This window comes from Anastrepha ludens, chromosome 2 (assembly GCF_028408465.1).
Source record: "Anastrepha ludens isolate Willacy chromosome 2, idAnaLude1.1, whole genome shotgun sequence".
NCBI classification, from domain to species: Eukaryota; Metazoa; Arthropoda; class Insecta; order Diptera; family Tephritidae; genus Anastrepha; species Anastrepha ludens.
In genome coordinates this window covers 31455598-31739437 of record NC_071498.1, presented here as the reverse complement: position 1 = coordinate 31739437, position 283840 = coordinate 31455598, and the positions used below count along the sequence as shown (strand labels likewise).

At 35.4% G+C, this 283840-nt stretch overlaps 2 protein-coding genes across 6 annotated transcripts; one reads left to right on the top strand and one right to left on the bottom strand.

The window, feature by feature from the left end:
- Nucleotides 1-102580: 102580 nt before the first annotated feature.
- On the bottom strand, nt 102581-273224 carry LOC128867813 (rho GTPase-activating protein gacZ-like). Of its 5 annotated transcripts, none has more exons than XM_054109334.1 (4): nt 272820-273224; nt 264813-266716; nt 191949-194726; nt 102581-105624 (listed from the first exon to the last, which is right to left on the bottom strand). In XM_054109334.1, the coding sequence occupies exons 3-4, from the start codon at nt 193588-193590 to the stop codon at nt 105470-105472; spliced, it is 1797 nt and encodes a 598-aa protein (XP_053965309.1). In that variant the 5' UTR covers nt 193591-194726; nt 264813-266716; nt 272820-273224; the 3' UTR covers nt 102581-105469. The 5 variants fall into 5 exon arrangements, with proteins under 5 accessions (XP_053965309.1, XP_053965319.1, XP_053965329.1 ...); XM_054109344.1 differs by having other exon boundaries at nt 264813-265522; nt 272820-273214; XM_054109354.1 differs by having other exon boundaries at nt 264813-265450; nt 272820-273213.
- On the top strand, nt 236133-237202 carry LOC128855778 (E3 SUMO-protein ligase ZBED1-like). Its single transcript, XM_054090991.1, has 2 exons — nt 236133-236221; nt 236295-237202. The coding sequence occupies exons 1-2, from the start codon at nt 236188-236190 to the stop codon at nt 237200-237202; spliced, it is 942 nt and encodes a 313-aa protein (XP_053946966.1). The 5' UTR covers nt 236133-236187.
- Nucleotides 273225-283840: the final 10616 nt, after the last annotated feature.

Below are 283840 nucleotides of genomic sequence, written 5' to 3'. Positions count from 1 at the left end.
ATAGATATGTGTAATGTTTACATTTAGTGTAACTGATTTATATAAATTATAAATTTATATATGGTCCGCATACACACAAATACATACCAACCATGCATATGCGAAAGTGAAAAATTTCCACATAAAAGCGAATTTTGTAAAAATGTTCAAAGAGGAGAGAATATAGAAACTTTGAAAAAAAAATTAATTTATCGAATACGTACATATGTAAATTATTTTTGAATTTATTATATTTTTAACAGCTTTCATATTACTAATTTAAAATCTACTGAGTAAATCACCAAAATGTGTCAGCATTTCGGGACACTGACGCTGTTGGGCTCCTTATGTACGCACATACAAACACACACACATTCATACAAAGGCAAGTGATCTAGTACCTGGAACTAAGTCTGAGTCTAAACGCGAAATAAAGCGGTTCTTAACGAGTTTCTATTGAAAGTGAAGAGTCAGGACTTTAGTGCTAAAGAAATACATTTGGAGGATAAGTCTTTGCTTGAGAAGGTGAATTTTATAACAAGAAAATAGGAGAACCACACAATTTAAAATTTCTTTAACATTTTTGGAGTCTTAAAGGGATACAGCGTTCATAGATTTGCTGAATGACTACTGAGTTCTGGCCAGTATTAGAAAAAATATTCGTCATTTGGTACTTCGTGTCCACCTACCGAATGATAGTTAGTGGGCTTAGCCGGTCGTATGCTTATACAAAATTGCAAATTTTATCTATACAAAATATGAACAAAAAATATAATAATTAATAAAATAAGATTTTTAAATATTAAATTGAGTGCAATACCTATTTTTGAAGAAATACTTTAAGATAAAGAATTATATATGAAATTAAAAAAAAAAAGTCTAGAACACCTCATACCAAGAATTCGCAGTCAATTTAAATACATTAAGGGGGGAGCCTGCTTTAGAGGCTTTGAAAAATCGATTTTTTTGTTTGTTTTTTTTTGCATAAATGTCTTTCCAAACTATCCAAGAATGTGTCCTCAAAACTTCAGAAGCAAATTGAAAATATTTTCGCAGTTACAGAAGAAATTGTGAGCAAGCGTCGAGCAGATATACGAGCGGATTTTTTATATACAAAAACTTTGACGCGCGATTTCTCGGTTTATTATTTTTACGATTTTTCCTAATTGGCGGGAAAGATAGGGAAAAAGTTAAACGTCCTATCGAAACGAGATAACATTGATTGTATTCGGAGTTAAATTCTCTTCTAATTGAACCTAAAAACCTTAAGAAAGTTATGATTAACCCACTTTTTAAACAATCTAAAGTGAATTTGTGATTTTGATGATTTTTTTTAATTAGCGAAAAATTGTTGAATTTCTCAGTTTTTGTTTAATTTTCTTGGTTTAACTAGAAGCTATACTATACTAAAATAAAAAAATGTTTGGTTTTTGGTTTCAGATGAAAATTGCGACCTGCATCTTTCCCGCCGCATGACACATGCACACTCGAGACGCCTCGGCAAAATGCTTGCACCAGGCATAATATGGCATATAATATATTTTAATGAAAAAAATTTGAGAAAACTGTTGAAATATATAACAATAACACCTGAAAGTTTCGTTTCAATCGATTATTTCTTTCCTTCCCAAAAAAATCCACAAAAAAATCGATTTTTTTAAGCCTCTAAAGCAGGCTCCCCCCTTAAGCCGCACTGAAAAATTTATACGAGACTCCGTAGCATAAAAGTCTATAAAAACAAGCCCACACACATATGGAAACAGCTGTCACGTAAAGTATGAAGTATATAAACATACATACATTTGTATATGTATATGTATGTATGTGTATATTCCACTTATTTTATGCAATAAACTCAAAGAACCGTAAAATGAGTATTTTTATTGCAAACAACTTCCCAAATACCGGCGCAATAAAAACCCGGCACAAAAGCAAATAGAAAAGGAAATGCCAAAACAAGCCGGCACTGAGAGTAAACAAACAAACTTTTCACTTTAACTTTCGATTTTATTGTGGCAAAACCGAAAATCAATAAAAGGATGGGGGGTTTGAATATATGTATATAAATATTTGTGGAAATAAATATACATATTTGTGCATAAATAAATCAGAAGCAAAAAAAAAAGAGAAATATAAAAAATAACCCGAGGTAGCGGATCCCTAAAATGGCAATTTTACGACGTGTACAGTGTGGTGCTTGGGGTGGAGATTGACAACATACTGCAAATGCGAAAAGAAAATAGGAAAAGTTTTCAAGTTAATCCAACAGCATCTCTAAGGATCCCGGTAAGCCAAAGTGTACAGCCTAAAACGCCAAATTTGTTTATAAAGGACAGAGAGGGATTGCCTCACGTTGCCTATATTAAGGCGCATAAAAGGAAGTTTTTACAGCTGAGCTAATTTTATGGGGTCGGTAGATGAATGAGTACCTACTTGTGAAGTTGTGTGTGCAGAAGCCAATGAACTTTCACTCTTAATGAACTGGAAGAGGAAGCAATAGAATCTGCGCGTTTGTAATATATGTATATGTGTATTTACATATGTACATATCGACAGAAATATAAAAACTAAAATGAATAAATAAAAGGTCACAAAAATCTCTTATATAGCATAAATGAAGGGCTACGGATTGAAAAACTGCGGTAATCTCAAAGATTCTCGCAATGGGAAGTCGAGCACTGAGAATTCAAATTTGATTTTCTAGTTAGTTGCACTGATTTTTACTCGAAAAATGATACTCTTACATAATACTTTGTATTGTATTGTACGATTTTCGTTCTATGATAGAGTACATACAAATGGATTCTGACAAGTGGACATACTATAGATTAGGTTAGGGTGAAGCGGTTGTCCTATGGGATACACTCAGGCTCATAGCCCATTGTGATGTCGCAGCCAGTGTGCGCTTTTCAAAAAATTTTGAATACCTCTGATTTATATACCACTCTGAAAATTGGAAGCTAAATACGCAAAACAGCCTTTATGTGGATAAGCTTAGAGAAAAGGGTAAAGTACCGCGCCGTTACTTGAAATTTCTAATCAGCTTTAACTTTAGAGCTCGTCACATTTAGAAATAGGTTATGTAGTCCCTTTTCAAAGCTGGTGTTTCGGATCAATACTTTTAGAATGCTTGTAAATGGCGTCGTACGTGAAACATATTTGACATTAGTGAACTAGAGAGCTGCAGTATACGAACATACGAAAAAAGGGCGTATATTTCTATCACTCATTTTCATTTTCCATTGACGCAGTTTTTTATTTAGTAAAAAAAAAAAAAATTTGGTGATAAATTTTGCGCCACCCATCTTTTATGTCGGTATGTAAACGCTGAATAACTTTGTCATTTACTAACCGATAGACTTCAACATATATGTTTTCGATACGTCAATTCAGTACAGTTTCAACCATGGATCGCTTTACACCGAAACAACCGAGGTCGGCGCTATAAAACCCGAAATGCCAGACAAACGCAGAATAAGGATCACAGTTTGTGATTGCTAATAAAGGTGGCCACTTAATTGATTTTGTATTCAAAAAATAGTTTTAATAAATTGTAAGTAACCAAACCAAATAAAAATACCCCACTTATACAAATCAGTTTTTCAAAGTTATTCAATGTTTCCATACCGACATAAAAGATGGCGCACCCTGTATATATATATGTATTTATGTACATGTATTTTTTTAATTTATTATTTATATTTTTTGAAGTTTTTATTCTTTTCTTAACAGAACATTTCAACAGAAAGCCTTAATAAAATTTCCTTTGAGTGTTCGAACTAGAAGCTATGGAAAAATGTGTATCCGAAAACATAGGCCATTATATGTAAATAAGTATATACAACTTCATAACCTCCCTTTCTCAAGTATAAGCAATTTCTCATATTTACATTTTTCCCCACACCTGCATCTGACACTTTTTTTTTGGCACTGCACTTTTGTGTTCCTGAGTGCCAAATTAAAATTACATTTCGTTTGAGTCGGCAGGTGCTTTTGCTCTGGCGCCCTTTCTGCCGCTTGAAGACGCACCCTACGGCTGAACTAAGCAAATATTAAATAAGTAACAAAAACAATCAACGAATCGCTCAACTGCACGATTGGACAGATGTCAAGTGCAGACACAAAGCTCCGCGGTGGTTTTTTGATGATTGTTTTATCAATCGACTCGGTGTCGAAAATTTCGTAATCTTTACGTGTGTATTCATATGTGAATACTTATACATAGTGAAACCTCGATATAAGGATATTAGTTTGGTGAAAAAAATGCATTATTTCCTCGGTAAATGGCTGCAGTGCATTTTGTGCAAAAATAAGCAAATATCAAAAAAAAAACAAAAATTTAGAAAAATGCAAAATTTTTGAAAAAATTCTCTAAAAGTTTATTTTTTATTTTTTTTTTTCAGTTGAATCAATAAAGTAAAAAACATTATTTAAAATTGTGTATTAATAAATTTATGTAAAAACATTTTGGTATTTTAGTTTGCTTACTTTTAAGCAAACAAAAAAACAATGAACAGATTTTTCGGCAGCTGTCAAATCCTCAAATCCTCATACAACACAGTGTAGAATGCTTCGCCTCACAAAATATTTGGAGCTTTTTGAGTGAAGATTTGTCGTGTATACAGATCTACTTGGGCTTCACTAGATAACTTATTTTTACAGCAGTTAAAACAAGGCTAACAATGCGCACCCAACGCACTACACTTCGTTATGTGGAGGCTGTAATCGTCAATATAGTCAGTATTCGCTGTGTAGAGACTTTTGAAACGAAAACGAAACAGAAAGCAGAGGTGTCGCCAATGTCAGACCGTTATCCGGCTTTCAGCGATTTTAAAAGAAAGAAAAATCGGCTTTCAGCTGATTTTCTGACGTAACCTGGGTCATGACAGTGGTCTGTTTACGACCCAACTGAGTTTGCCTTGGTGATATACGAAAAAAAATTAACCCAGCCTTCTGTCCTGTCACTTCATTGAACAACGACTGATTAGACGAGAGTGTGAACAGAATTCTGCTGCCGAATTATCGGTTACGTCGCAGCCGAAGTTACTCTTACAACTTTCCTTCAGGTGGCCAAACCTGGTAATCTATTATTATTGGCTTTTGAGTAGACATTTCGTAATGCAAATACTTTTGCTGACAGAGCTCTAAGCGTCAATATTTTTTCATAGTTTTTATGCTCAAAATTGTTTTCGAAGGTCGTGGCTTATATAATCGGTCATGTGCTATTTGGTAAGCATTCCATGAGACTAGGAGTTTTCTGCCATGCATATTGTAGAAGTTCTAGAGATGAGGAAGAGGAACAACCAGCATTTCCTTTCTAACTGTCCAGTCTTAGCTAAAATCAGAGTAGGTTTTCTAGGGAGATATTTTTTCAATTCTCTTACGGAAGAGCCTCAAAATGGTTTCATGCAGACAAAAAAATGTGGTTCCCGTGTCGCACAGTGGTATCACAATGGACCTATAACGACTTAGTGAGTTGTTCGTACAGACCAACTACCATCATAACCCCATCTAACCTAGACTCAAAATATCTTCGTTGTGTCTAAAAGCATTGTGGCACCGAAAAGTTCGCAACAACGAGGATTTTTCAGGTGTCGAAGACAAATTTTGGTAATTTGAGTTATTTTATCAAGGCTCCTTATATCGAGGTTTCACTGCTTACAAATGCTCCTTACTTATGTTCAAATATTTCATGAATGAACGAAGGAATAAAGCAGAAAGTTAATTTTCCCCAATTTCACACTTCTCACGCCCTCGCATGGCGCGCATACTCTGTTTAACTTTATTTAAAAAAGTAAATAATGAAAAAAAAATAAAGGCTAATTTTTTGGTAGTTGTGTCTGTTAGTTACACATATTTTTTTTTAATTTGGTGGAAATATTGTTGTTCTTTAAGCTTACAGCTCAGCTCTGATTACACAAAAAGAAATGCGTAAACATTTTTTTTTTTTTAACAATATCGGCTTGCAATGCTACTCGAAGGTACTTAGTTCTTGGGAAAATATGTACAAATTTTAACTCCATCTATCCTCCGCTCAGAAATGACAATAAAAAGTGTTTGTATTTACTTCAACTTCTTATCACTTTGAGCGGCTAAAGGAACCTGACCTCCCTTTAATTGCTTGACTATGTCACGAACGCGAATACATCAAAGTAATTATTACACGAGGGTGAGTCATTACAAGAGCAGCTCTGATGACTGTAAAAAGCAGAGTCAATAGTAGAGAAGGAAAGAAAAAACAATAGACAAAAGTGCATGCGAGATTTTTTTAGGAAATAATTTACTAGTCGTAGTTCTTTACCTCGAAACAGTCAGTGTGGAAAAGGCGGATTTATGTAGAGCTTAATTCCAGCACAAAAATTATTGCACTTCATACAATAGTTGACAAATTTCTTATTCGATTTTCTTCGAGATAAAACTAGTGTGAGGGCGTGAAACGATGGTATGGCCGGCTGTCAGCGGTTTTGAAGAATTAGCTAATTTTGCTTCTCCATAATGTGGAACCCGTTTGTTTACGACAAAACTGATATTGGCATGGTGAAGTTACTAGTTTGCCGTCTGAAGAACGACCGATTGGAAGCCAAGTTACTCTCACAATTTTGCGAACAATTCTGGATGTCCAACCGATACTGCAAAAAAAAATCAGAAGGAGTGGCCAATAACAGACCGTTAACCGGCTCTCAGTGATTTTGAAAGAATCAGCTGATAGACTGACGTAATCGAGGTCACGACAGCGATTGGTTTACAAAAAAACTGAGAATGTGTTGGTGATGTAGGAAAAAACTAAACACAATCTCCTCTCATAACGCTTCGTTGCCATCCGAATAACGTCTGATTGGACGAGTGTGAGAATACGCGTGGAATGAGAGAGGCCGAGTTCTGCTGGGTTATCGGTGACGTTGTGCCGAAGTTACTCGCGTAATTTCATTTTTTACTACAGCTGAAGACCAAACCTGGTAATCTAACATCCGTGTAGCCAAACCTTGTAATCTAACATCCTTGTATAGAATATTGTTATCATATATTGGAAGAAACCAGCAACAAAATCTAACGAATAACTGCACTGCTCGTTTTTATAATTTTTTATTTTTATACTTTCAGAGTAAGCTGTCTTGCGCAAACCTCTGGGTTGCATGGAATTTCTCTTCCTAAGTGAGCCATTCAGTAAAAAATATGTTAATTAATTTACTGTTAATAAAATTCGATATGTTCCTCACCCAGGCAGAGCGAATTGGTTTAATGGACATTTCCTGTTTTAGTAGAAATCAAAACTAATTTAGTTAAAGAAAATGCATTAAATTATGTAGTCATGTCGCAGCGCCAAAGACAATCCATCAAAACTTGTTTGACATTTTGACAATTTATGAACCAAAGTACGCACTTACAAATGTTTCCTTTTCTAAGCAAGCACACACCCATAGAACACACATACATAAATATATCCGCAAGGAATTCAAATGTAGTTAAACATGACAATTTTCGAATACATTTAATTGGTAGAAACAAAAGAAATAAGATTACTAGTCAAGCCGATGATTGATCTACGTCCATTTCCATTTATTTCGTGTGCATTAACTGGCATTTTTGTGGCCACAATTTACACATACATACATACATATATACTCGTATAAAGGCGTAGTTAGAAAAAAAGGAAATATAGAGATTTAGCAAATGTTAATTAATGTTATTTACAAAAACAAATGCAATGCTGCGTGCGCTTATGAATTTATGGTTGTTAGTTTGGGTCACTTTTACATGCATTTTTTTGTACTTTTATTTTGTGAGCTCAACTTAGGTTTAAGAAAAAAATTATTGCTATTATTTATTTATCGATATTTCGACCTCAATTAGAAGTGAAATTCATGATCTTCAGGAAATATTGGTTAATTTTTTTCACTCTCTCGTAGATTCCGTCATGAATTGAAAATAATTTATTTTCTTTATTTATTTTAATTTATTTACAGATTCTTTATTTATTTATTTACAGACGTGAAATAATAATTCAATTATTCTTACACGTAAGAAAGGAGCACTGGCTGCCAGGACCTTCGGCTCGCTGACGTAAAAGTAACAGATAGTTAGCTTAAAGGTCTTACATGTAAAAGGATACGAGGGGTGCCTTTTATATGTTGGGATTTGGCAACCCTGGTGTTGCAATCTGGCAACTGACAGCTGTATCGCTAAGTTTGACATTTTTTGGCTTTTGCGTACTCATAACGTTTTGAAATACCAGTGCCATTTGTGTTGTTTACAGTAACTTAAAAGATTCATCTCAGTCCAAAAATGGAATTAAATCGTGAACATTTTCGTGCGATTATTTTTTACAACTTTCGACGTGGATTAACTCAGCAAGATTGCATGGATGAACTTAATTCATTTTTTGGCGATGAAGCTCCATCAAGGACCAGTGTTTATCGATGGTATGGTGAATTCAATCGTGGTCGTAGTTCACTCTAAGACGAATTTCGTGAAGGTCGCCCAAAATCAGTTGTTGTTCCGAAAACCATTGATGCTGTGCGCGAACTGATATTGCAAGATCGTCATGTGACCTATCGTGAGATTGAGACAATCTTAGGCATTAGTGGGACCAGCATACATTCAATATTGCATAAGCATTTGACTGTCAAAAAAATTGATTCGCGTTGGATCCCACACAATTTGTCAATCGCTCAAAAAAAGGCTCGTGTCGATTGGTCGAAGGAAATGCTCAAAAAATACGATCGCGGGGCTTCGAAACACGTCTATGACTTCGTGACAGGTGATGAATAATGGATTTACGCGTATGATCCCGAAAGTAAACAGCAGTCGACTGTATTGTGTTTCAAGAGCCAAATCCAACAAAAGTTGTTCGCGCACGAAGCACTTCCAAGCAAATGGTCGCCTGTCTTTTCGGAAAAACTGGACATGTCGCAACCGTACCACTAGAACAACGCAGAACAGTAAATTCTGAGTGGTACACAACCAGTTGTCTTCCAAGAAATTAGGAAAACCAATCGCCAAAGACGGATCACTCTTCACCAGGACAATGCGAGCTCTCACACATCGGCTCAAACAACTGCATTTTTGAGCACCCAAAACATCGAATTAATGGGTCATCCGCCGTATAGTCCTGACTTGGCACCGAATGACTTCTTTTTATTCCCGTACGTAAAAAACAAACTGAGAGGTCATCGTTTTTCGACACCTGAAGAAGCGGTTGCGGCATTCAGAATGTATGTTTTGGAGGTACCTCATTCAGAGTGGCAAAAGTGCTTCGACAATTGGTTCAAACGCATGCAAAAGTGTATAGATCTTCATGGAGAATATTTTGAAAAACAATAAAGTGATTTTCGATGATTAAAATTTGTTTTTGTTCTCTAATACCGACTTATAAAAGGCACCCCTCGTACTAGAAAACTTAATTAATTAAGACTATGGTAAAAATATAGTAACTATGTTAGAGGAGCAAACATCAAATCAATTTTTTCAATCCTGATTTAACTAAAAATTCTGACATTTTTGATATATTTTCTGAGGAAGTAGTTCTTAACAGTGTAGAAGGTCTTTGGTTTCGGAAGATACTTTTCCTGATTTGTTCAAAATGTGGGCAGTCGTCGAGTAGGTGGCAGACCGTTAAAGATGGTGAGTGACAGTGTTGGCAGCATGGAGGGCTGGAATCATTGAAAACGTATGAAATTTAATGGGTAGTTTGGTTTTATCCTGTTTGGATTATTTACGATATAATGATGGGAAGAGGATCCCCAATTGACTATTTGTGCATTATAGTGTCTCTGATGTTTAAATTTGTATATGACTTTTTCTTCGAAATATAGTCGAAAGTTATTAGTGGTTCTTTCCCAGCGAGTTTAGCCCGTTCGTCCGCTATATTGTTCCCTTTTATGCCTGCATGGCCTGGAACCCACATAAGTTTTATGCGGTCGCTATTTTTTAATAATTTGCTAAGGATACAGGAGATGATGTGCGCCTTGTTCATTGTGTTCATTATCGAGTAAATGACTGATTTGCTATCCGTGCAAATTACTGCTTTCGGTAAAGAGATTTCAGCGAAGGTAATACCATGAAGGATCGCTGCAGCTTCGGCTGTATAAACGGAGGCATAGCTAGGGAGGATGCCGGCCGTGATTGTTTCTCCTTTCGAGTTGACGACTGCAAACGAGGAAGTGTTAGTATCAGTTTTTGATCCATCAGTGAAAATTAAGCTCCATTCGGGAAGTAGAGGAGTTGTGACTTCTGTAAAAAGACGTTGGTAAACAGTAGCATTGGTGTGATTTTTACCATATTTCGCTTGATTCTTATAAAAAAGAAATTATGAGCCTGATAGTCATCTTTGCTAGAAATTACAGAGTATTGCCTACATTCCACCACCGCCACTCGACTTTCACTCCTGCTCTCAGAGAGTACTGCCCAACAATCCGGCATGCACGATCAATGGAGGAACATTTCTCGTGCTCCACGTACCGCCGCCGAAGAAGAAATCGGATTCCGGCAAGCCCGAAAAAGCAATTTACACGACGAGGAATGTCATGCTGCCGCAGAAGGAAAAAAATGCTGCTTATAGAGCCACGCTGCGATCGGGCGCATCGGGAGCCATCTGGGATCGTTCCCGAGAGCTCAAAAAGGAAGAGAAACGAGAGGCCGAAACACGTGAATGCGAACAACACCCGAAAATTTTATCATAAAGTTCGGTGTCTTACAGAAGGTTTCAAGCCCGGGGCGTTTTCCTGTAAGAGCAAAGAACAAAGACGGCGATCTGCTGACAGACATCCAGAGCATACTTCTCGATGGCAATTATAATTAAGAGATAAAAAATTAAATTTTTTTTCGGTTGATATTTAATTGTAATTCTAAAAATTCTGTAAATATGAAACACACCAACTACATCCCTTACCTCGACTGGCATCATTTCAAGTAGCTCTACTCGTAAATCCAAATATCTACTATAGTTTCCCAGAAGCTGCTCCACCCTAATATTTATCTGCCTATGCAGAGCAAACTTTTTCTTAAGCATATTTATAATTGCAATTAATATTCACGCAGAGCGGTGGTGGTCCAAGACGGAACTATTGCCAAGGCAAACATATTTAAATTATATGTGCAAGTGTGTGCGTTGACACCCACAGCCCGCTAAAGGAAAATAAATCGCTTTTTAACAGGCGGAAATTAAGCGGTGAAAGATTTAAAAGTATTTATAACAAATTTTTTATTGAAACATATGTTCGTACACACACACATACACATGACACAACTTCATGACAGAAGTGCATGGATTTCCGCATTCCAAGTAGAAGCACCAACAACACGTAAATGATTCAAAATTTGGTAGACCGAAATAGCGTAAAGGAACTTTAGTATTCACTTGGGAGTTGTGGATGGCTATGATCGTGCTAATGCATGCCCATTAGTGCACGTGTGGGTGTTTACAAGGGTAGGTGTCAAACACAAAGTGTCATGAAAAGAATTTCTAATGCAACAGGCAAAAAAACAAAAAAGGATTTGAAATATTATATTTCAACTACAAGTTGTAAAAACTGATAGCTGCACGCATGTGAGATATTTGCCACAAAATTTGATAAGCCTACAGTTCTTAAGTTGAGTTTCAGCCCAGACGCATTCAAAGTGGTGGGACCTTGCTTCCCCGCATCTCACTCGCCATCGAGCAGCACGCGGTCATAAACAACGCTTTTTGCACCGAATCGTCACGGGAGATGAGAAATGGTGCCTACACATCAATATGAAGCAAAGAAAGGAGTGGGTGGCTCCAGGAGATACGCCTAAGTCGAGAGTCAAATCTTCTTCGAGGTTAGGTTAAATGGCTACCCGAGCTTGGGGCCCACTTGGACAAATATTCAAAATTCCTCCGTTATGATGCCATACAGGGGAAAGGAGAAAGGAGAAGAGAAGGAAGAAGGAGCCTTGGGATTAGAGGATGATGATCATGCACTTACGACGACGCTGCCGGTGGCTGATTTACGTTCGTAATTAGCCGCATCAAGCTACTGATGAACTTCACCAGATGTATGATATTGAAACCCGCTATATCCGCAGGCATAGCAAAAAAATGAGAGCCCAGATGTCGAAATCTTAGCCAGACGAGAGCAGGGCCGCTGAGAAGAAGGTGTTGAGATGATTCCACCTCCTCCTCAAGATAGCTTCTGCAGAACGGACTTGAGGCAATCCCAAGTCTCACCGCATGGACACTTAACGGACAATATCCGGTAAGGATGCCCACCAAACTCGAGAGCTGGCGCTTAATTAGCCTTAGGAGTTCCCTTGAGCGTCCCCGATCTACCCGTAAAAATAACGAGCCCAAGGTCTTAATTGCCGCTTGGCTATCGTGGTAAGTATTTGCTTCCTTAACGGTAATTACCGAAGTAAGCAGCCAATCCACTGCTTCCTTAATTGCGGCTACCTCAACCTGGGAAACTTCACAGTGGTCCAGAAGCCTGAATTTGAGCTTAATGGGGAGCTCCTTAGAGAATACTCCCCCTCCAACCCTTCCGTCCAACTTCGAGCCATCCGTGAACATGTTTGCCATGCCATGCCGCCAAAAGTTACACCCCGCCCACTCATCTCTTCAGGGAATATGAGTGGGAAAGGGTCCGCGTGTACCCTAGCGTGGGTATACAATGATCCAACACCATGGGAATGAACTCAACATTTTTAAGAATGCTAGAGTGTCCGTAGTTTGGCCATAAGCCCGAACACCTTCATCTAAAGAAGATCATGATATGTGTTCGGTAGAGCCTGGGGAGCATGGTGCACTGGGAAATGCTCGAAAAGAGTTCTATATTGCCCAGCTACACCGCGTAAATGAGGGTATTCGTCTGAACAGACTTGATCGGCATGGTCAAACTATACTCTTTCAGGACAACGCCAGACCCCATGTTGCACAAGTCGTCAAAGCAGCACTCCAAAAGCTCGAAATGGAGGTCCTTCAGCATCCACCGTATTCTCCGGGCCTTGCACCGACCGATTGCTATCTTTTCCGCTCCCTGTCAAACCGTAGGAAACCGTTACCTTCGATAACAAAGAGGCCCTTAAAAACTGGCTCAAAAACTTATTTGACACCAGACCAGGCGATTTTTGGCGGAACCGCATCAACAAATTGAGGTGGGAAGAGGTTGTAAATAAAAAGCGAGTGTATAATTGATTAACATATTGATATAGTATTGTTTTTTTTTTTAAATACAATAAAAGATTTGTTTAACTTAAAATTTGTCTTTTGTGTCATAAAACTGGAAGCTCAATATCCTTGAATGAACTTAAAATTAATTGGATTTTATAAAAAACTAGTATATAACAGCCTTTTCTTCAATGAGTTGTTTTGTTGTTTCTTTATAAGCAGACTTTTTCTACCGAGTGTATGCATGAGTAATTATTTAATTCATATCGAGAAAAGTCAAAAGAGCGGCAGATGTAAAAAGCGAAATGGGGTTCTAACGCGGAACAACTGTTGCTATTATTGTACATACATACATACATACACACATGAATGCCAGGCATCAACAAAAAAACGCTAACATCCAACATAGCGCCTGCCACCCAAAATATTTCAACATTTGATTATTTGGCCGCAGACTAATTTTAAGTAATTCCAAAGAAACTGTCAAAAATAATAGGAAGAAGAAGAAATTGACAGAGAAATTTTCCCGCAAAGCTTGTGGAAGTGTATAAGAGAAAGATAAAGCATTTGCAGAATAGGGGCAGGTTGCCGTAATCCAACATCAAGCCCACAGTGGTGCTGGAGCAATAACAAGAAAAGAAGAAGAAGAAAATAAATAAATAACAACATCTTCATATAACGGCAATAAGACATAGGCGGCAAAAAGTAAAAAAAGCAACAACCAGAAACTTACGACCTAAAGAACTGTTAACACCTTCAATGAGGCCGAAAGTCAACTGAATTCGCAGAATATAACAGCAAACGAGCTGTGAGTGATAAAGCTAATCCGCTGCTGCTGCTGCTGATGACGATGATGTTGAGCAACCCATACAAAACAAAGATTTATGAGTGATCGCCGCCTGAGTGGCACACAGCACGAGCTGCTGATTGACGGAACAAGCCATTGCATGCAACGAGAAAGCGAAGTGAAAAAATGCATTCTTTTCAAATGAATTTCACTGCACTTCAGCCAGCGGTTACAAACAGAGTTGAAGATCAAGCAGAATAAGAAAAGTTCAACAAAAAAAGCAAAAAACATGACAATGAAGGAACACCACTTCATTTGCCTAATTCACACCTACACGCAATCGACTCAATTGGCCGTAATTCCGAAAAAGTCGTCGCCATAAAAACCACAAAAAAAAGGCTATTGAAACAAGCACAACTAACTATAAGCGCCCAAATGACCAACAACTCTCGTTCACTTCATCAATAAAAACATCTTCATCTTAATTTATTCTAATTCTTGAAATTCAATTGCTTCGCCAGCATTTCAACGCCACAGCTTCATTTGCAACACACCTGAGTGGCAGGATGTAGGTGTACGAAGAGGAGTATTAACAAGACGTGCAGCGGAGTGTCGAGAGCGGCAGTGAAAGGCCGCACCAACGTTCTAGACCGAAGCAAAACAAGCTTGTACGGCCATCAAGTTGCAATGTCCGCAACGATAGAGTTCGTGCTCCGCTTCAACAGCTTCCATTTGTTGTTGTCATTGTTGTCTTGTTGCGCTGGCGTGCTTTTTTTCTGTTCCCGCTTGTTTGCTCAGCAATACAACACTTTTTCCATGTACGCATAATTTTTCTGTAAATAAACTGTAATTTTTCACTTCTATTCCATCGTTGAAAAGTTACAGTTAGGGGCAAATGTGCCGAGTGAAGGTAGGCTGTGCATACATAAAAACGTGCAGTGGCAGCAGGTGAAAGTGTGAATCCGGAAATGTGAGCGCAGTTAAATGGAATTATTGCCTTTAGTGCAGGAATTTTGTAGGAAACACAAATGAGGCGTGAAAAATTCGAGAAAATTTAGCGAGGGATTTATGATGTAAAAGAAAATTCATTTCTATCGAAAAATGTTGCGCAAATTGTATCAATAAGACAGAAGGCATTTGTTGCATCAGTAATTAGGGCAAAAAAAGCAAATAATTGAAGCAGTTTGAATAAAATAAATAAAAAAGTGGAGGTAAATCTGCCTTAAATAACTTCAGGACAGGGATTCATTGTGAAGTTTCGGTAATTTATTTGTTTCTCATTTAGTTTTAATATTTTTTATAAAAACATAGTTTATTCTCCAACAAAAACCATGTCAATACAAGTTCCCAAATTTGTGTAAATTAAAGAAAAAATTCAACAAATTTTCATCGAATTTTCACACTTTTTAATGAGAACCTTTAGAAAAACTTTGGGTACGCAGTTTTGTGGCCCATTGAATTTCGCTATAACAAAGTGGAAGTTTAAAGTAGCTTAAAAGTCGCGTTGATTTTTGAATTTTTTTTTGCTGGCGGTCTCATGAATTTTTTTCTAATAATACAACCTCTAATTTTTTTATATGGAGGAAGACACCCACTTGAAAAGTTAGATTTTTTTGGAGGGTAATAAGTCGTTGAAACATATACAAACCCTCTCGAAATGATCAAAGATATGAAAATGAGACTCAAACTAAACATTTTTTAATCTTCCTTGGAAACAAAAAAAAAACAAAATTAGAAAAAATTATAACTTCTGTCAGGATGATAAATTGGCGAAATCATTTAAATCTTATTTATGAAAATTTTGTTGAAAGTGAAATTTAAAGCTAAAAGAATATATTTTGTTAATAAGTACTCTTAGTTTGGGGAACAAGAAATCCATTCTTTCCTCGGTAGTTGGCTGTAGTGATCGATATCTCGTAAAGTATTTCAAGTATATTATTTTTTTAGCGTCAATTTCTGCATTTCCCCAGATTCCAAGTATAAGTGGTAAAGGTAATGCCTATTAAGTCTACTTTACGTCTATGTCTATCTCTTTCTTTATCTTTATCTCCATCTCCATCTCTATATCTATCTATATCTTTATCTCTATCTTTGCCTCTATCTTTATCTTTATCTCTATCTCTATCTTGATCTCCATCTCTGTCTCTATCTCTATCTCTATCTTTATCTCTATCTCTATCTCTATCTCTATCTCTATCTCTATCTCTATCTCTATCTCTATCTCTATCGCTATCTTTATCTCTATCTCTATCTCTATCTCTATCTCTATCTCTATCTCTATCTCTGTCTCTGTCTCTATCTCTATCTTTATCTCTATCTTAATCTCTATCTCCATCTCTGTCTCTATCTTTATCTCTATCTCTATCTCTTTCTATATCGCTATCTCTATCTCTATCTCTATCTCTATCTCTGTCTCTGTCTCTATCTTTATCTCTATCTTAATCTCTATCTCCATCTCTATCTTTATCTCTATCTCTATCTCTTTCTATATCGCTATCTCTATCTCTATCTCTATCGCTACCTCTATCTCTATCTCTATATCTTTCTCTATCTCTATCTCTATCTCTATCTCCATCTCTATATCTATCTCTATCTCTATCTTTATCTCTGTCTCTATCTTGATCTCTATCTCCATCTCTATCTTTATCTCTATCTCTATCTATCTCGATCTCTAACTCTATCCCTATACACATATTTATCTGTCTTTCCGTCTCAGTCTCTCATACACAATTCGTCTTTCTCATAAGTTCAAGACTAACTATTCCCGCCCACCATCTTAAAAAGAGCTATTATTTTAAGAAATTTTTAAAATCTCCATTTATAAGCGCAAGGCTAATTTGTCGATCTTATCTGTCGCCGCATGAAAACTAACGTGCCTTAAGCGTCTGCTGCAACCATTGAGAATTTGCCGCGTGTTCAGCCACACAATTCTAGGATATAAAAAACATGTGTGGGCATGTGGCAAGCAGGCGATGTGTGAGCTGCGCCTAATACTCACTCATTTAAATACTTTTGGGAATTCGCTATTACTAAATGTGGCTGCATGAAGCAGGAGTTACTAGAATCTCGCTAAGGCCGAGCGGCAAGCAGCACATGGGTGCAAGATGTCAGAGTGCAACATGCCATGCAACACCCTCACGTATGTACACCCTACGCACATAATACGCATGCGCGCTTAGAAACGCACTTGCCACAGAGGGCAACAAAGTATTTGTGCCTAATAAATAGCAATTAAAACAAGTTCGCTGCCACACGCAGCCTCGCAGCCACAGTCACCAAGTAGCGGGAGTTCAGCGCGCGGCTTGCAGCAGTCGCAGCAAATGCTTGTTTTGCCAGCAAATTAATCCACATTCGTTCACTAGTTTCTGAGAAATTAGCTTTTGACGCTACATTGTTGCCACAAGTATATTTTACGACTACTACATGCGACTCTTGCATTTGGATGACATCCCGTAGGGCATGAGTATTAATTGAAAAGCATAAACAATTCAGTAAGACAAAACGTGGAGCCAGTAGCCGCATCTCCACTCAAATAGTTACAAAAAAACAAAAAAAAAACAAAAATACAAAAAAATCAGTTGGAATGTCAAAAGCGTAGAAGCGTCCAAATATTTGTGACAATCGCAAAGCTGTGTTTGATGACCATAAAGTACTCACTCACTGACGTTTTCAAACACAAGAAATAAGTCCAGTTGACAATTCAGAAAAAGCAGCTTTTCGCCGCGCATGGATGCGTTTGTGGTTAAAGTACTCGCAGAATGCAAATACACCATAATTTAGCCCAAGCTCAAGCAAGAAAAATGCACGGCATAATAATTGAAGCACGTTTCCCTAATGCACTACTCAAACGACTTAAATAATCTCAGGCACAAAATTTGAATTATTAAAATATTTAAAAAAGTTTTCGAAAAAGCACCAAATTTCATCACTCATCCCTCATTTGGTTGCATACCTGCATGCCGCACTGTTGGTTTAAATCCACTAAAACATTTTCGCATTTCATTTGATAACCAAGTATGTGTGCATGTAGGTATGCGTGTATGTGTATACAAATCGATTTTTAATAGGCGTGCGCGCTTACGCTTCGGTATTTAAACTTCTTTTGAATGGAAAACAAAAACACAAAAAAAGTTAAATTTACTTCAATTATTAATCTGTTTTGAGGTGTCGGACAGGTCCGCAGTGCTAAATTGACTAATGAAGCATAGGCCGGCGTACGTGCAATGGCTGCTAATGTGAACGCGTGAGTGATTTAAGCGATAAGTTGTGACGAAAATGTGGAATTGAAAGCTTGCTTGGGATGATGTGTCACCGAAAGTTGGAATTTCTTAATTTAAGTTAAACCGAAATTTCCCGTTAATAATTAATTCATCCAAACACTGCAAAAAAAAAATTTTTTTTTTTAATTTTTAAAATTAATTTTTTTTTAACCTTTAAAATGTTCACTAATTAATTCAAAGCTTGGGATGATGTGTCACCGAAAGTTGGAATTTCTTAATTTAAGTTAAACCGAAATTTCCCGTTAATAATTAATTCATCCAAACACTGCAAAAAAAAAATTTTTTTTTTTAATTTTTAAAATTAATTTTTTTTTAACCTTTAAAATGTTCACTAATTAATTCAAAGCTTGTATAGAAGTCTTTTGTTTTTCAAACTTTTTTTTTGTTTTTTTTAATAAAATTTTTTTTTTAATTAATTTTTTTTTAACTATTATTGACCATGTCCGATGCATTGTTGGAGTGTTCGACATTTATGCAGCCATGAGCAAACACCCATTTCTTTTATATCTAGAATTTTCGCACTATTCCAAAAATTACCTAATGTTTTGCTAACTGTAGGAAATACCAGCATTCTGAGAACGCTGCTGGCCCATATTTGAGTATGGAATGAAATATGGTGTATGCATATTAGATCTTACTGAAAAAAAATTCGCCTTACACCCCTGTTGCGGAATTTTTGTTTTCCAAAATAATTTCGGAAAAAAAATTCTGTTTTTGCTAATAAACTTCAAGTGTAAATCCTGCTTCGATATTAGCGATTGGACCGAATTCAATTTGACTGAGCTTCCATGTTTGCAAGGCTTGCGGAAGCCCTACAACGTAAAAAAGTAATCATCGAAAACCTTCATTTAATGTCTTTCTTTGCAAAACTTAATTATTTCTATAGCATTTCCATTTTGTTCGTAAAACATCGAGTACTTCGTTGATGTAGTTCATGAATCTGCCTTCGCGGTCACCGCTGAACAACGCATTGCCCACATTTTATCTAAGCTACCGACCTCCAAGAAATACAGCGAACTTTAATGTGGAACTTTTAGATCGATTAAAATTTCAATTTAGAAATAATCTTTATTTCATTCCACTTTTATTTAATTTTCTTATTTTAATTCATATTGTAGAAGTTGAAATGATCTCGTAAGTACTGGTAAGTACTAAGTTAGAACGGGGTACTTGAGGTCAATGAATTTTGAAATAAACAAAAATATTCATCGCAGGACAAAAACATGGATATATCACGTCCAAGTTCTGGATTTCGGTGCCAAAAATAGAATGAAAAATGTTGACTGCAAAAATACTTTAGATTCACTCCTGAGCCAGTCGAACTTATTGTTCGTGTAAGAAGCTAATGTCTAATGCATATATACATACATAATGCGCCCCAAATCCCTTCTAAATCAGCTGGCTAAGGAAGAGTCGTCCGACCACATATTTGGTAGTAGCAGGGTTCCAGCCTACAAAAGAGCACTAGCCAAAGCAACAATATGAAGATTATCCAAGTAAACTTCAACCATTGTGAGGCGGCCTAAGATTCACTGAAGCAGACGGTGTTAGACATAAAAATCAATAACCTAAGAGCCTTAGCAGATTCCTTCTTGCAATAATTGGGTGGCAGATATGACCTAAAAACAACAATATGGACATGTGGAACCCTCTCGTTTCAGAAAGCAGATCCAGTAGATGCGAGAAAAGGCTGCGTTTGGGCCGTAATCAAAAGTTGCCATATTTGCAATTGCTACATACCCCCCAGCTGGACGATTCAGCAATTCGGACTGCGAGTGACCGTCATCATAGTCGGTCACTTTAATGCGTGAGCAATAGGATGGGGTAGTAGGAGAACGAACAGCAGAGACGTTGCTCTATTGGAGACTTTCGCTCCGTTTGATTTAGTCATAGCCAAAGATGGAAGAACAGCCACCTTTCATAGGGATAGTAAATAGTGCATCATTGATATCACTCTTACGAGTAGCTCCTCGGCAAGATGCGTGAAATGGAAAATCAGTGAGTACAGCGATCATCAAGTGCTATTTAAAGGCATATCATTAGAAAAATGAGACAAAAATTACTTTTCCTCTAGTAAATCGCTGCACCAAACATGAAGATCGACAATCCATGACAACGCTCTATTCAAATTTGTTTTAAACGAGGTCATAGAGGGCGAACAAGGGAAGGAATCAGCAGCAAAGGCAGCAAACAGGCTTGTGCAAAACAATGACGCCTGTGGAGCGTCGATGGCTCGGGAAGTAAAAGGCTGTCATCGGAAGCAAGTATACCGGTGGAATGAGAACATCAAAGAACTAAGGGCGAAATGCTTCAGAAAGAGAAGGTTCTGCCAAAGGCTTAGGAATATTGCGGATCATGAAATTAGGCTGGCTTAAGAATCTTAGAAAGCAGCTCAAAAACGGAGATTCGCCGCAAGTGAAATGCACTAACAACATGTGAGAGAGGACTGTTCTAGTGCACCACTTGCTTGAAGGAGCTAGCGGTAATGCACTCGAAAGCGAAGGTTTCACGCTAAACAGCTGGTGATCGTTAGTGTTTAGTCTCGTCAGCTACAAAACATTTTTGGAAATGATTATTGTGAATTTTTTATATATAAAATGTCTAAGTATGTAGAACTGGTGTTTAAATGCATGTGACATCAATCGCATTTACCTATGCTAGTGAACAATAATAATCATCTTTGAGTCATATTTTTCAATTTCGAAAAATATTTTTAATTTATTTATGTTTTTTTTTTTTTTTTTTTTTTATTTCAAAAATTAATTGGCTGCCGTAGAGGCTCTAAAACAATTGTAATTGCGGTCTATTAAAAAATATATACCTACATACCAACATAACTGCATAGACACATGAATCGTGCAACACGTGCCTCAACTAACAAGCATTCAATTTAACGTAAGCACGGCAACACTGATTGCCATGTCTACAAGAAAATAACCATTTAGGAACATGCAACATCAGCAATGGGGAGTGGCGAGGCAAATGAATGTTGAATTTATTAAATAATTGGAAAAAAACACAGAAAATATTAAAGAAGTAGTAGGAACTGTTTAAATTGATAATTTACACACTTGAAATTGAGTAACGCATAGCAAAAAGGTAGCAGAGTAACAGAAAACCTCGCAAGGAGGAAGAAGGCGAAGTAACACCAATGGCGGTAGAGGTGCCGGCAATTGTCAGACACAAACAACTCACCTTCATGACATATTAATTATGACTTGACTGCTTGACAGGCACGCCACCCGAATGGGCGAAGAAGAAGAAGAAGAGGAAGAAGAAGTAGAAGAAACTCAGCAGCTCGTCGAATGCGCGGCCAGACGTTGAATGGAATTGTCATAATTGAAATGCCATCAATGCCACAGCAACAATTGTAATACAATAACCACATATGCATGTGAGTAAGTATTTTGTGAAACAACAACAACACTGCCAGCTAAGCTGCTGAGTACGACATGCAACCAAATCATCAAACAATTTTGTTGATCGTCATTATTGAATGGCGGCGCGGCATATTTATGCCTAGGTGCCCATATACCTATGTGTGTATGCATGTATGTATGTATGTATGCATATGAGAAGTTAGCCCTGTTTCATGTGTGGATGCCACATGCGATGAATGCAATTTGAATTTGAATGTGTGTGTGTGTGTATGCGCGATCGCATGCTTGTCACTTTGACAAGTGATTGATTGGTTTGGGTTTTTTGTTCCATATGCATCCTCTTCTTCTAACCCTGCTCATCATGCAAATAAATACAATCAAACAAGTGTTTATTTATTCACTTGTCTATTTAGAATCATTGGCGGCTGTTGGGAATTGAATTTTGTGGCGCTTCTTTATTTGCTGTGGCGCTTCCTGTACAGAAATCAAAGAATAAAAATTATAAATAAATTGAAATAGAATTGATTTAGTTTTGCCTTATTGCAGGGTGATCAAACAAGGTGATCTAACTGGCGCGAGAGTGAAAAATAAATCGAAAAACTTAAATTAAACGGGACGTCTTTGCTATCATTGGAGAAAACAAAACAATTCCAGCTGGAGTATTGCAATGGGTGACTGCTAAATAGCGCGTAAAATGTTGGCACCCAAGTAAAGGTCTAGTGTTATGATATCAGAGGATCTGGGAGGCCAAATGCTAAGATCAAGGCGCTCACACCCTTTTTGTGTATTTGTCCGTGCTCCTACTGCTATTTATGGTGTGCATCTTAATTTTTTCCACAAATGGAGGGACCTACACTTTTATGTCGCTTCCAAAAGGCAGATGATTTTTTTATAAGAATCTTTTGCATGGCAGAAATACTCGTATACTCGGAGTTTGCAACTGCCTGCCGAGGGACGGCCGTTTAAAAAAAATATATTTCTATCATTTGCTGTTTCATGCTCACACCAGGCCTCGAACTACCTCAGGCCACCTTAGGGCATTATCATTTCCCTCTATAACCCTTCCCATATTTTTATGATTTTTTTTTGGATGCTCAGATTAACTGTTGAACAATAGGAAAATATTTTTTTTAGAAATTTGTCAATACTCGCCCTTATACTTACCCTAATCACTATTAATTTGTACTCTTCCGGTTTCTTCTCATACCATCATCATCATAGCAATTATAGCTCGGGGCGAGCCAGTGCTTCACGTACAAGATCTCTTCATAGGACTCGGTTTATTGCATCACTTTTTCTAGCTTTCATCTAGCATCGTATTTCTTCCCTTTTTGAGAATCTACAGCGTTTTCACCTGCACCTCACAGATGAGTTGAAGGCCTTTTTCGTTATCCTGTTGAGTCCATTCTGAGTAGATGTCCAAACCATCGTAACTTCTGCGCCTTAGCAAAGCGCACAATGTTTTGTTTCGTTATCAGCTATTCTAATTCGTTGTTATATCTTATTCTGTAAGTCCTATCAGCTGCATCAACGCCTTCTAACTGTTTAGCGCGCCATCTGTGTTTCACATTTTTCTGCCAGAAGGATCACACAGATGGTTGAGGACTTCGCTAAATTTTGGTGTGTTTGCGCTATTACCGCAATTGCCCGCTTTCTCTTGCGGGCGCCACTGATGCAACTGACACAGTTACAGTGTCTTTTTCTTTGTTTTTGCTTGTTTCAGCAGTCACCATGCAAGTAACGCGCTGACTTTTGTACGGGAGTAAGGATTGGAAGGATAAAGTGTTTTTGGGGTTGAGGAACATTTTTTTTTTGTTTTTCTGTTTTTTTCTTTTTTGAGAAACCAGGAAAGTAAGTAAGTTAGGAAAAGTGCGAGTCACCGTGCTTTAAGTGACCTTACGAGGTATTTATTTGGTCGTATCGATGTTCACTTTCAGAACCAAAAGCTTTGCTTTATTAATGAGTTTTAACGCGCAGTCACCAAGTGCGCGTAGGTTTTTTGCAACAATAGCAAAATCGTCAGATAACTACAAATCTGAATGCTCTTCGTGAAGATTTTTGTACCAGGATCAATTTGTGTTTTTGTTTTTATAAAAATATAGTTCATGCTACAGAGAAAACGTAAAAAACTTTAAAACTTCTTAAAAAATTTTTCAACCAAAATTTTCATCTTTTCAACCAAATTTAAGCAAACCGCTTTTAAAAATTTTTTTTTTGGGTATGCAGTTTTATAGCTCATTAAATTTGAGTATAACAAAGTGCAGGTTTCAAGCGACTACAAAGTATCGTTGATTTTTGGTAATTTTTTTTGTTGACGGTGCTAGGCTTTTTCTTCCACATGAGATTGAAATTTGAGCATAACTAGGCTTCCTATTAGAGTTAGAACGACAATTTTACGATACAATTATTTCAAGAACCTCCATATTTCGTTGCGCTTCCCTGTTTCTTAACCTAACTGCATCTGATATTTCTTTATTCGGTTATTAAAAACAGGAAACCACAAAGTTTCAATAACTTAAAATAAACGATAAACCAAGCAAGCAGTGATGAAGGGGGTTGTGATGAGATGTCATAATGTGTCACTCAGCATGCAGGCCACTTAGAAATTAAAAATTATTCAAAAATACTAAATGAAACGGAATAATCTATTTATGTATATTAGTAAAATTTTTTACACAGTCTGTGTTAAAATTATTACTCTATGAACAGATACTTTAGTGCTTTGCTACTACAATTTGCTTTGCTTAGAAATTTCTTTAACATTTTTTGTTTCAAAATATCCTCCTAATAAAGCTAATACCTCTCTCTCTATTCATTTTTCCATTAAACATTCGCTCGCCGCCTCAAATCATGTACCTAAAATAACCTCAGTGAAAACAATTTAACTCATTTAACTCCACTAAATTTCTTAAATTCAAATAAATCCAACGCCTTCAAAGCAATTAGCCACGAATTATTTATTCAAACTTACATAAAAGCCCAAAAACCGCAATTCTCCGAACGATTTACCCAATCTTTGGAATTTTCACACTTAAAAATAGTACCGAAACTTATTATCAGATATGTAAATGGAAATTAAGTAAAAATTGAAATTACATTCCAGCTGCCAGTTGCCACTAAAACTGCCACCGCCACCGCCACCTTCACCACCTCCAGCCCTTGGATGCAAATTAAGTTGCCACGCTGCCAATGCGACAGGCAAGCAATCGAAAACAAGAAATAGAACAATAACATGGCGCACACACACATGCAAGCAAACACACATACTAACAAATAATCAAAGATACTCGCACTAGTAAATCTGGCATAAGTTATTATGCAGCCGCGGCCGAGGGGAGAATCGGAATAGGAGCGCGCATCTAGTCGCCTGGCAAATGGGGAAAACTATTTTTATATGAAGCCATAAATCAATTGCCACGTCGCGAATGTGGCAACGGGCGGTCCGGGTAATTAATTCTAAATTGAAATATTTCGACTCTAAAAGGCTTAAGAGCACAATAACCAGGCTAAAGAGCCTAACAACAGAGCCAAACAAGAACATCGACAGCAACATCAACAGGGGTATTAGCAAGTCGAATAATGTAAAAGTCAAAGAAAAATATACGAGAAATAAAACTTGCTAGAGAATTATGAGCAAAGACAGCCAGAAATTGTTGGGCGTGAAGTGGAGGCGGAAGCGGTGGCTGGGTGGTGGTTGGGCGGAGGCGAGGCGTAGATAAGCAAATGTAGGTGAGAATGCGAAGGTGTGGAAGTTAAGCAGGACTAGGCTTCTTCGCTCGTCGGAAGGGCAATAGTTGCAATTCCTGTGCCTGCGGTTCGGTTTACTCTGCGCGTTACGTGGTTGTGGGAGTGAGTTGGTGGAGTTGAAGTGCTGCTTGCGGCAATCACGCCTGTACTGGCTGGCTGCTCCCTGTCTGTTCGTTTTCTCGTTTGCTCGTCTGTGCATTTGCGTTTTATTGCACGTTGCAACATGTATGTCTAACTTGCTAGCCAACTAAGCGCGCAATTTAAAGATGAAGTGCATTTTTATTGGGTTGAGTGCCATCGAAAATTGCTTGATTTAATTTAGTGGTGGCAAATAGGGGAAAGAGTGAATTAGTGTGCGTGTTGCAAGGAATTTCTCTGAAGTTTCATTAAATATTATAGTTTAAAATAAAAAATTACGCATAAGTGACACATCGAGTGTTTAAAGAGTTACTCTCCCTCTCGAGTGAAATTTTGTGGTTGTATGGAGATGTATGCCACAGAATGCCAAACGATGGTGAAATTTTATGTTACTATATGAATCAAAGTTTCTCATCCTGAGTTGGAATCATTGCGCTCACAAAAATGCTTTTGCAGGGTGTTATTAAGGGGAACATGTAGAGAGAAATTTTATTTTATTTTATGAAATTATAAAATTATGTTTTCCACCTTTTATGTTCTAACCCTGCATTAGGTAGAACCCGAATGAAATGCCTAGGAGTTCCACAAAATATGAAGTTAAAATGTCTCTCGTGGTTTGAGCCTCAAGGTTCACTTAGACTCGCAAAGGACGCAGGATTATTACAAGAAGTCTACTACAAAAAACGTGAAGGTGAAGCTCACACTGGCACCACTAGCGACTAATAGGTCTATGAGCTGGCTTTCAGTCAGCCAGGTCCACCTAACCTAACCCAAAATAAGTTTTCAATGATATTTTCTTAAGCAAAATTTTGTATATTTTTCACTGGTTGTATTTTATTTTTGATTTTACGCACTTATTCGTAAGTAGATTTACATAATATTACTTTTTAATTCGTGCGGTTTTTTTTCGAAATTTGAAACTTTATTGACGTAAAATGGTTACAAGTTTAATATTCAAAATATTGTCCATCGCTTACTACTACTTTTTCCCATCTTTCTGGCAATTCACGGATTCCCTTTGTGAAAAATTCGGTCGGTTTTGCCGCAATCCACGAATCGATCCATTTTTTGACTTCATCGTAATTACGGAAGTGCTGGTCAGCCAGGCCATGTTGCATCGATCGGAAGAGATAGTAATCGGATGGCGCAAGGTCTGGACTATACGGCGGGTGGGGTAGGACATCCCATTTGAGCGTTTCTAAGTATGTTTTGACCACTTGTGCAACATGTGGCCGAGCATTGTCATGTTGCAAAATAACTTTGTCGTGTCTATCGGCGTATTGCGGCCGTTTTTCTCGCAGTGCTCGGCTCAAACGCATCAATTGTCGTCGGTAGACATCCCCCGTAATCGTTTCATTCGGTTTCAGTAGCTCATAATACACAACACCCAGCTGGTCCCACCAGATACACAGCATAACCTTCAGGCCATGAATATTCTGCGCCGACGTCGATGTTGAAGCATAGCCAGGGTATCCATACGTTGCCCGACGTTTTGGATTGTCGTAATGGACCCACTTTTCATCGCCAGTCACAATTCGATGCAAAAAACCCTTTCTTTTGTGCCGTTGAAGCAGTTGTTCGCATGCCATAAAACGGCGTTCAACGTCTCTTGGCTTCAATTCATACGGCACCCAATGGCCTACCTTTCGGATCATTCCCATGGCTTTTAAACGTTTGGAAATGGTTGATTGATCAACTCCCAAAGTTTTTGCAACCTCTTCTTGCGTTTGAGCCGGATCTTGATCGAGCAATTCCTCCAATTCGGTATCCATGAACTTTGGCGGCGCACCCTCGCGTTCTTCGTCTTCCAAGCCAAAATCACCACTTTTAAAGCGTGCAAACCACTTCTGGCACGTTCGCTCAGATAGAGCATGCTCACCATAAACTTCCACCAAGATACGATGACTTTCGGCTGCTTTTTTCTTCATATTAAAATAATGAAGAAGAATTCCCCGCAAAAACACATTATTTGGCACGAAATTCGACATTTTCAAGTGTGGTAAAAATATTGTTGTTTACGCTTCAAATAAAAAACTTATACTGACGTTTGTGCCTTACGACAGTAGCTCTCCAATGAATGTTTGGAAATGTGGATCGATGGAATAATAATCAAGTTACGCCATCTGTTGTAAAACCGAAACGAACTTATTCATAGTCCTATTAATATTCATTATATGTTAGTAACCAACCATACTGAAAAAAATTGTAAAAGAAAGTATTTCAATTCCATTAAAAAAGAGTTTAAAAAATACAAAAAATAAAAAGTAGCGCAAACTGTCGATTACGCCTCCAAAAAAACTCCCATACACTATCAAAACAGAACCAAAAAAATGCTGAAATATGACTACAAAAAACTCCGAAATTCACCAGAACTAGCAGTCATTTTTTAGACTCCTTTCAGCGTGCAGCGTGCAGCGTGCAGCGCGGTGAGACGCAGAGACATAGGAAGCAGGACAATAAGGTCGTACGGTCACAGCAAGATCCTCCTACAGGGACCCTCGCTGCTCAAAAGCAGATCAGACTACACAGTCCCCGACCTCAACTTCAAGAAATACTTTACGGTACGTTTTCCACCTAGAGCTGAATGGGGCAAAGGGATGGTGATTGGAAGATGCGATATTGAAATCTACACTGACGGTTCTAAGATGATATGTTCATCCATTCCATTCGGAGCTGTTCAACCTATTTCAGTCAATTCGACGTCGTGACTATGCCAGCGTGTTCCAGGCAGAACTATTAGCGATCAGAGAAGCATGCAAATCACTAAAACTCTAGAAGGAAATTCGAGCAAGAGTAGCTATCTTTTCAGACAGTCAAGCAGCTATCAAGGCCTTAGACTCCAACTCCATTTCATTCAAATTCATCTTAGTGTAGAGAAGAACTAGAATTGCTTAGTCATTGGCTTGAAATTACTCTGATATGGGTCCCCGGTCATAGGAACATACGGGGTAATGAGATAGCGGATGAACTAGCAAGAAAAGGTTCGACACTAGACAAAGCAGAGGCGGTGGCAGTTTCCACCCCATTCAACACAATAAAAGCATCCATTGCTTCACACTATCATGCTTTAGCCGAAAGAAGATGGAAGCAACATATATTACAACAAAAAACACATGGCCGTCATACGAAATCCAAAGGACGAATCACCTGTTAGGGTGTTCTCGACCAAACATTTCACGCATCACTGCAACCCAAAAGGTCATTGGAAGGTAGGGGATCATGCAGCCAGACTCAACCTCTCCTTCAATCCCATCTGCAGAAGCTGTCAAGCGGAAGGGGTGAAGGAAAGTCTTTTCCACACTTGCGTGAATGTCCAGGGCTAGCTAGGGCACCACTTCGCTCTTTCGGTAAGCCTTTCTTACAGCAAATTAATGAGATCTCAGACATGGAAATAAAGAATTTGCGGCTTGGATCTCATAAAATGGATCTGACTTAGAAGCAAAAAAAAAAAAAACCAAACAAGACATCATCACACGAGGACAGCGGATCTAAAGCGGTGCTGGTCGCTAATTAGGATTATTTAGAAGAACTACACAACAACTTCAACAACAAAAACAACAACAGCGTGCACGCCTAGAGCGAAAAAAGTTCATTTAAGGCTTCGAAGGGCGCTAATTTTAGAGAAAAAAGTTCCGATATAGGAAGGTTACGAAGGTTCATAGCTCTTAAAAGAGTTGTTGCTGTTGTAGCAGTAAACATATTTACCATACATTTCCGGGGAATGCTGCTGGAGTGACACACATTGACCGGACTTAAATCAGGTCATTCCGGTAACGTAGAACCGACTGGCGTGGGAACGCGCAGTATGTGAAGATCTTTTTGGTTAGCCAGCAGTGGTTCCCTTGATTACCATCTATGTATGGTTGAATATAAGTCATAAAATCTGTCAGGTAGTGTATAAGGAGAGGCTCGAGGTCTGAAACTACCGATGTCGCTATCGGCAATCTATCATTAAGTTGGGCTCCTAGACACGAAGGGCATGAGGGAAATGAAATAGCAGACTATATAGCTAAAAAAGTGGCAAAAATACCTTTAATTGGCCCTGAGCCTTTCGGTGCACTTACAAAGGGCCACATGAACGAAATTTTCAGGAGGTGTGAGGAGAAGAAGTTCGTTAAACACTAGCGAAATTCTATCGGTCAGCGACAAGCAAAACAAGTCCTAACGCCGGACAGAGGAATTTCCGATAAGCTAACTTCACTCAGCAGAGTAGACTTAAGACTTCTAACTGGTTACTTTACAGGTCACTTTAACAGGAGGTAGCACTTCAACCATCATCAGCCGATTCTGTGAAATGGACACTGAAAATTCAGGCACAAACAGGCTGCACCACCTTATTGCTATTGCCGTGCCTCCATATAAATTATGAAACAATAAGCCCCAGAATGTGCTAAAATTTTTAAAAAGCCTTAAAATGTAGAGTACCTCAGTAGGCTTTGCACAACAGAACTCGTTTGGTCGCAGTGCGTAGTGGTCAATCTATCGTTAGTTTTAAATATTATCTATATGATTCGATAGTATATTTTTTTTTGGCCTCCGGGATACAAACTCTAGCAATTAGCATTTTTTTTCTGTTTTTTTTTTCTTTCCTTGTTCACTCTACTCGGGAGCATAGGGTCTCGACAAGACTCAGTCTTGCATTGGTTTCGCTAATCTATTTTGCTTTCAGGCAGGGTAGGTGATTCGCCTGTCGCTCCTTTAGAGTCATATAAAATAAATAGACTACATTTGAAACCCTCGAAAATGTCATATTTTGGTATTTTAGCTGCAATTTTCGGTTGATTTCGTTACAAGAATTGGCACAACGTTCGATCTTTTTTCCAAAAAGAGGGTTTTTCATCCTGTAGCTGCAGTGGAAGTAGCAAAAGTTTTCAAGTAAGAAACTGCTACTCGTCAACGACAGTTTTTGACCCTCAGAATCAGCTCATGAACACTCAGTAGGCCTGTTAATGGTTCCATAAGCCGTATGAGAATTCCAGCGTAGTGCAACTTGCAAAGATTTATTTTTTCTTTTTAACTTGAAAAGGTGCAATTGCATTTTTTTTTTTAATTTTCACAGTTTTTATTCCACATCTGCATTCAAAGAGTCAGTGGCTTTGAAATTCCCATGGCCTGTGACATTTAATACTATTTTGCTACCAAAGCGATAAATTTTTTATTTACATGAGCATTAATTTATTAAAGAATTATGCATGTAATGCCTACGTAAATATTAGCTGAGCTCATTGAAATTGTCAAATCAAGCCATAAACCGATCAAGCAGGCAACAGCGTTGGCGTATCAAATGCCACTTTGTTGCACGATCAGGTGCTTGGACAGATCATTACAGCGATCGCGACCAGGCTTTGTCCAAAATCAACGATTTATGGATAAAATTATAAAACACACACACGCACAAATTTATATAAATGCATTCACATACTTACATATGTGCGCATGTATGTGTGTGAGCATATAAATATGACACTTCCAAGCTTAGGCGTTTAAATAGCTGCGTTAATAGGCTTGAGCAGATCAGTCACAGCCGTTGGTGACAAATTTAATATTTATGCAAAATCGAAGTCAAATAAAAATCAAAACTGCACCGCTGACAAATGAAACGGTGAAAATTATTTATGTAATATATGTTTTTTCTTCTTTCTTGTATTGTTATTTTTGTAATTTTCTTTTGTCTCCTGTTTTTTTGTTTAGCTGTCAGCGAGTTGATTTGCGTGTAAATGCATCCTTGTATGCTGGAGGGGATTACAAGCGAGATCAGTGCTTTGTGCGACAAAAGGTACTTAAGAGCAGCTACATATGGACACACACACCCATACACATGCACGCGCTACGAGATTTAGTGCAGACGAGCTAATTGATTGTTTATTTGGCTGTGATAAATGATCATCTCGCTGCTACTTCATTGACTTATAATTTATTGCGCTGCTGTGTGTGATTTGCTTGGTTGTGCTAAGGCATTTGAGAGTGAATTTGCTGGCCTATAAACATGCACACGTACATCTGTGTTCACACGAATAGCAGTGCGGCATATTTTGCGAAGTTTTGATCTTTTTATTTCTTTTTTATACAAATTAGTCGCCCCATCGGAAGTTATAAAATTTTTGAAAATGGTTTCGCTGGTCAATCATTTTTGATACCTTGAAGCAATAGAGCGCGTAAAGGTGAAAATTAGGATTATCCGGATAACTTATTCAAGAACGAATTGGATGATTAATTTTGCGCCACCGTGTATATTTGTATATACATATATTTTTTTATATAAAAAAAAATCATGTAACTCAAATTTGCAAACTTTGTACAAAATTAAAAAAATTTAACAAATTTTGTTCAAAATTTCAAACCTTTTAATCAGGTTTTATTTTAATTTTGAGTATGCATTTTTGTTACGTATTTAAATTAAGTAAACTAAATATTATGGCCTATTCAATGCGGTACCAGCTGGTTGTAGCAAAGCAAGAGGAAGGCTTCTTCTGCGTTGGAAATATCGGGTGGAGAAGGACTTTCCAAATAGGCAGGATTGGATTGAGGGGAAAATCTGCACCGAAACTTGCGCCTCTGTCTTCACAGACGGTTCCAAGATGGAATCGGTAATCGGAGCGGGGGTTATCTCTAAATCAGCCAATTTATTGATCTGCTTTAAACTGCCAAACACTGCTAATGTTTTTCAAGCAGAAGTCTTTGCGATCTTGCAGGCATGCAAAATGCTTAGGAAACGCGGGAGCCACGGAGATATTAACGTTTTTTCCGATAGTCAAGCTGCAATCAAGGCTCTGACGACGCTATGGTGCAGAACGAAATTAGTAAACTCCTGTAAAGAAGAAATCAAATCTCTTGGGTGTGCAGGTAACATTTCTCTGATCTGGGTTCCAGGACATAGGAACATAGAGGGAAATGAAATTGCTAATGAGCTTGTCAGGAAGGGGACTGAATTGGCCTTAGAGACCTCCTACCCGGTCATCGGCATCCCCTTGACAGTTGTTAAAGGGGAACTGCACAAATTATTTTTCAGCAAAGCGCAGAAAAGATGAAATGGATGAAGAAATGAAGAAATGAAGCTCTCTTCATGTGCTATTTCGAAAACCATTTGGCCTCAATACGATATACGAAGGACTCAGAAAGTTCTTTGGACTACTCGCCATTCAATTTTCAAACTCCTAGCTGTGTTTACCGGTCACTGGACGATCGGCACACTCGCGGAAAAGCTAGGGTTACAAGTTAACCCCCATTGCAGAAGCTGTGGGGACCTTTCAGAGAAGGAGACTGTAGAGCCTTTTCTCTGTAAATGTTCGAGTTTTTGGCAGCTAGACGACTAAGGTTACTGCGAGCTCTTTTCTTCGACAGCCTGGCGCCGTGCGCCAACCTAAATCGAAGCAATCTTCTCCATTATATCAAAAGCTCTGGCTGGCTGTAGATATCTACCTGTTGGAGGTCTCATAATGGTATCAAAACGACGCTTTAGTGCTACTTGAGGAGTGTCAGGTGCACTTCAACCATTTTACCTACCTACCTAGCACTGGACCTCACTTGATGTGTCCGGTTGGTACGAGAAAGAAATGGCTGGCGCGCTTTGTTAAATTCGGCAAAAATCGTTTAAGCGATTATCGCGCTAATCAAGAAGAAGAAGAAGAATTCTATTTTGAGAAAAAATAGTGAAGCCTAGTAGAAAGAATCTATATTTTTACGTGTTTTGTTTTTATATGGAGAAAAAGCACAAAATCAACAGCAAAAAAAAAAATATTATAAAAAGTCAACGCGATTTTCGAGCTACTTGAAACTTCAACTTTATTGTACTAAAATTCAATAAGCTGCATACTCGAAATTTTTCTAAAACTTCGTATTAAAAAGTTTGAAATTTTTAAGCAATTTTTTTTTGATTTTTTTAGGCTTCGTACCAAGTTTGAAGCTTTAGGTTACATGTTTTTTTTTTTGTTTTTTTTTGTAGCATAAACTGTATCAAAAAAATTTTATTTTTTTTTATAAATAAATGTACGCGCTGCTATTATTAGGAACACAAGTGTACTTACGAGAGTCATTTGAAAAGTACGTGCAAAGTCAGAGAAATGATACAACTGGCGCGTATCAAGGTTATCTTTAGTTAGTAGCATCTCTTGAAAGAACACCCACCAAGTTTCAGCCAGATCGGTCTATTTCTTTGGGTGTGGCATTCGTTTGAATCAAGGAACTCGAGTGATTTTCAAAAAATTGATGAAAAAGAATTTCGTGAGTGGAATTTCAGGCTTCAGCAGTTGTGGTAGCAAAATTAATAGAAATAGAGTTCCAACTCATTTCAAACGCCCCCTTTTCTCCAGACTTGGCTCCCTCGGGTCACTCGGACTACTATGTATATTTGTTTCCCAATTTGAAGAAATGGTTGGTGAGAAAAAGATTTTATTCAAACGAGCAGGTGATTGCAGAAACGAATGCTTACTTTTCAGACTGGGACAAATCGAATAATTCGAAAGGGATCAACAAAGTGGAACAGTGGAGGACGAAGTGTGTACGCCGAAAAGAGTTATTTCGTTAGATTAAAATGGTTGCCCAAAGTGTGCCCACTCCACACTTGGACGAAGAAATCGATTTTATCTTTTCAGACTAAAGGAGACTATGTGTGTCGAAAAATAAAAATTAAAAGTTTACCTCAATCAATCAAGTAGTTTTTATTTTTCCACGAACTTTTCAAACGACCCTCGTACACTTGTGTGTGCTCAACTAGATAAATATTTACGTTATATTGAGCAAAGTCAAATGAAATCCATTGTAATAACCTCATTTCCAACAGGCCACAATAAATCGTGCAAATGTCAGTTGAAGGTAAGCAGTGGCTGTCGATGAGAACAAATATAAGTAGATATGGATGTAGGTATGTATGTGTGTGTATATGTAATACCTGCATACGTACGTGAAAATGCACACACATGCACGCATACACGTAAATTTATTGCGTTTTGAAAAAGGGAAAAAAATCTCATATGCGAGTATTCTCTTGGAAGCGAAAAGTACTAACGTTCTAAACATCTTCAAATTTTTTTAGGCTTCAAAAAATATTAACAAAATTTATGTTAGGGTTAAAATTTGCCGAAAATAATAATTTTCAATTTTGTATCCATCTTTTTTTTCTTACATAAATGTTCCCTTTTTTTTGCTACCCCAGCCAGCTAAGCTTCCAAAGCTCCTAAATCAAATCAGATTTCATGCATCGTTGCGTGCAACAGTTGCCCAAAAGAAATGAATTTGTGGTCGCTGATGGTGATTATGAGCATAAATTTGTATTGCTGAGATTTTGAGACTACACAAAGCATATTTTTTTGCTTTCACTGCATCGCTCAATTTGATATCACCACTTTTTTAGGGCAAACGGCGCTAGCAACGTTCAGTCACACTTTCCGTCTTTTATTTGTTACGAAATTGATATCAATATCCATTTCAATTTCAATTTTCCAACAACAAGGCGCAATTTGGTAAGCGCAAATTGCATGTGAAACGTGTCAACCCTCGGTGCGAGCATCAAACGTGGGCAACCCCCTTCGCCTCTTGTATTGAAAGGCAAACTTTCGTACTTTAATTTATGCCAAACTTGCATTCTTTTCCCCTCTCTTCTTTACTAACCTCAAATTCCACAGTTTTTTTTTTTTTTTGCTAGTTTATGAGCTCAACATATTTTTATTACTGCAATGAGACAATGTTTTACCAACTTTGACATTTAACTCACCACATCGGCATAAGTTATACACCCCTTAGCCTCTATGGGATTTAATGGCACTCTACATTTTTCCCCTTTTTGAAATTTTCATATTTGTATTGTATTTATTGTCTGTTGCTGGATCTGCGGTAATCTGTGAATCTTTTATAGTTGCAGCAAAAACTTATTTGGAAATGCGCTTTTTATAAGCAAAGAATATTAGTTTTTGGATTGGGTACGCATAAGCGATAAGTATTTTTTCGGTTTATTGTGGGTTTTCATTTCGATCCAGTTCATATCGAAGCCTAAAAAAAGTGAAAGATATTGAGAATGGCAGTTTCGCTCCAAGGACTTTTCGCTTCCAATATATCCAAGTACCTACCAGGGCTCAGAGGGAATATTTTATATATAATTGGCGCGAACACCCGCCTATTTGTGTTCCACAAATAGAGGGGCCTACAGTTTCAAGCCGACTCCGTACGACAGATATTTTTATGAGGAGCATTTTCATGACAAAAATACATTCGGGGGTTTGCTATTGCCTGCCGAGAAGCGACCGCTATTAGAAAAACTTTTTCTTCATTCTGGTCTTTCACCGAGATTCGACCCTACATTCTCTCTGAATTCTCTCTCACGCACCAACTCATTCGGCTAAGGCGGCCGCCCGTATTCAGTGGGAATATTACTCGCATTAAACAAGATTTTGGTAAGGCCTTAAAGGGTTAAAAAATATTTCAATAGCATTGAATTTTCTATGTGAATGCAAGCAAAACTTTCAAAGTCCATTTTTGTGATCCAAAAGTTTGTTGACTAACAAATGCACATGGCTTAATAATCGAGTTAGTGTATAAGTCCACTACATTTGCGGAACACTGAAATTTGAAGGCGAATCACTTATGGACTGGGTATACTTTCGCCGAATTCAGCTCGTTGTTCTTCATCAGAACAATCGAACTATTCGTGCTGCGTATTATATTACCACCCCGCAGGATTCATAATTCCCAAGTTGAGATATATTTCGCATTAACAGTGGTTTTAGCTGGCAACTACAGCCGATGTTCGATCTTGGCTACTAAAATGTTGCGCCAATCGCCTCTGCATTGCGCGCATTGACGCCATTTAGAAACACGAAGCGCAGTCAAGTCGTCGTCGGCTTGGCATCCCCACCGTAGATGAGAATGCCCATTTTTTTCAGCAAAGGGCACCTTCTTTGCTGGAGCGTCCATTCACTCAACGTGACCTAGCCAGCGCATCCGCTGAATTTTAATGCGCTTCACTACGTCGATGTCGGCGTACAGCTCATGGTTCCATCTTATTCGATTTGCATTATTCACGCAAATCGGACCATGGATCTTGTGAAGAATTTTTTTCTCGTAAGCTTCTAATAACCGTTGATCGGTGTTTGTAAATGTCACATAGTAAGACCGAGAGTATAAATGATTGATAGAGCTCTTTTTTCGTGCATCGAGAGAGGGCTCCCCTTTTCAATTGTCTACCCAGCCCAAAGAAGCACCTGTTGACTGACGTTGTTGTTGGTGGTAATGCTGGGTTCTAGGTAGACAAATTCCTTGACTACTCCAAACTCGTAACTGTCAATCGCAACCTGTTTTCCAATACTCGTATACTTTTTGATTGTTGACACGATGTACTTTGTCTTGCCCTCGTTTACCGCAAGACCCACTCGATGAGACTCTTTTTCAAAACTGGAGAAAGTTGCACTGACTGTCCGCTGACTAATGGCAACAATGTGGATATCATCAGCGTCGGGGAGCAGCATGACAGGAAGCAGTGGTCAGGGGATTATTTTTATGCAGGATAAAGATCCTGATTTGAGTCCCATCTAGCACCTGAAGCAATTTTAAAATGGAAGATATTTTGCAAAAGGGATGCCATTGATGAATTACGAGTGCAGGCTTCTTCTTGATTAGCGCGATAGTCGCTTAAGCGATTTTAACCAGATTCCACAAAGCGTGCAAGTCATTTCTTTCTCGTGCTTATCGGTACGAATTGAAGACTTTGAATGAAACCAAATTCTTCTACACCTGATCTTTACATACCAAAGGGGGCTTCCTCTGCTACTACCAGGTGAAACGAAATCTTTCAGAACCGAAGCGACGATATGAACTAGTCATTGGAGCCACTGGATCTTTAATCGCTATATTATGTCTATGTCGTCGTAAAGCTCATACAGCTCAGACTGCGAAACGCACCAGAATCTTTCCCTCAACACTCTAAGTGGCATCTCACCGGATGTCGTCTTCGCCCAAGCTTATTTTACAAGCTACTGTAAATAATTCACAACTACATTTCACTGGATTCATCAAAGGATGATTAATTTTGCGCCACCTTATAAAATTTATTTCACAAAATCAAGTCTAAGCACCTGGAAATTAATTAAAACTTCATTTCACAGGATTCATCAAAGGGTGATTCATTTTGCGCCACCTTATAAAATTTATTTCACACAAAATCAAGTCTAAGCACCTGGAAATTATATATAATTTCATTTCACAGGATTCAGCAAAGGGTGATTAATTTTGCGCCACTTTGAAAAATTCATTTCACAAAAAATCAAGTCAAACCTCCTGAAAATAATTTAAAACTGCATTTCAGAGGATTCATCATAGGGTGATTAATTTTGTATTATTTTTAATAGTCTGAAGTCAACTTTGACTAGACTAAAAATAAATAAAGGCTGCACCTGGCCTCATTGGTACGAGCTCTTAAATATAGTGGCTCATATTTTCCATGTGAATCACAAGCCAACATTTTCCATAAACTTTATGTGAATTCAATGTTAATGATTTATTCAATGCCAACTCATTCGACAGTCTTAATTATATTTATATACATACATATGGTAATTGGATGGGACTGGTTGCACTTAATTTCAATTAAGTATTCGTAAAGGTTTGGCACTTACCTAAAAAGAGAAGAAGAAGAAGAGAAAAATTAATTCATTAGTAAAAATGCATAAAAAGTTGTACTCCAAAAAATGTTTCTTCTCTAACAATAAAAAATAATACTTAAAGCATTATTGATTGTTCGGCAATTTAAAATTAAGAAAATTGGATAAAAGAGCCATAATTTCTGTCATTTCACTGATGGGACCTCCCCAAAATTTGAACCCATAACTACGTGCCCACTAAGCGGCGTCTTTGAGGCAATAACTTCAGTGAATAAGCAATCAATTGAGAAATCCAAATTTAGAAATACAGCCAGCCACTAAAAATACCCACAAAAAATGGATGCATATCTTTACGCCCAAATGAAAGCTTAGTGAAAGTTCGTTCCACCGCCAATAAACTAATGATATAATTGATGTAAATCAGTGTTAACAAGTGTACGTTCTTTACAAATTAATATGTACAATTTATTTAAATTAAAACGCTCAAAAAAAATTGAAAAAAAAAATAAAAAGAAGAAAGTCTGTTATGTAAAAAAAAGCCACGCGTCTAAACGAAATTCACTGCGCGCGCTTAATGAAAAGCGTAAGAAAAGCTTGTTTATATTTGCGTTAATCGACCGCTTAATGATATTCTAACAAAAGGTGATAAATAAGTGTAGCCCAAACACACAACAAAAAAACACATAAAACAAGAAAAATTAAACAATGAAAATACACAACAGAAACACCGATTTTTCATGTCACATCTTAATCTTGCGCGCTGGGTGCCCTTCTTTTCGCGCGCAGGCCGTCCGCTGCATGCCAGATAGGAGTACAAAAAAATTATGTTAATTCGACGCGGTTCGAAAGCTCATCGCTTAATGAGCCAGCTAAGCGCCTCCACGTTACACGCGAGCGTGAAGCGACACTACCCCATAACTACCAACAATCGGAGCCAAAAGGAGGCGTGTGAGCTTAAGCTAAGCTCTAAACTGCTGCAAGCTCCTTCGTTAACGGTATAAGCAGAGTATTCAGAAACTGGTTAGCCCCCCTCCGCGCGCGGTGTTAACCGTTTGGCGCGCATGTCGACAACACTTGCCACAAGATGCCGAATGGATGCGCTTCCAATCGTATGCATTGGGAACTGGTATTTGCCGCAGCGGCTGCCGCTGCCATCACCTCAGCATGTCGCTGTTGCGCGCCAAAGTGGACCAAATTAAATAAGCATACGAACAAGAGACAATAAAAATTCGTAGAAAAATAATACTGAATTAAAATGCTTGTTGGACATTATAATAAAAAAGCAACAAAAAGACATGAAAAAAAAAAACGCAGCGTGTTTTTCCTGCGCACAAAATACTTAAATATTCAAGTATGGCACAGCAGCCGAGTTTGGTCAATTGTTTTTTATGCTAATCCGTTGGAAGCGGTGGGCGGGTGATAAACGAAATGCAGACCATTTTCGATACATGCATGCTGATATGTGTGAGTATGTGTGTGTGGCTGGGTTAATTCTAACATTTTCTAATAGAGTTGACCGGTTGATGCTGGTGGCGGCAGACAGCAAAATTCAAATGTGGCAGCGTTTACATAAAATGAAGTAAAAAGAAAATATCGACACTACAACGGCAGGTTGCATAAAAAGTGTTGGCTGATTAATAAGACAGTTTGCGCGATGAAGCAGATCATGAGCGGATCATGAAGCACAGTGATCAGAAATAATAGGGAAAAGTTTATATATTTTCTTAAATAATTTGTGAAGATCTTAAATTGGCTTAAATATTTCTAGCGTTTAAGGTGAGTTAATGGAAATGAAGTCTTTGCAATTTACATTTTTTCATAGAAAACTACATTTTTAGAGGTGCTTTTAAGACGGCCAAATACACAAAAAATCCTCTAATTTGAGAATAGGATTTTGATGTACGCACGTCAAAAATTATACCAAATTTTATAATGCACTTGAAAAACCAGCTCCTGGCGGTAGGACTCTTCTTTTCTTCTCGATTGACGCGATAACTGCTTATGCGGTTTTGGCCGATGGTTGATGGTTCCATATGTAGAAGCCCACGCAAGGGGGGAAAGGAACTGATCGTCACTCAGGACGGTTATCCGTACATCGTCCAAGCAGTTTACAACTTCCGGATTTCGCTCAAGTATCCTCTGGGTAGCTTCCGAACATCCGTTTGCGAGCGAGCTAATGCGAAAAGGTGAAGCAATTTAGGATATCTGGTTGTGCGTTGGGCTTGGGACGCATAAAAATCCCTCCAAATAAAAACGACTCACATAAAATATGGCCTTCAAACAGTCTCTCGAAGAAAGAACTGAATCCAAGATAACATACGCTATAAAATTCAGCTCAGCGTAAGAGTTGGTTTTTGGGGCATTCCGAATTATTTGAAGAGGAACAAAAGGCTTATAATTTCATGTGGCCCAAAATTAATCACCCTGTAGGAAGATTTAAAATTTTTGCAAATTATATCGACAGCTGCAGTATATAAACTGACAAGCAATGGAGCGCGTTAAGGTGAGAATAAAGATTTCCATCATTCAAAATCAGTGTTTTTATTTAGTAATAAAGTTATTCAGAAACAAAATTGGATGATTAATTTTGCGCCACATGGTACAACAAATATCAAGGAATGATTTATAGAAGGCTAAGGTACATAGGTTTTGTACTGACAAAAATAATGAGCAACAGTTTATGGTAAACAAAATGTGGGCTTTCGAACCCCATTCTCGTCTGGTGTGATTTTATTTGACGTTTTTGTATGGCCGAAGCTAAAATTTTTACTTTGAAGTAGGTTAAGTTGGTTGTCACTCCCCATCAGGGTGTAGCTCATTGTAATGCCACTTGTTTGAATTCAAGTTCTTTCCTTCAATTTCGATTACTTAAACGATGATATATTGTGGACTCTGAGTCTGTCAGACATCCAAAGAAGCAAGAGCTGAGGATCGATCCCTCTAGCACGACAGGGATAATGTCGCAGAACACATTCAAGACACTTTACTCCCTCTTCGCTTCATCAGCTAAGACAGAAGTCGTTAGAGGGAAACCCTATACGCTAGCTAAGTATTTGCTCGGTGATGATACGAACTGCTATACAAATGGAAGGTCCATCAAGATAGATGAGGAACCAAGTTCTGTTTTTATTCAAGCAACCTTAGTTACCTCACAAGTGGGTTCCGTAGTCAATCTATTGTGGACTGAGCTGATCCAGAGCTTGAGGATAGAGAGGTGCGCATATGCTGGGAAAAATTGGCTGATTTAAGATCAGATCGCCTCCGCTGATTTGCTTGCGGATGTTTCTTTGTATAGTTTATAAAAAAAAATTGGTGGAACTGGTTCAGGCTGGAACATTTCCAGTGCTAGTGGTTCCAGCTTACACCCGCTTTCTCCGCTAAAATACGCCGTTTCCGTAAATCCCATGGTTATCTAGAGCTCTGGCAGGTCATGCGAGAGTTGACAGTGCCCCTTATGAGGTACAATGCACAGAGCCAGACTTCAGACCGGCATTAAAGGGGAGTCATCTCAACTCAATCTACATGACCACCAATAGTGGTAACAGGAACTGAACGTATCATGAGTTCTTCTTCTCTGAGTTCTTTCAGTTGAATTGGACTCCACTCACTCAGATCACAGCAAATCGCAGTCAACTTTAACTAACTACGATTTATACTATCACTAAGATGAAGAGATTGTTGAACTATGATGGGCGTGCTGACGGGACAAAACCTAGTAGCAGCGTATGCCTTTAAGATAGGAATCTCGGACAGCGAGGATTGCAGAAAATGTAGAGAGCAGGCGCAAGGGATACTGTAGAGCATATCGTTTGTGGATGTCCTGCGTTATTAAAAATGCGCTTAAATATTTAGGGGCACGACAGTTTAATGGATTGGAAATATATATCAGCCATCAGTTGGAAATGTCTCCTTAAATTCCAAATAGGAACAGAGACCATGCGGGTGGACACAAAACTCATAACTAATGAACTCCATCTGGTATCGCTACCGAACAGGTCTAGGCGTGACTACAAGTTAACCAGTTCATCCGACCTAATCTGTAACGAAGTTTAGTTTGCCGTAAACAGGATGTTACTGGATTAAATCCTGAAGGCTTGCAAGCCACGCCGCATCATTACCAAAAAAAATGAATGGTACGAAAAAGAATTGTCTATAATACTTAAAGGTTCAGAATATCCGATTCTTTATCCAAATCTGCTCTCATTAAAATGCGCAACCACAACGCCCCACTGTGCGCATTAGAGCTCCAAAAGTATTTGCACTGCCGGTGGGCTGCATGGCGAAACGATGTCATTAACAATTTGGTGAAATTCGTTGGAAATTAAGTTTGTATCCTGATGCAAATGTGGATTAGATGCATATCCGTTAGATGCTGCCACAGATACCACAAATATAATGCAGCGGATGTCGCCTAAATTGGGCTACATCACAAAAATAAAATGAGACAATTTTTCAACGCAATACAGACATACATACACGCATATGCATGAGTTTGACAAATGGCATGTTTGTGGCATATTTACATACACACGAGTCACTTGAAATATTAAAGCGTGCGCGCATGCGCTAAAGCAACCTATAAATCACCTGTGGCTAACAAGACGGCAAAGAAATAAATTCGAAAGTTATACAGACACATGAACTTATCTATGAAAAATATGGTGCGTAGAATGAAAACTTGAGAGAAAAGCTGCGAAAATTGTGCCACGAAAAGTGTGAACGGGCGCGTTAGCCAGTCAATCTGCCAATAGACGGCCGCCGCAAAGCCAAACGCTCAAAACAGCTGTCTCCGCTCCACTTCAAGTCACATTTCATTAATCAACTGCGTTGCGGACAGCAAAAGCAAAGCAAATAAAAATATATAAACAGGTTCACAAATATGAAAACGAAAAATATTAAAAAAAAAAATTGTGTTGCAAAATTGATTTGCGCAGTGAACTGCAGAATTTTGTGACGTGTTGCACGGAACCAACGCCAGCCATGGCGGCACACCGAGGATGCAACAATCGATTTGTTACACATTTGCTGAAAGCACTTTTCGTTTATATGAGCAGCGTGCACGCATGTGGCAACATGGCAACTAAGTGCAGCACGCACCAACCACTGCTCAATATTTGCAACTCTACACAGGCGTATGTGTATATGTATATGCATATATATGAATGTGTCCATGTGAGTGCATGCATGCGTGTGTTTGTAAGTGACACTTTTGACAGTTGCATGATGCATAACTGTTTGGCCGCGCCGCTTCAAAGCTGTTGGCACGCAAGCCAGATTTGCATAGCAATCGGCTCGCCCGACTATTTGCTACCTCACCTACTGACCATTCCAGCAGCAACACTAATGCCCGACAAGTGTAGCTGTTGAATTTAATTAAAGCCAGTAGACGATTTTTTGTAGCAAATTAAAATTTTGTCAGAAACAAACTGGCAGCGCTCGCAAAAACAAGAAAAGATTAAATAAAACTTATGCTGATGGCATTGATAGCCACTGGAGCAGCGGGAAAATCGTCAAACAAACAACTACAGACATTTTTGAAGGAAAAAAAGTGGCGAGAAAAAGTCACAGGAAAGTCAAGTTTACGCGCTCATAAATCATAAGTGGGCTAGAGCTACTACTTTTTACTACAGTTTATTTTTTCCGCTCGCTAGCCGTTATGTACTTTCAACTAACAGTTGCAGGCAAAATAATGGCAGTGTATTTGTTGGAAAATTGAAACTAAAACTAAAAGTAGCAGAGCAAACACTGCCTGTGCGAATGATTTGCATTTGAAGGTATGGGCTTCAAACTTTTGGGGAGCCACGCCTTTAACGATTGAGGTAGTTTAGGGGTGGTCTTGCAGTAGGAGCTGATTTGAGTGCTCAAAAAATCGGGTTGGCTTAAGCAGTTGCTGAGATAGCAATGGGAAACTTTTTCTGTGCGCCACCGGGAATCTGCCACCACAGTGACTACAGAGTGTACAGGGTTAACATTTAAGCGCAATACGCCTGACCCCACCTAAACTAACCTTAAGGCAAATAAAAATCAGTATGCAGAAAAAAAATAAATGAGGAGTCAAAAAATAGTGCTACGAAAGGTATGCACATACGATCTCAAGCGGGCAGAGAAAGGGCAGGTCAGTCACAGGGCAGTGTACGCGCAGAAAACATATAAAAAGTGCTCGATTTCGTTAAAACAAGGTAAGAAATCGCCTGTGAAAGTCATAAAATAGAGTTCGGCAATTCCTCAACCAACTGCGTATGGCATTTGCACCCAGTGTTTAGGTCTACGTGAGCTCATTTTAAGATTTATAGCACACAAGTTGACAACTCACGATTTCAACAGGCACGAATTTTCAGTGAATTTCAGGCACAAAGGCAAATTTATTTATGTACTCAGTCAATTGAACAATAAAATCTTACTGACAATAAAATGAAGGGCACTTAAAATTAATTAAAATAGTTAAATAGTGGGCTACGTATTACTCCACGGAGCAGAGGCGGCTCCAAACTTGGTGCATTGTATAAATCCGATATGAGGGCACACTTTGCGTAGTTAGATTTTGGAAAAGGCGTAACTCTCCATAGGTTACGCATGGGAGCATTGGAAGCAATGCTTTTCAGAAGGTTGGGACAGTCAACTGCTCCACTCAAGAGGTTGGCAATAAAAAGAGAAAGAAAGACAGGCAGAAGATAGATAGATATATTAGAAGATAATAGCAGTAAGAATTTAAAATGGGTATCCCGATAAGAACGAAGAAAATCGGTGATCGAGTTCTCTTTACTCCAGTTGCTCTGGTTCAAATGGACACTGAAGGCTTTATTAGTGAAATTTTCTTCTACAAAATTAAAAAAAAAAAAATCAGCAAATTCGGAATAAAATTTGAAAGTTTTTTAATCAGCACTTTTAGAAAATAATGCATGTTAATGTAGTTTTATTACCCATTTCATCTTAGCAAAATAAATTGAAAATGATTAAAATTCAAACTTTATACAGAACTTATAAAAAAAAAATTATTTAAAACTTTTTGATCAGAATTTTGCTAAAATTTGAATGCAGTTTTATTGCAAATTTATTTTTAGTAAAACTAATTGCAAACTTAAAATGGCTGAAAATTCGGGCGTCGGACAGAATTTACAATAAATTTAAAAATTTACAAGTTTTTAATCAGAAATTTCAGAAAATTTTAATCCAATTTTATGGCCCAGAATTATAAATTTAAAGTGGCTAAAAATTCAGGTCTTGTACAGAAAATAAAAAAATCAACATATTGTAATGAAATTTTTTTTATTAAAATTATTAAAAAATTCCAAGGCTTGCGGTTTCATTGCCCACTTATTTTTAGTAAAAAAGTGGCTAAAAATGCAGGCCTTGTACAGTATTTATAAAGAAATCGATAATCTTTAATGAGAATTTAAAATTTTTTTATCAGAGTTTTCAGAAAATTCTAATTCAGTTTTATTGCCATTTAATTTTAGTGAAATAAATAACATATTCAAAGTGGCTAAAAATTTAAGCCTTGTACACAATTTATAAAAAATCGGCAATCTTTAAGAAAAATTCAAAACTTTTTTATTAAAACTATTAGAAAGTTTCAAGGTTTCCGGTTTCATTCCCCATTTAATTTTAGTAAAATGAATTGCAAGTTTAAAGTGGCTAAAAACTCAGACTTTGTACAGAATTTATAAAAAAACAACGAAAATTTTTAATAAAAATTCAATATTTAAAAAAAAAAAAAATTGTTTTTCAATTGAATTCAGTTTTATTACCCATTTAATTTTAGTAAAATGAGTTGCAAATTTAAATTCGCTAAAAATACAGGTTTTGTACAGAATTTATAAAAAATCAACAAATTAGTATCAAAATTTTAAATTTTTTAATCACAATTCTCAGAAATTTTAAGCTCTGCAGTTTTACGACCCATTCAAGCTGAAATATATTAACAATTCCAGCTTTGAGAGAATTTATAAAAAAATTCAAAATTTTTATTAAAAGTTCAAAATTGTTTGATTAGTTTAAAGTGGCTAAAAATTTAGGCTTTATGCGGAATTTATAAAAAATCAACAAATTGGAATCAAAATCTAAAATTTTTAACTTACAAGAAAATCGACACTATAAATTTTTAAATCAAAATTTCGGAAAATTTTATTCAGTTTTATTGCCCATTTCATTTCAACAAAATAAATTGCAAGTTTGAAGTGTTGAACAATCTTGGTGAATTTTTAAAAAATTTGTTATCGTTATACGCAAACAAAAAAATCGTACATCTACACAAAATGTACCATATGATAAAATGCATTGAGAATATTTCTAAAAGTCACTGTATGAATCAATTTGTAACTGATGATGACACTGAGGTAAGTTGGTTATAGAGTAACGACATTTTACCCTTCCTTCGTTATTATGGCATTTTTGAATTTTGCTATTTTTGAGTTCTCAAATTTAAGGTAATGAAAATATGAGGATTCCCTAAATAAAAAATTATACCTGCAGACAATAAAAACATTTCTTTTCGCTGTCACAGCTTTACCCTTAAATTAAAATACTTCACTTTTGTAGCAGCTCCAACATGAATACCCCACCAAAACGCAGAGTTTTCGCTATGCTCCAGTCGCTGCTCTCTTCGCCATATTCGCTCCTATTGCAGCCTCAACATACGCGCAACCTTTCGAATTTCTCGAATTACTTCGATTACTTGCCTTCCATGCTCGCTTATTGTGCTACAATGTTTTCTCAACGCAACTGTACATACACACACACCTGAATGTATGTTCGCGCTTTTTAATTGAAAATTGAAAATTTGCAATTTGCATCTGTTGACATTTACATGCTGTGATACTAATGAGGACACACCTCCAATGATTGAACGCACTGATTTCCTCACACAAAAAAAGGTGATAAAGAAGTATGTGGAAAAAATAAAGAAATCTCACAATTTTGATAGGTGCGCTAACAGCAAAATCAACAGATGTCGCAGATGCATCGCATGCCCCGACGATGATAAATGATGACTGCTGCTGAAATCGAGATACGGCGAGATATGTGCAGCATTCTTCACTTCTAAAGTTTTCGGTTATCTGTATTTGCCGGAATTACGCCGCTTTTCACTTTGCTTATTTGCATTCTATCACGTTGTCTAACTCAGTGGGCGCGCTCTTTAACGGTTTATTATTACAGCACGCGAGGTACCGTATCGACAGATTTCAAATCAGCTATAATTGCAGGCTCCAGACGTGTGTAGGTAGTGGATTAACTGGAAAATGTGAGTTATTAATTTTCATTTCTTTAAAGCTCAAGCATCACAGGCGGCGCGCAATAATTGCAAATGAATATCTGGATTTTCACATTTCACCGACATTTTTGGGTGAACAAGTGGATTGAGAAAATTGAAATTAATTTCCGGGTTTGCTTATTTGTTTGTGTGCTGCAGTTGCCTATGGTAGTTCACAATTGTCAAGTACTATTGACGTACGAAGTCATTTTCCAAAATTATAAATCTACCGATAGGATGATTATTTTTGCGCCACTTTGAACTATTATATTGTAATTATTGGGCCATAATGCGCTGCGACCTCTGTTACGGCTTATTGTGCTTGACCATAAGCCTATAAGTGGAGGTTTCTGATTAATTTGAAATTTTCTTCGGGCTATCAATTAACTGTGAGCTAATGATTTTTATGAACCTATCGGAGTTTATTAAGGATATCGAACGCCAACTTACACCGACGAGGTAAAAAACAACACTCGCGCAAGAAATCAGAGAGCATAAGTGGAAGTGACTCGGCCATACACTGTGTAAGGTAGGCACGGAGATTAGCTCGCAAGCACTAAACTGGAATCCCCAGAGTCAGCGGAACCAAGGCAGACTTAGAGGCTCATGTCGCCCTTACATCGAAAGTTAAATAAAAGAACTGTGAACAAAGAACTGACGTAGCAGCAAGTAAAACCAAAAGCAGGGAACAAAATGGAGTGGAAAAATTTTGTTTTGGCCCTATGCTCCGCAGCGGAGCTCGAGAAACTATGATGATTATGATTTTAAGCTTATACAAAAACTTATGTGGCAGCATCGGAGTGTTCAGATTAATTTCTATATGAAATATAAGCAAGCTTTCGGTATTTTTTTCACTTGCTTTTAGTGAAATCGAATTTTATGCTAATTTTTTTTCAAGCAAATTTGTTCATCATCTTAACTATGATGATTATGATTTTAAGACTATTCAACAAATTAGGTGACAACATCTACTTGTCCACATAATTTGTTGAATAGTCTTGTCTGTTTTATCCTAATTTTTCTGCTTTAGTATCCTTAACAAGAAAATATCGAAATATGGCTAATCTTCAGCTCGCGAAGTTCAGATTTATTTGCGCTGATTAAGGTCAATGCGAGTAGAAGAATATTTTAACTAAATGCCACGCATCTGCAGCAGGCCCGACGCACTTGTAAAAACCTAGAAAAATGCGCCATTCGAGCAAACAAAGGAAATGCATTCAATTTCCTTTGGTGCCAAAGTCACAAAGCTTAGCACTTACGAGAATGTATGTGGGTATGTATGTATGCATGTGTGTTATAATATGCACAAATGTACATATGTATGTAAGTATGAATACTTCTTTGGGAGCCTGTATGATTGCGACTGCAAAATGCGAAATCGATACGCCTCGTTTGAATGAAACAAATTTTAATAACCAGCAATAAAAATTGTTCGCCTCACTGCAGTGTGCCTCGCTTTGTAGTGGCTCCCAGCCTGCACTTTGCTATCATCTCACTTTTCGCACTTTACTTGTTTTTTAAATGCAACAAAGCTGGCAAATTCAAGCTGCTGTGCTGCCATGGAGGCTGCGTTGCTGCATAGCCTGAAAACAAATCGTAGCAAAGCGATTGCAATAAATTATCAGGGATATGTTGGAAAATGATAGCGGCAGGCATAAGTGTTGCTGTAGAGCAATTGCACTTTTTTTGATCTCTTATTAGTGGTGGTGCTCGTGCGAAAACGGCACTGGAAAGTGTGAAACGGAAAGACGCTTACCGCTCACATTCAAGCGCACTCGGTAGCCATGCAACACTGCACTTGTAATGAAGCGTCGTATTATTTTGCATAGCTCCGCTGCACGCCTCTGCATGCACTGCGCCGGGCATTCGCTGACAGTTACATAGCATACATTGTAATTTAATTACAGATTTAATAGTGTCACCATTATGAGCATTTATTGTTTTGCGTCGTTACGACGTTTGTGTGTGTGTGTGCGTTGCAGTGCTTGCAGTTATTTATTTGCGGTTTAACTGGGTCGTCTTTGGGCCGCCTAAGAGTTGCTTATGGAGAGCGAGTATGAGTGATGTGGCATTAAAATTGCAATGCAAGTTTACCCAGCAAACAGGAGTGTGACATACTTACATACATACACACACACACACAGGCATGTTTAGTATAAATACATATGCACTGCCTACAAAACAAATTTGTATTTACACGGCAGCTAGCACTTTCCACTTTTACTCTGTGACAGTTGTCATTACAGCTGTCAGCTGTCACCGCGTAAAAGTACTATTTGAACTTTTGAGTAGCAGAGCAGCCAACCGCAAGATGTGCTGCCGGAAATTTATGAGTGCTGCTGGAAGGTTAAATGTTAAGCTGCACAAGAAAATATTGAACTTACAAATTACACTTTGCTGTTATCGTTTTGGTAGTGACGCAAAAGCAGAAGCAAATTAAATGGAAAGAAAAAACTAGATATTCCATCCAGGAACTCACAGTGAGTAAGTAAAAAGTTGGTAGGCAGGAAGTGCCATAAAAATGCCATTAAATGTAAATTAAGTGCGACTCGCATCCAGGCAGGAAAGTGGAGTATTTGAGACCTATTAAAAATCGTTCACACTCTGCCACAGTTTGTTGCAGCAATTGGTGGTTAGAAAGTGTTGATGACTTCCTTTTTCGTGACACGTGACAGCGTTTTTTTTTGTTTTTGGTTTTTTTCTTGCACGCTGATACTCCTGCGTGCACAGCCACATGCAGATATACCCACACCGTTGCTGCTTTAAAGCAAGCCGACAATGACATTTGGGCTACGCTCGCGGGCACAGTTGTGCGCAAAGTAATGGCAGCATAAATTGGGTAAATAATCAATGGAAATAGGCGCATGTCTGAAAAGCGAAATCAGACTCACAATAACAACAATTTAGTGGAAGTTTCAATAATTATACAATATGAATTTTATAACTTTAAATTAAGCGGCCCGAGATTTTTGCTTAAAAAATATTTTAGAATCCTTGCAAAAAAAAAACAAAATTGTATAATTTGTTGTTTGTCATAACTTTTAAAGTTGTAACCAATTCCATCGCAAAATCCGGGCGTCTGTTAACGAGATGACGAAAGATTTGCGCATCGATTTGATATGAGTGACAGGGCATAGTGGCATGCCAGGGAATTGCAAGGTCCACAAATTAGTGTGCTCTACCACTCGCCTCTCTACTTTTACATGGTAGGTATACCCCTCTAAACTTACAAACTGCGTCGTACCAGTAGCAAATCCATCACTTCGGCCCACACGCGATGGGTTGATAGTCTGACATGTAATGCAACCAAAAGAATTTTGCCAAATGCGGACGTCAGGCGCTCAAAGCGGCTACTTAATCGGTCAAGGAAAAACTTCTCTATGTTAGTTTCTTTGATCACAGGCCACTGTCTCCTAAGTCGACCTGTACATGCCGAAAGATTGAATATACCTCATTTCAACTATTACAGAAGCTGCAAGAATGAGGATAAAGAAGAGTACATTAGACATCTTCTCTGTCACTGTTCTACGTGGCATGCTGATAGGTTTGCTCTTAAAACAAAAATGATTTAACGAGGAGTAGCAGATAAACTGCTACTGTGGTATCACAATGGATCGGCGACGATCTAAGTTAGTTGGTTTAGAGACTGACTGCCATTTCTACCTATCCACCTACTTTAATGGATGTATTGTAAAACATATTCATAATGACTTAAGGCGCGCGGAGCTTCATCCCCGTCAACAATGAATAACAGCCAAATATTTTTTTTCTTTACTCATTCCGCTCGGGAGCATAGGGCTTCGACAAGACTCTTCGATCGTACACAGTTCTGGGCTTGTGTTTTTGCGCCGTCCCATGTAATGTCATCGACCTGCTCCATGTATTCTTTGGGCGAGCGCGACCTTTCCTCCCTTGCGGGTTCCAGTCTAGTGCCATTCTCGTGATATTATTTGGTGGTTTTCTAAGCGTGTGTCCTATCCATTACCACTTCTGCTTTTGCTATAGGGTGAGTTCCTCATTCGTTGATCTCCACAGCGCATCGTTGCTGGTGATGTTCGGTCAGAATATTCTACAGATAATGCGGATACATTTCTTGACGAAAGATGGTAGCTTCTGTGTAATGGTGTTAGAGATCAGCCATGTTTCACTGCCATACAACAATATTGACTTCACGTATGAGTTGAATATTCGCAGTTTAGAGCGCCTGGAGATTTACGAACTCGCCCGTACTTTATGCATACGCCCGTGTGAATTAATTTTCTATAACTTGAGCTCACTGAGTGCTATAGGGTGATCCCTAGGTATAATTCCGCTTTCGCTGAATGGGTTTGTGTGCGACGACCGTTCGGTAGAACCGGAGCTTGAAAATCACTGTGAGCATGGAACATCAAAATTATAGAAAATGCATGTTAATGCATATTTCGGTACTTGTGGACTTATCCTTGCCAGTCACTTGAGAAAACGAAAAGCTTTAAAAGTCACTTTGAAATTAAGAATAACTTTGGGCGCCTCCCAGCTGCAAATGGTTTTATGAAAAGCTCTTTCATGGCAATCGTAAGCTTACCATGGGCTGAGCCGAGAAAGGAGTCCTTTTAGAAAATTATTTTTCTATAACTGTTTGCTTGATATGTACCCCGCTTTTATTTCGCACGCAACTGCGGCGCTCAAAAACCAAAAAGAAGCTCCAAAAGTTTTTAAGAAACGTGCGTGAATATGAATTCACACGCTAATGCACATTTGATTTTTGATTAAGTTACAAAAACAAAAAAAAGTTGTAAAACTGTCAACAAGCAGTCATTATCAGTTTGACATAAATCGGGCGTCCAATCAACAATTTCAAACCGCCCAACCAAATAAGCGGCTGGACAAGTCACAGCACAAGATTTGCCTACTGACTGGCTGGCTTACTGCCTACATACAACTTTCTATACACACATATATACATATACAAATACTGTATATAGAGTTGTATGTGCTTATATTTCCAACTTTCCCACTTCTCTTGCCTCACCACCTTGCATAAGTGGCAGCCCTCGCCAGCCTTTTTTTCTCCACCCAAGTATTACAAGCGGCGATGCTAAATACCATAACTAAACATGCACAATATGGAAGCCTTGCGCAGACTAATATGCGTACCAAATGATTTGAGTGCATCCGTCTGTCGCGTGCTATCTGCAACGGACCTCACATCTCACACAGATGTCACAAGTTCAAGCTGTGGCTTATACCGTGGACGGGCATGACTGTCCCCATGGCTGCCGCCCCATTTGGAATGCCAATCAGTGCATTTCTATGCCTGGGTGTATGTGGCGAGGGTGCTGAGTGAGATTTCAATTTCAGTGCAACAAAGTTGTGGAATATTAGAATCTTCAAATATTTAATTCTTTGTTACTTGTGTGTGTGTATGTAAAATACATACTTACATGTACTAAATATTTATATTTTCGTCTTTTGTAGAAATTTTAGAAACTTATGTGTATGTATGTGTGTGCACTTCTGACCTATTTTATGCGTCAAGTGCTAGCAAACAAGACGTTTAGGTAGCTGAGCGTGCACTTTCTCACTCAACTATGAAATCACATTTTGGCTGCGGGAATCTTACATAGATTACTGATGAAAGCGAAATTTACAATGCAACGTTTTTCTGATTAAGAAATAATAATTCGTGGGAAATGTACTTGAACTAATTTTAAGAAAATTTTTAAGTAAATTAAAACTAGGAAATTGGATTTAATATATGAAATGATGCAATGCAAACTTCTCTTCACAGGCGAGTAATAACTTCGACAATCATAAGGCAGCAAGAAAGTGTTATTAATTTTCTATAAAGCGTAGAAAATTTCTACGAAAGTGCATCACTCTAAAATGACGAGAATGGCACTGGACTGGAACCCGCAAGGAAGCAGAGGCCGCGGTCGGCCAAAGCTTACTTGGAGACATCACATGGGACGGCGCAAAAACAGCTGTCCAGAACTGTGTACGATGGAAGAGTCTTGCCCCGAGCGAAGTGAATCAGGATAAAAAACCCCGTTGATAAGTCTATGGGTCGCAGACCGTTTGCGTGTAACTCTTAATTTGGCAAGGTTTTGCCACCCTTTTGTGTTTGAAAAACAGTGAGCAAATAAAAAATTTACAGAAATATTACAGCACGAGTATCAAGGTACATTTTTAAGAAAAATAAGAAAAATATATTCTAAAACCAATCATGGTGTTGCCACCTGATTTCGATTGCTAAAATAGGAACACAGAAAAAATTTCATTTGAATAGAAATAGGTATGGAATAAAATGTGTTGAAACAATTTTTTTGATGGTGTTGCCACCTGAATATTATAGTAAAATAGTAACTCAAAGAAAATTTCACCAGGACAGCAAGGCGTATTTATTAAAAAAATTTCACTTGAATGGGAAGAAAAGTATTAAAAGTAAGGCGTTTAAACAAACTTAACAACATTGTTTTTTTTAGTGCTGCCAGATTATTTTTATTGCCAAATAGCAACTTACCGTAAATTTCACTCGAAGGTATTAAAAAAGAGGAGTTTAAACAAACTTAGAGGATGGTTCCATGTGTAGAAGTCCACGCAAGTGGGGAAAGTTACTGATCGCCATTCACTTGGGAGTGGCCAGGACGATTCTTCTACATATGGTTCAAGCAGCTCACAACGGCCGGGATTAGCCCACGTATCCTCTGGGTAGCTTCCGAACACCCGTTCGGGAGTGAGCTAACGTGAGAAGGCGAAACATTCCAGGATAGCTGGTTGTGCGCTGGGTTTGGGACCCGCCACTTAAAAATCCCCCCAATGAAAAGAACTGCAAAGCCTCGGATGAGAACTGCCTTTACTGATGACGACCCCTGCAAACGAAATAAGGAATATGATTTGAGGGCATGCACCTGGAATGTCCGGTCCCTTAATGGGGAAGGTGCCTCTGCCCGGCTGGTTGATGTCCTCGTGAGAGTAAAGGCTGACATCACTGCCATCCAAGAGATGGGATGGATGGGGCAAGGTAAGAAAAACAAAGGACCTTGCGACGTCTACTACAGCTGCCATGTAAAGGAGCGCAAATTCGGTGTCGGATTTGTTGTGGGTGAGAGACTTCGTCGCCAAGTACTGTCGTTCACTCCGGTGGACGAGCGTCTCGCAACAATCCGCATCAAAGCGCGTTTTTTTAACATATCGCTAATTTGCGCCCACGCCCTGACGGAAGAGAAGGACGATGCGACCAAAGATTCCTTCTATGAGCGCTTGGAACGTTCCTATGAGCGCTGCCCCCGCCACGACATAAAAATCGTGCTTGGCGACTTCAACGCCAGGGTGGGCAAGGAGGGAATTTTTGGTCCCACAGTCGGAAAATTCAGCCTGCACAACGAAACATCCGGTAACGGACAGAGGTTGATCGACTTCGCCGGGGCCCGAAACATGGTAGTCTGCAGCACCAGATTCCAGCATAAAAAAATCCACCAAGCTACCTGGCTGTCTCCTGATCGAAAAACGCGAAACCAGATCGATCATGTTGTGATAGATGGAAGACACGCTTCTAGTGTATTAGATGTACGTACGATCCGAGGACCCAACATCGACTCGGATCATTACCTTGTTGCAGCCAAACTGCGCACCCGCCTCTGTGCAGCAAAAAACGTACATCTACCTGCGCAAAGAATGTTCGACATCGAAAAGCGGCAATCACAACAGACAGCCAGAAGATTCGCCACTCGACTCTCACTCCTGCTCTCGGAGAGCACTGCCCAACAAACCGGCATGCGCGAGCAATGGAGCAACATTTCTCGTTCTCTACGTACCGCCGCCGAAGAAGAAATCGGATTCCGGCGAGCCCGAAAAAACAATTGGTACGACGAGGAATGTCATGCTGCCGCAGAAAGAAAGGATGCTGCCTATAGAGCCATGCTGCGATCGGGCGCAACGCGAGCCATGTGGGATCGCTACAGAGAGCTGAAAAAGGAAGAGAGACGTATTATCCGACAGAAGAAACGAGAGGCCGAAATACGTGAGTGCGAGGAGCTTGAGATGCTGGCCAATAGGAACAACGCCCGAAAATTCTACCAGAAAGTTCGGCGGCTTACAGAAGGTTTTAAGACCGGGGCGTTTTCCTGTAAGAACAAAGACGGCGATCTGGTGACTGACGTACAGAGCAATCTTAAATTATGGAGGGAACACTTCTCGAACCTGTTAAACGGGGACAGCTGAGCATGTCATAGAGAATGTGAAGATCCCGATACCCCAATCGTTGACGACGGAATTGTCGTTCCGTTACCCGACCATGACGAGGTGAGAATAGCGATAACGCAGCTAAAGAACAACAAAGCCGCGGGCGCCGACGGACTGCCGGCTGAGCTATTCAAACATGGCGGCGAGGAGCTGGTAAGGTGCATGCATCAGCTCCTATGCAAAATATGGTCGGATGAAAGCATGCCTGCCGATTGGAATTTAAGTGTGCTCTGCACAATCCATAAGAAGAGCGATCCTGCAATTTGTGCCAATTACCGCGGGATTAGTCTTCTAAATATCGCCTATAAGGTCCTAGCGAGCGTATTGTGTGAAAGGCTGAAGCCCACCGTCAACCAAATGATTGGACCTTATCAGTGTGGCTTCAGACCTGGAAAGTCTACCATCGACCAAATATTCACAATACGCCAAATCTTGGAAAAGACCCACGAAAGGAGAATCGACACACACCATCTTTTCGTCGACTTCAAAGCTGCATTCGACAGTACGGAAAGGAGTTACCTGTATGCCGCTATGTCTGAATTTGGTATCCCCGCAAAACTAATACGGCTATGTAAGATGACGTTGCTCAATACCAGCAGCGCCATCAGAATTGGGAAGGACTTCTCCGAGCCGTTTGATACCAAACGAGGTTTCAGACAGGGTGACTCGCTGTCGTGTGACTTCTTTAACCTGATGTTGGAGAACATCGTACGAGCCGCAGAACTTAATCGCTCAGGCACAATATTTTATAAGAGCGTACAATTGTTGGCGTATGCCGATGATATTGACATCATCGGCCTTAACAACCGCGCTGTGAGTTCTGCCTTCTCCAAGCTGGATAAGAAGGCAAAGCGAATGGGTTTGGTGGTGAACGAGGACAAAACGAAGTACCTCCTGTCTTCAAACAAACAGTCGGCGCACTCGCGTATCGGCACTCACGTCACTGTTGACAGTTATAATTTTGAGGTTGTAAAAGACTTCGTTTATTTAGGAACCAGCATTAACACCGATAACAATGTCAGCCTTGAAATCCAACGTAGAATCTCTCTTGCCAACAAGTGCTACTTTGGACTAAGTAGGCAACTGAGGAGTAAAGTCCTCTCTCGACGAACAAAACTAACACTCTACAAGACTCTCATCATGCCCGTCCTAACGTATGGCGCAGAGGCGTGGACGATGACAACATCCGATGAAGCGACGCTTGGAGTGTTCGAGAGAAAGATTCTGCGTAAGATTTTTGGACCTTTGCACGTTGGCAACGGCGAATATCGCAGGTGATGAGCTGTATGAGCTTTACGACGACATAGACATAGCGCAGCGAATAAAGATCCAGCGGCTTCGTTGGCTGGGTCATGGTGGTAGTAGAGGAAGAGGAAGGCCTCCTCTGCGTTGGAAAGATCAGGTGGAGAAGGACTTGGCTTCACTTGGTGTGTCCAATTGGCGCCGGTTAGCACGAGAAAGAAACGACTGGCGCGCTTTGTTAAACTCGGCCAAAATCGCGTAAGCGGTTATCGCGCCAATTAAGAAGAAGAAGTAATATGCAAGCATTAAAAGAAAGACGTTTAAACAAACTTAAAAAAAATGTTTTTTCGATGTTGCCATATGATTTTTGTTGACAAATTGCAACTTACCGTAAATTGCACTCAAAGGTAAAAAAAAGTTTTGAACAAATATATTTTTTCGATGTTGCCATATGATTTTTGTTGACAAATAGCAATTTATGGCAAATTTTACTAGGGTAAGATTACTATTACGGATATTGAGTAAAGGGTATTTAAGCAAGCTTTAAAAAAAAAAATTTAGCTGGTGTTGCCAGCCATTTTTTGAAATTAAAAATTGTTTTTTACAAAAATCCATTAACTGTAATTCCCCAACTTTGTTCTGCGAAAAGCGAGTGTCTAATCAAAAACTATATTTGTGACACATCACAGATATTATTTTTGTTTACGAGTTTAAATCAAAAGTTCAAATTCCAAACGCTAGATGTGTTACCCTGTAATATAATACCCTTTCACATTTGTATGTACATAGTAGCAGTGCCATATATTTTTCAATCACGTGTAGTGCACAGAAAAAAACAACAAACCGGCATTTAATAAAATTGAATGATAAGCGAAAAAAGCAATGTGCAAATTTTTTCTATTGTTGTTGCTGCGCATTGCTTTTATTCTTTTGAAGCACTGCTTCGATTTGAATGAATGACAAATTTCACAATGACAAGTGGCGCGAGAATCGGTAAGCGTGCAATGGGTAACGTACGCCATGCCCACGTTCCGATATGCAAACGTTCGAAAAGGCACGCGAATACGGAAAGTGGTGCAATGCACAGCCAAACAGACGTTGAATGACCGAATGGCATGCATGGCATGGCTTGGGGTGATCGGCAAAGTATAGAAAAAATGCAATAAAAACATTTATTTTTAATTAAAAAAATTAAAAATATAGAAATTTGGAAAAAATAATTTACCAAAATATTATTTGAATTTTTTTATCCAGAAAAAAGGCTATAAAAATTGAAATTCTTTTCCCTTAGACGCAAAAAAATTTTTTGACTAACTTTGCGTAATTAAAAAAAAAAATTAAATATGTAGAAATTTGAAAAAAAAACTTTTCCAAAAAATTTAGTTTTATTTTTTTCGGTAAGTATGGGAAAAAATGTTATAAAAAATATTTTCGTGCAATTAAAAGAAAGTTAAAAGTGAAGAAATTGGGCAAAAATGTTTACCAGAAAAATTATTACAATTTTTTTAAATTCTTTTATCAGAAAGTTTTAGTTAAAAAAATTCAAACTGTAGAAATTTAAAAAAAAAAAAAAAATTTAATATTATCAAACAATTATTTGAATTTTTTTGTTCAGAAAAAATGCTATAAAAAATGTAGATTCTTTTGAATCTAAAATTTTGTTGCCAAATAGCAACCAAGAATTTTTTAATTAGATTTGCGTAATGAAAAAAAATTAAAAATGTAGAAATTTGGGGCAAAAGTGTTCCTAAAAGAACTAATTTTTTTTTGCTGAAAAAAATCGCGTTTATTTTCTATTAAAGCGAAAAAATTATTTGACTTATAAATTATTTTTATTCTTTTTTAGCTTGTTTATCATAAAGTACGGAAAAAATGCTATAAAAAACATTTGTTTTCGCTCACTTAAAAAAAATTAAAAATGTTGAAATTTGGGAAAAAATTAACAAAAAAATTACTTAACCTTTTTTTATATTTTTAATCGGTAAATACCGCACACTCACACTTTGCCAAAGCTATTAAATAGGCCATGAAGCACGTCAAACGCTGAAAGCCATGCGACCAAATCAGGCCGAAAAGGTGCTTTCAAAGTCCAAAGCAGATGTAGGAAGAGGAAGAAGTGAATGTGAACCAAAGGTGATATGCAAAATAAAATAAAATAAAAAAAGTTGAACGAAACCAAATAGCGTAAAAACCGTAAAACAAATGGGCTGATAACGCCTAGACGACAGCGCAAAAAGCGAAAGGGAAAAGTAGAGTGCAAAAAATTAAGATTAATCATACCATAGCAAAAATGCTAGAAACAACAAAAGCAACAAATACCTTATGGCAACAGAGAAAACGCTCAGTCAGCTCGAATAGAGGGGCAAACGCCAATGCGATAAGAGCGGCACTAAGACGCCAAAATTAGACAAATCAAACACAACAATGACAAGAAAAAATCATACAAGCAAACATCATCCACATTGCAACAACAAAAAACACGATTCTTATCAACCGAAAATGTACCATATACGACGATGTTTAATTACACATTCGCGCATTTCCACAAGAGCTATCAATGTTGTAGGGTGCGTGTATGTGTTTATATAGTATGTGTATGTGTGTTAGCAATTAACAGCCTTTGGTGGTAGCAGCAAAAGCGCCAACGTCACTGCTGTAAAAGCAATTGCCCGGCAAAGAAGCGAAAAGCGGAAAAAAATATTACATAAAAAAACAAAAATAAATACAAGCGAAAACAGCAATAAAACATACCCGGCCAAAAGGCTGATAAGAGCGAGAGCGAGCAACAACAATAACAGAAGCAGTAGCGGTAGTAGCATTGCTGTCAACAACGTCATCAAGAAAGTTTTGCATTTGTGTAGCAGTATTGCCATCGTTAGGCAATTAATTAAAAAAAATATATTTTTTACCAAAATTTATCACAAAATGTTTTTTACCGAAATACGTACCCCTACGATCTCTTCTCATACCCACTACGCGGCATGCCACTATTTTTGTTTATTGTACAAAAATCCAGTTCATACTACAAGGTAGCGCGAAATTAATCACTTTGTGATGAATGCAGTGAAATGAAGTTTTAAATTATTTTCAGATGTTGGGACTCAATTTTTGGAAAATAAATTTTATGAGGTGGCACAAAATTAATCACCTTGTGATGAATCCAGTCAAATAAAGTTTTAAACTATTTTCAGGTGTTTGGACTCGACTTTTTGTAATACAAATTTTAAAAGCTGGCGCAAAATTAATCACCCTATTGGATGGTTAAAATTTTTGGAAATAGCGTCGTCAAAGTCAAAATAAAGATTTCAATCATTCAAATTCAAATTCAAAATTTTATTTAATAAAAAAGTCATTCAAAAACAAAACTGGATGGTTAGTTCTGCGCCACATTGTACAACAAAAACTTATAGCTTCTAAGTATTAAACTTTTTACGAAATTCAAATTTTTCAAAATTTCACCAACACTTTGAACTTTTTATTATTTAGATTTGGTAGAATTATACTTGGTATGCAATTTTATTTATTTTCGTGTATTTTTATTATTTTCGTATATTTTTATTACTTTAACATATTTGTATTATTTTAGCATATTTTTATTATTTTCGTATATTTTTATTATTTTAACATATTTTTAATATTTTCCTATATTTTTATTATTTTCCTATATTTTTATTATTTTAACATATTTGTATGTGACTACAAAATACCGATTTTTGGCAATTTGTTGACGGTGCTTGGTTTATTCTTCCATATAAAAAGTAGCACCTACTTTGTATGAAAGAAAAGGTCAAAAATTCTCAACAAAAAAAAAATAGTCGAAAGTCAATAGTGACTTGCACCAATAGAGGTTAGAGCAAATATAATAAAATAAATACAAAAAAATTCGAATGTTATTTTGCTAATTTACTCGTGAATTTCTAAAGCAACCTATTAGGTGCGTACAAAACATCCTTTTCATTTCTAATTTTAATTTAATTCTAAATTAAATTCTGATTCATGCCAACTTACGCAAAATAATATTGGAGTTCATTTCTGTTTAGGTGATACCATTTTGGAAAAAGTTAGTTAATGGTAATTTATTTAATTGTAATTACAATAATTAAAATGGACTTGTACAAGTTTCAGAAAACAGAAACAAAAAATATTTCATATTCTAGCAAAAATTTAACAAAGTAAAAAACAAACTCTTCAAATCCTTCAAAACCAAAAATTAAAACTTAAAATCCTCAAAGTTTTCCCAAATTGCACCAAAATGGCAACCCATCTGCAATTTCCAGTCTGCGCGCAAAAATAAACAAACGCAAAACACACATTCCCACAAACGCACACCTTCATTCAGAGTTTCGCACACCCACAACCACACATATATTAACCACAATTCAAACACAAAACGCAACGCGGACGCGATTGTCTTAGGTCCAGTGGCTCATTGAACAATCGGTATGCAAATTGCTGTTAGTGGTATTGTTGCTATTGTTGTATTGTAGCTATTGCTCTCGCTTTCATGTTATTCGCACGCTTTGTTGTGCTTTTTTCGCAATTTTTGCTAATTATTATAATTTTTTTCTTTGCTTTTCCTTTACCCAGATGTTCTTGTTATTGTAATTTTTAGCTTTCGGTAAACGAAATACCATTTAAAATATTTTTTTACCCACTTCCATTTTATTGCGCAAGACACACCCTCAAAATGTACTAACTTTCCGCGTCATTGGTGGCTCACTGTCTGCCACTCTGTCTGGTCGCCAGCCTGCTATGAATTGCCAGCCAGAATAGCTACGCCACACTCTCCTCCACCAGATTGCGACTTGTATTGACTTGTGAAAATTAGAAAAAATTATTACACAAAAACAAAATAAAATGCAAAAGTGATTGCTAAAGTGCGTAATGCGCATAAAAGTATTTCTATTTACTTATTCATTTACTTTTTTCATCATAATTTGTTTTGCTAATAAACTAAACAGCAGCAAGAGAATATTAGCAAAACCAAGCCAACAACAAAAGCGCTACTTATTGTATTCCACATAGTTGTATTTGTTGTGCAAATTATTACTTAACGGAAATGTTTAATTTTGCAATTTTTATGCACCTCGCACCACTCGCGGCACTCGTCACCACTCGTCGTTCTCGGCGCTCACCATTACGCTCGGATGCGACTTGCCTAAACACGAGTAGGTGGCGATTTTAATCTTCACGTTGACATTGGAAATTAAGCCAAAATTAGCTTTTTCGCACGTTTGTGTCTATTTTTAAAAGCTTCGCGTGTGACTTTTAAGTTTCAGCTAGATTTTAGGTTAATTATTATACATAGTTAGTTATTAAAATTACCAACACATGATGAAAGCAGAACGTTTACCCGAAAATGTGTTGATATTAAGCGCGTACGTGACAGCAGATATGCATTGGCTGTGGTGTTCATTCATTCATGAAATATTTTAAGACCACTGTATGAGTCGATTCTGAAAATAGGGATTAGTTAAGTGATTTTAATCAATACAGTGAGTGAATTGAAGTTTGAAGGGACCTCAAAGTGGCAGGCGCTCAAATTTGTTTCTTTGTTTGTTTTATTGAAATGTTAATAAACTTAATTTGAATATTTTAAACAAAATACTGACAAATATAGATTTTTTAAATTTATAAAATACGTCAATCTGTTAGACTGCCAACCTCACACAGTCAATCTGTTTTCAAAGGACTTCGAGTTAAGTAAAAGAAAATGGGATTATAGCGAGGCCATCGTAGCCGAATGGGTTAGTGCGAGACTATCATTTTTTGTTTTTGTTTTGTTGGCTTTACATTTTTATGGATTTTTGTGATGGTTACAGCAAGGCTGACTAAATACCGCTTAATTAAAATAATTTATAAGCAATTTTAACTAAAATACTTAATAAAAAATATAGAACTACAGAAACAAAGTTCTTAGCTTTACTTTCCTCAATATTTCTGTGCTATTAAAAACAGTTACATTTCACCATATTACCATTTCTTCACTAAAATATTCATTGAATGTAAATTTTATTTATATGCAAATGTGGCAATAATGTCCGCAACCGAAATTCACAGACACTCGTCTCTCGGCGATAGTCAGACAATGAAAGACAAATGTTTATTAATCAAATGAAATTCGAGAAGTTGGGGAAGAGGAGGAGAAAAATTAAAGAGCACAAAGTATCAAATGGAAATTAATTTAATTTGTATTGTTATCGGCTGTGAACGAACACAAAAGTAATGGCGAAGTAAAAAAAAAAAAATCAAAAATGAGATAAAACGAAAACAAAAACAAAAAATTAAAATAAATAAATAGCAGTAAAGAGTAGAAGGCCAACACTAATAATGCCCAGATATGCCAAAGCACCAGTGGGAAAAATGCATAAAAATGGAATCAAAGTGCCGAAAAAAATTTGTTGAAATGTAACGAAAGAAATCAAGGTTTTTTACAACAAAAAAAATATAAAAGTGAGAGCATGCAATTCATGTGGGCGCCGCTTTGTGGTTGATGAAAAAAATTCCCGAAGCGCAGCAGAAGTGCGGAGTGAAAGTAGTCGTGATATGACTTTGTGCATGTGTGTATGAGGGCACGAGAGAATATTTGTGTATTGTTTTTTTTTTTGAATATTTACACAAACTGTTAAATTATTGTATTTATTTTGGCTTTAACTCTCAACATTCCATTTGTTGGCGGCATTTTGCGGCCTTTGGCTTTCAAGCGCGCATTTCATTGCACATGCACCCATTCACACACACACATACACATATATGTGATATTTACATAAACATTGCGCGTTTGCTTGTTAGTTACACTGCATTTTAACAATTTTACACCTTCACGTGTTGCCACCTTTTCATTGCCCATATTTGGTGCTTCAGGCGCGCACAAAAATAGGAAAAAAAAATAAATAAATTTGTTTCGAGTGTTTGTGTTTTTTCATTTTTATTTATTCATTAAATAATGAAAAGTCAACAATTAACAAGGCAGTTTTTTTTGCTTTTATATTTGGGAAAACGTGCGCCGAATCCGAGCAAATCAGATAATGAAGTCCTTTTTTCCACTTTCTTGCTCTTAAACGTGGCTATGCATGTGGTAGTGTATATGTATGTACATATGTATGTGTACTAACACATATTTTGGCTTAACAGCTTGGAAACAGTGGCGGTGAAAGTGAGATGCATACAAATGCAATGGTGCTGGAAATTATTAAGTTTTTCAATGTTATTTTTAGTTTCATTGATTCACAAAAATGTAGTAGGTTTTTTTCATAAAAATTAAAAAATAAAAATGTCTTAATTTCTGCATTTTTATAAATAAAAAAATACAAATTGGCCAAAGCAGAAAGCTGTCTGTTTAGATTTTAAGATTTGCTACTTGAATGCCCATTCGCACCAGGCCACAAGGAAATTCAATGCACTTTCGTGAAATTACTGCAACGGCATCATAACAAAAAACTGGTCAAATTTATTTATTTTCTTATTATATATAACATAGTTATATTATATCAATACATACATACATACATACAATTCACTTCATAATAAAATCTTCAGTCCTAACTTAAATTACCATATATCGCTTCATTCCATTACTTTTGTTGTTATAGTCATTATATAAAAATCTACTCCCAGCCTAAGCCATTTTTCAAGTCAATGAGGGTGAGTTTTCATTAATGCATCCAGGCAGAGTAGGAAATTTGATACTTTTATGACGATTTTATTAGCTTACGAACACAAGCACACATACTCAGGTATTTGTGTGTATGAACTTAATTGAAATATTCCCTAGTTTATGTAGCTTTTTAAAAAATTCCACATTTTAGGATCATATTCGGCTCACAGGCAATAAAAGCATTGCTACATTTTTTTAATATAGGTTGGTATTAGATATTATTTAATCGTGGATTGTTGGGTTCACATAACATATACACATATATTTTTGTGTACAAACGAGCTCGTGTTGCATTGGAGCATTTTTATACTGTAACTTTTTTTTTAATTATATTACTTCAAAATAGAGACCCTGCACGGCCGAGCGATTAAATGGGATTAGACAATTAATTCACTAATGTAGTACATACCCTGCAGGAAAGGCACTAACACCAAACTGGTTCACTTTTGGTGCTTTAGGGCATTACCAAATGAGTACACTTAAAATTGAATTAGAGGTGCCATACTTCTAACCATTTCCAATTTCCCACCAATTGTAAGCCTGGCGCTTTTCTCAACGTTTTAAGTCTTGTGAGGTATTTCGTTTTGCTTTCATTGAAATTTAATCCAAAGAATTTTACTTTTATTTGGAGTGCTTGAAATACTTCTTTAAGAACATTAATTTTTAGTTTTATTATTGTACGGAAATTAATTTTTTATGTTTTGCAGGAATTTTAAGAAAGGGAAATGCACAAAAAAAATTATCTTCACTAATTGAGGTACATAAAACAATGTCTCTAAATATTTAGCCAAGATAGACAACAAAAGTCTGCTTTCGAGAAAACTCTTTCGCAAGGAACGGAGTACGTCATTCATTTTAAACTTAAAAAAAAGTTTATTGCAGTCAACTTTATCGAGGTTTTTTCAAGATTCAGATTTGGAGCCATTGCAAAATCTAAACTTTCCAAAATCAACAAACTACATGCAGAAGTTACAAGAAAAATAAAATCGAAAGACTGATGGAAAATTGAAGTGTACATGGCCTACTTTGGCATGGGATAATGAGCTCGAGAGTTAAAGCGTTGCCATAAACATAAATGCTGCAAAAAAGTATCAATACCAAGTACCAAACTCGAAGAAGTATCGAATAAAAAAATATACTTGCATCGGGAAGAGTACCAAATATTTACTTGCAAATGCAGGCTACGTAATGTTCGAAAATGTCACTAATGGCCGCTTAACAGTGATTTTTTTCACAATTATCGAATACTTTTTAATTCTGCAGAATTTCCCTGCAGGGTGTGTTGTATTATACATACATACATATTTATGTGCTATACATATTATAGATAATGTATCGTATTTTATTATTGCTCTAACTTATATATTTTCTTTAATACAAAAACATTGTTTGGACTTTGTAAAATAATAATAAAAAACTTACTATCTCAATTGGTTGGAACTAAAGATTTTTTGTCTGAGTGTTGTTCAAAGCATACATTCTTTTCTTTATGAAATTAAAATTACTTTTCAATCTTTGGAAGAAACTGCAGCAGAATCCGATCAGAAATTTAATTATCCACGAAATGGAATAAAAAATAAAAAAATTAAAGTTGTAATTTTTTTGATAATTTTTTGTGGTCAATAAAAATGTTCTCCAGCGTAATGGATTGACAACAAGCGAACTATAAAAAAATAAAAATAAATCATAAACGTAAACAAATCGTTTTAGAAATCGCTTAGGAGTTGGGCACGAGCCTGATTTATTTTTAATTTTCGCTGCACTTACAAAACTGCTGTGCCAAGAAAAGCTTTCAAGAGTTTATCTAGAAAATTCTGAACCAAAGAGCACACAGAGTAAAAATTCCATACCTTTGCGGAAAGTATTTGGTATTTGATGTGGGCTTACTCGTACAACGCCAATAAAACGGAAAAAAGCAAAACAACATTTCTAGTTACATTTTTGTAAAGTTCTCTAGGCGAGCGGTGTTAATATTCTTTATTAGCTTTAATAGGTGTTTTTGAATGGTCATTACTTTTTTATAAAAGTATGACTGTTTGTCGATCAAAATCCATATAAATCCAAGTTTCAAACTTTATACAAAAATTTAAGAAAATTCTACAAACATTTCATTACAATTATACGGTTTTTAATTAGAATTTCTAGAAAATGGTGCAAGTTTGAAGTTGGTAAAAAATTCCGTAGATTTTTTATAGTTATATAACATTTTTGAGCTACACTTTTATTGAAAAATAATGAACATTCCAAAAAAAAAAGAGAGAAGAAAAGTAGTCCAAACTGGTTGAAATATTGACTTAACTTACACTTAATTGACTTAAACTTTACTCAACCCAAACTTAACTGAACTTAAACTTAGGCTAACTTCAACTTAACTTAACTTAACTTAGCTTAAACTTAACTTGAACTTAACTTAACTTAAACTTGACTTAAACTTAACTTAAACTTAACTTAAACCTAACTTAAACTTAACTTAACTTACTTAACATAACCTAAACTTAACTTAGCCTAACTTAACTTAACATAACTTAAACTTAAACATAACTTAACTTGCACTTAACTTAATTTGACTTCGCTTTAACTTAACTTGCCTTGAACTAAACTTAACAAAAATTTAACTTGCCTCAAAATAACTTAACTTTACTTTTATATGCCCACGAGTACATGTATGTAAGAGTTTGTACAAATTATGTGGAATCCGAGCTGGCATTTATAAAATGTTGGTGAAAAAAATGTAATAATCTCGGTATTGCTAACGCCACTTTACTCCAACGGTCTGTACTATAATTGATTACGATTTACAATAGTAATTTTAAATACTCTGGATCAAGTGCATAAGGACAGGCTTCACCAATAGCTTATGTTGCTTGCTTCGAAGAACCTGTACTGAGGTTGCTACATTAAGCGAAAAGTGAACATTTATTATTAACCTCCCGTCGCTAGAGTTAGTCTCAAGAAAATATGGGTACTCCCGTTTTTCTTCTTCTTCTTGATAGGCGCGATAACCGACACCAGTTGGGCACACCAAGTGAGGCCTTGCTCTTCCTTTGCTACCACCAGCTGGTACCGCATCGAATACTTTCGTTTTTAGCTAAATGAACTGATTTGGGATTGGTTTCAAGGCCCAATGATTAAGTTGAAAATTTTCCCTCTTGAGCGGGCTCTCAACTATGTTACTTTAGCACCGCATGGCTCTAATCAATGCGATTCTTAAATGAAGCTCAGGAGATTTCGGATGCCCATCAACTCTGCTAAGCATTCAAAAAAAGACTTGGTAAGATAGAGATATCTGGATTTTGCTAGAGAGCGACAATGGCAGAGGCAGTATTCAACGTCATTTTCCTTATACCCATTATTTGAGGTGAAACTCATTTGATTGCCGTGTGATGCGATAGGACAGTTTCAAGAGATGGTATCTCACATTTCGCGACTTGGAAAATGGTTAAGGGGCTTAGATATTTAGATATTCTTCCTTCGAACCTAGGCCATCCAATACGGGGACTACCTGGTCCAACTGCCTTGGAAAAAGGCAAGAAAAGCCGATCTTAGTCAGAGTTTACACGTACATACAGGAACGTCAACGTTGTGGGCAAAGCTTAGCGACTGAAGGAGGGAAGTTTATTCATATATGTATTTTTAAAACTTTCAAGGAGCGTATTCATACGAGTGGAAAAACTTTTTATAATTTATGTGATTTTATTTGCCTTCAATTACTTCAAAAAATAAAAATAAATCGAAAATCGCTTGCCATGTTATGAGTGCTTCAGGTATAAAATTACAATAATTTTGCCATGGAAAATTTTTTCCAAAATAATAATACTTTACTTTTAACATTAACGTGAGAGAAATATATTAACTTAAGTAGGTGCTAAATTTTTCATTTTAAAATGCAACATAAATACTTGTGCACAATAACAACGCATCTATAATTTTTTCTTTTTTTAATTGTGACCATTTTAGGAAAACTACCAAGAAATTCTGCCCTCCCTCATAACTGGCATCTACAAAAATCCTCATCTGCAAATCAAATGAGGTAAAATATTACACGAACTTGCTCTATTTCATACCCATATGAAAATTTCTTGCTACAAATCACATACAGATGCGTATGAACACAAACAAATTAACCCTTCATTTGGACGCCTTCAAGCGACTAGGCCTTGCACTCAAATTTATACCACAACAGAGATAAATGAGTTGCTTAAGTCGGCAGTAGGCAGCAGTGGAAAAACGTCTTTGGCACACTTTTTCAGATTTGTCAAGGTCTATGTACGTGTTTGTGTGGGTATCAAAAGCATGTGAGGAAAACTAATCAGACTAGCGGATCAGAGTAGCAAAGAATTCGAAAATCAATCAACATTTAAATTTTTATTGAATGTTAATTAAAAACACATCGCAACATCAATTGCAATTGTTACAAGTAATTTTTTTAGTGTTTGAGCGATCGCGCTTTGAATAAGAAATTTATTAAAAATCTAATATGCACCCTTCACTCTTCGACAATTAAATGGGTGTGTGACATTTTGGCCAGTTTTGCCGATTTTACTTTTGTTTATTTAGTGCCCACTAATTTTGTATAAAAGTTTAGTTTACTATACAACAAAAATGATATGAATTATTTTTTCAAACTCTGTGCAAAAGTTATGAAAAATCTGCAAATCTTTACTAAAAGTTCAAACTTTTTAATCAGATTTTTTGAATAATTTCCGGTATGCAGTTTAATAGCTCATTCAATTTAATTTTAGTACAATAAAGTGCGAGTTGCAAGTAACTTAAAAATACCGTTGATTATTAATAATTTTTGTTACTGAGAGTGTCACGCATTTCTTACATACAAAGTAGGAACTTCTTTCTTTTTTGGCCCGGAGCCCGTTCTGCCTCTCCCTTCTACAGTCATCAAAGCCGCGGTTAGCAAATGGGTTACTCTAACCCACAAGCGAGCTTGGCAGGTTGAGAGAGGCTGCAGATAGACTAACCTGATGTTATCTCTCATGTCCGACCGTAGTAGGAATGAGCGTCAAAATATTGGCATAGAAATCGAAATGATTCATTAAGGCCATAATTTTTTTAAATTTATTTTAAAAAAGAAGACTTAGAGTATATTTATATTCTAAAGGGAACATAAAAATTGACTTCTGTTAGAAGAATTGGTCTGCAAATTTACCCAGTGAGCAGTTTAATCATTAATATTATGTGTATTCACAGCATTTTCCTAAGACTAGTCAGAGTGCGAAGATTGATAAGCTTCAGGCGCCTAATGTTTGGTGGAAGATCATATAGAGACACATCGAAAATCTGTTTATGTAAAAAGTAAACAACTTTTCTTGAATAGATACCAGCTTATCTAAATATGTAAGGAAATTTCATACTGTGGGTTCCAGTCTATTGAACCATATTCCAGTATTGGTCTTACTAAAATGCGTTTTACTAGCAAATGGATGATGGAACTGAAATGAATTAAGTTTTGACCACCGATTCCAGTTGAAATTTTTCTTTCTTCAACTCTTTTTTCCAACTTTTTTTAACTCAAGCTCAAATATTTTCGCCCTACATCCATACATACCCACACATCTCACAATATGAACTCACTCATTTCGAAACCATTCCAACTATTTATTCTATAATAGGCAGCAATTACTTAGTACACCATTTGTATCAAAAAATAAACAAGCCAGCTAACATTTGAGCGCAAAAATATGTTAAGTAGCCATAAAATTTAAAACTGAGTTCCAACGATTGCGTAGCCAGTCAGCGATCAATTTGAGCTATTAAATATGCGTACTTTATTATGTTTTTATGTGCATAAGCACACATTTGTACATATGAATATTTATTGCTTTCGAACGCGTAATAGGCTGCGGCCGTAAAATTGCCAAAAAAGAACCTCATCGGATTTTACAGTAATTGGTAATTTGCAAGCAAAAAAAAAATCAGCAGAGTTTCAGGAAAATAAAGCAGACCTGTAATTTTTTTAGTTATCTCGCAGTTAAATTGGTTTAAAGAGCTAAACGAATTATGTATATAGAAGAAAAAGGAAGCGAGTACAGCAGAGTGGAGTATAGTAACTTTTCATTGTGAAAGGATTATTGGAAGTTGAAGACAAGGAAAGAAGAGAGGTTAGGAACAAGAATATAAAAGAGACGAAGGGACATAGACTAAAGAATTGCAGAAGGGAAAAAGTTTTATACTGGGGAGAAAATTCCTTAATCAGCTGCCCTCTCAGTTTTATTTGACATCCGAAATGCAAAAGTCCTGGTCGCCAGAAACGTATTCACATTTTTTTTTATATGGAGAAAGTGCACAACACGATTAAGGAAAAAAACTATCTAAAATCAATGATAGGTTTGAACCAATTCAAACTCTGCCCTTTATTATGCTGAAATTTAATGGGCTACTAAACTGCGTAGCCAATTTGTTTTTCGAAATTCTGATTAAAAAGTTGGAACATTAATGAATACAAAATTTAATAGGGAATGAACTAAATTTGTATAAAAAATTAACGAATTAACTAAATTTGTATATAAAATAAATGAATTAACTAAGTTTTTATAAAAACTGTATGAAAATTAGATAAAAAGAATATTGCAGAATGAACTAAATTTTCATAAAAAACTGATGAATTAATTACGAAAATTATAAAACAAAGAAAATATGTGCCAAAATTTATTGTTGAATTAACTAAATTTTCATAAAAAATTAATCAATTAACTAAATTTTTATAAAAAATTAATGAATTAATTACGAAAATTATAAAGAAAAGAAAATATGTGCCAAAATTTATTGTTGATTTAACTAAATTTTCATAAAAAATTAATCAATTAACTAAATTTTCATAAAAAATTAATGAATTAATTACGAAAATTAAAAAAAAAACGAAATACATGCCAAAATTTATTGTTAAATTAACTAAATTTTCATAAAAAATTAATCAATTAACTAAATTTTTATAAAAAATTAATGAATTAATTACAAAAATTATAAAAAAGCGAAATATATGCCAAAATTTATTGTTAAATGAACTAAATTTTCATAAAAAATTAATCAATTAACTAAATTTTGATAAAAAATTAATGAATTAATTACGAAAATTATAAAAAAAGAAAATGTGTGCCAAAATCTATTGTTGAATGAACTAGATTTTCATAAAAAATTAACCAATTAACTAAATTTTTATAAAAAATTAATGAATTAATTACGAAAATTATAAAAAAAACAAAATACAATATTTGCCAAAATTGATTGTTGAATGAACTAAATTTTCATAAAAAATTAATCAATTAACTAAATTTTTATAAAAAATTAATGAATTAATTACGAAAATTATAGAATAAACGAAATATATTCCAAAATTTATTGTTGAATAAACTAAATTTTCATAAGAATTAATGACTTAACTAAATTTTATAAAAAAATGTATGAAAATGAAACATACAAATTAGAAATATATGCCAAAATTTATTGCAGAATGAATTGAATCTTTATAAAAAATTAATACAAATTAAAAAATTGAAGTACTCAAAACTAATGAAAATATCGTGAATTTATCTACCACTAGACTATCGCACTGAAAACAAAAATCTGTAAAAAGGTTGCTGTGTAATTGAAATAGGTAACGGATTGCAAGAAATATGTTTTCAACTTAAATTCAAATCTCTCATAATGTAGACGGCGTCTAGTAGGTTGCAAATGCACGGTGGCGCTAAATAAATTACCCCATACGAAGACTTATAATATTTGCAAATGGCATTGTATAGCACTTTCGATTTTGGAATTTTTATTTTTTTTACAAAGTGGCACAAAATTAATCACCCTATCGGGAAATGTATAGTTTTTTGCCATATTTGACGCTCCAACATAGAAACAGACAAGCAATGGAATGCGTAAAAGTCAATATAAAGATTCCTATCGCTCAAAATAATTTTTGTTTATTTAGAAAAAAAGTTATTCAAAGACAAACTTGGATGATTAATTTTGCGCCACATTGTAGTTAGGTCAATCTTACAACATTTTACACAAATAAATAAAATATTTTTTCAACATAACTGACTCTTGGTATTCGCCTCTAGATCCTCTTTTTAAAGACATTTAAATTACACCTTTGCAAAGTCATATTCTGTGCTTGCTTTTATTCGATGTTTTAGTTCACACTTTGTTGATCTATTGGCTCTCTGGTGCACTCTTCATGCACAGCTTTTCATTTATTTTCCCTTGATCTGCAGGGCACCAAACCTTCACTTTTTCTCCTCAAACGCAATGCAATTACCCAAGAATGTGAATGCAAAGTTGACTCCAACTCAACTGCGAATTTCTGATGCGTGGGAACAGCGTAAAACTGGATACGCATGTACTAGTAAAATTACATTCCATGAGAATATTTGAGCAATTTCTCTAACGCGCCATAGAAAGTATAATAATTTCTCTCCAGACGCAAAGAATCATATCGACTGCCAGAAGAAAGCAATAAAATCCTATAAAATCGTCTACGCCCAGATGGCGTTAATGCCACAGAATGCAAGCTATGTAAGTGCAACATCATTCAAATTATTTCAAATGATGCAAATAAAAAATTTCATTGCGTTCAACGCTTTGAACCCAAAGCAATAAATTCGCGCATAGAAAAAAATATGAAAACAAAAATTCAAAAGTAAAAGTGATTATGAGAATTGTGGTAAAATGCGCAAGCGCACTTGTATGTGTGACAAAAGTCAAAAGAGTAGGGTACACACACACACTAACTCACGCATGCATGTACGTATATGGAAAAGGGCTGCAGTGCCAGCCATCAAAGTGGCCAGTAAAATCGAAATTGCCAAGTACCGAATAATTGAATGTGCGCTTTCGCAGTTAAATGAATGGCATTAAACGCTTTAGAAATTAACTCGATGTCGCAGTGGAACAGCTGGAGACCTGCGACTGCACTCGTTTGCATGTTGGTAGGCGAGCAGAATTAGGCACTGGCTGGTATTATGCGGACAGATGTAGAAGTAGCGGCGTGGAGAATTAAGCCAAATAGTTTATGCTAATCGTTTGAGGCAAATCAAACTAAAAACAAAAATAAAAACAAAAGCAACTAATACAAATTTTATGACACACGCAACTGTGGGAATCAGCAACAAAATCGCAACATTGTAAAAAATGTCTGCAAATATGAATTGTGTGCGATGTAAGTATGTGTGAGTATTAATGTGTGTGTATGTGTGTGCTTTTATGCGGTTCAATAAATGTTATGCGATCTATGGCGGTCAATGGGATAACTGCGCGGTGAGCTTTGTTTATATGGAAATTTTTATATAAACATTTATGTGGATGTATGTACACACCCTGTAGTCAGAGCCACTAGTTCTGAGCCACTTTGGCACCAGTTTGTTTTAGAGCTGAAAAGGTTCGTCTCTGATTTTTTCAATGCTAATAAATGGTATTTTTATGTCCATCAATTGACAATTACCAGCCAGTGCAGCAGCTTTTCACCTTTGACACAAGAACTTTTAGCGCAATGTGTTGCCAAAATCACCAGTTTTGGAAGAGTGAAAAAATTAAAAAAAAAAAATGGCAAATGAAAGTTTCAAAATTTTTCTAATTTTTGCTCATCTGACTCGAAAATCTGGTATACAGAAGGGACGAACCTTGAGGATACTAGAACTAGGCGATTGTCACTCGGACGAACTTCAAAATATCTACTACATATATATATACTATACTATAGAAATCTAGTGTTTAAGGCGTGCATCTTAAAAGAGTAAAGTAGTTTGATTTAAAGGAAGAGCATCTGTTTTGCAACTAGTACAATTCAAACCACTCTGCAACTAGTGTGACTTCCTGCGATAAGTACTAGCTCATGAACTATTTAGAATGCCTGCTGAGTAGTTTGACTTTTCAATGCAAGGTTGCTACAAATTTATGTGTGTATGTATGTTTAAGAATTCAAACGTTTGAATCTGTATATACAATTTTTGGAATTTTTAAATAATTTTTATCTTAAAAAGCCTAAATAAATGCATGTCATGTGACTTCTGCTCGAATCATTTTCTATATATAAATAGTGCATAAAATATTTTGATATTAGTAAACAGATAAAAATGTGTTACAAAATATGTGATTTACTTCTTTGTATTTTAAAGTTTAAATTATTCTGCCGCATAGCTGCGATTGCCCAACAAACCTTTGGGAAATCAGAAACTGCAGATGAGCCATAAATTGAGTTTCCTGAGTTAATGTCTCATACGTGAAATTTAAACCATTCCTAAGAAAAACTCTAACTGCATAGAAATAGTTGCTAAATTTATGTAATAATTAATTTGAGCTGCTGAAAAATGGATTTGTGAAATGCTTTGAAGATTTAAGGTTAAGTGTAATTGCTTTCGGCAACTGCTTGGCCATACCCAGGTGACATCAAACAGTGCAGAAATGATTGACGAGTTATTATATGCGAGTAACTTCTGAAAAATAGTTTCATTGACTTTTTGTTTTAATTTCCTTCATCTTGTGTTTCATTGCTTTTCATTTTAAAGCGGCAAACCGACGTAGAGGATGCAAAATCTAACGACAAAGGGCTTTGAATAGCAAAAAAACACAAAGAAGCTCATAAAGTAAAAAGTACAGAAATAACAGGAAAAGTGAAATAAATACCGAGCCCATGGGAAAAATGAGCAAAATATAGACAATGAAAGAGTTAAGTTAGGTTAGGCTAGCCAAGTTGCTTGTCTAAGACAAGACACTCGATGGCCCTAAAGGCCATTGTAATACCTGCATTTAATTTCCATCCCCTAACTAAGTTGCGTGACTACCATTCGGAATTCACAAAGAGAACGTAGGTTCGAATCTCGGTGAAAGACCAAAATGAAGAAAAACATTTTTCTAATAGCGGTCGCCCCTCGGCAGGCAATGGAAAACCTCCGAGTGTATTTCTGCCATGAAAAAGCTCCTCATAAAAATATCTGCCGTTCGGAGTCGGCTTGAAACTGTAGGTCCCTCCAATTGTGGAACAACATCAAGACGCACACCACAAATAGGAGGAGGACCTCGGAGAAACACCCAAAAAGGGTGTACATGCCAATTATATATATAGTACTAAGTTGCTTAAACCACTTACATATTTTTAAGAAGGTAACTAGTCTTTCCCGTGAGATATTTTGCAAGTTTCCCAGATCTTCAATAATCAGATCAATAATTCAGAAATAATCGCCAAGATATTTGGCACGGTTTCTGAAGCGCCGGACATTCACAGAAGAGGTGTTGTACCGACTCAATTTCTTTTTCTTCTTCAGTGCTGCCGCAGAAGCCATACACCAACTCTACTGGCTTCCGTGCCAACAGCGCAGTGGCCCCTTATAACACCTGTGAGGATACTGGTAGCTGATCTGTTGAATCCAAGCAGACATTTTGTCTTTTTAAGACTTAGTTTTGGCTAGAGCGTTTTGGAGTCCCTGCAGTTAGTAGTCGAAAACCAACTTCTATTGGGTTCCGCGATTACGTTAAGTCAATTTCTTCCAAAATTATTTTTTTATTAATAATTAAGTTGAAAGCTATAGGAATTATCCACAATTCCGGAGAATGAACTTTCAGAAGAAACTTAACAAAGGAATATTTTCTTAGCTTTTGCATATTTAATTATATTTTTATGATTTTAAATTTCTTACATTTCAGTATTACAATAAGCTGTAAGTCCCTTGAAGAGTTTCTGTCGAATACTTTTGAAACTTTAAGCGTTGGAGACGTGAAGTATCGTAGGTGATGAACCGCTGAGTTTTAAAGTTTTGATCAAGTCTTCCGCGGGCAAGATCATGTCTTCCGAATGGATACAAACATTTTGGTTCTCAAAGTATTCGATGCGGTCCCAGCTGGACGTAGCAGAGAAAGAGGTAGACCTCCTTTTTGTTGGAAAGATCAGTTGGAGAAAGACTTAGGTTCTCTTGGGTATGTTAACAGGGGGAAGAAACGACTAGCGCGCTTAATTGAAATCGGCAAAAATCGGTTACCGCGCCAACCAAGAAGAAGAAGTCAGGCGATTTCTCATTAGCAAGTTTTCGTACAATTTCGTGATAATAATATTTTACATGGTGAAAAGATTTTTAGAGGTGTGCTCCTTAACACACCGACAGTCGGCTCTGAGCGAATTCGACCGATTCAGCTGATGAGCACACGTCATTTGGGATGTATTAACAAAAAACTGAGATTGTGTTGGTGACGAAAAAGAACAACCAATGACACTTCGTTGCCATCTGAACAGCGACTGATTGGACGAGTGTGTGAATAGATGTGAAATGATCGTGAAGAGTTCGGCTGGCGCATCTCGCAAGTAACGTCGCAGCCGAAGTTCCCCTCACAATTTTCTTTTTCATCATAGTTAAAGAGCAAACCTTGTAAAACTATCAATCGTTGTATTATTTAAATAGTTGCCAGTTGGTCAAACTTTTTATTTCTGTTCCAAAAAAATTTTTCTATAAAATAATTTTAGACGTTATCTAGACTAAATTTTCGGCTTCGGATTGAAATAAATTCATTTTTCTCTTCTTCGATTTTTATTATGTGCCTATCGAGCTTATTCTCCTAAGATGGTTTTTAAGATAAACTCTTCATGGCAAAAATGCACTCGGAGATTTTCATGCCGCGGGGCATTTTCTTCTTCTTAATTGGTGCGATAATCGCTTACGTGGTTTTGGCTTAGTTGAGGGGCAACCGAAAGTAGAAAAAGCCCCTATAATTTTACGTTTCATGGCCACAGTGGGTTTCGAAACAGGTCAAACCGAATGTTAGTTACGCTCAAACCCATTCAGGTGCGGCAATCCCACAACCACGTAAAGCCTAAATGATTAAATTAGTCGTAAATAAAAATAAAATCACATCGCCACAGAATCAGTCGGATCACAGACATTGGGTCAATGAAAATTCACAAACAAGCATAAACACAAAATTGAGGCATAGCTGATACGCAGAAGTTGAGTTTTCGGTGGATACAAATCAAACGCATTCAACAACACTGCACAGCAAGGAGCACTGCGTGAATGAACTATTCACCTAGAAACTCCGAACGAGTTTTATGGCTCTACTTGCTATGAAGGCAAGAGCAGGCCATTCAGTGATTTTTTCCCCCATTCGCACATTTTATCAATGATTTTTTGCACGAACTGATTTTGTTTATCGAAAATTTGATTAGTGGAAAACTAATCCGAGAAAAATGCCAAGTTAGCCGCATAAACAGGAGGCTCGGTGGCAGCAGTGGGAGCGCAGTAAGAGCGAGCAGTCAATGCAGTGGCATGCAAATGAGGTTAGTGCTGCGCCGTAGCGTAGCTACTACGGCGGCTAGAGGCTCGTACAAATCTCTATAGGTGTGTGAGTGTATGTGCCATGTAACCACACGCAAAAAGGTTGCGTAATCGCGCAAAGCGTTTATTTTCGGTGGCATTGCGCAATACTGCGGAGTCTTTGACGTCACACAGCAAAACGTGTGTTTACAATAAAAGAGTACCTATGCACGTATAGGCGTATGTACTTATTATCGATGCCAGTATGAGCGGTAAGTGCTGATTCTGATATTTCGAGATTTTTGTGGATGTGATTTCGGGTTCCTGGAATATGGATTTTTTTAATGAAAAAAGTGCGCTGAACATAAAAAATAAAGAGGTTTTGAGTACTATATTATTTATATAGTTTTAGTTAATAAATACAAGGTGACGCAAAATTAATCATTCTACCAGAAAATTTTTAATTTTTGCAACATTTTTATTTTAAACCAGCGCGTGGAACTGGAGGGCGTAAAGGCCAAAATAAAGATTTCCATCACTCAAAATCGTTGTTCTCTTTCCTTTTATTATTTTAATAAAATTATTCAAACACAAACTTGGATGATTAATTTTGCGTTTTTTGAAGTGGAAATTAACTCTTCATTTACTAGTATTTTTTTATATTGAAGTATAGAAATATCCCTTAGCTATATTAGAATAAATTTCTCTCATTATCCCCAATTTTTCTTTTCAAACACGCATACAAATCTAAAAAATGTGAAACTCAGAGCAAATATTATCATTAATTTTTACGCTTAAATCAAAAAAAAAACAAGTGAATTAATAAATTATATCAGTTTGCACATCAAGGGTTTACGGGATCGACATCCCATAGACGCCACATTGAACATTTCTACGTCGAAGTGCGCGGTTGAATTAAAATTTTCAATCGCCACATTTTGTTGATGAATAACTGATTTTGCGCTTCATTTGTTGCAGCTTTCATTTAATGAAGTTGCATGCCTCAGATGCTGAGTTTAATTTTACACTTTGCCTTCGTGAGCATATTTCAACAGTACGATTGCATGCATCAGGTATATATGTGTGCATGTGGGTGCTTAAGTAGATTTTTCGTAGATTTTTCGCTTAATAAAAACTAGGAAATTTTCGGCGCAAAATGCGTTTCGCAGCTCATTTGCACTATATCGCCTTTGGTGCTGCTCGAATGCTGGAAAGTTTCTTTCATTCAGCAAATTTTTGAACGAAGGTGTGAAACTCTACTTTTTTAAAATTATTTTTGGGTATTTTTGCCTGTTTCTTAATACAAATTTTGTATTTTTTTGCAGTATTTTTTTAATTTTTTTTAAATTTTTTTAAATTTACAAAATTTTTAGTATTTATTAATTTTTTGGGTATTTTTAGCTATTTTTTAATCCAAACTTCGTATTTTTTTTAATTTTCTGTAAAAAAATTCTCTAATTTTTTTTTAATTTTGTTATTTTTCTTTAATATTTTTTTAATATCTCAGTTTTTAGTTTTTGGTATTTTTAGCTGATTTCTCAAACCAATTGTTTCTTTTTTTAATTTTTCTTCTATATAATTTTGTTTTTTATTTCTCACACTTGCGTTTTTACCTTTTTTGGTATTTTTTACTGATTTTAAATTTATTTTTACATTTTTTTTATATCTCACACTTCAATTGGACTTTTTACTTGTTTTTTGGTATTTTTGGCAAATTTTTCATACCAAAATTTTTTTTTATTAATTTTTATTATTATTGTTGTTTTTTTTGCTTTCAAATTTAACACTCTTCAATTTAGTGGCAAAACTCTGATTTTTTACTTATTTCTGGGTATTTTTGATATAAATTTTTATTATTATTATTTTTAATTTCTCACACTTTAATTTAGTGGTAAAGCTCTTCCTTTTTTACTTTGATATTTGAGGGTATTTTTGTCAGATTTCTTTTAACAAAATTTTAATTTTTTTTAATAAATTTTTATATTTGTTTTTTTTTTTATTTCTCCCACTTCAATTTAGTGGTAAAACTCGCCTTTTTCTATTTTTTGTGTGGATTTTTTTAATATTTTTGGCTGATTTATTTATACCAAAGTGTTAATTTTTTTATTAATTTTTTTTAAATATATTTTTTTTTTAATTTTTCAAACTTCAATTTATCAATCAAATTATTTTTGAGTATTTTTGGCGGATTTTTTATACGAAATTTTCAATTTTTAAAGCCATTCAGAAACCACCATACCCACACACCAGCATTCTCCAAATGCAAATATGTGCTTATATTTCGCTTTTGTGGCATGCCCCATGCTGCGTGCAACATACAAATTGCGTTCGACCCCACTTGAACTGCAGTCGTCGGCAGCCAAAAGCAATAAGAGTCTATATTCTTGTATCTTTGCTGCAACACATTTTATGCCAAGACACTGTCACGCCCCTTCCGCTCTCGTAAAGTTCGTATGCACACACTTTTTTGTATTTCTAAGCACCTTTAGCTTGGCCTATTTCCTTGCTTTATTTGTTACGCTTTGCAAATCGGCTTACAAAATTTGCATAAATTACAATTACAGGCAATATCAATAGCAGTGTTAACAACAACTAGAAGCACAATAGAAAGCAGCAACACGAAAGAATAAAAAAAAAATATATGGCACATAACTCATAAGTAATCAGCTGGGGGCAAGCGGGCAACTGCGCGATGGAGAGCGATTTTGTTTTGTTTTCATTTAAGAGCACTTTTCTTTCTATTCCGTGCGGTTTAGACTTTGTTGTTGTACTTAAAAAAGATGTATAGAAATAATTGGCGCGTGCATCCTTTTATATGAGTAGGTGTTTGGCCGAGCTTCTCTATCTGCGCCACCACGAGTTATGAGTAATGATTTCATTTCCAAAAGTTTTTTTAATAAGAAGCTTTTTCTAAAAGGGCTGGCCTGCTGAAAGATGGCCATTAACATTTTCTATCATTCTGTGTTTCATATTCACAGAGTGTATTGGACCCTAAGCCAATCAAGTAGGAGGTGTGCACAAATAAGTTCACCCGGCTATGGCTGCGCTTAGAATGCAAATATAATTTTTTTTGAAATTGAGCGGAAAAAAGCTGCTGTCTGTTGATAATATGTGGCATGCAGCTTGCAAATTGAAGGGGCAAAAGTCATCATCATACTTTTTTTCTTTATCTCCCATTGAGCTTTCATTTTTTAGTCCAAAAGGTCTTGGTCATGCATAAAAATTTTATTTTTTTTACTGGTTGGTTTGCATTAAGAAATTATGTGGCAACTATGTCCAAATTTATTTTTCTAACTGTATTCGCATATTGCAATATTTTTTATATTTTTTGTATTTGTGTGAAAAGGTGGCAACCCCATTAAAAATAATTCGTTTTCCTTGTTAGTTAACAATTTGTTAAAAATTGATGTATTTTTATATTTTTCATATTATTTTATATATTTTTATAAAAAAAATTTATTCGACTATTAATTTTTTTTTATTTAAAAAATGTTGGAATTTATGTGAACTTTATGGACAACTGCTTTTGAAAAAAGTTTTATTTCATAAGGAAATTAAATTAAACATCTTCTTTGTTTAAACACAAACTATGTGGCAACTATGTCCACAAAAAAATGCATACGTGTAAACTCTATAGAAAGACACTTTTTTACAAAAGTTGTATTTAATGCTAAGTTATACAAATTTTCAATTTATTATCTTTAATTATATAATTATGTGGCAACGATGCCTAAATTTATTTAACTAACGCCATTCCCATATTGCAATACTTTGTTAATTTTTTGTGTTTGTTGGAATAGGTGGCAACTCCGCTAAAAATAATCGCTTTTTCTTTCCCCTAATAAGGAAATTTAATATTAAAAAAAAATTTACTTATCATCTTTAATTGATTCCTTTGTTAAACAAAAACTATGTGGCAACTTTTCAAAAGTTTCTTTTAACGCTGAACTTTAATTAAAAAATTTTATACTGGCATAATTATGTGGCAACTATAGCAACATTTTTTTTTCCAAACTGCATTTGCTTGGATCTCATACTGCATTATTTTTTACACTTATTTTTTGTATAAGTGAAAAGTTAGGTGGCAAACCCGCAAAAAAAATTGTTTTTCTTTGAGAGAGTTATTTCGTTAGTTAATAATTTATTAATTATTAAAATTAATTATATAAAGGACGCATTGAAATTATTAAAATTCACTATAAAAATAGTGACAATTTGGCAGAGACAGTTCATAAAACTCGAACATTTTTGGGTCATCGTGAAGCACCTTGTCGGACCGCAATACAGAAATTGGTGAACATATTCGAGCTGTTGGGACAAGTTATGATGTGAAGAATAAAACCCGTGCACGTCGCTCAAGAACAGCCGAAAATATTGCTGTTGTAGGCGAAAGTGTTGAAGAAACCCCAGGTTTGTCCATTCCTCGTCGTTCTTTAGAATTAGGCATTCCACAAACGTCATTACAACGTATTTTGCGTAAAGATTTGGGTCTTAATGCTTATAAAGTCCAGTTAACACCATAACTCCAGCCGGCCGATCATCAAAAACGTCGTGTCTTTGCTGATTGGGTTGTTGAAATGCATGAAATGATGCGGAATTCCATCGAAAAATCATCTTGAGTGATGAGGCCCATTTCCACCTCGGTGGCTTCGTCAACAAGCAAAATTGTCGGATCTGGGGTTCAGAAAATCCAAGAGTTATTGTTGAAAATCCTCTCTATGCTCAAAGTGTGACTGCTTCCGGCGGAGCCATTGGACCTTATTTTTTCGAAACAGTTACGGTGAATGGATTGCGCTATCGAGAGATGATTATCGCTTTTGTATGACCGGAATTTGATGGTATTGATCTGGACAACGTTTATTTTTAACAAGACGGCGCTACGTGCCACACAAGCAACGAAACCATTAATCCTTTATCAAAATAACACCTCTTATTGGAAAACCCTTTATTTTACATATACAAAAAGGATAATACAAAAAATAAATATTATTGGAATAATTTCTTTTTTGTAATGTGGTCTATATATATAGGCCATTTACACCATTTGTTTGTTTACACCAATTTTATGCCACCTCTGCCTAATGGCAGATGACTTTTTGTGAGTGGATTTTGCTAGCCAAAAAACTCAGTGGTTTGTCATTGCCTGCTGTGGTGCGATTGATAGTAGAAAAAATCTCTTTTTATTATTTCGGTGTTACTTGCCCGCAGTAGGGCTGCCTCAGCCCCAGTAAGAGCTAACTTTACTTAGCCTAGAAATATTTCAAGTATTTTATATTCAGTGGACAATAATTTAACTAAATTGCCTTTTAATAACCAGTTCAAGAGAGTGAGCAAGCGCGATAGGAGTGAGCAGCCATTTGCCGAAAATTCTATAATCGTAAAGTCAAGCACAATGATTTTACGACACTTTTTAATATGCAATTTGAATAATTTGTTAAAATGTGACTTACAAATTTATTGTTGCTATTTTTTTTAATTTCATGTCATAATATCTTGCATACATTTTTTAATGTGCCATGCAGTAAGAATGCAATTAAATTAGTTACAAATTCCTTAATTGGCTTATTAGCCAGCCAGTAAAATGGTGGCAAAAACTGCCACAAAACAACAAGAAAAGTACAGATTACATGCCCGCTCCCCTTCTCACCACTACACCCGATTCTATTTCGTGCAGTCGCGTGCAACTTATTAGCTGCATTTATTTCTCGTCTGAAAGTCATTATTTTAATGCATTTACTGTCATTGTTTGCAGGTCATATTATTGCTATAAACTACCGTTGTTGCTGGAGTACAGGCGCGCACTTCTAGATCTACATCTACACCTACAAACACACACTCGAATGCAAGAGAGCAGACTTACGAAACGGTTTAAGGGGGTAGTATGGTATTTTTTTTTTTTCATTTTTTTTTTTTTTTTTTTTTAATTATTCTATAACATCTTAAGATTATTGTGTGAAAGTTTGAAGTGCATTAGAGTAAAATTGACAAAGACACAAAGGATTAAGTATCTACCTCTCCAACCGGATTTCACGCTGTAAAAATCTTCACAAATCTTTAAACGCGTTTTTCTCACACTTGCCTTTTTTACGGTCGGTGTCCACTGTAGATTCATATCTACTGCACCGATTCTTTTCAAATTTGGTTTTTTTGTTTCTTTACTTTATTCACGAGGTAATGACGTCGATTTTTTTTTTTTTTAAATTTTGTCATATTTTAAAACAACAAAGTTTTCAAATTTTTTTTATGAAAAATCGGTGTTTTGACTTCAAAGCGCTTTAAAAAATTAAAAAAAAAAAATAAAAAAATTCGACGTTGTTACCTGCGAAACTTTATTAGCTGATGAAATCAATTTGGTTTTTTGATTTTAGTTGATCCAGTAATGAGTTCTGAGGGACACCGCAATAAAACTTTTTTATGAGACGTCCGCGAAGATTCGCTGCCACCAACTCATTTCTTCATAAAAATCAATGAAAATTTCACACAATATTCTTTAAATATGACTTTATAATGAAGTAATTTTAAAATTTTGAATAAATCAACTGTGTCGACAAAAAAAATTTCGAAAAATATGCTTGTTTTACACCGAATTAACCATACTACCCCCTTAAGCGCCACTGGCAGTGCGAATACGAGCGCTTGCCATTTTAAGCAACTTAAGAAAATATTACATATTTACATGTGTGCTGGTGTCTGTATTTGTGTGTATGTAAATGTAAATACAATTTTAAAATTTCAATATCCATTGAACAATACATACATACATACAATACGAAAATGACCTCAGCAACAGCAGCAAAATCGACCACTTGACTGCACTTTTCTTTTGCGTGTGTCCACTACTGTCAGCTGTACAATAACAACAATTGCAGCAGCACTCAATTTAAGCCAACTCAACAGGATTTGCAGCGCCATGCCATAAGCGGCTTAACTATTCTGATAGTGATGTAAATACACACATATGTATGTATGTATGTGTGTGTGTGTGTGAGTGGTTGTCGCTATGTCAGCGTAGTGGCAGAAAGTCGAAATATTTGTGCAAATGCCGCAGTCAACAATAAACAGCTGACAGCAGTAGGTACACCAGCGTTAACAACAACAACAACACTACGTGTATTTTAACAACAGTTATAGCCGTAATACATATTTACAGCGCCTCACTTCGCCTCGCGCACAGTGGCCACCTTCTCGGCGAGTTAAGCTTGTAAGACTTGTTGCTGACAAGTGTGGCTCGTTGGCTTCGATTATTTTTATATTTTCACGTTTCACATGCATTTTTTGATTGGCAACAGTGAGCTTGAATTTTATTGTATTTGCTAAACCAATTAAAATATTAAAATTGTAAGTGATACGGTGAATTTATTTGAAAGGAAAAACCATGCAAATGAATTCAAGGAAAATTTTCAAATTGGCAGAAAATTAAACATTTTCAATATTAATCTTTAAGCTCTTAATAGTTAATTATCAACAACTGCCACTGATATATTTGCAGTTGCACATTTTCATGCTCCATTTTTTCAATTTGGATTGGATTTTAATGAATGTTTTAGCTTTGTTGAAGTATTTTTGAAGGCCAAGAGAGTAGGCGGACAATCGCCAAAATTTTAGCAAAGAATTTCCTATTCTTTTTTTTTCATTTTTTTCTATTTACTCATAAGTCAACACACTTTTCAAAACACTACAAAAAGTTGTAAGATAAATCAGTAGTAAGTCTGCAGCATTAAAAAAATAATAAGTTATAATTTGCCCTAATAAGGCTCAAGTTAGTACTATTAGCGATTATGTATGCAATTTACAAATTGTAGTAGTCTGGTCAAATACTCATTTTTTATAGATATTTTTTAAGAATTTGTGCTACTTTCGTTTCTTTTCAGCCCTAACTTTCCATACTACAGTCTGATTTCCACCCAGAAAACATACATTTTTTTAAGTCCCTCATTTTGTTATTTTTGAAAAAAAATTTCCCATTGCAGCACCTGCCAGAATGACAAGCCTACAATATAATAATTAGTTTAACTTTTTCGTTTCAGATGCCCTGTAGAGCCAAAATCCAGTTGACAAGCCACCTATCTTTTTTTAAGAAGCTTACTTTGTTGCCCCACTACTCCAAAAAAATTAGTCAAAAAAAAAAAATGTTTTTTTATACAATTTAATGGCAATAATAACATACTATAAAATCAAAACGATGGCATTTCATTTTCTTAAAAAAAAAGAATCCTAAAAAATGTCTATAAAAAATGAGTATTTGACCAGACTACTACCATAAAGAGCGATGATTTTGCCCGGAACGGTGCAGAACTGCAAAGTGTTTTGTGACAAGTCCGAACAGAAAACTGTCGAACTTCCTTCTAAAACTTCGACTCATGATCGCTATTATTACAGGACACAGTCCATGGGATCAAGAAATGCCCACCATTGGAATCATTAAGGACCCGGTTTGCCTGTCTTGCTTAGAGCAGTTGGATAGCATTGAGCATTTTCTCTGTGAGTGCCCTACCTTTGCTAGAACAAGGCAGCGAATTTTGCATTCCGATGTCATGAGACCGAGTAAAATTCGCGGTCTCAAACTGGAGGATATTTTCAAATCTGCCAACGAATCTGGAAAATTCTCACAAGTCCAGCTACCGCTATTTCTTTATTCTATCTTATCTTTTTCCTTCTGTTACTTCTCTTACTCTTCTCCTTTCCTTCTTGACTATCTACTCTTTCAATTTCCAGAGCTTTAAATACAATGGGCTTTTTAAGGCTGAGTATTTTAGCAGTTATCAACTCTTTGGTGCTTCTTAGCACGACTTTTCAAATTTCAATTTCATTTCAATTACTATTACAATCCGAACCAGACTATACATATTTCTGTTTTTGTAATACTGCAGCTCTTGTAAGCAAGAAGCGAACCTTTATCTGGGCATTCATCTGCTTCTCATAGCATACGGAAATCTGTTTCAGTATTTACCAGCACATTTTTCAGAGCTATCTGACCGGTAGTTGCTTTGCTCACTCACATTATACGATATATAGGGTGATCAGGTTGGAGGAACTTTTTCTAATAGGGTTTCTTTTGACAGATCACGCAAGACTACTGCCAAACTAAATACATACTTTTTTCCAGCATTCATTGACACTCCATCATGGAAATGGCTACGTCAATAAGCAAAATTGCCCGATGCCTTTTAAAAACAGCCACTACATCCATTGAAAACAACCGTTCGGTGCGACCTATGGGTTGGAGAGATTAACGGCCCATATTTCTTCACAGAGGAGGCTGGCGCCAATAATAATAAAATAACGAAGACTGCCCAATAAATTTGAGTTTTCGTTATTTTATTTCAATTCAAAATCCATTGCCTCTAAACTGATCACCCTTTATTACCAATCTCATAAAAAAAAATTGGCCGGCATTGTGTTTTCAGCCGTATATTTACAAAACATTAAACCAATGTTTCTTTTGTCTAAGGAAAGTGCAAGTTATGCCCTTAAAAACAGAAAAAAAAATACAACCTCAGGCGAACAGCTCAAAAAGTAATGATTTTCGATTTCATAAAATGCTCCTGAAACTGCAATTCACCCTGAAAATTTCAAAATTAAAATATTTTATGCGCATAAACAAGTGAATGTTGGCTATAAAAATTAATGTCATGACATCAAATTTATGAATGCTGCGGAAACTTAAAAATTACCGATCAGTGTGAAGCGGCGAAGGCAGCTGACTGTTTGTGGATCACACGCTTGTCATGCGCTGCTGGTGATCGGCGCACATTTGTTGTACACTCAATAAAAGTGAAAACAATGACGAAATAATGTGTCTATCGGTGTGTCTATCAGCTTGTCTGCAGCGCCACCAGCCGACAGCTACCACAAATTCAGCTGTGAGCCATTGTAAGTATTGCAGCCAACTGGAAAAGCGCCAAATCATTGGATAGCAATTTACGTTCAGTCTTTTAGTACTACCAGATAGACAGTAGATATGCGGCATTGTAACTTTTATGGCGTGTTTCGAGCGAATGCACACAGCAAGAGGAAATGAGCTGATGGGATGGGAATTTGTGAGCTATAGAAGCCAGTTTGACCTACTCCACTTCATGGTAAGAATGCAATCGAATATGAGGAATCCCAAGAAATAATAGAAATTTAGTACTCGTTTAAGGAGAAAAAGGCAGAGCACAGGATACGAGTACGCGCTCAGCACGCGTTACATCAATCAACTAACCGTCAATCCAACAAGAGAAGGGGAGAAGAAACACTAAACAAATGAGACATTAAATGACACTAAACGACGTATGTAAATCAACCTTCATGAGATTCATCTGCTATTTGACCCACCTCCTGGCAATACGATTTGACGACGATCAGCGGCACTGATTCAGACTACAGATATAACAAAAAGTTAACTTACGTGCAGCCATTCACAGCGATCTTGCGTGATCGATCGGCGCCCGGTGAACGACAAAGAAGGTAGCTAAAGCAGATAACAAGAAATGACTTCCAACTAATTGAGCTTGTAAGTTTCATTAGCACTGTAATCGTAGTGTTGTTAACGACAAAATCAACTGAACAACAACAAAGAGTGAGGCAGTGATTAAACTGAGACTGAGGCTGATCATGCGCGATCGGTCGGAGCTGAACTTGTATCGGCTTGCTTATAGCGACCGCCACCGAAGAATTACCTACAATGTCATTTTGTAAGTCTGTATGTGTGTGTGTGTGTGCTATACTATGTACGCTCTTGCGTGTTAAGTTGTAAAATTTAAGTTTGACCTTAACTGGCTGACGATCATTGATCGCCGCTCGATTGGTGAATGTCGTCCGGTGTCCGACGCTTGGCTTGACTATGGCTACAGCAGGTAGCCACGCCTTCTGCTGCTTTAGTTAATTTGCCATAAAAGCCATAAAAGTGGTAGCTCATTGAAGTGTTTGTTAATTAAATTGAACAGAATTTGAGCATGAAGTCGAATTTACTTCTCGTTTCGATGGGGCACCGATTGACAAGATCAATGCCAATGTTAAGCATTGAGGGCGGGAGTTGATTGCCAATTTCGGCAAATAACAGCTTATTTTGCATTAAGCTTTCAAATAAAAATGTATGCATACTATTCAGGAAAAATTACCCTGTGCAATACCACCAGCTGAGTCAGACTTGGTAAGAACCACCTGAAGCCGGTTGATACTAAATGATGACGGAAAAGATTGTTCAAGTTCCAGAAATGAATTGCTCCCGAGCTAAATCACTCAAGCCCCATCTTCTATATATAATCTACATAATTGGCGTTTACTATTTTTGATGGGTTTTTGAGCGAGCTCCCTCTCCAATTTTTGTAGCTCTTGCTCACCTTTCATAGCAATTTTTTGTTTTCCTCTTCCAACCTGCTTTTGTGTTAAAAAGTGTTTAAAGGAATTGACGTAACTGAATAAAACGAGGATTTGTGTTATGCTGTATGTTATTATGTATGGTTTTTCATAAGTGGAGGCACCTACAAAATTACGCCGCCTCCGAACGGCAGACGATTTTTTATGAGTGGCTTTCTTCACCATCTTTTATGCGAGCCGTACATTTGCTGACTTATAACAACGATATCGATATTATCGGTCTCAACAACTCCTCCGTTAGATCTGCCTTTTCAAAACTACATAAAAAAGCGAAGCTAATGAACCTTTGAGGTGAACGAGGAAAATTTAAATTAACTCCTCTTACGACAATCATGCTACTATTGGGAGTTGAACTATAAAGTATTAAGTGACCTCGGTTATGCGAGAACTGTCATTAACACTGCTAAAAATTCTAGCCTTGGAATCTAAAGGAGAACCCCTCTTGCCAACAAATGCTATTTTGGAATGAGTAGAAAATGGAGTAGTGAAGTCATCTCCCGACTAACAGAAACCAAACTTTGTGAGGTACACACCGCGTCCGTCCTATTAAATAACGCAGTAGTTTGGCTGATAAGAACATCCGAGGAAACTCCACTTCAAAAGTGTTAGAGAAAAAGATAGTTAGGAATATTTATGGAACTTAATGCATTGAAGATGGAATTGTAAGCTGTACGAGATTTGCTTACACATAGACATTGTTCCGGTAGCTTCGCTATCTAGAACTGAAGAAGGGATTCCTCTGCAGATAGAATGACAACCTAAGTGAGCTCCACTGCAAGATAGATATTGTGCAGCGAATAAAGATCCAAAGACTGCAGCATTGAAAGTATTCGTTTCGATGCCTACTTGGGGTGGTTGAGGATGGAATTCCTCTGCATTGGAAGAACCAAGTGGGGATTTGGCATCACGTGGCATGTCAAACTAGTGGAACTCGGCCAAAGCCATTTAGAAGCACAAAGAGCCAATTAAGGAAGAAACAGAAAATGCCAATCAAACAAGAAGCAGAACGCCTCCAAAAATGCCTTAGAAAATTTATTGTGTAAAAATTTTTTTACTACAGTAGGAGCCGAAATTTATTGCATTATGATAGAAAATTTCAAAAGCAAACTTTGGTGTTCTTGAAGAAAAAGCAGTTTAGCAGTCTGAGTGGCGTTGGGTAGAAAAACAAACGGGTGAGCAGAAGTAAAGTCAGAATTTACAAAACGTGCGTCAGGCCAATTATGACGTATGGGAGTAGAAAGTCGAGCAGACATTTCCACCACGCAGCGAATTATGAACACAAAGCACCACAGAGATGCAAGTTCCATTTGCTATATCAAGGTATACCAGACGCGATCACCAACGAGATGAAGAAATGAGGCGCATATGCGAAAATGAAGGTGTAACTAAGTGGAGCCCAAAGACGCCGAAAAGAGTGGAACCTACATGACAAAAGAATGGCTGACGGGCGACTTGCGAAAGCAGCAATGCTAGAATGCTGGAGAGATCTAATATGCCGAGACCGCCAGGTCTTTACTACGACAGTCGTTTATACGTAATCGGAACGACCTGGATTTATATCCGGCCAAAGACTGTCACTTCAGCAACATTTGCCGTACATGTAGGAGGAACGTTTATGCTGTCACAACAACAACAACAGACCGCCAGATAGATCGTCAAGAAAATGGCATGATTGTGGTACTTCCTGCTCACCATCTGAATAGAAATAATGTGAATACTGTACAATTTTTATTGTTAAATGTTACAAAACAGGACACAACTCTAAATAAAGTTGAAGAAGAAGAAGAATAAAAATAAATATGACAAAGTTTCAAAGCTTAGAGAAATTAAAAAAAAAAAATTAAAAACTTGAAAATTTCTCAGGACAGAGTCTTAAATAAAGTTAAAAAAGAGCAACAAAAATCTTATAAGGCAGAATTTCAAAGCTTAGAACAATGTTTAAAAAAAATTTCAAAACTTGATAATTTCACAGGACAGAATCCTAAATAAAATTGAAGAAGAACAACAAAAATCTTACAAGGCAATGTTTCAAAGCTTAGAGAAATTAAAAAAAAAAAAATGCAAAATTTCAAATTTTTTCGAAACTTTCAACTTTTCAACCAGAATTTTAATAATTTTTTTGGGTATCCAGTTGCATAGCGGCCGCCGTAGCCCAATGGGTTGGTGCGTGACTGCAATTCGGAATTCAGAGAGAGAACGTCGGTTCGAATCTCAGTGAAACACCAAAATTAAGAAAAACATTTTTCTAATAGCGGTCGCCCCTCGGCAGGCAATGGCAAACCTCCGAGTGTATTTCTGCCATGAAAAAGCTCCTCATAAAAATATCTGCCGTTCGTAGTCGACTTGAAACTGTAAGTCCCTCCATTTGTGGATCAACATCAAGACGCACACCACAAATAGGAGGATATATATATATATATATATATAGTTGCATAGCCCATTGAATTTTAATATCTTTTTAATATTTATTTTTAATTAAGTGCAAATTTCAAGTTAGGCTTTTTCTTCCATATAGACAAATACGAGCTTGCACTCTGTTATTTAATAGGTAAAGATGAATATATACAAATAAACTTTCAGTGAAAATTATGAACATTGAGGTCCAGTACGAAAGGAAAAATAAGAGTTGACGTGACAATTGAAGAAGCAATCATGGCCTGGGCTACTCGCGATGAGTTAGATTGCAAAAGAAATTCTGTGAATCTAACCCGAGCTTAAACTAGCAAACAACTCAATTTATTTATCTACTGAACCACACCATTCTTTACCAACTAAAATAGGCGGTCAAATTTCCTTCCCATTCTGCATTTCACACCTAAAATACGAATGAGAATTGCAGCATTTTCTTGAAAGTTGCAGCCATCATTGAAAAAGAAAAATAACAAAGACCCTGCATCTCTCATAATAAACTTTTCACTACCAACATTGTGACATTTACAACAATCATTAACATTAATGACCGTTAGCCGAACAGGAGAACCATTCACTAAATAAGTAGCAGTCAAGCGAGTGGCGACTTCATTATGAGCTCACCAAAGCACTTACGAGTAAATGACCAATTTGCTGAGCACAAGACAACTGGCAAATTGCTCGCGTGACGGCGCTGGCGGCGATTAACACTTGAGAGCCGTGGCATGAAAAGTGCAACAACAACATCCACTCCTACTCGCTGGAGGAAGAATAAGAAAAAGTTGCATTTCCTATGAAAACTGACTAACAAGATTGTCACTCACTTGGCAAACAATATTTCTAAACTCATTCATTCACAGGCTATAAGCTCCTCCACGGCGCGTCGCATGCAGACTTTGAATACCTCGCGGCAATTTCAAACACCCACACGAGTGCGGGTACACAGTCATACATCGTTAGGAAGCAACAGGAATTTAGTAGATAGAAATAGCAGCGGAGGAGGGAAAGGGTCATATATTCCTACAAATATACCTAAGCATACAAATAAACACGCCTATCTATCAGCAAATATTTACTTGCAAGTATTTACATACAAATGCCATGAAGTGATCACAGGTTACTTGACGAAGTTAGATTTTTATGCAGAAATGCATTGGGAAATTATTTTTCCTAACCCACCAAACTTAATTGTAGATCTCGAATGAAAAACAACTACAAAAGCTGCACAAAGAAGTAATAAGTGGATCCAAAACTGGAGTCTCACTAAATTATTTAGTCTTCGTCGAAGTCATTTACATATACGAGCCCCCAAAGCCACCAGATCGAAATTTATTAGCTACTTTGACGGTGATTCTTTACAATTCTGTTAGGAATTTGCATTACTATTCTACCAGTTTATGAATATACTGAAACCCCATTGAAATTAAAAAAAAGCGAGACAATAACCACCCAGAAAATGGTAACTCCTAAAACATTCAGGCTAAAAAACCCATTGTATTCAAAGCTCTGGAAAGTAAAAGAGTAGATGGTAACATAAAGAAAGAGATAGGATAGGACAGAGACAGAGGCAGAGACAAAGATAGCTTGTCCAGAGAGAATTTTCTCGATTCTTTGGAAAAAATGAAAATATCCTCCAGTTTGAGAGAACGAATTTTACTCATTCACATTACATCGGAATCCAAAATTCGAGTAGTCGCTGAAGTAGTCACATAAGAGGCTTACAACTTCATCTACAATAGAATTTAATATTTTTACGTCACAACGCAAGAATTAGAAGTTAAAAAAGTTAGGTGTAATATGTGGCTGTCGAGGTTAAGTCATCGCTTGTCCTTGAGTGCATAGAGAAATTAAATTTACTGGAGTCGCACAATGGCATACAGTTCATTTGGGTCCCAGGGCACAGAGAAATAAGCAGCAGATGCATTGGCTCGAGAGTCAGCTGCGTAGTTACTAATAGAATCCGAGCCCTCCCTTGCCTTGGGACAACGTACCATCAAACTGTGGGGCTACGTCAAGCTAAGTTCTTATTGGGGGACTATATCCAAAAGAAATTTAAGATGTTCATAAAACTATTTAAGGATCGTTCCAACGACAGTAGATTCTACGTTATCGGGACGACTCGGATTTATGTTCAGCCGAGGGGGGGGCTGCATCTAGCGAAATCCCTACAGGGAGGGTACTACTAAAAGAGGTTTCAAATACTCACAACCCTCCTCAAGGATAAATGGAGAATGCTCACGGAGGTAGTTGAAACATATTGGCCAATTGCACCCATAAGAAAGGCACATACGATCAATCCAACCCAGCTCTATACTGAGTTTAATAAGGGAACTGGGTCTGCATGAGGTACTGTGATGAGTAGAGAGCACAAAAGACCATGAAATCGAAGTGCAACCTCATAAAAAATCGAATCTAATCTAAAAATAAACTCAAAATGCCCACTGGCATTCTCACAGGTCTTTACTGATGGCACAGCCATTTGCGTAGACTCTGAATATGAATCACCGTCTTCTGTCGTTTTTGGGATCAATTCCCGGAAACTCCAATACATTTTCTTCTCGAATGCGGTACCATAGTGAGTAGAAGGAATATACGTATGCACATTGCGGCCTTGCTCAGCCAGAAGAAAGGCACATATCTGCTTCATCTTAGGTTTATTGTGGGAGGTGAGATGAGATATTGTGATTAGTAGATGGCACAAAAGACCTTTAGGTCGAAATGCAAACCTCCTTTCGGTTCAATTGTATTCTAATATCTGTCAAAGCTGGTCCCATTAGTATCTGGGGTAGTTAGATTTCTAGTCCCAGTTAATTATGGAAAAGATTCCTACCTTCAAAGTTAGATAGAGAGTTCCAGTGCCAATATGGAAAACTGTATTCTCTACCAACTACTCAAAGGACGATGAAGAAATATGTAGAAATAATGGTTTCTTCTGATTGCCTTCCTTTTCCAAAGCTTAACTAAAAATCTCTGTGGTCAGAGATAAACTCTGTACAATACATAAGCTTCCCGATAGTTGCAGTGGTACTCAAGTCTACAGTGAGATTCAAAATTGATGCTAAAAGGAAGAGCATTTGATTTTGTTGAAGCTGTGAAAAAGAAATCGGTACCCATTCTGAAGAAACTTACAATAGAAGACTTCCAGCACTGTTTTAAAAAATGGAGGATTTTCCTGATTAAAATAGTGGTATTAATTGAGAGTTAAGCTAAGTAAAAGATCTTTGAAATCAAATTAAAATTTGCTACATCGTCAGTCTTGTTACTTAATAGTCAGCACCGCTCGAGCTCCGATTAATTCATAAGTCATTTAAAGTCGACCACAATTTATGCATTTTTTGTCGGCCTAAGAAATTGTTTTTAATAATAACTGCAGGCCTTTCTAAGCCTTGCGGTTTAGTGGGTAAATTCGCGCATATGTATCCAACCATTTATGTAAGTATTTCAATAAGTTTTACTTATGTAAATGCGCAACTCCTTCTAACACTGCCTTCATTCCTGTTCTCTTTCGGCCATGAACTGCTAAGATACGGCAAACATTTGACGCCACATTTTCTTCTTCTCAAAGCGTGGGAGAAAGAGAAAGGTCGCAATTGCGAAAATATGCTAAATACTCGCTGCCTTGTTAAACGGTTATGACAGACATAACTACTTAGCTTGATGAAAGAACTTGCCACGACGATAAAAACTGAGATGTCTTCTTAAATAAATTGCGACCGCAGTTACAGTGAGAGAAAGAAATAGTTTTGGGGGAAGTACAATAATCGAAGAAGAAATTAGGAGTAAAATTTTGCGGAAATATTTTTTTAATAAATGAAATATGCGCATAATTTAAAATACGACTGACGAAACTCGCTAGTAGCCTGCAATGGACTGAAGAACTCAAATAACTTGGGCTAACCATGTGATATTTTTGCTCATCTAATTTCAATTTTAATAAAATAAATCAACAAGCAAATAAACAGAGAACAGCAAAAATGCAAAAACAGAATGTCAACATCACGAAAATACGCAACAAAAAAAAACATACACTCGTCCTAAAACTCCTCTAACACCAGCATCTGCTGCATTTGGGAAGTTGGAGAGGAAACTAGGGGAGCAGAGAGACTAAATTATCGAGCAGCTGACAATGGTAAGGAGATGATCAGCAGAGAGAGTTATGAAGTGGATTAGTGAGCTGGCTGTCGAAACTAATTTAAAGTTATCCATTGCAGCTCTTGAAAAACGGGTAACAGATGCATTGAAGTTCTCAATTCGAAGACTCAACTCCAAGGATAATAAATTCCCAGGTTTGCTATTTAGCTATAGTGAAAAAGAAAATTGTGAAGGGAACTTTTCACGCACTCATCCAATCAGCCATTGTTCAGACGGCAACGAAGTGGTTGATTTTTTTCGTATATCACCAACACAATCTCAGTGTTTTTATAAACACACCTCAAGTGATTCAGTCAACTTCGCTCAGAGCCAAATAACGGTCTGTTAAAGAGCTCACTCTTTTCACTATGACTCAGCTCCGCGCTCTCGAAAGCAGCTCAGTCTCCACCCGACGTATTGATCAATGGGAACCCCCAAGCAGCCGGTGAGTGTTTGCCTAAACTCTTTGCAAATATTTGCAGAGGAACTCAGCATCAGCTCCCGCCTTTGCGTGATGCATTTTGCATTTCGGTTGAGAAGCTTAGAGGTAGTGGGCGTAAAGGAGCGGCAACTGTCTAATTTTAATAAAGTTGTTCTCTTCATATCAACTCTTTAAGGCACCTGGCACCTTTTTGGTCTCGAGACGTGAAAATTGAAGGCATTGAAAATGGAAGAAAAACAATCGGCATCAATTGAAAATCGTTTTTATTCATTAACTTAATTCTTTTTTTTTTACAAAAAGACAAAATATTTTTTTTCGATAACAAAAATAAAAAAAATGCTTCCCCTGACGTAACACATGCCACTGGCGTAACTGATTGGGCTGCTCAGGTACGTCTGAAAAAAAAATTCGGTCGAGTATTCATCAGGAGATATGGCGCTATTGTGGGTAGCAGATTTACAAAAAAAAAAAAGTATTTTCTAGGTATTTTATCTGTTTATTGGAAAAACAAAAAAAAAAAAAGAATTTTTTTCACGTTCTCGCTCTAAAAAAAATAGAAAAATTGATTATAAAATTATAATTCTGCTACCCGCGAGAGCCACAAGTTTACTCAAGGACATATTAAAAATTCAAATCAATCGGTTTTTGAGAAATCACCAACGCCAACTCGGAAAAAATAGTTTCGAGAAAAACACGGTTAACGCGCTTATACCTGGGCGTCGTACTACAAACCGGTCTCGTTTTAAAGGACTGTAACGTCTAAACTACAACGAATTTCAATATAAAAATTTCCAAGTATATTTTTGAAAGTATAAACTATCATAACATAAAAAAAAGTGCGTTAAATATCTGTAGAGAAGATCGCTTGGTGTGACCAACAGGCGCCGGTTAGCACGAGAAAGCAGTGACTGGCGCGCTTTGTTAAGGGGGTAGTATGGTTAATTCGGTGTAAAACAAGCATATTTTTCGAAATTTTTTTTGTCGACACAGTTGATTTATTCAAAATTTTAAAATTACTTCATTATAAAGTCATATTTAAAGAATATTGTGTGAAATTTTCATTGATTTTTATGAAGAAATGAGTTGGTGGCAGCGAATCTTCGCGGACGTCTCATAAAAAAGTTTTATTGCGGTGTCCCTCAGAACTCATTACTGGATCAACTAAAATCAAAAAACCAAATTGATTTCATCAGCTAATAAAGTTTCGCAGGTAACAACGTCGAATTTTTTTTTTTTAATTTTTTAAAGCGCTTTGAAGTCAAAACACCGATTTTTCATAAATAAAACTTGAAAACTTTGTTGTTTTAAAATATGACAAAATTAAAAAAAAAAAAAACTCGACGTCATTACCTCGTGAATAAAGTAAAGAAACAAAAAAACCAAATTTGAAAAGAATCGGTGCAGTAGATATGAATCTACAGTGGACACCGACCGTAAAAAAGGCAAGTGTGAGAAAAACGCGTTTAAAGATTTGTGAAGATTTTTACAGCGTGAAATCCGGTTGGAGAGGTAGATACTTAATCCTTTGTGTCTTTGTCAATTTTACTCTAATGCACTTCAAACTTTCACACAATAATCTTAAGATGTTATAGAATAATTTAAAAAAAAAAAAAAAAAAAAATTAAAAAAAAAAAATACCATACTACCCCCTTAAACTCAGCTAAAGAAGAAGAAGCAGAAATTCTTTCACAGTTCAGTAAAATCAAATCGTCTTCCGTTTAATGAATATTTCATTTCAGAAAACAAATTTGAGTTAGGTCGCAAAACAGAAGTCAAACTCATTTGAACACCTTACAGTTTTTTTTTTTTTTGTAGTGTAGTAAATCGCGCAAAGAACTATCTGCCCATTAATTTCGTATGCAAATCTCTTAAAATGAACCTTAAAAAAATTAAAAAAAATCAGATAAAAATTAGAAAAAAATAAAAGCGTAATCATATGTACGCCTATTTTTCAAGCAGGGTGGGCCATTGATGTACTCAAATTTGCATGCATATCAGCAATTATTTGGTTAAGCAACACAATTTTCTATTATATTCAAATATCAATTAAAACAGATGAAAGACAAATTAACCAAAGCAATAAAGAAGTGAATTTATGAGACTTAATATTCCCGCCTTTTCATGCAACTTGAAGCCTGAGCATTACGGCCAAGAGACGACCTATCCTAGGCAGTTGTGTATAGGCATTTAATTACTACAACAATTCGCACAGCTTGTGGCAGCGACCCCAACAAATGGCCACAATGACGTTTTAACACAGCTTGATTGGCCAAAGTGGCACTAGTGCAAACCCATACGCACACACATGCACGCATACTAAAATATAATATAAACACTTCCTAGAAAGCGCTTCAAAACATTCGCTTCGATTTTCGTCTGTCCATTTGATTTTAGTAACAATTTTAATTTTCACTCGAATTGATTGTAAATTAACACGCCCAGCGTCTGGAAGCGGCATATGGCGGCCGGCTGCCTGTTTCGGCTGCTCGCCGCCGCGCTGATAGACCGCTGCTGGCAGTGCTGACAGGTTCAAAATTTGTATGAATCGTTTAAAATCATGTTTTACACGCGTATATCTTACATATAAACACACATATGTATGTGTGCCTGCGCCCGTATGTGGCTCAGTTGTCGCTGCGATCAATCCCATCTTGTACGCGTACCACAAAATGTAGCAATTGAAATTCGGCGTTTCTTCAGCGAAACGCATCGCGACGAATTGATTCGATTTGATTTGCATGCAAAGTCATTGAATGACTGGAAAAGACAAATCGTTTTTCGATTGCTTGGAACTTGATGACCCAGTTTAATTTATTTTATACGAGTCACATTTACGTGTAGTTCGCAGTCCGCACTTAAATGAGCCAATAATGGCCAGTCCGTTGTAAGTGGCAAGTTTGAGATTCCATTGGAGGGCAAGCTGTTGATTGAATTTGGAGATTGTCGATTTCAGTGGAAAATCCCAAGGCGCCGAAGATAAAGTAAAGAAAGAAAATCGAAAATGCTAATCGATATTAGGAAGTTCTGCGCTTGCTGGGAAGATTGGACGGTTCTACAGCTGATATTCGTCTACGCCGCATTTTACTTGTAAGTTAAGAACGCGCTGAAATACTTAAAATTCGCCGCAGTTTGACGTGGAATAATATATCATCCTTCCATCTAGATTAGAATTGGAATTTATCAAAAGAATTAGATGCCGGATATGAGTTTCAATCACAAATTCGATGTCTTCTTTCCTCAAAAGTCTCAAAAGATCAGTAACCTGCAAGATCCAAGGTTAATAGATTACAAGGTTTGTTCATCCGTCAGAGCTTGGAAAAATTGTGAGAATAACCCTAATATTTTAAACCTAACGCAAATTTTGATGACTTGGGGCGAGCGAGGTGAGTGAGCACTAGATGGAAGATGCCAAAATAGCAAAATTTTGTAAGCAAAAATGAAAAGTTAGGTTAAGTTAATGCAAGCAGGGGAAAAAATTTGCAAGATGAATAGATAGAAAAGGGTCTCCTCTCAGAAAGAAATGTAAAAAAGAGCTTCATAACTATTTTTTTTTTCATGAAAACCAAGTGGAGAGGCCTCTACAGTTTTGTGCCAGCTCCGGAAGACAGATGGTTTTTGAGATGCTTTTTAATAACAGAAGTGCAAAGCAGATTATGTCAATTTCAATGAAATCAGAGTGCCGATACGCACAGCTTTATGTCAGCGTTTTGAGGCGCTATTCATGAGAGAAGGTAAGCACTGATTTTGCCAAGTTAAATGAATATGGAATGGGGGGTAGAGACCTAAAGTTTTACGCCATCTCCGGATGTCAGATGTTTTCTGAGACGTTTTTTCATAAAGGAAATGCGGAACTGATGCTGACAAGTTGAATTAAAACCGAGTGAGGATACTCAGGGCTGTAATTCATCTCCGGGCGGCAAAATCAAGTGGGGTGACATACGGTCTTATGCCATCACCGGAAGTCAGATATTTTCTTAGACTCTTTTCCATGAAAGAAATGCAGAACTGATTCTGGCAAGTCCGAATTGCTGATAGGTTTTCAGACACTTTTCATAACAGAAAGGCAGAATTATATAATTCTACTTAGTTATAATCAAATCGAGTGGCGAGGGGAGACCTAACATCTTAAGGATCTAGTTTTAAGCCACCTTCAGATGGCAGATGTTTTCCGACATGTTTTGTTATGACAGAAGTTCGCTCGGAGATTTGCCACTCGAGGATCACTTTATAAGGCACTTGTTTTTTAACACATTGATATTTTATGTCCACAGCGAGCTTTGAACGAGGCATCCGCAGAATGATAATCGCGGACAAACTCACTTAAAAACTTAGACAAATCATCGTGTCATAGTCACGCAGCTGCTGAGAATTCTGCTAGCACAGATATGTAAGTCAGAATAGAATCTCTTGTGATACCACTAAGATAAAAAGTTCCTGCTCCTCTTTAAATTACCAGCCAGTGCAGTTAACTAACTTGAGCGGCAGCGCTATTTCCAAGCGCGTCTCTTCACTCTTTTCGTTTGAAAACTCTATAGAGAACATTTTTTTTGACTCCTCCCACATATTAAATGTAGGGCAATTACAGAGAAAATGCCTGATGGTTGTTGGCTTTTCTTCGTTATGATTCTATGTGAATAGATTCTACCGATAAGATGTGACCTGTATGTAACACTAAAGTTATAGAATTTTCTTTCTTATTTAGTTGTGAACAGGTCTTGTGCGAAACTCTACTCTGATAAAAGGAAGAATCTCCTAATCAAAATTGAGCTGCATGCCTGCACTCCACCAAATCACTGACAGAGCTAGGTTAGGTTAGGTTGAGTGGCTAGCATCCGGCACACATAGGCCTGAATAATACCATTGTGATACCACTGGAGCTCGTTCTTCACACTCCTGAGTCTTCTCTGAACTAACGTGTTGATTTAATAAATTTTGTTAATTTCGGCAACCCTATTTGTGCGGTCTCTTCAATGCTGCCAAGGGAGGTGAATCCGAGCGGGGAAAACCTTTTTCTTTATAAAGCAATGCATGCACACGCGAGGTGTTCCACGGTTTTCTCTTCTTCAATAACTTGACAGCTTCGACAAAAGTCTTATATGGTACCCCCGTCTATTTGCATACCATCTAATTATACAATGCCTTATAGGCGCCCCTATGATATTTCTCATATCCTGTCTCCTAATATTTAGTAGCAATTTTTTGCCAGACAAGGTTCCATTTTGGCCAAGTTTTTCGGCTTATTTGGCAAACATGTGATTGCCTCCAACCTCCAACGGCATTAGCAGCAACAACAGAGTTAAGGAAGCACCACCATTTCTTCCAAGTCCACATATCTTTACGTTGCATATCAACTCGCTATAGCATTAATATAATTCCTCTCTCTCGTCTCCCTCCTTCAAGAAAAGACACCCCCCGCCCCCTTCATCATCTATCATTTCTAGATTACAAGAATTTTTTCGCTCTCGCAAATCGCTACTTCAAAGCTCCACCACCGCCTCATTTATCAATATAATTGATGACACTTTAGTGGCGGTGAATATTAAAATCAACAAAATGCTTATCAAAGGCAAAAATCTTAGCATAATTACTCAACAAGCCGCCAGAGCAACTCACCAAGCCTAATAGGCAACAGAACGCTCGACGCCGAAACAGGGAAGCTAAAGAATGCGCGCTCGTTTCATTAGGCGAGCCCTACTTCCTGGCGGCGGCTGGTCAAGCGACTAGTCAATGATGCAGCATTCCAGAGCAGCAATGAAGTACATCAACACGTAATTTATCTTGTGAAACTACCACCTAACCGGCAATATTGTAGGTATGTATGTAGATATATATAAATATATATGTATTGGCGTATGTGTGTGTGTACAAGCATTTGGCTAGGGAACTGCAGCTTTTAAGGCGTATGTGGCTCAAAACGGGCGAAGATTAATTCATTGCAGACGCAGATATGAAGCATAGCCACACATGACTTGAGTTCAAAGAGCTTAGAGCGCGCGCGTACATACATCCACACATGCATACATACTTACATAGGTACGTGCGTGTATATATGTGTGCATGTATGTTCTGCATGGCCCCAGCCACATGTCAATGGCGCCCTGCAGGAATTTTCGCAATTGATTGTTTTGCTCTCTCTGCCAACGCAGCGATCCTTGCGGGAATAGCAAAGCGCGCACTAATAGTTTCCCCGCTTTCGCTTTCAGTTTGACAGCATTTTATTATTACAAATATTTTTGTTTTTATTTTCCGTTTTTTGCGCCACACTTTCGGACACTTCCCAAGTGCAATACTGATTTATGGTTGTGTTGACCAGCTGTAAAAATTATTATTGCAATATATCAGCTTGTGTTGCAAGTATTTATGGCAAGTTAATGACCTTCCAGCAAAAGTAGCATGGCGTGGTGGGTGTGTGCAATTAGAAAGCAAGCAAAAAAGTTGCTTAGTTGCGCACTAATTTACATAATAAATGGAAATTTATTATGACAACCCCGCGACAGTAAAAAAAAAACCAAAACAACAAAATGCAAGCAGCAAAAAAAGCGCAACGCGCATATGCAAATAAAATTACGTCGTTTGCAACATTTGTTACATCACCACCAGAAAAAAAATAAAAAAGCAAAAAACAAAATAAAATGCACTTCTTCGCACCGACATTGCGTGCAACACGCGCAATACTCAGCGCCGACATTTGTTGCATGAATGTCGCAAATATGTAAATACATGTGTTCTAGTGTACTTGCAACAAGGAAGACAAGTCGCATTCCGCACATTTGTATGCGCAATGCCATTTGTTGTAACATTTGCAATTGTTATTGTTTTGTTATTGCTGCCGCGTTCAAATCAATTTCGTGGCACTTGTGGCAATTGCAAACATATGGACAGACAGCTAGGCCAACAAATGAATCTGAACTCATCGGTTGGAAAGTGTCGATCGCTAACGATCAGTCAGTCAACGACAAGTTAGTCAGTTAGTCCGTCAGCCAGCCTTTCGTACACTCAAACGCTCATTTGGTTGGAAGCGGTCAGTAGTTGCGATTTTTTATATTTTTCCCTGTCTCTTACTTTACGTCATTAAGCGCAACGCTGGAGCAGTGCGCTGTTCTGTGTACTGATCACGCCTTGCTGCTCTACCGCCTCAAATAGTTCCTGGTTAGGGCAGATTTCGCTCATTCGCCCGCCTGTTCAACTACCCATTCTGGGTCTCGAACTTTCATACCCTCAATTGCACTTTCTTTCGTGCGCTGTTTAATTTACAATTTCTTTGGAATTCCTCAGCGCACTACTAACACAGTGTACTAGTGATGGGGCAAGCAAACAAGAAAAAATAAAAAATTAAAAAAAAAATTATTGCCTCGGTGTCAACTATAATTTGCGTGCAATCAATAGAACTCTCACTTGCATATTTAGTAACAGAGTTGTTTTTGTTGTTTTTGTAATTTTACTTTATTTATTTTTGATCGACGCCAGCAGTGAATGACTGCTTTTGAACTTGAAAGACCTCTCTTCCACCAACCCACTGGCATAGAGACACTGCGGCACTCCCCATTTTTGCTCGCCACTTGGCAAACCAATTTCGCCGCTAGTCTTTTTGAGCAAATTCTATGTTTGTTGTTTTTTGATCCACGTACACACATTGATCGTTCAATTTGGATTGACAGCGCTGATTGATCGCAAAATTTTCCTGATTTTCTCTGTCACATTGTGGCATAAAATTTACATGCCACATTGGACCACACCACAAAATCGTCAATTAAAATTTTCTGTATTCAACGTTAAATGCAAAATAACAACGGTGACGCGTTGAAGCGCTGTTTGGGCAAGCCTGCAAGTGCCGGTGTGTGCGTGTGTGTGTGTGTGTGTATATGGATTTGAGGCAAGTGATCGTGGCACAAGTGCAAGATCAATACATTTTGATGGGCGCTACTGGCAGCTAAAGCATTATTGGCAATAGCGCTGTCGCCCACAAGTTGTTGTTGTTGTTGCTATTATTATTTCTGTTACTGTTGTTGTTGCTACTATTATTTCTGTTTCTGTTGGTCTTTTTGTTGTTGTTGCTGTTACTACCATTGTTTTTGTTTTTGTTGTTGTTGGTAAATGTCACTTAATATTGCTATTTTGTTTTCATTGCAGTTGTTTACAAATTAATTGCTGTTGTTGCTACTGTTGCCGCCACTGCCAGTAGTTGGCTTGTTGTTGGCGTTCAATAAAAATAAACTGTCTGCTATCCATCAACTGATAAAGACTAACAAAATGCTAACAACAATAATAAATAACTGTGTTCCACTTGCTAGCTGTTGCTGATCGCTTACGCTCGCCCGCGCTTTCTTCTTCTTCTTATATTCTCCTCTTCCTCTTCTTCTTCGGCCGCTGCTGCTGCTCCCTCTATGTACGCCTTAAATTCATGCTGTCATTTGCGTATCGGCAACATTTTGTTGCTCACTCATTTAATCTGTACAAATTTTGCTTGGCTTTTCTCTTTTATTTCGTTTACTTTATTTTTTATATTTTTTCAAATATTTGTTTTATGAATTTCGCTCGCGGCTTTTGCTTATCGTGTTGCGGCTGAAGTTTATCTATTGGTTGTATCTTTAATTGCTTTATTAGTGCTGAATGCTGCTGAATTGCAATTTTGTTTGTGTTTTTGTTTTTGATTTTTTGTTTTTTTGTTGATATTTTTGCATGACTAGGCGCCAAAATCGAGATTTCGCGTTGTTGCTACACTCATCATGTGATACTCGCCACTCGTATAACCAGAAGCACTTTACCAGGAATTGTTAATTTGTATTATTCCTTTATTCTGGTTGTGAAATCAAACAAAATTTGTTATTTCAATACCGATTCGTTATTTGTTTTCATTTGTTCTATTCGCATTTATGTATTTTCATGCCCTTAGGGCATCTTAGGGTTACTTGTAACTCTCCAAGTGGGAATAAAAAGGCTTTTGCAAAGAATAGCACTGTACTTTTTTTGTTTTTTGCTTCTGATTTTTTATAAGCTAATTACAAATAATAGCACTTTAGAGCAATTTTTCTCATCATACAATCATTTTGACTTTCTCATGTGCCCGTAATTAGGCTAAACACGAAAATCATTCCTTTCAATGGGCACCGTTTCGAGATGTAATTTTTCGATTTTTTTTATCAGAGATATAGATAAGTTGTTGTATGTTACTCAAGCTCTAATATGAGCAAATAAGTTTGAAAATGGAAGGCAATGAAGCCTTAACTTATCAAGGTAGCGCAAAATTAATCACCCTATCGGAATATTTATAATTTTTGACATCAAATTGTACACTTATCAACTGGACAGCTGCAGTATACAAACAGATAAGTAAGAGAGCGCGAAAAGGTCCTTATAAAGATATCAATCACTCAAAACCACTTTTTTATTCAGTAAAAAAAAAGAAACAAAAAAATAGGCTGATAGGCTTGGCTTGTCACATTTATTTTATATTCATATTCATATTTTTATTTATTTTTATATTTAATTATATTTCTAGTAAACAAAAACATATTTAGTAAGCAAGTTATTCAAAAAAGAAGTTGGCTGATTAATTTTGAGCCCCCTTGTATAATGGAGGTTGAAAAATTTAAAATTAATAAACTTACGCGTAAAATTTAAGCAACGATTGTTATTCTTATTGAACTTACCTGAAAAAAAGAAAAAAGATTCATTAGTATAAAATTTTTGAAATTGAAACAGGTAAATTTTTAAATTGCACTTATTACAGAGAAGATCGTCGAGGAAAGTTAAAAAACATTTTCTTCAATAGAAAAGTAAAACATTTTTTGCACTCCTTTTTATTTAAATATTAAAAAAAAATGATTTAGTATATTTAAAAAAAGTTCTTAAAATCGTCAAACGAAGCCCCTTATAATAAAAAATAAATTATTTATTAACTTAAAAAAACAAAAAAACAAAATGTCTTAAAATCGTCGAAAGAAAAAAATATATTTTTCTAATGACTTCTTTGGAAGATTTTAGAAAGTTTTTTTAAACAAAAGAAAGTAAAAAAAATTATATATTGTATTTATTTGTTTCTAATGACTTCCTTCAACCATATTAAGAAATTTTGTTTTAATGAAGAAGGGTAAAAAACAATTTTTTTTATTTTTCTAGTGGCTTCTTTTAACGATTTTAAAAATCTTTTTTTAAATGAAAAAAGACATTTTGAATTATAAATTATGCTTAAAAAAAATTGTTTAAATAAAAACAGGAAACATAATGACTTCCTTCTACGATTTTAAGAAATTTTTTTAAATAAAAAACAAAACATTTTTACTTATAAATTATACTTTAAGAAATTTGTTTAAAATAAAAAAGTAAAAAAAAAAACAATTCGACTTATAAATTACACTTTAAAAAAATGTTTTTTATATTAAATTATTCTTTAAAAAGTTTTTTGTATAAAAAAGGAAATAATTTTTTTTAATGACTTCCTTCGACGATTTTAAGAAATTATTTTAAATAAAAAAAGATAAAAAACATTTTTTTTTAATTTTCTAGTGTCTTAGTTTGACGATTTTAAGAAATTTTTTAAATAAAAAAATTATTTCTACTTATAAATTATACTTTAAAAAGTTTTTTTAAATAAAAACAGGAAACAATATTTTTTATTGACTTCCTTCGACAATTTTAAGAAATAATTTTAAATAAAAAAATGTAAAAGACATTTTTTTTTAATTTTCTAGTGCCTTCGTTTGACGATTTTAAGAAATGTTTTTAAATAAAAAAAAGTGTTTAATTATAAATTATACTTTAAAAAAGTTTTTTAGATAAAAACAGGAAACAATTTTTTCCAATGACTTCTTTTGACAAATTTATAAAATTTGTTCAAATTAGAAAAAGTAAAAACAAAAAATTTACTTTAAATTATACTTCAAAAAAAAATTTTTTTATAAAAAATTAAACAATTTAAAAAATTTTTTTTTTGTAATAACTTCCTTCGATGATTTTAAGAAATATTTTTTAAATAAAATCAGGTAAAATTCTTTTATTATTTTTCTAATGAACAAAAAGATTTTTTTATTTAAAAAAGTCAAACAAGAATCTACTACTAGAATTCTAAATATAATATAAATGCAATTCATCTTTATTTATCATACATATCAGCAAAAATCTAAATACTAAATTCTCTGCGTGCCTTCAACAGCAAAAGGCGGCAATCTAGCAACTAGAAGCTTAGCGCTTTCTCAAATATTCTATACATTACGCGTTGAGTGTAACGAGAATCAGAATATATTCTTTCCTTAATTCTAAGCTGTAAAGACAATCTCGATTGCAGAATTCGATGCGTTGACACTTCATAAGAGTATCAGTTTCATTTCAACTTCTTGCAGACAAATTAGCAGAAGATGCTGATACTACAAAAGGATGCTGGTTTGGGTATCTATTTTAAAGGGTGAACTGTCGGCTGGCTTTTCTCTAAATTAGAAATTATTGTGGCATTTATAGCTATTTCGTGCTCGACTAAGTGCAAGAAACTCGATATCGTTTCAAATCGCTGTACGAAATGTATTGTTTTATATTTGAAAAATGTTTCGAAATATTGAGCCACGCTATAATAGGCCTATTTTTTTCGAAAATAAAGACAAATGGCGAGGGCAACAAAGGCCTGCTAAGTAATAGTTTTTTTTTTTTGTTTATGGCGTTGAGCAACATTTTGGACTTGAGTGAGATCCGATTTCATAGAGATGACACTAAATGCTCCACGATCGATCCAACAATCGATCTCTTGTTCATAAAGCTTCATAATAGAGAAAATCCATGTCAAGTGATAAAAGTGAAAAAAATGTTTGCTCATTGGCACCGGCTTTTCTGAAAATTGGTTTATTTGTAGATTCGAATATAATAAGAAGTAAGCTGAAAAAATTTAGAAAAAAATTTAATACTTTTGAGATTTATTTAATGTTGAAAATTTTGATATAGAGTTTTTTAGGTGAAATATATTCGGTCATTTTTAACATTTTTATACTTTTTAAGAATATTTTTTTTTTCAAAAGACTTTAATTTTATTTTGGATATTTTGTTCTAATTTTTGGAAAACACCCCCTTTAAATTTTGTTTATTTTTGCCATTAATAGCTAAGATTGTGTTCAGTATTCCCTAAAAGCTTAATAGTGGGGTCCCTATAGATTTCCTAGCTCTGTTACTTTTAGAAGAAAGTCTAACGAGATGTTTTAAAAAATGGCAATAAAAAATTCTTTTGGAAAAATTTTGATGCAAAAAATATTATTTTTTCTCAAAACTAATTTTTTTTTAAATAGCAATACAAATTTTTTCCCCAAAAGTTAAAAAAAAAAAATTTATATTAGTTTTTCACAAAAACAAATTTTATTGGAATTTTTTTTTTAATTCGAATATAGTTTTTCAAAGTGAAATATCTTCGGTTATTTCTAAAATTTCTGTAAACCTTTTTTTAAATATTTGGGGAAAAATATATTATTAAAAAAAAATTCTTTTTGTAAAAAAATTAAATATTTTGGAAAAAAATGAAATTTTTTTTTCAGATCGCTTTGAAAAAAATTTTTTGGGAATAATTTAATGTTTATCTTTATTATTTATTTATTTATTTTTTTTTTCAGAGGTTTTTTTTTGGGGGAAAAAACGCATTTTTTTCAGAAATGGCAATAAAAAATTGTTTTCCATAAGTTTTGAAGAAAAAAATTAAATTTTTTTCCAGAACTAATTTTTTTAAATAAGGCAATAACATTTTTTTTCGCAAAAGTTTTAAAAAAATATTTATTTTTTCCCAAAAAAAAACATTTTACTGCCATTTTTGAAAACTTCCTATAAATCTTTTTTTTAATATTTAGAAAAAAATATTAATTTTTCTATTTAAACTTTTTTTTCGAAAAAAATTAAATTTTATAGCCATTTTTGGAAAAAATTTGTGTGGCCAGTTTTGAAAAAAAAATTTTTGGGTCAAAATTTAATTTTTATTTTCCAATTTTGTTCCGGAAGTTTATTTTGGGAAAAAATTAAATTTTTTCCAGAAATGGCAATACAAATTTTTTCCCCCGAAGTTTTGAAGAAGAAAATTAAATTTTTTCCCAAAACTAATGTTTTCAAATTTATTCGCTCAATTGCGTAACAGGCGGTTCTAGAGTGGCTGCTTGAACTCCTTGAAGCTGTGATATGGCACCGCTAGCCTACTTTTCTAGGCTGCTGGTAATGGCTTATGTGTGGTTGACAGTCCCGTAACAATTCGGATACTGAGGGATTTCAGGTACTCACTGAAATATAAACCATCTGTAATGTCCTGCAAAATAGGATTGCCTGAAGCGACCACAGCACGGCCAGCCGAGACAGGCACTGGAATTAAAGTTGGACTCCTCACTGATCGATTTTTTTTTTACATACATATGTAGTAGAGCATAAAAATCAGCCTATGACCCACCCTTTGCAAGGAGAATGGAATAATATCACCAAGTGCCAAGTAACCCACAACCGACATCAGGCCAATCTTAAGCTGGCGCGTCTTGGCACATCACTTCGCCACTTCAATTTAAAGCCAGTTCTACCACCGTTCAATACTCGTAGTTCAGTGTCCAAAGATTTAATCTGATTTATAATTATTATTTGTATCGCAGCTAAAAGCGCACACCGAACGCACAAATAAAAAAGCTTAAAGTGATGATTATACGGTGATAATGTGCAGCATTTAAGATGCGCCAGACTTGTTGTGGCACTATGGCGCATTGTTGTATGGGATAAATTTAAGTAAAGGAGGTGCTTTAAAACGCCAGAAAAAAATCACAGTTGAAAAGTTGCAGTGAGAATGAGAAATTGAAGACAGGCGAAAGACGATCTGTACCAGCGCGCGCGCAGACATTTCAGCGCATTTGTTTATTTGTATGCAAATGTAAAGCAATTTAGCAATGGTGTTAAACAACAAGATACCTTTACACGATCAGACAAGCGTAAAGGTGCGGTATGCAACAAGTTGTGCAGCGCGTCGCGACGCGTCAATGAAGCAAAAGTAGCAAAAGGGCAACGAAATCGAATGCATCAAGTGGTGCAGCGACCGCTTACGAGTAGCATTTCCATTTCTGTGTTGCTTTTATTGTAGGTCGCATTCATTTGAAAGGGTTTAACAGCGTACATACATATGTATGCAAGTGATGGCTGGCTCGACAGTTCACTGCACGACTACTGCTGCTGTCGGATTTTGACCCAAAAGCGCGTGCGCAACGCAACGCCGGGACCACCGACTGTGTGTGGCGCTGTGTATGGCGCAAATATAAAGGATTAAAAATTGGTGCAGCATGCAAATATTGAGCAGATATCGGATGATATAAAAGGCGTAGTAGAAACAATGAACTGGCGCACGTTGAAGTGAGGTGGTAGGGGCTGCTGATGAAGAGCAACAATAGCAGAAGCTGTGCAAATTATAAAGAATCGTTTACAAGACTGCGAAAAAGTGAAACTTCTAGCAGCTACGAGTAAAAAAAAAATATAAAAATACAAAAATAAGTTTCGTCTTTAATCATTGACAAGCATAATTACTCGCCTTGTTTGCCGCCTATGTAAGCCCAGTAGGATGCCTGCTTGATGTGAAGGCAATTTAACACACCTACTGCGCATTTGCAAGTGGCGTTCGCCACGATTGTGAAACTTTAATACGATAAATTGTTTTCGACTAATTTAAATGGATCGCGTGACAGCGCCTATGCGCGTCTAGTGAACAGGCGAGACAGACAGACAGTGAGACAGATAGCAAAGTAATCAAGGCTTTATGGTACTGAAAGGGCGAGGGGTGTGATGTATGTTATACAGACAGGCGTGGCGCTGATTGGTTCTTCTTCAGTTCGTTTCATGTCTCGCAGTCTCGGGCCAACAGGAGCAGCTTCCTTGGAGCTCATCAATTAATACGGACCGCAGGAAAGGAAGAGCAACTCGCAAAAAAAAACACAAATCAGAGGTAATTTTGGTTTTTTTGTTATGAATTGAATACTGAAATGGAAAAGCATTTCCAGCAGCTGAACGAAGCTGGTAGCTGAACCATGGAAATAAAGGTGAAATATTAAAAGTGAATTTTCGAAAGAGTAAAATTAAAAGTGGGAGTGCTTACAGTTAAAGTAAATGTAATAAAAAGAAAATTAAAAACATAAGTTAATTTTAAACAGTTTTCCAAGAAGCGAGGAGGCACTCTTAAACGTCTGTGATAAACGTAGTAGAGTACAAGGCTACATGGAACATATAAGCTGATTCCCAAAGTAGATGAATGGACAAGTAGAAAACAGGGCGAAACAGATTTTGACTAATCCAGATTCTGAGCGGACATGGTGGTTTTCTTGCGTACCTCCAGCGTTTTAATCTAGCGCAGATAATTCCACCTGCCCGGAATGCCACAGCGAAGCTGTGAGTGTAGAAAACGTGACTTTTCACTGGAGATTTAACGAAGAGCACTCCGTGCTCGCAAATGTCCTCGGCGTCGTTTCCACACCAGATAACTTGATAACGGAAATGCTGAACTCGAAAGATGAATGGTAAGCAATAAAAAAGTTTGCAGGAAGAATTGTAATACAACTTTGTAACATACAATTAGAGCGCGAACAGACAACAAGCACGAGTGCCTGAGATAAGCCTCAAGACGGACCCAAACAGACAACAAGTCGATATCGAGCAATGATAGTGCAGCTTTTCAATGTCCCTCACAAAGTAATGGAGACTATTGTTGGCGTATAACCCCCATACGAAATTAGGAGAGAAAGCTATTTTTCACTGGAACGTTACTATATGGAATGCAGATGGATGATAGAGCGCTCCTCAACCGAATTCGGGGGTTAAAAGGCAAATCTCCCAGGAGGAGGCCGTTTTCCTCGAGAAGAAGCCGAGAATAGGTGGCAGTCTGACTAAGTCGTTCAGCGAAGTCGCAGTAGTAAGGGAAAATCCTGGACCTTGCCATGCTGGGAGAAGGCCGGATGGCATTATGGAACGTACAAATGGATAGTTTGTGCCGACAAACGGCGGTTGTGGCCGTGATGGGAGAGATGTTGAAGTAAGCCGAGCTAGAGGTGGTGCACAAGATGAATCTACCTGTGCGTTCGCAAGCACGTGTCAGACTCCCTTCTGAACCGTCCACTTCAGAGGTGATGGAGGAAATGCTTCGTTACTGCAACCTGAAACTTCCCACACACAACAGCAAGGTGGTTAAGGTGGAGAAAACTGAGTCGCACTATCGGCTTGCGGTGATTCTGGTGAATGCAAGGGGAGTCATCACCTATGGTTTCGAGAAGGTAGTCCTCAAAATCTACCAAACCGGTGCCAGAGATGCCCTGCACATGTGGAGGTGGTGGCAGAAGATAAGCCCAGAGGAGGCTCTTGTGGGCATGGATATACAAGTAGAATCCGTCACGTCTTACACTGGCAGTGTTAGCGGCTTTTCTCCAGCGCTGGAGTCCATCATCAGCATCGGAGCACTGTTCGACAGGGCGGAGAAGGAGAGGCCCTTAGTCTCGGAGAGCGAGCACACTGTCTTTAAAGGGCTGGAGAGGATTACCGAACATGATTATTCTTCTGATAAATCTTCAGCATTCTAAGGCGGTGTCCGCCAATATATTAATTTAACTTCAGCAAGGTGGAGTTCACATTGTTCTGATCCAAGAGCCGTGGCTCAGCCATTGCGGCAGTTCGGGGCTTAGGACGAAAAGCTACAAACTGATGGCGCATGGCGGTTCATCACGAAGGAACTTAATACATTTATTTTGCCTAATCAGCACTGAAGGCATTGTGACTGTGAGCTTGAAGGATCTCACCGCAATTATAATAGTTACAAACTCCTTTCTCTGACCATCTCAGCTGCCACTAAAGTGGATGAATCTCTTGTCTTCTTACCGAATTTCTTTCATAACTCTTTTCGGGTACCAAATCATTCGTTTTTTCCGCAGTTATAAACTGCAATCTTTCCATTTTTATTTTTTTCTTCAAAATCAAGTGTCAAATGGATTCCTTTTAACTCTACTTGGCTGTCATAAGTACAAAATTTCGGTACTAAAGATTATTTTACTTGAAAAATTACTAATTAAGACAGGCCGAAATCAAAGACTTCAGAAGTCGAAATAACTTTTATTTAATCTTTTACCGATGGCCTTCCATTCCTTTGCGTAACTCTGCATATTTCTACTTGTGCCTCAATGTATTGTTATATTTGCTGTTTATCACTCGCAAATAGTTCACAATTTTTCCCATGAATCCAGCTAAGTATGCAAGATTCGTACTACTTACTTAAGTAGCCGCCGAGTCAGGTGCGAAAATTTCCCACTCACGTTTCTGCACAGTGACGCCGGGTTGCTAATACGCGTGCAAAACTAATAAAAGGAAAGAAAAATTTAGAGGTTCGAGGTTCTCAGCATTTAAAAGCAAATCCGCCGCTCGCTGAGAATGAAAACCAAATGGAATACTTACATGTGTGTGTGTGTAGCAAAAAGTGCACAAGTCAAGAACGCATTTAAATTTGTAGTGTAGCAAGTGTGAGAGCCAGCGTGGCAAATAAACTGCGCGCGGAATTTGAAGCAAAAAAAAAACAGAAAATATTAAATGTACAAAACAGCAACAACATGAGCTGTTAGTTAAAGTATGAAAAATTACACCCACTTGATTTGTGGCGGCTTTTGGCTAGCGACTGCAAATCCGTAGTAAATTAAATATACCACCACTCATATGGAGATTTATATACTTCTCCAGTGGAATCCCAGTTTGCCTTAGCCACTTTTCAACGGATATTACTTTTGTGGCACGATTTGGTCGTACCACATACACTCAGCAACATGGCTGGCTGTGCAGTAGACAAGCAGATTCTATTTGAATTCTATAAATTTTACAATTTTGCCGTTTTGTGAATTCACCTCGAAAATTCCGGCGGCTTTGATTTGGCGAATTCGAGCCGCCATCACGTAGGCATAAATAAATAATGCGTGCAACGCAATTTGACTGCCGTAAATGAAATGAAATTGAAATCGTTAGTTGCAACTTGCTATCTACATACATATGTGTGTGTGTGTACATACATACATACAAGTGCACAGTATTGTTGGCCAATCTATTTGTGCTGCTTAGTGGCGCAAGAAGGATCTGCAATGCATGCCATTAATGGCCAACTGCACTCATTTCGCGTTATCGCTTCGCTGAAAATCAACAGCGGCGGAGGCGAACTGGCGAATGAGTGCAATAAGTCAGCAGCGAAGTGGCACTGCACTGCGCCTGTGACTACGTGCCGCCAACCACCATCCGCTTTCCACCTTCCGCCAGCCGTCCGCCGCCTTCAGCGCACTGTGATTAATCTTTCTATTAGCCTCGTTATGAGTGGCTGTTGATATGGCCGATGCGAGTGCGCATTGTTGGCTTAGAATAAAGGCGAAAAACGGGGTAATAAAGCTGCGCATGCGGCTGCCTTGCAGAACTACACTAATCGACGTGCATATCAACGGCATCGCCGCAAGCGCCTGTTTGCACGCTCCCTTACAGATGCTTATCGCCGTGCTGCCGTTCGCCGGCTATTGCGTCTAGGCGCTTCATGGCGTTTACTCGCTAGGATTCTGAATTAAAATTAACGTTTTTTATTTGTTTATTTTTGGAATTTTTATTGCTCTGCATATTGTGCTAGTCATGCTCGCGCGTCTCTAGTCCGGATAGTTGCGCGCTAATGTACTCACGTGATTATTTATAATCTATGCAATTTATATGGCCTTTTGTTTTCTTTTCTTCTTTGCACTCGTGCAACGTGCAACGCACGTAATAAAGTTGCTCTGCGCACGCGCGTTTGCTTTGCCTGCTGTCTGCATACCAATGACATCCTTCGTAGCAGCCTCCTGCTACCCTATAAACTAACAGCTGGGAATTAGCTGCAACACTGTCTAGCCATTTAAATGAAGTCAACTAACCGACTTCTCATTTCTTCAACTGCTCAGCGGAAGGTTATTTTAAAGTCCCTACAAAGTTTCGCTGTTTGTTTTCTTTTTCTTGTGTGAGTTTGTTTATTTTACCTTTTTCGCTGTGTCGTTGGTAGTTTGATTTGTTGCTCGGCTTGATTGGGCTGCGATAGCAGATGTTAATGATTTAAAAGGGCTCTGGCGATCGGCAGTGGCAGACAAGATGAATGAGATTATTTCAGCAAGCGCTGACGTATTTGATTAAGACGTCACGTTCCAAATCAGGATTCAAGTGATAGAAGGAAGTGAGATAAGAAAAAAAAAACTAAGTAGCAGAGAAGCGGTCAGTGGAAATTGTGGCTATTTTCTGGCTTACTTTGCATGCAACTACGTTATTTGTTGCTTTTCCCTGCTGGTATTATTTTTGGCTTAAATGGTTTCACAAGCATTGAATTAGATTCCAACGAGCCTATCGGTGACCATTCACTTCAAGAGGTCATATACATAACGCACGTAGGGTGAAAGAAAGATTTATTCGAAAAACGAAAGAAAAAATATGCTAAAAACCGGAGTTAAAATTTTCTATATATTATTACTTCCTAATAAGAAATAAAGAAGCACTTTTCCTGAGGACATGAAAATAGGTGCTTGCATATATGGAGAGATTCAAAGTTGCTCGTGAATACTATTTATAAGGTGGCGCAATATTAGTCATCCAATTTTGGTTGACTTTTTTGCTAAATAAAAAAACTGAGTTTGAGCGCTGGAAATTTTTATTTGGGCATTTACGCACTCCATCGCTCAATATTGCTTTTTGACGTAGCCATTAAGCCAAGAATGCGTCTCAATGCTGACCAAAATTCGGGTCGCAAAAGGCGGATCTTCGGCGAGTTTTTCAAGAGCCCAACTATTGAAATTATGATACTTTGCATCAAATCTTGCTCTAGCTGTATTTCATACGCTTTCAAACCAGGATCTTTGCTTAAAATTGTCCAAGTAGTACCATCAGTTAAGTCAAGTGGTTGAGATCGATATCGAATCGATTCTTCGGGGTCTCGGAAAAAATTTCATTTACAGCCGCAATATCCTCTTCACTTCTGGCTGTAGGTGGTCTAATGGGTCGAGTATCATCCAATAATGTTAAATTATTTTCCATTTTGCCGATGGTTAGCCGAATAGTGCGTTCGGTAAGTCAGTTATGTGCACCATGCGTTGACCTGAGCGCACGATGAAAACTTTTTACAGAGCATAGATTTTCGTAATACTATTGAACGGTTTGTAAACATTATTGAGGCGTAAATCATTCCATGATGAAATTCCAATGAATACTGAAATAAATTGTGTATGGGAATAAGTTTCCGCCATTTCTTAGCCAAAGTTACGAACAATTTAAACAATTAAATAACACAGGCTATCATGCGAAGCATGGGCCATTGGACGCTACAACTTTACTCCATCTTCCAGGCAGCATATGGATTCCTCTAACGAAAAATTCGAGTTCTTTTGACCTGATCCATTTATTGAGCCAGTTTGAGATGCTCTCGTAAGAAGTAAGCCGCTCTCCAATAAGGCCTGACTGCATTGATCGGAACAGATGGTAATCCGTCTGGGGAATACGACGGGTGGAACAAGATTTTCCAATTCAGTCCCTCTAAATATTTCTGGAGCGATTTAGCAATGTGTGGCCTGGCGTTGTACTCAAGAAAATGTGGTGAAAAATTTTAAAGCAAAATTCCCGATTCTATGTTCACTTAAGTGACCGCCCGTCGATTCGGCACCGTAACGCTCAACTGGTGGGCACTCTAGCTCAAAAAGTTCTCGGCCAATCGTTATGCATTTTTTTCGGAGTATTCTTTATTCAATTCTCATTTATATGAACCTAATTTTGGGATTATATTATCATTAAAAAATCATTTTTAAGCAAAATAGATGAAAAAATATTGTAAGAAAAAATTTAATTTTCGAAAACATGAAATTTTCAATAGTAGGAAACATGTTGTTAAAAAAAAAAAAAAAAATTGTTGTTGATTACGGAGAAAAATTGCAACTTCAGGAAAGCCCACCAGCAAGATACTCGGATGGTGATCGCCCATGGACAGCACGCTTTAATGCCACTATTTCCGGCGAAAATGGCTTGAAAAAATTTAAAAGTGTACTTAAAAATATTAAAAAATATTCTCCAAGTTTAAACAATTTCTGATTATTCCTTCTTTGTTCAAAAAATTCACGAAAAATACCAAAATTTCGGCTTTCTAAACCGGTTTCTCCCCTTTAAAGGTAATAATGAAGCATGACTTCTCCCAAATGCTGTTTTTTCGGCACAAACGTAAAAATTTTGGATGCCAGATAAGAAAGGATCTTTACGCTTCAAAAGTATATTATGTCAACTACTCCGATCAATCACCAGTATATTACTAGAGCGAACACAAAAATAATATCAGCAGCGACACCTCTTTTACGAGGGCGGAAACATACTCCTATACCAATAGTTTGAAAGTAGTTACGAGTGATCTGTCGTGGAAAAAGTATCTCCAATCTGATCATCCTTTATAAGGCTTAGCACACTTATCCTTATCAAGGCGCCAGCTGAGATGATTTAGCTCACAATGTGCTCCTTCTAGAATCACCTCCTTTACGCCACTTTGTATTGTATTTTATGGACGATATGTAAGTTTTAATTCTGATATGAAACTAAAAAATCATTCAATAGAAAAATTAAAAAAAATATGCTTTTGTTGTGTTTAAACAAATTTAAGTTATATCAATTTTAAAAAGAACCGAAGATATTTCACTTTAAAAAACTTGATAACAAAATTTTCAACACTGAATAAAATAAAAAAATTTCGAAATTATTATTTCTTTCAAAAATTTTCAGCCTACAAATATGTGAAATTTTTAGAAGAAATCGAACTCGATGTCCAAAATACTAGCATCACTTGACATGGAATCACTCAAATATGAAAAATTATTGAGTGGTGTAACGTGTAAAAGCATCGTTAAGTTAATACCCATAACTAATAGGTGGAGGTTTGGATATTTGTCACCTCTTAGGACAGGCATCCATTACCGCAGACAACTTCTAATCCCTCTGGAGGTTAAAATTCTGAACTGTTCTACGCTCCTGGCTAAGCGCTCTCTAATTACTCCCATTGCCATTATTTATTGCAAAATACTGCAAAGTATTTTCGCACACCAAACATTCGTTCAAATTAGTTGTTAAGCACTTTTAAGTACACCCTCATATGACTCTTATTAGCTTCTGTGCAAATTTGATTGATCGCATAAATTAGCATTCGGTGCGCAAACAGTTTTTCTCGCACAGTTGTGTACTTCACTTTTTTTATATTTATTACAGAGGCATATCCGTTTATTTATTTATCTAATTTTTGAGCACCACTGCGCTTTTATTTATGGTTGTGGTACTTGGAAATCTCGCAAAAATATTAAATTGTGAATACTTGAAATAGTTATTCATAGGAATGGTTGGAATATTAAAACAACAGGGGCTTAGAAACTCGAGTTTCTTTTTTTACATTCAAAGTAAAAATAAATTTTGAGGCCCTACAAGTCATGAGTGATAAATGATATTTTCTAAATTTTTCACCTCTACAGATGTTGATTTTTTGATGCAATTTGATGTTGAGTTTGAAGGACATTAAGTCGTAATTGAGGCTCTATATCCGGAGTTGGCACCTCAAAATGTTATCTTCCAATGCTTCAGTTGTTTCTGATTGGCTCACGTAAACTGCACCTTTGATCTGGTAGGACAGAGAAAATTCCTAAGGCGTTAAATGGAGCGATCTTAGCAGTCAAAATGTTGGAGAGTGACATCAATTTTTGTTTATTTTTTAATCCACATGAAATATAAATATAAATAATTCATATTAGGGTGGTTAAGTTTCAAGGGCCGGTGTTGATTTTGAATAAAAAACAATTTTTTTAAGAAGTTATTGCTAAGAAGCTATCTTTACTATGGTAATATTGGTATGGCTCAATTACGTATGGAACAAAATATTGGCCAAATGGCTGCTGCGGCCTCGGCGGCACACCTCCATCCGATGGTCTAAATTTTCGATGACGCTGAGGTGTAATTGAGGTTCTATGCGGTTAATGTGCCGAATTATCTCATCCTTTAGCTCTTAAGTTGTTGCTGACTTATCGACGTACACCTTTTCTTTCAAATAACCCCAAAGAAAAAAGTCCAACGGTGTCGTTGACGTTCAGGTGTGGTTCATATTCAACATCGGCCCTTGAAATTTAACCACCCTTTGAACCAAGGCAAACAAGCAGCAACCGGCGGTTCTACGTTACCAGAATGACCCGGACGTATATTCGGCCAATCATTGTCACTTCAGCAGTAATTCCCAAACATTTATAGGAACTTTGTATGCTGTTACAACGATAACAACAACTATATCAACAACAACAACAAAAGTAACAACAATAGTAATAATAACAACAAAAACCCTTGCAATTTTGCCTAGGAATATCATTTGATATATTTTGAGGTCTTCTTTGGCGGTGTGGCTTATTATCGAAATGCTTTCACGCAGCTGCATTTTCGCATAAAAATGATGTCTTAAATGGCAACGTTGATTACCCTCTATTGTTGGATTTCATAAAATTGTATGCACATGTAAAAAATATTTCTGGGTATTGTACATTTCCAACAAACTCTTACTTGAAAGGCCCTGTATGTGCGCACGCAATCTGAAATGATCTTTCACTACATCAAACTGCCTTTGGCTGTAGCAATTCCCTTTATTCGTGGTGGATATATAGTTGCTATAAAAAATATAAATAGAATTTATTAACGTAGTCTAATCGTTCTGAACTTTTTACAATTTGCGGTTTTCTATTTTCAGCTTTAATTTTTTTTGTTGTTTTTATGTGGGTATATTTAGCAAAGAGGTATGCACAGTGGCTCTCTGCCAACTTCGAGAACATAGAAAAATATAAATGAAAATTAAAGAAATTTAATGTATTTTTAATACTTAAAATTTTACGCTTTCTAAAACAATAAATAAGATTTAAAAAATTTCCCGCTACATTAAAATATTTAGTGCTGAGGAATTATAGCACTAGGACCCATTAACAAATTTTGACCATTTTTTTTCTTATTTAATTTTTTTTTCAGCAAAATATAGAGTATTGAAATTTAAAAAAAAATAAAAAATTGTATACAGTTTTAGAGCCAATGAAATTTTGTGGAAAAGGAAAAAAATTCAGAAAATTTTCTTCAAAATTTTAAACTTTTAAATCAAAATGCGAGTACATAGTTTTATATGGTAGTCTATTAAATTTTGGCATAATAAATGTCACCAATGCTTTGCTACAACAATAAAATCGAGGAAATTTATTCAAAGGCAAACTGTAACACGTTTTATCAAAGCCCAACGGATTAGATGAATTGGGCGCGTACTACGCACGCCGAAAGGGCGAAATGCTGGAGAGCTTTTATTCTAACACCAATTGGAGAAAGAAAAAGAGGGCGCCCACGAATGAGATTGTGAAATGACGTCAAATGAGATCTTAAGCAGATGAACGTACACAACTGGAGAGATGAAGAAATGGAGAGAATAAAGTGGTGAAAACTTGCTGTTGAAGTTATAGTCCACCACGGATTGTGAAGCTAAGAAGAAGAAGAAGTGTAAGTTTCAAGTGACTCAAGCAATGCGTTGATTCCTACCATCTTTCTTGCTCCGGTCTTGTGCCCTTTCGTCATAAACGGAAAATTTGGAAAAATTTCGAAAAAATTGTCAAAAATCAACCACAGTTTTGAGCGACCTGAAAATTGCTATAAAAGCACATATTTGATTTTTTTCTAAAAATTCTGATTCAAAAGTTTCAAATTTTGAAGAAAATAATTTTTCTTTTTTTAATTTCCACCAAATTCAAAAGTTTCAAATTTTGAAGAAAATAAAATTTTTTTTTTTGTTTATTTCCACCAAAGTTTCAATTTTTTTTCTCATTTCCATCAAATTCAAAAGTTTCCCATTTTCAAGAAAACTAAAATTTTTTTTTTTAATTCCCACCAAATTCAAAGGTTTAAAATTTTTTTTTATTTACAAAAAATTCAAATTCAAATTTTGAAGAAAATAAAGTTTTTTTTTTGTTTATTACTACCAAAGTTTCAATTTTTTTTTTTCATTTCCATCAAATTCAAAAGTTTCACATTTTCAAGAAAACTAAATTTTTTTTTTAATTTCCACCAAATTCAAAAGTTTCAAATTTTGAAGAAAATTAAAAATTTTTGTTTTTAATTTCCACTAAATTCAAAAGTTTCAAATTTTAAAGAAAATAAATTTTTTTTTATTTCCACCAAAGTTTAAAATTTTTTTTCACAAAATTCAATGGATTATAAAACTGCATACTTGATTTTTTTTTTAAAATTCTGATTAAAAAGTTTCAAATTTTGATGAAAATTAAAAGTTTTTCTTTCGAAAGTTTCAAATTATGATGAAAGTAATTTTTTTTTATAATTGTAATAATTAATTTTTTCTTCTAAAGATTCTGATTTAAAAATTGTAATTTAAATGAAAATTTCAATTTTTTTTTATTTCCACAAAATTCAATGAGTTATTAAACTGCAAACTCAATTTTTTTCCGAAAATTCTGATTAAAACGTTCGAAATTTTTATGAAAGTTTTTTTTTCACAAAATTCAATGGATTATAAAACTGCATACTTGATTTTTTTTTAAGTTCTGATTAAATTACATTATTTGACTAAAATATAAAAATTTATCAATAACTTTTTGTTATGTCAATAACCTTTTCTTCAAACTTCAGCTTAAGTATAATTTCCATACAAAATCTTAATAAGTTAAAAAAGTGTAGCTTAGTGAAGAAAATTGGATATCAAAAATATGCACTGAGTCTAAAAATATTAAAATCCAGGCTCTCACTTAGGCTCTCTTAGGAGTGAAATTCCATTACGCCAGCTATTAAAAACAAAAAATCAAATAAAAAAAAACGTATTCGTTGTGAATAGAGTAACCACTATTGACTTACCAATTTTCAATTCCAAAAAATTTTGAAGGTATCTAACAAAAATTAGTTAAAAATATGTCTCAATTTTTATTTATTTTTTTCTATGTTGTTTTCTAAATAGCTTGCTACATTTTCGGCCACGTTTTTTGTTGATATTATTGGTAAGTGCTTTTGTCTACTGTAGTAGTCACATAACTGAGTGCTCAACACAAATATTGGAGGCATTATTTTCAAAGCACAAATCTCGTATAACCACTCAATAATACGAAAAGTAGATTACTTAAGTAAATAAGTACACAAAAATTATGGGCATATGAATGCTAATTGCATAAACACGTCATTGAGTACGACAAATATCATACTTAGATATTCAATAGCAAGCACAACGGCCCCTAGCAACGCATTCTGCTAAGTAGGTATGAAAGTGACTGTGAATGTGTTATAGAGAAATTCGGAAAAATAAATGCACAGATATTTGGTATTTGAGGAATACACAAAAAAAAAAACAAAAACACAAAAAAACGAAAAAAAACAATTGTTAACGGATAATTATCTTGGTTTGTAATCGAAAAATTCCAAAGGCATGCAAACCAGAGTTAATTTGTCTCTTAAAAAATAAATATCAAATATGTACATAAAGTCAAAAAAATCTCTGCTCAAAATAACAATGAAGAGTAAATTAAAAAGTACTTTTAAATGCCTTTGTAGATGTTGTTGACGTAATTCCTTCATTAGCAATTATGCGGTCTATGAAGAGCTGAAACGAAAAGTGGCTAAGGCATTGCGATACAGTCACGCCAAGCTGTAATCGGGCACCCTTACCCTGTCAAGCTTTTTTGCTCATTAAAAATATGTAAAATAAATGTATATAAAAATAAAAATAATGACGTGGTCACTCTAAAAAATTAAAAAACATATTTATGTATTTACAGTGCGTTAAAAAACTAGAACAACCATTTTTTGATAATATTTTAAAGTTGTTTTTTTTTAATATAATAATATTTTAAAGTTTTTTTGTATTTAATTTAATATTTTTTTTTTTTCAATAAATAAAAAAGTATCATCAAAATTTGAAACTTTTTAATCAGAATTTTTAGAAAAAAATCGGGTATTCAAATGGATAGCCTATTGCATTTTGGGGAACTAAAAAAAATTAAATTGAAGTAATGAATTAAAAAAATTATTCATATATATAGTGCGATAAAGCGTAGACCAAACATTTGCTGAACATTTTTTTGTATCTTAATTTAATATTTTTTTAAAATATAAAAAAATTCGGCTAAAAAAATCATAAATTCCATTTTGAATTTTTGTGGAAATTAAAAAAAAATTTAAGTCAAAATTTTTAGAAAAAAAAATCGAGTGTGCAGTTTTAGAGTCCATTGAATTTTGTGGAATTTAAATAAAAACTAAAAAAATTATTTATGTATATTCCGTCCGTTCAAAAACTGGAACAACCAATTGTTTATAATTTTTTTAAATTATTTCTGTTTCATAATTTATTTAATTTAATTTTTTTTTTAATAAATTTTTCATTCGCCTACAAAAGTCATGTGAATTCCATTTTCTAATTTTGTGGAAATTAAAAAAAAAATTCAAGATTTAAAATTTGAAATTAGCATTTTTTAGTCCAATTAGTCACAGAAATAATTTCACTGCTACATTCGGCAGTTTTTTTCTATGGTACTCAAGAGTTTCGTACACTAGACCATCAATTTTTTTATTTGCTTATCTTTGAGGATAAATTTAATTCATACATATATACGTCAGATAAGAAGGGTCGAGTGGTCAAAGACGAAACAGCTCCATCTTTCAACGCTATACAAATGGCGTGTCTGTTGTATGCACACGTTCCAATTCATAAAACTCTTACTGTCTTTCTGCTGTAATTCATAAAAAGTAGACAAATGTTATAACATTTCGTATTACCCGCCGAACAAAACATACCACACCTCTTCCTCTGTATGCATAGGCAGTTCATACTCACCGAAAATAATTTAATCCGCCTATCAACTGACAAGAGACTCATGATTTATGTTTGCCAAGTACTTAGCATTCAGCCAATCGTTCACTCATTCCACCTGTGGGGTGGATAGCCCAGTTAATAGATCATGAATGAAAATGACAGCCAAATGGAGCACAAATGAAGTGTTTGGGAAAGTCATTGAGGGTAAGTAAGCTTCCTTAACTTTTTCAATTTCTTCCATATCTCAGGAGTTGGAGCGCGCGTTGCATTAAACGAAAGTCTGTACGAATTCAATGGAAGTCGCAAAGTCAGAGGCAGCATTTTTTCATGTTCAAAAGTGACATGTAATCTGCCACAAACATTTTGAACGCATACATATGTAAGTTTAAGTATGTTTTATTTATGATACTCACGAGTAATACTCAAATTTACGAGTATTTATTAATGTTGAAAAAACTATGAGGGTGACCCTACATACTTTGCCACTTTAAGCATTGTGGAAAGTGATAACAATTTTGCGTCTATGTAAGTGCAGACAAATTTTCCATCATTTTTAACTACTTAGCATTTAATTCTTATAAGCATTTACTAAGTGAGACAGCAACAATTGCCCACTTGCCGCTCCACTTAAATGCTTTTATTAGATCGCCGCGAATACCCTTCAAATGAATGGATTCGCATTAGTTTCGCAAATATTGGAATAAACATAACAGAGCAACATTGACTTCTAAGTGTAACTATGTAGGCTTAACTGTGCATTTTATAAGTAGTATCGTCTGCGATGCAAACAACTTATGATGGATTAAGACACACTTGTCGGGCTGAACCACTGAAGAGCTTGGAAACAAACTTGAACAAGGGGACTTCTACTACATGCAGTTGTTACTAAGCAGTAGTAATCAGTAGTACTGGGTGTTTCATTAAGATTGCAAACTTTGTATGAAGTCCCATTTTTTTGTACATTTCACATGCACAGTTTTCATGGGCGCACGAAGTATAGGGATTGTAAAAATTTCCTACCACAAAGGTTACATCTTTCCGGTTAGCTTTTGAAAATGTTATTATGTAGCAACGCCGCGGTAAAGAGAATTTGACAGCCCAATCATGCGAGTTGACACCTTCAAATATCTTTCTTCGACGTTTTTTGAAGGAATGAGTGTAGCCAAAAAGTGAAGAATAATTGCTCAACCACAACAGAAGGCCTTAACAGCCAGTGCTTCTTCTGTTTTTTTATTTTTCTTTTTCCTCTTATAAATGGAATAATTATTCATAATCATTACACTTTTCAATTAATAAATGAACAAATAAATATGTCAGCTAAGAAGCGCGATTCGACGCATCAGTGATAGAGTTGAGCCGCACTGCGCTGTTGGGACCCATGTCACGAGTCGGAAATTGTGCCCATACACAGTAAATTCTTTTGTTCCAGAAAAGTCTTAGAACACTTAAAAGTAAAAGCATGGTTTCTTTTTGCAAGCTTCAACGTAAATACTCTTAATGGCGCACCCTATATTTTCAAAAGTCTCCAGCAATAAGGAAATACTTTTCTACCTCAGAAGTGTAGAGCTTATGCACCCCAGACATTCTTGTGTATATACGCATGTATGCACATTAGGGTGGACCATTTTTTTGTTGTTTTGTTCGTAGCAGATTCGAATTCTATATAAAATGCTAAGAAAAAAAGTTCAGTGGAGCACAAGTCTAATGTTAATTTAGAGCCCTCCAAATTTTTAAAGTAGCCATCTTTAATTGATATGAATACTACTCCGAATACTAGTTTTTTAATACAAATTTGTACTTCGAACCTTTTGGAATGAAGCATTTAGTTTTGATATCTATTTTTTTATTTGTTTAAAGCCACAAGGTGGCGCTACAAATCATCTCATTGTAATTGTGTCATATTTTACAAGGAAAAGTAGATTAAGTTAGGTTTGGTTGACCTGACTGGCTGAAAGCCATCACATAGACCTATTGGTCCTTCGTGGTACCAGATGGAGCTTGACCTTAACGTTTCTTTTTAGCAGACCTCTGGAATTAAGCCTTCATTTTTTTGCGAATCAAAGTAAGCTCTGAAGTTCGACCCTCGTGAGACATTCTAATTTCTGATATTGTAGAGCTCCTAGGCATTTCATTCGGGTTCTAGCTAATACAGGGCAGGAGCATAGAAGGTGTTCTAGAGTTTCTCTCTCTTCTAGTTAACTGTGGACTGCCAGTATACCTACAATAGTTCTGCTTTCCGAGCCATCAGTAAATATATCCAGCATTTTGGAGCTGGTTTTCATGCCCCTTTCCCCACATTCTTCTTCTCTTGTTGTTCGGTATGTCTTCAGTCAGTTGTATTTCGGAATCATCTAATCCATATTGGCCCTATGACTTATGACTATTGAGGCATGTCCGAATGTTTTACAGGTAAATTGACTTTAGTGCTTTGCTCTACTGGCAATTTTTTTTTGGTATGTATGGAGATTCCGAATCTGCTTGATACGATATCGGAAATGTACGTTCTATACATATTGATCCAGCCTAATGTATGCACATTCCCATATGTATAAGTACATACATACATTTTGCTATATTTATGTACTCACTATTTATCAGGCTTCCATCTTGTTCCAAGCAAGTTTTGCCTTCCTCTCAGACATTGTTCCTATTTCTAAAGGGCATTCCCCAAGATATTTTCTGAATTATTTGATAACATCTTTTCCATACCACATAAAATTTTAATTTCCTCCTTTTGCTAGTTTCTTATCTGCGGCGTCAGTGCTTATGCTAACGGTGGTTGAAATAATTGTATTTGTTATAAATGCGAATCACGCACAAATAAAATGTAAAAAACTTTTTCGTAGCAATATTTTAATTTTGTGGCGCAAAATTAATCATCCTTTTTACTAATATAAATAAAAAAAATTTATAAAAATAAGTTTTTACTAAATAAAAGCAAAGAAATAGGTAAAATAATTTTCACTAAATAAAAAAATAGATAAAATTATTTTTTTACTGAATGAAAAAATAGATAAAATATCTATTTTACTAAAATTTTTTATTAAATAAAAATAGGAAAATAATTTTTTTTTTTCAAAATACAAAAATAGATAAACTAACTTTTTTACTAAATACAAATAAAGAAAAAATTTGTTTTTTTCCTAGACACAAAAAAAAAAGATAAAATAATTTTTACCTAAATAAAAAAATAAATAAAATAATTTTTTACTAAATAAAAAGAATTGATAAACTATTTTTTTACTCAATAAAAAAAAGTTTATACTAAGTAAAAAAAATAGATAAAATTATTTTTTTACTAGACACAAGAAAAAAATATGTTTTTACTGAATAAAATAAAAAAATAAAATATTTTTTTTTACTAGACACAAAAAAAAGATAAAATATCTATTTTACCAAATAAAAAAAGATAAAATAGTTTTTATACTAACTAAAAATATGGATAAAATATTTTTTTACTAGCCACAAAAAAAAGAAAAAATAACTTTTTACTAATTAAAAAAATATATTAGATAATTTTATTTTTTTACTAAATGAAAAAAAAAGATAAAATATTAATTTAACTAAAAATATCTATTAAATAAATAATAGATAAAATAATTTTTTTTTTTCAAAATACAAAAAATAGATAAACTAACTTTTTCACTAAGTAAAAAAATATTTTTTTTACTAGACACAAAATGAGATGTTTTAATCTATTCTACTAAAATTTTTTATTAAATAAAAAATAGATAAACTAACTTTTTTACTAAATAAAATATTTTTTTTATTAGACACAAGAAAAAGAAAAAATAATTTTTTACTAAATAAAAAAAATAGATAAAATTATTTTTTTACTAAGCGAAACAAAAGATAAAATATCTATTTTACTAAATAAAAAAGAACTAAAATAAGAGTTTTGCTAAATAAAAAAATAGACAAAATAAGTTTTTTACTAATATAAATAAAAAAATATATTGTAATATAAAAAACAACTTTTTTGCTAAATGATGATTTTTTGCTAAATTTTGATAAAAAGTGATTTAGAGTGATGAAATCTTTAATTTGACCTTTGCTTATCTGTTTGTATACTGCTTAATAGCGGATAGCACGACACCGCTTGCAAAAAATTTAAATCTTTCGATGAGATGATTCATTTTGCGCCACATCGTATAAAAAATAAATTAAAATTCACAAAATTGAACGTACGTGGCATGAAATTTTAGGGAAAGAGGGATTTGTGTAAGTATTTAAAAACCCAAATGCCTTGCCTTAACAAATTTCCTCTTCATTTAGTTTCTGCATAAAGATTTTAAAAAATGTATAAATTTATAAATTTACGGTCCCTTTTCATTTTATCACCTTTTCCAAGTTTCAAACAAAATTTTGTTTACCCAATTAGTCGATTAGTTAGTTCTTAATGAAGTTTCGGCTCAATATTACGTCAGTCATAGACCAGCTGCTTTGCTGCTTGGCTCTTTGTGGAGCCCTACCTGCACTCATCTCACAAACAATACCTCAATAGGTCAATTAAGATATAATTTTTTATTTCGTTTCCACTAATTTTTTTTATGATGTTTTTATTCGCATTATAAGCGTTGGCAAGCGCACTGAGATTTCACGTCTGTCCGCATTCTGCCTAATTCACACTCGCCTGTTGCACATATGCGTTCGCGTATAAACAAATGTTGCCAGCGTGTATTAATTTAAATGAAATGTACATTGCCTCCTTCTCATTGCTGTAATCCAACAAATTGGACTACCGCACGCTGCACTACGCAGCCTACGCGCTTTAATTGCTATAGATTTTTTATTTATTTATTTTTGTCTTTTGGAGAATCTTACAGCTTGCAAAGCAGCACGCAGTTATTGTGTAATCAACGATTAATCTTCAAACTAAATTTCAATGAAAATGTGTCTAAACAAAAAAATCAATTTAATGATTATGCAAATCGAAGTTGTTGTGGAATTTGAAGAGTAGGCGAAAAGCAACTTCACACGCCGAACGGAACATTTCGGCTATGGCCAGGGGAAGGAAATATTTATGCAGATTTATAAACCTGCCCTACTGATTTCCAGTTGCTTTAGATTTTTTTGTAGCCAATACACCTGCCACCGATTGCAGTGAGTGTGGAAAGTGCAGCTATTTGTTGTTTTTCAATAACTCGCTGACGCCAAACACTTGAAGCGCAACGCTGAATTATACCAATGAACTATTGAATGCTTTGCAGATGTAGCGGCTTTTATTTTATAGGTTTATTAGCTTTTGTTCCAATTGATCTGCGCATAAATCAAAATTGAATTTTCACCCATTTTATTTGAATGCCTGCGCTGCTGATCAAAGGTGTGCTTGGGTATATGTGTTTACGTATGTATGTGTGTTTTTGCATAAAAAAGTACTTTTCCAGCAGCTGTAAAGCCTAAAGAAATAACGAAACATATTTTCACACAAAAGTTCATCATTCATCGACTGTTTATTGAGCGGCAATAATCAGGTAAAATTCTTCTATGCACCCAAGTGTTCGCCGCAAATGTATAACTAAAAATCCTACTCCAACACTTTGCATTATTTCCAATACAAAGTTTTCCATAATTACAGACGTGAAAAAAATTCCACTAAATATTTTTTACACTTCCGTGGCAGTGATGGATCACCAGCAATTTTTCTTCGCTCTTCGCAGAATGGAGTTAGTATTTTTAGAAACTTTATTAACAACAGATCGGAAAAGCTGTGGAATTAATTGAAGTGAAATGACTTGGTGGCAAATGAATGGGTTGAATGGTTGTCTATTTTTAAATGGTCCAATAAACTTAGTTTGCTCCGTAAGGGAGTTGGCTGGAATGCGCATTAAAAAACTATTAACAAAATGGAATTTAATATGAATACCAGGTCAGGCTATTAAATGACGAGAATAAAACGAGCTATGAAATATTTTAAATTGATTTCATGCCTTTGTACATCCTTCTCTTGGTATCGCTATGAATCAATTCCTGGTCAATGTGCGATCTATAGCATCAGCCAAGTCTACTCTAACCTAATCTGCACTCTTCGCTATCCCTTCTAAGCTTCATGCGCATTTTGATTATTTCATTATTAGAAAAAATGCTGGAAATCGTCTGCCTTCGGTCAATTACTTTATACTGGCCGCTCACCCCAGCGGTTTAGGGGGTTAGAATTTGCCCGCGGTAAGGGATGCCTGTTGTAGGCGGCGACTAAAATCCACAACTCAGCCTGTTAGTTTCTCATTCGCTTTCTCTTTAGCAGCTTAAAAGGAATGAAATGAAGTGCTGTGCCTTTAATATAGATTTCCTTGTCGTATTTTAAGCTAACAACAATTTTTTTGGTAGCCATATTTGATTGCTCGCAACTATATTAAATAACTATAAATTTTATATTCGACTTTGAGGATATTCCATCTTTTTCAATCATTGGGTTACAAGAAAAACATCTCGCACCTAACGTACATAGCTGCACACATACATAGATATAAGTACACACGCATGTGCACACAACAACTCCTATGCATAACTTCACACGACCGTTGCAGCAACCTTCTCAGGCTATGCGCCACCAAGATTATCAACAATAACAACAGCACTAACGCTGATCTAATTTTTAAATAGCCATCGAACTTTTGTAGAAAATCGCAGCAACACGCCAGCTATCCAAGCATGGCGACAAGCAACAGATGCTGGTGGCGGTGCGCAGAGCGGCGGTAAATAAGTGAAAGCATGTGGAACGCGCCCAAAAACAACAACTATGAATGAGAGTGTGCACTTGGCACAGTCAAGTCAAGCGATCATCGCTTGACTGTTTGGCCTCCACTCTATGCGGGGCTATACCAGGCGCTCATCGCCAACATTTCTCGTCGTTAATTTCCGTTGTGTTGAAAGATTATGATCAGCCGCAACGGTAGCAACAACATGAAGCTATTTTGAAAAAAAAAAAAAATACCGAAAAAAATGTGCCTAACTCAAGTATGCATGTATGTATGTGTGTATGCATGCATCTAACCAAGAAAAATTTGAAAATTGTGGCAAAACGTCGGCAGCTGGTTACATTTTTTATGGTTGAAAAATATCAAATTTTTTGCTGCTCAGTTTTGGTTGCGATCGCGTGCGCTCGCATCTCTAAGACGAGTGTAAGTAAATGCAGCACAAACAAGTAAACAAAAAAGAATGAGAGGAAAAAAAAATAACAAATTGAAAATCAAATGGAAAAAAATCATAAAATATTCAAAGTTGGTTCTATAATAGCATTTAATTGAGTTTAAAGTGTATAATTTTGTCTCGTTTACATTATTTGCCGCTGTGGCTGCCACTGCTGGCTGGCTCATCACACATGCATACTCGTATGTGTTCATATATGTATCTGGTGGCATGTGGCATGCTGTGGCGCGCGTGAGCATGGCTGACTCCTAAAATGCTGAAATCTTGATTGCTGGCTGTGGCTTGGTGACTGACTGCCAGTTGTGCGCTGCTGTGTGCCAGCCCACCCAGCCTAAGGCAATGCGAAGTGGCTGCATATAAATATTTACATGATTTTCCTGAGCCGCCAACTAAGCTGCTGATTTTGGGCGTCAAACGTTGTTTGTTAAATTGAGCGAAAATTTGAAATGATTAACGCTTTCTTGCATTTCGAATTAAGTTTTCGTTTCTCCGCAGTTTTCTTCAAAAAAAAAAAACAAAAATAAAAAAAATGTACCTAATTGAAAAACTGAACACAGATTAAATAGTTTGGACAATTAAGATTTAAATTCTAATGGATGTTGACTTTTAACTTAATTGGCAGCGACAGCGTTGCACAAATGAATACTCATGAAGCGGTTTGAAGCATTCTTTCTCAGAGGAGATGAACAAGTGTCTGTGGGTAAAATGTTTCGTTTACCTTTCGTGTGCTGTAGCTGCACGTGGGATTTGCTTTTCTAGCTGGCTTAGCTTCATATTTAAGTTAATAAAAAAATTATTTTTTTATACACAAATTTATGAAGCAGGAAAAAGTTAATTGAATTAAAAAAAATTATAATTCTGTTGATAAAGAATTAACATAAGTAGAAGTTACGTATGCAACTTTTACTGGTTATCAAATTTTTATGATTTTTAAATGTTCAATAAATTTTTAAGGAAAAATATTTTCAGCAGAAGATGTGCGTGTGAAAGCGCTCAATAGCCTAAAGATAGATGAAGAAAATTGAAGAATGAAGATGAAGAAAATATGGTAATATAAGAAAATTTAAGTATTGTTTTCCAGTTTCAAGGGGTGTTGGCCTTTGATTATATTAATTGAAACAAGTTTGGAAAAAATTGCATGCATTGAAAATGGCTCTAGCAATGATTTAAGCCACTTTCGACATCACGTGCCATATTTTCATACACAAGTACACACTGAATACCTCGCTTTTGGATTACAATTAGTTATAGATGTGTAGCCAAGATTTTTTTTTTGTTTTTTTGTCATTTGTAAACTTCGAAGTGGATCCAATTTTCATCACCAAAATCGCTCCCAGACAAACTGCTTCTATTTTTCTTCCTGCAAATTTCAATTTCTTGCTATGAAGCTTCTTTAAAAGGAGCTCTACCAGAAACCGAAAGCAGTTCCACTCACAAAGAATAACTATGGAGCTCATTAAGCTCCATACAAATTGCATTACCGTGAAATATGCGTGAAATTTCATATGTAATACTCAGTTCACGCCGCACAGTGCGGCCGATTCCCGAAAAGCTGGCCAAAACTCAAAAAATTAAGTAATTGATTCAAAATTTCTTACTCGGGGGTTGTCGGGGTCGCTGATTACGAATTTGATCTTAAAATTTTGAAAATCCACCCCCTTCCACCCCTATTGGCCTCCCCCTCACGTGAAATAGCGTTTATTCTAGAACATAATCAAGATGCATGTTAATTTACATTTTTTCGGGGTCGCTGATTACGAATTTGATCTTAAAATTTTGAAAATCCACCCCCTTCCACCCCTATTGGCCTCCCCCTCACGTGAAATAGCGTTTATTCTAGAACATAATCAAGATGCATGTTAATTTATGTTTTCAGGGTCGCTGATTACGAATTTGATCTTAAAATTTTGAAAATCCACCCCATTCCACCCCTCTTGGCCTCCCCCTCACGTGAAATAGCGTATATTCAAGAACATGTAAATTTATATGTTTTCGGGGTCGCAAGGTAGCAAGTGGTAGCAGCTGAATCTTGTTTTATTCAGTAACCATTACTTTTTTGAGTAACCTTTAATAGGTTTCAAAGCAGCATATGACGGCGTTGTATTACTATACAGTTTGAAAACTCAAATTTTATAAAAAAAATTGCAAAAAATGTATCTACGTATTGCTGCAGCTAAAAATATTGTGTCGAGGTATTGATATGTACTAAAGATTTCTCGTATTTTACTACCCTTCCGAAGATGTTTCCATTTGGTTTTGTTCAATTCACTCCATTACAAAATCTTTCAAATGTGTACAACTTTCACTATTCATCGACAGTAATACGATGCTCAAACGAAGGCCACGTTGCGACTGAAAATACAGAGGATACTTAGGCTACAGGACGTTGTTATGAACGGTTTTCACTACTCAAGGCATTACTGTAGCCAACCCAAAGACAAAAAAACTCTATCTAGAAACATTTTTTTTCGACTTTTGGCCAGCTTTTTGGGAATCGGTCGCACTGTGCGCCGTGAAAACACCGCGCAACATACCAGAAACATGATGCCAGCAACATTAGGTCAGCAGCATGTTTCCATTTGTCGTTCGCGAGTGAGTTTCCTGAGTTCGAATGCTTCGAAGAAATGGCGTTTTAAAACGAATCGCCTTCGCAAAGAGTGTAAGTAAATCTTCTTTATTTTTTTTTTTGTTTGCGTCAATATTTATGTGTTTTTTTTTATTTATTTAAAAACATTTTTCTTACCAAAATTTGCTAATAGTGCAAAACTCATAAGTTTGACGTTTCTTCTCATTTGACAATGAATGTTGCTAGCAACATTTCACGGCAAGCCAAATGCATGTTGCTAACACAATTTCACGACTGTGAATTTAGTACTAGTCCTAATGTAGAAAGAAAATTGTATGTATATGTATAAGTAATATTAACTTATGTTAGCTCATCAACAGCTCTTTGCGTTACTACGAGTTACATTTTTATGTCAGCAGGAAGCCTTCTAACCAAGCGCCGCCTTTGTTTTGCTGCGAAGTTACCAAATTCCAAATCGATTATTGTTTATTTAAGTAAACTCAAAACTAAAATGTTAGTAAAAGTAACAGTAAATAAACTATATGTGTGAATATGTATTACTCAAATGAAAGTTAGAGATAATTATAGAAATAGTCAGATAATAAATGAGAACATAAAAGGTTTGCTTTAATGACAGAAATGCGGAGGCAGGGAAATGGTAGCAGTTTAATCAGAACTACATTCTTTGTACAGAATTAAGGTAATTGTGCCCCTTTATCGTTACTTCTACCCATCGCAGCCTTGACAGATTCAGCAGCCTTGATTGAATTCCAGGCAGTAGTATGAGAATTTTTAATATCAGAAAGGTATCTTTGATTTTCACTGATATTAGCAATACATAATTGCGCTTGGTCTGCTTTAGAATAAAATATAAATGCACTTAAAAAAAATTTTAATGCTTTCTGATTTGAAAAAAATACCAATGAACTTAAAAAAAAATTTGGATTTTTTCTGATTTGAAAAAAAAAATGTCAATGGACTAAGAAAAAAATTTGTTTAATTCAAAAAGCAAATTTTTTGTAATTCAACATTCTAATCTTGCAAAACAGCTTATTTACAATTTTATTAAAATTATAGGCATTTTATGCAGTGACATATCTAACTGTTATAAGAAACATGTAAAAAATTTTACTTCATTTTTTTTTTTTATTTTACTTAAATTTTTTTATTTTACTTAAATTCTTTTATTTTACTTAAATTTTTTTATTTTACTTTTTTTATTTAATTTTTTTATTTAATTTTTTTTTTACAAATATAATTTTTTTTTATTTTTTTTTGTTTGTTTAAGACTCACTCTTATTTGGCAACATACAAATTTCAAAAACAAAAGTTATGAGCAACGAAGAAAATATTATTATTGAGAAAAATTCTTATTTAAAAACGTAAAATTTATTCATGGATCTGTGGTTAACTTTTCTATTCTCGAAAAATCAAATAACATTTATTATTAGTCTCTGATTTAATCAGCTTCCTGTTAAATTTCCTCCTCCTCTCAGTTACATTAGCATAGGTAAGAAATGTTATCAGCCAGTACATGCACCGTTTAGCAGAATGTTGAGAAAACGACTCCTACAGAGTTACTATTGTATATTGCAGAGAAATGTTAATGATTATTGAGCTTCGTGAGAAACGAAGCATTCTTGTTAACATATTGTACTTGTTTTTGTTTGTTCACGACAATATTTACTCACTAATTTTCCCAGTTGTGGTCCAATTGCACTTAATTTGTTGATAAAATAAATACAAATTTCAAGGACCGCACTCGAGTAGGCGGATTACAGCGCGATAATTACTGCACTACACCAAGTGATTAATATCAAAATATTATAAATGTTTACATATAACAGCAATTTAATAGAAAATGCCTTATAAGGCATAAGTTAGATGAAATCAATGCCGTTTCCAATTAATCTACACTGCACAAAGACTCTGTAAACGCTAACTAAATAGCCAAATAAAACTAATGCAAGCCGCTGTGGGCCAATCTGATGAACGCCCACGCACACTGGCGACAAACAAGCAACACCACAACCACAAAAAATGCATAAATATCATTAAAAGCGTCGTTGACGGCTCATAGTAGGTAATTTAATCTTTGTACGTACAGTAGCCGTCGCCGCCGTCAGTTGAGCTGCGCTGTGGGCGTAATGTGTGACACATTAGCCACTGCTGCTGGAGAAAAGTTATGTGCTACGCAGACAACTTCGTGACATCTGTCAGCAATATGTCAAACGCTTAAACAGCGTACATTTAGCGAGTTTCAGTTAGAGTTAAGCAAAACAAAAAGCAATGCCTGAAGCTCAAGCGAGCGCCCGCAAGTGCATGGCTGTCGTGTAAATGGCTATGTTGCTATTTTTGTGGTTACTGTAGTTGCTTTTTGATGGCATTTATATTAGCTGGTAATTAATTATTTTTAATGCACTTTTGTTATGCAAAATACTTAAATGAATTTGCATTTTAATTGCAAGCGGCAAGTGGCAAGGCAGTCGAAATTGAATGAAAATTTATAAGGTTGAAATGATTTCCACGACACTTGAATGGCAGGCGAGACAAATGGGTAAATGTGCATGCATATCTATATATATTTATTGAACTTTGTGTGTGTATGTATGTATGCGCATATGCTACTGAAGGAGGAGCAGCTCGTGTTAACCAACGTAGAATGGCAACATAAATAACGAACGTGCGTTGGTGGGGCTACTGCCGATATTCGTATCGACTTTCATGTGATTTCTTTGGAATACACGTTTGTCTTTTGGTTTTCAATTTTTATTGATTTTCCATTGTTTGCATATTGAAGGCTTAGCGTTTTTTGTGATGCATAAAAAGTTTAGCTGTCATTAATAAATAATAAAAATCACACATTGGCTAGAATAAACTGAAGCTTTGATTTATTTTATTGCGGTCTTTGGGAAACAAAAGACCTGGGTAATGAAGTCATAAACTATGCATGCGCATACAAAACATAAAAAGCTTAAAAATAATAATTTTACTAAAAAGAATTAGAATTGAAAAATCATAAAGAAAATATCAAACCTTAAAATTTCTTTAAAACTAGAAAGCTCTTAGCATTAAATTTTCGATAACTTTACGACCGTAAATTTTTGATAAGCCAAAGGCATAGGAACATGAATTGCATAAAAATAATTTACGATCCAAAAACTTAAAAAGTCCAACACTTTATAAAAGAAGATTCATTACGTCGCATTAGAATTAAAATATACTAAAAATAAATAAAAAATAAAAAATAATATTAAACCAAATTATGCATAAGCCTCGACGGTGTCAATGCAAAATCGTTGTCGCCTTGGTGGGGAAGGCGGGGCAACTTAGTTGCTATTAATAAGTAATATTAGTGGCCGTATTGTTGTTACTACTGGTGGCGTACTTAAATGTAGGTCAGGCGCATCGGTATCATAAACCACCACAACCACCAAGCAATTGAGCCCAGCGACCAACTGCCAGTAGTTTGGAGTCACCAGAGAAGAGCATTGAAAATGTCAATACCACAAAAGAAGAGGCTCTGCTCTTAAAGATAATAAAAATAAGCGACTTTATGATTACACAGTGCAAGTATTGTTGTTTGTGTGTGCATACATACAAATGTATTTATCTTTTATGTAATATACATACATACATACATAAGTATTGTACACAAATCCATTTTAACTATCTTTATTTATTTTAAGCCCAACGTGAATAAAGTGGCTGGAGTGTCAAAGCTTTAAAATTGGGCATTTTACAAGCAAAAATCGACAAAGACAATGATAAAGATAAGAGATAGAGATGGAGTCCTCAGCGGGTTGGGGAAAAGAAAACGCGGTAAGACATGCCTCTCAGCTCGAAAGGCCTCACATACCACGAGAACCTCCAAAGGAGGTCTTCGCCCTTCGAAAGCGAACGACTAAGTTGGGTTCTAAGCTACCGTCGGCAGGTTGCGACCCGTAGTATCAGGTTAGTTGCGAATAAGTTTTTAACAAATAAGAAACTCCCGACAAAAAGCGGCAGAATCGAATAGCGCGTCATGTCCTATGACGTTTCTGTGTCAAAGCTGAGTAGATCTTGGTAAACTATACAAAAGTCCAGGCGCGACGGACTCATACTAAGCGACTCCCTAGTCAGCGCCTGTTTCCCATGTAAGAGGCAGCTGTATTCTATGATGATGGATAATAACAACGGCAAAAATAAATGTTTTGGAATTAACGATCTCGGGCTGACAACTGTGGTATTCGGCTACCTTAGTAAGCGAGAATGACATCTCCTTCAAACGGGGTATGCCTCAGATGCCTCCGTTCTGATAAAACTCAGGCAGAGCCTCAGCCTTAGAATACGTTCGATACCCCTCGCCACTAATCTGGATGTGTACTCATAAGGTGACGTCTCAACCCTTTCCTTAAAATCAAAAATACCTAAAAGGAATCGGCGAAACAAAATTTGCACGCGATTAGCAGTTACAGTATCGGCACCATAAACACCATTCACACACCTGACCTTTATTAAAGAAAAAATGTAAAATGTACCGAATTTCTTCTTTGCTGACTTTCATTGTTTGATCGATACTTTGCGAGATATCGATCACTACAGCCATCTGCTGAAAAAATAATGGATTTCCTTTTCACCAAATGAATATTTATTTCTTCTTATTTTTATTAAATCCTGAAAGATACCTGTACACTAAATGTGCACTAAATCAGCATAAATTAAGAATTAATAAATAAATAAAAAATGCTCTCGTTCAGACTTGTTCCCACTACTACCCGGTTGCCATATTGACGCTGTAAAATTTAAAACCTTTGAAGCTCTCGTCTAGTCTAATCTAAGCTCTCACCAAGCTCTGGGGACTTATGCCCAAAAAGTGAGGTTCAATTCAGACTATATTTTCTAAATACAAAGTACTTTTGTGCATATAAAAATAGCTTTGCTCTCAAACACTTGTCCAAATTAGTTGCAGCTTTGCCTATGATTGAAGTCTATTTCATGAGTACTTTTACTCAGAGAATTTGCACCTACTTCTGCTTGGGGCCACTTTGGTTAATTTCGCAGTTGCATGGGAGATGAGAAAATAGCAGATTTCCAAGCGTGTCCCTGAAAATTCTGCATTCCCACAACAAAATTTGCTGCACTGCCATCTTATTTTCTAGCTCAGATAAGACGTAATTTTAACCAAAGTCGGTAGGTATTTATCAGGAGGGAAAGTGAGCTTCTTGGGAGTAAATAAGTGGTGAGTACGAAATGCATCAAAATACGGAAAAAAGTTACCTTTTTTTGGAAAATTTGGGTCACAAAATATTCAAAAGCCTGTACCAGTTAATTGCCTACCGCTTACTAAGTCAGGCAATTAGTTGCATTTTTCACGTCTCGTCACAATAAAAGTGAAAATAAAAAAACTGAAGAAGAAGAAGAAAAACTAAAAAACTGAAAATGAAGAAGAAACAATAAAAAACTGAAGAGGTTGTGTAAAAAACCAAACACAAGGAAACTAAAACACAAACAACACAAACGCAAGAAGAGTTTTGCACATTTCTGCTATCATTCGCCACTCGTTTGGTGGATGGAAATGGAAAATGAAGTGCACACTGAACTTCGAGAGCAAACTGACGACAAGCTGACATTTGCCAGCGCATGCTTTTGCTCGTGCTCTTGAGCATGCAAACACGCACACACACACACACCCGTATATAAGCACACATAAATTGGCATTTTGCAATTGTGTGGGCGTATCTGCCGCCTACCAAGCACATCGCGCACTTCATCGTTTGTTTGCCTTTGATAATTATTTTGTTAGACACGCATATCAATTGGCACATTGAGCGATTACGAGGCGCGTTGATGCACAGGAGCGTAACGCAATTGTTAGTGTGTGTGCGTGTGCACTTAAGTGTGGTAGTCATTTGCAAACATATTGGGCACTCAAATTCGTAAGTAAGCCTTTTGAATAGCTGACATAACAAAGCTGACAATCAGCATTTGAGCAAAAAGTGAAATGTGTGCGTAAAATGAAATTGTAAAAATGCGAAATTGTGAAAATTCCGTCAATAATCCATAGTAGGGCAGTGCTGTATACTGGCTGACTAGAAGTGGATATCAAACGAATGCGGAGAGTGAGAAAAACGCAAATACTTAGTCAAATTTGTTTGTGAAAATATCGCATGGAGTTGGAGGTGTAACATGAATTAGCAAATTTAAAATTGCTCATTTCCATGGCATCGATGCTGCCTGTTGGCACAGGCGGAAGCAGGCAAGGGCGCTAATCTTGATCGCCTTATCTCGCCTTCGCCAAACACCCACATCACTACGCACCATTCCAAAGTTGAGTTGAGTTAACTGAGATGCGAAATGCGAGCTGCAAATATTGAGTTCACTGCATTTCCTAAGCTGCGGCTTCCAAAGTCTTCGCAGCCGCACGCCCACGCACTGTATAAATATTTGAGTAACTGACTATCTCGCAGCTAATATCTCGATTATGCATATCCGAGTTACTGAGTGCTACGCATGTGTGTATGTATGTGTGTACGAATCCGCAAAGTGGCTGTGAAGTTGTTTATTGAAGTGGCACTTGATGTTGGCAGCAACAGCAATCAGCGAAGTAGCAGCCAACTGCCTGACTTTCTTTTGTTGTAAAACACTGTTGCTTCGCTCGCCGGCTGCTGTCTCGCAGTTGACGTGGAGTGGCATAAACACATGTAGTCGCATTCATATGCACACTCGTGGATATGTGAATAATTTATGCCAATGTAAGCAATTGTCATACAAATGTTAATGTGGCATTAACAAGATCGTTGGCGGCGGCAGATCGATCTTTAAATTGATCTTCGCTATCTTGTGTCAATTATAAGCAGTTTACAGTGCTGAGTAGTTGTAGTTGTTATTGTGCTGAAATGACTGGTGAAATTATGCGGCAAATGCTAGTGAGACAGGAAATTACTGATCGGTTAAACGCTTGAGCTTTAGATAAATATTGCGCCAAGAAGATTGATTTCTTCCGTTGCTGCCACTTCATTTGTGTTTGCAAGTGTGGGTGTACTTTAAGCTTAGAAACTTAGGCGATTGGAGAAATTATGGATATTTTTCTAGCATGAAAATTATTTTTAAAATAGAATTAAAATACAGAACAGGTAATTAAAAATAGCATATCTTCTGAAAAACATAAAAATACAAACCCAAACTACCGTGAATTAGTTCTACTGCATTTAAATCAGAAACATAATTTTATGTTTTAGAAGTTGTTTAATATTACTTTGGGGAAGAGAAAACTATTATTTTTGCTGTAGATGACTGTAGTGATCGATATCTCGTAAAGAATCGATCAAACAATTTAAAGTTTATGCTCGTAGACAAGGTGACATTTCACACGAAAAAAATTGGTTTGCTATTTTTCGTGTGTTTCACTCAGTTAAGAGTTATAGGGTGTTAACAATGGAAGTCAATAAAGAGGAAATTCGGTGCATTTTACAGTTTTTCATTTTTTTTTTTTTGATAAAAATGCAAGCCAGGCCGCTGAAATAGGAACTTCAATGGTCATCTGGTGGATCTTAATTACACTGACGATATAGGTATGTCTAATGTCATCGGAGCATTCGGACATGCAGAATAAGGTTGACAACTTGGTTCAGGAATCTAAAAAGATCGGAATACAGATCAATGCGGAAAAAACGAAATCACTATGAGTGAATGTGGCGTATCGTACTAGCAATTTAAACGCGACAAATACCAATATTGAAAATGTAGATAACTTCACTTAGTTGGGAAGCGTTATATCTACAGATGACGCTGCAGCAGATGATGTTCAGTCTAGATTTGCAAAAGCGCTTAACAAAGTCTAGAATTCCTCAACGATATCCACTATTACGAAGTTGCACAATTTTTAACTCTAACGTCAACTGCATTTTTCTGTATGACTGCGAAACTTGGTGATGACGGACTTGCTCACCAACAAATTGCTACAAATTAGCTTCAACAAGTATCAATGGCGGATTCTGCGTATCTGGTGGTCCAGAACAATCTCCAATGCAGATTTTTTGGATCAGCACAAGCAACTACCTACACAGTCTGTTATAAAACTTTGAAAGTGGACATGGATTGGGCTTACCTTGCAAAGACCTTATGTTCCATATGTTCTATGAACATTTAGAAGAGTTAGCGTATGGGGATGACATAGCGCTTTTGCTCGTCAAAAAGTCAGAACTGCAAACAAATTTGAACCAGCTCACTGCTGTCACAAGCAAAGTTGGCCTTAAAATAAACGTTAGCAAGACGTAGCTCATCTCAGATTGTACGCAAAAAGAGGCACCCTGGCTTACTGTGTGTGGAAAAGAGATCTGTCGTAAGGAGGAATTTTGTTGCCTCGAGAGTAAATAATACCAGCAGGTGGAACGATTGAAGGTATCTCACACAGTATAAACAAAGCGCAGCGGCTTCCTAGTTGTACAACATATAGGTTTGAAATTCCATATCAGTCAAAACTAAGCTACTAATTTTTAGTGTCCACGTGAAGGCGGTTTTGCTATACGACTGCGAATCCTGGTCGCTTACATCCATGCTTATCCGAAGAACGAAAACATTCGTCACTCGTCGCCAGCGTGCAAAAATTTTTAAAATCGTGTGGCCTCGTGTTAATTCAAGTCAGAAGTTGCTTAATTCGACCAATGAACTCCCATTCGAAGTCATCATCAAACACAGACGATTTTCCTAGATAGACCTCAGTTTGCGCAAAGATGCCGGCGAAGTATGCAGGGCTGCTCTATGGTGGAATCCGCAATGTATTAAGAACCGTGGAAGACCAAAAGCTTTCTGGCGACGCATCCACCATGCAAACTTATAAAACTCAAGTACAAACTGGAGTTCTTTAAAAAAAACTTGCTCACAATCCAATTTACTTGAATACTTTTATTCTGGTCCTACGGTCCAACCGGAGTTAAAGGAAGTTATATGCATATATGATCATATATATTACATATATATATATAAATAACAAATTTAACAAAAACAAAAAACAAAAAATTAACTGAGCCACCATCCCAGTCATATACTCATATTCTTATTCTCACCATATTCTCTCACTGCATTTTTAACTCAAATATTTTATCAACGCTCAGCAAATCAACAAAGTAAACTCGTAACTCATTCAAACTTCAACCTTGAGCTCAACTTGACATTGCTGATAAATAATTGAGAACTGGGTGTTAAGTAAACTTTAAACTTGACCACATGGCGGGCGGAGAGCCTAGACCATAGAACACACCCACCGAAACTTCAATACCGCATGGCACATTTAGTGATATCAATAAAAATTGTACGGTAATTCGACATTTTATTGGCGATTTTATTAGCCATAAATACCACAACCCGAAGGCATACGTTTGCGAGTTCAATGAATCACCAAAAGTGCAGCAACACTTGCGAATACCAAAGTATGTTTGTATGTATGTGCGTATGCGCCCATATACGCGATTTATTACCGCGCGGACACAGTGACCTACAAAATTCGCTATATCCTACACTTTTCTTCTCTTTTTTTTGTCTTCTCTTCTTGTTATTGTTGTGCGTAATCGCACTGCGGCGTGTTCGCAGACAATATCCAGTGTACACTCCTATAAAGAGACATGCATACACACATACATACGCACGTATTCGCGTGAATATTTGCTTGCAATCCCAAGGGGAAAATACCCACCCGGCGACTAATGCGTTGCTCGACTCAATCCTCTCTCACCGCCACTCGCGTAGTGTATATATGTAAGAGCACATCGTTATGTTATCGTGCGCCTTTGCCGCTATTTGCAGTGTTCGAGTTCGTCCAGCTGACAGTGATTGAGCGCTGGAAATCAGTGTCACCAGTCACCCACGTTGACATTCATTGAGGCATTGCAATTTGGTACTGAAACGTGCGTGCATTTGTGTGTATGTTTGTAAGTATGTATTGTGCAACAGGTTATGCTTGCAGAAAGCTGCAACTTAATTTGCTGCTTATTTTTTATTGCCAACAATTTTAAGTTTTTTGTGGTTGTTGTTTGTTTTTTTTAGTAGTGGTAAGTTAGCCGCATCGAACAACTGTTAAAGGCGCCACTTAATTGCCGTTTGGTATGCAATGAATGGCACAGCAGGTGGTCAGGAAGTCCCTATGCAATACTTTTGATATGGGAGAAAACAATGTTTTTGTTAAATGTCGCAGACTTTTCAAAGAAGCAGATGCTGGTAGTTTGTAAAAGAGCGCAACATAACTGCAAAAATGCGCAGAAAACATATTTTTGACTATAACTCGAAAGGGCTTCTAAAATAAATTAAACTCATTTTCGTGTGCTGCAATCTTAATGTAGCGTAGTAACTTTTTTAACAAGGTACCATTTTTTAAGAAAATATTTGTATGCTAGTCTTGCAAGTAAAATCTCATAAGCAGGCAATTCCGTTCATTCAATAACTGCATGTAATTTAAGTTGGCATTAAAAATACAAATGAAAATGCGATTTTTCTTGCATTTCCTGCATTTTCACATTAATCTGCTTTTTTAAGGAGAACTGTTTCTTATCAACACAATTGCAATGTACGCATAATATTTCGATTAACACCAACCAAAAAATGTTTGTAATAAATATTTTGTAATACATACCAAAAAACTAATCACCCGTTTGCGCCAATTTTGCGCTCGCCTATTATTTGAATGTCTGTTAAATGCCTCAATTAAATGAGCAAAGTGTTGAGCAAACCATAAATGCGAATTGAAAATCACTTCATTGCATTTGGCGAGCGGTCAAAGCAATTTTCCGCATTTATCAGCCGACTGGAAAATTACAACCAGCCACTGCGCGCACACAGGCGCGCAACTGGATGACATATTTACAATGAATACAACAAAGTTTATGACATTTCTTAGATGCTGTAAATTAGTGGCAAACATTGCTGGTTTTTTTCGAACTTAAACTTCTGCGGATTTTTATTTCTGCATACGCATTTCTTGCTGTAAACGAAATTGCCTACAATTTTGTTCACTTTTACGCCTTTTCTCTCTCTCTATTTTCTAATGGCGCAGAAATCGCAAAGTGTGCGCGCAATAAAAAATCGATTATGCTTACAAATTGCAAAGACATTTGCATCTATTAGAAAGGCATTAAAAAGCAACGCTGGGCACGGGCTTCACCAACAACTTGTGCGCCTATTATCAAGTGAATGCGCGCGCCACAATTCGCGCGCGCACAATCTACTGACTTTATCGAAAGTAGTTGAAATTTGAGCTCGAAGCATTGCTGCATCTTTATTGCTTCTATTCTGCTGCTTCTTCTTTCTTCTACTTGCACTTAGTATGCGCAACACGTAGGCCGCGCTGGTAATTGGTGGTACGCTTGCGCGCTTGCAGCCACTTTGATATGCAGTAGGCGGCGCGCTTAAGAATTTAACTACTACCCCACCACTGACACCCGCCGCTGCCCAGTCGGCGTAATGGTCATTGGACGCTGAAGATACTAAAAATCGAACGTCCGTCGCAGATAGTTCGATGACAAGGTGCGGCACACGATGACTGCAACGCAGACGACGTCACACACAATTTTTTTGCGCTCGTTTGGCAACGACAGCTAAAGTGCGCAGCTCCTCTTGCACTGCCTACGCCAGCACAGCCGCGGGCGTGTGTGTCTTAAGCGTGTGGTAATTTTAATTGCCCAGTAGCAGAGCAAAGACAACAAGGACAACAGCAATGGTTGGGTTGGCAATGAGCCGCCAGTAGCCAGCCATCAGCAAACAGGCAATCGCGATATGCGCTGATAAAGTCGCATTTTCACTGGAAAAATTACTGTGCGAGATCATTTCCGCTGATATGCCAAACAAGCGCGGTAAACTGAGCACTGAAGGAGGAGAGCGCGAACGAAGTCATTTCATTGTTAAGAGTACGCCTGCCCTAAAGAACTGAAGCGCGCCGCTGCATCTCTGATAATAATTCTGCTGCCTGTGTGTGCAATAATTCCCAGTAGCTGCAGTTGTCAGCTTCGCTTCATTTGAATATCGTTCAGTTGCTTAAGTGGCGACTTTGATGCGTGCAGCGGGAAGTTTGTGAGTGACTGACTAGAAACACTTTGAAACTTTGACACCAACTACGCAAAGTAGGAAGTGAACCCAATTGAGTTCAGCAACAACGCCCAAGCTGGTGTCGCTGCTGACAAAGCGTGAAGTGGGTGAATAGCGGCAGAGACAACAACATTACGAATGCTTTACTGGACTCTGTAAGGGCCTAATTTAGTTAATAAAAAAAAAACGAAAAATATAACAACTCTAACGGCTACTTCCTCAGTCACTTCATTTTCATTCAATTCATGCCATTTCGGATTCAAACGCATTGTTGCACATTGCTTGTTGCCTCATTGTTGTATGTCAGTTATGGGCGTGCTATTTCATGGGCCCTCTATACTGCACTCACTGATTGCCCGGCGATTGTTTGAGCTATTGACACAAGCAGTCTGTTACGTTCATTTGTTCGCTTCGAAGTGAAGGCAGTTGCCTAGCGGTAGTCACACATTTGCTTATAGAATCATGCAACAACGCGTATTTACAACTGGGTGAGTTTACAAAAGTTTTAGAAATTTTAGGAATTTAAAAAATTTTAATGTATGCAACTAAGTTTTAGATATCACTTCTGCTTTCGAGTAGTATCTTTGCTTTCTGAAAAGAATTGCAAAGCGAGCCATATGTGAGTGTATTTTATGTCAGGGGATCCAGTATTTAAAAATGTAGAATTGAAAAGCAAGAAAGCATCCTTATTGAGAGCATAATTTAAAGAACGCTTGCTTGGATAAGATGAGTTATGTATCCAAAAACCTCATCTCGCCGTAATCCTCCAGCATGGGCCGTTTATAAAAGCTAAAAAGGGATTTCGAAGTAAAATTTTAAAACGGCTCCAGAAGCACTCGGGAAGTGACGAGAGATACGAGTCATATACCACCTGGATCAAAAAGTTCCCGGAACAACCGCCAGGCGACGCTCTAAGTCAACTGATTTGAGTTCTGTTTTTTTTTTATTTGTCAGGTTGCCACATCTGCGATTAGCATTTCTAACAAAATTGGATCGCCATTTCCTGACATTTGTATGTCAACGTAAAGTGCAAAAGCTTGGACGATGACAATTTCCGACTAGGCGTTTCTTGGGGTGCTTGAGAGAAAGATTATGCGGAAGAGTTTTGAACTTGTGCACGTTGGCGACAGCGAATATCTCGGGAGGATGGAACAATGAGCTGTATGAGCTTTACGATGACATAGACATATATATAATTGGCGCGTACACCCTTTCTGGGTGTTTGGCCGAGCTCCTCCTCCTATTTGTGGTGTGCGTCTTGATGTTGTTCCACAAATAGAGGAACCTACAGTTTTAAGCCGACTTCGAATGGCAGATATTTTTATGAGGAGCTTTTTCATGGCAGAAATACACTTGGAGGTTTGCCATTGCCTGCCGAGGAGCGACCGCTATAAGAAAAATGGTTTTCTGAATTTTGGCGTTTCACCGAGATTCGAACCTCCGTTCCCTCTGTGAATTCCGAATGATAGTCACGCACCAACTCATTCGGCTACGGCGGCCGCCATGCGGCGGATGACATAAACATAGCGCAGCGAATAAAGTTCCATTGGCTGGGTCATGTCCCCGAATGGATACAAACGCCCGGCTCTAAAGGTATTCGATGCGGTACCAGCTGGTAGTAGCAGAAGAAAAGGAAGGCCTGCTCTGCGTTGGAAAGATCAGGTGGAGAAGGACTTGGCTTCACTTGGTGGGCTCAACTGACGTTGATTAGCAGGAGAAAGAAATGACTGGCGCATTAAACTGGGCCAAAATAGGTTATGCGGTTACAACTCCAATCAAGAAGAAGAAGAAGCATGGCATTTGCAAAAGTTACGCCCCTTGAATAAACCTCCTTCTGCACGTGTTTTCAATTTTTTACTGTTTTCAAAATGAATTTGAATTTGCAACAACGAGTTTATATTAAATTTTGCGTTCAAAATGGATTCAACCGAATTATCATTCGAATAATCTTTTTCGAAAATCGAGTTTATGTGACAGTAGATTTTGGTATTTGAGTCATTTCCGGTTTCAATTGTTTCGAAATATCACATGAAACTTTAAAAGGTCTCTATTGATAATTCAATATAAGAAACGTATGGAAATTAGTTTGTAACGCATTTAGGTCTCTTTGAGTAACCCAAGCAAGGATGTTTGCCCTACATCTTGTCTACGAGGTACGAAAGATGAAAATCTCACAACATAGAGCGAAGGCGTACTGTCGACAAGAATGGAGCCGTATTGCATGGAATGGAGGCAATGGTCTACCCCGGACTGTAGCGCCAAGGTGAGTAACCCAAGCGTTTTCAAAAAGACAACCAGATTCGCACTACCAGGTCGAACCAATAAAATTGGTATTATATGGAAACTGTCAAGCAATAAAACATGTGGAAAAATAAGTAACATGCAACACTGTTTCATGAAATTAAAAATATCCTAATTTTGCGTGAAACTGTAAATTTCTTAATTCAAAAAATATGAATGCATTAACACACAAATTGGCCAACCCGTAGACCATTGCATTAGTAAGTATAATTTAGCACTGACACGAATGGTAATCACCATTTTGCGCTACTTTGAAACTACTTTGTATTTTCAAATTTGCTGTTGAATGAAAAATTATTTTTTCAACATTTAATAAAAGCTGGGGAAAAATTAAGCGAATAAGATGCCAATTGTAATAAATAAATGTACCTATGCGCGAGTGTAAGTATGTAGGTATGCCGAGGCACGCAACATTTTATGCAGCAATTACTAAAAATTTACTACATTTAAAATCACGTTGCTTAATTGTAGTGACAGAGTGATATTAAGCAGATCATCTCAAATAATAACAAATCTGACCTACTGATACATTTTTAGTTACTCATACGCCCCGCAAATCAGTCATCAACAAATTTTCTGCAGAACGTCAAGCATTGGCATATATTATCAAAATTTTTAAAGAGTTTAATAAATTTAAAAATAATACTTAAAATTGCTTAAAATATTTAAAAATTGATGAATAGCATTAAAAAAACGTAGAAAGGTAGAAATGGTAAGTTTTCCAAACCTTAGTTCTTTTGAGTGCTGGGACTCGAAGCTGAGGTTTTAAGTTCATTGAATAGCAGCCATTTTCACGGAAATTGGTCATTGTTTTTCTTAATGTGTTCCCAACATTTACCCACTTACAAGTCTACATCTCTTCAAACGCAATGAACGTTCTCGTGTGTAGTAGCCTTTGTCAATTGGGAGCAAAAACCACTCAAATTAGATAGAAGACTGTAGTGATCGACTGGTAGTCTCTGATGTGCATTTACATATGTGGAAAAAAGCATGCAAACAATTAAACACACATACATACATAAGCGTTCATACACGCATACATCAGTCAACACCCGGCGATATAGCCAAGCCACCAACTCAAGCACAAACAACGCATTTACACCACCACACACGAAAAATCAAAAAACCGTCCGTCAGAGACTAGTTGACGACAAGCATCGAGCAAAAGCTCCCACTGTGCGGTCGTGTGATGCTTAATGCTTAAGCAGCAATTTTTTCTTTGCATTTTTTATTGATGTAATTTATTTGTTGTTGCTTAGAGTCAAAGCAGACGCACACGATTACAAGCAGTTAAATGCAAAATATGGGCGATTTGCAGAAATTCAGTCTTAAATCAAGTCGAATGCTTTTGCTGCGGCAGCTGTTAGGTTGAATTTGACATTTAAATGGATTTTAAAGTGATTTAGAATTAGGGAAACTAGGCTTGCAAGTCTGTAGTTAGTAAAAATGTGGGACAAATAAATGCGTTATTAGTGAATGTAGTTTCCAATGCAAATTTATGGAGAGTAGAAGCGACAGGGTTTTAGTGGCGCAATTAAGTGGCAAATTTATAAAATAGGCCAACTGGGAAACAAATTAAGTCAAGGAAATTTGTAAATAAAAATTCAGCCTGCGTTTGTTTTAAACACCCGCAAAATTCGAGCAGTCGTCAGTTGATTGAGTTGTAATTTCGAATATGAGTTCGAATATGCAGCTGGTTTCCGAAATCGAATTCGTGGAGAGACTTAGAGATACTAGATTTTATGCCGGAAAGAACTATAAATATCAGATGAAAGCAGAAAACCTTAAAGCAGGCATACTTTTAAGCAGAGTTGCCACAATATTGAAAATAATATGTATATATATTAAAGTTACTTTAAATTTAAGAAACTGGGTACCAAACTAAAGGTATTTACGACCACTTTAATGCAGAAATGCAGACATTTTTAAATTTAAGAAAATATTTAAAATAAATTAAAAATTAAACAGATATATTGAAAAATTTTAAAAATTAAAAAAAGAAAGTTCGAGAAAAATTAAAGGAAAAAATATATATATTTGTTAAATATTACTATAATGCTAATACACAATATCAGATTGAGAAAGTTTTATTTCAACAAACTTTTAAAACGGGTTGCCACCGTTCTCGAAATAAAAATTATTTAAATACGTAAGTTCATTTAAATATTACAAAAAGGATATACAACAAAACGTATGTGAAAACATCTCATTTCGGCAATATTTTGAATGAGGTTGCCATCTATTTAAAATAATTCAGTTGATTAAATAAGGGCACAATAGGTCTTGCAGGTCGCAGTGCTAAGTCCTTTCATAAAATATGATATTTAAGTAAAATATTAAAATCCGATAAATAATAAAAAAACGAAAGTTGTTTGAGAAATTTTTAACCTAAACATTTCCCTGAAAAAGGTTGCCACATATCCTAAAAAAAATTATGAACCAAATAGTACATTTTAATTCAACATAACAAGTAAGACGTTAAGAAGAAGTTTAATCCAGAAAAATAGTTGAGCAGGGTTTCCACCGTTTTGAAAAAAAATTATGTTTTTAAGTTAAATATTAAAGGGGCAAATTTTGAGACAATGACAACTTTGAAACTAAAAACAGAGTGTTGCCACCTTTTGAAAAAAAAAATGTATTTTAAAGTTAAGTGTTGAAGGATAAATTATGAAACTAAAATAAATTATGAAATTAAAATAAATTATTAAACTAAAAACACAGTGTTGCCACCCTTTTAAAGAAAACGTTAATTTTAAATTAATTGAATTATTCTGCTTTTTTAAGTGCTGCCACCTTTTTGAAAAGAAAAATATTTAAATAGCAAATTATAAAACCAAAATGCAGTGTTGCCACCTTTTTGGAAAACAAAATTTCAGTTAAATGTTTAAGGAAAAATTGTGAAACTGAGACAAATTATGAAACGAAAAACACAGTGATGCCACCTTTTTGAAAAAAATTATTAATTTAATTATTAATTTTTTCCGAGTTAAATGTGAAAGAAAAAATTATGAAACTGAGACAATCTATGAAACGAAAAACACAGTGTTGCCACCTTCTTGAAAAAAAAACAAATGAATTTAATTATTTATTAATTTAAGTATTAATTTCATTTTTGTTTTCTAAGTTAAATTTTAAACCACAAATTATGAAACTAAGATATTTAACAACACTTTAACTAACGCGTTTTGGCCGGAATGTCAATTAAAAACATGAAAATTAATCAACAAGTTATATTATACTATAACCAAGGCATGAAATTCGCCACGTTAATCTTACGAAACGCCGTGTTATAAACTGAGAATTGTTTGAACTGCAAAAGTTAATATTTTCATATTTAAACCTGTAATCGGAAATGACAAAATATGCAACATTTCAATTAAGGAGATTGCAATAAATTTTGTTTTTCATATACAGTCGAACCTCAATAAGTCGAACTTCGATATCTCGAATATTTGATATCTCGAATCAAATTGCTTGGCAATGGCGTTTAGAGTGAGAATTGTGTGTAATTTTTACTTGATAACTCGAACTTCTATTACTCGAATATCTTGATAACTCGAACAGAATATTTAGCGCCAGCTTTGATAAGTCGAATTTCCGGGGGAATCCCCTTATTACGTGTTGCTTATTTTATAGCCAGCAATTTGATGAAAATTTTAAACTAATAAAGGAAGTAGAAATGGGTGCGCGAAAAAAAGATGTAGCTGTAAAGTATGCTATTCCGGCAAATACAGTGTCAACTATTTTAAAAAATAAACAAACGGTTATTACTGCAATCGAAAGTGGTGGTGCAAGTGGGAGTTCAAAGAGACTAAAAAAGCCAACATACGTAAATGTGAACAAAGCAGTTTTAGAATGGTTTAAATCGGCAAGAACACGGAATTTGCCTATATCCGGAGGATTACTTAAAGAAAAAGCATTGGAATTTAGTCAAAAATTAGAACAACCGAATTTCAAGGCAAGCACTGGTTGGCTCGATAATTGGAAACGAAGGTATGTACATTCATAAAATAAATGTGCAAGCTGGCACCTAAAGTTTTTTTTCTAAGATCTGGTATATGTCATAAAAAGGCGTATGGTGAGAGTAATGATGTAAGCGAAGAAGACTGTATGAAATGGCAACGTGATGTTTTACCTCATTTATTAGAAGGTTATCAAGCACGGGACGTATTCAATGCAGACGAGACGGGCTTACTCTTTAAATGCCTTCCAGATAACACCTTAACTTTTAAAAACCAGGAATACCATGAAGGAAAGCACAGTAAACAGAGAGTTACGTTGATGATTGCCGCAAACATGGATTGATCAGAAAAATTGAAATTACTCTTGATAGGTAAAAGTAATCAACTCCGCTGTTTTAGAGTTGTTAAATGGTTACCTCTCGACTATAAAGTAAATTCAAAGGCGTGGATGACGGGAGCCTTTTTTGAAGAATGGCTTCTTAACTTAGACAAACTATTTGGAAAAGCCGGAAGAAATATTCTATTGTACTTTTTATTGACAACTACCCAGCCCATCCTAAAGACATCCAACAGAGATTAAAGTTTATCAAACTTGCATTTTTCGCCCGAATATGACATCAAAATTACAACCACTCAATCTAGGTGTCATACAAAATTTAAAATGTCATTATCGTCGCAGAATTTTAAAAAATACTATAAAATGCTTTGATTTAAACAAAAATCTTAACATTACATTAATGGACTGTGTTGATCAAATAAATAATGCATGGAATATCGATGTTAAGCCTGAAACCATCTCTAATTGTTTTAGAAAAGCCGGCTTCGGTTAATATTCTGAATGGGAGGAAGAAGATGACATTTCTTTGGTTTTCATAAGCGAACGCATAAAAGAAAGGAGTAAGGAAGAAATTCAACTGCAGAATGAATATGAAGCTTGGCAAAATATCAAAGGAACAGAAGGTGTCACCTTTAATGATTTTATGCATGTGGATGACGATATTGTTACTTCAGAGTTTCCCACAGATGAAGATATTGTGGAGCTATTGGGATCTAAATCCGAATTTCAGCATGATAGCGTAAGTGATATAGAAGATGATTTGCAAAATGATATGCTGCAACCAGTTTCAAACGAGCTAGTTGCAAATTCGTTCAAGATTTTGCGGTCATATTTAAAAACCAATGAACATACAACCGATTCTCTGTACAATGGTTTAAATGATATTGAAGCTTTTTTTGAAGATCATAATAGAAAATCCCCTCGTCAATCCCAAATAACTGACTTTTTTTACTTTAAATGAATGAAAGCTATACATCTATTCATACAATGTTCTTAATTATGTATATATAATTTTAAAATATACACATACAATATTATATAGCAACTATACAATTTGAAGCATGTACTGTTTTATCAATTAAATTGTTTGCTAACCCTTGAGTTTTACGGATTGTTTTATTATTCCATCAAGTTTTATTTTGTTTATGGATTTTTATGTATGTTTGTACATATGTATATTATATTTGATAACTCGAAATCTTGATAGCTCGATTTTTTTTTCTGGCATGTCATAGTTCGAGTTATCGAAGTTCGACTGTATATTTTATAAAACATATTTAACAAACTACAAATGAAACAAATGAAAATAAATAAAAATGCTATGCTCCACTATCGACATATTTAAATTACTCACTAGCTGACAGACGGCCTATCTTGACCGCTTCCCAGCAACTCAACTGTCACCAGAGCCTCAGCGAAATGCGTAAAATATGAAATTTACAAACTATGCAGTGGCTGACTGCTTGTTAGACTGACTGTTGTTTTTGTTTTTGTTGTAGTTGATTTCAATATATGGTGTTAATTTCACACTTCCTGCTGCTTTTAATGCCGCCAAAGCGGGTGCTGTTAATAGAATTGTCGCAAAAATGTAAAATTATAAAATTTGCGCTGAACAAATTTTTTAAAAAATTATAAAATTAGTGGCATACCAAAGTAAACAATTGAAAATTGATGGTTTGCTGTTTATTTAAGTTGATTTTGTTTGTTTTTGGTTTTAGGAATAGCGAACACTTAGATGATGGGCTTGAGGGGGGACGTGGATAGTGTTTAAATGACTTCCGATCGTACGACTCCCGGCTTCATGAGTTTTTTGTTTTCTAAATTTTAAGTCTCAAAATTATAAAAAATAATTGAAAAATTCTATGCAAATATATTTTTAAGGTTTTTAAAAGTTTCTGCCCCAAAGCTGTCAGTAAATAAACTTCTACCTTTTCAAATAGGAGAAAGAATTTTTCATTTGGCATTGAAGAAAACCAGTTGCATTTTGATTCATTTCGAGCACGGGACTCATTGCCGGTGTGTGAGATACGCCCATGGCTCTGCGTCTACTCTTTCTAAAATTCCAGGTCAGTGCACTGCAAAAAGCTTTTCTATGGTAAAAAGATCTATCTGTGGTGTGTAGCAAATCACTCTTATAGAAACTGTTGATCCCCCTCGTGATCACCCAAATTTGCAAAACCTGTTATACAGAAAAACCACGCGAAATGTCAAAAAAAAGTGACCAAATTATTTACTTCATCTTTAAAAAATATTCACTCAACGAGTCAACAGAAAGCGGAAAATGAATTTTATTTTAGGAAACATGTTTTTCATTAAATTTCATGGGAATACCTGCGAACCGTGCTCAAATAAATCACATTTTCAAAAATAAAATTATTTCTGAATGTGGAGCTGAATATGCACCTCTACTTTTTTGCCTGCAGTACTAATAAATTTCAGTCAATTTACTTGAATCGCAGCCCTTACAAAATTAAGCAAAAAAAAATTATTAAAAATAAAAATTTGGAAACTTCAGAAACCTGCCACATCACGCGAACCTCTTTCACACCACGATGTCCAATTAGTGCCACAAGTGTCTTACAACTTAATTAAAAACTTCTGTCGTACGCTCGCTTGTAATTTTCGACTTTTGCCGCTCGACTTGACTCTGCCCGCCAGCCGGCCTGCCGCTTATCTGGCCGCCTGAAAACGGTGAAAGAGCCAACTCCACCAGCACCAGCATCAGTACTCGCACCAACAATCGCAGTAGCTAATTTCATTGAAGTTCATAAATTTTTCACTTTCTTATTGCTGCATCCTCTTAAATTTTATATCAATTTTCACACCTTCACGCACAAGTGCAACGCTTGTAATTGGCCTGGGACGAGTTGCAGGCCATTAAGAGCAACACGTCAATATATGAGTACACACACCTGTACATGTGTGTGCGTGTGCTAGCTACCGCTTAACCACTTTTTTCGTTTTCTGCCGCCGCTTGTCTCGCTGTCGCCTCATTTGTCCGTCCATTTTACCTGTCCGTTCAATTACTTCACCATTCAACTCCTTCGATTTGGCCGCGCGCCGCAAAGTTCGCACAAGGTCCAACACAAAAAATTGCTTATGAATGCACACAGCTACATACAACAACATATTACATATATACGCATGTATGTGAGTGTGTGTGTGCGTGTGCATGCTGCATATCAAGAAACGGTTTGTTCGCGCATAAAAATTTATTTAAAAAGCGTGAAACTGAGAAATAAAAAGCGAAAATGATTTAAACTCTCGGCTGGCCGTGGTGACCTCGCACAACCGTGTAATTATCACAAATTACAGAGGCGTAACCAATAGGTAACCCACTTCTTATTTGTTTTATGCTTTATAGGAAATACTTTTTACTTATATGGAATTACACATTTTAAATGCACTAATGAATGCGATTAACCAATTCACTGAAATTGTGAAGGGGTGAATGTTGAAAATGGAAAAATGAAACTTAATTAAAAATTCTTATAGGCAAACAAGAAAGTCTGCGACTACTCCGACGTGATGACTGAGAAGGTTATAGCGTGTTTTGAATTCCCTGATAGTTCTCTGCGGAGTGAAATTATGCAATGATTTTTGTCTTCCGTCTATATTCATTGGCCGCCGTAGCCGATTGGGTTCTGAACCACGGAAACGAAGCACCCATTGATAGCAAAAGTTGTTTCCTCATAAAAACCCATATGTCGTTCACAGATGGCGTAAAACTGAAAGTCCCTCCATTTGTGGAAAAACATCCAAACTCGCACCATAAATTAAAGGAGAAGCTTTGGCAGTCGAAGAAAAATTTTTATAAATTCTTTGATTGTCATTTCATTGCTTATGTTTCGCTTTTAGGAATAACCTTTTCCTTAATGCAATGCCTGTTTTAGTTATCTGTGTTTTTTGGGAACCCAATACTCTTAGGATTTGAGTTGTATACATTAAACCGTATACCATATATGACTGTTCTTTCGCGGTATAGATGGTTTGCTATTTGCAATTATTATCTGAAAAATGTGTGTGAAGTTAAGCTCTGACGGCTCCAAGATGGAATCGGGAGTCAATCTATCTGTTTCCTTAAAAATGCCGAATGCTGCTCGTGTTTTTCAGGTTGAAGCCCTGAAGATCTTGCAGACATGCAGAATGCTTACGGAATGCGAGAGCGAAGGAGATATGAATATTTGTTCTGATAGAAGAAAGAAAGTACTGACGACGCCAAGGTGCAGATCCCAACTGGCCAACTCCTGAAGAGAGGAGATCAAAACTTTTGTTTTGTGTACGGATAATATTTCTCTAGTCTCGGTTCCAGGACATATGAACACAGAGGAAAATGAATCGCTGTTGAGCTCGTCAGGAAAGGGTCTCGGAGGTCTTCCCCCCCGGTCAACGGCATCCTCTTGAGGTGTTGTTAAGGGGACAGATATCTGTTAAAGGGCGGGCATTGTAGCATCGGCGTCAGTGACCTGAATACCAGAAACCCAACAATTTTTTTGTTTACTAATGTAATAATTTCTTTACGAATTAAACAAAAATTTAAAAAAAAATTCGCGGAGTAAAATAGTTAAAAAAAAATTAATTTTGGGTCGAATTTTCCTATTATTTTTGCTTAAAAAAATAGTTTTTTCGAAAAATTTGTGAAAAAATGTAAATTTACAATACATAGAAAGTAATATCATAAAAAGGATGTGTGCAAAATTTCAGGGAGATCGGTCAATAACTTTTGGAACTCTCAAGTATGCCAATTCGAAAAATATAGTTTTGAGAAAAACGCATCTAAAGTTTGAATACGTAACAATACCTCTCCCAGCGCTCGAACGCAAAGAATAGAGGCGTCACGGTTGAAGATCTATAATATAAGAAACAATTAAATTTACGTTCTAAAATTTGTTTGCCATATTCTTAAAGGATTATATTAACATTTTATGAAACAATTTTTTTTTTCGAAATTTTACAGGCATCTGTCCCCTTAAAGGGGCATTGCATAACTTATTTCTCAGAAAAGCGCTGATCAGATAGATCTCCATTTCTTCGTGTGCTATTTCGAAAATCCTATGACCCCAGTACAATAGGCGCAGGACGCAGATAGTCCTGGTGACTCTACGCCATTCAAATTTCAAACTCATAGCTGTGCTTACCGGTCATTAGACGATTGACACTTTCGCAGAAAATCTGGGCTTAAAATTTAATCCTCATTTCAGAAGCTTTGGAGACCTTCCAGGGAAGGAGACTTCTGTGCACTTTCTTTGTAAATATCCGGGTTTTGGCAGCCACTGAGTGCTGCTTTCTTCAAAAGCTTGGGACAGTGCGCCAACCTAAATCCCATGAATCTTCTCAATTACATCAACAGCTCTGATTGGTTGTAGATATCTGCCCGTTAGAGGTCTCATACTGGTATCAAAACGTCGCTTTAGTGCTACTTGGGGAGTGCCAGTCTGGTACTTTAAACATTCCACCTATCCACCTAAGCCTCGAATGGCTTCAGTTCGCAATATGAACTCCTTACTCTCCCAATCTATTGCACTTATAGCTGTATTAACATCTTATTATCTGGATTTTCTCATTAGATGAAAAATGTCGATATGAAAGTATTCATGTACCTGGGGAAGAAATAAAACTAAGCGGCAATGTAAATTTTCTCATTTTAAGAGAACTTGCAACAAATATTCAGGTTTATTTAGTTGTTCAACTTAACAAGACATAAATATATTATATGTAGAAGAGAAATGTGAGAAGAGCAGTAAATAGTTTATTAACACTCTTGAATTGGCTTGTAGTTGTTCACAAAGACTGTAAATTGTTTTAAATACAGGTACAACCGCGTGCGAAATAAAAGTAGTGGCACGAACATATTTTTTTATAGAGAAAAAAAGGAAAGAAATAGATTTTGTTTCATTTCTTATGCCAATTCGTGTCGCATGACACTACTATTTTTGTCTATTTTTGTAGGGCTTTAACCAAAACCATTAGAGTTATTTTCTTTTGTCGTCTCGTAATATTGCCGCATATATTCTGCTCTGCGCTAATATAAAATATAATTTGGGGAAGTGTTGAGTTTTTCTTGTTCTGTAATGCGATTTCTTGTGAGAAGTAAATACTATTCGCTTCAATTAGCATCTTTTTCATGATGAATGAATTCACAGCATGAACTGGAACAGTTTTGGTCGTCTTCGATGTTAAGAATATTTTTGTTCTTGTTATTGCCGAAGTTAAACTTTTTTCTTGCTTTGGAAATAACTTCGATCTCGATAGTACAAAAATCGCTAGTTTCGGGATTGTGACTATTTATTTTAATTTTTTCTTTTAACAGTTATTAGCTGTCACTTTTAGCTTGCTTTCGAAAAAAAGTACGCGTAATTTTCTTCATATTTGTTTGATTGGCGTCAATTTTAATATGGAGCCCACAATAGAGCATTTTCGTCATATTTGACTTTATTATTTCTATAAAGGAAAAAGCGCAAAGAAGGTTGCTAAAAAGTTGCGAGATTTGTATGGTGATAAAGCCTTAAAAGGAAGACAGTGTCGAAATTGGTTTGTCAAATTCCGTTCTGGAGATTTTTCACAAAAAGATGAGCCACTTTCAGGTCGGCCAAGTGACTTTGGCGTGAGATTGTGTAACTTTGCGTGAGATTGAATATATCAAAATCAGACGTTCATGAGCATCTAAGGAGTCTTGGACTGGTGAAAAAGCTTTATATTTGAAAAGAAATTCATTTAACAAACCGAATAAACGCTTGGGATTTACATCTTAAACTCGTCCGTTTTTGAAGCGGACTATCACTGGTGATGAAAAATGGATTGTTTACAATAACGTCAATCGAAAACGATCATGGTCCAAGCATGATAAAGCACCACAAACCGCTTCAAAGGCTGATATTCACCACAAGAATATTATGATGTCAGTTTGGTGGGACTAGAAGGGTGTGGTATATTTTTGAGCTGCTTCAGAGGTAGCAAGCGATTAATTCGGATGTCTACTGCCAGCAATTGGACAAATTGAATACAGCCATGAACGAAAAGTGACCAGAATTGATCAATCGTAATGGTGTCATATTTCATCAGGACAACGCTAGACCGCATACATCTTTGGCCACTCGCCAAAAACTGAGCGAGCTTGGCTGGGAACTTTTGATGCATTCACCATATAGCCCTGACCTTGTACAGTCAGACTATTTCTTGTTTCGATTTTTGCAGAACTCCTTAAATGCTAAAACTTTCGGCAATGACGAGGGTATAAAATTGGTTCAGTTTTTTGCAAATAAAGGCCAGCAGTTCTATGAGCGCGACATAATGAATTTGCCGGAAAGATGGCAAAAGATTATCGAACAAAATGAAAAATATATAATTGATTAAAGTTTATTCCAAGTTTTAATAAAAATGTATTTACTTTCTTTTAAAAAATCGGCAATTTCTTTCTGGACAACCAAATATAATTTGTGAAGCGCAGCCAAGCAGATCTTTAATAAAATTTTTATTATTCTCATTTTTCAGTTTGTTTTTTTCCTACTGTATATATTAGAGTGTAGTCTGCTTTTTTACATTACTATTTTACAATTCTTTAAAACATTTTTAATATCATTTATGTAAACAAAAAATAAGAGGGGAACCTAGGATAGACCCTACTTCTCTAAATCCAAGGACGCATCCATTTACTTTGGTTCTTTGAGCCCTTTCAGTTAGATAGCAGTTGTACATTGTTATTAAAAGTCTCTTATTTCACATATTTTTAGTTTATCTGACAATACTGCCCTTACTATTGTTTCGAAAGCTCTTTTGAAGTCTAAAAATACAGTCATAATTTTAGTTTGCCTTTCAATACTTTTCCATTCATACTTGTCCAATATCGCATTTCTTTCTGAGAGCCGATTGGAGTATTGAGATTAGGTTATCTTTTCCATATATTGTTCAAGCTATTCTTTCACAACGTTGATTAACAGTTTGTCTAAGGTTTCTAAGCCATTTATTGGCTTGAATTCCTAGCATTTGTTAGTATTTTTAAATTTTTCTACAGGCGTTATTATTGAATGTTTCCACGATTTTGGGAGTTCTCCTTTAGATAGGGACGATTCTCAGTAATATAGGACTTAGTGTAACCCACTGATCTAATAGTATTTTTGGACTAACAATATCAAAATCAAATTTATTCTTTAGCGATTTACACACTGAATATAAAGGGTTTTCAGATAATAGGTGGTATTTTGAATAGCCCGCTATTTCGGTAGATGCCACTTTTGAAACTGTGATTTTTTGATATTTGACTCTACTACGCCATTAATAAAAATGGAACGATGCACGCTTAAACAACGCATTGAAATTTTAAAAATTCACTATAAAATTGGTAAAAATTTGGCAGTGACGGTGCGTAAAACTCGAACATTTTTGGGTCATCGAGAAGCATCTTGTCGGACCGCAATACAGAAATTGGTGAAAAAATTCGAGCTGTTAGGACAAGTTAGTGATGTGAAGAATAAAACCTGTGCACATCGCTCAAAAACAGCCGAAAATATTGCTGCTGTAGCCGAAAGTGTTGAAGAAAACCTAGGTTTGTCCTTTCCTCGTCGTCCTTTGGAATTAGGGATTCCACAAACGTCCTTGCACCGTATTTTGCATAAAGATTTGGGTCTTAAGGCTTATAAAGCCCAGCTAGCACTGATTGGGTCATTGAAATGCATGAAATGATGCGGATTACCATCGAAAAATCATCTTGAGTGATGAGGCCCATTTCCACCTCGGTGGGTTTCATCAACAAGCAAAATTGTCGGATCTGGAGCTCAGAAAATCCAAGAGTTATTGTTGAAAAGCCTCTTTATACGCAACGTGTGACCGTTTGGTGCGACACCGGCGGAGTCATTTGACCTTAATTTTTCGAAAATGAAGCTGGAGCAACAATTACGGTGAATGGATTGCGCTATCGAGAGATGATTAACGATTTCTTATGGCCGGAATTGGATGGCATTGATCTGGACAAGATTTATTTTCAGCAAGATGGCGCTACGTGCCACACAAACAACAAAACCATTGATCTTTTACGGGAATAATACCTCTTATTGGAAAACCCTTTAGCTGATTTGCTGTTATTTCTCGAGTCTTAAAGGCTGTACATCTATTTTCTATGATACTGGTAAATCTGGCATTTTCTATTGAATTTTGTATAAGCTTTACACTGGACACAAAATACTCATTATATACATTTGATACTCTCATAAAATTCTAGAACATTTTTCATAAGCAGTTCAATTTGTACAATTTTCTTTTTGGCAGTGTTGCACATTTTCTCCATATAAGAAATATATATGCTTTTTTTATATGGAGAAAATACCCGACATCAGCCGGGAAAAATATTACCAAAAAATCAACGAAAATTTTGAGCTAATTGAAACTTGCTTTTTATTATACTAAAATTTAACCGGCTATAAAACTGCATACTCGGAAATTCTTTAAAAATTCTGATAAAAAAATGAAACTTGTTTGTTATTTGTTAAATTTTTGCAAATCTTGCACAAATTTTGATGCTTCGATTTATTAAGGTATATTTTTATAAAAAGTTAAGGAATTAAATTAACATTAAATATTCTATATTTTCATAACGAATTAAATTAACAATAAATGTTCAATATTTTTAGAACAAATTACTGAATTAGTTTAGCATGAAAAATATTTAGTCATGTGTGTGCAGTACTTTTTCCCCATATAGGTATGTATTTTGATTAAAAATTCGAAAAGAGTTGTCATTTAAATTCGAAAGGCATCATTGCTTGATTTTCCGTTGGTCGCTGCTATTATTTCTCGCACAATTGTGCAGGCAACTTACATAAGTGTAAAAAGCGTCAACTTTATTTTCTTGTTTATTTTATTATTTACATTTTAAAATCCTTTAAAATGTCATTTTTAACGACTTTCTTTAAGCAACAATTTTACAAATTTGCCTCGACATATCCAAATAATTTTATGCATTTTACAGTTCTCCTCTTCTGCATTACATTTTTATTGATTTTCATGCAGCTTCACTAATTATAGAATAACATCATTCATTGCCTTTTTCCCTGGTTGTCAAGTTTATACAAAAGCTTTGGGAGAATAAAATGCTCCGCCTTGTAAGCACCGACATTGCCCACTTGGTTTTTTTTTTGTTTTTTGAGAAGATAGTTTTAACAGTTGTTGTTAGTTTAACATACATATGTTGTTGTTTTTCTGCTTGTTCTGCAACGGTATTTGTCTGGCGTGTAACTAGCATTACATGCTGCGTTGTTGTTTTGACAACACAAGCAAAAACAAACAAGAGCAATAAAAATTAAAGAAAACAGAGAACAAGGCCGGAAAATACACAAAAGAATAACAAAATCTCAAAGCAGAATTTATTATTGTATTTTACAACTTCATTAGTTTTGTGTTATAAATTATTTACAAGAGCTCTTAATACCTCATCTGTTTCGCCCATTTTCTCACCTCACGCCGCCTCAATTTGTTCGCTGTAACTGTAAAGCATTGTTGCATTGTTGCTTTCTTTGCTTTCTTTGTTTTCTATTCATTTCTTTTTATTATTTACACACTCGCGTGCAGCATTCAGGGAAACACTGATTTTCCATTACCACCCAAAAAAAAGTCTACCCAAAAGTGCAACAGCAGCGGAAAACAGCTTCAGAGTTAGAGAAGCCGGCTGCCTGGCTGTGTTTTAATATGGAAATTATTATTGGTTTCCGTTAAAGTGTTTTGTTTGCGTGTGGAGTGGATTGGAGTGGAATATGGAGTGTGCATTGCTGTTGCTGCTGTGAAGAAAATTTCACTTGAGAAGTGCATGCAGGAACAAAATAATTTATGGCATTTATGAGGTTCTAAAGGCCTAGCAGATCAAACGTGGCGGCCTTTGGCTGAGTTCAGATATTCAATTAGTTGGATTCTAACCTCGATTCGAAAAGCAATTATTGCAAATTATTTATTGTTATTGTTAATCTAAGAACTTTAATCAAAATAAAAACAGACCAAATTCAAAATTTTGTCGCATCCTGCTCACTATAACCGCTTACATCGAGTAAGACAAAACGCCAAGAAATTGTTCAATGTCGTGTAAAATCTCTTTGAAATACCCTGTTCGACCACGCAAACCTAGTCATTAGTAAAAAAATGCTAAGATATGACATACAAAGCTAAAAAAGAGTTCGGTTTAAGGACATCACTAGCAAAGGATGCCTTAAAAGTAGAGAGAGCAATTCCAATCTACTTCTAACACAAAACGCAGGTTTAGAAATTTTCGATCGTAAATTGTTAAGCGAAGTTTGCGCTCTTACTGTTTGTTCTCTGCACGTTCAGAGAGAACATTTTAAACATGATGAAGAATGTTTACTGGGGCATCTCAAAATTTTTTTTGTACTGAGAAAGTGAGACATCAAACTGATATCAGATGATCTGCACGCTCTTCTATAAATGCAAATGGACTCAGATGCAGCTCTTGTAGTCGGGCAAGTACATAAACGTATTAAACATGGTACTTAAAATAATTATTTACAAAGTAGGTAATATAGAAGTTGAAGTGCAAGAAATGGAGCTTATGATCGAATGCCTAATGGGTACCACAAGACTGTGGCGCGTTTAATGAATTTCTACGCACAAGGAAAAATTAAAGTGATTTCGGTATAATACTCATTCCCCTAACCCGAAATTACACACTTTTATTTGAAATCTACTTCTCGTACACAATAAAGTGTCACTCTGCCTACCAGAAAACAGTGGATAGACCCCAAAAAAAAACGTTTGGCAAGTTTGGCGAAAAAATCTTTGCTCTTAGCTCGTGAGCAGAAATCGTCAAATCGGTTTAGGTTTGGGTGTTATGCCCTAAAAATTTCCAATATATATGAAAGTGTCATGATAATTGCAAGAAGGTGGCGCGAGTAACAGACTGGAGTCTGCGTCAAGCGAGCAAATTATAGCACATCAACATCAATGTTCATAATTTTTTTTGTTTTTTTTTATAAACAAAAATGTCAAATTTTATACAAAAATTAGAAAAATTCGAAAATTTGTAAAAAAAAACGTGAACTAAGTGTGAAAAAGCTGCCAAAACAGGTCAAAATTTTGATGTGCCATCATCAATCGCTGGTTGTCCTATTGGCTGTCAATGGCGTCAAAGCCGGTCTCCTGTAGTTTCTTAGGAGATCATCAATGACTAAAGATTACAGACCACGTTTCCACGACAGTCGGTTCTACGTTACCGAAACGACCCGGATTTATATCCGGTTAAAGACTGTCACTCCAGTAGCATTCCCCGTATGTAAATAAGGGGAATGTTTATGCTGCTACAACAACAACAACAACAACAACAACAAAGTGGTGACAAAACACCTCCTTGTGTACAGCATTTCATTGCCTTAACTGAAACAGTTTCAGCCCCTAGAGTTGAGCTGATTATTCTGCTGCCAAGCATCGTTTTCATCCATCCTACAGTCGGTGTATTGATTTTCTTATTACCAAGAACTCTTTCTATCAAGGACGCTTTCAATATCTATAAGTACATAAAAGCAATTTCCCTAGTACTTAAAGCTTTTTCTAACTTTGTTGCAACATAGTGAAACTAACAACTACAAACTGAGGTTGGTACAGTTGTGATGTTGCTCCCAACTTCTTCCTAATATGAAGATCCACTAATCTTTCCATAGTTCTCATGAGAGAAATTCTAAGACTAATTGCATCCTTAATCTCTGCTAGGCTGGAGTAGAATGTTGTTACTTTATTGCTGGTTGTCGTGCTGCCCACATCAAAGTCAGCGAAGCACCATTCAAATCTCTGGTCGGCTGGTTGCGTTACTCTGTTTTTTGGTTAGGCGGCCAACTATGAGGTACAGCTACCTTATGTTGTTTACTTCTGCTACCGCTTCGGCATCGCTAGCAAGTTCTCCAACGAACTTTCTCTTATCGTTTCTGGCCGATTTCTTTACTTGCTTCGCCACCTCTCTGTAGGCTGGCCGAAGGGAGCCATCGCTGATAAATTGCCTTTCAAGTTCATTTCTGCGCTGAATGATGCCCCAAGTGGTGTCAGAGATCCATGGCTTGCTGTTGGAGGTCTTTATTGTGCCAAGTTTTTCTTGAGCGATCTGCTTGAGCGGGCCATTTGTAGCTTACCAATCAGTTTTTTACCATTATCATTATTTTCTTTCTTTCTGTTTTCTTTTTCATTATAGAATAAAAGTATTTCTTTAGCTGCACAAGAACTATCGATATCGATCAGCCTGCGGTTTGATATCTGAGAATGGCAAGCTGTGTTGGCATATCTCTTCAGTAAGGTTTGACAAGCCATCATAAATCGCTTAACACTAGAAAAATGCTTCCAAATCGTGGGAATCCACTTTAAAGAAAAAAAATCTGTTTGCGAAATATGCCGATTCGTCGTCGTTCTTAACTTGTTGGCCTTTGTACTTCGAAGGCGTGGAAAATTTTACGTAAGAATCTTGGTTTACGTGCCCATAAATGAATTGAATCCAAATTACCATCACTTGGCCAGATATATGCCGGGTTCAAAAAATAAATGCCATGAAATGGTCTGCCAGGTTATAATAGAAAAAAATGCATTCCAACAATATTTATGTTCTGTATTATCATTTTAAACAAAACGGCGCTTGAGTGCTACTTAGGGAGTGCCAAATTGCTACTCCAACCATTTCACTTACCATTGCCATATTAAGTTCTTAAACTCAAGAAAAAGCATCCGATATTTGTTGTATATGTCTTCAAGGAAGTAGCAATGACCAAAAATACCCATTAATTATAAAGGGTGGTTAAATTTCAAGGGCCGATGTTGAATGTGAACCACACCTAAACGAAAGAAAAGGTGTACGTCGATAAGCTAGCAACAATTCAAGAGCTAAAGGATGAGATAATTCGGCACATTAACGGCATAGAACCTCAATTATGCCTCAGTGTCATCGAAAATTTGGACCATCGGATGGAGGTGTGCTTTTGGCGGCAATAATTTCGGCGACGATAATTTCGTAAAAATTTTATTTATTCAAAATCAACACCGGCCCTTGAAACTTAACCATCCTTTATTTTGTTGTAGCTTTTAATCACTAGAATGTCGAGAACAGCTGGTTATGCTTATTGTCGAGAATATGCAAAGATAAAATATAAGCAAAGTTTGGCCATTTACATACATCCGGAAAGCATCACTCACTCACATACATATTATTCATAAATTGTAGACCCCCTGCTGCTTATGTCAATAAACAGCTAATGAATTCCCATTAAAAATTTAACTAATTTGAATGTGAAAATGAATATGAGACTCGAACTTGAAAGACCCTATACTAATTGGCTATTCATTATAAAAATAGTTTTCTCACATGCACCACCATTGTTGTCAAATTCGCTGTTTTTGGCTTGCTTAATTTTTTTTTTGTTTTATCTATTTTTAGTCTATTTGCAGCGTTTCACCTCAATTTATTAGGCATAGATTTGGCTATTTCCCGTTTTTTTGGTTTTAATTTTTTTTCTTCAAAATTTTGTAGATTTCTTGTGTGTTTATAGCTTTGCGGGGATTTTTCTTACTAATTTGTTTTTTGGTCGTTTGTATGCTTTTGGCCCAGTTACGTTGTGAATTGATTTTTTGTTGTTGTTGTTTTTTTATTATCATATTTACAGTAGGTTCTGCTTTTATGCGGTAGATACGTTCCGCAAGAAACAGCATACAAAAAAAAGCAGCATAAAATAATACCAGTCTAACGGTTAGACGCGATAGAAGTGAAACCTTCCGTAAAACAAACTGAGAGAGAATGAGACGAAAGCAGCATTAGGAGCGGGATAATTATACATAGGTTCATTATAATATTGCTATAAAGTTCATATTTTATTTTCTTCATTTTATTATTACTCATCCTAAATGTTTTCAATTTCAACAAATGATACGAGTGTGATTGTCAACATATCTTTGAAATACCGCGTCAATTCTTGTTTTTGATCTCATTCTCTCTCAGTTTGTTTTACGGAAGGTTTCACTTCTATCGCGTCTAACCGTAAGACTGGTATTTTTTTTTTTCTGTCGAAATTCACGACACTTTTCTGCATTATTTTTCGGCATAATTGCGGTAAATATTTAAAAATGAAAATATTTACGAATATAAAAATACGGACGCAATACAGCACACGCGGTTGCTATTATGAGCGTCGTAACGCGTATAATACACAGACGTACTAACATACACGCAAACATTCGTAGGACGCTTGGTTTGAATTTTTTATACATATGTATGTATGCTATACTATGGCCTAGCCTATACATATTTGTGTTCTGAACTTCCAGCAAAACAATGCTTATTAATATACACATATGCATCTACATACAACCGCACACACAGGCCACTCACTTTATTGCTGTAAATGCGTATGTCGTCCAAAGCTAAAATTCTATGCCTAGCGACTACAAGAACAAAATGCATTAATAGGCGCAGGCGTAGCGGCCATCATTCTAGTTGCCATAGCGCTGAACAGTCGCGGCGGCGCCGAACAGTTTCAACTATTGTACTGTGCAACAAAAACTCATCATCAAAAAATTGATTTATAAATTCGAGCTCATAGTTCTAAGAGCAAGTACTTTCATTCATAAAACGAGCCGCCGCCCATATGCTAATTTTCTCGACAATTCGAACATAGTCAATATTGGAATATTTCGCGTAGAATTATTTGCCAATATTCAATTTTTGTCAAGTCGAGTGCCCGCGGCTCCGTAAATATGTTTGCACCCATATATGTACATATGTAAATATATGTTTCTAAATGCTCGACAACCGCAGCTGCCTGTTCAAGGTTACTGTACATTAGGCCGGGTCGATTTGTGGGAAGGCAAAAAAATCCCCCATTGCTCTGTGAAAATCATATTCTAGGGATCAGAATAAGAAATTTTGCCGAAGGAACCATACCTCTAAAACGATTTCTGATGTCCCCCAATATGGGTCGAACTTTTTAGTTTCTTTTCTATAACTCACATTCATTCATTTACATATGTTCTGACTAAATAAATTTCTTAAGAGAAAAAATAGATAATATTATAAATAAATAAAAATAAAGAAAAAAACATAGCCATTTAGCTGATTTTTTCATGTAAAGGCCAAAAATGGTGATATTTTGAAATTGGGGGACATCAGAATTCGTTTTAGAGGTATGGTTCCTTCGGCAAAGTTTCTTATTTTGATCCCTTTAATACGATTTTCATAGAGCAATGAGCGATTTTTAAATCGACCCGCCCTACTGTACATGCAATGCTGTGCCTATGAATGTGCGCTGTGCCTATGAATGCGCGCTGGATTTCTTGAGAAATTTTACCGTATGTTTTGCTGTGGCGAGGCACATATGTACATACACACAACATATATACATATATCCGCATATATACATACATATATAAATTCACAAATTTAAATTTGCTTATGCCATCCTTCTGTGTGCCTGGTAATGAAGCATTTTCTATACATACATATATATACGTATATCTTTTTTCTTCTTCTTTTTGGTGTCGCTTTTTCGTTTCACTTTTTCTCAAATCACTCCCAACGATTCTAAAGAAGTTTTCACTTCAAAAAGATACTAGTTCTATAGTAAATCTATAGATACGTTTCCAAAGTGCTAAAACCGCATAAATCTGAAATAATGTAATAAAATCGCATAAAAAAGGGCACTAGTCCCATATTAAAACTAGAGATACGTTCCATAGACCGCATGAATCTGAAATAATTAAATAAAATCGCATTAACAAAATATTGTATTTTTGAAAATTATATCTTTATTTAAGAAACGTCAGAATCGCAAAATAAATTTACATCGTCAGAAATAGAATCAGACAATACCCACATGTTGCGCATTCGTTTAGGATTTGGCGTAAAATCACTTCCGTCACTTGAGGAAATGTACACGTCTGATCTGGATGGTGATGCAGGCGGTTCCATACTTGTAGGGTTAGCATTTCTGATGTAATCTGTGATGAGTTTTTGCTTAGCTGGTTTAGAATCTTGTTTATATGTACAATTCCCGATAGGTCGACATGCATTTTGTAATTTAAAAAAAAACCGCACTATTTCAAAACCGCATAAAAAAAAGCCGCATAAAAACAGAACCTACTGTATTTATTTTTTTCCTGCGTTGTTTTGTTTTACAAAACAAACCAAAGTGGTGTACGTGACGACAACGAAACCAGTGAAAACAATCGGATAGTCAGCTCAATGCGGAAAGCGCGCGTGGCTGCTGTAAGTCAAAGCCGTTGGACCAAAGTGTGTATTCTCGCTCGCTTATTAGATTAGAGTTTGTGAGAAGGCCTTCGTAGGCCCAACACAATTTGCATTTTCGCATATTTAAGAGCTCACATTTACGGTTCGACGGATGCCACTGTAAATTTTGTGTTGTTGTGCGTTCACGCTAATCAAGTAAGCTTACACACTTACATGCGTACATATATGTATGTTTGTGTATGTGGTGGTGGTGGTTGTGGTGACATTTATGCTATTGTTGCTCTTCAGTTTGTTGTTTGGTTGATTTGTTGATGTAATTTTTCAAAACAACTATTCAACTGTAAGAAATTTATTTCACTTCTATTTATTTACATATTTTTTTACACTTTTTTTAGTAGGTTAGATTTGTGGTAGCATTTATGCTTATCAGCATGGGCATTCGCTTTGTTTAATTTAATTAAATTTTCTTATATTTTTTTTTTTATATACAAAAAATTTTTTTTTATTTATCTCCGACTGTTCCTAAAAGGCATTGTTCATTAGGCCTGCTAAACATTAGTTAATTGCATGAAACCCTGTTGTTTCCTAAAAGCCTCATCACTCACTCTCACAACTCGCCGACTTTGGGTACTGATCAATTTATCAAAAATAAATTTATTGCCACCGATGTCACCATACAAAAATGCCGAAGCCGGTTGTAAAAAAAGTTTAAAAATATGTGGAATGATTGAATAATTTTTTTTGTTTAAATATTGCACACATTAAAATTTATTTATGCATGAGGTAGGCCTAATGACAGTGCGCTTTTTTATGTAAATATATATTGTAAATATTTTTAAGTGACTGACAAAAACAACAGAAAAAAAAACAAAGAAAAAAGTCAACAAAAAAGCCCTTCTGTGATATTTTGCTGGACAGCCTTCACATCAAAAAGGCGGGCCTGTTAGCCGTGATATGTCATATATATATATGATATTTACATACCCTAAACTTTTTATGGTGAAAACCAGATGTGCACATCTAATTTTATTAAACAAGTCTAGTAGATATTTAAATGAAAAATGTGTGGCAGATAACAACTTGTCTAGCATTTCGAAATTTTAAAGTTGTATAAAATTTTGGTTAGTGGATTGTAGGTTTCAATACTTGTTTCTTGTGCAGTATATGTCTTTGTTACGAACAAGTAAATCAGCGCTTAATTTGTGATAGCAGATCCGTTAATGCTGTCATCAATAGCTGGTACGAGTACTGAAATAGTTTCATTAGCATCGCGAAGCAGCGAATGACAAAAATCTGCTTGTGTTGCTACGAAGGAAGCATTTCATATGCGCGTGAAACTATAAATTGTGCCTAAGGAGCGATGCACATTGCGTATACTTTATTTTGTAGCAGAAAAGTTCAACTATTTATTTTTGTTTTTTTTTTGATAAAACAGCAAAACGAAATAAGTTCAGGTATGCGATACTACATATATACACCTTTAACTTTTTTTTTTCAAATTAATTCATTGCAAAATTTCAAGGATATTTAAGTATACATTTTTCAAAGCTTATTTTTGTTCTTTATTTGTTCTGGCAAACAGTGAAAAAAACTATCTTTTACTAGCTAAATGTATCCTCTTTCATTTGATGCCCAAATCAATATCATAGAGTGAACAGAAGTATTTAAAAAAATTTTTTAAATTTAGTCACTTGAACATCCACGTATACACAGATGTGAGGGTAACTGCCAAGCCGATTAACTAGCGAGACTTGACACCAAATTGACACCGATGAGTACACAAACAATGGCATAGGCATACACTTACAAACATGTAAGCTGCCTCACTTTGAGGGAATCGTAAGAGTAGCGCATGAAAAATGGCATAATGAAACCACCTGCAGAATCGCCAGACAATTGTGGCCGACTCTCAATGCTAAGCGCACAGAATCTCTGCTAAGCCAAAATAAGCAGAGTCTTAGCTCATTGGTTTCAGTTATAACAGGACACTGCCTAATACAGGGTGGGCCTTATAGCGTTTGCTTTTTTAACCACCTATTTTTTTGAGAAATGACATATCAAATGTGTTCATAATTTACTTAAACAAACAATCGAAAATGTGCTTAAAAATTGGGTTGATCGAATGGCCTACTGTAAAGCCAGTCGTGGCAGTCATTTGAACGATATTATTTTTCATTCATAAATGGCAATGTTCAATCTTCAAAATAAAAAAAAAAAAATTAAAACAATATTGATTAGTTTTTTTTTTATAGCCGATTCAAAAACCAAATTTTACATGGCCCACCCTATAGGTGCACACGCATGACTTCTGCAGAGGCTGTCCAGATGAAGAAGAGGCGATCTCTCACCTTCTGTGCGATTTTTCTGCTCTATCCTGATTTACAATTTTAGGTAGAAATTTTTTTCATGAAGAAGATTTTAAAAAGTGCACACTGGTTTTCGGAGCGATACGGACAAGTTCCCCAAGCGGCATCACAACGGGCTATAAGCCTGAGTGTGTCCCACAGGGCAACCTCTTCAACCTAATCGAACCTATTCCTTTGAAAATTGAAAGTCCTTTATAAAATTGAGTTGTTGAGTAACTTAGAAGACTAAGTATACAGCATTGCTATATAAAACCTGATAACTTTTGCTGCCGCACGTTGTAAAGTAATACAAATATAAATAAATGTGGATTTTTTCAGGTTTCACTATGTTTATGCAAGATACGGCTGTTAAAAATTATATGTGAAGAATGACTCCATTTAAATGTCCACCATGAAAATGGACGATCCACCAAACACACGATTCATGAATGCCTCATTGTTGAGAATGTCGAGTTATCGATGTTGACGGTTGTTCAGCAACACTTTGCGCTACAACCGCAATAATTTCTACAGTTCAGTCTTTGATCTTTGGTTTGCAGGTCCTTTTGTTGACCGATCTTTGAATTGTCGACTCATTCGGGCGATTGTTTCCACACAAAAAATTATGCATTTTGCGGTATGTTGTCCCTGAAGATGGACTATTTTCATAATAAATTTCAATAATTCTAAGGCGTTGTTCTGTCGAGCAAAGTTGTACATCTGTTTAATTGACAAATGCCAAAGCTGACAAAAAAAGTTACCGCCTAAGAACTATTCACTACGGACATCTGGATGTCACTCTTGAAAGATATTTTACTAATTTTATAGCATGAATTCAATGAGTTCCTGCAAATTATAAATTTTATTCACTTCAAAGTAGCTTCTATAAGTATGTAAACATTTATAAAGGGTGTAATTATTGGGTCTCGGGACGAGCTTTTCCTCCAATTTGTGGCGAATGCCTTCATGTTGTTCCACCTTGTCTCCGAATGGCAAATAGTTTTTTATAACAAAATTTTTTTCATGGCAGAAATACACTCGGAGGTTTGCCATTGCCTGCCGGGAAGCGATCGCTATTTGAAACAACTTTTTCTATCATTTAGTTTTCATACCCAAAGACTCAAATTCGGACACCACCCATTCGGCTGCAGTAGTCGCCCTACGAGTATGATAACCAATATAAATATTTCCACCTATTCTGCGAATTCTACATTGTCCCCTCAATTCGCTCAAAGCTCTTATCACGAAGCCCTAACTTCAGTCGTCGGAACAGTAGAGAGTCACATGGAGCAAAACTGGTGAATATGTAGCGTTTCGTCAAATTTCCGTGTTCAAGAGAAGATGTGTGGGCTTCTTATTTACTCTTTGGCCTGAAGAAAAGAATTTAGAGTGTTAGAGTTACACGAGCATCAAAGGAAAGTTATGAGAAAATCTTCCTTTTATTATTTGGATTGATCTTTTTCTGGATCGATCTAACTTCTGTAATCAAACTAATATATCCAGAGCCTTCTTTCGCTTTAGAGCTGCTTTTTATTTCGCTAGAAAATATGATGAAATGCTAAAGAAGCTGCACAGTTGCGAGCAATGGCAGATTCCCATAGAGCATTTTTGAGATAAGTGAGAGATGCATAGTGAAGATGGTGGCGATAAGTAAATATGTAATAATAATAAAATAAGTAATATGTAGCTATGTTAAAAAAAACAGACTTTGCAGTGCCAGTCTTTTTAACACTTCGTTCATTGGATCGCTTTACTTCCAGCAGAACTGCATCCCAAGACATTTCTTAGTGAGTAAGAAAAATTGTAATTTAACTTAATTGTCTTATTTTTTTTTTTTTTTTTTTTTTTTTTGTTAATTTAACTTTTATAGAGAGTAGTCAGTAAGAACAATTGTCTATTGATTTCAGAAATTAAGTAAATAAATACATAAAATGATAGCCCATCAATATTTTCATCAATTTTTCTCTTCTTTTGAATTGTCATTATTATTGTATAAAAGTATAGCTCATTGTGAAAGAAAAACGAAATAAATGCAATTTTATAATTTTATGCAAATATCAGAAAAATTCAAAAAATTCATACAATTGAAAAATTCAGTTTTTATTCTAACGTCACGGTTTTTAATTAGAATTTCTATAAAGATTTTTGGTATGCAGTGTTGTAGCTTATTAATTTTTACTATATACGAGTATAATTGGTGCGTACACCCTTTTTGGGTATTTGGCCGAGCTTCTCCTCCTATTTGTGGTGTGCGTCTTGATGTTAATCCACAAATGTAGGGACCTACAGTTTCAAGCCGATTCCGAACGGCAGATATTTTTATGAGGAGCTTTTTCATGGCAGAAATACACTCGGAGGTTTGTCATTGCCTGCTGAGGGGCGACCGCTATCAGAAAAATGGTTTTCTTAATTTTGGTGTTTCACCGAGATTCGAACCTGCGTTCTCTCTGTGAATTTCGAATGGTAGTCACGCACCAACCCATTCGGCTACGGCGGCCACCTATAATGAAGTGTAAATTTGAATTTACTGAAAATTGGCCTGAATTTTTACAACTTTTTTTTGCATTTGCTCCATATAGTCACCTACTGACCTCACCCACCACCCTCTCTCTATTACTATTCTTCATTATTTTTACAGTTAACCGCACACTTTTACAATTGCATTAACATTCTCTGCTTTTACTAACAAGTGTAACAGAACTCTCTCTTCTCTTAACATTTTCTGTTATTATTTAATGTAAGTCTGATCTGTAAGCTTACATTCCTTTAATGTTAGAAATAAGTTTCAGTTTGTAATAAAAAACTAATAAATAAAGTTGGTCGTTTACGACTTTATAAGCAATTATAGATAACAAAATGTCTTGCATTCGTGATATGCAGAAAATTAAAAGGGGAAATAGTGAGGTGTTTTTCGCCTAACAAACAGACTTCGCTTTGATGCTAAAATTGGAGACTATTGTTTGCGCGTCTTGTGCTGCAAAAAAAAAGAGTAAATGTCATTCTTCATTATGATTTCTTGATTTGATGTGAAATGTGAAAATTTCTCCCATCTCTAATCCGTCTACAACCTCAAGGTAAAGCGAAACGCTTTACTCCCACTGCTTAGAAAAATTTCTTTATTTAAATAAAAGTATTTTAATACAGCCAACACAGTTAGCAACGCGACGAAATTCCAAGCATATGAAATTATCACCTAAAAAAATAAAGAAAAAACTAATTTCAGAATGTCACAGAACAAATTAATTTGATTGATATACGTTGAAATATACAGGGATATCCAAGACCTGTCCACCGAGCGAACAAACTTACTTAGATACACAAATGGCCTCCACAAAGAAACACTCCGATCACATCACATTCACGCTCTTTCGCGATTTCTTCAAACATTTTTACAATTTAACAGCGCTTTTGGCGCGTTGACAAGCCTACTCAAAATTGTTCTTCCTGCGCCGCTATTGACGTTGACACGTTTTTTGTTTTTGTTTTTTGCTGCGGCTTATGCCAGTTTGTATGTGCGTCTCTGTAGTTATTTATGATGGCGTGGATGGATGAAAATGCTGCTAATTATAAGTCGAAAACTCAATAAAATTCTTTCAATCCACAACAGCAACGCAGACAGTCTCGTATATGTTAAGTAACATAAACGTATACATAAATGCATACATACATACATCCATAGGCATGTTTCTAATGTTGCTGCTGTGGTCTATTTTACGCCCACACAAATTTGCGGGATATTCCAACTTGCTTTTTTTTGTTTTTTGGTATTTTTTTATTTTTATTTTTTATTTTTTTCGTAATTTGGTTTTGTTTTTTGAGTCTACATTATTTGGGAAAAAACCAACTTTAATATTTACGTATTTTTCAAATCGTTCTTATACAAACTTATGTTTGCAATGAAAGCGAAATTTGTTGCCGATTGGGCCAATATTAGAAGTGCTTGTTGACAAAGTGTGTCATAAAATAGTTCATAAAATTAGGTAGTGGCATTGTTTCGAGGTTAACATACCCATTTCTTGTTTATAGCCTAAGTGTGTTTACTTTTTATTATAGCGCACACACATAATTAAATTTACGATTTTTTGCCGCAAATTTTGTTCGGTTTTGTAGCAAAAAGATTGGCTGTTTTATTCTGTGACAAACGATTTTTAATATTATTGTTATATTTTGTGACTTTCTAAGAACAGTTTATGCGACTTTAAAAGATTTTGGTTTGAAGTCAGTAAATTCTGATTTATCGTAGAAAAATTTAGTATTTAATTAAAATTTTGTTAAGATTTGGTTTTTGCTCAAGCTACGACTATGAACTATTTATTGATTTCATTGTTTAATATAAATTAATTTACAATAAATATTTCAACGCACTAGCACTATGCACCTGGCAGCAGAGCAAATTATCTCTATTTAATGTGGTTTTTTTTTTTTAATTACACGGCATTTGACCAGCTAATGTTTAATGGATGCTGTCTCTTCCCCTTTGCACAGAAAACTTTATGCGGGGCTTCGTAAGTTTATGAAAGCTTGCTTACAAAGGGTGGTTAAATTTCAAGGGCCGATGTTGAATGTGAACCACACCTAAACGTCAACGACACCGTTGGCCTTCTTTCTTTGGGGTTGTTCGAAAGAAAAGGTATACGTCGATAAGCCAGCAACAATTCAAGAGCTAAGGGATGAGATAATTCGGCACATTAACGGCATGGAACATCAATTATGCCTCAGTGTCATCGAAAATTTAGACCATCGGATGGACATGTGCCGACGAGGCCGCGGCGGCTATTTGGCCAATATTTTATTCTATACGTAATTGAGCCATACCAATATTACCATAATAAAGAGAAATGACAGTAATTTTCTAAAAAAATTGTATTTTATTCAAAATCAACACCGGCCCTTGAAACTTAACCACCCTTTATTCGCATTAAAATTTATTAATTTCCAAACCATTTCCTTTTTCATAGAAATCACACAAATAAACTCTAGTTTTTGTTATTGTAATGTAATTTCTTATGTTTCTTACACCGGCGAAATGCCAAATACTTTACTGCCTGCGCCATAACCCTACCGTATTATCATTTTATTCAATGCTTTGCCTTTTGCCCTCCATATATCAAATTTTTTTGTTGATGTTCTGTTTTTTTTTTATGTAAGCTTCCATTATGACAAGACGACTTACATGAGGTGTTCGAATACCTTAAGGGCCTCGAACCTTCTTGGTATTATTATATTAATATCCCATGCATACATATGAGCAAATATGATTAATGACATTTAACACGAAAAGGGTAAATCGTTGAGTAATTTTACTTGAATTGAATTATTGGCAGTGAAAATACAGTTTTTTACCCCTTCTTTTGGGTTTTTGTTGCCGCCTGCGAGCATAAAACCACTGCTGAGAAGCAAACAAATAAAGCAAAACCACAGTGACAACAACAAATTTTAATGTTCTTTCTATACAAAATTTTATTGAGGCAGCCATTGACACAGTTTTGACTCCACTACACCCAACCCACCGGGTGACGGAGTGTTGGGTAGCTTTGTGTGTGTATGTATGTATAAATCATTTGTAAGTGAGACAAACGCGGAACACGCGCCATGGAGCGGAAGCTTGCGTGCTGCTGGAACGCGCTCTTTATGTGCTCACAAAAACGCAATAGCCCCTATGTGTGTGTGTGTATGTATACGTACATATGCATGCATACGAATGCCTATGGATACATAAGTAGTTGTATGTTTGTAGTTCAGTTTGTACATATTTTATGTTGGTTACAAATTTATAATGTCAACTTTATGATATTTTTATCTTGACAATTGCACACACACATACACACACACACAATCACCTGGCAAGTGTACCGCGTGCACGGGAGTGTTGCTATATTTTCCCTTTTCTTGCATATCTCCAGCAAAAATGTCGGGTACTGGGCTACTGTGCCAGCGACGACAATGGCGTATTGCGTGTGTGGGGAACAATGAAAAGTTTGTCGCATGATATAAATTTAAAGAAAAGTGGTCTATTAATTAAAAATATATAAACAAGCAGGGGTAAGCGTTAGGATAAATGAAGTGGCAGGTCTTCGCTAAAAAGAGAGTGTCATATATGTACGTACATGGGAACTTATAAATCGTTTAGTTCGATATGAATTTATGGCGTGAGAGAAATTAAATAAATAATATTTATATTTTATGCAGATACCGCTACATTTTCAGCTCTCTTTGTCCTCTTTGTAGTGCAGAAAACTGTTAGAACTTAATGCTAATTTTTTCTTCGCAATAATCTCGCATTTATTCTGCGCTGCGCCAGAGCTGTCAAATTTTAGTTTTTATTTCGTGCTATTTTCTCCAACTGTTTTACTCTGACCAGGCGAATGTGCGACATTTTTGAGCCTTCACAAAGGGTAGGGGCGAGCGTTGTACAGTTAACTTTAGTTTATCTGTGTACCGAAGTTCGTCAGAATAGTTGTGAGAAAACTTTAATTTCTTAAAAAAATTAAAGTAATTTTTTCAATATTTTATTTACATTTATTTTTTTTTTTCAAATATTTTTTTCAGTGCATACGTATCGTTGAAGTGTTGAATTTTTCTCGTTCTCTTCTAAAACGAAATACGCATCCTTTTCACGGAGCGTATGACAATTTTTTCCTTATGTCAACATAAAATGGCATAACATTTTATTCGAGAAAAGAAAATACTATAAAATTCTCCAACTGCCATATGCCCTCACTTCCGTCATTCACTAGCCACACGCGCGCTTATCACATTACGTAGTTCCCTCAAGCAAACTTCTAAGTACATACATGCATACATACATGTATCCATATATATGTATTTGTTGTCATGTTTTTTATGTTGTTATGAGGAGAAAATCTAAGCGAGCGCGAAAAAACTTTAACTAGTATGTAGATCAATACCAGTTCTATGCAGACCAGTGCTGTGGCGACTAGTTTTTGTCCCTTTGAATTTTTTTTTTATTCCTTGGAACAATTCAGAGTAAGGCATTCAAAAATTTGTTACAATGTGTAGTACAAAATCGGTGTGCAAATTTAAAATTGTTCCGCTCTTAGTCAGAGCATAGGGTGAAGAGTAGAAATTAGACGTATTTTATTAAAATGATTGCTTATCAATTGAATTTAAATATATATGAATCGAAATATTCGAGTTGTTGGAAAACGTTTCACATCTTTAAAATTTCACACCTTCAGGCTCCCCAAGAACACAGTGCAACCTGTCATATAGCGCAAGAAATCATTTTTTTAATTTTTCTTTTTTTGTTTGTTTTTTAGTGAACCCAGTCCCCTGTCACTTTGACACCTGAGTCATGTAATTTGACTTCTGCGAACTGATTTTCATGAAGGTATGCCAAGCTTGTCTATGTTGACAAACCAGCTAAGGTTGAAAGTTTGGAGGCCCACATTCAGCGCTTTATAAATGAGATAAGACCACTTATGCTGGAAAAGGTGGAAAATTAAGTCGAGAGTATTTCATAAGACGCAGCCAAAAGTTTGGAATTACTTATGAGCGCTAAATGCAATAAAATTGCTGAAGCTCAAATCACCAAAAAACAGTAAAAGTCATGATGAGGAAAGCTCACATAAATTGATCGTACATACATACACCAATACAAGGTGACGCAAAATTAATCAACAAATTTTTCATTTTTATGCATTTTCCGAGAGGATGATTAATTTAGCGCCACCTCTTCCAATTTTTATATTATTATAATTTATAATGATTAATTTTGCGCCACCTTGCATTATACTTATATACACACAATTTGAAAAGCTTTCACTTTAAGCTTGAGCTTAAAAAAGGAGTAAAAGCTTTCACTTCAAATTGGGTCGTTAGAAAATGAAAGCTCTAATAAGAGGGTCGCTATTCCAGAAGCAGGCCGTTCACAAATTGAATAACACCAATACCTGCAAAATAACTAAGCAAACGGGGCCCAATTTCAACAAATGCACAACGGACGAGTTGCTAAGAAATCCACGAGCAGACAAAATCAGAATTAAGTCAACAATAACCGGTCACTGGCCTTTGGGAGATCATACCAGGAAGATGGGGGCCCTGCAACAATAAATGTAGTGGCTGCAATCAAGAAGAATCTAAGAAAACAGGCTTGTACTATTTGTGTGAGTGCAAAAATCTGCGCTGGGGGAATTCTAGATAGTTAACTTGATAAAAATTGTAGTAAAGAAAATAGGCAACATAGGCAAATTCATAGCCAACTCAAGATGGTTCGACTAATAAAAAATAGTGGCTCTACCAGTGGTCTATCAAACGGGCATTTTTTGTGCTAATTGGGTGTAGGCTGTGCCACTCAGCTAACATCTACACCACTACCACCTCCATGAGGATATGCAAGTATTTCCCATTTAAAGGTAGCTCCAAAATATATTTTATATTTTCTCTTGGGCCAAGTTTGCTTGCTGGGTCACTTTTACGAGCCTTTTCTAACCAACTTGACGAATTAAACACAGATTTGATTGTTAAAATTTTATTACACATTTTTAAGGAAACGCTCGGTAGCTGAAAGTTTTTAGAAAATTTCTTGAAAATATTTCAAGTCAAATTAAAATAAAATTTTTGACTGAAATTTGATTTAATGAAGCGCAAAAATTGCAAAAGGAGTAGCTAATATCTAAAAAACAACAACATAGCATGTTTATTGCGCAACCGTTTCGAATGCGAAACAGGCGCATACACCTCAAGACTATTGCGGCAAATGGAGATTTTATGTACAGATGTCGATCAATCACACCGAGCGCTGGAACAAATCATGAAGGGTCAAATTATTGCACCTTTTATTGATTTCATTATGTTAGATTTCAAAAAAAGTTGTATACAGATAAAAAAAAAACACCTGTTAAGTTTTATGGAATTTTTCAGTAATTTGAAATAAATCTACTCATTCAACCTTTCAGCCGCAATTATATACAAAATATTTCATTATTTAATTACTCTTAAAAATTCCGCGTTAAAATTAGTGACGCATGTGCGTAAAATGAGTAAATTAGTGTCAAACTTTTAACAGCAGACTAAAGTGAGAGTTGGAACCAATTTCACAAATCTAATACTGAACTACCGCAAAAGAAATGCAGGCGAGAGCAATTTACCCCTCAGTTCTCAGTCATCAGTTTACCCCTCATTTCTCAAGCATCAATTTCTAGACCATCAGAGCAGCGCATTCTAAGGGCGATAAGAAAGAATCGCTTAAAAATCATACTGGGTTATAGAAATAAAAGAGTGTGTGTAGAAATATATATGCAAGTGTGTGTGTGTGTGTATACGCATGTGACGAGCTTTTGTGCGTTTGGCATTTGATGCATGCCTTCAGTCTCGTTAACATATTTAATGCTCACCAGCACACACTTTCATATGTGTGTGTATATGTGCATACGTACGCACATTTACAGCCATATAAAACCTACATTAATCTGTCTTAATAAAAACAAAAAACGATTGGCTTATCAGTTGTGTTATGCTTTGCCGCTTTGGTCATCAAACTTAGGTGAATATTTCAAAGTGCGTGCCAAGAAATGTTTCCTACTCCATAACTAACTAACTTGTGCTCTTATTTTTAGGAGCATTTGAATCAAATATCAGCAGATATAAATACTTACTCTACTCTCTTGTGAATGCTTTATTTTTAAATTTGAATTTGCTATTTGAGTCCATTGAGTGCCGAAATCTTTTCTTCTGCTAAGAAAGCAGATTTTGTACTAATAAGAGCACTTAAAAACCGTTTATGATCGTTTTTCGGTTTCAAGTACCCTCAGCAGGTATTTTATGGTTTATTTACCTAAACTCGTTGTTTGTTTTTCACACAAGCAATCAATGGCAACTGATAAAGACTGCCTTACATAACTACAACACTGGGACTTATTGACAAGTTTTGACAATTTTTGACAATTTTTGACATTTAGTTTACTTCTTATTTACTGCTTATTTAATTTTAATAATTTTTTAATAATTTGTTTATTCTCCTGCAAGAACCAGGCAGATCAAAGTTTCGAACTCGGAGAAAATAAAAAAAATGCAACAAATTTTCATCAAAATTTTTAGAAATAAAAGTTTGGGGAAAAAGAAAACCATTATTTTTGCGCAAATGATTTAAAACTATTTATGGTCGATCTTTAGCCTCCGGGCGAGGTAACGACTAATTCAAAAATAAAGTTGGATGATGATAATTTTTGACCAAGCAGACCAGCAATGAAGCTCGTAAAGTTCAAATAAAGAGTTCCATAATTAAAACTATTTTTTTTCTTTTTGTAAAAAAGTTAATCAAAAATAAAATTGGATGATTAATTTTGCGCCAATGATGATAATTTTTGACCAAGAAGACCAGCAATGAAGCTCGTAAAGTTCAAATAAAGATTTCCATCATTCAAAATATTTTTTTTTCTTTTTGTAAAAAAGTTAACCAAAAATAAAGTGGATGATTAATTTTGCGCCACCTTGTATCACAGCAAAAAAGTAACAAATTCTCACAGCTCAAGAAATATCAGTTTTTTGTATATGACTTCGTGTATTTTTTCTATACCTACCCGCCACTTTCTATGCCTTTGCTGCAACTTTTACTCTCATTGCCCTCTAATTAAAAGCGTTCACTTATGCAATGAACTTTCAATGCAAAGAAAAAAACCGAAATCTATGCAAACATTACCAATAAGATTGCAACAGAGTTGCTGTTGAAGCTCGCAACTGTAACTGCATTGAAGCAACAAAGTAACAAAGCAACACAGCAACACATCTCGATACCCAATGATCGGCCGTAATAATTCAATCAACATAACCAGAAGTCAATTGACTCATGTTTCGATATGCACGCCGTTGATGTTTATCATTACCAACAAGAAAGCACAATACCTGCAGATATGCAACAATTTACAAGCACATACATGCATAGCTGCCAACTAACGGCAGCAACATCTCCAGCCGCAGCAAAAAACCAACAAACCCAGCGGCAACGGCAGCAGCAGCATTCACTCAATCGCGGCTCTGAATTTATTATGTGGCTGTGCGAACCCACCGCCAGCATTTGGTTGGTTCGCCACTCCACTTCACTTCACTTCACTTGACTTGACTTGACTTGGCTGCTGGTGGAGGTGCTTGGCTAAAACTGTTAGGTCTCGTGGCGGTTGTAGGCTGGCAATTCGCTGCCGGCAACTGCACTCGTATCTCATCCAGCGCATGGTCAGTGGTTGCTCTGCGCTTCTCGCTTCTCGCTTCTCGCTTTGGTTATGCATTGCAAATTTATAAATTTTAAATTTGATAACGAACAACACGTACCGTTAACGTACAACAAAAACAACAACAACAACAAGACTAACAACAAACCACGAGATCAACTTGGCTCTTGTGCGCGTTTCGCATAAAATACGACGAATTCCGCAAAGGTGCAAAAGCGGGCAGGAATTTGAACGAAATTTATATGCCTCCAAAGTGGTATGGCGACAAAGGTGACTCGGTTGCACCGGCACATCAGTCAGTTGGTCGTTGCAAAAAGGTCTGGCAACAAGTGGTTTTTACTTTTCTGTTGTTGTTTTTTGGTGTTTTTTGTTTGACTCTGAGATTTTTGTATTCCTGTTGCCGGGTCGCTACCAAAACGGCGCGTCTGCTCAAACATTATCATTATCAGTTTTAATGGCAACATCATCATTATCGTTGTTGTTGTTGTTGTTGTTGCTGGTGTAAATTATATAAATTATTACAATATATAATATTATTATTATTACTATTATTTTTTTTTCAGTTTGTTTTTCTGATTGACAGGTGACGGTTAGGCAGCGCGATCGATGCCGCGTGAAATGGTTGTCCAAAGTGTGAGTAGAAAAAAAAATTTATAAATTTATAAATGCGTAGTTGATAGCTCTTAACTGCCCGTTTCTTGTTTTCTATAATTTTAGCATTTTTTTACGCTTATCTTTCACTACCCAGGAACTTACTTTCTGCGCTTTTATTATTTCTTGTTTTTTGCGTGTAAACAAAATTTATATCGGCGTTCACGCATCTGCCAAATAGATTCATAAAATGCTTAGAAATTTTGTTCGGCACAACAACAGCTACATTTTGAAGCTAATTTAACGTTTTCTTGTGTTGCTGGAGCCTCGCTGACCAGGCGGCTGCTTTCGCTATGTAGCGCTTAAAACGAAAGGCTGCCAAAACCAAAAGGCTGAAAAAATAAAAACCAAACAAAACCACATCCAAATATAAGTAAAGCATTTAATAAAAGCATAAATAAAAAAATAAAAATTACTACCTTTTTTTAACATTTGCGCCAGACCTCTTTTTGTTTTGTGGCGTACGTGCAACTGAGCCTAAGCGCTCAAGTAGCTGCCATAGATACTATGGTGTGTTGTTGCTACACAAACACACACCCATACATGCGCAAATGCTTGATTTTTCTATTTTCTCATATATTGTTTCACGATTTTTACGCGACCGCGCGTTCAATGTCAGTTAAAAGTGGCTGCAAAGTGGCGTTTCGTGTCGACATTTTTTTTACTGCCTGCACGTCTTTCTAAAATACATTTTTTTTATAACTCAAAATCACACACTTTCAAGCCTAATGCCGGATTTGCATATTAAATTTGATACTTAAATGAATTACGTGCGTTTATCTTATAAAGTATCAGCGTTCCTCTCGGTAGCCTGCGATCACTTGAAGATCCGCTCAGCGCATTGCCAAGTTACGTTGAGCTGCTGTCTGCGCACAACTGGGTAAGTCTGGTGAGATTTTTTGATAAATTAAATATCATTTAAATTGGTTGATTTGGTTAGTTGGCTGGCTGGCTGTTGCCGGAATTTCGACTAATAGATAAATGAATGTATCATATTTCGAGACAGGTTGATTTTTCGGGTTCACCTACTTTTCAGCTCATGAGTGTGTGGTGAAGTGGTGGTAAGAAGAAGAAGCGTCAGGCTGTGCTTAGCTATGTTGTTGTTATTGTAGCAGTAACTTTGTGTGCTTAGCGATCTTCCAAAGCAGTTGCAGCGTAGTAAAAAGTTAAACTGGTATTTTAATTACTTGTATTCCACAAATCAACATTCGGATGTAGAAATGCAAGACCCTGTCTAGATTTGTCATGTAATTATTAATGGCATTTTTGACGCATAAATTTGTGAGAATTAATAATGATTTTTTGTTGCTTTTTTGGTTGTTACACCTGTGCTCATAGTAAAAGCAGTGCGACATATTTCTGATTATTTATTTATTTCTTTTTTTTGTTTAATCAAATAGAGTTAAAATCGCAACAAAAATCATATTACTTTAAGTTTAAGACTTTGTACAATTAAAAAAAAGAAAAAAATTGAAAATTTTCAAACTTTATTGAACGCATACTTCTGTACCGAATATACATACAAACTCAAGTGAACAACCATCGACTTGCCCCTTCTATGGTAGGCGCTCCTACTTGATCAAAAAAACTCGATTCTTGCAGTAGGTTTATGAGGACTGCTCTCTATTCTACATCTAAAACTATTTTTTTTGTACTTTTTCCTCTTGCAACTGTTTCAGTTCATAGATATGCCGTTACAAGTGAATTGCATGGTCGAGGAAATTCAGTAATCTTGGCCAATCAAAGCAAAAAGGAGCATCTCACTTAGTGAATTCCGTTGAATGACTTGATAGAAAACGGCGCTTGAACGGCGCTCTCAGCTCTTATTTCTCAGCAAAAAATTATGTTTTCACAAAATTTCTACTACCTTCATTAGCATTTATATTCTTTTTTGCTTTACTATTTTTACAGTTTTGGTTAGTTCTTTAAATTTTATAATTTTAATATAGAAGTTGCGCGCCAATCAAATCCCAGCGTAGAAAAAGTTTCCCAGAAAACCAATATAAAAGTGTCATATATAGCGACAGACCCAATTTGGGTACAAACAAAGACATTTCCAAATTTATTTGTTCGAAATTTTTTTTTTATTAGAAAATTCTATATTTTTAGGTTTCCTAAACATTTCACATTCATTTGCTTTCCTTTAGTTTTCAACCATGGCAAATAGACTATTTTTGTTATAAACTCAAAATGCCCGCCAGCTTAACTTAATAACTGTCTCATGGCGATTTCACAATATTTTTGTGTGTATGTACAAGAACACTGATATATATATATGTATATGTAATATATATATACATATGTATATGCTGATTTTCATCATATTCCGAATGCATATAAAAAAATACTTTAAGCTCGATAATTTGTTAAAGATTTAGTTTTTATGTTCTTTGCTACAGACTTAATGTCTCTTTACGTTCCACTGTTCGTAGTGTCAATTTCTTTGGAGAAAAGCGAAATTTTCAAAATATGTACGTAATCGTATTATGTTTATTTTCGTTGCAGTAAAAGTGTTTTTCTTTCTGACGCGCAAGGGATTAACTCGGAAATTTATTTGTGTTTGCAAAGCACACTTGTAAGTGGCAACAATCGAACAGCAACTTTTGGGATGGCAAATAAAACCAGACATGTAGCTCGGTGATATGTACATTGGTGCTACAAAAAAAGCTCAGGGATCCAATTATTGCGTTACTTTACGCGAAGTATTTTGAATGCAATGACGAAAACATGTGCTACTTAGCTGAAAAAATTTTACATTGAAAGAAATAGAAAAGTTCAAAATTTTAAATAACCAAAAAAAGTGCAGTTTTAAAATAAAAAAAAACAAGGAAAAAATTAAAATTAAAAAATTTAGAAAACAAAGTCATGTAATTTTCCATATTAATAATAATAACTAAAAAATCTTAGAAATTACTAAATTAAGACATAAATATAAAATAATTGTAATTTTAATTAAGCCCAAAATTTTAGTTCTTAGTCCAAATTAATATAAAAACGTTATAACTATAGTTTTCCATCTTTAAAGAAATGTGACAAAAAATAATTATAAAAAAAAATTTAAATATCATGAAATTAAGATTAAAAAATTATTGAAGCATAAGAAAATTCATTATTTTTAATTTAAAAAAATGTATTTCACTTCAGTACAAAAATTAAATTAATTCAAAAAATTTAATTTCAGTACAAAGCAAACAAAAATATTACAGAATTAATATAAAAAATTAAACAAATATTAAAACAATGTTCTGAAAAGAATTAAATATTGTTGTTTTTATTAGCACTAATAGATTGGCAGAGGTCTTCAATGAAATGATAACTAAAATATTAAAAAATAAAGGTGAATAGAAACTAAGAAGTCGGTATGTAAACCGTCACCACGTCTTTTGGAAAATCCGGCACCCGATTTCTGCTCACTAATTTCACACATATTCACATACTCGTCCAATCAGTCGTTGTCCAGATGGCAACGAAATATAATCTCATTTTTTTTTGCAAACACATCCCAAGTGACGTCAACCTATTAGCTCATTCTGTCGGCTCAGAGCCGAATAACGGCCAAAATGTACGGAAAATGAATGAAGAAAAAGTAGCACCGAGAAGTTTTAGTTGCGTATTTTTCATATTTTTGTTAAGTTTTTTACGCTCATAGAGTATTTTTGCATTTTTTTTTCAATTTTAGTTATTAATTTATTTTTTAAATTTCAAGAGCGAAACTTATTTAATTTATTTATTGCATATTTCTGTGTGGTTTTCAAATAACAACTGAAGTGGACTTAGCTCTATTTTTGTGTAAGGCACTAAATTGCTTGGTTTCCTCGAAATAAGGCAAAATACTAAAAAAATAATTTAAAAAATAAAAATAAAATTAATAAAAATACAATAATGAGAAAAAAAGCAAAAATAATAAAAAGCAAATAAGCAAATAAAAAATAAAAAAATAAAAAAAATATATTTAAAAAAATATATAAAAAACAATTAATACATAAATAAAATATATAAAAAAAATAAATACCAAAACAATTTTTTTAAAATTAAAGAAAAGTAAAAAATTAAAAAAAATATAATAAAAATTGAAAGTCTAATTAACCCTTGTTCAATTTTTTAATCTTTTCTGCAAAGTTTGAAGCTTTGTTTATATGGTATAATATTCTTGGTAAATTGCCATAAATAAAATTATATTATAAAATAAAATATTACTATAAAATTTAACTATAAAGGACATAAATTATAATAAAAAATATTTATAAAAAATATAAGTTAAAATAAAATATAACCACAAAAAACATAAATTATAATAAAATATATTTATAAAAAATATTAATTGTAATAAAATATTATATAATAATAAATAAATATTTTATTTATTTTATTTTAATATTTAGAATTGAGTCTATTAATCATTTATAGCATTGGCTTGAGTAGCTATATTTAAAATATTCAATAAAATATTACATTTTGCTAAGATAGATCAGAGTTTATTGACCTTAAAGCGAAACCAATTAAAGTCACTTAAGTTGTTTTGCGAAAAGTCCACAGATGTTGTTGATCAATCACTTTTTCATCTTTATTTTAGGCACTCACCATCGATATGACTTTTCAGTAACCCCTATACACACACATTAGAATACAGACTCACATATACATATATAAATATAATAAAATATAATATATTTATCATGCATATATACATAAATATGTATGTATGTTTTTTACGTATGTCTGCTGAGTCTTTAGTTGTCATAATTTTTGTTAATCCTCTTTTTAAACCAAACAATATTTTTCCGTTTACTTAATTGCTTTAAATATATGTAGCCCATACAGGCCCATGTATGTATGTATGTATATCGCTACTAATTCCTTACTAGCAATTTTTCAGTTTTTATTTTTTATTTTTATTTTTTCTATTTATTTTATTCCTTTCTATTTATTTATTTTTTCTATTTTATTTTCTTTTTGTTTTTTGTTCACGCCTACGCTCACAAGTATGCAAATAAGTAATATGCAAATATATTCCAGATGAATAAATAAATTTCACGCTTGTCATTCGCACAAATTTTTATTATATTCTTGCTAATAAACGGCAGATAACCTAAAAACTCTAAGCGTCCATTAAATAATAACTAGTCAATAAAACGCACACAAATATATACTTTTATACATACATACATACAAATAATTCCTGTACTTGTACGTACGCGTAGAAGTGAAACTAGCACTATGAGTTTCATAGACTTAACATACAAGTACTTTCAGGAATGCAGACGGCAAATCGTTTAGTACGTAAATATGTATGTGTGAGAAAAAATTAAAATTTGATTGATACTTGTAGTCATTTGAGAGTTCGTTCAACTACACAAATCAAAAAGTTTTCCATTTAATTACCCCTGGTTGCGTAAACGCACATACACATACACAAGCGAATATTTAAAATCACATGGCGGCACATCTTTTAAGTGACTTTGAAACACCAATCAGAATACCAGAAGAACTTACAAAAACAGCAGCTTTAAAATACTTCTATGTTAGTTTCATAATACAACATTTGCTATACATTCTCTTGTAAGTTTTATGTTATTCAGATTATGTTATTGTTCTCGATGTTAATGTAAAAGTATTGTAAAGGAATGTTTACAGCAAACCGAAAGACACTTTCTCCATTTAAAGAGCATTATTTCCTCTGTAACTTTGAGAGAGAAGAAAGAAATCAAACCGTAGATGAATGGGCAAGAATTCTAACGAAATCGAAAGTTCAACTGTGAGAAAAAAAGTATGCACTTATAAAGGGTGATTAAATTTCAAAGGCCGATGTTGAATGCGAACCACATCTAAACGTCAAGTTTTTTTTGCATTTCATTCGACATTTTTTAATTTCAGACTAACTCAATTTGAACCATGGAAAGATACACAATCGAGCAATGCGTTAAAGTTATTCAGGCAACAGTGGCAAGTGAATGACCATCTTCAGTGATGAGGCACATTTTCACTTCAGTGGATTCCTCAAGAAGCAGAATTGCCACATTTGGGCGAATGATAATCCAAGAGTGATTGCCGAAAGACCAATGCACCCACAAAGAGTGACTGTTTGGTGCGGTTTATGGGCCGGCGGCATCATTAGGCCGTATTTTTTCCAAAATGAGGCCGGTCAGGCAGTTACTGTGAATAGTGTTCGCTATCGTGAAATGATAACGAACTTTTTATGGCCCGAATTAGAAGATGTGGATGTGGATGATATGTGGTTTCAACAGGACGGTACCACTTCTCACACAGCTAACGAAACAATGGCTCTTTTGCGCAAAAAATTTTACCATTTGGCCTATATTTTATTCCATATGTAATCGAACCATACCAGTATTATCATAACAAAGTGAAATGACAATAATTTCCTAGAAAAGTTCTATTTTATTCAAAATCAACACCGGCCCTTGAAACTTAACCACGCTTTAGTTAGTACCTTGCCGATATTGTAATCTGGAGATAAATGACAAAATAATATAACTATTGTAAGATATTGTTTTGAAGGGTCTCAGCAATTTAAATACCTCGGTGTTTTACCAAAAAAGGACAACAATATGCCCCACACAATACAATATCGAATCTTGACCTCAAATAAAATATACTTTGCCAGTGTAAATCTTCTAAAATCAAAAGTTCTCGCACGTGGGTGTAAGCTGCACATTTACCAAGTGGTAATGGGCACGGTTCATATTTATGAATGCGAACACATGGACACTTAAACACGTAGATGCTTAATGCCTAAAAATTTTCGAACATGAAATACACCGAAAAATCTTTGGATCTATCCGGGAAAGTCATGGCGCATATAGATTACGGTACAACAACGAACTGTTATTCTTATGCAAAGGAGAAGATGTTATTAAACTCATTAAACCACAAAGAATACGTCAGTCGGGTCATATTGAACACATAAACAAACACATGAACAAAAAACCTTAACCATTTATAATCCGCTGGTTTCGAAAACACGAGGACGCACAAAAGTGCATTGGCTAGACCAAGTCATCAATTACCTGAAAAAGATGCACGTAAGCAACTGTAGGAAAACAGCCAAACATCGTGACACCTGGAAGAAAATCGTGAATGAAGCTAAAGCTGTAACGCTGCCTGATGATGATGATGGGGTTAGTCCACTTAGATATAGGAATGATGACGATACGGTATTCGGGTCAACGATGAATATATTCACAGTTTTTCGTGGAAATTCTGCAGCCAAAATCTTCAAAAAACAATTGCGGGGTGCTGTACGGAAGCATTTATCTACAGCGCCTTGGTGTTGTGGCGTGAAGCAAAAATTGATATTGGCGGAATTCGGGTACCTTTTTCTCGTCCAATGTTTCCACGTCTGAAATGTTGCATTTTGTTTCTACCCACTATAGCATATTTAACCCTAAATGAGTAGTTTTCGTCGGTTCTACGACCACTGCCGCTCTTTGCAATTTTTCTCTCCTATTGCGTGTCATATTGGCCCCTCTTTTCTTGCTTGATAAAGTTTCTTATTATTGAAAATAATATAGCAAACTTGCGTGTTTAATATTCATAAAAGAAAAAATTTATGAAAAGTAGGCTTACCTTTGAAATATGTAAAATAATGTTACCCTTTCATAGGTAATGATAGTTCCGTAAGCGTATTGAGATCTGGCATAGTGGATTTACATGGAAAAGGGGTATCCAGTAATTTAGCCTCTTTCGTTCAGCCATGGAAACCAACGATACAAAACGGGTGCATATTTCACTCAATAATGGCAAAGACACGCCACCGACTGGCTAGAGGCGGGCTAAGCGCAGGGTGATCTCAATCTCAGAATCGGGTAAGTATGAGATATGCTCTCACTGAGCAGACGAGACTGCAAGACTCTGTGGTATGCCAGACTGATCATTTTCATGAGTTGCACTGAATATGAGTCCATTTGGTAATCTCATTTGCTCTATCTGCCTTAAGGGGAAATAAACGACTGTTGCCTTATTTTCTCGCCCTGTTGCCTTATTCCATTTTTCCTCATTTGCTTCTAACGCATTTTGTGATGTTTGTAATCTATCACATCTTTAGATATATTCGAAAAAAATGTATTGTTTTATTACAAAATTATTTTGTCACAAGTTATCCAATAACTTCATTTGCTTCTAATGGCAGCAAATAAAAGAAACGGTTCCTAATCACAAATTTACGTATTAACTGATTGGAGTTATAGCTGTTTCCCACATGAATTATTGATATGAATCATTGACAGATATAAGAATATTTAATTTTTTTTTTATTTTTAGCAAAGAACTTTTGCATTTGTATCTAATAATTACTTACGATCTATATATTCTCCCAGCATATTCTTCATCAACATATATTCAAATACACAAATACACAATTTTCGTACTCACTGTAATCACTTTGTTCGTCCTGCGTTCCATTCACCGTACCATCGGGCAGCAGTTGTATGAAGCGATTCTTAATGTAGATTTGAATTTTGCGCGCCAAACCCGACAAATGTGATATGGTCGAGCGCTCATTGCGATCCAAATTGCTGGGCAAATGCCTGCTGACATTTGAGTTTCTAAAATTGTTCAGTCTTCTCGTTTTCGGACTACCGTCAGAGGAACGTCGCACTATGCCACCACCATTGGCGCCGCCATGATGACGCACAGCCACTTGACCACCAGCGCGCCGACCGGCCAAAGTCGCCGACGTCGAGCCCCCAGCCGGTGCCGCTTGCTCCACCGCATCCGCCTGGGATGATGATGGGGACTCTGGTTGGCGTACGCTGCGCTCAGTGCGCGACAGCAGAATGGCTGTGTGATGCGCAGAAGCAAATGTGAAGGCGGGTGATGGAGGGGCTGCTGCAGCAGCGATGTATGAGGAGTCCAGCACTGCTTCATCGGCAGAGAGCGGCGCCGCTGTGAAGGAGTAGGGAAGGCTTGTAGAGCTGCTGCTCTCATCCTGATAATCATTACTAACGGCAGAGTGCACATCCTCCCCCTCTTCCACTGCCTCCTCTTCAATGTAGTTAATATAGTTATCATTTTTTATATTAGCTTTAAGTTTATTACTGCTAGTTGTTGCTGTTGCGATTGTAGTAGTTTCGAGTTTATTTAACGTTCGTTTTGGCGCCACGGCCATTTGTTGATTTTGATTATTTAAATTATTATTTTTAATTAAATATTTATTGCTAATACTATTTTCACTAAAACTGAGTGGTGTGTTGGCGGTGGTGGTTCTGGTGATATCGTGGGCCGCATCACTTGATCGAGCCTGACGATCGGTAGTTGCGCTGTGATGTGTTACGACGGTGTTGCTGCTGCTTGCTACCACAGCGGCATCAACAGCATACGCAGCTGCTTCATTGCCGCTACTCTCATCGCTGAATTTTTTACGCTTGCGCTTATTCGATATCAAATTCAGCACTTTGATGCGTTGCGCATTGTGCAATAGATCGCCGCGTGAAGTTGGTGGTGCGTGTGGCGCAGGCTCATGACTTGCGCTCGCACTACGATCACTCCCAACGCTGGCACTTGAGCGTTTGCTGCTTGCATTAGCACCTAAAGCAGTGACACTTTGCGCTCGACTGCTTTTTGGCAGATCCTCTGTTGAAGGCGGTGCTTCTTCTTGCTGCTGTTGCTGCTGCCGTTGCTCACTTTCACTGTAGTTACTACTATTGCTACTATTTCGATTTGTATTTAAATTACTATTAAAAGAGAAATTATCATTTACAAGCACTTTGTCACTAACAATGTGGCTGCCACCGGCACCACTACCACCGTCGAAATCGTCGCTGTTGTCATTACTGCTGTAGCCGCTGCGGTAGGTTGTGCCGGTTGCATTGTTGTGAAATGCTCTCTCGGCGAAAAGTGCACTCACAGGTGATAAAGTGTCCATTGTGCGCGCTTGTTGTTGCTGTTGTTGCCCTGCTGCTGCTGCACTTGCTGGCATCGCATACACCATCATGCCCGGCCAGTCAATGATTATCGAAAGGAGGGCACCCAGCAGCGCTAGGGCCCTCCAATACAGACGTAAATTCCTTCGCATGAACGAGATAAATAACTGGCGTTAAGCCAATAATGCACGCTAACAGACACCAAGGTGACCAGTGTATACTTGAAAAAGTAATAATTTTCGTGCAAAATCGTGATGTGTAGCTCACACGCCTCAACTACGGGATCCACGTGGGAGCTGCGCACTGAGGTAGGGGCAGAGTGTGCGTAAGACTTAAGCTGTATTAATTGTTCGACACGGTCCTCAATACACCTTTCGCTCCAAGCTGACACAACAGGACGGCTTGGCCAGAAATTGAAATGTTAAAATTCAATATTTCTTGCTTTTCACTGCAAACTTTTCAGTCGCCCCGATTGCTGTTTTCTGGCAAGGATGGGGGAAATCCTCTGGCAGGTTATTTTGTGTTGCCTTTTTGTTGTTTTTTTGTTTTAATTGACAACAATTATAATTTATTATTGACACCTGGTGGTACACAGTACAAGTTTTTGCGTACGTATTTGTTTGTATGTAAGTATTTACGATTTTGTCGCTCGCTTTCTGTATTCGTTACAATTTATTTATTTTAATTTTTTTTTTTTTTTTTGATTTTTGGTATGCAAAATAAATCAATGTAATTAACTTTTCGTTTTTTTCCGAACTTGATTTCTTTTACGCGAAATTTGCTGTTGCTTAATCTGAAATTTTTGAAAATTTACTTTTTTCACGGCGCTCTTATTTTGTGTGCGCGATTTATTTTCTAGTGATTTATTTATGGCTTTTACTTTTTGTGCAAACTAAATATTTAGGTCACCATACTGTTGTAATATTTTACACAATACAATTTCAATTGTCGTTGATTTTCATCTTCGTCTTCCTCGTTGATATTGCATTTTTTCTCACTCTTCACAGTCGTCGATCTCCTGGCCAAGACATTCGAGAAATGGCGGAGATTTTTTTTTGCCGCGTGCATTTGCATAAAACGTCGGTGTTTGTCGTTAACGGCTGTTCGCAAGCGCGTTTAGCTCTAAGCACTGCTAGCCGGAATGCGAATTTACTGAAATCACAAGTACGTAGTTCGACAGGCTTTTAGTGTTGTTGCTTTTGTTATTACTAACATTTGTTGTCGTTGCTATAGTCATTATTTTAAAACACCGTTTGGGAAGTGGAAATTGTCAAAGTGTTGAATGTAACTGCAATTAAAGAAATAGAGAGAAGAGTAGAGGTGAGAATTCAATTTTTTTTTTTAATTATAGTAAATTTTAATAACTAAAAAAATAAAAAATAAGAATAAATTTTAATTAAATATTGATGCATCAATAAGGAAATAAATTTAATAAAAGTTTGAATAACAGTCGCAAAATGGCTCCTCGATAAGAAGGTCGCATAGACCTGTCGAGTAAAACAAAAATAAGCCATGTGTGTAAATGAGTGAAGAAACTACCATAGTAACAGTACAGACAAAAAGGAGATGCCATAATAACGGCGTGATGAAAATCCACAAAATACCAGTGCAATCCGATTTTTTTATATTTTTGCATCATAAAATTAGTCGAGTACAATTTTATGATGCAAAAATATACAAAATCGGAATACCCTGGCATTTTGTGGATTTTCATCACGCCATTGAAATTATAGTTACAAACATAAGTTTTAATAACTAGCAGATGCCGCGGTTTTCTTTGCGCGTTAAATGAAATACCTAATATGTCTGGCAATTAACACCAACAAATTTTTAAAAATGAAAAGCAAACAATTTCTGTTTTTAGTTGGCATTTTTAATAAAATATGGTAATTCCAATAATTTTTCATATCAAAAATTAAGTGGATCGCCATTCTAAATAATTAACAACTTTATAACTAAAATGTGCCCCATGATAATTAACATGATATACAGTGCACTCGCGATAACTCGAACTAATTAAAACAGGCGCTGTTCGATTTATCGAATTTGTTCGACTTATCAATTGAGTGTGCTATGGTAAAAAAACAGTCATCGATATCGATTTTTTTCAATTAAATTTATTTATTTATTTACATATGGATATGAACATGAATATGTTTAAAATAATTAATTCGTTTCAATATTTTTCATCAAATATTTGGCAGCCTTTGTGTCAGTTACACAAAAAAAGTCAGCTTTAACAGAAAAGTTAGGCCGAAAAGAAAGTTGTAATGTGTGTTTGTCTTTTCTTGCCTGCAGCAATGTTGAATATGACTTTTTCACGCAGAAATTGAAGAGTGTTAACCTTTGCGGGGCTTACTTGTTCAGTTGTGGCCCACCTTATTGATAGAGCTAACTGCCTCCTCAGATGATATCCGCTCACAAGTCTCAGTTGTGTTGTTAAACTCAGACTCAGAATCACTAGTTTCAATTATTACTTCTGTGTCGGTAAATTCGGCACCATCATTCCATTTGTTAACATCATAAAGCGTAAATTCGACCTGTAAATTATGTTTTTCATGTTATGTTCTTTCAAGATGAGTCCACTTATTGGGTAATTCTTTTTTCTTTGGGACAGAAACCATTTGTATAAAGCGGCTTTCATTTTAGGAAACTCAGAAGCTTTTAAAGTTCTCCTCTTCCCAGGACCCAAAAACGTGTTGTTTACTGCTTTTAAAATTGCCTTGTCTTTCTTTTTTATAAGACTTATGGTGGACTTGGCTACCCCATATTCCTTCGCTAGAGAAGTAACACTACGTCCACGTTTAATTTTGTTAAGGACTTCGGCCCTCTCTTTTAATGTTAAACACTGCAACCTTTTACGATCCATTACTCACGTGCACTGATATACTACAAATGACAAATTTAAAGCAATTTGGTCAATGCAAGATGTTGTTCCCAGAAAACTAACGGGATATTAACGTCGAAATATTCATATGGACAATACACTAGTATACATATAATTTATATACATATACTATTACATATGTATGTATGTACAAAATGTACATGTTTGAAAAGAATGTGTGTACAAATAAATTTGTTTTTTTGTTCGAGTTATAGCGCTTTAATATTGTTCGAGTTACAAACTAGTCAATAGGGAAAAAAATGTGTTCGAGTTAGCACGTCGTTCGACTTAGCGGCTATTCGAGTTACCGCGAGTGCACTGTATATCCAAATACTAAATTCAACTGTACCATTATTTGCAACTTTCACATTAAAAGTTAGGTGGCAACGCCATATACAAAACTTTCTTCATGCACTTCAGTGCATATTGCCATATCCAAACCGTTTGTCATATTATATTATAATTTAATATGATTTTTTTTTTATTAAATGGCAACACCTTTTAAAAATTTATTTTTTATTGGATTAAAACTATCATTACTTTCATATTAATATATTCCTGTAATATATTTCGGAAAAAATTTTCTTAATTTCCAAAACAAGTAGGTGGCAACACCGGCTAAACAAATGTCGAACCTCTTTTCACTCTTTTGAACCCCCATATCCCAAACTCTCATTTTATTTCGTTATAATTTAAAAAAAAAAGTTTCAATTAGATGGCAGCACCCTTTGAAAATTTATTTTTTATTGAGTTAAAACTTTCACATTAATTTTTTTACATATTTTTATCAGTAATATATTTCTGTAAAAAAAGTCTTAATTTCCAAAAAAAAGTAGGTGGCAACACCGGCTAAAAAATATTTCAAACCTCTTTTCACTCCTTTGAACACCCATATTACAAGCTCTCATTTTATTTCATTGTAATTTGAAAAAATATTTCATGTAAACTTCAATTAGATGGCAACACCCTTTGAAAATTTATTTTTTATTGAATTAAGGCTATCACATTATTTTTTTTACATATTTTACCAGTAATATATTTCTGTAAAAAACTTCTTAATTTCCAAAAAATGTAAGTGGCAACACCAGCCCAATTTTTTTTTAATTATAGCTCGTTTAAATGCCTTTTATTGAATTCTGTAGCTTAGTAACTAAATGAAATGTGCGATAAATTGTTATATTTGCAATAAAATTCAGGTGGCAACGCTGCCAAGAAAATTGTTGTTAGAAAGTTTTTTTTAAATATATATACTTTTTAATAAATTACTTCCGTTAAAAAACAGGTGGCAACACTCATCTCATGTCAGTATATCACACAAACCATCTACAACTCATACTTAGGCTTTTCAACGGTTAGATGAGTTGATGCTCTGAAAGTAGAGGAAATCCTTACACTTCCTATTTCTATCATGACGATCTTTAACACAATCAGTCAGCTCTTCCATAGAGGGGGCCCGAGGAAGTCGCATTTAAGAATTCATGAATTCCTTGAAAGTTCACTCAAAGTTTCGGACTTGATCTTTTAATCTCCCCTGTTGAATCTGGAACTTTCCTGGCGAGCATTTAAGATTTTCTTTCGCTCAGTATTTAACTCTTTCTTGATTGGCGCGAAGTTAGGTTAGAATAAATGGCGAGAGGCCCACTTGGGCAAAGAATCAAAATTAGTCCATTTTGATGCCATACAGAGGGAAAAGAAGCAAACAAAAGGAAGGAATCAAAAAAGAAGAAATAGAGGGCTTTAGATTGGAGTATGACGACCAACAGTTTCTAATTACATTTGTATTAACTGCTTGAAGCTAATGATGAAATTCACCGGGTATGTTAACCGACAAGAGCAGGTGAGATGAGATGATTCCACCCCATCCTTTAGGCCACTTCTACAAGTCTCACCACATGGATACTTAACGGACAATTCGTGGTAAGGATACCCACAAAAATCAGAATAAATAAATCAAAATAAAAAAATTCGATGGCTCATATATTCGTGGCCAGAAGGATCTCGCAACGTTACCCGTTTGCGCACAGGAGCAGACAATAGATTCTAAAAGTAACCCCAATACTCTCATTTCCCGGTGAAATCATCTTGAAGGTCCCCTGTCTAGCCAGCTCACTAAGTACATATTTACTACTCGGACTATTCAGAACCTGTTTTGAAAGGAAATGTGTCGCTGAGCAACTGGTGTGATCAGAAATAGTGCGATTGGAGGTAAATAGTTAAAAGATTATCGACGAGATGAGGTTTTCTAGAACCTTACTGAGTTCTGCTTTTTCACGCTAGCGCTACTTACAGATGCTATGGTGGTTAGTTAAACTTTCTTGTTATGGTTAGTGCTCAGATATGCTTCGTCAGTCTTGGTAGTAAACGTTCAAATTTATTCCACACATTTTTTCAATGAATAAAAATATTACGGAACTAAGCTCTGTCTTGCTAAGCAATTAAATTTATTTGACCCACTCGCAAATTTCGCACAGTAGTTCACAACTAATTACTAATGTCGGGAATAGCAGGTATTTATAGGTAGCCCCAAGTCACGGCGTTGAAACAGAAAAAAACAGGCTACAACCTGAGCAAAGAAAAAGTGAAGGCAATTAATTTATTTGCACACTGAATTCTCAATTTCTTTTCTAATTTGTTTCTTTTATTTTGGTCAAAAAATACGCATAATTAATATTTATTAGGGTAGACCAGGACATTTTCTACTGCATTGAGGCGCATTTGCGACTTGTCATGCGGCAAAGAGATGCAAACAAGCTGACGACACAACACTAAAAAAGATATACGCAATTTGCAATGGCCACAAAATGCATTGCCGGCGGGAAGGAAGGGTGTTTATGATGCAGACGTCATGTCAAATTTAAATTAGAATTATGCACCTAACTATTTAGTGCATGCACACTTGCAACATATACACACATAAATACATACATACATATATACGCATATGAATTTTTTTATTGGCGAAATACTTGCAAAAGCTAAGTGTGAATTATTCTGCTCTGCTACGATGTTGCGGCATACGAGCACACATCGTAAAACCAGTATATTTTTAAGTGGCGTGCAGTGATCGCTGGCCTAACAATTGGGAAAGAATAATTACTTTTTTATTTTTCTTACAAATATTTTTATTATTTTAAATTAAAAAATATCTTTGAGGATATTTTTAAAATTCAATTCTAATTTTCTAATACAACTTATTAGATTTTCACGTATCCACGTAAATTTCAGTCAAGACGCCATAAAGTACTCTACGATAGTTAAATTGTTATTATATCTAAAGGACTCAACTAGCTCCCAAATTGTTAATAGACATTAATCTACTTTTTCCTCTATGCTGCGCAATAAATTCCACAAATCGCGTCCTAAAAATGGTATTGAGTTTCGCTTGTTGGTTAGGCCCAACATTAAGACGTATTAAAATCTCATACACTCACTCGGAGGCTCAACCTGAATGTCCTCTGTGAGCAACAAAAGGTGTCATATTCCTTTAATAGGAACTATTTTAATACTCTCTACTTAAACTCGCAATAAAATTATGGACGCTCGATACTTTAAACTTCACTAAAAATAAATAAAAAATTGAGCCGTACACTTCTGTTATGTTTTTGGCCGAGCTCCTACTCCTATTTGTGGCGCTCGTCTTGATTTTGTTACACAAATGGAGGAATCGACTCGGAACAGCAAATGTTTTTAATGAGGAGCTTTTTCATGGCAGAAATACAGTCTGCCATTGCCTGCCGAGGGGTGACCGCTTTTAGAAAAAAGACTAACTAATAAAAACTAACCTCCACTAACTTCATTAAAATAAGGTGTGATTTTATTCCACCTTTTCTTCAACTTGGAATATTTCGCACAGGCAACTTCTAGTTATTGGCTGTTGGAGATCTATACAACCCCAACATTGTCTTATCATACGCAGAACATCCCACAATCATCGTCGTTTGTTGTTCCTGTATGTAGTACTTTTGGCAATTTTTCTTAGATGAATAAACAACTTTCGTTGCATCTGCACCACTGATTTGCATTTTCGAGCTCATTCATTATTCCTTCAATATTATTATATCCGGGAATCCAGCATGAAGTTGCGTAGGCCCAGCCAAGTGATTTCAGCAATCTTCACAATAAACAAGATTTTGCCTGCTATCTGGCATTAGTATGACGCCTCATCTGCAAATTCACCAAGTAGAGATTGGCTACATTTACTCACGTAATTCTGCTTTCTTTCGATGGAGCTTCTAAAAGAAGGCGCCGAACTTTGAGTTGTGATAGCAAAGCAAATCTCATAGCAAAAGATGTAAGAAGAAGCTAAAATCTATTGCAAAACGGAATAAAATTATATGAGTTCCAGTACAACGCGGTCTTCAAGAAAATGAAATTGCCGCTAGTTTGGCCAACTGCGGAACAACGGGTACCCCACAGCGACCAGAGGGCCAATAATCGGAATGCGTTCTACAGGAATCATGAATCGGATCAGCGATTATGTATGCAATTTACATAAAGAGCGATGGTCCAGTACAGAAAGCTGCAGAACTGCAAAGTGTTTTGTGATAAGTCCGAACAGGAAACTGTCGAACTTTCTTCTAAAACCTGGAAGAAACGACCTTCGGTTGATGGTTGGTATTATTACAGCACAAAGTCCATAGAGTTAGCCTGGGTTGCTAAAAAGAGGCGGATGGCACTTAGATTTTTGTCTGTGAGAAGCCTGCATTTGCTAAAGCAAGACTACGAATTTCGGGTTCCAATGTCATGAGAATGAGTAAAATTCGATCTCTCAAACTGGAGCATATTTTCAGATTTGCCAAAGAATCTGGAAAATTCTCAAAGGACTAGCTATTTCCATCTTTGTCTCCATTCTATCCTATCTCTTTCACTTTCTCTGTCTCTTCTCGCCCTTCCTACTTAACTATCAATCCTTTTATCTTCTAGAGCTTCGAATACAATGTGCTTGTCAGCCTGAGTGTTTTAGGAGTTATCAATCTCTCGGTGCTTCTTGGATCGCCTTTTTTTCAAATTTCAATTTTACTCTACTTATTGGTCATACAGCGACTTGTATAACCTTCGACTTTCTGACATCAAATGTGTGAGAAAAAAAAGCTCAGTGAGTCAATCTGTGCTATTCACTGATTTACTGTACCAGTGTCACTTTTGCTGCTTTTATTCCTGCACAGGCAAAGTAAAACAGTAAAGAGTGAAAATAAATTAAAAAGGAAAATCTTTTTAGCCTATCATTCAACGACTCTGAAGTCATTGCCTTGTAAGCCTAATAACAAAAATGATTTATCGACTGTGATGTTCTTATCAAAGAAATGACGCGCGCATCTTTTTGAACTTTAGTCAAATTATGCAGAGCGAATGCTAGTAGCACTTTTTCACTACTAAATGATCAATAAATATTTTCTAATATTTATTTTTATAATATAATATAATTTCTATAATTTCTATATACAAGGTGGCACAAAATTAATCATCCAGATTATTTTTTTTTTTAATAACATTTTTACAAAATAAAAAAAATAATTTTGAGTCATGAAAATCTTTATTTTCACTTTTACGAGTTCCTTGCCTGTTTGTGTACTACAGCAGTTTAATTCACAAGTGTCAAATATGTTTGACGTACGACGCCATTTGCAGGTTGATTAATTTTGCGCCATCGTGAATCAAATGACGATTTTGCATTATCAGTATCTGATTTTGGATGATCTCCACAAAATTCCGGCTCGAGCGAAGAACGTCTACATGGGCATTTGTAACTCGCGCCCCAATGGCAAAATGTTCTTCATAAGTTTCAAGTCAAAAATGTCAAACTTTCCAAAGCAAATGTCAGCTAGCACCCAACAGCACTTGGGGTTACCGCGGTTCGTATGTCATTGTATGTGCACATACATGCATACACATATTTGTATGTCAACACAGAATAGCACACATTTCTTCAGGCAACATTGAGCTCCAACAACAACCTCAACAACATGAAGTGGCATCTATTTATTTTCGTATACGACACAGTTTGTAGGAAAATTGTTTCGCCCTTTGTTGTTGTTAGAAATTTTCATGCTGCTGGCAGCGCCACAGCCGGTGAGCCACTTCCTTCTTGGCCTTTTCGCGTAATTACTTCCACACATACATGGGCATACGCACGCACGCATATATGTATTCTATTTATTTTTGTATGCAAGCATTTAAATTTGTTTTTCTAAGTTAATATGTATGTGTGTATGCGTTTTTTAAGATAATTTCACTTTCTGTACGAAATGCGCCACTTTTGCGTAACCTTTTTTCGCAATCACAAAACATGGCAGTAATAGCAACATCGCCGAAAACATTACAAAGCCGACTGTGGTGGTGGCTGAGAGGAAAATTCTGTTGCCAACGAATTGTTGCGTTGATGAAATATGTTGTTGCATAAAAACTGATGCACCATGCTGAGTGCTTTTATTTTTATTTTTTTTTTTTGTTTTTTTTTTGGTTTACTAATTTTTTTGTTTTCGTTCTCTTTCACTAATGCGGTACGCGCTCTCTGCGCAATTCATATTCAATTTATTTTATGTAGGTACATACAAATATATTCTATAAGGTGGCGCAAAATTAATAATCCAATTTTTTTTTTTTTTTGAGTGCCGGAAATCTTTATATGGACTTTTACGCGCTCCATTGCTTATCCGTTTTTTATATTGCAGCTGTCTAGTTCACAAGTGTCATTAAGTGTCAAAATTATAAATTTTAAGATGGGGTGATTAATTTTGCACCACATTTATAAACAAAAAATTCACTGATTCAAAACTGATTTTTTTCTCTTCAATATTTTATTACTACAATTTTTCCCCGAATGGATGATTAATTTTGCGCCTCCTTGCGTACTTCTTTATTGCGCGATTTCCAAAAATCTTCCGCAAAATCTTTCTCTAAAATGCTCCAAGGGACGAATATTGTCATCGTGCAAGCTCCTACGATAGGACGCGCATATCATCGGCATACGCCAACATTTGTATGCTTTTATAAAAAAATATATATAGCGCTAGCAAAAATATGGAGATTTCCATGAAATTAAGAATATGATTTTAATTTAGAAAAACACAAAAAGTTTCAAAATGGGTCACTTCTTGTCTCTGGTTCGCTGTACCTTTTTGAATATACATAACTCAAAGAATTTAAGAAAACCACTATGAAATTTGCAGTTTTTAATTAAAAAAATGGAGATGCTTTTCAAAAATTACACAACAACGTTTTTTCTTTTGTAGCTTAAAGAAATTTAATTTGAAAATTTATAAAAAAGAATGTTTACCAACAAAATTTTGACCAACAAATTTTTTTTTAATGTTTACCAACAAATTTTTTTTTTAATTATTTGTATCCTAAAATTCAAGTATTTGCACAAAATACAAAATTTTTATTCACCCAAAAATTTTTGAAAAAGCATATTTTATCCTAAAAAATTAAAAGAAAACTTGAAATGCCAAAAATAACCGAAGATATTTTACTATAAACATTCTATGCCAAAATCTTTCGGGATTGAATAAATCTCAAAATCATTCAATTTTCTCAAAACTTTTTCAGTTTTCTTTTTATTATGCTAAACTTCTTTTAAAATTTTTTCAGCTTACTTCTTATTACACTAATTTTTTTTAATATTTTTTTCAGTTTAAATGTTATTATTATACTTATACTTATTAACAAAAAATTGCTCCCAAAAAATGTATACCAAATTTTCCCCCCGTCATATTTTATCCACTCAAAATTTACAAGAATATTTTAAGTACCTCAAAGTTGTTACTTTAAGTAGTTATTCAATGAATCCAAACAATTTTAAAATACCACTTATTTTCTTTTTGCGAAAACTCACGTGGCAAGAAGATAAATATTGGAAAAATCAATTAACTATTGAGGCAACAATTGTTTGGTACAAAATTTTTTGTTTTGGAAGCCTATTTTTACGTTCTAGATAGAGAAAAGAAGGTTGCCTTTCTTCACGATTCTTTCTTCAGTCACGATTTTAAATTCACTAAAACCACACTAGTCCAGCATTGATGCATCTCTCTACTGGGTTCTTATGCACGGTAGCTATTCGTCTGACGCTGCTATCGGCACTGCGACTTCACTCAATTTGTGTTCATAATTTCTGGAACAAACTTTTTTTGGTCTGAAGAGACATTTATGTACAAATATTAATTGATTAGAATTATTTTGGAATATTTTAATTTTTTTTTTTTGTTGTTCGGTTTTTTGCTTGCTTTAAAGAACCAACAAACAGAAACTATAAAAATATATTGCAATAAATAATCGCCTAATTTGGAATTTTTTTTTGCTTTTAATATTTTATTATCTTCTAGACTAACAGTGCGCCCAAGTGGTGTACAATCACACTTAGCTGTGCTTATGTGTGTGTAGCTCCACAAATTGCACACTGTTCTTAGTCAACGAGGAAACCACAATTCGCTTAGCAACGAGCCTCTGAAGGTGCCTTATTGTCTAAGTGTCTACATCGGCTAATCGTCACAGTTCGTATCAATGTCAGCAGGCGATAGAATGCGGTATTCGTCTTTCGATGAAATATATACAAGGTGGCACAAAATTAATTATCTGTTTTTGAGTAAACAAAATAAACTGTTTTTGTTTTTGAATAACTTTTATACTAAATAAAAAAAAATTATTTTTGAATGATTGGAATCTTTATTTTTTACTAAATAAAAACAAATATTTGGAATGATAGGAATCTTTATTTTGACATCTTCGTAATCCATTGCTTGGCTGTTTGTATACGATGCCATTAGCAAAAATTGTAAATCTTTCGATAGGGTCATTAATTTTGCGCCACTTCTATAAAGAACAACAATTCACTGATTCAAAACAGATTTTTCTTCTTTTCAATATTTTATTAATTACTATAATTTTTTTCGATGGGGTGATTAATTTTGCACACCTTTAATAAAGAAAAAAATTCGCTGATTCAAAACTAATTTTTTTTCGTTTCAATATTTTACTACGATGATATTTTTTCTGAAGGGTGATTAAGTTTGTGCCACCTTAATAAAGAAAAAAATTCACTGATTCAAAACTAATTTTTTTCTTTTGAATATTTTATTACTATAATTTCGTTCCCCGATAGGGGGACTAATTTGCGCCACCTTTATAAACTACAAAAAATTGACTGATTCAAATTAATAATAATTATAAATATAAATTATAATTTTTTTCGATGGGGTGATTAATTTTGCACACCTTTAATAAAGAAAAAAATTCGCTGATTCAAAACTGATTGTTTTTTCGTTTCAATATTTTATAGCGATAGGGTGATTAAGTTTGCGCCACCTTAATAAAGAAAAAAATTCACTGATTCAAGACTAATTTCTTTCATTTCAATATTTTATTACTATAATTTTTTTTGTGAAGGGCGATTAATTTTGTGCCACTTTTATAAAAAAAAATACTGATTCAAGCTAATTTTTTTTTAATATTTTATTATTTCCGATAGGGTGATTAATTTTGCGCCACCTTAATAAAAAAAATCACTGATTCAAGCTAATTTTTTTTAGTATTTTATTACTATAATTATTTTTCCACGAGGGGTGAGTAATTTTGCGCCATCTTTATAAAGGAAAAAAATCACTGATTATTAATTTTTTTAAGTATTTTATTACGTACTATAATCTTTATTTTCCGATAGAATGATTAATTGTACGCCACCTTGTTCATATATACCTACCTAGTACAAATTTTGATGCATTGCGATTTAGCTTACTACTTTGGGTCTGAGAATCATACTTCGATGCGGGAAAAAACCTAACAAGGGCTCGTGCCTGGCTTCAAATAGAAAATGCAGCAGTTTTTCTCTGAAAAAATGAACTCAGCAAAAGTTCGCTAAATTTGTAAAGATCACAAAAGAATTACGGCCTTTGAGAGCAAAAATAAATTTCTCGAATTCAGTGAGAAACAATCCAGCTGGGTAATGATTTCTACAAAATCACTTATATGTACGAATTATGGCTATCCAAAGTCTATATGAAGCACACTCCAAAAAGTTTCGTACTTCCAATGAAGTCACATTAGAAATTTATGATGCGAAACCCGTCATCAATAAAAGCTTTTATAGGTGGCTAAAACTGAAACAAAACTACGTACCAATTTATTGCCCTATTTGAGTTTGTGTTTTGTTTTTTTTTTGTTTTTTTTTTTTGGTTTCGTGGTTTTTTCCAATTTGTTTTTTCACCTATTAAGCAAAGTGAGTAGATAGCGAATGCTTGTTTTTTTATAGCGTTTTTATGACTGTATCAAAGTGGTTTTCTAAATTAAACTAATAAATGTCGAAAATATGCACACATATGAATACACATACAAACATAAAACATTTTGTTACGTATGAAATGCAAAATACCTGTGCATAACTTAGAAATTATTACCTACACATACGCATGCAGAGTTAGCGAGTTTATCGCTTTTGTGCAAAAAAATAAGCACTGGTCCACATGCACTAAAAGCTTACCGATTAGGCAGCAAGCCAGTTCAGTGATTTTCAAATTATATTGAACATTTAGGGATAACGACAAAGTAATTTTTAAATTGCTACAAAATATTTACTTTGTTTGCCAATAATTTGTAGTCAACTTAGGAAAGATCAATGCATAAATAAAGCTTGAGTAAAGGCGATTACAATGAATTTTTATGCCCGAAAGTACTACGTGGGCAGGTGGAAAAGTTCGCGGAACGGAAAGGAAGGGGTGTGCAATTAAATGTAAAAGATATTTTTATTTTTAGAAAAATACGGTGCTCACATCTTCTGTGAAGTTTTCTTATACCACGAAACAAAATTATTTGTCTAGACCTTCAAAAATGGCAGACCTACCGATTTCACTTAATCAATGTTGGCGAGTTTTTTTCTTGAAGCTGTTTTTTCGCTTTTAATATTAAATAATAATTTGAAGAAGCTAAATCTGTACTAGGGAGAGCATAAATATCCAGTAAGTAAAATACCCAGTAAGAAAATAAATGCCGGTAAAGTTCGGTTTCTTTGATCCTCACACTCTACTTCTCCTATCCTTATAAAAATATGGAAATACTCTTAACGACATCAATCTCGCTTTTTGCACTTCATGAAAAATAAGGAAATGCCTTTTACACACACACTTCAACCTCTCAGATGCTAAATCTCAAGCTGCTCAATACAAAGATACAATACAAGAACAATTAAAAGGTGGCGCAAAATTAATCACTCAATTTTGTTTTCGAATAACTTTTTTACCAAATAAAAAAAATTGATTTTGAGTGATGAAAATTTTCCCACTCTATCGGTAAATTTTCATCACTCAAAAAAAATTTTGCTAAACTGATTTTAATCAAACTCTTCAACACGCATCTCACATTCTTCTCACATTACAGAGCGAATTTATAAGGCAGACCACAAAAGATGCCACAAAAATTCTAAAATTTCCACTGGAGTTTTACGACTTTTAAATGTCGAATCAGTTTCATTATCTTTGCTATTTGCCGCGCTATTTTTTGCACGCTGTGGACAATACTCATACGTCCATCAGCCATGATCAACCGCTCATCAGTCACATGTCCACGTATTTGTGAGTGTAGGTGTTTGAATTGCTTAAAAGAAAAGCAACAAAAATCTGAAAATTAATATAGAGATGAAAATTAATTTTGAAACAAAAATTAGCTCGCATAGTTGCGAAAAAATTTCAAGTAATCTTCGCGAAGAGAAATTGTGCATGAAAATCATGTTGTTGATGGAAAGGAGCGCAGCCAGCAAATTAATTCAAATATGTTTGCCATGAGAGTCGCAGTGGGAAGGGCGGAAACTTTAAGTTGTAAGCAATTTTAATAACTTCTAGAAATATGATTTGCATTTTTGTAGGCAAGTGCTTCATTTGTATGCCTGCTTCACGCACGAGATGGTGCAAATATCATTATTGCTAGAGCAAAGCAGGAATGGACTGTCGGAAGTATAATATATTGAACAAGGCGTTGAGATGTGTGGAACAAAGAAAAGTGTTTATAAAAAACAAGTAAACTATTTTATCTTTTTTTTTATTTTTGAGAAACACAGATATAACAAACTTGTAGTGATACATAAAATATGATGCCCAACTTAAAAGTTTGTTCAACTGGCTGTAATAAAATTGCATGGAAAATATTAAAAAAATTACAATCATTCCCACAATTACTTGCAAAATACTATTATTAAATAATAAAAATTCTCGTTCAAAATGCTGCAAACCTCATTGTTCCATTTAAAATATAGATATGCATGTGTGTACGTATCGCCTGCCCCCAATTCACGTTGACAACCTGTCAAATCAACTTTGACTTCATCTGACACTCGTCAGTTAATTAGTCAGCTGACAACTGCGTTCACGTTCACGTTACTTTAAATAATTTCCTCTCAACATTTTTTTGGCCGCGAATAAATTTCACTTAAAAAAAAATAATATAAATTGCAAATTTTCGCATACAAAAGTTCATAAATATTTCATTTGAAATATTTTCCTACTAATTTATAGGAGATTTAATTGTAAGCGGGTATTAGTGACAAGCGTCAGTTGGCTGAGTGAGTGCTTCGCTGACAGTTTGTAGGGATATGCGTGTAAATACCCATACAAACGGGTATGTAGATAAAGAAAAATAAAGCCAATGTACTAATAAATAATAGAATTAATTCTAGACATTCTTGAGAAAATTTTAAAAGCAACCAAAAAAAAAAAACACAATAAAATTTGGGATGTGCGAATTTTATTTTAGGTGCATAAAAAAGATTTATAAATATAAGTAAATGAATCATAAGAGTTGTCTACAAATTCTAAAGTACGAAAATAAATTTGTTCTGTAATATAAGGTTGTCAAAAAAGTCTTGCGGTATTTTTATTGAATTTTCAATTGTTCATAAAATTGGTTATAATAATGCGATTTAAGTCAAATATGCGCCGTTTTGTTCGATGACGAGTTCCCAACGAGATGCCAACTTCATAATGCCCCTCTTATAGAAGCTCGCTTCCCTATTGTCAAAAAACTCGGAGAGCCAATTTTCACAGGACTCTCTTGTGGACAACTTCCGACTACCAGTCACCATCGCCAGTCACCATCTGCTTCAAAAACGGGCCGATTTTGTTGCGATTCAGAAGCGATTCGCATGCATCCATACGGGCAATAATGTTTTTTTGCGTCAAGTCGTGTGGCACCCATACATCGAGCTTCTTTTTGAATCCAAGCTTCTTCAAATGGTTTATAACGGTTTGATGACTCATGCCCAGCTCTTGGCCAATGCTACGGCTGCTACTATGCCGGTCTCTTTCGATCAATTCAGCGATTTTATCGCAATTTTTGACGACAGGCCTTCCGGACCGTGGCGCATCTTCGATCACCTCTGCACCAGAACGAAAACGTTGAAACCATCGTTGTGCGGTGGAAATGGAAACTGTATCGGGTCCATAAACTGCACAAATTTTATTGGCAGCATGAGATGCATTTTTGCCTTTATCGTAGTAGTACTGTAAAATATGCCGTATTTTCTCTTTATTTTGCTCCATGTTTGCGACGCTATAACTCACGAACGACTAAAAGCAAACAACAATTAATCAAACACGTGTTAGCACGTGAAAAGAGCTTTCCAAAAAGCTCTAGCGTGAACCGATGCGACGAATACAACTAGAACTACGCGCTTGCAAAGACAAGCTTACGGAAATACCGCAAGACTTTTTTGACAACCTTATATAATACAAGGTGGCGCAAAATTAATCATTCAATTTTTTAGTTTTTTTTCTTGATAACTATTTTACTAAGGGTAAGCAATAAAAAAAACAGAATTCAAGGGTAAGAAATTTTTTTGTAATACTACAATATATAAGGTGGCACAAAATTAATCATCAATTTTTTTTATTTTTTGTTTTTTGTGAATAACCAGTTTACTAAAAAAAAAGAATTTTTTGAATGATGGAAATCCTTATTTTGAGTTTTTTTAGTTTAAAAATTATAAATTTTTCGATAGAATGATTAGTTTTGCGACACCTTGTATAAAAAGCGCTTGAAGAATCCGAGATAAAAAAAATAAAAAAAAAATATGAAACAAAAATTTTAATTTTAGTCGCACCTAACTACCTGAATGCAGCTTTCGAAATCGACCTAAATTTTATTTATGGCCCAATAGCCGACATTTCGTCCCTAAAAGCCTTTGGTGTCTTACTAGTAATATTTTCTAGTTTATTGTTCCTTGACTTCTGAAATGAATAAGTCAATAAAACACAATGAAACCTTAAGTCAAAAATAAACGCATGCCTGACATTAATTTTCATATGGAGAAAATACGCAACATCGTTAAGAAAAAAATTGTACAAAATCAGCGGCATTTTTTAGCAACTTCAAACTTGCTCTTTACTTATTTTTATATTAATTTATATTTTTTCATATATTTAAATTTATTCATACTAAAGTTTTATAAGCCATAAAACTGCTTATGAAAAAATTTTCTGGAAATTGTAATTAAAATCCGCGAAATCAGGAAAAGAAGTTTTCTAATTTTTTATACAATTCAAAAAATGGACTTATATGATTTTTGTTAGGCATTTCGCTATAATTTTATACAAAAATAATAAATATTAAGAAAAAAAGAGGAAGCTAGTCAAAGCCTCAAAAAAAATTGTCTTAAAATTATTTTCCAAATGACCAATTTTTTCTTGTAATTCAAATAATTTGTTGAGTTGTATTTCAAACATTTCGGTTTTTTCCTAATAAAAGTCTTTTGTATTTGCTTCAAATTTTTAACTAATTCATTTAATTTTTGCTTACTTATTTTAATTAACATTTTATTTTCTTTGGATTGGCTTGTCTATTTCAATTTAATTAATAAAATTTTGTAGTATTTACAGAATTTATTTTGCTCTTCGTTTTATATTTGATTAACTTTTTTAGTCTTTAAAGAATTTATTTTCAGTTTGTTTTTTATTTAATGAAATTTTAATTAACTTTTTTAGTCTTTAAATAATTTATTTTGCTTTTCGTTTTTAATTTAATCAAATTTTGATTCAATATTTTAGTCTTTAAATAATTAATTTTGCTTTTAGTTTTTTATTTAATTTAATTTTAATAAAATTTTTTAGGCTTTAAATAATTTATTTTACTATTTGTTTTTATTTTAATAAAATTTTGATTAAATTTATTAGTCTCTAATTACTTTAGTCGTTTTTCCTTTTAAAAATTGTACAATAATTTAATTTTTTAGCCTTAAAATAATTTATTTTGCTTTTAGTTTTTTATTTAATCAAATTTTAATTAAATTTCTTAGTCTTTAAATAATTTATTTTGCTTTTCGTTTTTTATTTTAATGAAATTTAAATTCACTTTTTTAGTCTTTAAATAATTTAGTTTGCTTTTTGTTTTTAATTTAATAAAATTTTAATTAAATTTATTAACAAAATTTTTTTAAATTAAATTAAATTTTTTAAATCAAATTTTATTATGTTTCTTCTTTCTTCTAGGCTTCACCTGAATTTTTTATTTCCTTTCAAAACCGACTTTCGAAATTTCCATCAGCCACTGCAACTGTTTTTCAATGCAAAATGACCTATCCGTCGCTGATTTCCATAAACACTCAAAACAAAAAGAAAGCACCGCGCACTTTTGAGGTTCTTTAATTTATGCAGACCGACACCGGCCGACCAGCATTTAAATACTGACGTCAGTAGCACACCTGGCGTGGAAATAATACAAACTTTTGCCCAAAAAGTAAGGAAACTCTAAATGAAAGTACATAAATTCTGTGTTTGTTTGTGTGTGTGGCTAAGGAAAAGTGCGTTAAAGTTGTTGTAGCGTCGAGTAGCCTATCGAGGGAAAAATTGGCAAATCACTCGAGTAGGAGAAACACCTTTCACCAGCCCGGGCAAAGAACGCAGCGAAATGACATTGACTTTCCTTGACTTGCCACTGTTTGGTTGATGGCTATGTTGATTGGTGGTAACTTCCCACTGCAATTACTTAATTTTCTATTAGCTAATGCATTCCTTGAGGTTAACATGCAGCTCACTTCCTTACTTGACCCTTCACTCTCCCTGCATACAGACGCTTCTTGTTGTTCTTTGCACTTTTTACTTTATTCAGAAAACTAAACTCATATTTCTCGACAAAATTGCGGAAAGTGACAGGTAGTGCGACATTTCGTCTTCATTAAATTTAAATTTTTTTGTTTTTGCTCTTCTTGTTTTTGTTGTGGCTTTTTGTTTTCGCAAAAGCTCCTACATTGTCGCATGAATAGTTGCCATTCCTTGATTTACGTGTAATTTATTTTTAAATTGACAAATGTTCACGGCTATTGTTGTTGTTGTTGTTGCTACCGCTGTTGTTTATGTGTAGCAAGTTGTCGCCCGGGGTCATTGGCACCGTTGTACCTACATTAATTGAATTGAAATACGATACAAAATGACAGAAAAAACACGCGTAAATGGAGTAAAATACAGAATACGGCGAAACAATAAAAAATACGAAAAAACACGCAAGAAAAAACTGACGACGGAACGCAATAAAAGACAAAAGGAAAATCAATTGAAATGTAATGCTTAAATACCTATTTGTAATACACAAATAAATACGTGTGTGTATGTGTGTACATACTTTGTGCGTGCTTCTGTTCGCTATGCTTGTTGTTTTTGTTGTATTCACTGCCCCACTTGTAGGCTTCATTTTGGCGACAAATTGCCACGAGTGCTTGAAGAGCTGCCAGCTTAATGGGACAAACGTGGGCCCGCGCAACGCCGCTACCACTCGAACTCATCAGCCTAACGAAAACCACAAAAAAAAAACCAAAAAACAAAAATAGCCTAAAACCTCGAAATTACTTTAAACGCCGCACGTCATTAAAAACATTCCTCCAACTGCTCCAGTCACCACTCAAACTGTTCGTGTACTATTCAAGCTGGAGTACTTAAAATGTCCACTTTCATCCTTTTCACTTTATTCGCTCATAAATTTTGCATTGCATGTCAATTCTACTCTCCGCTCCCCCTATTCTTTATTTATGGTAGCCTCACGAATTAATCAAAATAAACTTATTTAAACAAATGTATCGATAAATATTGGAAAAATGTATTGTTTTTATTTGCATGCCGAGCAATTAAGCTTCAATTACCCACACAAGACAAGAGTGGAATTGCTGGTGGGGGAATAGGTACCAGGAAGCAGAGTCACGACGCCGCAACAACAAAAGTATCCATCAGGGTACAAGCGCACTGCCATTCTTCATTTGTGGGTGCCACAGTGGCGACAAATTGTTTTGTTGTTGCCTACACGCGGTGACAATTTAATGGACATGTTTCCATGTATCCGCACGCAACCGTTAAAAAGCACTTGAATTAGTTTCCTTATTTTTTGTGGGCATTTGAGGGTTGCGTGGCTTAATTCCGCGCGGCTTACTTGGGTGCAAATGACTTTTAAAGTGTTTGTTGGTGTCTTCATTTAATAAATTACTCTTGTTAAGTTTATTACGCTTTTAGGGAGCGAGCGCAAAGCTTGGGCTAAGTGGCTGATTTATATATTTATTAACTATTAAAGAGGCTATAGATCACTACCACCTCTTATGTAGTCACTTACGCTTGGCTTCTTCCGCCTATGCCTGAAGTCTTTTAACACATTTCGACATTTCCTAGAACCTTTTATTCCATATTGAATTAATGCTTGAGTCACACCACCCACATAGGTGGGCAAGTCTTCATCCAGCGAGAGTGCGGCAACCACAGAGAATGGCTGCTGGCGTTGCGGTAGTTGAGCTGGCGAAACTGACGGCCACTTGTGTCTGAGAGATGCAATTCATTGGGATGACAGCGGAGATGATCAATGAAAGTTCGCAGATCAGATCCTCTCTGTCTGAAGTAAGAAATATATTTGAAATCTCCTTTGAGTGGGCCATAAACCATACACAGATCCTCTCTGTCCGAAGTAAGAGATATTTTTGAAATATCCTTTAACTGGACGATAAACCGTTCGCAGATCATCTCTGCCCGAAGTAAGAAATACATTTCAAATCTACTTTAAGGCGTATCAGATGGATACCGCTATATCTGCGCTTTATTAAGCTCACAGAAGGGTTGCGGTCTATGGTATACTACTACCGGTACTACTCCTGCTACTGCTCTGGTATCCAGCCCAATAAAGCTGAATTCTATATTGCTTCCCAGCGTACTTAGAACTACCCTCCAAATTTGGATGTTACGAAACGGACTAGGAATGCAAAGCAAAAGATTTTAAGCAATTTGCCGCAAAAAAATGGGAAATTTGCGTGAACGAAAACAATTTTAAATAAAACGTATCTGAGTTTAATTTAATCTACTCTCAGACATGAGCGAATACTTAGATAGTTTCATAGAGCCATAGTGCACTGCGACCTCTGATGTGCGAGTCTATAATTGAAGACTTCTAATGAATTTAGGCGCTTCCTCAGGCTTTTTGCTCCATATCAGCAATGCATTTACAGTTAAGCCGCCTACGTAAGCGCGTATTTTTGTTGCGAGAGCTGCACATTCGCAGAGGTTTCAACGCACATCTCACAAAAGCGACACAAGCTTATTTCTAGGTAGGTAGGTAGGTAAAATGGTTGAAGTGCCAGCCTGGCACTCCTCAAGTAGCACTGGCTGGCGAAGAAAGGAGCACTCAGTGACCTTAATCGTCTAGCTGCCAAACCCGGAAATTTACAGAGAGAGTGCTCAACAGCCTCCTTCTCTGAAAGGTCCCCATGGTACTCGTAAATGGTAACCCTAGCTTTTCTGTATGAGTGCCGGTCATCCAGTTGCCCGTAAACACAGCTTCGAATTTGGAAATTGAATGGCGAAGAGTCCAAAGAACTTTCTGAGTCCTTCGTATATTATACTGGGGCCAAAGGGATTTCGAAATAGCACATACAGAAATGGAGCTCCATCCTTTCTGCACTTTGCTGAGCTTGTTTCTACTATCACTGAATTTCTGAAACTATAACGAAGACTACAAAGCCCTGTGTAGAATCAACTGAGAGTTCGTAGATCCTTTTTATCCAGATTTAGAAGCCTACTTGGCGCTCTTCTGGTAGGACTCCATTAGATTTGGTGGATTTGCGTATTTTTCGCGCAGTGCAGTGAAATATTTTTGGGTCCAAGAGGTCTTTAATTGCCTCGCTGTGTAACCAAGAAGCTGTTTAGACTCATAAGTACTGATAGAAGACCGGTGAGAATAGAAAAAGTGTGTAAAAGGAAATTAAATAATAGGAAGATTTTGAGAAACTTCATTAGGGAATATTTTAAATAAAGCGACTAATATAACTCAATTCAATGGATGCCAACTGAACGCTATTTAATGCAATAACGAACGGATTTGTGCGTGACTAACCATCGTTAGAGCTCGGACTCGACACCTACTGTGGGTCTGCTGAGACACCAAATGAGAGAAAAGGTCTTCCCTAAGTGAGGTCGCCCCCTCGGTAGGCAATGTCAAAACTTCCAGTGCATTTCTGCCATGTAAGAGCTTCTAACAAAAACAAACAAACTGCTTTCGAAGACGCACCCGACAAATTAGAGGCAAACTACTAAATAAAGTTTGACTTTTTTTGTCGTTTTTTCGTCAACGTCAATTCCTTTTAACACTTTTTTGCACAAAACCAGGTTTGAAGAAGAACACAAAACATGTTCTTTAAAAAGTAATTCCCTTAAATAAAAATAAATTCAAAATTTATGTTTTTTGTTAGGTTTTAAAATTCACTTTAGTTAATCACTTCGGTTATTTTCGTTAGATATTCAGAGAATTTATGATCTGAAATTAATCATAAATATTTGTATTATATTTACGAAGTGTGGCTATTAATAAACGAGACAGGCGCTGCCCGAAAATTGATATTCGCTTTAATTTTCTGAAATTTCTGAAAACTAGATCGAGATATCTTAACTAACTTTTTTTACTTTTAACTAACTTTTTTTATTAAAACGAAGAAGACAAGAAATAACAGTTCGTTGTTTATGGCCAACAGTAAAGGCAGTAAATTTGAATATATTAGACTTTTAAATAGAAACTAAAATTATAATTAAAAAACGAAATTTATCTCCAACGCCTTTTGTCAAGCTGCGAAGATGCGAGTATAAATAAAATTTGTGAATTCATTAACTAAACAGCAGAGTTGCGATAAATCCAGTAGCTTTTTGTTTGCTCACATTTTTATAATTTTTTTTTTATGAAACGAAAAACCAGTTAACACTAAATGTTCTACGCTACAGTCCATTTGACCCACATTTCATTGCCCACTTGATTTCATTTCGAAACTCAACGCCTTTGCATTCTGCTCCAGTCACTTTTGGAAAAAAGGAAAAAAAGCGAGCATAACCTTGATTTTGCTACCTTTCTTGCAAAAAAACAAAAAAGAATAATAAAAAAGTATGTAATTTGAAAAGGATTGTTGATTTCCGACAGAAAATCCTTTCACTAATTTGTGGCATTTCTCGGTCAAACGGAAATTTTTAACAGCACCACCCCTTCAATGAAGTGAACAACGCCTCCCTCTTAAGGAAAAAAATGCATGACAGCACAAGCCAAGCGCAGAATGCCAGCCAGAGAATGCGACCGCCAGTTGAGCTTCCCGGTTTGAGTGGATGCCAGCTGCACTGCCACATTTTTCTATGTGTGTGCTTTCATTCTTCTTCTTATATACAGATGCGTATATTTGCATTTACTCATGCATACCTATGTGAGAGTATGCGAGCGCAATAACCCTAAATTATCAAATTAACCCAAGCATAAGCTTTGGAGTCAATTTGCCGCCGAACCAGTCAAAATAAACGAAAAATGCAACACGTACTTGTTTCCAGCTCAGCGCCTTTAGTACGAGCCAATAACCAAACAATAACAGGCAGTTAAACATGTAAAAGAAAAAAATCACAACAACAAAAAGATACTACTAAAAATCAAAAAGTCTTTGCCTGGACAACGGACTAATTATATTGGCTGCACAAATTTCCTCGTTTTGTTCACATTTAATTATAGTAATCGCTTCGAAATTGCCCAAAAATCGAGACAAATGAAATTGCGGAACAAACGCGCAAGTGGATGGATGGCAGCAGCAAAAATGCACACACATAAATGAAGCAGCAAGAAAAAGTTAAATGAATCCCTGTGCTTTGTCTACCTTCACTTACTGACCAACATTTTATGAACTGTAAATGTGCTGCGAAGAATGGCAAATACCCACATCCACCTATACATATACACGTGGCCACTTGTTCGTATGTGTGGCAAATATTTTAAAGGTGCACAACTAGAGGCGGTTTGGGTAGTCAGTCAGCTGTGAGCAGTCGGCCAATTGTGCATTGAAGTATTGTCGGAATGAATGACCGAACCGCTGCACAAATCACTGAGTGACTGGGCCGGGCGACACGCCACCGCCACCGCCGTCGCCACCCAGTGAATAACCGAACTTTGCGCAGCAACTAAGTGACGTAGTTACAAGCAATACTTTGTACGTACATATGTATTTATGTATGACTGGCAGCCAGTGCTAAACCTGTTTAACCTAAATTCCTGAAAAATTGTACAAAAAAAAAATTAAAAAAAAAAAGAAAAAATCGAAAACCCGAAATTAAAACTAATTTAAATGGAGTCAGTTCGTGGTGGCGGCGCGCCAAAGCGAAACGTGAATCGAACGATAATAAAATCGGAGCTGAAGTTGAGGGGGAACTGTAATAAAATTTCGAAAAAAAAAGCAAATTAGATTAGTTAAAATTAGTAAATAGCACTACAGAAAAAATTAACTAAGTGGTAGAGTTGAATTAATAAGGAATTAAAAAAAAAGTAAAAATTTATAAATAAATAAATCAAAGAACCACAGAAATAAATACCAAAAAATCACAAATTAACTAAAATAAACACAGAAAAAATAACTAAAAAATAAAATCAAACTACTAAGCAATTAAAAATTAAAGAATTAAAAAATAGAAAAAAAATTTAAATTTAAAAATAAATCAAATAATCACAGAAATAAATACCAAAAAACCCCAAATTAACGAAAATATACATTAAAAAATGCAAAATGAAGAAATGAAGAAATGATCTAAACAAACAAAATCGTATTAAGTCATTAAAGTCATGGCGTTTAAGTTTAGTTGCTGTGGCTGCGCATTACTGGATGAACGCCTCAGCTCGCTGAAATGAGCTTCATTTATTGACTGCTCGAACTCGTATGAATTGGCTGCTTAAACGATTTGAAAGCGTTCAAGCCGATAGGGGCAAGAAAAACAACGTGAGATGCAAATGAGCAAAAGAAATAATTAAAGACAAATAACATAAATCGGCGAATGTGGGCATTAGGATGGAACAAAAGAAAATTTTTTTCCTGGTGCTCGTCCTGAAATTTGTTCTAAGACGAAGAAAATGAGACACATATTTTTCATTTTTTTTTTTTTAATATTTACTTATTTTACTTTTAAATTCCATAAGAAAAATGCGCTTTTCCTTAAATTTGATATAAAATGTTTACGGATCGAAAATATTGAATATTTCTCCTTTAATTTTCCTTCACAAATGCCCAAAAACACTACGTACATACTATACTGTGCTTTATTTAAATAAAAACTCCAAACATTTAAAAAAAATGTTAAAAATAAAAAAAAAAATATTTGTCTTTTTGGCCAAAAACACCCCAAAACTTAAAAAAAAACATTAAAAAATTAACAAAATATATATTTGTTTTTTTTTTACGAAAAAGAACCCCAAAACTTACAAAAATGTTAAAAATTAAAAAAAAAATTGTTAATTTTTTTTAGTGTATTTTTTTGACGCTTGTGAGGTGTAGTTAAAACAAATTTAATTATTTATTTATTTTATAGGGAGCCTAAAACTCCCCAAAGTTAGAAAAAAGCTTGTCTTTTTTTATTTTTGGTGTCTTTCTTTTGACGTTTGTGAGAATCAGTTAAAAAAATTTAACTAATGTAAAAAATTAAAATAAAAAAATGTTGTCTTTTTTTCTATTTTTGGTGTTTTTTAACACTTGTGAGGACTAATAAAAAAAAATTTTACTTTTTATTTATTTAATTTATTTTATATGGACCCTACTTAATTTTGGGTTTTAAAAGTTGAAAAATAAAATGTATCTTTTTTTTTAGTTTTTTTTTGCATTTTTGAGGAGTAGTTAAAAAATTACCTATTTTTTATAGGGATCCTGAAAACCTCCAATATTATAAACAAAAAATTTTAATTAAAAAAATATTTATTTTATTTTTGGTAATTTTGTTTAGCATATTTTGACATTTTTGAGTAGTTGAAAAAAAAATAAAATTTTTTTACGGACCCTGCAAACCTCCTAAAATCAAAAAACGAATTTAAAATTAATACAAAAAATTATTTTTTCCTTTTATTTTTGGTAATTTTTTTTGTAATTTTTATTTTGGGCGTGACCCCCCAAAATTAAAAAAAAAAATATGTATTTGTCTTTTTTTGTTTCTGGTACATTTTTGAGGAGTAGTTAAAAAAATCTAACTAATTTTATAGGGACCCCGAAAAAACCCATAAAAAAACAATGTTCAATCAAAATGAAAATATTTGTTTATTTATTTATTTATTTTTTTTTGAATTTGTTTGGCGATTTTGAGTAGTTCCAAAAATTCAAATTATTGTATTTTTTATGGGGACCCTAAAAACACCTAAAAGTAAAAAAACAAGAATGCTAAAAATGTAATAAAATGATTTATAAAAATAAAAATATTTATCCTTTTGTAGAATTTATTATTTATTTGGCATTTGTGAAGACTGGTTAAACGAGAAAACGAAATAACACCGATCTATAAAGATTTTATACCAAATTTATGGAAAAGTATAAAATCTTTGGCAAAATACAAATTTTTTGGCAAAAGGTAGCATAAAAAAACAAAAAAAAAAATGTTTGAGTCATCCTAATTGTCATCGCTGTAGAAATAAAAATTTAAATATGAACAAATACAAATAAAAATAAAAATGAGTCTACTAATCAAAATCCTTATATTGACTGAAAAAGCAGAAAACAATGAAATAAGCAGGCAAAACCAAAGTTAAGAAAATCTTCAGAAAATGAGAAGCCACTCAAAAAGTCACCAGAAACCGACAAATTAAAGAAAAATGTCCATAGTTGTTGTTGTTGTTGCAGCAACAAAAACATTCCCCGTACATGTACGAAGAGTGCTGCTTGAGTTTCAATCCTTGGCCGGATATAAATCTGGGTCGTTCCGGAACCGACTAGTCTTAGCTACTGGTGCCTTTCGTAATGTAATACAATATACATAATAATATTTCTAATAAATAAATAAAATATCAAGGAAAAAACATCAATTTACTTCTCTCCTTCCCCTGACATGCATCCTCGAAACCACGTATTTTTTACTTTTGACATTTTCTCACTGAAAAACTATATTGAATTTATTAACTTAAAACATCAACTTTGTACTAACTTCAAGATTTCTTCTTCTTCTTAATTGACGCGATAACCGCTTACGCGATTTTAGCCGAGTTTGACAAAGCGCGCCAGTCGTTTCTTTCTCTTGCTAACCGGCGCCAACCAACGCAGAGGAGGCCTTCCTCTTCCTCTGCTACCACCACCAAGATTTACATTCTACATATCTATTTTCTCTCTCTTAATTAGATATGAATTTCACATCACGAAATTAACCTAAAAGGGAACTATTTTCTGTCAGCCATTTTTGACGAATTATTTCTGGCAACCCACGTCTATCAGCTGTTCATCAGCCTTGGAATTGGCAGTGCTTCCAAGTACTCAAACTAGTTCCTGGGCACGTTCTTACATAAAGTGAGAGAGTCTCGCATTCAGTTGTCTATCCCGAAAACTATGAGGACATTTATTTGTTTATTGGTTGAAAATTTCTTCGATAGTCTGAAAATACGACTCCCTTCACTTCACTCGATTTTTCCAGATAAAAGTAGCAATAAAAAAATATACAAAATTTATTCTCATTCAGCTGCTGCACATTGCCAACTCGTTCCATTCATAAATTACCATTAAATAGTATGCCATATATCTCCATTTATGTATGTGTGCATGATGGTGACTGCTTTTTACTGATTGCCTACGATTTTCCAACCTAACTCATATTTAATTTTTTCGTTTTATTTTTAAAAAAGGCGCATCTAATTATTAAAATTGATAACGATTTGAAATAGCCAAATTAAATTCGTTACTCATTTGGAAAGCGAATGACGGGTCGTTATTAATCGAATGAAGAGCAGAATGAAATCGAAAAACACTGGAACTGGTTCCAAATCAGATAAACTAAAATAACTAATTCATGTTGTTCAAAACTCAGACACCTCACCGATCTGCTATAGACAGCCTTTGCCGCTCGGAAAACCCCCGCTACTACAGCAACAACTACTAATAAATCGTCTCACATCACCAACTGCATATCTGCAATTGCATAATCAACATCCAATGTTGTTGTTCTTGTTTTTTTTTTTGTCAGAAAAAAATATCACATTTCCAACTAAAATAGTTGAACAAATAAGAGCTGCTGCCGCTACACATTTCATACCTAACTCGCTTTTGTTGCTGCTGGCTAGTTGCTGGTGGCTGTTGAAAACTAGTGGCTTTGTTGCTACTTTTTACTACAATTTTATGTGAATGTATGTGAAAAGGGCCGTTCACAGCTTCATTGTTCGCATATTTAGGTTATGTGTGCATATGTTAATTTGTCCAAATCGGCGTTCAACAAAAGCAAGGTTTACTTCGAAAAAAAAAAACTCGCTCGAAAAATGTTGCTAATACCAAGCCATAGCCATAGCCATTTTTGACAGCTATGTACATACATACACGCACACACAAACATATATATGCATACGCGTATAGGTATCTCCATATTTATTGGGGAAAATTTTTAAAAGTGATTTGTATGCAGTAGAAGTTACGCAGTGTCGAGATAATTGCCCAATGTTGGTTTAATTTGTTTCTAAGTCGAACAAAAAAGCTGTCAACTGTAAGCCGCAGTTGGGTGACGCTTTGAATTGGGCTGAGTAAGGGACGGAAAAATAAAGTAAAATGGGCGAAAATCAAAAATAACTCGAAATTTTAGAGCTTAAGATAATTGAAAAAAAAATTTTGAAGAAAAAAAATTTAATTCTTTTAGATTTTTTAAATTTTTTATATTGCATATTAGGATACCTCTATTAGATGAATCCTAAACCTCTTAAAAAAATGATTCGTGTTTCTACCGAAATCATACAATTTATCATATCTTAAGACATTCGCAAAAATACTTCAAAAAAATATTCCTTCATTCCACAAATGGAGGGTCCTGCAGATTTATGCCGCCTCCGACGGCAGATGGTTTTTTATGAGAAACTTTTTCATAGCAGAAATACACTCAGAGTTTTGTCATTGTCTGCCGAGAAGTGATCGCTATTAAAGAAAACTCCATACATAGTAGATGATGAGTTCCAGCTACCCCGAGAAACCCGCGTAACCTTTGGCACAACAACGTTCTGGATGCTGCAGCAGAATTGGCCCCGACATACTAAACATATGTCCAGCATGTGAAAGCACCCCGCACGACATTAATCACCTTTCTATAGGGTTTGATTGAAAAGTAATGAGCCTTCCTGCGCGGAGCGTCTACCCAGCGATCAACCGAATCGGCTGGTGGGGGAAAATGATCGTTGGACCTTCCCCTTCCACTAGAAACCGGTCCCAGTTCGCTGGCAACAGCGATGCAGTCAACATCGCTCCGCGCGTGAAAGCTGTTTTAAAAGTGTGTTAGGATTTTGCAGTGGCGATAATGCAGCAATCGTTGGAGCAACGTTAGTCAATCAAATTTTGCGTAAAGCTAAACAGTGTGTAGCTCCAGGAAACACTGTAAACGCGGCATTTTACAAAGAAGTGCTCCTTCGGCTGAAAAATCGCGTCGCCCGGGTTCGGCCCGACCTCGTCAACAATTGGACCCTTCATCACAACAATGCGCCGGCGCACATCGCCTTCCTCTGCACCTCTGCATTGGCCAAGATGGGGGTTCCGGTGCATCCCCACCCTCCCTACAGCCCAGATCTGTCCCCTCCGGACTTCTTCTTGTTCCCGCGCCTGAAAAGAAAGCTGAAGGGGAGGCGTTCCGACTCCATCGAGGCGATCCAAAAAACTGTGACAGCCGAATTGAACGCGATTCCGACGGATGAGTTTAAAAAATGTTTCCTGCAGTAGAAGGACCGCTACCAGCGGTGTATTGAAGCTCAAGGGTTCTATTTTGAAGAATATTAGTTGTATAAGCCAAAAGGTTTAATAAAACTGCTTAAAAAAAATAAGGCTCATTACTTTTCAATCAAACCCTGTACATACCCCATCAAACCCAATCATCTTACACGACTCTCCCACTGGACCAAACCTGTCGAAACAGCAAGTTTCCTGGACCTACCGGTAGATGAGCTAGACGAAGATGGACGGTGATCTACATTGCACTGACAGGGTTAACTATACTGCTGCAACAAAAACACCAAATCTTTTTACATCAATTTGTGTTTCGAGTAAAATTATTATTTATTTACTTTTTTTTTTTGGTAGAATTGTTTTTTTTTTTTTTTTGATTACAAGAAGAAACTAAATAATATCTATCCATAAAAATATAAATATGACTAAGTTCAAACTCACAGAATAATGTCTTCAAAATCGGAGGATTTTCCGATAGGCGGCGCTGTACTCGAATTAGCTCTAAAAATCGTATTTATAGTTAAATTTGACTCAAACGCGAAAACATTTCGCTTTAAAAATGATTGAGCCGCAGTGAAGCGTGGCTGGGTTTACTAGTGAATTTATGAAAGGGTCAAAATGATGCGACTGATGTTAAGACTACGTCAGCAAGATTCACTGGTAGTGCGACAAAATAGCATCTCCTACTCAATACCCGATAAGCCCTACAACCAACTGAATAAAACTGTGGAAAAACAAAAGCACTCTCAGTGTGGCAAATTGTCATCAAATAATTTTTTCTAACACAAAATAAAATATTTAAAAATGGCAAAAAATATTTTTATTTAAAAAAATCCTTCAGTTTAAGGTAATTTTAGTGAAAACGGTCTGGCGTACAATTCTTGAAAGTCTCTTCTTCTTTGCTGTGTCCATTAGCTCTGCCAAGATTTCCTACTAATCACCCGTACCGTCTGCTTCTTCCGAGATAAACCTGCTGTGAATTTCAATGCTACAGACAGACATTTTTTTTTTTAAATCTGCCATAAAATAAAATTCTTGTCGGATGGAACACTTGGAAGAATTATAAGAGACACAAACAATTTGAATGTTACAACTTGTTCTATGTTTAGAAAACTGAAGTATGTGATCAATTTTCGAAGCGGCGAGCAGTGCACACTCTCCACACCCAAACCGTCGGCAAAAATAGAACAGTGGGCGGATGATGATGAATAAATAAATAGAGGTGTCGAAATTGTCGTATTCGATAGCCAAAAAGTGAGTGGAGTAGTGTCGATAGCTAAAATATTACCTATAGCCTAAATATTGCAGCTCCCTTATTTCCACGCTTAAGTGACAGATAATTTGGCGAAAAAGGTTTCTTAATTTTTTTAAGTTTAAATTTCACTGATTTTTTGCTACATTCTGAAATGTGCGTACATACATAAAATCAAAGCGAGTGCTTCAAGTACATATATGCATACATATGTATGTTTGTGCGTCCATATGTTTGTATGCGATTGTCTAATTATCGAAGCATGAAGTGACACATTTTTCTTCAGTTTAAGTGACAACAGAAAAAGTACCAAGCAAAAAAATGAACACAAAAAAAACAAAAATGTAAGAAAAACATTGCTTGAAATGTGTCTCAGTGAAACGCACATACGCATACATACATAGATATTATTTGTTCTCTTGAAGAATGCACGCAGTAAAATTTGAATACGCAAGTGAGACACATAAATCTGTCGCAATTAAATTTCCACCCAAAAGTGAAAAATTTCAAAATTACCAAAACAAAAAATATGCAAAAACAATGCACAAAAAATTAATAGCAAATCAAGAGAGTAATGGAACTTAAGATGACATAGAGGGTGTATAACAAAATACAAAAAAAAAAAAAACAAATTCATAGATATTACAAATATCACTTTTTTATTGATATTTTTTTATTATTATGTTTTCAATTAAAATTTTTTTTAGTACAAACGAGGCTAATTGGCAGTCACAAATGGAACACTCACTGCAAATTTTAACATACAAATTTCTACAATAGAAAACTAAGCTTTTTTTATTTAGTTTTCGGAAGAGCTGATGAAATAACTGGGCCAGAAAAGACCTGTTCGGCAAAAATTGCTGCAAAATTTCAGCTTTTAAAGCACCGTCGAAATAAAATTTTAACAAGACAACCACCGAGAAATTGGTTACTCCTGAAACACTCTAAAATGGGCTAAAAAAGCCCATTATATTCGAAGCTCTAGAAAATAAATGGGGTAATAGTCAAACAGGAAAGGCGAGAAGTGACAGAAAGAAAAAGATGGGGCAGAATAGAGACACAGACGGAAATAGCTAGATTCTTTGGCAAATCTGAAAATATCTTCCAGTTTGAGATTACGAATTTTACTCATTCGCATGACATCGGAACCCAAAATTCGTAGCATTGCTCTAGCAAAGGCAGGAAACTCACAGAGAAAATGCTCAGTGTTATCCGACTTCTCTAAGCAAGACAGGCAAATCGGGCCCAAGTTCTCTTGAATGCCTCTAGTGCCATTTCATCTTCACACCACATCATTCACTCTTTTCTGTGTTTCATACTCGTAAAGGGAGTATAAACAATACTCAAAGGCTCCCAATCCAAACTAGCTAAGCTGATGCTACGTTCTACAAAATACCGACCCACATAAGATTAATAGACAGTTTAGAATCTACGCCTGCAGCCCTTCTCATCGAGTTCTTTTCAAAAAATACCCAAGACGTCGTTGCTTTGCGTTTTACGAAGCGTACATTCCCTTGGTGGGCTGCCCTGTCTCATTCAATCGCCCTTCTTATAGTTAGTAATGTCCATAGGGTAAGACTCTCTAACGAGACGAATTTATATGCGGTCAGTGACTGTCACTCCAGCAGCATTCCACAAATATGATATTTATGGGGAATGTTTATGCTGCTACAACAACAACAACTTCAAAGGAAGTTTGTTCGAACTTAAGATAGTTGCCTAGGACTTCGTCTTCCACTGCAGACGATAAATGAGGAGGCATATTTCCACACCACCAGTGTTTGTGTTATACCAGAACAGCGATTACTAGAAAGATAGAAATTCGAGTGTAGCAGAATGAAGTGCATCCCATTTTGCATCTCAATAATGCATTTTTCTCTATGCTTGGCTAAGAGATCTTGAGCATTCATAAATGATGCGAAGTTGACTATGAAAGCGGAAGTGTTCCAATTTCTATCAAACCAAGGCCGCAAATTAATATGAAAGAGACTCGGGCGTCTCATGATCTTGAAGATAAAGCGGTGCATGAGAAAATACATCAGGTCTGTTGGGTAAACAGTCAGCAAGCGCCTCTTAGCCCTACCTTGTAGAATTTTAGATGAACTGTTGTTATCCAAATAAAACGTAGAAACGGTATTAAAATCTACTATACCTAGGACCGCTAATCTTCTCTACACCGTTGGAGAAATAATTAGATACGTCTTTTGAGATTTTTGAATTTAAAACCCCTTCGATCTTGCAAAGCAATGCAACATACTTCAAGTTTAAGAATGGCCGAAATGAAGGGTAACATCTATGGGTAAATGTAGTCTATAGTCTACGGATGTATTTCTAATTCTATGAATATTTCTAAGGATATATTTGTAGCCGAAAGAGTTGGACTGTCACTACCATTCGACCTACATGAATGCACAGGATCGAAAGCTCGGGCACGAAACACCAACTCATACAAAAAGATTCGTCTAATGGCGAAAACTCCTTGGTGGACAATGGAAAATCTCAGAGAGTATTTCAGCCATGAAAAAGCTTCGCATAAAAAGCAAAACTATCGGCCGTTCGGAGGGGGCGTAAAACTGTAGGTCCCTCCATTGTTAAGAGGCACACAGAAAATAGGAGGAGGAGAAGCACGCAAGGATTATAGATTTTCATTTAGATTTTCACCATGTGAAGGGCGAGAGGTCGAGATGAATTAGTTTCATGTTTTAAGATAGCTCCATTGTAAGAGAACTCACCTTGTAAGAGAAAAATCTTTGTGAGGTGGGTGACAGCAGAATTCCTTTCTACGTAATCACTTTCATTGAAAAATTCTCTTACAATTTAATTAATATTTGTGAAATGTAGAGCAACAATAAGACTGCAGTTTAATTATAAAACTGAAATCAAAAGAAATTTTCTTAAATAAAACTAAGTAGGAAGACCCAAAATGACTAAAAAGTGACACCTAAAAACCAAAATCACCTAACAGCTTCGCCAAAAAGTCAACATCGAAACGGAAACATCACTTGAAAGAACAAAACAGAATACAAATCGTAACTGTAGCAACAATAAGAAAAACTGTCCCGCACAACGAACTTTTTCAAGTGAAGCGCGCAACATTACACGAATTTCGCAACAGTGGCGGTGGCAAATCTATGAATGTGGTAAGTAGAGTATATCTATTGGCGAGAGTCAACATCAACAATGCTACCGCGTCAAATGCAAATGAGCTGAGATGCTGTCGCCACCGCCATCGAAGCCGCGTTGAGGTTAGCAAGGTGTTGAGGGCAGCAGCCGCGGCATACGGCGACTGCGGCATAGATACCAAAGCTGCAACAATCGGCAGATGGACGGCAGGCGATAAGGGGTAGCGGCCGAGAGCCGACGGACACAACCGGTTGCGTGCCATATCGGGTGATGAAGGGATAAAGCGCGCGACGCAAAATAGCAGGCAAAGCGCCAGACACACTAGCAAGACGGGCGCGAAGACAAGCGGTGCGGCGAGCAGAGTGGCTGTTGTATGAATAACTCGCAAAGTAGAGCGATGCCACTGACTGACTGGCAGCCAACGAAATGAAGCCAGAGGGCTGCGTTGAGGGCCAGCAGGGCACATCGTGGCGGGCAACGGACATCAACCAAAACCAAAATCCAAAGCAAAACAGCAAACAGACGGCAAATAGCATCGAAGCGATATGTTGAGCGGACGTTGGGCGCACAGTGCGCGGTGGGCGCATATACCGCGCGACATTGTCGCCGACTCCATTTGCTGATTGTGAGCACGCGAATATTTTTGTATTCCTGCTGAGTGTATGCACACACGCGTGCACATGCGGGCATTTGTAATTACTTGCATCGTGAAAAGTGCGTGACTTTTAATTAGACTGCTATAAATGCGAAAATGAAGTGGCAACAACTAAGCAAATATGCGTACCCATGTTGCTTTAGTGTATGGGCGAGCGCGCGCCCGCTTGTATGTGTGTGTGTTTGCCTTTGAGCATTTGCGATAGAAATCGATCACTTCAATTCGTGTGCGATAGTTTTTGTGATAATTTTCCGATCTTTTTGTTTTTTATTTTGTCACACAAACTTTTTGTTTGTAAAATTCGCTGGCATTTAGTCACTTTTCATTTCTTTTTGCTGTTCATTGCTGGCGTTTTTTTTTTCATGACTCGCCGCATTGCAGCTGCCAGTTGCACTTTCTTTCAATTACATACGAATTGCCACGAATTTGTGGGATGTTCGCGCACAAATCAGACAATTTTCGAGTTACTTGACCACACATACATACATGCATACATACATACACACACACGCGCATATGCTTATAGGAGTGGGTGCTGCGCATAGGGGGCGTTTGGGGGTATGCCAAAAACCTTAAACAGTAAAAACAATTTCAAGTGAATTTATTTTTGATCTAATCACAAAAGCAAAAAAAAACACAAAATGCGACAGACAAAACAACACTTGAGGCGCGCTCACTCGACTACAACAACATACTGCTGACGCAAAAGGAACGTCCAACAACTTGGAAACAGATTTAGGTGCTGCTAAATACGTTTAGCTGGCAACGCATTAAGCATAAATTCACACATACATACATACATACATACATATACTAGTCTTATGCGGAGATGCTGCCACACACAGACCTACATCGAATAGTAATAGACTGGCGCATAAGTCCTTGAAAGGCGTTTGGGCCGCGCTTTTGCACCAATTCAGTGCGCGCGTCTTGATGTTATGCCGCAAATGGCGCGCCTGACAGTTCTAAGTGTCCGCCAAATCGCAGTTGGTTCTTATAAGAAGTTTCACTCTGCGGTTGTCCATTACTTCCCAGTGGCGGCTGATGCTAGAAAAAATAGGGGAATGAACCTAGCACCGACTGCCAGCGTATCACGCGCAAACACGCCAGGCGGTGTACCCTATCGGCTACTTAATCGCTTGCATATACACATGCATATGCACATACATATACACGTATACATGTAGATATATATGCATGTTCCATATAATGGGCTACCGGTTCAACGCAGTCACTCCGTGGCTATCTAGCGACAACTCACTTAAATTTGAAGTTAAAGCGGCGAAAAATGTTTTATACAAACATAAATAAATTCGGTATATTAAGGCTAAGAAAAGTCGAAACACAACAAAAGCGAAAACGTTAACGAAAGCGCACATAAAGTTGACAAAAAGCAGACATGAAATTTTGAGGCGCGCACGAATACAAAAAAATTTAAAAATAATTTTTCATAAAACTGTAAAATTTTTTATGGGCCTAAGCAACGAAATTCCGCAGTTGTACAACAGGTACACGCACGCACATACAAACATACGCACACATGCATAAACATATGATAAATATAGTTGTTTAAGGCTTTTTAATTAAGAGGAGGAAACACCAATGGGGCAGGCATCGTTAATTTGTCAATTTAAGAACAAAAAAAGCACTTTATTTAAATAAAACGCAAAAAATTATTACAATTAAAGTTATATGCAAATAAATTAGCGGTGTCAATGGAAATTCATAAAAAACTATGCATTTTGAGCAAACCCCATTTAATATCGAAATTCACATAAACTGGTTGAGAATTACGAAAAACGTAGATGCATTAAGTCAGGCAATGCGTGCAAGTCAGATTTTAAAGACTTATTTTACGGCAAATCGTACGGCGAGTAGTTCTTTTTGAAGGGAGAAAAAAACGAAGACTAGGAACTTGCATCAAAATGTCTTAATATGCGAATTCCTCCGAATTTATTGTGTAATTCGATTGCGGTTGTTTGAAGCCTACATATTTTTCAAGCTACACTTAATTGGTTGTTTAGCAGCAGTGTCGCCTAAGAGCTGATCAAAGGATCCAATCAGAAGAAGTTACGACAACTCAGCTACTTAACCGCAGCACCAAACCGTGAAAATTTGTAACGGTAAAGCTCAAAAGGCATTGTCCTTTAGGTCCTCTAGGTAGGTAGGTAGGTCAATGAAATGGTTGGAGGACCACTCAGGCACTCCCCAAGTAGTACTAAGGCGCCATTTTGAAACCATTATGAGACCTTCAAAAGGCTTTTTAGTTCCCATACTTTTAAGGTAATTCTTGTATGCAGCTAATTTAAGGCTCGTAAATGACTCAATAAAACGAAAAATATAACTAATTGTTACAATATATTTTTTCAGATTTCCTTGGACTTTGAAAATATAAGGGTAATATAGTCCTGAAAAGTATTTTTTATAAAACGAAAAATAAATATAACTAATATAATTTTTATATATTTTCAGATTTCGTTGGACTTTAACCCTGCACTCTATAGTTTTACATCTCTTGGAGGAACCAGCTCACGCCTCAGCAGTTGTGGTCGCAAAATTGATAGAAATAGGGTTCCAACTCATTTCACATCCCCCTCAATTCTCCAGATTTGACATCCTCGAATCATTCGGACTACTATTTGTTACCCAATTTTGAAGAAACTGCTGGCGTTTCAGACTTGGACAAATCCTATTATTCGGATTCGGACCATTTTGAGCCACTGTGCGGCAAAGTATTATTAATTAAGCAAAGTAATGAGCGAAATTTATTTCACTCTGTGCTCGAAACTCTTTTGCTTCCGGTTGCCTCGGCACACTATTATCTTGGAATCAATTAAAAACCTTGATAACTCAGATGTGAAGCATGTGGACATCTTCTTTAGATTCTATATTGTCCTATATTAACTAAAGAGGCAATACACGGGCTCAAAAGACCGTGACGGCAAAGTGCAAACCACAAATAAATCGATCTAATGCGCGGCAATCGAGGCTATGAGGAAGACTTACTTAACAGATTTTTTGCTTCTGATTTGTCGTGATCCTGTAGGGTCCATGTAAGACAACAAAAATTTGTTTCACCTACAATTGCAGTTCTGGACTTGGGAAATCAAGGAGCCCAACCATATAAGCTCCGCTAGATTTCCTAATTTCACAAGCTGAGGAAAAGTTCAGAGCAGCTACTAACAGTACGCGGCTTCATCTGAACATCTAAAGAGTAAAATTTTCATTTCGCTAATACTCGAAGAACGAAGCTCTCACGATTGACTGAAGCTCTCAAACAAGAATACACAGTTTCTCGCAGAAATACCAAATGGACTCTGAATTACTCGACTTAAGGAAGCTCAACGATTTCTGTAGAAGCTGTACAAATGTGATAAAGACACTTTCTTGTGGCCCTTTCTATGCAGCTGTCCCACACTTCGGCGAATGCGCTTGTTTTCTGGGGAACCACATCAATGATAAGCCAACGAGGTAGGTTAACCACAGCGTCGCTCAACTAATTGAATCACAAAAACGTCGGGATAGTTTAAGGATATGTTGCATTTGCGATTATCTGGTTAAATATTTTTAAGAGAAATCCGTCTAACTTAATCTCACTTAAGTTTTACTGTCATCCGATCACTTTCAAGGGAACATAGCGCTTCAGCTTCGTAAAGAGAAATTTCAGCTCCAGAATGAGTTTATAGCCACAAACCCAGCTCAGTGAGATACCTATTGGTAGCTTAGCTCGCTTGCGAACATAGCATAAAATTGTAGCTGTCGACTCTATTTAGTTATCTGAAAATATGAATCGCACCTAACCCTTTAACCCTTAACCCTTTGTAGTACAATGGTCTACTGACTGAGTGCTTGGACTTGTCCAGCCCCAACAAATCTAATCTAAATCTAAACCCTTTGCCATTAAACAACGCATAGGAGGCGTGATCCTATTTCTGTTTCTAAAATGAGAAAACCTCGTCTCACGAGTCTTCTAGCCAAAAGTGAAAAGCTCGTATCAAACACGAAATCGTTTTTATGCACTAGAAAAGCTTTCATCGAAACACAACTCGTCGCTCGATTCGCAAGGCAAAGAGTTAAAGGCATCCTCTTCCTGCGTTCTGTGAACCACTCGACTTCTCCTTCAACCTTAAACTTCTTATAAATTGCTAAGATCCGCGTTCTCGAATACTTTTTGGTGCTAATCAATGAAAAAATCATTTTTGAACTTAATTAGGCCTAACGCCTGCTGTTGTTAACTCTAAGAAGGAATGTTGTCATGTTAAATTTTTATTTGCAACTTAAGCTTGAACAGTTACTACGTTTATTAGCCTGTGCCACATGACATGCAGATCAAATACTAGACCTTTTTTATTTCTAATATCCATCACACTTTGACATGCAATAGCAAAAGTGCAAGTGAGTTTCTGCAAAAACTATGCAAGAACTTCTCACAAAATCCTTCTGGAGGTTTCTTTAAACTGAATGCCCTTCAATTTACCCATTTGCTCTGTAAACATCACAAGGCATACCACAAATAGGAGTCAGTGTTATTCGAGGCCAAATTTGCTTATACTTATATAAAATATATTGAACCCGCGTCCATTGCTTTATATTTTACGGCATCGACTAGTACACAAGCACGCCGTGTGTTGCACGAACGAGCATCATTGTTGCACACCTTCAAGGTGTTGCCGTACTGTTTTAGAATGGGCTGTTCTTTTAGTTTGCTCTTCGCCTACCCCTTTCCCTTCTTTTCCATGCCTATATTCTCTACAAAAAACATTGAAAAACAGAGAACAAAACACACTTCACGCTATCGCGCCGTGCAACCCTTTCATTCACCGCAAGTAATTGGAATATTTAAAATACTTGAACAATTGCTTCCGGTTAAAAATACTAAACAAAACTAAATGCATTTGGCTGCTTATGCTTAGGTAAATGTATACTGTAATGTATCTGCATATTTATGTATGTGCATGTGTGTATGTGTGTATATTTAGAATGCTCTTCACCACTAACGATTCACATTTCACGGCAGGCACAGTGCGCGGCATAGACTTTTTGCATTTTTTCTTCATCATTTTTTTTTTTTTTTTTGTTTTTTGTTTAAGTTTCAATTTTTTCAGATTTCAACTTTCACGAAGCAGCGACAATTATTTCGCCAGCCAAATAGGCAAGAAGACTGCGGCCATATTGAGAATGCAGATAATTTTTTAGTTTAATGAGACTTTTCAATGCAGAAATGAAATGTGTCTGCATTAGTGTATGGGGATTTTTTATATATACGAGGTGTATTCAAAAAGGATCGCGAATTTTGTGTTTTTTTCAAAATTATTATTTATTTATTAATATCTATTTTGTCCCCTTCAAAGTAATACCTATGAGATATGCACTTGTGCCAACGTTTTTTCCAATCTTCGAAGCACTTCAAAAAATCATTTCTTTTTATCTGGTTCAGCTCCTCCTTCCATACCGTCTTTATCTCATCAATCGTAGCGTAGCGTGGTCCTTTCATGGACCTCTTCAGTTTCAGGAACAAGAAAAAGTCACGGGCGCCAGATCTGGGGAAAACGGTGGCTGTGGCATCATTAGGGCGTTTTTTTTGTCAAAAAGTCGCGCACAAGCAACGATGTGTGAGCAAGGGAGTTATCGTGATGCACGAGCCAATTTTTGTTCTTCCACAAATCTGGGCGTTTCTGACGGATTGCTTCACGCTTCCGTTTTACCCTGTGAACTCATGATGCACAACGCCCCTGCAATCAAAGAAAAAGGTTAGGAAAACTTATACATTCGACCGAACTTGACGCGCTTTTTTCGGTCTTGGTTCGTGCGGCAGCTTCCATTGAGATGATTGAGCCTTGATTTCCACGTCATAATCATAAATCCACGATTCGTCACCAGTTATGACCCTCTGGAGCGAATTCGTGTCGTCAGACAGAATCCAACATCTCATTAGCAATGTGCATGCGATGCTGCTTTTGCTCGAAATTGAACATTTTTGGTACGGCGACCCGTCTCATGCCCAAATCAGTGAAAAAAATCGAATGGCACGAGCCAATTGATATGTCTATGTCCTCAGCAACTTCTTTAACGGTGATTCGACGATTGGCCAATATCATTTTCTTCACTTCATCAATTTTTTTGCCTGTTGTTGAAGTGCTCGGGGGTCCGGCACGCTTTTCGTGGTTCACATCTTCTCGGCCTTCTGAGAACATTTTGTGCCACCGATAAACGTTGCTTTGGTCCAAAGTAGCTTCTCCGTATGGCACAGTCAAGATTCGGAATGCATCCGCGCACTTAATTTCGTTTTTCACACAAAATTTTATACAGGTTCTTTGATCCATCTTTTAGAATAGGTAAAAATCGAAGACGAGCCGAAACACGTGCAAGTAAAGCAGCTGTCAACAACTAACTGAACATTCAAAATGGCCGAACTCGTTGGCATGAGTAAGAGACATGAGTACCAAAATATCGCCACACAAAAATCGAAATTCGAATATACGTAACCAGCGAAAATTCAAAATTCACGATACTTTTTGAACACACCTCGTATTAGAAAAAACAAAATTGTATTGTTGTTACTCTAATTATTATCATTATTGTTTTTGTTAGTTTACACCCCTAATAAACTACCAAAAACATGCGCACACAAGCAACTTTCCTCGCGTTAAAGCTACAAAACAACCCGAAAAACTGTGCGGAAAAAAATAGGATTTGATAGTGATTTTGTAGCTATAAAATATCATAAAAGCAATGACAAATGCAGAAAAACAATTTTAATTCAATTTGCGTAATGAACAAAAAGCTGGAATAAAATGTGAACTCAAAATTAAAAAAAAACAGTTTAATTTAATTTAACATCTTAAAAAACAAGTCGCGAACATATGGAGATCAAGGATTCGACTTGGTATTGACTTGTATAATGCCTTTATTTATATGTATAAATATTTCATAGAGAACTATTTGTATAATATTTACAAATGGGGCACAATTAATCATCCAATTTTGTTTTTTAATACTTTTTCTACTAAATAAATAAATAATTTTGAGAGCTGGTGATCTTTCTCTGGGCCTTTACGTAATCTGCTGCTCATCTGCTATACTACAGCTATTGTATTTATCAAATATGTCATAAAAAAACTTCCGATAGGGTGATTAATTTTGTGCCACCTTATATTTGGTGGCCGCCGTAGACGAGTGGGTTGGTGCGTGACTAGCATTCGGAATTCAGAGAGAACGTAGGTTCGATTCTCGGTGAAAGACCAAAATGAAGAAAAAAAAAATGTCTAATAGCGGTCGCCCTTCGGCAGACAATGGCAAACCTCCGAGTGGATTTCTGCAATGAAAAAGCTCCTCATAAAAAATATCTGCCGTTCGGAGTCGGCTTAAAACTGTAGGTGTTTCCATTTGTGGAACAACATCAAGACGCACGCACAAATGAAAGGAGGTGCTCGGCCGAACACCAAAAAAGGGGAGTGTACACACCATTTGTATATACCAGGTATAGGTATACCTACTAGAGCTGTGCGAAACATCGATGTAGTATCGATACATCGATGTTTCTCCTTTCGTAAAAAACATCGATGTTTTTTCTCCGATGTTCGATGTTTTTGCCAGTTTTTCCATCACTGAGAAAAAAACGCAGTAAAAGCTAGAGCGTTATTTTTGGAGTTTTTGGTGTTGGCAGGCAGTGGTTATAATGCATAAATATCTTAGAGCTTCAAATGGGCAAGGTATGTACATATATATATTAACTGATGCCTTCTTTACAAGTTAACCTCTGTGTTTTGTCTCATTTGTATGTAGGTTGTAGTGCGGCAACCATTGAAGAAAAAGAGCAAGAGGAAGAGCCGCAAGCCAAAAAGGCGCGATATGGTCAGTCCAATGTGTGGAATTTTTTTAATAAGTCCTCGGATGGCAAGACTGCCAAATGTTTAAAATGTGGTAAAATTTATCAAACCAGCGGAAACACCACCAACATGGCGGGACATTTAAAGCGGGTACACCCAACGTTAACGGTGAGTGAGTTGCCAAAGGCTTCAGGACATATGGCGGCTTATTTGGATAAAAAATATGAAGCCTCATCGAAACGGAAGAGAGATTTGGACAGCGCATTGTTAAATTTCATTTGCTCCGATTTACGTCCATTTTACATTGTAGAAAACGAGGGATTTAAGCAATTTGTAAATGCTTTGGATCCCCGATACGAATTGCCTTCACGATCAACATTGCTTTCAACATGTTATAATAATTTATTCATGAACATGAGAATGAAACTGAAAAGCATTTTGCAAGAAGTGGAATATTGCGCTGTGACAACCGACTGTTGGACATCTCGAGCCAACGAGGCTTATTTGACCGTAATTTGCCATTTTATAGATCCAGAATTTAAACTTCGCACAGCAGTACTTTCGACTAGTAAGTTACAGAATGAGAAAAATCATTCTGCAGAAAACATTGCGAACTCTCTATGTGCAGTGCTAATTGAATGGGAAGTTATGGACAAAGTTGCAGCCATTGTTACCGATAGCGCAAGAACAATGATAAAAGCATGTGAGATATTGCAAAAAAGACATGTGCCATGCTTTGCGCATGTTATTAATTTAATAGTTCAACAATGCCTGAATCAAGAGAAAATAAAAGTTATTATGGGGAAATGCAAAAGTATTGTGGGATTTTTTAAGAAAAGCACAGTAGCTTACGCCAAGTTTTAAGAAGCTCAAAATACAGAGAAGCCATACAGTTTAAAGCAAGAATGTCCTACAAGATGGAATAGCGCATTTCATATGATTGAAAGAATTCTTAAAACAAATGATGCTATAAGCAGTGTTCTTCTTTCAACCCCAAAGGGACTTGCCCCGTTTTCGGCTGACGAAATTTTAATTTTAAAAGACATAAAAATTTTATTGCAACCTTTTGAATGTGCAACATTGCAAACTTCTTCGCGAACGTTGGTCACGGTATCATTAATAATTCCTATAACTTGCGGACTTCTGCATAATTTGCAATTGTTAAAAAATGACCTAAAAACAGTTGAAGGTCGCGAAAGCTGCAATTGCTTATTGGAGGGCATATCGTCCAGACTACTGCAATATGAAATTCGCAATGTTCCTCGAGTGGCAACTTTGCTAGATCCTCGGTTTAAAAAAGAAGCGTTTCATTCACCATTTAACATCACTGAGGCTCAAAAACTCTTGGAAAACGAGCTTTCTTTTTTCAACGCACAGAAGTCTCGCCCTTGCGACGAACCACGCCTGCCAACATCAACCTCCACATCGCAGACATCCCTTTTTCAATTTTTGGAAAAAAACAAAAGTTTGAAACATAAAACTAATACAGTGGATTCCATATTGTCAATTCGTCAATATTTTAATCTAGACAATTTGGAATCAAACTCCAACCCTTTAGATTATTGGAAGGTTGCATTTTACTTGTCAATTCCAGCGTTTAAATATGTGTATTAATTAAATTTTATTATTACAGATCTCATCAGATAAATCATTTCAGCATTGCTGCAAAAAATATTTCTGCGTTCCAGCAACTTCGACAGAAAGCGAACGTATGTTCAGTAAGGCTGGAATCGTTGTAAGCGAAAAAAGAAGTTTGCTTCAGTTTAAACATGTTGACATGCTACTTTTTATCAATCGGAACAAGTGGATCTCTGAACAGCAATGATTGTTTTATAGTTTTAAGTTTGAAAAAGATTGAATTATGCTTTATAGTATTAAGTTTGAAAGATTTAATTTCTGTTTTATAGTATTAAGTTTAAAAGATTGAATTTCTGTTTTATAGTATTAAGTTGAATGATTGAACTTCTGTTTTATAGTTTTAAGTTTGGAAAAAGGATGTTATCCTTAATAAAGATATATATATTATATAGAGAATCAAAAAATGTACTATATTACTTCGATGTAGTATCGATACATCGATGTTTTTTTCTGAAAAACATCGAAACATCGATGTGGTCAAACATCGATGTTTCAACAGCTCTAATACCTACATATGCAATGAGACTTTTAGCTATTAGTCCATAGATGTCGCTAGGAGTATTTTTAAACCTTCCCAAATGTCTGGTTTTTCTCGTCTGTCATCTGTCAACAATATTCAGTTCATTGTTTGTTACGTTTCATACAACAATAAATTTTGTGGCTTTTAAAAATGTCGAATTTCGCGCCTTCAAACTACGATTTGCGGACATCGTTGATTTTCTGTTATCAATTGAAGAAAAACGCTTCTCAAGCTCATCAAATGCGTATAGAAGGTGGACATGCTCTAAGTAGAGCACAGTGCTTCAGGTGGTTTGAAAAATTCCGAAGTGGTGAATTTAGCGTGGAGAATAAGGACCGTGGCCGGCCACCGAAAAAGTTTGAGGACGCCAAATTGCAAGCATTGTTGGATGAAGATGATGGTCAAACGCAAGAAATGATGACAGAGCAGTTGGGAGTGACCCAAAAAACCATTTCCAAACGTTTGAAAGACATGGCCATGATTTTAAAGGTCAGAAAATGAGTGCCGCATGAACTGACTGAAAGGCAGCAAGAGAACCGAAAAACCATTTGTGAAATGCTGCTCTCCCGGTTCAAAAGGAAGTCTTTTTTGCATCAAATCGTTACAGGTGATGAAAAATGGGTATATTTATCCAATTCCAAGCGTACACGATCGTATGGTCCACCCGGCCACAAGCAAAAAACAGCGGCCAAACCAAATCGCTTCGACCGCAAGGCAATGCTGTGTGTTTTCTGGGATCAGCGTGGTATGATTAGATACGAGCTATTAAAACCAGGTGGAACAGTTCACGGTGCACGCTACCAACGACAATTGGCCGATTTGAACAGCGCTATACACCGAAAACGCCCAGAATATGCCGATCGGCGTCACAAAATAATTTTTTTTGATGACAATGCACCGCCACATCGAACAAGAGCGACTCGGGAATTGGTGGAGACGTACGATTGGGAACCGCTGGTGCATGCGGCTTACTCACCAGACTTGGCGCCTTCCCATTATCATTTGTTTGTATCGATGGGCTACGCACTTTCCGAGCAGCGCTTCAATTCTCACGAAGAAGCCAAAAAATGGCTCGATGATTGGTTGCGGCCAAAGACGGCCAAATTTTTTGGCGCGGCATTCACAAATTGCCTGAGAGATGGGAAAAATGTGTCGCTAGCGAAGGCCATTATTTTGAAGATTAAATTTGTAACCATTTTTTGTTAATAATACAATATAATATTTTTTTTTTTACTTTATCTTTGAACAGCGTTTGAAATCTTCTAATCTGTACTAATTCTAACTACTACTTTTCCTGACTTCTTCAAGTAGAAATAAAATAACTCTAAAGAGAAGTCGATTCTATGAAACAACATAGACAATTGAATTGTTTTGTTTATTTACTGTTTTGGTTTTAAACAAACAAACAAAAAGTCACACACACTTATGGGCCAATATACACTTAAACAATTACGAACCCATGACACTGAGGCAACAGCACCCTTTCAGATTCGATAGCTACACTGCATGTATGTATGTAACATAGGTATATCGAGTTAAAAATAAAAAAAACATTGTAATTAGTGTAAGCATGTATGTATGTGTGTTGGTGTATCATCATCAGGAAGTTCATTGAGTTAGTGATAGTCGATAATTAATAAGCAGACGCGATTCAAATGCAAAAATAAACAAACAAACAAAAGGCGCAAGTACACTTGGAAAAATCTTTCATTTTATGAGTCAACTTTAAACTCTTCGGTTGGCTGAATTTTTCTAAATTTCAAGCTACTGTAAGATTACTACTCGGTAGGTCTAATCATTCCACATTTGGACTCTACCGATGATATGGCGTCAATCGATGTAGGTAACACAAGTGAAGAACTCAAATAACTTTAGTTCCGCAAATGGTTCTTATCCATTCTCACTTAAATACATAAATAATTGTCGCGTACACTTCTGTTAAGTGTTTGGCCAAGTTCCTCCTCTTATTTGTGGTGTGCGCCTTGATGTTGTTCCACAAATTCGCACTTGGGTGCATATTTTTCAGCTCACGTGAAATTTTTTTTTCAAAACTCGCGAATTTTCACTAATCGCTAGTTTTATTATACTGGTTTTATTATTTATTTCCTACTCAGTTTCTTGAGCAAGAAAAATATAATTTAATATTGTTCATACAGATATATCGTCCCCTTAGTATAACAATAGCCTATGTGCTCATAGGCTATTATTTTTTATTGAATTTTTGGATTCTCCATCGTCGATTTTATATGTGGTCAAAATTTTGTCAAATTCTAGTTCCACAAAGTGGGTCAAAACGTCAGTCAAAAAATAATAAATATTTACAGATATAACGAGATTTGAGTGAGAGCTACTTTCGACAAAAAGTTTGAAATTCATTTTCTCAAAACATCAAAAAATGTATAGGCTATTTTAATACTAAGGGGACGATATGTACCATAAGTAAGAATAAAAAAGAAAATAAAAAATAAGTATTTGACGAAAAAAGTAGAGCATATTCAATTACATAGATTGTTACTCATGCGGCCTGTCGATAATTCGCCTGTATCAATCAAGGCGTAGAACAGTCTGAATGAAATTGAAAGCTCAGCTGCTGTACCTCAAGGCACTGTTATGCACCCAATCTTATACTTGATGTCCACATACGATCTACCAGCTTCTGAAGAAATAATACGAGTAGTCGGCTCGTTTGCGGATGAAACCGCCGTACTCACAATTAACTACTACTCCCATGCGGCCTCCGAAAGACTAGACAAATTACTTGATAAAATAAGTCATTGTTTGAAAGTGTAACGCATTAAGGCAAATGAGACAAAATCGTCCCCAGACACTTTTACACTAAATCGAAAAACTTACCCACTCATTGAGCAGAATAATAAAATAATCGGCAAAAATAAACTCACAAATTATCTCGGCATGCATTTTGATAGCAAACTTACAGGGAAAATTCATATTTTTACCTAACCGTAGGCTCTAGGAATAAAACTCGCCACATGGAAATTCTCACATTTCTCTCACAAGTAAGCTCTTCCTTTGCTCAGCTATCTGGAAATCGATATGGACACATGGCATTCCACTTTGGGGCACTGCAGCTAACTCAAACATACTTCGAAATGCTTTAAAAATTTCAGTCAAAACCCCTCAGAATGGTCTGAAATGCCCCTTATTATATCACAAATTCATCGTGATCTCAAAGCACCCACAATAATTGAAGAAGTAAAACAATATGCCACATCACACAATACTCGACTCCAATCGCACTCAAACCCTCTGTCACAAAAATAATTGCAAATCCCATAACTTGCACCTGGCTGAAGAGAAAGCCTCTAAAAGACCTCATGTGGTAATAAATTACTTTAAATTTATATTTATCATAAAATTAGATGGTTGTACCACGGGAAGCAATCCATAAATGTTTTTTCTCTTGAATGAATTAAAAAGCTTTAAGTATTTGTAAGCAGTTTGCTTGAGGTCTGAAAAACAGATCGCAATAAAGATGATAAATGTATTAAAAAAATATATCTGTAACAGAGTATCTCGTTTTATAAAGAACAAATAGACAGCGCTTGCACAAGGTGGCGCAAAATTAATCAATCTATCGGAAGATTGTTTCTTTGTGTGTGTAAATACTAATTTTTTTTTTTAATAACTCTTACCGCGTCTGTCTTTTTTTCGTCCTGTTCGAGAATCGTTTTTTATCTATAAGTCGATAGAAAATTGAATTTTAGGAAGATATCTCGAATCTTAAATCATTAGCTATAATATAAATATTTTAAACTCTCATCCAAAATCGAAAAAGCCAGTCTGGCCAGACCCGATTGCCTAACGGAAGTTAATAAAAAATTCGCAAAAATTAAAAAACTATAAATATATATAAATAGTGGTTAAGTTTCAAGGGCCGGTGTTGATTTTGAATAAAATACAATTATTTTAGGAAATTATTATCATTTCTCTATATTATAATATTACTGGTATAATTCAATTATGCATGAAACAAAATATTAGCCAAACGGCATAATTGAGGTTCTATGCCGTTAATGTGCCGAATCATCTAATATTTTAGCTCTTGAATTGTTGCTGGCTTATCGACGTACACATTTTCTTTCAAATAACCTCAAAGAAAGAAGTCCAACGGTGTGTGGTTCACATTCAACATCGGCCCTTGAAATTTAACCACCCTTTTTATATATATATACATATCCACATATATCAATAATTTAAAATATGAATAAACAACTACAAAAACTTTCCCAGTTACTAGTACAAAAAATATCCATCATCAGCAACCACCCTAAGAATAAGTTTCTAAGCTTCCTGGGTAGATAGGTAGGCTTCCTAACTTGCATAATTTTTTTTTTTATAATTTAATTCCTTTTTCACAAACATAGCCAAAATAAATCCTATGCATACAAACACATGTGTATACATATATACACACACGCATACATCCAAATTCAAAAGCAAAGAAAATAAATTACTTTCTCAACTACGCAGAAGAGTAAAGTTTGCCACTTTGCCAGATTTCCCCCGCTAATGCGGGTCAAGTATCTAATTGAAGTGTCACACATGACAGTCGAGTTTGTTGGCCACACTGGCGCACAGCAAACACACATGCCACACACGTTTGCAGTTTAGGAAAATCGCATAGAGGAAAAAATATGTGGAAAAATATTATTAAATGCTGCTGCGGTGCTATAAAATTAGCAAAATTAAAGTGAGAACATAAATCGAGTATTTTAAGAAAATGCATTTTTAGATGAGATGCAACATTTTTGTTTGTTGCCAAGTAGTGAAATATTTAGCACAAAATGTTTGCTGTCAAAGTGAATTTGTTTGTGTGAAAATGGAAGAAGTGGAAAGTAGCAAAAATAAGTGAAAATTGCAGTTTGCATTTGCATTTTTTCCCAAATGTATCTCTGCATGGCGAGCAAGAAAATAAAATACAGATATTAAAAAAAAAAAATTTTCTAAATTTAAAATTTCAAATTTTACAAACCAATTATTCTTTGATAAACACTTAGCCACAATAGATGCAAACTAAAGTGGCGTAAGTGGCATTGGTTTTAATTTTTTTTTAACAATTTTTTTTTCTTTTATGATTTTTGATTTTAATTTTGCTCTGTTAATATTAAAGTCATCATATTTTTAAATTATAAATTGCATACAATGGAATAAATCGCATGCATTCAAATTATTTGAGTTGTTTCGAAATATTTCGAATTAGAAAGGGCAGAACCAAAAAACAAAAAAAAAATTTTTTAAATATTTTTTTTATTCTATTTTAAGTTTCAATTATTTAAGTGCGTTTGACGGCACTTGATTTATTTAAAATCAGTTTACCTTTGATTTTTACGAAAAAACAAATAGTGGAAGACGAATTTTTTTTATATTCTGCTTAGAAAATACTAAAAAATTTACTTAGCTTATGCCAGAAAAACTAGAAATAAATAGAAAACAAAAACGTTTTTTGTAATTAAAATTTATTTAAGGATTTCGAAGACCCCTTATTTTATTTAAAATCAGTTTTTCTTTAATTTTTTACGAAAAAAATAAAAAAAGTGAAAAAATTTAAATCTTCTGTTGGGGGGGGGGGGTCAAAAAATAGTCGATTTTTGGGATTTTTTTTTTTTTGTAAGTAGGAATGATTATTCGAGGATCGGACAAAAGTTTATTTATTAAATATGTATTAAACTATATTGATGTAAAATTTTATTAAAAAATATTGACAATTGACAAATTTATGTAAATAAACGTAACGAGTTAAAAAAATGACGTCATCTGGTGCAGCGATACAGAAATGAATAATCATCTTAAATCAAACACCCAAAAATGTTATTAATCTCCACAATAGTGGCTATCTTTGTACGTAGCCTTTTTTTTTTTGTTTTTTGACAAAATGGTGGTGATTTGAATTTCGATGTGTGTTTTTCACCATTTGTTTGATTTTCAACAGGCCCAAAAAAATAGTTATTTTCAAAATTTTGAAATTCGACTACGTACAACGATAGCCAATGCGATAACAAAAACTTTGAAAAAAAGAAAATTAAAATCGGTTCATTAGTCTTCGAGAAATCGTTGCCACCGTATCAAAAAAAAGTCGTTTCTGGAAAAACGCGTTTGAAATCAAGCATCGTATCGTAAGCGCTACGGGGCCGAACCGATGGGCGCTCACTTAAGTGCACATAGAATCGAGAATAAAGCGAATTTCGCTTTAAAATTTTTACCACATTTTCTTAAGTAGTTATACTAACAATTTATTAAAAAAAAATCGATTTTTTGAATTTCCACAGTGGCGTTCCTCCTTAAAAAAATATTCAAAAATTTACTTATAGTTTATGCCAAAAAAATTAACATAAATTAAAATTAAAATAACATTTTTTTCCTAGTTATGATATAATTTAAATTTGTTAAAGCGCTTTGGATAACACTTGTTTTGTTCAAAAATCAATTTTCGTTGAATTTTTTTGTTTTTTTAAAGCATAAAAAAGTGTAAAAATTTATATCTTCTATTAAAAAAATTATTTAGCTTATGAATTCCAATTAGACGTTCCAAATATTATTTTCAAGTTCTAACTAAAATTCTTCGTTTTTTTTTTCTCCTTTAAATATTTTCCAGTATATAACATTCCATTTTCAGCCTCTTACCTTTACCCAGTCTACCTCTTCCACCCTTAGATGCGGTAATGAGTTGCCATACACACATTCAAGCATATGCGCATTTCCTACAACAACTATTTTCGGCTACCTACTTATCTTCTTCCTTTCCACCTCAAACTCATTTCTCGAAAACTAAAACCGAATCTCAAGTGATTGGAGAAATAGCTTCAGCTTCGGTTTCTGTTTATGCTCACGCTGCTACCAGCAAACATTTTTGGTTATTGGGGCTGTCGATCGGATCGCTCACCGATCAGGCATTGATACTTGACTGCTGCTTTGAGGTTTGTGGTTGAGGCTTTGGCATTGAAATTGGAATTCAAATGAATTGAAAAACAATTACATTCAAAGTGCACTGGGTATTTGTGTAAGAGAAACGCACACAGACGTCGGGGAACGAGCAAAGTTTCCTGGAAGTAGGGCGCAAGTAAATAAATTGTTGTTAAAAGTGAAAAGCGCGCTCCAGATACAAAATAAAAAAAAAATAATGATTGATCATAAAAGCAAAAGTATTAAGTGCAATGTTGAAAATGAAACTTTACCGCATTTTTTAATAACTGAACTTTGACTGCATTTTGTTTTCGAGTTTCCTCAAGTGCCAACATAAATATTTTTCACTGGATAAGAAACCAGTTTTAGCTACTTGCCTTTTGTTTTGCTATTCGTCATTGAGCTTATCGATAAATTATGCTCGAAAGAGGTATATAATTTATTACAATTCAGTAGTGAACGATTAGAGCTTTTTTTTGAAACAAAATATGCGAATTTCTTACAGGTCCTTTAATGATTATTTAATTGTATTCATGTCTTTTAGATATCTATTTTTTAGTTTAATTTAATGCAAGTATTTCAGTTGCAAAATCATTTTACTCAAAACAAAAAAAAAGGTATTTATAATAATAAAACCATAAAACAGTAGTTAATTAAATTAAGTTTTAAAAAATTTAAATTTCTTTACCAGATCGATTAATAAAATGGTCTGTTTCATTTTTTACCGCAACTTGTTATCACCTTTATGTTAATTTCTTTAAAATATGCGCCAAAAAATTAGTCGCAACCGGTTTAATTTTTATTTTTTTTATTTATTTATTTTTTTTTTTTTTAACTTAATTTAATTGAGTCGCTTTTTTCAATGCGCTGCCTTTGCGCAAAGTTAATTTTTTATATTTTTTTGCATTTTAATGAGCCGAATGATAAATTTATTAATAGCAATTGTCTACAAGTGATTAAGACAATGTTTTTAGCAAAAAAAAATTCTACAAAAAATAAAAATTACAAAAACGTTGTTTAATTAAATAATTCTTCAATTAATTCACTCAGGCAGTATTTCACCGACCTTCCGTTTTTATGTTGTAAAGCGGAAATCAATAAAATTGTGGGAACTCACAGAATAAAACAAGCGAGAAACAAGCTGTTTTGAAATACAAAGTGGCGCAAAATTAATCACTCCATCGGAAGATTTATAATTTTTGCAAACGACGTCGTGCGTCAATCATATTTGAAAGTTGTGAATTAGACAGCTGCAGTGTTCTGACTTTTCTCTAATATATATTATTACAATTACAATTATTACAATTTTTTCCATAGGGTGATTAATTTTGCGCCACCTTTATAAAGAAAAAAAATTTACTGATTCAAAAATGTTTTTTTTTGTCTTTTCATTATTTTATTACTATAATTTTTTCCGGTAGGGCGATTAATTTTGCGCCAGCTTTATAAAGAAAAAAATTCACAAAAAAATTATTACTATAATTTTTCCCCGATAGGGTGATTAATTCTGCGCCACATTTATAAAGAAAAAATCAGTGAATTTGGTTTTTCTTTTCATTATTTTATAACTATAATTTTTCCCCGATAGGGTGATTAATTTTGCGCCACCATTATAAAGAAAAAAAAACAGTGAATTTTGCTTTTCTTTCATTATTTTATTACTATATATTTTTTCCAGTAGGGTGATTATTTTTGTGCCACCTTTATAATAAAAAACAATTCACTGATTCAAAACTGTTTTTTTTTTCTTTTCAATATTAGATAATTACTATAATTTTGTTTCCGATAGGGTGATTAATTATGCGCCATCTTTATATAGGATAAAATAAGTGAGTTTTCTTTTTCTTTTCAATATTTTATTATTACAATTTTTAAATTTTTATTTTTTTAATTTTACTTTATTTTTTATTTGTTTTTGGTTTTTTAATACTCGAACTTTTCACAACAATTTCTTATTCTTGAATTTTTTCCAACCACCGCGCAATACATATGAATATGCATAGGTAATTACCATTAAATAAAATAGTTGTTTTTGTTGTTGCTTTAACGAACTACACTTTATTTTTTATCTTTACGAAATAGTTTCCAAATTTTCACAGGCGGCGTAGCGAGCGAACGAGCATGAAATCGCTCCCGTGAGTGCTTAAGTGTTGCGAAAATCCCAGGTGCTGCGCTTGTATGTGTGAGCCTAGAAGAAATGCCTGCGATATGACTGTGTGTGAGACGGCCCACTGAGATAACTTTGCGGCTACACGTGAATATTTAGATAAACACATACATACACACTTTCTAGAAGTTAATGAACTTTCGGACTTTGCGATAAAGAAAGAAAAACATATTAGACGAACTAAAAAAAAAACAAATTCAAAATAAGAATATGTTTTGGAAATATATATTTTTCCACACACTTGTGAAATTTTTGCTCCACCGCCGCTTTCGTGTGGAAATGTCACAAGTATTACAAATGTGCTTAACGATTGGAAAACAAATTGTCTATTATGTAGAAAAGAAAACTTATTTTTAAATTTTAAAATTGTTTCTTAAGCATTTACTTGTGGATTGATGAGTTCATTTAGCCAGCAGGTACTTTCGAAAGTTTTAGTTAACAAGTAGCAGGTGGAAAAACAAACATTTTCGGCGATTCTTGTACGTAAGCTGCGCACATCTATCAGCCGCACCTCTCACGCCACATATTTGGCGCATCTCTCTTTCGCATTCACATACATATATATGTATGTGTACACACACACACACACACGTATTCATATTGCACAATCCCTTTGCGTTCATTTGCCCGCCTTCACGTCCATCAAACGCAAATTGCTTACTCACTAATCGCATAATTATAAGTTTATCCACGTGATTGCCTATGCCTTTGTATGTGGGCTAGCAAAGAAATAGAAAACACGCACTAACAACTCACCCATCAGCAAGTTCTTGTTTTCGTTGTTTGGTTATTCAGTGATTTTGCAAAATCAGTTGCTTAATGAGGCACCACTCCAGTTGTTCAACTTTTTACAGGTGGTCCGCAATCGATCATACATATTTCACTTGATTAAGCTGCACTTACGCTTAGCATAGAACATTGCAGTCCTTCATGTGATCCCCTATGTGAGCCGATCGCATCGACTGCTCAATCGATTCTACAGTCGAAAAAAGTGCTTAAAACCCCTCTGAGATCGACGGCCTATGACTCATAGTGCGTGGGCAATCTGAAAAAAGAAATGATTTTTCATTTGCGCAAATATCTCAAATACCAGCACCTTCACCGTTGCTTTTTCTTCAATTTTTAGGAACTGTTTGACAATTTGACAATTTAAAAATCTCTACCGTCTAGACTGTTGCGTTAATCGACGTACCTACGTCACTAAATCCGAAATATCTTTAATTGTCAGACAGTCTTGGCTGAGTGAGAAACGTTGACTATACAAATAAGGCCAAAAGAGGGCAGTGCTCGAGAAGGCTTCCTTTCTCTATTGAAATGGAGACTAGTCGTTGACACGATTTTCATTTCAAACTGACGTCTAAGCGTAAAGAGTGAGAAACTCGATAGAACACTAAGGATAATCTACACACTAACTTGGTTAGGCGCCAACCAACAGATAAAACAAACCTTTGAAAAAAAATTAGAGTATTCTACTGATTTCTTCCAAAAGGAGCGAATACGACGTTTCCCCCCAAATCACACACGATGTACCTAAGTGAGCTCAATTAAAATTTACATATATGCAGAAGAGAAAGTAAAAACATGGGACATACACGGCTATCATAACACCTGTAACGCTCTATCTTGGTAAGTTGCTCTACGTTGGTAACATGAAACAACGTTCCAGAGGAGCTCGACTCAAACATACCGACGACATTTACGGATGCTTGAGTTAACGACTCAGGACCATATCATAAACAGACAAGACGGTAATCCACATGACATTATCGCTCCCTTTCGTAATTCCATCTGCTTCATAACGAACGTAATGGAAGACTATCAGCGACGTATAACCTCCATTCGTCAAAGGTAGAGAGCCTGGACCCAGGTTTCTTTTGTGGTTGATAGCCACAATCATGGCTCCACCCGCGATGTAGTGCAAATGCGGTGCAGGGGTGGATTTAGTTGGAGCATACCACACATATCATTGGCGCGACGGCCTCAAGCAAAAGGTTTCTGACATTTTTATCGTACCTTCCAAAAAAACAAAAATTGTATCGATCAATATGTCACACAACCCATCTACACGTCGCTTAGAAAGCTTAGAGCTGAACAAATTTTAATATTCACAATCACCAAGTGTTGCCCAAGTGTTATTGTACACAGCTTTCTGTCAGATTCACTGAAAGCGGATTAGCCGGTCTTACAACTCTTGCGATTATATTGAGACAAAGTAGGTATCCAAACCAATTTTTGCTGGTCGCTGATCAGCATTTTGTAGAACGGGACTTAGTTGGACGTAGCATGCTATACTTCACAGAACAATATTGTGGAACAGAGGGTAAGCCTACGTCTCTTAATCCCTAATTATGTGAGTTATATGCAGTCATAGCCGCAAGGGTTGATGTGTGTCTACTATTCGATAATGGTCGGGTTCGAAACCCCAGATGTGAAATACCAAACCATTGTGAACGTTTCTTCTAATAGCGGCCTCTTCTTGGCAAGCAATGGCAAAACCTCCGAGTTATTTCTGCTATAAAAAAGTTCCACCTGAAGTTCGGAGGTGGCTTAAACCTGTAGGTCCCTCTATTTGTAGAACAAAATCAAGAGGAACATCACAAATAGGAGGAAGGGCTCGGCAAAACATCCAATAAAGGGTTGGCTAGTCTATTAGATGCAACATAGAGCGGGTCCTTCTAAAAAGTAGGATACTTCCTTCATTACACTCAAATATATTCTGGTATAGTCATGTCCAAGCTACTTGACTCTTTTATGATAACATAACTCTACATATTGCTCTTCTTTGCAGATATTCATGAGCAGCTTTCGATTACAAAACTATTCAGTAGTGGTTCTAGTCTAGTCTAACTCCGAGTAACCCAGCTTTCCCTTCGTCCAGCTTCGACTCAGTATGAAAGTTGTAATTTTGCAATGAAGTACGCGAATTAAAAGGTTGGGTAAATTTAAATGGATGCATTAATAGAACAAACACGAAAATGATTCTAAAAGTTTCTTCTAATAGCGATCACACCTCGACAGGAAGTGGCAAATCTTAGAATGTATTTCTGCCATGAAAAAGTTACTCATAAGAAACCATCGGTTTGAAACTGTAGTTCTCCCATTTATGGCAAAACATCAAGGCGCGTACCAAAAATAGGAGGAGGAACTTGACGAAGCATCTAACAAAGTATGGGAAAATTAGTCAGAATAATACGAAAACACTCTTCAACTTTTCATCTCCAAGAAGTATTCTAAGAAATATTTTTAAAATATTTTATGCTTTATTTCTACAGTAAACTGATTACCAATAAATCACTAGAAAGATAATATCTTCCAGTCATGAAAATGGTAATAGACTTGCATGAAATAAAGGCATGATAACATCTGTAATTCTAAAAGTAGACCCACTTATTGCCGGCGTGATTCTAGCGCCCGCACCGCTTTCTCGTCACCCCCAACCATAGATGTTATTAAATATTCAAGATTAGTCGCACGTGTGGTCATTTTATAGTGCATGTACGAGTATGCAAACATTTTCGAAATTGTGCTCGCAATAATTTTTACGTTTTATGAAATTCTGAAATTCAGGGTGCACAAATGCAACGTGCCGGCAAACATGCACTTAAAAACACAAATCGAATTGTTCTCAAATAGACGTTTCACATTCAATATGAACAAGTGTCCGCATTATAGTGGGTGTTTTTAAAGGGATATGGAACTTAAAAAAGAACATACTAGTTTTCTTAAATAGAATGGTATAAATTGTGTGGCGTTCGAGGTTTCGGATTTATGAGACTTATGCGGACTGCTTCTTCTGAATGCTAACAGATCAGTTGGATTTTGCGCTTCTGTTTGCAGCTTGATTACATGAGTCTATCTAATGATGCTTGAAAATTGGTCGCCAAGTCACTCATTTGCATTGGTTGAATAATCAAGATTAGTCAGTTGAAACACCCCCATAATGAGAGTTCATATGCGGTCATGTACCTAACCTAGTTGCCAAATTGACAGACGTATTTCTGAGATGATTTGGTCACCAAAAATTCGTTCCATGAAATCATGGATTAAGATCACTTCAGCGATTGGGAGCTAAACAATTTTGTTTAGTTTATCTGTAGCGCTCAAAACTGACAGTAGCTTTCGGCTCCCTCTTTAGTTTTTAAATAGAATAGGTCCAAGTGAAAGTTAAGCTGCAGTAAGAGCCTTTGCTGACCCACGCTGCCCTTCCACATTAGTCCGTGAATGTAAGACAAAACTGGACAGTGTGGCAAAGCACAACAAAGCTTGTCTTATTTGGGTGCCTGGACATTTTCACAGGGGACGAGTTGGCTGATCAACTGGGTAACGAAGGCTCTGCAAGCATACCAGTGAACCCTGGCCCTGAAATCTTTCTAGTTTTGTCAATTCTACATCGATTCAACTATGTATTGACAACTTCATGGGGTGTACCCATAGAAGGTGTTGGTTTGAGTTCGACTTCTACAGAGTAGACAAGTGCTGAGAGTGCTGGTAGGTCTAATCACAGGGCAAAACACCTGCTGACCACAGAGAAATCTGGCTACCTTGGTTATCATTGGCGATCCAATATACCTAACCTATCGTGAAAATGAGGACACTGCAACGCATTTTCTCTGTAGCTGTCCGGCGTTTTCTAGAATCGGACTTTGGCCGTTGGGGTGCAATGTTCTGTGTATGGATAAAGTTCATTCTCTTCCCCTTCCGGACCTCTTAAGATTCGTCATTTATTCTAACAAACTCGCGAAAGGGCAACCAATTTTTCGTCTTACCACCCATACTGTCTATTTTTTTCACCGAGTGAGCACTTGGACTTGGAGAAGTCCCTACACAAATCTAATCTAATCTGATCTAATATAATCTAATCTAATCTAATCTAATCTAATAGATTCAAGAATGGTGGAGCGCATCAGAAAGAACTAATTTTTATGTACAGAAATGCGAAAGTGGCAACGAGAATGGAAGAAGAAATTACATAAATAACGGAATAAATAGCTTTGTTTACAGCCACCAATTGCAATAATGTGACGTCACACACGCAGAGCGTTTTTGTCGGATACACTGAAAACGGAATGGATCGTGGAATGCCCCCATTAATGAGAACTTTGTTCTTCCTCATCTGCATGAGCCTCCTCACTGAATAAATACCGGCCAGTTGAACAGCTTTTTATTTTTATTTTTCTTTAATTTCATTATTTTTATATGTTTTATTATTTTTTTTTTATTATTTATTTATTTTTTTTTTATTATTTTTTTATTATTTATTTACTTTTTTATTTTTTATTTAATTTTTTTTTATTAAGGAATTCTAATTCGTGAACGTTTCTCGTATGTGAGAATTATTTGGACCGAAATACTAAGTGAAATATTAAAATAAAAATGGCAAAAACATTTGTTTGTGTTTACTTGGCAGCTGATTTGACAGATATTTCAAATGAAAGTTCTATACTTCAATAAGACACCCTTTATCACATATGTAGATAAATTCACATATATTTATGTACATATATGAGTATAGAGAAAGGTAGACAAACATCTGTCCACACTATAATTTTATCTGCTAGATGCTTTTTGTTACGATTTCGTAAGCGTTGTTGCATTACACTGAAAGCGCTGATGTGTCTACGTGACTGCCAACATTGAGCACCAGAATCAGCGTCAAGTTAATTGGTTGAGCGAAAAAACGTTTGCAAATTGCAGAACAATAAACAAATGCAGACTACAGTAAGTGTGTACATACAAACATACATACAAGCATACATACATACATACATAAATACCTGCATATATACATATGCACTTTTATCGTTTCATTTTATGGAATATTTTTTAACTTTACACCGGGTGGATTTGATAATCGAAAGTTTGTTGGTGTGATTTTTATGACTCCATACAGCTCAAGTCGTGATCTTGGCAGTTTTTGGAAAAATTCAAACAAAATTGTGGGTGTATATCGCATGTATGTACATATGTATGCATACATTGGAATCAATGAGGACCCAATGTGCCTGTCGTGCTTGGAGGAGGCGGATAGCACTGAGCACTTGTTCTGTGAGTGTTAGAACAAGATTACGAGCTTTGGGTTCCGATGTCGTGAGAATGAGTGAAATTCGTTCTCTAAAACTGAAGGATATTTACAGATTTGGCAAAGAATTCTCACAAGACTAACTATCTCTATCTCTGTCTCTATTCTTTCCTATCTCTTTCTCTGATACTTTTCTCCTTCCCTCCTTGACTATCTACCCTATTTCCAGAGCTTTAAATACAATGGGATTTTTAGCCTGAGTGTTTTAGGAGCCACCAAATCTCCTGGTGCTCCTTGGCTCGACGTTTTCAAATTTCATTTCTTTTTCATTTCAAGCATACATTGTTTTTTATAACAGTTTTTAAACAGATACTAAACTGATGATGATTAGATAGCTAAGTTTATATAAGTGCGTATTTTTACCACACACGATTAAATATAGCATAAATAAATAGCATTTTGAAGCTTAAGGTAGGTTATCGAGTACTCCATTAATTTTTTTAATTTATCCACTTCTTTGTGTCACGCAAGCAACGCTGTGTGCTTTAATTTTATTTCATTTGTTTTGGTTCCAGTAACGGTATTTCATTCAGAAGTAATGGGGGTTGTTAGCCTGGAATTCCTACCTACACGGTGGGCTTAGCATTTTTAGCATAGCTGACGGGAACATTAATTGTTTTTAAACCGGTCGATTCGAGTCAAACGCTATTAGCAGCCGCCCATTATGGGTCAAACGTTGCGGTATACCAGTAAACGGGAGATGATAGGCCATACACTACGGAAGTTTGCTTCAGTAGAATGGTCCTCGATTAGAAGACCGTTTTGTTGATCGCGCAGAAGTGGACGAACCCTAGCCTCATGGAGACGCAGTCTTAATGATGTAATCAGCGCCACCAGACTTAATACGACGGGGTCTCAAGTCAAGGCAAAGGCTGCAAGCCGAAACAATTTTAAAAAATTTGTGAATGCGCCCACCAGATGGCACTAAAGCAACTAATTATTATTATTATCATTATACAGCATTGCTTTTTGGCAGCTGAGCAATTCCGTGTCAAGAGATCCACTTATTTCGAACTTTATCGTAAATTCTTTTAAAAGTTACTCCATTTGTAGGTTTGAATACAAAAATAAGTAAATTGAAAAAATTTGTAGAACTTTGATGTTTGTTCACTGTTGTTTTTATTTTGTAGCAGCATAAACTTTCCTCATACAAGTACGGGGAATGCTGCTGAGGAACAGACTGTCGTAAGAACGTTCATTGTTATAGTCTATTAATTTTATTGTTGGAAATTATTTTATAGAGCTTTTGGAAGTGAAAATACCTTCAATTCTTTTTAACATTTTTACAAACAAAATTAATTTTTCCCGACACAATATACTTAAAAAAATTGCTATACCATTAAAGACTAGTTTTGTGAAAATCCCTCACAGGAATGGTGATAGTTTCCTGAAAATATCTTGCAATTTTCATTAAACGTAGCCCTCTCGGCATGCAGTGCTCGGATTAATCGATAAATTTGAGTCGATTATGGGAGTGGTCACAGGTAGTGGTCCACATTATGGTGTCAAAACGGCACGTAAGTGCTACTTGAAGTGTACCTGGGGTACTCTTACCATCTTACCTACCTACCTACCATGGGAGTTCCAGTCCCGCAGCTGGAATATTTCGATGGTTTTTGCTTTTTGAAAGAAAGATGTCTGTTAGCAGCCCAGCACAATTACTGAATTGAAAGACAAAACACGACGCCTCTGGGGCATATTCAGTCAACGTCACATGTTGACATGTTTTCACTTTTTATTTATTAACTTTTTAATTACATTTTTTTCTTTTGTTTTTATAAAAATATAGTTCATACTACAAAAAAAAACCAAATAAAGCAGGATTATGCACTTTGTATAAAATTTGTAAAAATTCGGCAAATTTGCATCAAAATTTCAAAACTTTAAATAGAGTTTTTACAATTTCGGGTATGCAGTTTTACAGATCATTGAATTATGGTATAAGAAAGTGCAAGTTTAAAGTATTTCAAAAATCATACTGATTTTTGAGAATTTTTTTCGGACACGGCCTTGTACATTTTATCCATTTAACGCAAACTACTACCTACCTACTACTAACCTACTTAAAATTTTTTTTATATGGAAAAAAACACCCAACACCGTCAGCAGAAAAAATTGTAAAAACTCCACGCAAATTTTAAACCACTTGAAACTTCAACTAAAATTTGAACTTTGCACAAAAATTTTTAAAACTTTTCAAAACTTTAAGTTTTTCAAACAGATTTTCCAGAATTTTTCTAGGCATGCAGTTTCATAGACCATTGAATTTTAATTAATAACAAAGTGCAAGTTTCAACCGACTACTGATATACTAACTAAATACTTTTGATTTTTGATTTTTTTTTTTTCGCTGAAGTGACACGTCTTTTCTTTCATACAAAACACATGGAAGAAAAAGCCCACCACCGTCCAGTATAACAAAAACACGCAGTCAAAGTGAAGCTCGATTCTTTAAGGCGCATTGAAAAATTGTCTCAAAAGATGCAGCCGGAAAGGTGAAAAACGTTGCAAGACAAAAATCAGAAATTAATATAGATAATTATGCGCCGTTTTCACAATTTACTTCCATCGTTAAAGCTCATGTTTACCTATCGGCACGCGCTGTACAAGTACATAAACTTGTAAGGTCGGTAAATCTTTCTAGCCACGTGTCGCTCGGAGGCGTTCGAAGAATCTGCAACTCTCGAAATTCATGGGTGTTCTTCCAGGACGCTATACGCGAGGTATACATGCTGTGAGACTCGCATTACTTCATCACACTTTTTCGTCAGCTGTATGGAGGGTAAAGTGGAATCATCTCAGCAACTTCTTTATTGCGACGCCTTAGCACTCACGAGGGTAAGATTTAGACATCTTGGCACTCATTTCTTTGCTATGGCTGCTGATATTAAACCTTCATCAGCAGCATAAAGCGGTTAACACCAGCGTAACTCAATCATCTTTCGTAATACACAAAACCGAATAGTTTATGGGCTCGTTTAGCAAAGATCGCTTAATTTGCCTTAGTCAAGTGTTTGCGTGTTTCATTGACAGATTCCCAGTAGCAGTTTGATTTAATGAAGTTAGTTCTTTATCAAATTTCTCAGAAAAATTTTTTTTCTTTACCGCTCAAGTGCTCCAAATTAGCAACTACACGTCTTTTGCGCACTTATTTAATTTTGAGATTTTTATATTTTTAATTGAGTGATTATTTTTTAATTTGTTTTTGTTTTGTATACATTTGGAAATGATATGATAAGCAGTTATTGAACTCGTAACTAACAGCAATAACAACAGCACAAAAACATCCTTATACAAATAGCACACAACAATAACAATAATAAAAAACTAACTGTTTGTGACTATTGGACTCGCGAAGTAGTTGTGCAAATAAAAGGTAAATACTTTTTGATACTTCGAACGAAATTTCGCACGAGCAAAGACAAGCCGGGTGCAATGTATGGCAATCAACCGATATTTGTTGACTTTTGTTTGATGTCAGGTGCCGTTTCATGGCTGATATCTCTACGTCAGCTGGTTGGTACTTCCACATATGTGTGTATGTGTGTGGGTGTAATCACCCAATCGGAAAAAGAATAATAGTAATAAAATATTGAAAGGAAAAGAAAACCAGTTCTGAATCAGTGATTTTTTTTTTTACTTTATAAAGGTGGCGCAAAATTAATCAGCCTATCGGAAAAGAGTATATTAATAAAATATTGAAAAAAAAAAAAATTTTGAATCAGTGAATTTATTTTACTTTATAAAGGTGGCTCAAAATAAATCACCCTATCGGAAGATTTGTAATTTTTTCCAAATGGTGTCGAACGTCAGTCATATTTAACAGTTGCGAATTGGAGAGCTGGAGCATACAAACAGACAAGCAATGAAGCGTTTCCACCGCAGTCGGTTCTACGTTACCGAAACGACGAAGTATGGGGGATGTTTATGCTGCGACAACAATAAGCAATGGAGCGCGTAAAGCTCAATATAAAAATGTCCATCACTTAAAATATTTTTTTTTGATAATAGTAAAAAAGTCATATAAGAAAAAGTTGGCTGCTTAAATTTGCGCCACCTTGTATGTATGTATAATCTTTGTTGCCCTAAGATACTGAACGAAATTATGCGATAAGCGCAGAAACACCCGAAATAGAAATTCGAATAAAATGATTAGATTTTGATTGCATAATTTGTAAAGGCACTACTTAACTGCATACACACATACATACATACACGCATACACGGAAGGTAATGAAAGAGCGTCAACGTACATACAAAGATTAAATCATCATAATTCATTCATTCAAAATCAGTCACATGCTTTCCTCTAGCTTCTTCCACCAAGTTTAAATATTTTCTGCACTTGCAAAAAAATGTTAAATTATGTACTTTTACACTTCCAAGTTTTAGCGGTTTTGTTTTGATTACAATTTTTTGCGTTGAACTGTGACACACAGACACACTTCCGCATGAAGCTGTGCGTATGTGTGTACATGTGCAAATAAAGTCCGCGCGGCCGTTAGCCAGCCGGTCAGTCAGCAAGTCAACCCAGTCTCAGACAAGCTTCCAAGTTAGGTAGCCCGCAAGAATCTAAGTTACTCGGTTACGGTGCGAAAAATTGTATTTGATTTTTGCCACTTGTCTGCATACTCGTATTCCTACCCACCCCCACTTGCGCTCCCACCAATTGTCGCCATCTGGTTTCGTCTGCTTTTGTCATTTTGTCGTTGGTTTGTTTTATTTGACTTTTGTTTTTGTTTGCTTGTTGTTGCATAAATTCAACGATAAGAAAAAACTATATTAACAGTTGAGGTTATAGCTTTTCTTATTTTCTTTTGCTGAGGTTATTGGCGTGTCGGTGTATTGAGAGCGAAAGTTATTTTATGTACACACACACACACTCATTACATAAAACTGTATGGGTAGGCATGAATTATACAAATGTGCATACGTTGATGTGCTCTTTACTGATATTTATTTTTGTTTAAATTATTTACTCTGAGGCAAAGAGGCTGGCTTGGCGTATTGACATCACTTAAAACCCTTTTTTTTGACAGGAACAGGGGAGCGGGTATTAAAATAATAGACTAGTTAATGTTGGAACGAGTGGAGAATGCATGGTGTAGAGAGTGGATGATGTGAAGAGTGGATGGTGTGGGAATTTGCAGTTGTAAAACAACATTTGTAGGGGAAGAATAGCTTGATTTGCATATTTAAGTATATTTAGTGCGTGCAGCTTTAGTTGGATGTTTGGTCGTGCTTGCCCTCCAATTGATGGCATGCGCCAAGTGGATGTTGCTCCACAGTTGGAGAGGCGTACAACTTTATGCTGCCTCAGAAGACAAAAAGGCTACAACCCCACTACTAGAAAATTCTGCAATGGACTTCCCATCTCAGTGGTTTTAAACAACTTTATTATAAATTAAATAAAAATACTAGGGTGTATCAAGGGTGATGTAGATCTTTGGCAGCAGTTATTTGGGATATGTTCATTTATTTATTTTTTTGTTTTTGTTAAACTTAGTCATGGAGCGATATTCAGTTTCAATATCTTGTAACCCAATTCACGACAAAGGGGGGCAACAAAAGTAATGTTTTCCCAAGGCTGCAGAAAGCAAGAACCGCATTTGCTAGTCTCCGACCAGTGTGGCTGGCAAAACGAAGCAGCGGCCGTACCAAACTTCGAATCTTTAATTAAAATGTTAAGTCTGCCCTTCTCTATGCTTGTGAAACATGGAGTCTATCAGCAGGAATCATTCAAAGGCTGCAATTGTTTGAAAACCGTAGTCTGAGGTACATTCTGCGTATTTGCGACGATGCCAACAAAAACTGCTCGCGCAAGATATCAGAGAGCGCAAGTGAAGGTGGCTCGGCCATACGCTACGCAAGAGGTCTCTCTGGCACTAGACTGGAATCACCAGGGTCAACGGAACTAAGGAAGACCTGATGTAGCTGATAGTGACGTTGCACCGAAAGAGAAACCAAAACCTGACGTGGCGGCAAATAAAAGCAAAAGCAGGGATTAGAAAGGGATCGAAAAGCTACACAACGGCGCTCGAGGAACCATGATGATAATGAGGACTTGCGCATATGCGGTTTCAACATGACGACGCCACTTGCCACACAGAGCATGAAACAATAGCCCTATTGTGAACGAGGTTTCCAAGGCTTATCTCATGAAACAACGAGATCAAACCGCCGTCGAGATCTTGCAATGTGACATCATTGCACTTTTTTTCTTTGGAGTCTCTGCCAATACGCCCAGAATGATGCCAAAGCTGCAGAACGAAATCATACGCGTTATTATAATCGTACTCGAACTGTATTAAAAAGTCATCGAAACTTTGATATGCGCAAATGCCACAGACTAAAAAATATGATGAAATAAAAAAATCCATACAATACATTTTTTTGTGTTTTATTAATAAAACAAGATTTCCGTTCTTATTGCGCCACCCTACTAACGCCTTGCACGTGCTAAAGCAGTCGTTGCTGTCATGGTCAAGGTTTTTGCTATATCATAGTTAAAAAAGTTAAGTAACTCCACGCTTTCATGGCCACAAAAAATCTGAATAGTAGAAGAGTCAACATTTTAAAAACACCCAGAGTTTTTGTGTGCGCGTGAAGTGATGGAGTGAGATAAACTTGAAGACAACGATAGTGGAATTATCAAGAATCAAGGTGCCTTTCCCGTTGCGTTGCCACTTGTTTCAAGTTCAAGCAAAGTCAACTTATCATCTATACAAATGTTAAGCATTCAAAGAACCTTCGATGCCCTTCGACGTCCGATGGCTTTGCACAGGCCCAAAATATCTACGCACCAAACACAATTTGACCGAGTGGGCATTTCATAATTCAACTAGTGGAATGTGTCAAAGTACAAGGTGGCGCCAAATTAATCATCAATTTTGTTTGGGAATACCTTTCTTATTGAATAAAAAATGATTTTTAGTGATGAAAATCTTTATTTTGATTTTCACGGGCTTCATTTAACAATCCAAAATGCATGGTTTTCCTCTTTGCTTCAAATTAAAAATTTTTCATTTGGTTTTAAATTAATAAATTTTTACCTTTTTTTAACTAATAATTTTTACTATTCTTTACATTGATGGTTTTTAATTTTTTTATAAATAAGTTTTATGAAAAAATACTTATTTTTAACTTAATTTTTACTGAATAAATTTTAATTTTTTTATTAATAATTTTTATTAAAATCAAAACAAAAACTTTTTCGAAGCAATAATAATAATAATAATTAATTTAATTTTTCATGTATAAGTTTCATTAAAAAAAAACTTATTTTTAGCTTGATTTTTACTGAATAAATTTTAATTTTTGTTAAAAAAAAAAACACTTTTTTTGGAATAATATAATTAATTTAACATTTATGGATAAATTTTATTAAAAATACTTATTTTTAGCTTGATTTTTACCGAATAAATTTTATTTTTTATATTAATAATTTTTATTAAGAACAAAAATATATATTTTTTTGGAATAAAAAATTACGCACTTACAAGTTTTTTTGTTTTTTCTCTTTAATTTTTGCATGTATCAAAAAATAATAACAAAAAAAAACAAGTCATGAAAAATTAGTAAGAAACTATTTTGCCGTCAACCAAACAAAGATTTTTGCACGAAGCAAAAATTTATTTCCGTTAAGTAAAGAATTTAAAGAATGCCAAAAAAATAAGTTTATGGAAAAGAAAATTAGGTGTAAATAGAAAAAAAGAAAAACATTATTTTAGCTTCAACCAATTCGAATAGTTTATCCATATCGAAAATTTATTTTTATCCTTTTTTGTTTTATATTAATAATTTTAAATTTGATTTTTAATGAATAGTTTTTAGCCTTTCTTTAATTATTGCTTTTTTTTAACTTTCACATTAATAATTTTAAATTTTAATTAATGTTTAAATAATAATCTGCATTACTTTTTAAATTATTTTTAATTTGATTTTTACTAAACAATTTTTGGTTTTTTTCAATATTTGATTTTCACTTCAAAGCAAAAATTTATTTTGATTAAAAACACCATTTTGCTTGTGTTTTTTGTTTGTTATTCATTAAAAACCCATTATTTTTGCTTCAACCAGACCAAAATGTTTGTACGAATCAAAAATTTATTTTGGTCAAACACACTTTTTTTATTTTTTCTTTCTTTCACAATTAACATTTTTAATTCGATTTTTAATTAATAATTTTTAATCTTTACATTAATAGTTGCTAAATTTTTGATGAAAAACTTTTGTTTAAAAAAAATCTATTTTTAATTTGATTTTTGCTAAATAGTTCTTAGTTTCTTTTAGTTTATCATTTTCATTTATTTATTTTGGTTAACTAAACCATTTTTTTTTTCGAGAAAAATTATTTTTGTTAATCAAATCAATGCAAGCCGAAACAAAACTTCCTTTCGGTTACAAAAACAGTTTATGTTAATTTTTCATTTCCATCTCAAAGCACAAATTAATTTGCGTTAAATAAAGATTTTTTTGTTGGCTAGTTAAATTAATAAACTTGATTATTTCCATAATTAATAATTGGAAATGAAGAACCGATGAACAAATCAATCAACCATTACTACTGAAGCGGAATCGGGCAGTAAAAGAAAAGCTCGATTGAAATAACCAAATTAATTTATATTTTATAATACAATATAATTCGTTCGAAAATTACTCTACTTCAATCAAACCAAAAATAAAATAAAATTTTTAAATAAAAATTTTATTAAAAAAAATGCTTCCGAAAGAAAGCAGATATGCTTTCATGAAATAAAGCAGATAAAAATTCAAAACAAAAAAAAGTATTCAAAACAATTTACTTAAGAGGTTAGCGGTAGTCATAATTTGCAAAAAATTTTATTTTTTTTTTTGCATTTTCTTAAAGTATAATATCTTGAAAATATTGTGTGAAAATTTGAAGTGAATCCGACAAATACTTTTCGTATTAGTCAACAATCAACAAAGCGCACTCGAACGCTCCGGAGCTTTCGTATGCTGAAAAAATGGATGCTGCGCCTATGAAAGTGGCAGATAAGCGCGCTGACGATAACACTCGAGAAGGTAGAATGCTACGTAGGCACCAGCAAATCGATATTTTGGAAGCTGCTATGACTACTGAAGAACTATTAAGTATATGTCCCAGGAATTAAATAATTCGTATCCCTCTACACAAATCGATAGTAAAACTTTAAGGGGTTATAGGTATAACTTGAGTTGGACTAAAAAATCGAAAATTTTTTTATGTCATATTCTAAAAGTACATCATCTTAAAAATATAAATTCAAAAAATCATAAAGATTGGAGTACTAGAACGAAAGTTACAGACCGTGAAAGCGCGTAAATTATCCATAAATGAAGTGCACGTAAAACTTTAGACGCGATTATCTCGAAGTCGTGTTTTTTGAAAATTACCGTCGCGGTGCATAAACTTTTTTTTTTAATTATGTATTCGAAGTTACATCCTCGTGAATCTGAACGGTTCACTTTTTATAAATATTTGCATAGTTCGCTGGAATTAATTTTTTTTACTTTTTCAACTCCTCAAAAATCGTTTTTTGGTGCAAAGCGGTTTTCATATCGAGAAAATTTTTTTCTGGGTAAATAAACCGTTCATATTCACTAAAAAACATTTTTCTAATTACAATAATCAGTTAATTTTTTTGATTTCAGTTGAGCTGCTCATGCGCTACCGTGATCACCGCAAGCTCTTCTAAAAAACGGGCGTTTCGGGGGATGGGCGATATCAACAATAAATAATAACATTTTTTTTAAATAAAAACACCAAAATGTATTCATAGGTACAGTGTGATATATGACTAATTTGAATAAAAGTTCAAAAACATATTTAAAAAAAAGTATGACAATTGCCATTTTTTCGGGCTCACAAGGTATATAACCCCTTAAATACGTTTTTCTCAGAACTACGTTTTTTGAACTGGTGATCACAGTAACTTAAAAACCGCTTGGTATATTCCAAATAAATTTACACTGTTTTTGAAAAACATAAAAAACTCGGGCCTGATCGATGGAAAAGAAATTATTGAAAATCATAATTTTTTCGGGCCTCTGACTTCCCCTAACCCCTTAAAAAATTTATATTTGTGAATGAGTTACTTTGCCAGTTTTTCGAGCAAAATATTATTTTTACTTCAAAAAAAAAGGAATATTTATTTGCAACAAAAAATTATGCTTAAGCTAAATATTTTGCTGAATTCCTAATCATGTCATTTTATATGGAAACAATGTTCGGCCTCTCAACTCAATTTTCTGACACTTTTTACATCTCCAGAATTAACGCGCCAGGACGCTTTTAAAAATTATGAAAATTACTTGGATTGGTTACGATTTTTTTTTTTTTTTGTCTCGGTCGAGTAATTTCCATTTCCTGATAAACAAGTCAACAAACTTTAATTTTCACTACAGCAAATTAAACCTATAAAAGCACAAAAAAGCATACATCCATACATACATAGGTATGCTTCTGTTCCTGCTTGTTCAAATTTTTCAATTGCATAACTCTTGTACAACATGCGTACACACACACACACGCACACATATCTATATAGGATATCCACTACATTTGCATGGTACCTACTTAGCGGGCCTGTCTAAATCTTAAATTATCAGCGACAATCTAAATATGTGCGTACGCAAGTATCTCTAAGTAGAGTCACGAAAGTTCTAGCCCAATCACAACTTCCTACTAGCGGCACAAAGATAACACAATCGACGACAGCACAACAATACAAAAACAAAAGCAAAAATAATATAAATTTTCAAAAAAGAAAAAAAAATACGCAAAAACAATAAAGTCATTTGAAAATTCGCTTAAACGTGAAAATTCATTCATACACTCAATTTGCTCACTCACTCACCGGCAAACATACGAGCAATACGTATTTTATCGCACACACATTTGCATTATGTAATTGAGCAAGAAAAGAGACACTGACAAATTAAATCTATGTAGTGGAATAGAAAATGTGATTTGGTGAAAAATTACATAAATAATCATTTGATGTTTCAAGCGAGATAACTTAATAATCTACGGGTGCTTCTATGCGTAAATATACACACATGCATATGTATGTGTGCGCGCAAGTAAGTGCCTAAATTGCATAAATAAATATGAATATTAGGAAGAAAAAATTAAGTGATTGCCTACCTTTTTCCCTTTCACCGCTTGTGTGCGCTGTTTTAGGCCGGTCAAATCGCTTAGCCCCTTACACGCAGGAGATGAAGCAGTTATAATGGCTTTGGTGGAGCTATTTTGTTTTATTTTTTTTTTTTTGTTTTTGTATTTTATTTTTCTTGCTTTCTTCGTACTAGCCACAAATGGTAACTTTTGCTTTTATGTAAATCAATTTTTTCACAAGCCACAGCACTCAGACACTTGGAGGAGGAAATCTTTCGTATTTTCGCATTTTCACAAAATCGCTTATCGCATGACATTTTTGCTTGAATTTTCAAATTCTGCTATTTTCGAGAATTTTTTTTCTGCTTTGTGGCTGCACTTTGCTCTCTTTACTCTGCACTTTGCTTATTTTGAAATATTTATGCTTGCTTTGAATTTTATTGTATTTGGGTTTTTCAACTAATTTTTGTTATTAAAAATATTCACTATTTTTTTTTTCTTCAAACACATTTTTTAGTTGACGTTTTGGAATTTCTAAGTGAAAATTTTCGTATGTAAAAATTTTGCGAAATTCTCGCTTGGAAACTAATTTCTTTTGTACCACAGAAAATTTAGCTCCAATTTTTTATCGAACTATTCTTTTTTTTTTGTTTTAACTATAAAAATTTCTATTTGCAAATATATGAATTGTGTTTTTTCTTCGATTTGTGGAAAGCCGGCGTGGTTTGCGCACTTAACGTCTACATTTTACCGTTGTTGCAATAGCACATCATTCATATGGGGCCGCACTTTCTTTGGCTGCATCGCTGCTGGTCGTTGCACAGCCTCCAACGGGTGTCATTGTTTGCTGAGCCCGACCGCGTTTGCAACTGTGGTCCGTGTACGCGTTGTAGCTGCGTGCGCGCGTGTTTACCGCTTTGACCACGTGCGCTATCGTTAGCCAGTTAATTGTTTGATCGATCGTTGGACTGCACCAACTTCTGCAACGACGACAACAATTTTTCAAAAGTTTTTCGACACAAGTACACACTCACAATTGGCAAATATGCTCAAAAGCACGCAAGCACAAACACACACAGCTAAGTATTGCACTTCACAAAGGATGTTTGACTGATTTTACAAGCACCAACTGGCATTCCAACAAAGCTTAATTTTTATCCAAAAAACAAAAAAAAAATTCTATTCAAATTTCTTGTTTCAATTCGTTTACTGCAAACCACGTAAAATTTGGTTCAATTAGCGCTTTATGTTACAACAACTGCCGATGCCGATTTGTTGTTGACTTCGATTTTGACTCCGTTTTCGACTCTGCCATGGAAACTTTTGCTTAGACTTGACACTTTGTCTGTGTTGCTTTGGGGCTCTTCGGCTGCTGCTGCTCGAAATTTATTTCTTAAACGCACCGTACCGTTTGGAACGCGTCCGCATACTGATGAATTATCAGGCGGCAAGCTGCTACGATGCGGCAAACGCTCACCACACACACGCTTCACGCTCCACGCTCAGCGCACTGGCCGTCTGCTCCACATACACTCGACTACGACCACGACCGCAACCACCACCACTACCACTTCTCTCTCGTTGGGGCGTATGGCAGCAGTAGCTCAGCAGTTTGCTTGCCGTTTGTTTGTATGTTTGTGCATTTGTGTGCGTGTAGGTACGCACCACCTCACCGTTTTTCGTGCACCACCGCTCGCTCACTCTCCGCAACTGCTTCGTTTGCCGCTCGCTCGCCTTTTTTTCGGCTTCTTGGCTGCTGCCCGAGCGCGCGTCTGAATTCGTTAAGCTGGTGGATGGTTGGTTGGTTGGTTGGTTGGCCGGCTAAGTTGGTCGGCCGGTAGGCTGCTGGTGGGTTGTAAGAGTTCGTCCGCCTGCTCGTTATTTGTATTTCGACTGTTTGCCGGTGAGATGAGTATTTTCGTGGTGTATTTTTCCTGATTACATTTTTTATTTTTGTTATTTTTTTTTTGTTAGTTCATTGGGTGGGAGGTGGAGGTGATTTTGTTGTTAAAGATGTTAGTTTTGCGTGCAGCTTTTGTTTTTGCCGTACTTGTGTGTGTGTGACTGCGTTTGTGTCTATTACACTTATGGGGGGTGGGGGGGAAGTGCGATTTTTTCTGCCGAGTATTATGCGCGCCAATTGTTACACTTTTGAATTGTTGTTGTCATTGCAGCTTTATGCTCGAAGGGTGTAAACACATACACACATACATACATAAGTATGAGTATGAGTACATATGGAGCGAATTCGCCCTGCGCTTAGCTTCTTCAGTTCTATGGTGTTGTTGTTGCATAGGCATTTACTATTGCTGTTTATATTTTGTTTGTGTTATTGTTATTGTTTTTGTCATTGTACTATGTAATACCTTAAGACTTAAGAGCTAACATTTGCCGGTTGGTTTATAGTTTCAATTCTGTATCTATCTCACCAAAGTGTTTTTAATTTTTTCAAGCTGTCACTTACACACTTCCACACATACCGTACACCCGCCCGCTACTCAAATGCTCTGCTCTACGCTGAGCAAAAAACTATTTCTTCAACACTTGAGTAGGGGCATGAATGCTCGCAGGTATGTTTGTATGCAAATATGTTATGTGTGCCTGAGCGTATGCATCGAAGTGTGTGTGTTTGTGTGTGTGCGTATGCATGCTTGTTTGGCTGTTGCCACTGTCGGATTTGACTAGAATGTAGTAATGTATCTTGTCAGCTTTTGTTTGTCTGTATTTCGTCACTTTGCTCTTTATTTAATTTAAACTTTTTATTTGTTAGTTTGTTGTTGCTGTTACACTTCTTTCGAATTGTATCACTTCGCAGCACACTGGCTTGGCTCCTCTACACATTTCAAATTGAAAGCATTTGCTTTTCCATTTATTTAAATTTTATTTGATGCGAGTTTTTTGAGTAAATTCCATTTTAACGTTTTTCATTTACTAAATAAAATTTTTATTTCTTAATTTTTCAAGGGGAAAATCGCATTTATATTTTCTCAATTTTTTGAAGATTTTGCATTTGATTAATTGGATTTTCAAATTAATGCTAATTTAAAATAAATTCTTATTTAAGAAAAAAAATGTTTAAAATGAAGTGTCCAAATATTAAAAAAAAAAATTAGGTCAAATATTAAAAATCAAATTTACAAGGTTATGAAGAAAAACATTGAAGATGGAGAGAATAATTTATTTGTACATATAAATATTATTTTATTTTATATATTTTTATTTTATTTATATATTTATTTTATTTTATTTATTTATATATTATTTTATATATTTTCATATATATTATAATGTAACTATTCATTGTAAAAATAGTTCCCATAAAAATAATCAAAAAATTGTTATCAAAAAATTATGTAAAAACACTTTTAAAAATAAGCATTAATTTTCCTTTTAGTTTTTGTTGCTGTCAATCTCTAATATTATATTAAAAAAAAAAAAATAAATAAATAAATAAAATGCTAGTACCTTATGAATTTACAGCGATTAAGAATATTTTCAAAAAAGTAAATTTATATATCCCTTTTTGGTCAAACTGTGAAATAATTTAGTATTCAAATTTCAGGCATTTTCTGTACAAAAAAACATTTTCTAATATACAATTTACGTCAAAAATATATTTAGTAGTATGAAATTATTTAAATTTTAAAAACTTTTTTAAATTTCATGACTTTCTTGAATACTTTTTCTAGCAGGCTTGAGAGAAAAAATTTAAAAAAATTAAGGAATAAATGATTGCCACGGTAGCAAAAAGTTGTGTGCATTAAAAAACGAGCGGATGGAAAAAGGAGTTACCAAACCTGCAGCGCGCGAAATAAAGGACGATACGATCAGGCAATGGCCAGACCGCTGAAGACACGAAACTCGCTGCAAATGGACGGCTAGGCTACCAAAAAACGTTGCTACAGGGTGCAGCAGGAACTTCAGGTAGTAGTCTGGTCAAATACTCATATTTATAGATATTTTTAAGGAATTACTTTTTAAGAAAATAAAATGCGATCGGTTTGATTTTATAGTATGTTATTATTGGCATCAAATAGTATAAAAAAACAATTTTTTTTTTACATATTTTTTTGTAGTAGTGTGGCACCAAAGTAAGCATCTTAAAAAAAGATAGGTGGCTTGTCAACAGGATACAATGGGAATTTTTTTTTTGAAAAATAACGAAATGGCGGACTTTTGAAGAAAAAGGTATATTTTTAAGGTAGAAATCAGACTTAAGTACGGAAAGTTAGGGCTGAAAAGAAACGAAAGTACGAGTAGCACCTGCCAGAATGACAAGCCTACAAAATAATAATCAGTTTAACTTTTTCGTTTCAGATGTCTTGAAGAGCCAAAATCCTGTTGACAAGCCACCTATTGTTTTTTTCTAAGACGTTTACTTTAGTGCCACACTACTACAAAAAAATATGTCAAAAAATGTATGTATGTATGTTCATACTTATTCAGTTACTGCTAATGTAATTTGTTTCAAAATTCCCCATTTATTCTAAATTACTGTTTAATAAAATATTTCAATTAATTTTTTATGAATTTTCTCAGTTATTAAAAGCCAATTATTATTTGATTTAAGAAAATATGAGTAAAAAAATCAAAATGTAAGAAACATTTTTTTATTTGTTATTTACTTAGTACTCGCAATACATTACTCCCCCTTAATAATACATACAAGGTGGCGCAAAAATAATCATCCAATTTTTTTTTTTTTTTTTTTTAATAACTTTTTCAGTAAATAAACACCCCAGATTTTGAACGATGAGAGTCTTTTCTTTTCACCCTTCAATGCTTGACTGTTTGAATACTACAGCTGTTTAGTTTGCAAGTGTAAATAATGTTTGAAAATTATAAATCTTCCGATTAATGATTAATTTTGCGCTACCTTAAACCACGCCCCCTCACCACACCCCTCCTAGGAATTAAAGGAAAACATATATACGAGAATATATACCTTACACAACTCGGTTATTTCATAAAAATGTATACTATTTACTTTTATTAGATGCATCACTTTCCCTTTTAACTTTTATTGCGGACAATTTTTAATAGTATAATTTTAAAAAATAAAATAAAATAAAATAAAATAGAATAAAATAAAATAAAACATATAAAATCAAATAAAATAGTTTGAAAAATAAAATCAAATTTTGAAATGCTCAGGTTGTTCATTTCGAATATGCACCGATTAAGAATATTTTCAAAAAACCCAAGAGGAAGTTTTATAACATTTTTATTCTCATCTACGAGTTAGTTTTAGACTCAAATTGCAAGTAACCTCAGAACAAAAAATATTTTTCTAATTTGTGTAACAAATTTATAACAAAAAATATATTTTATGGCATGAAAATGATTTGATTTTGATTTTAAATATTTTTTAAACATAAATTTTTTTAACTTCATAATTTTCCTGATTACTTGCTTAAAATTTTTAATTCACAAATCTGCACTCTTAATGGCGTAAAATGCGGATATCTCAGAGAGAAATGATCGTAGCGAGAATTCAAAAAAGCAAATTTAAGCTAAATAATCAAGCTAGTTGACTGTATGGCTAGTTTTAGCCGGAAAAATTTTGCCAGCCCGTGCAATCAAAACAAAAAGGAAAAAATTTCGAAAATTTTTGTGTCGCCATTTAACTGACGATTACAAAATAACCGTTAAATAAAAAAAATGCTGCTCAAAGATCTTAGAATTAAAAATTTAAAGCTTCAAATTGCTTTTTGTCGGAACTCCGTGTCACCATTTTTCACCGAGATATAGCTTTTCAAAAATCACTAAGAAATTCAGAAAATTTTTCTGTTCCCTCAATTTTTGTGAGAAGTGTATTTTATGCTGTGAAAAACATTTTGATTTTAAAAATTTGTATATACAGTTATTTTTTTCTGAATTGTATGATTTTCTTACTACTCTTTAAAATTTGTAAACACTAAATCTCCAATTGTGCATTTTTTTAAAAAAATACATTTTATGGTATGAAAAATATTTGGACCCTAAAATGCTGTGTATATATTTTTTAAATTTTTCGATTTTCTTCTTGAATACTTGCCTTAAAACTTTAAATTCATAAATCAACGATTTCTCCATGAATTAGTAATATTTTTTTTTTTTTAAGTTTAGTCAGAAATTTAATAAAAAATATTTTGTATAGTAAAAATCTGTTTTGATTTTAAAATTCTTGGTTAATAAAATATTTTTATAATATATTTAAAAGTCTTCTTGAATACTTGTTTTAGAATTTTAAACGGATAAATCTGCAATTGTGCTTTGTATCAAGAATATTGTTTTCTAATTTAAGTCACAAATTTAATAAAAAAAATATATATTTTTAATATGAAAAATATTTTTATTTTAAAATTCTGGATATACAGTGTACTCTCTCCTAACGGGCACCTTCCCGCGGTCACTTTTTTCAGCGCCTACCACAAATCCTTAAGCATTTTTCTTTTAATTTTTTCACTTGGGCCCATAAACTTCACACGCCCATAACATCGTAACCCTCCCATAACCCATATTATTAATGTTTTTTACACTTTTCTTCTCCTTCCCATAAGGGGCCAAAATTTTCAGTCCTTTCGGTGTTCGCTTAAGAGAGAGTCACTGTACATTTTTTAAATTTCTTCATTTTCTTGGCAAATAATTTTCTTGATTCAACTCGATTTCAAACTAATAAATCAGCACTTCACCCTTGGATTAGAAATATTTTTTTTTTAATTTTTGTCACAAATTTAATAAAAAAAATATATTTTATAGTATGAAAAATATTTTTATCTTTTATAGTATGAAAAATATTTTTTTTATTTTAAAATTCTGTACATATTATTTTTAGATGTCCTTATTTCATTGAGCAATAATTTTCGTGAATACTTGCTTTAAAATTTTAAATCGATTAATTTTTTTATTAATTGATTAATTTTAGATTTCCCTTAGCAGTTTTTGGTTACAATTTATGTTACACTTTTATTAAAAAAAATGAATTTAATGGTAGGATAGATTTTCACTTTTATGAATTTAGCTAAAATTTGTTTCTTTTTATTTTACATAATATTTTTTAATTTTGTATTCAAATAATTTTTTTCTTTTTAATTTTTCATAATATTTTTTAATTTTGTATTTAAAGAATTTTTTTGTTTTAATTTTTCATACTATTTTTTTTAATTTTGTTTTGAAAGAATTTTTTTCTTTTTTAATTTTGTATTGAAAGATTTTTTTTTCAATTTTGCATAATATTTTCTAATTTTATATGAAAGAATTTTTTCCTTTTTAATTTTCCATACTATTTTTTAATTTCATATTCAAAGAATTTCAATTAATTAAAAAATTAAAAAATCATTTTTATTTTTTAATGCCAATATTCTTTGCGAATGTATTTAATGTAAGCATTACTTTCAAAAAAATTTGCAAAAAAACATTTTAAGTCTTAAAGTAGGTAAAATTGAAAAAACGAGGAGTCAAACATTTCTCTAGAAAATATAATTATTTTATTAAATTTAGTTATTTTTGCGAACAATTTTCTCTAATAAACAATTTTTAATTAATTTGTCACTTTATTTTAAATACAAAGCGAATAGCCCGAAGGTTATGACATTTAAAGCCAAAAAATATATTCAAACCAAATTCACATCACTAATTGAGTTAAATGTCAAGGCAACACTCAAAAGGAACAACAGCAAAATTTCAAATTCATACAAAATTACTATGCGCACAAAACGAAACACTTTTGGCACTGATGTGCTCGATTAATTAATTCTTCTATTCTATTCACAACAGCCAAATGTAACAACCAACAAATTTTGCACTGAAAAAAAAACAGCAAAAAATCAACAAAAAATTGTGATTATTTGCATACAATTTAAATTAAAAAAAACCCTTTCCCTTTTAGAAGTCGTTTAAAAATTAAACTCTGTTAATATGCAAAATGGCATTCAAACGCACCCGCAAAATCTACACCGCCACAAACGCAGAAGCACGGCACACACGCAACTCGCGCACGCATAACTCACACAGCCAGCGGCAGTACTCGCAAGTGCTAAGCGGTTAGCTTTTTACCTTTTACAAACAACTGAATGTTGAACGTCGCACTCCAATTTCAGTGTTTTTTTTTGTTTTTTGCTTTTTTTTGTTCTTGCCTTTAATAAAATTTAATATTATGTTGCATTTAATCTTAACAATTTGCACTTCAACAATTTACACTTTAACTAAGCGCATTTGCTTTAGTTGCTTTCATTTGTTAATTTTGTCAATTTACTATTTTTTCAAGTACATGAGCCGATTTTTGTCAATCGCGGCTCCACTGTGTACGCGTATGCCACACCACGTATTTTCATTACAAGAATGCACAATAATTCAATCACTGTTTTGTGGCCCGCGTATCCGCTGAATGTTCACATTCGAATGCGTGCTCTACAGCGACTGAACAGTTCCCCATTTCAATACCCCAGCGCAGCCGGTCGCAATAGCAGCAGCAACCGCAGCAACTGCAGCCGATGACGATGTGCACATTGGTTGATTAGCAGGCAACTGTCAACCCAGCGAATGCTTGTACTCGTAGTTAACGCATTCGGCACTGTAAGTTAACAGCGCACCATTGCGTGCAGAGAATGCAATAGGCATTGCTGTTGGTAGTTCTGTGCAATTCGGTTGACTTTTGCAGCAGTGAATTCTGTTACAGGGCGCAGTGCTATTTGAAGCAAGAAGGACGCATAAAAGCAATAAATATTTCGTGCAATTGTAAATGGTACAACTATTTTTGGTTATCAAAAATTAATTTTCAAAGCAATCGCTTGAAAATTATATACTGAATGAAATACGAATGCATTTGTGAATTTATTTGGCCATTTACTTCTTTAAAATTTGAATGGCATTTAAACTTAATGGAATTTTAAAAGTATTATTCGCATTCGAAATACTTTGTAGTAAGCGTATCTATGTTTCATTTAATAAAATATTTATTTATCAAAAATACTAGCTAAGTATTTTTGCATACAGAAAATAATTGAATGGCTCAAAAAATCCACTTATAACAAATGCAAAATTTTATTTCCCAAACGGTGGCGTCACTGTCTCTGACGATAGATAAAAATAACAAAAGAAATTTACATACGTACAGTAAGTGTCCTTAAAAATCGGACAGTATTTTTTTTTTGTTTTTGTTTTGAACTATTTTGAATATTTACGTCATTGTTAGCTTAACTATTTATTCGAATTCAATTATTTATTCCTATTCAGTTATTTATTCCGTCAGACTTGCCGCCGAAAAATACGAAATCTTTAAGATTTCTGACCCTTATCGATCAACGAAACGTATGGAGAAACTGACGTGAAATCTGGTAGACTCGCCGTGGAAATTCTGAAATGCCGACGACTCTGACGAATATCTGGTAGATTTCGGTGGAAAAGTCTAATAAGTATTTGATTCTGTTCACTTCAGTTTTATTTCATAATCAATACAATATTATATAAATGAATTAAAATTTAATATAATTTTTTTAATTATTTATTATCTAACAAAAATAGTATAAAAAAAGTATTGCAGCGACTTCGAACTTATCTTCTTTTGTACAAAAATGAATGTTTGTCTGCATGTCACCGATGAACTCAAAAACTACTGAACCGATTATTATAAAAATTTGTATATGTATGTATTTTTCTACGGAGAAGGTTTGTACAATATGGTTATTGATGCAACTCGCCACCAGGTGGCGCTGCAGAGTAGCAACTTCTGCCCCGTTCAACCGATTGTCATAAAACGAATATGACATGTTCATAGAAAGCATTGACGAATTGGCGCAAACAGTTTTCCCAAACATTGCACAAAACTACAAAAACCATCAGTGGCTCAATACGTGTGATATATTAGCAGCCAAAAACATCGATGTCAATACCATCAACTTCACCATTCATCATGGAATACCCAGTGAAAGAACAACATATAAGTCCATCGATACTGTCGAGAATCAGGACGAGGTTGTCAACTCTTCAACTGAATTCTTCAATTCGCTTGATTTGCCAGGCATGCCGCCGCACGTTCTTACCTTGAAAATTTGCGTACCCATCATTCTTCTTCGAAACATAAGTCCACCACGACTTTGCAACGGAACCAGACTCTCAGTCAAGAAAATGATGAACAATGTTATCGAGGCAACAATTTGGACGGGAAAATTCAAAGGTGAAGACGTACTGTTGTCACGTATCCCAATGGTCCCAACAGATATGCCATTCGAACTCAAACGATTAGAGTTCCCGGTGCGACTCGCTTTCGCAATGACTATTAACAAAGTTACAAATGTGTGTGGATTAAATTTGGAGAATCCATGCTTCTCACATGGACAGCTCTATGTGGGTTGCTCACGTGTCGGAAAAACTTCTGATTTATTCATCTACGCACCAGATGGAAAAACAAGAAATATTGTGTATCCGACAGCACTTCAATAAACATCGAATTGAAACTAAGCTTAAATTAAAACTAATGTCACATTTTTTTCGAAATAAACAGAATAGAATGAATTGAATATTTGTGTACTGATTTTTCTTTAAAGTTATTTTTCTTAAATTTATTTTAGTTGTTGGCGTAGCAACGCGCGCCGGGTACAGCTAGTTCCTTATAAATTAGAAAATGAACGGACTAGAAATTTGCATAGCGGAAGATTTTAAAATTTTGCTGATTTTTTTTTTTAATTATTTAAATCGCTTTCTCGTTTGATTTATCTTTATTAGAAGATGAACTTTCTTTTAACAAAATAAAATAACAAAGCATAAAGTTTGAAAACTTTGCAAACAAAATTGTACGATTTTTATTAACGCTCACTGTGGATGAGTACAAGTGCACTACGTTTTTTTCTTCTTTTTTCTTTTGTGCGATCTTATGTTCTTAGTGTATCCAATTTAGTATTTAATTCTTAGTTTTATGGTTAAAATATTATCAACGGAATATTTGGTTTTATTTATTTTCTTTAATCCAAGCGGTTGGAAACTAGAGCTCAAGTGTTCTTCCACTTTTTGTTTATGCGTAAATGCTAAAATTATACTATTTGCTTTGCATACGTCAATTCTAAGCTAATACAACTTACGAATATACGTCCATACATATTTATGGGGGTGTGTCACGATTTTTGTAAAACATCTTACGGTTCTTTCTAACCAAAAAGATGCTGAATTGTTTTTAAGTGAAATAAAGAAATACATTTTTTTTTACATACAAAAACAAAAATTTTTTAAAATACAGGAACAAAATTTTTAAAACTTTGTACGCATTTTTTATTATTTATTGTATTAATAAATACATTTTTTTTTTACTTTTTAATTTTTTTTTATTGTCCCCTGCTATAAGAATGTAAATTAAAAAATTGAAATACAAAAAAAAATATTTACCCATTCAGAGAGGGTTAAAAAAAAGAACGACGATTTTAATATACTTTTTAAGTATTTTTAATATAAATGCAAAACCTAAAAAATTTATTGGCTTACCCACTCAGGGAGCGGTGAAAAAAAAAAATGTAATTTTTAAAAAGTTGTAATTATAAATACAAAAAACAAAAAAATGTTATTGGTTTTACCCAAACAGAGAGGGCAACCTCCTTCCTCGGCTACCACTACCAAAAAATTCCAGCATCGTTTGCAGTTTGCTAAATCTTAATTTACTGGACGACATACCGCTCATTTGCTGCAGAGACATCAAAATCCTATTTTCCATCAATCCATCTTCTCTTCTTGACGTCAGCTTTTTTTTTTAAATTACCATCATTTCTACTTTTATGATGTGTAAAAACTTCACATTCGAATAACAAAAGTATGGAAATGTGTATTTCCTTTTACTATGAGAGTCATAGTAAATTTAAGTTTTAAAGACGTTTTTTGCGACATTTTAGTTTTTTATTTAATTTATGACTCTTTTGCAGCCAAAGCGCGGCGTTGTTTGAAGCGTAAATTTCATTATTTCAAATTCTATGAATACTTCCACTTGGACCCTCAAAGAGCTTGCCTTTTTTATTTTATAGGTTTATGCAGTAAATTACAGGTTTTTTCATTGGTGGGAACCTAAAAAATTTTAAATAATCTAAAAAATAGTAATATAAAAATAAAATATTATCAGTTTCAAAATAATAAGCGTGAATAGCACGAAAAAATTTACTTTTCAATCAATTTTCCAAATAATAATTGTGAACAGCAAGAAAAAAATTTACTTTTCATTCAGTCTTCAAAATAGTGAAATTTATTTACTCTTCAAAATTAAATTAGCAAAACATTACCTTTCAAATAAAGTTTAAATTAGCAGCTGCAGGTACAAAAAGTTCTATCTTCTACATAAAAACACATTATCGCACACAATTCACTCGTTTGCTTTAAATGTTAAAGTTGTTTCCGTTTGCAAAAGTTCACATTTGATCAGCAGTACTTAAATAATAACTACCTTGTACCCGAACCCGTGAGTCATAGCCAAAAAAATTACACTTGCGCTGTTAAAAAAAGGGGCATAATAATTAAATTGCAATTCCATTTTACAACACTAATACATCCACATACTCATCTAATAAAAACTTTTAAAATTTCCTAAATAATTAATTACAAACTACGAACACCAAATGCAAAACACCGCGAAAATACCAAATTCAACATAAGTTGCCCCAGCAATGTAAGCAAAAGCTGTAAAATTTCCAATTCATGTAAGATTTACAACTAGCAGCAGAAGGTCTGTAAATGAATATGCAGAAATTTGCTGTTAAAAGTGCGTAAAAATGTTAGCGTTAATGTAATTGTTAACAGCTGGCGCTCTAAAAATGTTAAGTGAAGTGACATGGAAAAATGCACAACACTGATAGCGATTGCTCTCTGCCGCTGCTGCTACTTAACATTGCTGGTGTTAAAGTGTGGTGAGAATTTTTCCTAATAAGAAGGGTTGCTATCAGCGCGCCACCTCAGCTGCTGCTAATGTAAGCATTTGTGCGCCAGTACCGTGGTGAATTAATTGGCTCCATAACATTTCCGTTTCCGCATAATGCGCCGCTACACATCTTTTATTTAATGTTAGCCTCAATATACAGCACAGCACGCTTCTGTATTGGTGAGTGGGCACTCATAAAATGTCTATGCTTGATAGTTAACTGTTGCAAAGTTGCGTACGTGTGTGTATTATTTTCACACACAAATGGGGTTTTTTAAGATTGAGCGAATGACAAAAACTAAACACAAGAGGGGACAAGTAATTAAGTTAAACAAACATACACACACACAGGCACATGCAGAATTTCTTTTATTGCTAAAAAAGAAGCAAACAAACGAGTTGATAAGCCAAGTAAATAGGCGCTTGTTGGTGTTGAGGAATTTTTAGCGACGTTGCCCGCAAATTTAGCAGAGCTACGACTAGCGCAGCATCACATTGAATTCATGCTTATGAATTGTATAAATTGCGTGATGGCAAACATACAAAGTAATAAAAATAGATAGTAATAAAAAGAATAATTGTTTGCCATGAGTTTTTGAAGCCTTTTCTACAAAATTGGTCATTGAACTTTCTGATGCTCTACTTTGCAAAATACTGGTTGGTATCTAAATAGTGTTTCTTTGTGAGCACATACACATGCGCATATATATGCAGCTGTATATATGAAAATAACAGTCCCCTTAAAAAATATTTTGACGTCATTTATTTTTTCCTATAAATCAGGCAAAAGAACATTTGAATACCAAATATCGACGAAGGGTTAAGAGATTTCAGATGTGTAGAGTTTATCTCAATAAATCCGGCAACTACGTAAGTAACGGTGCTTTATTGGCGGAATATTAATAAAATTTAGACAGATTTTTTGTGAGTGTCATGCATATATTTCTTATGGGTCGAGCGAAGCACTGCTCCACAGAACAACGAAAACCAATTTTGAAATTGAAAGCAGATTTCACACAGAACTACAAAATATTCGTTCATGTTCAGCAAAAATGATGAATTTAAATGCAATCAAATTTGTGGAAAAGCCGGAAAAAACAGTAAGAAAACGAAAAACTTTCCTGCAAGACGAACGAAGAATTCTAAGGCACTCCAGAGAAAATCCCATGAAGTCAGCCATACAAATTAAAAAAGAGGTAAACTTAAATGTTTCTGACATGGCTGTCCATAGAAGACTACTGGCAGCTGGATTAGCAGCTTACAGCACACGGAAAAAGCCACTCCTAGCACCAAACGTAGGTTTAAAATTTGCAAGAGAAAATGCCAGCTGGACAGTGACTTGTGGCGTCATATTTTATGGACTGACGAGTCTGAAATAGTTTCGGATGGCGACAGGGGTTCACGAGAATATAGACGTCAACCTGGCACCGAACTTTAGTCACAATAAACCCTAAAAACCATTAAACGGCGGGGGGTGGGGTTCACACATTATGGCATGGGGATGTCTCCCAAATTACGGCGCTGGCCTCATACACAGAACGAATGGCATAAATGAGCATCAATATTTATCTGCGTGTTGCAGAGAGGAAATGCCAATAAAATAGGTCTACCAGCAGAATAATTATCCTAAACAAAAGAGTTGAAAGGCCAAGGATCGGTTTCGCTCAAATAAAATTTAGGTTATGGAATGGGCAGCTCAGCTCCTGACTTCAATCATGTAGAAAATCTGTGGAGGGACTTAAAAAGAGATGCCAAACAGAGTAACAATCAGCAACTTTGGGAAATTGCTAAAGATGCGTGGCTGAAGATTCCGAAGCAGCGATGTGAGCAATTGATGGGCGCAATACCTCGCCTTTGAGTTGTCGTAACCAAAACTTTGGGGAACTCAACTAAATATTAGTTACAACTTTGTATCTGTAAACTTTGTCAGTGCAGGTTTTCTTTAATTTTTTTTATAAACGTGGTCAGAATGCGATGCTTATATGACCGCTACTATTTTAATGTTAACCCTGAATTTCTATATTTTATTATAAAAAGTTTTGTTTTGCGTTAAATATATTTTCAGTTAAAGAATAGAATAATATTTCAAAATAATAATAAACCCTTAGTCATCGCATCATAGATTAGGTTAAGTTACGTTAGGTTTGGCAGCCGCATCGCACAAAGAGACAGCGATGCCACTTAGACCACGAAATGGGTCCGTTGTGAGCCGCGAAGGCCGGGCTACATTTCCCTTTCCATATTGAACCATCCGGAGCTATTCACAAAGCGTAAAAGGTTGTTGATACCTAAAGTGTATAGATTATCTATATTCATTGAGAAGTAGGATCTTAAATATCGGTTCCTGCTTCTGGCTAAAGCCGCATGTGCAAAAATGCTGTGGAGTTGTTTCAACTCCTCCTCATTTCTGCAGCTACGACAGAAATCATTCATGTAAACACCTAATCTCCTTGCAAGATTTCCTATGAGACAATGTCCTACTAAGGTCATGATTTGAAGTCTACTCAGTTTTATAATACTCTTGGACATACGTAAGTTTAGCCTTGGCCATGTTTGCCTAGCAATTTCACAGGAGTTAACGCTACTCCATCTTTGATTTGCAGACCTGATTAATGCGTCCTTAATGAGAAGCTTACAAGTTGCGAGAGGTATCTCCATAAAATTACTTATGTCTGGCAAACAGGTACCTTCTCTTGCAAGTTGGTCTGCCCTACAGTTCCCTGGTATATCTCTGTGGCCTGGAACCCAGCATAAGATTATACGATATTGTTTGGCCATCTCATTTAGAGATTGGCGTCAATGTAAGACACTCCTTGATGTTGTTTGGAATGCATCCAGGGCTCGTAGGGCAGCTTGGCTGTCCGATAGAATGCAGATATCCATTGATGATATTCTGTTTATCTTTAACCATTTTAAGGCTTCATGAATAACATTTATTTCCGCTTGAAAAACACTGCAGTGATCCGCTAGTTTAAAGGATTCACTAATAGAAAGCTCTTCGCAAAATAACCCTGATCCTACACCGGTGTCCATTTTAGACCCGTCCGTGTAGATCTTAAAGGGTGTATTGGGTGTTGGATCTTCTTCAAGCCATTCCAGTCTAGAAGGGATTTTCATTAGGAAATTCCTTTCGAAGCAAATAATGGGAGGGTGAGAATTCAAGTCACTGGGTATGTCCGTGTAGGAGTTTAAGATGGTTGAATGTGCATGTGTGACAGTCCTCCATTGTGAGCTCGCTTTGAGCCTTAAAGCGGAGCAGGCCGCTGAGTGTTTGCAGAAGAGATCATAGATTAAAATTAAAAAAAAAATTTTTTTTTTGAAATCTAATACTTTTTTGATACTGCTATTTTCGTGTTCATAACTGTTCATACATACTTCAATTCAAATTATATAGAAGAATACGAGTAATATCTGCGCGAAGTGTTTAAATATTAGTCTAACTACGCGTTTTTCATAAGTATTTATCAACATAAAAAACTATAAAATCGCAGAATATGAATAGCTTTTGTGCAAATGACAGCTATCAAGCGGCGACTGCGTGCGAAAACGCAAAATCGGGTCACATTTGCAGTTAAAAGTTATGTGCGAACATTTGGTTGCGAGTTCTAAGCTGTGCGCTGATAACCCAGGTGTTTTTTTCGCGGAATGTTAGTGCGACCTTGACAAAGTTCGCATACACATTGAGCTGCTTAGCCGCCCAGCAGGGCTACCAAGCCATTTTGTGAGGCTTTCAAATTTGATTTTATTATAAAATTGAAAATATTCTTTGAGACAAAAAAATGAAAAAAATGCATATATCAATTTCTTAAGAAATTAAAACAAAAAATCTAACTAAAAAAAATCTAAAAATCTAAATTCAAAATTAAAAAACAGAAAAATTCAAACAACTCAGATAGTGGAATTCAAACGTCTGGCACATATCCGGCAGACTGGTCGGCAAAAAAGTACGAAATTTTTAAGTTTTCTGACCTAAATCGGTGAACTTAACGTTTGGAGAGGTTGACATGGAGTCTGGTAGACTCGCCGTGTGAAATTCTGAAGAATTTGTTCACGAGTCTAACGGATATCTGGCTGATTTCGGTGGATATATGTAATGAGTATCTCATTCTATTTCATTTCAATTTTATTTAATAATCAATATTATATAAATAATTAATTCAAATTAATTTAAATTTGAGAAAAAAATTTTTAATTATTTTTAATTTTTTAATATTTTTTTTACCTTTCCCAATTCAATAATATTGGGTAGTCAAAAAAGTCTTTTCGTATTTCTAATCAAACTTCAACTCATTTTTTTTATATTTATAATGAACTTTATTAAACCAAATATGTACCATTTCATTTGGTACGCAAACATCGAGCTTCTTTTTGTAACCAGCCTTTATTAAATGGTTCAAAACCGTTTGATGATGAATGTTTAGTGCCTTGGCGATGTCATGGCAGCTTATGTGGCGGTTCTGGTCAATCTTTTCCATAATTTCTTCGACTTTTTCAACGATAGGTCGACCGGAGCGAGGTGCATCTTTCACATCGAAATTTCCAGAACGGAAGCGAGCGAACCATTGTTGTGCTACACGAACTGATACAGCATCGTCTCCGAAAACTTCGCAAATTTCATTGGTGGCTTGGGTGGCATTCTTCCCTTTTTTATACAAAAATCTCAAAATATAGTGAATTTCTTCATTATTTTCACTCATTTTTGAACAGCTATAACTTCTTTTCAACTTCTCGGAATTTAATTTTTTTTTAGTTAAATGAAGCTTAAAATGTCACCTTCCTAACACCATATGATATGACACAATGTGATTGGTAGCTCTGGAGATAGATGACTCCAACGACATCTATTGACAAAATACGAAAAGACTTTTTCGACTACCCAATATTATTTTTATATTGCTTCTATTTTTAATTATACTTATATTATCTATTTTATATTCCTTCTATTTTTAACAATCTAGGCCCGATAAAGTTTTGCCTCGGAATTTATAATAATTTAATCAATTTATATTAAATAAAGCAAATTCTCACGACACTTAAAACTCGCCCAAAAGTAACTTGTAAAACAAACTTTACTACCTTAATATTTGTCAATCCAGGAGGCGGCACTTCAGCTGAAATGTTTGAAATTTTATTTCCCCTCCTTATTTTGTCCATCGCACCGCATTCCTAGGAAACTAGACATGCATGCTCGCCGCAAATACGTCCCTTGTATTAAGGTATGAAACGAAATCGGATTAGAATTTAAGCTCCATTGGTTATTGACTTTTGTTTTGAGTGTCTTTGCATTCGTGTTTGTTTTCGAAAGAATGACTGCAGACAACAATTATGTCAAATTTGATAAAATTCAAGTGCTTGCCGTAAAAAAGGCATATACAGAGATTTAAACGATTAACTGATAAACGATATGAATAACATACACGCATACTTACATATGTATGTATGTATGTGCATGAATGCATGCAATGACTGTATCGGCTTTTAAAGACACATTTTAATAGACTTGAGTGCCCGCTGAATAGCAACTGAATGGGGTTATGAAGTATTTATAGATGAGTTTCGCTTTGGAGTGGCATATTTAATAAGAGTTACTATGTTTTGCACTAAATACTGTTTGTGCCTTTGTGTCTAGAACAGCGGTGGCGACAGTAGCGGCAGGCGTGAATGTGGGTGGCGTATCGATTGTTAAACCGAAAGTTGTGGATGCGACTCCCGCTGCACGTAGAGAAAGCGACAAGAATTTTGCCAATTTTTTTTTTTCATCAAATGTATTTTGTCATTAAAAGGTAACGTTGCCAATTGTCGCATGTCAAAAAGCACCAAGGTATGAAAAAATTTGGACCCAATTTTTTTTTAATCAAAGAGTATTTTTCCCCATAACAATTTGTATTTAACAAAAATAAAAAAGTATATATACAGGGTCCGGCACTCGAAGTGTAATCAATTAAAAAATCCATATATTTAGTTTGGAAAACTACTTTTATTCAATTCAAAGTAAAAAATGGGTGAAAATAATACAAAATTAAGAATCAATTTACTTTTGTTCGATATGACCACCTTTTACCTTGACTATGGCATTGAGACGGTCCCGAAACGAGTCACGAGCTGCTCGAATGAGACTTGCAGGTATTTTGACCCACTCCCGGATAATGACTTTTTTAACGTCACGATACTGGTGAATTATTTAGTTCGG

Excerpts from the sequence above, each read along its gene's own strand:
- LOC128867813 (XM_054109334.1), bottom strand. The coding sequence starts at position 193,590 with ATGCGAAGGAATTTACGTCTGTATTGGAGGGCCCTAGCGCTGCTGGGT. Across the intron at positions 105,625-191,948 it reads GGACGAACAAAGTGATTACA|GTAAGTTCAATAAGAATAAC; the intron begins GTGAGTACGAAA and ends TCTTTTTTTCAG.
- LOC128855778 (XM_054090991.1), top strand. The coding sequence starts at position 236,188 with ATGCATAAATATCTTAGAGCTTCAAATGGGCAAG. Across the intron at positions 236,222-236,294 it reads TAGAGCTTCAAATGGGCAAG|GTTGTAGTGCGGCAACCATT; the intron begins GTATGTACATAT and ends ATTTGTATGTAG.